Below are 280,000 nucleotides of genomic sequence, written 5' to 3'. Positions count from 1 at the left end.
GACGGACACGTGAACACAAACACTCACGAACGACAACAACAACAACAAAAAGAAAAAAAAAATGCTTTCATGGGTGTTTTTTTTATGATCAACAACAGATGGACTCGTGAAGTATAAAAACACAGACAGGCAGCACAGAGTGGGAAGTCCAACAGTGTGAATGAGTAAGAGAGGCAGGTGACACGCAAACGTTCATCTCTTGTTCATATTTTCCCGTATTCGCTTATATTATGTCTGTTTAACTGTGTCTATGTATAAAACATATACACATTGTGTGTACTTACTTGTGTACTAGGCCCCATAGTTCCATTAAAGGGGAACTACGCCCATTTTCATAATTCGTACATGTTATTCCTATGGTCTAAGACAGTCCAAAAATATTAGTAAACGTGAACAACTCTCTCCCATAGACAATGAATTAGGAGAGATGTTATAGATGACGCTAATGGTACGTGTCCACAGGCTTCCCATTCATTGTCTATGCACGATTCGAGAAACGGACCGTCACGTTGCACGCTCCTCATTTGCATAAAGTTGAGGTCTAGGCTACTTAATGAAAATCAGGGGCGTCCGGCGTGATTCGCTCTGTAAAACTATCTAGAAACTTTTAAGCTAACCGTTGTCAATCTAAAATAAAGACAGATTTAGCAACTGCGTGGCTTTCGGCGAATTATTTACATAATATAAGAAAGTTTCCAAACGAGCCACCATGTTGGTTTCGGTTTTAGAGGCCGGGAGCAGCCGCCCACGAGGGAAGGTGTTCGTCCAATCAGGTGCCTAGCGCCTTGTGTCCACTGGCAGCCAATCAAGCGTCCCAACACTGGGAAGAGAGGCGATCCCTTGCGATTAAACAGCGCCCCTGTGGACTTGTAGCACCCAGGGGGATGTTCTGAGTATATGGGAACATTTTCTGTTTCACAGCTGAGGACACTACAATAGAATAAAGCTCATTTGAGTACAACAAAAGAAAACAAATATTCTGTGGAGAAAGAAATGGCATTCAGTTTGTGTTTGATGCGTTTTGTGACAGTTGGTTTGTCGTATTTTGTTTTATGAATTATAGAGCTTCACTCTGTGCCTGTCTAACAGGGCTCTGGCCCTCGGCCCGTCAAATCAAAACTTCATAATGCAATAGAAGCTACACATTTTTACACATTCTTCACCTGTGCTATGCTACGACTACGTAACGATATTGTCTAAAATTCTTGACACATGTCGTGTACACGAGCAAAAACCATCACCAACAGCAGCAGCTCGGTTTCTGATCATGGACGCCTTTATATAACTCCTCCAAACATCCTGCTACTGTTATTCTCGCACCAACTGAGCTGAAGGTGAAGATACTTTCAGTATCACCCACTGCCTTGTTTACACCAGCTTCTCCATCTGATCATCAGTCACGAAGGACAGGATGACAATACAACTTCACTGCTGACTGAAAGAGTGTCTGGTGTTCTCATGAGCACACGCAGCAACATATACACTTCAGTGGAGGTCTGCAATGTGCAAACTACAGTATAAGAGACCTGTAAAGAGGGTGTTTTATACTCTATTCTACTTCCACTTGCATTTTCTACATCTTTAAGTTGTGTCCATTAACGGAGGGTCGGTGGCCCCTACAGTCTTCATGTTAAAGTGTCCTTGGGCAAGATACTGAACCATAATTGCTGTAAGTGTGCGTGTGAATATTTATCGTCCCTGAGGAACAGGTGGAGCACCTTGTATTAAAGCCTCTGCCAGCGGTGTATGAATGTGTGTGTGAATGCTGACGTGTGTTGTAAAGGGCTTTGAGTGGGAGCTTAGACTAGAAAAACGCTTTATAAATGTAGTCCATTTACCTCTCTTATAGGTTTGGTTCTCCAAAAGACTAACGATACACATATTACTATAAACACGATAATACTCATTCAGTGCTAACGTACATTTTATCACCACTATGAATAATTACAATGTCCCCTCTTTGGGGATAAACGTGGGGTGTAAAATGTACAAAAATATTTGCCACATTTAGGGGGGGCCAGACTTAATATTAGCACTCCGAGAATCGCCCCTGCCCTTTTTAACTGGGGCAGGGCCGGCCTAAGGCAAAGGCCATATAGGCGGGCGCTGGTCGCCCACTAAAAAAAAAAAAAAAAAATGCTGGTGGGCGCCCTACCTCATTTTCTGCATTGGGGTAACTATGAACAAATAAATAAAGAAATAAAGAAAGAAAAAGGGATACACCTTTCACCCCTGTAGCTCTCTGTGTGAAACTGACTAAACACTTTTAAGCCAACAATATCAGGGACCAATATTATTTATGAAAATAAAAATCTTATTTTTTTGTCTTAAAACCATTGTATTGTCTGATGTGTGTTGCGGTTTATGGGGCTATGGGGTTAGGGGTTCCTAGCCCTAGAGCAGCTGCTCCAAATCCGAATTCGCCTAGGGCACCAAAAGGGCACCAAAAGGGCTAGAGCCGGCCCTGAACTGGGGATACATAGCGAAATTATAGTATGAACGATTCCATGACAACATATGGATGCTGTATTAAAACCAGTGCTTCATTTTGGTGGAAAAACATAAGGTTTAGTAAAATGAGTGTGTAGTTTTAGGAAGAAGTCGGTAAATTAGGGTTAATTTCTAGAAATGAGAGGAAAAACTAGCGCTCATGGTTTTGGAATGAGATATTTATCAATCATATAGCTGATGGGTGTAATGTTTAACTGCCCACATACTTTTGGCCATAAACTGTAGTCAGCTATTCGACTATTTGGTCTCGGTCGAGTAAGATATCCTTAGTCGATTAGTCTTTTTTTTTATGCTTTTTCATGCTGAATGACTTATTTCTAAGAAACTTATCAGCACATCTCTGGTAAACACAGGATTTAAAGTGGTGCTTTTGTGTGATTCTTTGTGGAGAAACTCAGTTTTACAAATCTGTCGATTAAATCAACTGAACAATTAGTCGACTAAGATTCCTTTAGTCGAGGACAGCACTAATAAACTATACACAAAAGTATATTGTATATTCAGTAGTAAAACATATACATATGTGTAAATGGTTGTCTCTTGTTGGTTTCTCCATCTTGCATCATTCTATTGTATTCTACTTTCAGATTAAATCTCATGGACAGGCTGCTCCTCCATCCACCACCTCCTCCACCTCCTCCACCTCCATCCTCCCTCGCTTTTCTTCCTACAGGCGCTCCTTTCTCCTTTCAGCACCGGACAGCTCCACCGTCTTCTCCACCACGCTCCGCCCACCTCCGGCAGACTGGCAGTCAGAAACAACCACACACTCCGGTGGGCGACTCTTTCTCTCTTTCTGTGGCCTATTAGGGGCTTTATTGGGAGGGACGGAACTTCAAGAACAATTTGCTCCGTTCCTCGTCATCCTCTTACTCCTCTTACTCCTCTCTCTCTCTCTCACACATGGATTTCTCCGAGAAGGAGTCAAAGGAGACCTCGGAGAGCTCCGTGATAGCTACACACATGCATGGACCTGCGCGCTGCTGAGGAGTCGGTGTTGCGTTTTTACGCGTTAGGATAAGAAGAAGAAGAGGAGAGGGAAAGTGTGGCTGATAGAAGATGAAGAGTGGAAAGGCTTTTTTCAGCTTGATCATGGGTGTGAAATTCAGGACATTCTCCTTAAAGTGTTTCTAATCCCGTGAAGCAGCAGCAGCAGGAGAGAAAGAGAGAGCTGCTTTGGTGATGCTCGCCTCAGAGGAGCGGCTGTGGCTGAGACGGTAGAGCAGGTTGTGGTTCGGAAGGTCGGTGGTTCGATCCCCGGCTGGAGCAAGACACTTAACCCCAAATTGCTCCTGAAGGCAGGTGTGAATGAGTATTTAGATTAGATCCTGATGGGCAAAGTTGGCACCTTAGCAACCTCTGCCATCAGTGTATGAATGGGTGAATGCTGACATGTACACTGTAGAAATTTTACATTTTTTGTCTGTATTTCAAAATGACAGAAAAAAAATGTAAAAAATTACATGTTTCATTTGTGATTTATACGTAAATGGTCTTAGATTTACAGTATTTTTTGTAATCACAATCGTAATTATCTGTATATTGAAGCTTTTCTTGATCATTTTTAAAGATAATTATTCTGTTTTTTAGAGGTTTACGACTCTGAGAAAAGGATTTCATGGAATTCTACAAATATTTCTTGTAAAAATACAGATTTCTTTTTGCAAAAAAACTTCTGAGTTAATGTAAATTTGGGCTTTTTTGCAACGTAAAATTACACGTTTCATTTGTGATTTATATGTAAATGGTCTTAGATTTACGGTGTATTACTCTATTCTAACAATAAATATATGTTAAAAGTAAAATATTTCTTGTAAAATTACAGTAATAAAGGCTAATTATATAAAGGCAAGGCAAGTTTATTTATATAGCACAGTTCATACACAAAGGCAATTCAAAGAGCTTTACATATATAAGCAAGATAAAAGAGAACAAAGTGCATAAGATAAAAACGAATAAAAGAATATAAAAGTATAAGTTAAAAGAAAAAGGATACTAAAAACAATCAAAAGACAGTAAAGTGCAGCTATTGATCAATTAAGAAAAGCGTCTGAGAACAGTTATAAAGATAACTACTGTTTTTTTTTTTTACAGTTTATTTATGTTAATTAACGAACAGAATTTTTTTTAACGTTTTTTAACAGACATTTTCTGGCGTCCCCTGCTGCCGGAAAATTTCTTAAAGTTATTTTACTTTTTTTTTTTTTTTTTACAGTGTAGTGTAAAAGCTTTGCATGATCGGAAGAGCAGGTTGTCCACCAATCGGAAGGTCGGTGGTTCGATCCCCGCATTGAGCAAGACACTTAACCAACCCAAATTGCTCCTGAAGGCCATCAGTGTGTGAATGAGTATTTAGATTAATGATGGGCAAAGTTGGCACCTTAGCAGCCTTTGCCATCATAGTGTAAAGAGCTTTGAGTGGTCGGAAGACATAAAAGCGCTATATAAATGCAAGTCCTGGTTTTTGAATTAGATATTTATCAATCATATAGCTGATGGATGAAATGTTTAACTGCCCACATACTTTTGGCCATAAACTGTAGGCCTGCCCCCTCTTAGTCGACTATTTGGTCGTTTTGTCCTTGGTTGACTAGGATTTCTTGAGTTGATTAGTCATTTTTTTAATGCTTTTTCATGCTGAATGACTTATTTCTAAGAAACTTATGAGCACATCTCTGGTAAACACAGGATTTAAAGTGGTGCTTTTGTGTGATTGTTTGTGGAGAAACCCTGTCGATTAAATCAACTAATCGATTAGTCGACAAAATTGTATGAGTGTTAGTCAACTAAGAATTTCTTTGGTCGAGGACAGTCCTAAACTATTCACAGAAAAGTATATTGTATATTCAGAATCTCTTGTTGGTTTCTCCCTCCCTCTCCCATTTGCCATTTACTTTGCATTTAAGTGGCCTCACTTTGTGCTCAGCTGCGCCTGTGAAACAACACGGAACCATGGCTCTCCTGGTGGTCCCGCTGCTCCTGCACACGGGGCTCGTTTTGGGAACAAACTACGGCTATGTGGAGTGGTCGGACGGTGAGAGAGAAGAGAAGCACCCGCCGGTGTTCAGCACCCAGAACATCAACAACAGAGAGCACCACCCGACCTACTACCACTCGGTGCCGGCCACGGAGCGCGCTGTCGTGGCGCACAAGATCGAGGAGGACTTGCCGCGTGTTGTGACCGCCTTCCTGCACACCGGAGACTCCTCCGCGCTGCAGAATGTGAACTGCTCCCGGAGGTACGAGCTGAGCAGCCTGCGAGGCGGCCTGCACGTCGCCTCCACTTACTCTCTGCACAGCATCCTGGACACCGTGACGCATGCAACAAACTTCCTCAACATGATCCTGCAGGTGAACAAGTCCAGGGAGCAAAGTGCAAACCGGAGGGACGTGCACTGGTACCATGCATTGGTGCAGAGCATCCTCGAGGGAGATCCCAAAATCCACCGGGCCGTGGTGGTGAGCTTCCACGGTGGACCCCACGTGTTCCTGCAGGCGACCAGGACCGAGGAGAAGGAGGTGGTGCTGCAGGACCTGTCCGGTTCTGCGCACCGGTACCTGGGGAGCAGCAGCAGCAGCAGGGGTCCGGAGTCCGACTGGTTTAATGAGTTCAGGGACGGGAGGAGACCGCTAGTGCACAGGAGAGTACCCGAGGCGTCGGGGGGAAAGAGTGGGAGTGGGAGTTACCTGCTGGACAAGAACCAGATCAAGTGGTCGGCGCCCTACCTGGAGTGTGAAAACGGGGCGTTTGTGCCATACTGGCTGCTCACCCTGTCTGCTGGATTCTACGGACTGAAGAGCAACTCTGCACCAGAGTTCAGGTGAGTGAGAGTGAAAAAACATGCAGTTTGTGTTTGATGCGTTTTGTGGCAGCACTCTTAGTCCTTAAAAGGCATTAAAAATGTATTCAATTCCATATTACATGTATTAAAGGGGGACTATGCCCATTTTCAAAATTCATACATGTCTTTCCTATGGTCTAAGATAGTCCAAACAATATTAGAGAGCATGAACAACTCTCTCCCAAATCCCAAAACTAGAGTGCTAAAACTCAAACTTGTGATGTCATAGGCTATAAAGTGTGGAACCGCTCCATAGACAATGAATGGGGAGAGATGTTATAGATGACACTGATGGTACGTGTCCGCAGGCTCTGTACTTTCCACGCTTCCCATTCATTGTCTAATATGTAAGCAGCCGTGCAATGCATTCTGGTAGCGTGGCGGCGCAATTCCAAAGACGGGGCGTCTTGTTGGCCGCTCCTCATTTGCATAAAGTTGAGGTCCTTTATGCAAATCAGGGGCGTCCAACGCAACTCGCCTCCTCTGGAAACTCTCTAGAAACTTTTTAAACAAAACGTTGTCGATCCAAAATAGAGACAGATTTAGCATGGCTTATTTCTCGCATAAAATGATTTTAAAAAACATTTCGGTGAACTATTTTCGTGATATAAGAGAAGAAAGTTTCCAAACGAGCCGCCATGTTGGTTCCGGTTTGACAGCTGGGAGCAGCAGCCCACGAGGTAAAGCGTTCGTCCAATCAGGTGCCTAGTTCCTTGTGTCTAGTGGCAGCCCATCAAGCGCCTAATGCTGGGAAGAGAGGCGATCCCTTGTGATTAAACAGCGCCCCTGTGGACATGTAGCACCCAGGGGGATGTTGTGGGAACATTTTATGTTTCACACCTGAGAATCCTACAATAGAATAAAGCTCATTTGGGTATAAAAAAGTAAACAAACATTCTGTGGGTCCACAAAATCAGTCTCCCGTTCATTGTCTATGGAGCAGCTCCAGACTTTATACCCGATGACATCACAAGTTTGAGACTCTCTGGTTTCTGGCTTTGAGAGAGAGGAGGTCACGTCCACAGATATTGATTGAATTTTCCTAGGCCATGGAAATTAGGGCTGTCCCGAATACCATTTTTCGAGCATCGAAACTTCACATCGCATTCACAGCAGGATGACATGTTCTTCTGTCTGTCTCTGCTGCCGCACTACTGTACACACACGCACCTCTACACACAACAAACAGTGATATCCATTTGAGAATAACTAATAATAATTAATGTTGAACATGAATTGAGGGATTATTCCTTATTTCATGGGCTTTTTGGGGATTTATTCATTATTATAGCACAGTTGCATACAAAAAAAACCCAAACGAAGCATTCAAATACTGATTTGGAGGTCGATTACCATGGCAACGGTCGAATGCTTCGAAGCTTCGGGTCAGCCCTAATGGAAATAACATTTGGAATTCTTCATTCACATGGTGATCGCCTTTAAGGTATTCTACAAATATACAGTATCATTACAGTAACAGTCAACCATAACTAAGTATTTGAGTGACAATAATGCTCTATGAGACTGAATGTAAATATGGATCCTGATGATCTGCAGCCCTGATGCAATAAACAGATGATGTACAAGAGGCTCCGCAGACACACAGGTAGACGTTTCTCATTAAATATGCTCGCCTGTCAAAGCAGAGCTGTGCATCTCTACCGCTGCAGCCTATTTAACATCTAATGTACACAGCAAGCTTTACACAGTGTGTCTGTTGGTGGGATCACTTTTTGTGTGTGCTTGTGTTGTGAGGTGCATAAAATCACCGAAAGATCTCATATTTCAAGGCTCCGCTCCAGGAGTGTCCCGATAAGATCAATTAAATCATGAATAAACAATGAAAGATCACAAACTGCAATATGAAGCCAGTCTGAAGTTCAGGTGCACTAAACCCTCACATCCATCTGAAGATGTCCAGTTCAATACGATCATAAGTAATTTAGTTCAGGAAAACCTGTTTAAAAAAACACTTTCTTTATTTTTGGAGCCAATATGCTACCACAAATCTTCTTACAATTCTTCTTTCTACCTTAAAGGAACAGTGTGTAGGATCTGTCGGTATCTAGCGGTGAGGTCGCAGACTAGAACTTCTCTCGTGTACCAAAGCGTGTAGGAGAGCTACGGTTACCGAAATGAAAACGCAAATAGCCCTCTCTATAGCCAGTTGTTGTAGGAGTAGAGTGTGTGTGTACGTGGGAAGTGACTGGTGAAGCAAGAGAGAGAAAGCGGCGGCGACGGCGACGGGAGCAAGTAACATTTTTGACTCCGGCCCAAGCAGGAAAATTTAACAGTGTTTGATTACTGTAGAAACATAGTGGAGCAACATGGCGGACTCCGTGAAGAGGACCACTATGTAGATATAAACGGCTCATTTTAAGCAAAAAAAAACACAACGATTCTTATTATCAAGTGATTATATACTGAAGAAAACATTCTTATTAAAATGATATTCCATTTCTGCCAATAAATCCCCCTAAATGTTACACACTGGTCATTTAACTGTTACTAGATAATAAATAGGACAAATGAATGTGGGTGACATTTTATGTGGAAGACACAGACGTGTTGCTTCGTGATTTAACAGCCGGCAGTGTGTCGTGCTTGTGATTCGGGCCTCGGGTTGGCAGGCATCCACCCTGCTGACGTGTCCCTGAGCAAAGTGCTGCATCACTACCTGCTACAGGGACAGACAATGTGGGGTTCTGGAGATCGTGATGTGGCCAGCAGGAGCTGCTCTGGACATGTCTGGGAGTCGTACTGCGGTTACAATTGTGGAAACTGTGGAGTTACCACAGAATCAGTTTGATTAGAATCATCATGGATAAGCTATTTACTGTATGAGTGAGACACTTCACAGAGTCTTGTACAGTACAGTTTCAATTTGCTATAAGAGCTCACACATTACTGGCTCCATTTGTCTCCAAAAATGACTTACTGCCTATCTAAAACCATCAAAATGCAGTGATGAGGATGTTAGTTGAGAGAAATGGAAGATCTGCTTGCGTCTGTGGCCCTCAGTGTCTCTTAATGATACGTTTCATTGAATTAATTCAGAATTAATCAATTGACTATTCAAGCTCAGCCAAGAGGGGTTTTGAGTGACTGTTAAAATGAGTGTGACATTTTACAAGTGGCTGTGATTTGTGACAGAAGAAGAAAAAAGTCTGATACTCGTGCATCAAATCCCATTTCTGACGTCGCTGCATAGGAACACAGAAATGAAATTCCTGAACACAATATACAACTATATTTTCATGATGGAAATGGTATATATATTGCCAGAGCCATGTTTTTTTTTTCCATTCTTAGACAAAAGAAAAAGCTTTCAGTCATACCACATGGTCTTTATCAGTGGTCAGAGTTTGCTCAGTTGTCATGGAGACGGGTCCGTTGACATCCGAGCTGCAGCTGGTATGATTTCATCCATAGCACTTTTAGGACTTTTAGTTACTGTAATGCCTCTTTCTCGCCTCAAATGTTTTCAGAAACATCTTATAGTGTACTGTTTAGCTGTAAAATCAGAAAGTTTGTGACCCGGCAGCCATGTTGGGATCAGTTGAGGAAATACCAAGCACCGCCCACCAGCCGGAGCACAGCCAATAGGAACGCTCTCTGTCTGAAATGACCTGTGATTGGTCAAAGTCTCCCGTCATGGGCGGGCATAGATTTTCTAAAGCCTGAAAACAGAGCCATGAGGAGGTGGAGAGGTCTAGTTTTCTCTCAGAACACTTGAATTACAATATGCTGAAATCTAAATATGGAGTTTTTGCCCAATGTTGCCAAAAACGTTCTGCCTACAGCAGGTTTAACTTCAAGCCAACACGGGAGAAAAGTCCTAAAAACGCTATGGATGAAAAAACAACAGCTACTGAACTTGCATGTCAACAGATCAATCGCCGAGACAGCAGAGCAAATTGCATCTGCTGATGAAGACCATGTCATGTAGTTGAAAGCTCCAGAAAAATGTAGTAGGAGTTTGTCTTTGACTTTGTCAGCAACAGTTATGGTGTCAACAGAGGGAGAGGAGTTAGAAGGGAACATAATAAAGTGGTTGTTTACGACCAGAGCGCATCTTGTAAAAATACACTCCCAGAACGATCCTCTGCAACTACACAGCCGGATGCTGTTTTCCTCCTCATTCTACTTCTTGTAATGTGAGTTTGTGGTCTGCAACTTTTCTGCGGCTTCCACTCATCTCTCAGTCCTGTGATGACATTTCTAAAAATAGAAAGCCGGTTGGCTCTGAACAGAAAAGCATATAAGCTAGTGTAGATGATGGAGTCAGTTCCACCATGTCTGCTACTTTCTACCTCAAAGCAACCTCTTTCTCATCTTCTTTTTTCCCTGCTCTCACTGTCCTTCAAAGGCCAAATTTAAAACTCAGTCTGTGGCCAGTGCAAATAGTTCTGGTAGTAGCTTTCCTACTATAAAAAAGGGGGTGTTTTTGTAGACCGACAGTTTGCAGCTGGCTTTAAAGTGATGCACCAATCTCATCCTGATATCGGATATCGGGCCAATGGTGTTATCGATTACACCGGACATTTTTCAAGAAAAGATGACGCTCAATATATGTAGAGTGCTTACTTTGATCCTTAACGTTGGATGCCTGGCCTCTCTGGTTTCCACACAGCACCACGCACATCGGCTGTGAACGCTCCGTCTCCTTCTCTGAGCTGTGACTCCGTACGGAGCAGACACTTGCATTTTCTGTTTGTAACATCGTCGTCTGGCGGTGGCGCTGATAAACTAAAATAAACATAATGGATTTATTTCTATAAAAAAAGCAATATGACGGTGTAATGCAATCAGTGTATGCCCGAAATTTGTGTGACTCCGACTACTACGGCAAGCCTAGCGATGCTGATTCAAATAGCTGAACTGGGTAACAGCAACAATGGGGCAGATTTATTCAATTCAATTCTATGTTTACGTCTGATTGCACGCGTTGTACTACAGTACGTCATGCGATCATCAGCACGCCAGCAGACCGCATAGCTAACAGAGCTAACAACAAACTTGTCAGCTGTTTGGAGGTATTTCAGGCTTCCTACGCCACCAAGTCCGACGGCTACTTGCAATATCTGCAAAGCCGATGTTTCGAGGGATGGCAAACTATAACACTTTGCATGTTTTGCAGATCTCAGATCAGATTTCGCAATTTGCGAGTTCCCTTCTAGACACGACCCACTTTGCTATGGTGCGCCATATTTTTCTCACAACCCAATCGGAGCAGACTGGGCTTTTTCAGAAGGGGGTCTTAAAGAGACAGGTGCTAAAATGGAGCGTTTCATACAGGTATATTCCAACCGACAGTATGAGAAAAATAATGTGTTTTTTAACATTAAAGCATGTAAACATGTTCTAGTAGAAACCCCAAAATACAAGTACGAACCTGAAAATGAGCATGACATATCCCCTTTAAATGTACCATTTTCTGTAAATCAGAACCACAATAATGTTGAGACACCACAAAAGATACAACAAACAAATGACACCACCTCTATGAAGACCCACCTGCCTCACCTCGGGTCGGATTACACAGGAGCAGCACAAAAAAGTGCACATGAAGCTAATGCTGTGGAGTTTTGCACAGTAGGTGGTGGAAAAACTGAATGACTAATGACTTTTTTTTTAGGATTTATAATAGAAACTGATACATTTTAACAAGATTTTAAAGATTATCGACAACAACCCCAGATTAAAACTATCATTGAGTGTCTACTCTGGCTGTAGTTTTGCTTTGTGGTGCTCAAAATTTGCGCTTAGTGTTACTTTGCATGGATCCACAGATCCGCCATCCATCGCATCTCTCTGCTAGTTCTACTGCTTTCAGTCTCTATCAAGCCTTGACCTGTAAACAAACACGTTCTGTCACTCAAAGGTATCAACATGTTTGCCTCCCTCTCTTTCTGTCTGGTTGTGTGCTTGAGGAGAGCTGGTGGCCAAAGCCTCTCTCCATGCATGTTTGTTCCACTTCCCAGCAGGCAGATGGAAGTAACGGGTGTCAGGAGGAGAGAGAGAAAGACGAGAGAGTGAATGTGTGGAGGAAACGGGTGGGAGAGGGTAAATAAAAGAAGACTAAGCATGCTTTGCGAGAGAGAGAGAGAGAGAGATGAGCTTGGCTCTACAGATAGGCTATATGGCAACAGCTGAAGTAAACTTAGCTCCACTGGTTGAAGTTTCCTCTAATGCTGTATTGCAGTCACATCCCTGAACAGTATTTAAACTTGCTCACTTCACAGTGTGGATCTGTGATGGCTCGCTGCTGCAGTCTCCGAGTATTGAGCTGCACCAACGTCCTGCAGAGGTGTTTGGGTCGACAAGCAGAGAGAAAACATTGAGAATCATTCTCACCTTTGGTGGGAAAACACCACATGTCTGTCTGCAGTGATGCTGAACCGTACCCAAAGGCAGAGAACACACTGCAAGTGTCTTTATACTTCTTATTGTTAAAGAGGACCTATTTTGCTCAATTTCAGGTGCATACTTGTATTTTGGGTTTCTACTAGAACATGTTTACATGATTTAATGTTCAAAAAAACGCTTTAAATTTCTCATACTGGCTGTGCTAGAGCCCAGTCTGCTCTGATTGGTCAGCTGGAACACTCTGTTGTGATTGGTCAACATAAAAAAACTCTTCAGACTCCGCTCCAGCTCCGCTCTAACTGACTAACTCTAAACTCTTTGTTTGAGGGTGTGCCAAACTAGCCGCTATGCAGGTATTATACAAATGTGTTACTTGGTGACATCACCACGTTACAGAAGAAAAGGCGGTTTCAGGCAGTTCAGGAGCAGTGTTTCTGTGGAGGAGAGTAACTCCCTTTGGTGTGGACTTTGCGTTTTGTAACTTTGCAGACGTTTTACATGCACAAAAACTATATAATACACTAAACGAAAGGGAAAAAGCACAAAAGTATAATAGGTCCTCTTTAACAAATCCCATGAAAACACACAAACTAAAAATTTATTGATTCTTCTAAAACATATTGCCTGTGTATCCAAAGCCTGATAAATCATATTTTTCTGTGCAATGGAGCTCCAACATTTTCCAAAAAACTATTAAAAACACATTAATGAGCCACACTGCTGAACTGGGTAGATGTTCCTTCATTACATTGAATAATGAAGGAACAACACACATTACTGTAATACACTCCGAATGCGTATTAATCTGGGGCTGAAAATAGTCCCCAATAACTGCGCTATTTACTTTATGTTAGCTATAATTGACGGTGCCCCGCTGTCTTAGGAAATTGCACTCAGTTGCCAGTGTATTAGGTACACCTAGCTTTGTGATCATTTTGGGGGCTGCAGTCTGAGCTGCTGTTGAATTGTATTTTGTCATTATCCTTCTAGTACAGTGGTTCCAAACCTATTTTCCTCAAAGCCTCCCCTACTTGTATCTAAGAAAATCAAAGCAGTGGATCAGAGAAATAAAACATTATTTTCTAATGGGTCAAATTGTTTCATGGCGTTCATGGTTGTGACTTTTGGAAATGATTACATCTATCTTTTTCCAATAAATTTGGACTTTTAAATAGTATAATACTAATAATATCAGAAAATAATAATATAGAATTTTTTGTTATTAATAGAGCTGTATTACATTCATAAATCAGTTTATTTATTTGCTAATTCCTGCTAACTTCCTTTGGCACACAGTGCATACGGTCTGTCCGTAATTTGCCGCAAAAGTAAAAATATGTTCAACATACTCGAGGCAAATTATGGACCAAAAAAAGGAAAAAACAGAGGGAGGAGGTTCCCATAGTAATGAATGAACTACCGGTTGACTCACATACGTACACAGAGCTCTGTGGAAATGACGCGTAAGAATAAAGAGAATGTGGATAAAATATAAAAACAAACATTTTTTTCTTTTATATGGGAGTAAACTTTTGTTGTATTAAAAAAGCAAGGGGAAAGCTCGAGACACCTCGATATTAGCGTGTCCTTCGTTGACCAAAACAACAATTTCTTTATACATCTCTCAGTGCATCTCTAATGTCTGGCAAGAAGTAGCATAACCTTGTGCAAACATTTATTGAAATTTCAACCTTGCTTCTGTTTCCTTTTTTTCTTTACCCTTATCTCTCTCTCTCTCTCTCTCTTCCTCTTTCACTTCCATCACTCTTAATTTCGTTCCCACTTTCAATCCATTTCATTCATTCCTCTCTATTACCACCCTTCCTTCCCCCGCTTCGTCCACCGTTGACCTCACTTCCCCTGAGCATTGCTCTTCCTGTTCGTTTTAATTTTCTTCCCTTTCATTCTGGCCTTCTCTGCCGCCGCTTCCTCCTCCTTCTCCTCCCTCGCACCGATTTGCTTAACCTCGTGCTATTCTGTCACCTTTACCCTTCTCTTTCCATTTCTCCCCATGTCTCATTTCTACATTACTGTCCCTCATTTTCTCTCACATTCCTTCCCCTTCTATTTCACTTTTCTTATACTCTCATGAAATGTATTTCCTTCCTTTTCTTCTCATCATTTTTCCCAATCTACTAATTCTGCATCTTCCATTTTTACTTTGTTTAATTCGTCGCCTCCTTTTCATTTCCATCCTTGTATCTCTTCCCTTTCTTAACTTTCTCTGATTCCTCTCATATCTTTGCACCATCTTCTTTCGTGATTTCCCTCTTACTATTTCCTCTAACTCTACTCATCATTCCTTCCTATTCTCCACATTTCCTCCCTTCTTTCTCTCTGGCAGGGGTGTGGTTCGTGTGGATGTGAACCTGCAGGATGTGGACATTGACCAGTGCTCCAACAGTGGCTGGTTCGCTGGGACTCACCGCTGTAATCTCACCAGTATGGAAGTGAGTCTGCTCTACAGTATGGTTGTCTTTCAGAAAATGCTCTCATATCTCCTCATATCTCTCATTTCCTTCAAAATGCAATCAACCACTGTGTTCAAAGGTATCAAATGTGCATCAGGTTAAAAAACAACAACAGTTGTGTAATAGCTTAGAGAAAAGACATTTGACAAGAGCCTTTCCTTTTGGACATTAGTGTTGTTCACCATTTCCTCTCACAACTATACTTTTTATTAAAGTGTCCTTGACGTACTAACTGTAAGGCTCTCTGGTTGAGAGCATCAGATAACTGACCAAAACTGAAAGAGTAGCTGTGTTTCCATTCACATTTTTTATGCACATTTTGAAGTATCACATTAGAAAAGCTGTATGGAAATGTCAAAATTTGATAAAACTTGCGGGAAAAAAATGTTTTTAAGCTCATTTGAGGTGTTTTTTGAGTTGATGTGCTAAATTGGTCCAGCCATATACTCGGTTCTCGAGTCTTGTTGGGCTAAATTTGAAGAAATTCCCTCCAGGCGTTCACGAGAATGTACAGATGTACGAACAAAAGGATGGACAACTGGAAAACATAATGCACCCAGCCACAGCTATCGCCGGCTTGGAGACATAAAAACAAAAAATGTCAACCTCATGGTGGTGCTAGAGGGAAAGTCAGGGGATCATCAGTATCCATGTGCTTTATCCTCTGGGGACCATGAATGGCAAGCCATTCTAAAGTTGAAGACAAATTTACACAGACTGACAATACCATTGGCAGCGCCACAAGCACAAACTAGCATGGCTAAAAAGTCACGGGGATTGTTCTCATCATTGCATGGTAAACTGTCTGAAAAGCCAAAACCCCAGATAGTAGTTCAGTTTCTGCACACATCGGTAAGTGTGCTGCAGCGTGCTTGCCTGTGATGATGCGGGTCGGCGTTGGTGATATGTGTGTGTAAGTGTTTTCTCCGTGGTGTAGTGGTTTTACCTGTGTGACCGCTGTGATGGAACTGGCAGCAGCCATACATCATGTTTGTATCTATTAGAGCTGCTGTTTGCGTGTGTGTGTGTGTGTGTGTGTGTGTGTGTGTGTGTCTGTGTGTACTGTAGGCTCGGCGGTGCGTTCGCTGCCTCGCTCATGTCAGTGCCAATGCGTTCGTTTTATGTGATGTATTGCAGGAAGCCTCTCTCACTCCAGCGGGGGAGAAAGTAGCTGCTCAGGCTTGCGTGGCATGTCGCCGGCCATATGATGTATAATAAATGCAGTGTAATGGATTGCAGCAAGATGTGGTGAATAATTGACCATGCTCTTTGTCTGTGTGCCCCCCCCCATCCCCTCTCGGTCTGTTATGGAGGGAGGGGGGACTACAGAGGAAACACGTCCGTCTCCGTGTTCGTCTTGATCTGTTGTGCCGTGTCCTCTTCATTGTTCCATTTTTATAAGCAGCTCTCTCTCATGGCGGCTGTCTGGTAAAATCTGAATGGTGCTGATTATAGTAGCTGAGTTCCTCTGTGTGTCTGTGGTGTCTTTCTATCATCATCACAGTGGTGGGCAGAGACAGCCTTTTAGTTACCAAGGCCATTCCAGCCTGTCCATCTAAAACCACTTTCGTGGAAATGCTTTGAATCATCCAAGGTGTCTCCTGCGCGCGTGTCTCTGTTTTGGTTCCAATTATCAATGTGTATGTGCATATAGATGTTTCCCTTCTACTCTCTGTGCAAATGTTTGCTTTTAACCTGCTTATGTTCTGCAAATAAAATTAAACCTGAAACATCAAGAGAGGAGATTTTCAGAGGATCATTACAGAGCTTACCACTCATTACTGTCCTCTGATGATTCTCCTTCACACACCATATTTGGCTGAGCGGCAGTCACTCAGTGATTCAGTGCCATGTTGAATCAGCAGCGTTGTTTGTTTCAAATGTAGGAAGCATTTGAACGGCATAGAATTGAAACTTTAAATTCTATTCATTCATTACAAATGTTTTGTTATAGGAGACAAGTATTGACCATTAATAAGATCTATCTGTTTCTAACAATGTCGTCAATCTCGTCCTTCCATGGATAATTTAATTTAGTAATAAAATCAGAAGAATAATCGTTTCTTGCAGGATGAATTTAGACATATTACATCTGACCACTGTATGTGTAAGGTCAGTGTCAGGATTTTACAAATATGGAGGTTACAAATATGTATTTGAGTTTTTGCATTATAAAGCTATAAAACAACAAGAATAAAGACCTTCGCACACTGAGTCCGTATTTGTCACACGTTTAAGTATAAATACGACCTCACGTTGTGTCCATCACGTTCACGCAAAGGCTCCGAAACTTTCGTCTGCCATTAATGTTTTCCGAACAGGTTTGATTTTCTGCGTTTTTTCCATGGATGTATAAAGAGAACTGGATACAGCGTTGGAGGCGAGCGCCCGTTCATTTCTATGAGAGTTTCTCAGTGGCGCATGAAGCCAAAATGGCTCGACTGCCAAGTGATAAAGTACCCGGATCATCCGGCGATCTTCCGCATCCATTGGGCCCATAGAGCAGGTGCAGTAGCGTTTTCTTTAACCCCACCTCCCAGCTCTCGCTCATTCACATGAATGATAACTCTGGATTCGGCATTTAAATTTTTTCTGAGTTACGGACGTCTCTTTCCCAATGTAAGTCTATGGGAAAAAGTCTTTTTGGGCCTAATGGCATCACGTGACGGACACGGAAGTTATTATCCCACCATTTGGCCACATGCTTCAAAGCTCAGTGCTCTTCCTGGGGGCTTGTTTTTTTTTTGCATCTGTCAAAAGCCAAAAGAGGGTGGTTTGACCACTCAGAGACACCGTCTGTGCAAATGCCATCCAAAATGGCATCTGATAAACTGATTCACTTCATCTCTCAGCACAAAGCACTTTACGATAAAGAAATAAAAGAATAGGGAGATGCAGCATTTAAAGACAGATTGGAGCAGGGGATTGCAGAACAGCTTGTAATCGGGGATCGCGGTTGCAAAACAAAGGAAGTAGGAGAGATTAGGCAGTAGTGATTGTGTTCTAGGCAGCTAAACGATAGCTTCTTGCTGACGTCATTCATTCATTAGACCCGTTTGGGACTAGCGCTATCCATTTCAACCGCGTTATTAATTCAGTTGTGTCTTGAATTTGCGAATTTTCGCAACAAACGTATCGGATTCAGTATGCAAGGTTTCTGTTTATTACGATTTTTTTCGGATGACGGATTAAAAAAACCCTTTGGTGTGCAAAGACTTTAAGATTGCTGTGTTTGGTGTGAAAGGCTAACATCAGCATGCTAACATGCTCACAATAACAATGCTAAAATGCTCTAGTTTAGACGTTATTTGGCATGAATGTCTGCATCAAATTTCATGGCAATCCATTCAAATGTTGTTGAGACATTTCACTCAAAACCAAAAATGTCAATCTCATTGTGGCTAGATGTGAAAAGCCAGGGGATCATCAAAGTCGTTATGATTCATCCTCTGGGGATCATGAACGTCTGTACCAAATTTAATAACAATCCATTCAATGGTCAGACATTTCAGTCTGAAACAAAGTGGTGGACCAATCGACATACTGACATTATACCATCCATAGAGCCACACTGCATGGCTAGAAAAACATCAAAAAGGAAATCGTAGTTTCGGTGAGGCAAAAATGCTTCCATGAGAGTTGACAGTTCGCTGATGGTGTTTGAGCTTCTGTAATATCTCCAGAACAGGATATCTCAGCACAGTTATAGAAAGGGGAATTGATAAAAAGTTGTAATAATCTTAAAAAAGTAAGTGCATCTATAGCAAATATAATTAAACAAGCTGTATGCCTTGAATGCTACTAAAGACGTGGAAATACGAGTAGTTTGCCTTATGATCAAAGTGCTGTATAAAATTTAGATTTAGTTTTAAATTTATGATGTGAATTGTTCAATGTCTTGTTTCTTTCTCCTCGTCATTTGTCCTTTTGCGTTTTTTTTTCCCTCTCAGTAATTCTTTCTTTTCATTTCTTTTCACCTCTTGTTCCTACTTGCTGCAATCAATTGCTTATTTCTGTTGTTCAGCCAGCCCATTACCCGCACTTTGGTGTAGTACGTTTGGGACTTTACCTGAATTTCTCTTGTTCAAATCAAAGTCTGAAAACAAGTGCAGTGAAAATCTTCCAGGAAAATGATTTGGCTGCTGAAATAGTGTCCCAGTGCACCACACACACACACACACAACACTACATTTAGGTACAACTTAAATGAAAAGAAAGGATTTCTTTTGGCTTGTTATCACAGACCAAGTAGAAAGGAATTGCCTTTTGTCCCAAAGTCCCTATTAAAAAACAGTTCATTTCTAAATCTCTCTAAATACATTTTTTGGGAAATGGGCTGTGGAAAGTCAGTGTGAGGCTCATTGCTTTCCCCCTTTGAGAACAAACACACCCCGAGGCTCTGTCTGTCTCAGAGATAAAGATAATACAGAGACAGACTCTAGTAATGTGACAGAGCCGAGTATTACCACAACGGTTCGCTTCTCATTGTTGCTATGACGGAGGCCTAATGGCTCAGTAACTCAACAACTTTCATGTCGACACTGCAGTTTTTCAACTCTGTTTATTCAGAGTGATGGTGAACAGCCTGTTTTTGTGTCCTCTCCTTTGTTGTAAAGGCGGTTTAGTGAAACCTGAGGAGGTTTGGTAGTGACTGGAAATGTATCAAACTCAAAACTGTATGTCTCACTTGAATGAAACTTTTTTATTTTATTCACAAGTTCCTTATGAGATAGTGAGGATCATTATCAGCACTCAAACATGCAATCATTAATTTAATCTTTTATATATTATATTTATATATTTTTTTGGCCACTTGGAGCAAACCAACAAACTGCAAACAATAAAATGTTAGCATACAGTTTCTTATTTACACATCACAGCAAACATCAGCATTAATCTGGAGTCGTGCTTCTGACCACATGACAAGTGTAAGTCAAATATCTTTTCTCCTTTTAGCTCTGTTTTGGTCTCCACCGACTCCTGAGAAAAAAAAAATCTGTCTTTTTAGCTTGCTAATAGCTCCACTACATTCACCAGCTAGCGTTAGTTGATAACTTAACAATAAGTTATGTTGACTAGACTGTAAATATGATCAGCCAAGTGGGAAATATTGCTCATGTTAGCCTCCGATTTGTAATTCCAAGTGGTTGTTGTTGTGAATTTGCAACAGCTACGATATCTCCCAATCGGCGAAAAGAACTACAGAAGTGTCAACAAACCTGTGGCACTTATAGTTACGTTAAATAATATCCGTTATTAACGCAAATGCAATTGATTCAGCTAATTTAAAGGGAACTATACACTGTTTGTATCTTGTTTCACTTGTTAAAAAAAAACCATAACAAATACGTAACTCAACCAAAGCTGCTAATCTTGGCTATTCAACCATCTTGGAATCTGTGAACACTCCCGTTCTGACAGTTCTATCGATATTGCAAGAATGTAGCCGGCTAGGGATGCTAATAATTAACCCCAAATTAGCATCCCTATGACCTACTGTAGCATAAAAGATGCTAACACGCGCTACAGAGCTGAGTGGACATGTTGAATTGGGTGATAATTCTCTTTGGGTCCCCTTTCACAGTACACATTGACATTTGATCCATTGTTAATATACAAATATTGTTGTGAATCTTTAGGTTCTTAAGTGAAATTTTGTCATTAAAACCAATTTAGCTGGTTTCAATGAGGAAAGCTCACAAAACACCGGTACATTTACCTTCGAGATGTGGTTTAAATTCACTGTATGACTGATGAGCATCCTTTTACTCAGCTCCATGAGCTTCTTCTTCTTCTTCTTGGCCTTTTTTTCTGGTCTGCCCAGCTACAGCGAGGCTGTGGAGGAAGGTAAGATGTGTCACCATGAACCAAATACAAGACTCCATGCATTATGGATAGTCAGTCGTACTGTAGGGGAAGCTGTCTTACGTAAGGAGCCGACACTTATATAATTAGACGAGGACCGCGAGGATGAGAGTGATCAGTGTGGGTGATTTGTGACCGGATGCATCCGAGTATATGTTGTTGTTGTTTTTCTTCCTTGGTTTGTTCTTTTTTAAATATACGTATAAGCATCAATGTGGGTGACGTGTGTTTGCATATGCATGCCTATGAGTGTGTGTGTGTGTTTTGTCTCCGCCCGTCCTGCGAAACGTGCCGCTGGAGATAAAGGGCTTCAAAGGCAGCGCTCTGCTAATGAGTGTAAACTGCTGTGACAGCCAAGGAGGGTTACCCCCTCTGTCTCTCCTCTCGCTTTCTCTCCTCAATCAGCTACACTTCCTCTTCCTGCTCCTTCTTCTTCCACACTCTCCGTTTCCATGGCTATTCACACTCTCCCAAATCTCTCTCGCTGTCTTTGGCTATCACTCCCATCCTCATCTTTTCTTTTTTACGCTCTTGTTTTTCCATCACACCGTCTCCGTCACCCCCTCACTCTTGTCTCCCATTTTCTTGAAGCCAATTAACTCCTCTGAGGAGGGCAGACAGACAAGAAATTATCCCTCCATCTGTCTACATGTCTGGCTCCGCTTTTGCCAGCCTAACACATCGAATCATCATTTGAACTGACCGAGTTATAATTGAGAACTAAGCCACTCTTCACCTTCTTCTACCGCGGCGTCATCCTCCTCGGCGCAAATTGGTGACCTCGGGGGTTATCGTCGCAGCATACGATTTAAAAACTCCTAATTTGTGGATTTATCTTTATGCAGACACAGGGAGGAAAAAAAATGTGAAAAAGCAGCGACACCATTATTTCTAGCTGCTGCTCAGCTGCTGTTTATAGTGTTGTATGAGTCCCTCCATTCTGAAAAATTAATTACCTGGACACACGTGGCCCTCCTCTGCCCCGCTGCAAGAAACCCGGCTCTGCAGTCTTAGGCTGTACGGGGTGAAAAAAGGGACATAAATTAAATATTTGTCTCTGCCTCACTGTGTGTCTTTTTTCGCAATCCTTATCGTCTCTGGCACATTGCGGAGAAAGAAGAGGATTTAAGTTTCAAAAGTCTTAAAGTCAGTATAAATACTGCATGTAAGGAAAAGGGATATCCGACTGAATAAGACGCTGCAAAAGCCTGTGCAGAATGTTAGCAGTAATGGGTGTTTAGGTTGAAGGAATACGCTGGATTTAGGGTTTCTTTCCAAGATATGTCATTCTGTATTTGTCAGGAAAGCAGACACTCGCAGAGAGCTGTGTTTTTTTTACCTGCCTTATCTCGAACAGCTAAAAAAAAAAGGTGACTTGAGGAGCAGAGGAGACGGAGAGAGGAGAGTGAAACGGGAAAAGACAGAGCAGAACAGGTTATTTTCTGTTTTGTTCTGCCAGAGGCTCTCCCGTCTCTCCTCGGGGGAGTTTGAAGCTCTACAGCTAAAGCCGGGTTGAAGTGTTTCACTGCGTCTGTACACAAATTGCCAATGCATGTGTGTTTATGTATTTTTTTTTCATCATCAAAGAGACCATTAGTGTTTATATGCAAAGCTGCATTTAAAAAAAAGGTCAAACGAAGGTAAATAAACTCTCAAATTAATGAGGCAAGCTTTACAGTACAGCTGTGTAGATAACAAATTCAATATATTCTGGGGGCTGCAGGGGACACACATAACACAGCACAAATGTGAATTAACATACAGTACCCATTAAAGCCTATTGCCATCTGGAGTGATCCTATATACACACTACCATGGGACACTAAGGGGTTTCTTTCCAAATGGGCCCACTCATGCAAAACATGCATGCCACTGCAAGATGTCTGCTATGAAAGAATCCAACAAAAGCTGTATGTTATAATTTCACTGGTTATTTCTTCTTCTACTGCACATTTAGATGGTACAAGACACGCTGAACACACAGTCCAGATGAAAGCTGCACGAGCAGCACTATTTACCATGAGAGACGTATTGCTGGACCTGCTGTTAATATGAAAACCACATCAATAATACAAGACCACACGTAGTTTAGCGTCAGTTGTTCTCAATACCGGTGCGCTGACCGTAAACACTTTTTATTAAAAAGGGAATTTTGCAATATCTTCCCATTCTTTAATAAAACACACAGCGAGAAGGATACCGCAGGCAAATGTCTCGGCTTTCTTAGAGTCAAAAGTTTACAGACTTAAACTTCACTAATCTTTGGCAACGGCAGTAATCTTTTCAGTCATCATAATATGATTTTTTCAGTATTTATTTATTAATTGTATTATTACCCTGAAAAGACAAGAAGTTACTGATCTGCATTTAAATGTGAAACTGCTGCAAACAACCGGGGTTGAGTGTGATTTATGATGGCATGGATTCATTCTTGACGTCTGAAATTCAAATTAAGAAAATCATAAAGGGGAATTCCACCAATTTAGCACATCAAAATCAGTTTATTAGTCGTGGGCAGACTAATCTCTATATACAGATTCTGCATTCACATGTAGAACCTGTAGGCAAGGGGACAAGATTTTGGTACCGGAAGCATTCTGGTTTCCGTTTGTAGTCCCAGTAGTATTGACCAATCACGTTTGTTTACTTAGCTCCACCCTCTTGTGTCCCTTCTGGTTGCGAAAAACCAAGATGGCAACGGCCAAAATGCCGAACTCGAGGCTTCAAAACGGCAGTCCACAAACCAATGGGTGACATGGTGACTACGTCCACTTCTTATATACAGTCTGTGATAAATACACAACATATATTAGTTTGTTTTTAGCAAAACTGTAGGTAACTAGAGCATAAGCTCTGTAGTATTTTCCAACATACTTCTCCTCTGATCTTTAATGAGGCTGATGACGCATGCATTATAGCATGAAGTGAGGGAGGAGAGCAGAAGGATGAGGACGCATACGGTATGGGATGGAGAGCAGGACGAAGACAGGGGAGGGAGGGATGAGGAGTGACAGCAGAGAGGGACAGTCGTCGGGGAGGATTCATCCTCCACAGAGAAACACCATTCACTCTCTAATCTGTTGCCTGCAGCTCAGCGGCTGCCACGGCCAAATGTAAGAGCCTGTCAAGTCGGCAGCAGCAGTTGGATCTTAATTGAGCGAGGCCTCCCAGTCGAGTCCGCGTCGTAAGGAGCTGGGGACCACCCACCCAGATGTCTGTGTGGGGAAAACTCAGAGTTCATCTCAGAAGTCTTAAAATGCCAAGTGAGACTTTTCGCATTTCACTCCCGACATATTTCCCGAGGCTGCGCAGCCAATCAGTGGGAACATTTTCAACATTTTTCCTCTTTAACTTTAAAATCACAGCCCTGAATTTCCGAATTTACAACCTTCATTCCCTCGGCTAATGCCCTTTAAGAATGCAGGCAGACCAGCAGCAGCACTCAGCTGGTGACTCTATCTCTAGTCACAGCACTGTAACAGCGACAAGCCACCGATCAATAAGCGGCTATGTATCGCAGTTTTTGCCTCTTAACTTGATGGAGAAATTCCAGACAGGCTTAAGTCCAAGGTCTCTCCTCTCCTCAGACAGTCGCTGTTTCAGTGGCTGGTAGTCTTGTGAAACAGCAGCAGGCAGATTCCATACTCAGGGGACAGAGTGATTGTAATGCTTTTAGGGTTTAATGCTTTTTAGTGTATTTATAGATCTCGGAGGGACGCAGAGTGCTCTCTCTCTCTCTCTTTCCCTCCCTCTTTCTCTCTCTTGCCAGCTCCCATCTTGGTGTCGTGTTCACAGCTTTTTATCAAATTCCACGGCGAGAAACCTGAAACAGGTACCACAGGCTGCGGTCCAAACACGACAGGCCTCGATGTGAAAGTTACACAGAGAATTCATTTTTAGGTTTCACGCTTTGTGTTTCAGTCTGCGTGTGAAGAATGTTTTACACTTTGTGCGATAGTATCAAGAGGTATTGCTATGTGGTGTTGTGCTGTGGGGCTCTGCTGCTAAACCCTGTGGTTTTGTACTTGGTTTTATAGGGCTGTTATGTTGTCATTGTTGTTTTAATATTTCAGTATTTGTATTGTTTAAGTTTTAAGATTAATTCACAAACTTTTTCAAAGGGGAAAGTCATCCCAAAAGACGATCTTTTAAAACCGCCGGGTCTAATTTGTAGCGTGTATTAATCCTGCAGAAAGCGGAGATATTTCCGGCTGAGCCGCAACGGACTAAGTATTGAAACACATACAGTATAATTTAGGCATTAGTGTGTCCTTTGGAATCAAAGAGAAACGGCTTCTTCTTTCCAGGCTCATCACTTTACAGCGACATTCATCTATTATACAAAGAGAAGTCCTTCCCAGAAAAGTGAGACTTGACAGCAGCCTCATAATGCAATGCAGCCACTAGACTATTTTTGTGCTGCGCAAATGCAGTAATGCAATTTTTACTAACTGACAGTATGGTTCCACACCTTTTAATCACTTTCCACATTATCGATTTATTCGGCGATTCAAAAATTTTTTGGGAGAAAAAAAACAACCAATCACAGCTTGGTAGGTGGCATTAAGAATGGGGATGTCATCTTCGTACATAGATAGCTATTTGTCTAGCTACTTCCATGAAATATAATGAGAGAATATGGCAATAAAAGTGGCGGCAGCCGCGGATGAGTTTGCCATAGTTGTACAGATTGTTTGTAAGTTCACTTTAAGAACAACTCTTAAAACAGTGGACAACTCCGGCGTCTTTTTTAAGTGCTTAGAGTTAACTAAATATCATAAGAACATTGCTGTACCCTCACAAACTGTTTACATTTACAACCACATTATTAAAGTATGGGTATCTTTTTCCTTAAAAATGAGCATTTTAACAAGGCAAAAGTGAGCATGGCTCACATAACCCCACTCACTGCTTGACCCCTACTAAAATAGGGCCAAAGGTTTTGCCCTCTTGGAAAAATTTCAAAAGTTTTAGGCACCCTAGACTTCTAACCCCCAAAAGGCACAACTAGACCACACCATCAACCATCATACCAAATTTGAAGTTCATAAGTTAAATAGTTTCTGAGTTCTACCCCGGAAACGAAATTGAAATTGAAAAAAATCACAGTTTTTGGACAAAATTTCTAAAATTTTGGGCACCCTGGACTTCTAACACCCAAAAAGCACAAGTAGACCACACTGTCAACCATCTTCTCAAATTTTAAGTTCCTAAGTTAAATAGTTTCCAAGCTGTACTCCGGAAACGAAAGTGTGACACGTGAACGGACGGAAGGACGGACACGCAGAGCACTATATACCCGCGACTACGTTGTCGCGGGGGTATAATTATTATTATTAGTCTTTATTAAACAAGGATCATGCACAAAAACATTAATGTAAAAATGAGAAGAGATGATTTATGCCTGATTTACTTGTTAGCTCATTTCCATCTGCGGTCCCTGGGCGGGTAAACACAGAGCAATCACCAGACACCAAAAACATGAATTTACATGCAACACCATTACACAGACTCAATCACTCTAACACTCATACAGACAAATCTACAAACATATATACCAGCATATTCCTCCAGTACAACTACAATATTACAATTCACTACAATTAAAAACCTGAATCACGGTTAAATAAATGTCAACATGACTGGTTGCTGCATTATTTTGCTCCATGGGGAAAAAGAATGAAAGTCTGAATGATCAAGTGTAACTAATAATCTATACACAGTTTAAGAAAATGCAAGGATCAGGACTTGGCTCTGTAATAAAACATCCTCTCCTCAGGCTGCCCTTCTTAAAAGATATGCCTTTTGCACTTTCTTTGATTGACAACGCGACCTTGAACCCCGTCAGCCAAGTGCTAGAGAAAAAAAAGGTGGAATTAGAATCAAGCCCCCACTGCATCCAAAGTGAGGCGCAATTATAAAATACTTTTTCCCTTTCAGCCTGCGGTCTGATGAAGGTGATCCATCAAGCTGAGACACGTCAAACGACCGTTTCATAGCCCTTTCATGGTGGCTGAGGAAAAGCGAGGCTGGCCTTGGCACCGCTAAACCCCCCCTGCCTTTAGATGTGTGTGTGTGCGTGGCTGCATGAGTGTGTATAATTTGCTGGGGAAAGCAGCACCGGTGATAGACGACATATGGAGCGGTGTGCTAGTGAGGCGGTGCAAGGGTATTGGGCGACATTAATCTAGTTTTGATGGTCCTTGTCAATCTCCCGTGTAACACGCATGTTTCCTGTATTATACTCGTGGGATCAGCACTTGAACTAGTTCTGAGAGATGTATGATAATGCAGGTAGGTTGGAAACAACGCTTCTCCTCTCATACTGTACAAGGGGTGGGGATATTAAAGTCATGTGCACTTATTTATTCCTCACTCTTATTTGCTGCGCTTTAAAGTGCATTTGGGAACCAAAAAGTGCTTCTGTTGTGATAGCGCGGACAGGTTTAATAAATGCAACGATTCGGATGCACGGAGCCAAATAACGCTCTAAAATAAGCATCGTATTTCATCCTTGCCCACCTCAGTGTCCCTGGGTGAGTCTTATCTTAATGAGTATACACTTCCTTTGGAGTAAGCAGAAAATAAGTTCATAACAAATGCTGGTGGTGTGTGGTTATGTCTGCATTAGGGTGGGTGTGTTTGTGTGTGGTTAGTCGGGGCCGGGAAGTCCCTTAATTTGCCATTTGTCAAGTATTTAATGCTCTTATCAACATGGGAGTGGGCAAATATGCTTGCTTTATGCAAATGTATGTATATATTTATTATTGTAAATCAATAATCAGCCCAACAGGCAACAACAGCTGTCAGTGTGTCAGTGTGCTGACTTGACTATGACTTGCCCCAAACTGCATGTGATTATCATAAAGTGGGCATGTCTGTAAAGGGGAGACTCGTAGGTACCCATAGAACCCATTTTCATTCACATATCTTGAGTTTAGAGGTCAAGGGACCCCTTTGAACATGGCCATGACAAGTTTGTAGCGTTATTTAGCCTCCTTCAAGACAAGCTAGTACGACATTGGTTGGTACCAATGGATTCCTTAAATTTTTTTAGTTTCATATGATGCCAGTATCTTCACTCTATCCAAACTGAGCCCGCTAACCCCTGAAAGATCAATGGCGTTCTATCTATCTATCTTTTCTACTCAGCAGATGTTGAAAGTTTCAAAGTTGGACTCCAACTGTGTTTGGAGCCCTCGGGGAGGCGGAGTCCTCGGCTCGCCACCTGCTCCTCCGCTCAGAGAGGTAGAGACATCCTGGCCGAGACCCAGATTCGCTCTCGTTTGGAGGGATAAAGAATGATCAGGCTCTAGCTCTAATCAGTGCCCCCTTCCTGTGTTTTATAGACTTTACAGGTATGCTTACCTCCTGAGAAAGAATACACACAAATAAACTGCACGCATGCACAAATTTGCTCCAGCAGTAGATGAGCTGCAGTTTGTTGTGGCTCGGTTTCAGGTTGTTTTTAATGCTCGCTGGGTTCCGATTCATGTTTTGTATGCAAATTGTGATTTAACAAATGAGAGAGCTTGCGTTGAAATGACATATTTTGCTGCAGCAGCATAATTGTTTGGACATTTCAACTTAGAAGCCCCCAAAACCACAAAGCATGACTCGTCTGCTCGCAGGACGGTGGCATTTATCAACCTGGCTATAAGTAGATAAACACCTACCGTTGTGTGTGTGCCCAGCTTTCTTCAGACTCTGCCTTCACTGCTGTGGCAGTTTGGAATTCTGCTCTTTAATTTCTATTCATGACTACTGTGGAGGGAGAAGTCATCAAACACAATGTGAGAATCTGCTTTATTTGCATAAATATAGTGAATCTGCTTTGCCTCTCTTAGGGAGAATGAGACGCTCTCATCTATTGCAGACCTATTTTTAGCAATGCTATAGCGGTGGCGGTAAAAATGTTGGTCTGTTGGTCCACCACTTTGGTCCACACTGAAAGAAGGAAGGAGGAAAGCTAGTTAAGGTTAGCTGTTAGCAGCTGGTGGGCAGCACAGTCTTGCTTGGCTAAATAACTGAGCTAACAGCTAACGTTAATGGAGGTGCATTGAGTTACATTATGATGCATTCAAGCTCTATTCAGTAAAAACAAGCTCATTATTATGATGTGTTCAAATGCAATCTTGTAAAATTTAGTTTTTGATGAGAAACATGAGGCAAATCATCAGGGTTTCCTTATAATGAGGCCAAAAAAACCCAGTATGCAAACAGGATTCATTGTTTTGTCTTTGTCTTTTATCGTAGTATCAAATTGGGTATCAAGAATCATGGAATTTCCCTGGTATTGGTATCAACTACTAAATTTCTGGATGCATGGAAATGCAACAAATAATTCAAAACCCTGCTTTAAACTCCTCTCACATATCTACTCTTGCTTTGTGGATGATTATGGTGCAAAGAATCAATGTCTTATAAATAGACATACGGCTTCACACTGTATGGCTGTGTGTGAATGTAAAACATAGTGAAAACACTGATTAGCGGCCTTTCTTAGGAAGGTGAAAATAAAGAGGCAGAAATTTCAAGATGGATTTTTAACTTGATACAAAACAGATGAAACGCACAAAAATGTCACTGATATTTTGTACACTGTAAAAACATTACGTTTGTGCTTTCTCTCCTGTTTTTGGCTGTTCAATATTTTATACAGCTAACCCCAAAATAGCTCTAAGGATCCCCGTCTGACACAGTTCACATTTCACATCACCTCATAAGAAAAATACAAAAAACGAGAGGTGAAGCCTCCGAGGTGTAAAGCTAACATTCTTTCTTCTGAAAAGTAGAAGCATGCATCATAACTCCCAGGGCCTGCTTGTCTTCCCTGGTGCAACACTGGAGCAACGATTTACCGAACTGTTTATTCTGTCAACCATTCGCACTTCAGTCCAGACATTTATACCCTCTACAGCTCATCCCTCCCGCTGCTGCTTCCGAGTTTAAAGATTTGGAGCTGTTTGTCAGCTTTGAAAAACAACTGATCTGTGCAGAAGTTCAGCGGGAAGCTTTAGTGTGAACTCTTCCACTTGAGAAAAATTAACACATAAAAAGTAAATCTTATCAAAAATGACACGGAGTTAAAGGAGAGTAGCACTGAAATACCAAACTCAAATAGGTTTTACATTGGATTTATGTTTTTTAATGTCCACAACTCCTGTCTCCTTTACATGTAAATGGGGTAAACATTACACCAAAGCACGGCTCTGCAGGGATTGAATTGCAAAATATCAGTTTTATATATCGTGCTGTAGGCATGGAGTGGAGATGAAGTGAGTCTGCTATGGTGGGGATATTTATGAACAAAATCAGTTGAGTTTAGGGATAATGTAAGACACCAACCATGACCCACAACGTCGCTGGTTAGAGTCAGACTAGGGACCTTTATACTAACATTTTTATTCGCAACAGAGCGATGATGAGCTTTTTCTACAAATCTGCACGTTCCAGTTGATTGCAAATCCCCAAAAAAGCAATCTCATTCCGCTTTTAAAGACTGTGTTTGACATTTTGAGAACTGCACTTTGTTGCCAAGAGTCAGATAAGAAGATCAATACCACTCTCATGTTTGTACGCTAATGCCGTATTCATTTCATATCGTTCAAATGTAATTGTGGGATGGGAAATTTCTTACAGTGATGGTATCTCACTTGATGAAAACAACTACAGCAGTGTCAACAAATGACTACAGTTACATCTGACTTAAATCTAATATTAACATTAATACAATCAATTCAGTACATCTGCAAAAGATTACATTCGAACACATCATGATAACAATATAATTTACCTTCGCCCAATACTCATTTTACTGAATAGAGCCTTAATGCATCATAATGTAAATCAATAGCACCTCCCTTTAATGTTAGCTGTTAGCTCGGTGCAGGACAGTGCTGCTTAACGACCCCTAACAGCTAACGTTAACTAGCTCTTGTTCTGCCGTTTTGTTGTTCACAGTGTAGCATTATCAGGGAAAATTAGGGTGCATGCCCAGTACGCGTAGATAGTGAGTTCACAGCATCCCAGACACATTCGTACGGGGAGCCGTTAATCTTGAGGCTTCATGAATTTTGGCATTGACTTGGTACCAAAGCATCAGTTCTCGTGACATCCCTAGTAACCATCTATCCATCTGGAATAATGCCCAAAGTCGAGATAACGGGAGGTTTTCCTGTTCTTTAACAACAACAATATAGCTGGAGGCTGGAGGATGTTAGTTTAGCTTAGCATAAAGACCTGAAGCTAGGGGAAACAGCTAGCGTGAACGTGCAAAAATGCAGCAACCATGTATTTTCTTTTGTTTCATACGTTCGCAAATAAAATGTAAAAATGACAAGTTGTTAATTACTGTGCTCTGATAGGCCTATTTGTGATCTTTGAAGAGAGCCTGGCTATAACTGTTCCCACTGCTTCCCGTCTTTATACGCTAAGCTATTTGTAGCTCCATACTTGGGGCACAAACACGAGAATGGTATCACTTTTCTCACCTAACTCTCAGAAAGAAAGTAAATAATTTCCCAAAATGTCAATTCCTTCAACATGAGCTCTGCCTTGAATATCAGAAAAATAAAAAGACCATCAGCGACTGTGGCAGATTCATGAAGTATAAATATAGTCCTGCTGTTCTCCACAGCAGCTGTCCCAGAAGGGATATACTGTTTATATTGAAAGCATTGCGATGTAATGCACTATTTATGAACGTTCATGTCAAATTTATTGCAGCTATATTTTCGCACAGGGATACGTGCATTCACATGAGTGTGCAGATTCCACACCGGGCTGGTGTGTGAGTGTCGCCGAGTGTGTTTTCGCTCCAGATGGTGCGTAAGCCCGTGTAGCTCCCGCACTTATCGATGCAAGCTGGAATTATGCAGACGCGCTTAAATTCTGCAAACAACCCTTAATTCTTAATTTAGATATTAATTAGTTTCCCTGTTACTTGGCAAAGCCCTGTGATTTCCCCTGACACCACGCGTGTTTATAACTGGAGCGTCTTCTGCTTCACGCTGCAGAGGAGCATGTAGACGATGTAGGAGGCTCAATAACATGATTGAAACTAGCTCATTAACAGAGACCACTGCAGAGGGCCTGACGAGGAGCGCATTCATCAGCCGGCAGTGAATACATGTAGGAACTGTACTTTATGTGATGTCAGTTTTAACTACCAAGACCCTATAAATTCAATTTTTTTTATTTCAGTGGAAGTTTACGTCTAGTTTTTTACATCATGTTACAGTATTCTCTATTGGTAAACTGTTGTAATCCCACTGTCGGGTCCCATGAATCATCCAGATCTTGACAATATTTTCCTGCAAATGCAAATCATATTTACTCAAGAGGCACTTTGAAGCATACTTTGGAGCCAGAAATGCTAATAATATTAATGAATGTGTGAAGAGAACAATCAACACAATCGCTGTTTATGTCTTTGCAGCGACTATAATTTCGACCTCATGCTTACTTGACGTCCATTGTGGTTCATTTTCATTCCTGGATGATATAATTGGCTGTCTTTATTGCTGTTGGGCTGCGACTAACAATTATTTTTGATTAATCTACGGAGTATTTTTCTCATATTTGGCCTGTAAAACTTCAGAAAATAATGAACCATTCCCGAGAGCCTAAGGTGACTTCCTAAGATATTCAATTTACTCCAACAAACAACCAACTCTTACATACAATATTACAGTGGAGAAGACAGATTTTAGTTGTTGCTGTTTCCTATGATATTTTATTCTGCTTCTGAAATCATAAATAACAGAAAGAACTTTTACTCCCACTTGCTTTTGGATTCAAGAAGCAAAACAAAGCTGCGTTGGCTGAGTCACTCCATCATCCCCCCTCCATCCTGTTGTTTCATATTCATGTAATTTCCTCCTCAGCATCTCACTTTTGCTCCCATGCAACTAACTCCTGTGATATTCTTGTTGATAACAACCAAAACAGGTGATTTTTTTTTTTTAAAGGGGATCTAATATGCTTTTCCCCTTTCCTTTAGTGTGTTATCTATTTTTTTGTGCATGTAAAAGGTCTGCAAAGTTACAAAGCCCAAAGTCCACGCAAAAGGGAGTTTCTCTCCCCCACAGAATCACTGAACTGCCTGAAAGGCCTTGATTGAAGTCCTGCCTTTTTTTTTCTGTAACGTAGTGATGTCACCAAGTAACACATTTTGCTTAGCGGCTAGTAGATACGCCCTAAAACAAAGCTAGTTAGAGCAGATCTGGAGCGGAGCCGAAAGAGTTTGGTTCAGTTGACCAATCACAGCAGACTTGGCTTTTCGGGAGGTGTGGGGGGGGTTGAAGGAGCTCAAACAGAGTGTTTCAGACGGAGGGTGAAAAGAGGTGCTGCAGCACAGCCGGTGTGAGAAAAGTAAAGCGTTTTTTGAACATTAAAGCATGTAAACATGTTCTAGTAGAAACCCAAAGTACAAGTATGCACTGTAAAATGAGCATAATAAGTCCTCTTTAATGTCCATGTCTGTCTCCTTTTTCCTCCCAGTGCACCCCCATCGTCGGCCATGGATTTGTGTTGGACAAGTACAAGTGCCAGTGCCGGAGAGGATTCTACCATCCCAGCCGAGTGGCGCTCAATGGCTTTAAAAGTAGGTTACAAATCCCTCTGTGATATAAAAATACATATTGCAGCAAGCTGTCAGATCAAAACTTTGAATTTTTCAAAAGCAAGCTTCTGGGATTTATGAAAAAGTTAAAAAAAATAAAATAAAAAAGCATCTTGTTTTTCAGCTGACAGCCACACATTTTGTTTGAAATTCCTCTTATGTCTTTGAATGGGTATCCTGGGGCCTGCGAGGTTATGAAACCCTCAAGCTTCAGTCAAAGGATTTCTTATTGTGGAAACGTCTACTATGTTCCTATTCTGAGCTCTAGTGGGAGCCACAGGTGGCTTCTGAATCACAGACCTGTTGGATTATAAGGTGGCTGTGTAGACAGAGAACACATGTTGGTGGAATAAACTTCAATAAAGGATTAGTCACACTTTAATTGAATGTTGACTAAGCCTCTAACCCTTAGTTACTGTTGCTACGCCCGTAAAGCTTTCCGTTCTCACGCCGCACATAAAGGCAGATATACCATTTGAAATTCGTAGTAATTTTTTAAACAAAGGCTCTTTGATTTCCCCCAGAAGTAAACAAAAGACAACAACCACGGATTTTGTTGGCTGAAATGACAAATGTCACTATCAGACTTTGTCAGCTGTAGCTAGCATAAGCTAATGCTAAAACTCCAGCTGACGGTTTAATGTTTCCTGAACCCAGTAGAAGATTTGGAAATGAAGCAGTAGTATTGTTCTTGTATTGCAGGGTAAAGGTATTAATGCCGTGTATTATAGTACAATGTTAATGGTAAAGATGCATTTCTTCATGCTCTGATGAAGGCCACCAAGACCGAAACAAATTGGTGACATTGAGATTGGTCAACTTTGTCCTGAAGATCTGTGTGTGTGCTACTATTTGACCTTTGGGTATTCAATATTGTAATTAAAATGTCATTTGTTCCATCATGTCCCTTAGCGGTTTGGATGCTAAGGCCTTCTATTGAAAATATTTGGACAAGCAACTAATTAGATTTACGCTGTAATCTTCAAACAGTATGCTTCACTTTTACAGGAGAAAAAGATCTGACGATGTGAAACAACCAATGACACTCAGCAAGTTTGGCCGTATTTGCTATTTTGAGTAAATCACACCAAACCAAATAAAGAGCAAAGCTGTTAACGTTACGCTGATCTCTGGTATATTGGTATTTTGGATCCCACACGGTGAATGCTCCAGTCCTGAAGGTATCATGCTAACCTGCAACCACACAAAAGAATGCAGTTAGCTATAACATGCCCTTTTCTTATGGAAATAACACTTGGTTACTACCGTAGGGTCAGCAGATTAGCTGCTAGTATTTGCAGCTTACGTCAAAGAATGTATATTGTAAAGAAGGGAAAGTCAATTAGTCGTTCGATTGCCACATCAGCGCCCAGCAGCAAAGCTACGCTTCGGACGCCAGTAAAACGTCCACCTACAAAGAGCCGTACAAAAGTAAAACAAAATTATTTCTATTCTATTGTCATATTGGCCATTTCGGTAGAGACATTACAATTATGACAATAGAATAGAAATAATTTAGTTATATTTTTGTACAACTCTTTGTAGGTGGATGTTTTACTGGCGTCCGATAGTCACTTTCAGTCCATGGCAGAATGGCAGAAGCGTAGCTTTGCTGCTAGGTGCTGATGTTGCAATTGAACGATCAATTGACTTTCACTTCTTACCTATATGCGTTCTTTGCTCCTATTAATACACACCTCTATGTGTGAAGAAATGCAAAGCTTACGGTTGCTTATAGCTCAGCAATCGGACAATCGCGGTTTGGGGGAGGGGTTTAGTGAATGATGAATCGATATTGTCTGTCCTAAAGACCTGGCTATCTCTCTCATAGGTCCATTATTCATTATTTTTTTATTCAGATGTGACAGACACAATAAATATGGGCTGAAAACTTAAAAATTGGACCATGTATACACAAATTGGCTTTGGACCTCACCTCCTCTGATGTTTCTCCTTTCACCCTTTCGATTTCCATGTATCTCCTTAACTTTACCTCCCTGCTCGTGCTTTGGTTTTGAATGCCTACATTCTGACACCTTGACTGAAAGCGCTGCAGTGTCCTCGGGCAGAAAGCTTGGCCCTGATGAGCGAGATAATCAAGCAACTGCGGTGGTTTTCATCCCTGACTCCAACAATACAGCACCCCGAGGGGGATGATATGCTAAGCTGGAGCTTTATTGTAATGCAGCGTGATGAGTCTCTTCAGTCTGTGAAGAGACTCATCTTCCAAGCCCCGTGCAGACCCCGTCATTAAAAATCACTGCGGCTCAGATTGGGTCGCAGTAGCTGGCGACCCCGATTTACCCCCCTGGAGCCCGTCTGTTATTCCTCGTCGTGCATCCCAGAAAAACAGACCAGACTGGAAACAGATTTTGTATTGTTCCCTAGCAACAGGCCAAAAGGACAGATATCAAAGGGGAAAAAAGGATAGAGGGAGGAAAAGACACAGCCTGCAATAACAAATGAATTATCCTTAAATGTGCAGTAGAAGCTAATGAAACATGACATTTGATTTGAATGTCACAATCGCAAAATCTTATTCCAGTGTCTTGTGGTTAGGGTTAACTGAGCTAAGTTTAGACCATGAACCCACGGAGTATACATGAAAAGACAAAAAAACAAGCAACACAAGTTTACAATTAAAATTGAGGAGATTGTCCTGCTGCATCAGGACAAAACCTCAGCAGCAGCTTGAAAGACTAGCTCACTGAGAGAAATGTTTTTTGCAATTACAGCCTCTCTGAAAGATTACTCCTGATAGGTAATCTGATGGAGGTGCTGCCTGCCTGTGACAACTGACCCCAAACGGAGAGGCGTGGAATCACACAGCCCAACACTAGATGTGTGAAACTGAGTCGAGAAATTACAACTTAATGGGGTTTCTCTTCCTATCTTTCAGTTCTTTCCTTCCATCCTCTCTCCATTCACTGTGACAATGATTTGACCCTCAAACGTCCAATCAGAGACTGACAGACAGACCGTGCGCCCAGTTTTGCAAACCTCTAATAATCACACAGATAGTCAGGGTGCAAACTAATATGAATATATTATTTAGATATGCGCACATCTGAAGTGATACTAAAAATAACCACTTTTTTTTTGCAATAATATTTGGCTGCTGCTGGCTAAAACGTGGTACTCAATATTCATACATTTGAGATTCAACCGTCTCAAAAGTGTATGCAAAATGGGCCGAGGGAGCTTTTCAGATCTTTGTCAAGAGCTTTGTCGATTAATGCGTTTCTCACTTATTAGTCCACTAACGTCCCACTCTGTCTCCACTATTAAGTTCCACCCAGACCTTTGACCTAGTTACATAGCTTTGTGTTCAATTTAGAAGGGTGGGGGTTCCAATACATTTATACATGGTCAAAATATTGTTATTTTGTCAGCAGCTAAACTTAAATGTAAAGAGGAGTAAATGGCAGAAGAAAACAATTTATTGCAGAATAATTAAGCAGACTAAACAATCTCTAAAGCTGGGCATACACTGTACGATTTTAGCCCGTTTCTGGCCCGAATTTTGAGCCGCGCGACTCATTTTAGAGTCGGACCGAATTTCAGCTTCGTTGGATGTTGTTTGCACTCCAATATACAGGGAGGACCGAGGACCTATTAACTCCTCCCGACCGGCTGTCAGACGAATTTCTGACATGTCCGAAATTTTGGTCGGCCGTCCACAGGCTCTCACACAGTTGAAGCAGAGCCACGAGACGATTCCCCAACGTTACTGCCTTTTTTTAACTTTTTTTTTTACAGTAATCAGGGCGTAGCTATCAAGATAACAATTTACAATAGATATAGTAAAACGTAGCTAGCTTAGCTCCAATTCTCTCTGCAAAATGGACAAGCCATACTGTCTACGTCTTCCTAGCCACCTGTGAGTCCATATACACCAGCACCTCTTTTTTTTAGATGTTTCAGCAGACAGGATTTCTGCTAGCAAACAAACTTTACCTGCCTCGGAGCTTTCAAACAAATCTTTACTGACAACTGTCAACAGCTCGAACAGCCCTCAGGGACTGACGGGCCTTGTTTCTTCTATTTTTACACATACAGTGTGAACACTCAGGTTGTGGCTGACGATCGGACCGTACAGTGTGAGCACATAAATCGTGAGCTTTGGCTTTACATCGCAAACGATCTACTTGTACAGTTAACAGTAGGACTTACACAACAACATTTCTTAAATCGTACAGTGTATGCTCAGCTTAATACTGTTCACACAACGAGCGACACAGCAAGAGGTCATTTACAGTATTTTTTAATGGAAGACGGTGATATGAAGCTACAAACTGACGCCCAAAAGTTGTCGCTACGTGACGAGCGTGACGTGCTACAAATAAAGTTGAGCAGCTCTCAACTTTTTTCAACGCTCCATTGACACAGTGAAGCGTCAACCAGTCATATGTTTTTGTTTCACCCTGTTCCATCTAAAAAAATTGTCGTTCCCAGTGCTATTTAACGACATAACTACGTCAACGAACCCTTGAACAACACTTTGACAGCAACTCGGCGACAATGTATCTGACCACGCTTGGCCGTTTTGTTGCTTTTGTCGCTCGCAGTGTGAACATAGCTTAACAGCTTCTAGCATAAACCACGTTATCCGTTATAAATACAGCTATTTTTGTGAGATAAACAGATACATATAAGACACTAACAACATCCCGGCTCCAGTGAAACTCACAATGTGAGCGTCAGTGTGAATGTCAGCGGATGCATGAATACCAGAGAAGATAAACCGCTTAACTGGGATTCATAGGAAAAAAAAAGGCAAAAGTCAGCGAGAGGGTGGATCACGAGTCGTTTTGTTTTCACGGTCACCTCCCTCCCTTCTTTTCTAAACCCCTTAAACACAGTGAGACTAACTGGAAATAATAAAACCACTTTGTGTGATTTCTTACATCAGTGGACTGCATCATTGCTTGATAAATAATGTCTATTAATTATTACGTCTATAATGTACCAGTCGATTCGTACTTAATTTATCTAATCATTACCAGAGTACTTTCTGCACATTCTCTTGCAATCGAGCTCTACTGAAGCGCTGTACAACTTTAGCACAGTGTCTGCATACTGTATGAGCTCTGGGACTTACAGACGAATTACATGATTACCAAACATCATTTTCAAGAAGAGCTGCATCATGTGTGTGGTGAAAATAGAGGATTTGGACTAAAGATTGACTCTAAATCCTGCCACAGCAGACACGTCGCCGTGTGAACAAATTATATTTTTGGCATCGCCAGTCCTTTCTTTACATGTAATTGATTAAATTCGGGTTTCAGAGGCGCTTAACACAACACATCCACGCTAACGTGAACACTCTCAAATGAGATGTTCGAGAAAAAAAAAAGTAATCTAGAGACGGATTTGATAAACCGCATCCAAGTGTGCTGCATGCTGGTATAACAACAATTAGGCAGACCAGAGTGATGAAGGGAGCGGTGTCACAGTATTTTATCCTCCTCTCCTTCATTATTCCCTCATCTGCCTAATTAAAGTCTGTATTCTTGTAATTATCACCCCCAAGGCTTTGTGATTTATTGGATTGATGATTTCTACTCCTTCAAATTGATTAACTGAGCATTTAATGAGAAACCAGTGTGTGACAGCTCAACCAAATTAATTACATTGATAATCCTTGAAAACACTACAGTAAATCAGACCCATGTTCTGAGTTGCGATTGGATACGACCTTTTCAGAAAGCTGTCTTTCTTTTTCCTAGAAGAGTACAAATACTTTGGTGACAAACAAAACATTTAGAGTTCTGATTATTAACTGAAGTGCTCTCGTGTCCTCAGGTAAGGAGCAGGGCTCTAACAGAGACGAGACCTCCGACGTGTCCAGTAAGTGCCTGCCGTGCCGCGACGGCTGCCCCTACTGCCGGGACGACACGCCCTGCCTGGTGCGGGAGGATGGTGTTCTGCGGCTCGCCGTGGCCTCCTTCCAGGGCCTGTGCATGGTGCTGGACCTGGCCAGCATGGTGGTGGTCTACCACTTCAGGACGAAGAAGGTGAGGGGAGACACAGAGGTCACTTTCTTGATTTCCGTGTGTCATTTGTACGCCGTGTATCCTGTACTGACTGCAATGTAAACGCATCTGCGTATAAATGCTACAGTAAGAGTTAGTGACGTAGAATAAAAACCGTCCTTGTCACCCTGCAAAATATTTGTACCCATTTAAAGGAACACTTCAACCATAAATGACCATTTGTATATCACTCACCACGTTACCTTGACGTCTTGAAGAAAACGTTTTCTCGTATGCCTCCACAGTGAATGAAGAATCCAAAAACAGAGTAAGTGGGGTCCGCGTTTAACAGCAAAACTATGTCAAAAGATCTGTTTGCAAACTCTCACGCAACTCTTGCCGTTTAATCCAAGTGTCGTTTATCCAGTCATATGCTCAGTACATCCCAAACACATGCATTGCCATGCCTTTGTTTGTAAACCATATACTGCATATAAGAAGTGGACCTAGTCACCGTGAGGCTGCCAATTGGTTGCAGTTTTGATGCCTCAAGTTCAGCATTTTGGATGTGGCTATCTTGGTTTGTTGCAACCAGAAGTGACACGAGAGGGTGGAGCCAAGTACAACCGAACACTAAATGAGACGTTTTTAAGGGATCCAAAAAGGTTATAATTAACTTCCATGAACTGAATACACACTGTGAAAGGGTTAAAGTTCTAAGACCAAAACGCAGACAACTCCCAGACCGGACAACGGTAGCGACCTGTCAATCACATAGTAACCACGCATTTACTGAATGGACATCATGCTGTATTGAAGAAGACTTGAAACTAGCAATTGAGACCATAAACTCATGTTTACAATGTTTACTGAGGTAATAAATCAAGTGAGAAGTAGGCTCATTTTCTCATAGACTTCTATAGAATCAGACTTTTTTGCAACCAGAGGAGTCGCCCCCTGCTGGCTATTAGAAAGAATGCAAGTTTAAGGCACTTCACATTGGCTTCACTTTTCAGACCCCGGAGGTTGCCCACTGTTGTCAACAGATGTTTTGATAATGTTGACCCCATTTACTTCAATTCATTAAGGATTCACTCCGTTTTCGGATTCTCTGTTCACTGTGGAGGAATGCGAGAGTTTTCTTCGAGAATTCAAGGTAACACGCGGTGAGTAATTGACATACAAATGGTCATTTTGGGGGTGAAGTATTCCTTTAACCAATAGGTGTAAGCTGAGATTAATGACAGTGATGACCATCGTGCGGTGCCTCACCTATCTCCCCCCCACAATGCTTGATAAGTGCCTAAAGCTATTACAGACAATCCAACATCCAACATATTATATCAGACTTAATTACAGATGAAAGGCAAACAATCCCTCCGTGCACTGGCTCACACAGTAAATGGTAGTAAAATTAGTCAAGTTTCAGCAGTTCTATTTCACACAGGGTTGCCCTCTAACAAAAATGGATTTAACACTGTCACTGGATTTCAAGATTCAGTCTGATAAGTAAATGTTCATCTGTTGGAAAATCTATAGAATTTCATACCACATGCATTTTACTTATTTAAGCCAAATTTAAGACAATCCATCTCGTGTTTTTTCTTAATGAACACATAATAATTAACACAAATATACCTGAGCCCTCTATTTGAATCCACACAGGAGAGTTGTTGCATAATATCCACTCAGCTAATAGAATAAAGTGAAATAAATATGAGATGCTCACGGTGTAGGATAATTACAACCCCTCCTCAGGCAGTTGGATCTTTCCCGGTGTGCTATTTATAGACATTTGTGTTGTTGCCTCAAAATCTCCTACATTTCTTCATTTCACAAGAAATGTCCCCGGAGCCCTTTGAATTTACATAAAAAAACATAGAGAATCCTCTAGGAGGGTAATGTGGGTAATTAAATCCAACCCTGAACAAGGTGCTGACGTCACTTATATTCTTGTTTCGGGGGGAAGGCAAAAAATTAGCAAATATATATTTTCAACTCCTCTTTGTGTTTGTTCGCTTTGATTGAGGCAATGATTTAGTTATTTGCATTTGCCTGTGATGGCAAAGAAGCCGGAGCTACAGCTCCTCACAACACAGCGATGTCAGATTTACAGAAACAGGCTTTGATGCATTATTTTTGACATGTTTGTCGTGTTGTTGCGACTCACGGCACGGTGCCAATTCACTAAGCTGAGCAAAGACCTTTAACTGATAACTTAAGATGGATCTTAATTCCTCCCTCAACACACCATCCCATTAATACATCATGTTTTCCCTGTCAAGAACTGATTTATTGATGTTTTTTTCTGTTGTTTTCTCTTTCCCCCATTAACAGAACATCCGCTCATCTGGTCTCATTCTACTGGAAGCCATCTTGTTCGGGGCTTTACTGCTCTACTTCCCAGTAAGTCTGACTTCTGATCTTAAATGGCACCCACAGTTTACTCAGTCAGTCTATTATTTTGTTTTTTGCATTGCTCACATTGAAGTTATAATTCTTAAAAGGTTCAGTGTGTGATTTCGGGGGATCTATTAGCAGAAATGGAATATAATATTCTTTTCCTTAGTGTATAATCACCTGAAACTAAGAATTGTTGTGTTTTCGTTAGCTTAAAATGAGCCCTTCATATCTACATAGGGAGCGGGTCCTCTTCACGGAGTCCGCCATGTTGCACCGCCAAACAAACCAAACACTGGCTCTAGAGAGAGACTTTCGCTTTTCTACGTTACCTGAAGGCCACTGTTGTTCTCTGTCACACTTGAAAAGGGAGGGGTGAGAGGAGGGGTATTCAGTTGGTTGCAATCTGCAACCACACCACTAGATGCCACTGAATCCTACACACTACCTTTAAGATTAAGTGACACAAGTGGTTACTGGTGGCAACAGTGATTGTGCTTTAATACTTCAGGTCCCAGAATTCCAAAAAGGACTGTTGTCTTATTTCGTAGATGTATTTTTCATGTTTGGGTGTTTTGATTTGGGGTTGTATGAGGTATTTATCCAAAGTCAGTGTATCACCTACAGTAGATGACGGTCGGCAAGCCCCAATTTGGAGAAAGAGACAAGAGTTATTGCACAGAAGCAAAGCAATGTACTGTCGTAGACGGGGCCGGCAGCAAAACGCATTTTAGCCCACTTAAAAGAAAGGCTCACCTAAAAAGTTTAAGTGTATATTTAGAATATTTTCACCACTTTACCTTGCCGTCAGACAGCCCTTTCCGACAGGGAACTGAAGTCGTTGTATCCATCTTTGCTCTCGCTAAGGCCACCAGGCTGCATGGAAAAAGCCTGTAATTTTTCCTCACAGAACACGGGGGTTGTTGGTCTACTTTGGTGACAAAGTAACACAGACAAACTAACCGATCGAGGAAGTGGTAGACCAGCAACTCTCGTGTTCTGCGATGTAAAATTACGTTTTTTTCCAATGGAGTCTGGTGGCTTTGGCGAGAGCATACATAACGGCTTCAGTTCCCATCAAAAAGGACTGTCTGATGGTAAAGTAAAGCAATGAAAATAGTCTAAATATAACGTACACTTAAACCAATTTTGTCTGGCTTTAGCGAGAGCTAGATGGATACAACGGCTTCAGTTCCCTGTCGGAAAGGGCTGTCTGATGGCAAGGTAGAGTGGTGAAAATATTCTAAATATAATGTACACTCAAACCGATATGGATTTTTTTAGGTAAGCCTTTCTTTTAAGTGTTTAAAATACGTTTTGCTGCCATCCCCATCCATAGCAGTACATTGCTCTGCTTCCATGCAATAACTTCTGTCTCTTTTTCCAAACTGGGGGCGTGCCGACCGTCATCTACTGTAGGTAATACACTGACTATGGATAAGCCCCTCATACAACCCCACTTCAAAACACCCAAACGTTCCCTTTAATAAAAGATACGTCCGTTGGAGAGACACACAATCATCACAGCTACGCTGATTACATATGCATTGATTCCTGTCAATCCCTTCAGCATGTGAGGGCAATTTGAATCCAGTGTGGTAATGACGGACTCCGCCGCTAACAATGAAAGCTGGTGACCATAAATCGTATCAAAAATTAGGTTTCAGTTCATGAAAAGCTTAAGGATTGTAACTTGAAAATGAGGGAGAGGTAAAGGTGTACAATTTAAATAACCAGATAATACCAAGAAAATGAAGCCATTACTTCTTGTTAAAAAAGGATTCCTGTTCATAATAGAATACATTACTATGTAAATAAGGCAGCAAACCGTGCCTCCTGCTTCTTCAGCTGCAGCTAGATGCTGTTATAGTGCTGTACTTCTGATCATCGTCTGGACAAAAACAAAGACTTGGACATCACATTTGGTGTGCATGTACAGTACGAGTGTGTGTCTTTGCCAAGCCTTTCTGTTGGCTGCATGTGTGTGCAGGTCCAGGTAGGTGCCAGCGTGCACTGTATAGGTGTCTATTTGCACTTGTGAACGCAGCCCACAGTGCACCTGGGCTGCCGAGTCAGAAGCCCATCTTTAGCAGGGAAACAGATGGAAGAAACCTGAGCGCCGTGTAACAGGGAGATCAGATGCAACCGGGGAATTCGCTGCCTTCAAATACTTGCTCAGAGTGCCAACAGTGAGCCATTGCTCTCCTCAAACACGACGCCTGATGGCTGGATGTTAGCCATTTTTGAAGAAGGGAAAAAAATTCAGTTGAGAAGAAAAAGCTTCAGAGCACTCGGCTGACTCTTGGGATAAAGGTTTTTGTTCTCATTCTAAAGTTGCTGGAGTGTTACCGTAAGAAATATATTTGCATTGGAATAGAGAGCCTGGTGGTTTTGGTGCAGCAGATAAAAGGGCCGCAGGTATTGTAGGTTTATCCCTACGTGCCCACACTTTGCGTATATTTCTGCTGTGATGCTCAACATGGATTTGATTTTGCATCCATCTCTCTCCCCCCATTCACCCCAAGGAATAACTCGAGCACTAAAAATAGCTCCCCAAAAATATCCTGCCACTCTCTTATGTTCACACACACTTGGATACACTCAAGGGTCTCTCCCTCCCTTTGCTGTGCTGTATCTCCATCTTTTTTCCCCCTGCATTTCTTAGCACCTTGCCTGCCTGTCTCTACCTTTTCCCTGTCCCCCCCTCCACCTTCCCCCATGTCTTCCTTTCATCACCCCTCTACTCGCTGTCTCACCTTTGTGTCTGTCTCCCCCCCTCCCGCAGTCTCAACGTTTGTTGCTGCTGCTGTTTCTTTGTTGCTGCCACCACAAGCCTCCTCAGCTAAGCTTGGCGCAGCTGCTCCGCTCTGGTGCTCGATGCATTTTTAAACAGTCCATCAAGTTCTAGCACAACTTGTTTTAAAAATACATCTGCTGATTAATTGATGGAGGAGGAATGGGGAAGTTGGATGCAAACCAGGAAGGGCCACCTACTCTTCATGGGCGATATATAAAAATGTGGCTTTTTATTGTGCAGTCCTCTGTGACTTTGTAGTCCACATGGGTAGCACTGCAGAAAGGGTGCATTTGATGTCTGCCTGTCTCTGTGTATGTTCGTCTGTGCGTGTGTGTGCATATAAAGGCAGGATGGAGAGGCTTTAAATCTTCACATTTTCCTGCGATTGTGTTCATGTGCATTTGTGCATGGATTTGCATTTCTGCATTTATATATGTATGTGGGTGTAAGAAACAGCGTGGCCTACTTCTACCTCGTATGCGTGGAGGTGATTTATTGTTTTGGTCCGTGGTGTAGACCGGAGAGCTGGAAGACTGGATGTTTGCTCAGGAGGCAAAGAGATGAGCTGCCAGGCAGGATGTTCATCCAAACCACAGGTTAACATAAGTGCCTTGTGAATTGTTGCACCCTTAGGGGCTGGCAACATTTGGTCTGTTTATTCTGTTCTTTACACTTTTCATTTCTTTGTGAATGTATCTGCTCTGTTATTTGATTTAGCACTTTAACAGTTGCAGCTACCTCATTCAAGCACTATGTTGCTTCACAGGAGCAGAGGAAGAATGTTTCAAATGTGTATTGTTCAATTCATTATCAAACCGGTTGTCATTTTCATTTCTAAGTTTGGCTTTTAAAAAGACACAATGCTTAAAGGTGCTAAATGTGAGATTGGGAACATTTCTATTGCCTCCACATGGATCTCAACATGGCGACAGCTGAGCCGGCGGCTCGCATGGATGTATTAAGAGAACTGGATACAGTGTTGGAGGCGGGGCCCCGTTCATTCCTATGAGAGTTGCTCAGTGGCGCATGAAGCCAAAATGGCTCGACTTCCGTCTGGAAAAGTACCCGGATCTTCCGGCGATCTTCCGCATCCATTGGGACCATGGAACATGCGTGGTAGCGTCCGCTTGGTCACATGGCTCGGTCACGGGGTCCCAACGTCACGCTGTCGTCACGGTCTGGGTCTCATTCACATGAACGGAGGAAGGGAAATAACTCTGGATTTGGCTATTAGTGGGTTTTACAACTTTTAGGACCTAATGATTTAAATAAGGGCTTTTCAAGTGTTCGTACTGGGGAGTTGATTTACCTAAAAAAAAAGAAATCCGCTGAGTTACAGACGTCTCTTTCCCAATGTAAGTCTATGGGAAAAGTATTTTTGGGCCCAATGGCATCACATGACGGACACGGAAGTTGTAGTGCCACCGTTTGGCCACTACGAAAATTGGGATCAACGACTGCTGCCCTTTCTGGGTGCTTGGCGGCTCGCAGCTAACGGTGTTAACCTGAGGGGGGAACCGGAGGGTGGGTGCCACGCTTCCGCAAGAGTGCCGTCAGTCGGCAGCTGTAACCGCCATATGAGAGCAGTGCAGCGGTCGTGAGCGAGCCAGTGGGGCACGCTCACATGCACGAAACTTGATAAAACTTGGGGGCCACCTACAGCGGATAGTTGGAGGTCACAGTAACATTTTGTGGCCACAGGCCATCGGTGCCTTGGTTGATGTCATACCCTAATATTTCCCCAAATGTTTATTCCTTTAAAAAATAAGCATTAATGCACATTATTCGTATTAAAACTATGAGTCATGGCTGTCTTCCACATAATCACTTTCATTTTGAAAATCTGTCTCTGTCTGAAATATGGCAGGATTAATTTTTTGGTAGCAATTTCCTTTCAAAATTGATACATAAAATGAAACTCTTTCTTTTAATACCCCATACCAACTAATTTATCAGATCTTGAGCTGCAGCAGTGACTCACAGTCGGTAGCGGAGCACTAAAAAGGAACAGCTATAATTCCTGTTCTTGGGTATAAAATGGACTTGGCTCCCCGCTCTCTCATGACCAGCATACCAATGACGGACTTTGGCTGCGAGGTTTTGATGAGGATTGTGGCTGGAAGGAAACTTTTGCTTCAACTCTGTGTGACACATTCTTAATTAAGAGGTGAGAGAAATATCTGCACTGAGTGGACAGACTGAAGGCTGCAAATAAGGATGTTATGACAGTTTAATTGCACGCTGAGCCACGTTTTGGTACAATGGGTGATACTGATCTTGTCAGCTTTGAATTAGATTATACAAACAAACATGGCAAAATTGTGATGATAAAAGCAAGAAACAAGCTGTTGCTGAGCCATTACTTCAACACATCTTCACTATGTGTCATCTTGACAATCTATTTTAATTGTAACTTCTTGAATAGCTGTCGGCAGATTTTATATTGTTGTTATTTTGCCATTTTGTCTTTGTACCATATTATTTACTCTGCATGTTTGTTGGAGGTCACGATAGACTGTATATAAGAAGTGGACAAAGTCACCATGACGCCGCCCATTTGTTTTTGAACTACAGTTTTGAAGCCTCGAGTTCTGCATTTTGGCCTTCGCCATGTTGTTTTTTTGCAACTCGAGAGGGTGGAGCTAAGTATTAATAAGGCATTTTAAGTGACCAAAAAGGTTTTAATTAACTTTCATGAACTAAAAACAGTTGTAAGATGAAAACGCGGACAACTCCAGGACCGGACAACAGTGTGGTAGCGACCTGTCCTTTAACCGTTACCTTTCAATAGAAAACTGAGCACAAATACTTAACTATAGACTCTATACCCACAGTGGCCCCAACACACACATATTAGCACACACACACATACTTGCCGACCCTCCCGATTTTCCCGGGAGACTCCCGTTTTTCATCGCCCTCTCCCGGTTTCAATCCCTGGGTCACAATTCACCCGTATTTCTCCCGATTTATGGCAAATTTTCACACTTTTTTTCCTTTTCGTTATCGTAGCCTGTTTCTGGAACTGAACAGTGTGTGTAGTAATCCCTACTGTTTCCACTAGGACGACAATAAAGCTACACCAACCGTCGTTTCCCAGCGGAAGAGAGCAGTCTGTGCTTTTTCCTCTATTTTTCCTCTATTAAAAAACACATTATTTTCCTCATACTGTCTGCCTGAATATACCTGTATTCACGCTCTGTCTGAAACACTCTGTTTTAGTGCATTTCAACAGAATTGCAACAGAATTGCAACAGAATTGCGTTGCTAGGCAACAGTTTGGGTCCATGTGTACTTCCTGTCAGCTGATGTTATTTACATACACTGCAACAGGAATTAAACTGGGAAACGTTTAGAATGTTTACGTTTAAAACCGAGTAATGGTCTAAATATTGTATATTTGTGACATCACAAATGGACAGAAATCCTAACGGCTTGTTTCAAACGCGCAATTTCTGAATACGGGCTGCGTGTATTTATCTGTATATTGAGCGTTTTGATAGTTTAACAGTATCTATATAGCACTTAAACCTGCTTTATAATGTAAAAGCCTTGAAAATCTCACTTTTTACAATATGGGACCTTTAAATAGTGTTTAGAACCCTTTATTTTAACTACATATTCAATTATTTACATCCTGCCTGGTTTACTCTCTTAATCTCTCAGCATTTTTTCCCCTTCTTTATTAAACTAAATTACTTTCAGTTTAATTGCCTTACGGGATTATTTTTCATCCGACTTTATTATTACTTGTTTTAATCCATTCCTTTTGCACCGGGGCTACACACATTAGTTTCCCCTTTTCTTTGAATACATCTTACAGCCAGACTGTTAGAGCCTCAGGGTTGGCTGGTTTCTTCGTTGAGTTTTTGCCACAGATGTTCTGCCTCTTTTCGGAGGGAAAGAGGTTACAGGTGCTGTTGTTTGTTTGCTTAATTACTCTGGATAGCGGCTGCGTCTTGAATGCCAAGGCATCATATGAGCTTGGATGAATCACTGGCTGTACTCCTCTGGGATGCGTTTATACTGCACCTGTAATGGTATACAATACTCTGTCTGTGGCTATGTGGTTAACTATGACCTCCAGTTGATGGATTTTATAAAGAAAATATTCAACACTATAAATATAAAGTGCCACTAGATGCTGAACACAGCGTGGACAGGTCGCCAGACTATATCACAGGGCTAATGCATTTAGACAGACCTCATAGGTGGATGATCTATTCCAATAACAGGGTAAAATACAAAGTGTAGTTGACATTATGAAATAAATGATAAATAAATATGCCATCATGCTCGAGTGTCTTGGGCAGTGTCAGAATCAGGTTTATTGCTCAGTATTTCAAATGCAAATAATTTGCCTTGGTGTTCTGGTGCATAAAAATAAAAATAGTAAGAGACAATAAAAATAAAAGCAAGCACTGCAAATGTCAAGACACGTAAATATGAAATAGAAAAAAATACAATAAAAATGTGAAAAATACTTTAAAAATACACACAATATCTGTTTTGTAATGAAAGAGCTGCACAGTTTTGTGCATGAATGTGCAAAATATTGACAGTATGAGGTATAGAGACAGCATTGTCGCCTCACGCCAAGAGGGTCGCATGTTCAAACCCGACTTGGGGCCCTTCTGTGTGGAGTTTGCATGTTCTCCAGCTTCCTCCTACAGTCCAAAAACATGCAGGTTAGGTTAACTGTTGACTCTAAATTGCCCGTAGGTGTGAATGTGAGCGTGAATGGCTGTCTGTCTCTATGTGTGTTAGCGCTGTGATAGTCTGGCGACCTGTCCAGGATGTACCCTTCAAGAGCTCAGACACCTGGACTCTGATCAGGTCATCTCTAGATATTTTTAACCAGGAGCATCCATCAAGAATTTTTTTTTTTTGTACCTCATCTGTTTATAATAAGCTAAATAAAGTATAAAAAGACTTGCAAGGCTGGAGGTACCGTGATCCCGCCCCCTCGCTTTTCTTTTGTTGACGTTTTACAAAAGTGTAGATGAACTCTTCTTCCATAACATGTCTTTGCTGCACACCTACATGATCATGTTGTTCCCTTGCTGGTTTAGGCGTACTCATCTAAAGCACCTCTCCGTGCTGTGAAATTTGTTCTATTTGTGAGCTGGTATAAAGGTGCTCATCATAAAGGGAATAATGTCTGAAAGGAGTAGAGCTTTGTAGTATTATATTCATCATTCATCAGGTGACATGAGTTGATGCTTTCAGCAGTCTGTAATCATCAAAGTTAAAAATATGAGTTCCTCTTGTATGCTTTTGTGTGAACTGACACGTTTTTAACAGCGAGGCCAGGCTGACTCAGAGAAGAGTCGTGCTTTAACATCATAGACGGTGTTGTGTTTCCATCAGGTGAGTGAGGCAGGTTTTTATTTGCTTCAGTGGAAATGAGCACAGAGTCACTGCACCGGATCTTCGGCTTCATTCGGGTCACTGGAGATTTGCGACGTCCCGTTGAGGCACACACTAATAAAATGAAACGCAGCTGAAATAGAAGTTCAAATGGAAGCTCTGATCTATACAGCCTGACGCGTGAGACTTGTCTGTCGCAGCCTCGTCTTTAATAGTAATAGGTGCGAATAAACCTCGCCACCAAGCAGGAAATGAAAGGCTGATATTTTATGAGCCACCTGCAAATTCTCTGTTTTATTTCAAATCACACAGACACCAGAACTGAGGCTGTACATGTGCACACACTAAAGCATGTGATTGATCATTCACTATAAATGAACATACAAGTAGTCACACTCAGATGCACTCGCTTGTTAAACCTGCAGTAGGCAGAATGTTTTTGGCATCATTGGGTAAGAATTCCATAATAACCTTTCAGCATATTGTAATTCAAGTGTTCTGAGAGAAAACTAGACACCTCCTCATGGCTCTGTTTTCAGGCTTTAAAAAATGTAAAGCTTGACCAAGAGAGAGAGCGTTCCTATTGGCTGTGCTCTGGCTGGTTGGCGGTGCTTAGTATTTCCTCAACTGATCTCAACATGGCTGCCGGGTCACAAACTTTCTCATTTTACCTCTAAACAGTACACTACAAGATGTTTCTGAAAACATTTGAGGTGAGAAATAGGCATTACAGTAACAGAATATTGATTCATATTTGATCAGCGCTGTCTAGTTTGACCGTTTAATCAGAGTTTGTGAGTGATTGACAGCTGCTCAGAGACGGCAAGGCTCCAGCTCGGCTCTGATTGGTTGTTTTCCTCCGGTCTGTGAAATCTTGCAGATGCCATTAGGAGCACCGGAGGACACAGAGACACATCATTTTTTTCAGATTACCTGTCTCATGCATTACTTTTTAAAATCATATTTGCTCCAATCTCGCCTACTGCTGCTGCTTTAAATACCGCCGGTGAGATAAGAACTAACCCTTCAAACTCTCATTTCTAATGTGTTCTGGCAGCTGACATATGAGCAACATACAGTTAAGAGAAGTCAGCGGGGGCTCTGGAGGCGGAGGATCTCTGCGAGGCCAAATCTGCCTCCAACTCTGCTTCTCACATGCTGGAGACTCATTTTCATTTCTGATTCCTTCTGTGTGAATATGAGAGGAGTGTGACAGGAGTGGAAGTGCGATTCGCTGCTTCCAACAAAAAAAAAAAAAAAGGCCCACATATATATTTATAATCTGTGTGTCTATCAGTGTGAACACTAACACTGCTGTACCTCTCTGCAGGTGATGATCTTGTACTTCCACCCCAGCGTGTTTCGCTGTATCCTCCTGAGGTGGGTTCGCCTCCTGGGCTTCGCCGTCATGTACGGCACCGTCATCCTCAAGCTCTACAGGTACTAGAAGCACTGGAATCAAAGGAGTGGTAATCATCATATGACCGTTCCTGTATGTTATATCACCTTCCTGTGAATTATTCCTATCTCTAATATAGAAGTGAAAGCAAAAAAACTTGTCCCTACACCTCCTCTTCTCTCTTCCTATTTCCGTATATCTCCTCCTATCTCCTTTCTTCCCCTCTCCTTGACTTCTCATATCTCTTCTCCTCTCTTCCAATCTTTTCCTTTCCTTTTCCTCTAATCACCCCATATTCTCTCCCCTCCTCTCTTCCTGTTTCCTCTCCTTTCTTCCTATCTCCTTTTCCCTCCTCTCCTGCCCTCTCATCTCCTAGTCTCCTTTCCTCTCTTCCTATATCTCATCTCCTCTGCTTCCACCTCATTTCTCCCTCTCTCCTTGACCCCTCATCACTATTCTCCTATCTTCCTACATCCTCTCCTCTACTTATGTTCTCCTGTCTCCTTTCTTCCTATCTCCCTTTCCCTCTCCTCTCCTCTCCTCTCCTCTCGACCCATAATAACCTCATATCCAGTCCCCTCCTCTCTTCCTGTCGCCTCTCCTTTCTTCCTATCTCCTATCCCCTCCTCTCCGAGTCTCCTCCCTTCCTATATCTCCTCTCCTCTCCCCTGTTCCCATCCTCTATCCTCTCCTCCCATCTCCTTTCTTCCCCTCTCCTTGACTCCTCATCACTATTCTCCTCTCCCTGTCTCCTTTCTTCCTATCTCCTTTGCCCTCCTCTCTGAGTCTCTCACCCCTCCTTATGTCCTCCTGTCTCCTCTCCTCTCCTCTCATCTCCCTTTCCTCTCATCTCCTTTCCCCTCCTCTCCTACCCTCCCATCTCCTAGTCTCCTCTCATCTCCCCTGCTCCCATCCTCTCCTCCCATCTCTTTCCTCCCTCTCTCCTTGACTCCTCATCTCTGTTCTCCTCTCTTCCTATCATCTCCTCTCCTTATGTCCTCCTGTCTCCTCTCCTCTCCCTTTCCTCTAATCACCTCATATTCTCTCTCCCATCCTCTCTTCCTGTCTCCTCTTCCGCGCTCTCATCTCCTCGTCTCCTCTCCTCTCCTCTCTTCCTATATCTCCTGTCCTCTCCTTTGTTCCCATCCTGTCTCCTCTCCTGTTATTAACTTGCCCTATGAGTCAACCTTTCTCACTTTCAATAATTCATCTCCCTCTCCGTCCTGCGCTGACACACATGCATGCAGTCAATAAGCACATTTGGATTTGGACATCAGGTCTTTCTATATCTATTCAGACACACACTCACTTCCTGCTTTCCGGCTCCGAGCAAGTGTCGCCGAGATGGTAGAAGGGGGGTCAAATGCCGCCCAGAGTGTTCCCTTGGCAAAATTACCAATTAGATTTTTTTTCTTTTTCCCCGAGCTGGCTGAGTGTGAAGTGTGCCCCGGGGCCAAGCTCTTACAGCCCGGTCCGACTGAATATATCAGAGATAAGATAGATTTGTCACAGTCTGGTCGGTAGAGAGAGACGATAGTAAACAGAGGAGTGACCGTTTGTATGGTGGATATTTATATAACTACAGTGCGTGCTATCTTTGTCCCCCATATAGCTCTCCTTACCCAGCACCAGATCACTTTTAAACTGGCTGATGTGTTGCATTTTTAATTCCCTTTACAGAGGCGGAATTGTCTTGTGTGCATGCAGTGAAGATGCGGTTATAAATAAACTGCCTCTGCATGCATTCAGTCTAATGTTTTAGTTCCAATCGCATTTCTTGGACCATCTCCAAGCTGAAAAGTTAAAAAACTGACACCCATAAGAAAAGTTGTTGAACTTGTATTGAAAAACAAAGAAATCCTTCCTGCCCTCCGTTAATTTCTCCTGTCAGCCCAAGAGATATTACAACCTGAATTAAAACGAATATGAATGAATTGAAACAGCAGTGCCTTTTTTCTCCCCGATCCTTTTAATTCAAGTGGGCACGTTAGTAAGAGCAACAGCCGGGGGCGTGAGCTGTCAATCGCAGGGAGAGTGACTCACCTACACTGCTCGACATGATTTCACCCAGCAGAAGTCTCAAGTATTCTTCCTCCTCCCTCTGCCAGGGTGTTAAAGGTGTTCCTGTCCCGCACGGCCCAGAGGACACCTTACATGACCAGCTGGCGGGTCCTGCGGCTGCTGGTGGTGATCCTGTTGGTGGTGCTGTGGTTCCTGGTGGCCTGGACCTCCTCCGTGTGCCAGAACCCCGAGCTGAGCCGGGCCCTGATTACCGCGGGCCTCACCCCGGAGGGGCTGCAGTTCAGCATGTGTCTGCTGGACCGATGGGACTACATGATGGCTGTCGGTAAGCGTGTGTGTGTTTTCTGTATTTCTGTACTTACATGTACCCAGTGGCGGCGTGAAGAAAGTTTTCCAGCATATAGGGTTGCCTATATGGCACTGCATCATGTTTTCTCCAGTGGAAGGGCACCCTAGAGGGCACTTCATCATGTTTTCTCAACAAGAAGGGCACCCAGAGGGAACTTCAGCATGTTTTCTCTACTGGAAGAGCACTCAAGAGGGCATTTCATCACGTTTTCTCCACTGGAAAGGCATCTCACGTATTCGCCACTGGAAGGGCAATCTGGAGGGAATTTCATCACGTTTTCTCTACTGGAAGAGCACCGTAAAGGGCACTTCATCCTGTTTCTCCACTGGAAGGGCATCCTAGAAGGCCCCTCATGTATTCGCCACTGGAAGGGCATTCTGGAGGGCACTGTTTTATCTACCATAGGGGCATTCAAGAGGGCACATTTGCAGCGTTTTTTTTTCCGAATATGCGGGCACCACAACCCCCCACCCCCCCTGAGTCCACCAGTGCATATACCCGATGTGTAGTGATGTCTTTACAGAACAAGAAAACGAGTGAGGAAGTTTTGGTGCTGCTTACCACTTAACTGTAAGGAGCTTTTAGGCTTATAGCTTGGGGGTAGGCTGCTTGGGTGAGGCTAAAGAATAAATTTAGTGTAGAAACTTCCGGAAAAAGCTGCAGGCTAGTGAATCTGAACATTTTGTTTTGTAAATGCTATTTTCCAATGCAGTTTTTCTAAACTTTTGTTTGCCTCTGCATTGAATATTCTGTAGATTCACATTCCTAAAAACTAGCTTCAAATGCTACTATCTTGTATGCTGTGAGTGAGTCGCTCATTAAAGAGTAACTTGAAGGTACCCCGGGGAGTTTTTTGACTGAAGCAATTTTTTTTATGAGTGGGTTTAAAGTCCTGAGGCTCAACATGCCGGCGTAGACTGAGACTGATGGACACAGAACTGAGTTTTCAATAGTGTAGCTGCCGCCTATCATTTATTTAGGATAGTGCAGTCCACTCCTATGCTTTATAGAAGCTGATGGCGCCGATAGCAAATGGATTGCACACAAAGAGAGGGGACTGGTAGAAGTCGTTAAACTGCTTCTTGGAATTTCCTTAAGCACAATGAATCCATTGTTGTTCATGTGACAAATCATGTCAGACAGAAATAAACAGGTATTGGCTGGGGAATCTTGTATAAATGTGATAAATTTCTCCGCTTTGGCGGGTTCCTTGTTGGAGATAAATAGAGCCACCTCTTTAAAGCGAGGCATAAAATGCTCCCGAACACGCCGCCCGCTTGCCAGAAGACACGACTGCGCTGTAATTGGCCTGTTTATTCAGTGCCCTGCCCTCCAAGCAGCGCTTTGAACAACCTCTGCCTCCGAGCTTCAGGTTAAATGGATGTCGTTGTGAATTTTGATGATAGTGTCCATTGTTTGATTCACCTTTCCCTGATGGGTTTGCTCACAAACAGTTTAATGGATGAGGCTGCGTATTAAATTAACAATGGGATGCTCTGATAAACAAGATGGAGTGCCTCTCTTAGTGTCTTGGGCTGCCACCATTAAAGCAGAACACCCCCAGAGGGCAGGAGGTGCCACTAAGTCCCTCATTTGTTTTTACAATCCTTCACCACAAGCACGTCTCTAAGGACTTTACAGAGGACAAGCCTGTCTAGTTATAACTGGACAATAATCTATCACTGAATAAAATCGTCTAATGTATTATGGAACATTGTAAAACATATGAAAGCAAATCTAAGAGCGATAGCAGACCTCTCACCACAATCTAGAGGCTTTATTATCTAAACTGAAGTGAATGTGTGTCTGTTATATTGTTGCTGCTGCAGCTTCACCTTGACTGTCCACCCATACTACTGTATGTTCTGCTCTTATATATTTCACCCAAGCTTTTCAAGAGTTTTCCTTTCTTTTTTTTCAGGGCCAGTTTAGCTTATCATAGACCATATAGACGGTCGCCTAGAGCGCCACCTTCTGGGGGGAGCTGGTCACCCTCTAAAAAAAATATATATTATTATTATTATTATTATTATTATTATTATTAATAATAATAATAATAATAATAATAATAATAATAGATACAAATAAATAAATAAATGTTTATATGTATTTAATATATTTAATATTTATCTAATATATATATTTTTTCTGCATTGAGGTAACAAATAAATAAATAAATAAATACACCTTTCACCCCTAAAATCCAAATTTCTCCTATGGAACCAAAAGGGCCCTGTTATGATTAATTCATCCATAGATCATGAATGATATACCTTCCTACCAACATAAAATGTCAGTAAACCAGACTCTAAGAATTTTTTTTTTTTTGTAAGTCTTCCATAAAGTTACCAGTTTTGACCTATAGCAGTCCGTTGGGGACTGTACAAACATTATTTGGTGGATCTTTTCCATTTGCTTTGGATCCCCCACTTGACTTGAAATAAATTTGCAACACTCCCCTCCCCCTAATGTCTCAACTCAACCCTGATTTCAAGCTGAAAATGAATGAAATTACACATAGGAGTGGAATCAGCAATTGCCAAAATTATGGAAAACATAACAAATGGCGCGTTGTGTTTACTGAGCATTTCAGCAGCTCTGTATTTTTGAACTAAGAGCTACTAAATGATAACCTGACCAGCCAGATGGTTTGTTACACAGAACCATCTAAGAGGAATTGGAAACTGTTTGGAAAAGGGCAGGCACTTTAAAAAAAAATACTTGGCAGGTGATTGGATGAACCACCTGTCAATCAAACTCTTGCCGGAGCCAGTCCGGAGAAGAGCAAAAACATCGCCTTCAGTGTCGTACTTTGCTCTTCATTCAATGAAGAAATACTCTCCAGTTCATACAGTATATATCTGATGCTATTCAAGCAACTACGCTAACCTCTTCAGGAGCCGCCATTGTTGTTTAGAATGAACGCTTCTCAGTGTCGTGTCCCACACACATAAGCCACGCCCGTAGCTGCCAGTAGCTCCTCACAGGACAGACACAAACGCATTACTTGAAGCCTGACAAGATAGATTTTTGTGATACGTGATCATCTCATGACATCGCGAGAATCCAGCTGCCATGCAAGATAAACTAAATGAACCATCGTTACTGAATAAGTGAATGGGGCACAGTGCAATAATGTTCAAATCCCTATTGACTATAAAGATCTATGTCTAATTATCTTTAAACTGACATCTTGGTTCTACCAGGCACTAGTTAAATGTGAATTGGGAAATAACACCACAATACAGATTATGTATTATATGTCCTCTGCATATGGCAAAACTCACAGTTATGGTCCACTGTACACACACAAAAGGCATTTATGGAAAGAAAAGGATGAAATAAATTATAAATATATATAGAGAAAAAAATAAATCCCCCAAAACAATCAGACGAAAAGAATAAAAAAAAATCCTCCCCCTTTTCTGACCCCGACTAATAATTTTCGTACAGTCCCTAAAACGACCACAATCTATAACACTGTCAAGCTACTGACACGCATTAAGACTGATTGTATTGGTGAGAAGTTGCTGGTTCTTTCCCTCATGTATCCAGAGGGCCTTGTGTGTGTGTGTGTGTTACAGTAGCTTCCTAATGACAGTCTCTTGAAGCAGGAGGCAGTGATGGGCACCTCACTGAAGCCAGTCTGACAGCAGGGGAGGCTAATCCTGTTTGGAAAGAGGTAAAGGACAGATCCCTCAGAGAAGCTTGGTCTGCCTCTGAAAGCTGATAGACAGGCAGACACAGAGAGAGACGGAAGTGGCGGGGTGAAAAAGAAGAGTGGAGCCTGTGAAGTATGAAGCTTGGAGGGATGTGGGAAATGATGCAGAGAGAGTCTTCCACCAGCTGGGATGGGGGGGGGCTTGAGAGGAAGAGGAGAAGAAGAAGAATGGGGGGAGCTGGTGAAGGGAAAACAGCTAAGGACGCTCTGGAGACTCGACAGAGGAATCTTCAGAGGAAGTGACGGCGTGTTTGTGCCGTGACAGCGTCCCCCAAAACGCAGCACTTTATTAAATGGAATGAAACACAACAATCTTTGTGCGGTTTGTGTGCAAGACAAGATAGGAAATGAGGGATCCCCCGCTGCTCGCTGTGACAGCCAGTGAGAACACACTGGTGTGCTGAGGCTATACACTGAAGGACAGGAAGCACCCTGCAAAGCTCCCTTGGAGGATTTTAACAATGCATGCCATGCTTGTGAAAATGAATCTAATTGTTCTTTTTGGTAGTTTCACTTGTTTTGTTATAATGCTGACAAGGGAACACATGTCTAGAAATGAATAAATCACCCTACTTTGTGCCTTGAAATGCTGAGCAAAACGGAGCTGAAGCAAAACAGTATTGACTATGTCAACAATAAGTAATTCATTTGAATCCGCAATTAATCTGCATTAGTTGGAATTGTTATCCTTTTCCTTCTTGCAAGCAGCTCTCCATGCATCCCGATTCAGAGGCTAAGTACCAAGTAATTAGCGATGATTTATAGACTGGACTTATTCATGAATATTAATGGACTGTAATCACTGTAAAGACTTTATGGACTCATGTGCCAACACAGTATTGGCACAGTTCTTGGTGCTCTTGACTGCCTGCAAACAAAACAAGCTCATATAAAGCCTGCATCAGAGGAAAAACCTCTGACCTCTGGAATTTATATATGCAGTATATAATAACTGAACATATTTTTTACTTGAAAACATGTTTGTTTTTTCCCCCAGGCATAATTTTTTGTTCTACACCAGCGAGCAGCAATACAACATCTATTAGATTTAGCTTCAAGACATAATTTCATAGCTCCAAAATGCAGCCACCCTAAAGCGACCCTCTTCATCACATTACAAATAATTAATATTGATTTTTATTTTTGCAATTCTTTAAAATGCCATAATGAGCTATCTGTGCACATATACAGTAAGACAGCTGGCTTTTTAAATACATCTTCCCTGTGAATTGCAGTCGGGCTGTGTGACCTTGGTGAGATTAGACGATAGCAGGAAGGTGTCGACACACTGTCGAGGATGCAGCTGCCTCACTCGGGAGGAAACATTGCAAAAACACGGGGGGAACTCTTGCTAAATTTGGAACTGCCAGATTTGAAACTATATTATTGCTCATGAACGCAGGGTCGTGGGTCAACTTCTTATTTGGTTCATACAGTGTGTGGTGAATAACAAGTGTTGCTGTGTACTATCACAGTGACTCTGCATCCTACATTTTGCAGGTTTTCCCACACTGAGTCAGAGCTGCATTTCATTTCATATGCAAATTAAATACAGACTAAATGCTCAAAGGAATAGTTCAACATTTTGAGAGATACATTTTGGGATTTCTTTCTGAGAACGAGATGAGAAGTTCGATACCACTTTCATGTCTGAGTGTGTGCTGAGCTGGAGGCGGGAGGTGATTAGCTTAGCTTAGCATAAAGACTGGAAACAGGGGGAAACAACTAGCCTGGCTCTGTCCAAAAGAAAGACAAATCTGTATACCAGCACCTTTAAAGGGACAGTGTGTGGGGTTTGGTGGCATCTAGTGGTGTGGTTGCAAATCGCAACCAACTCAATATCTCTCCGCTCACTCCTCTCTTTCCAAGACCGTGAGCTGCCGAGTGCAAAACCGTGGTAACGCCGTTCGCCTCACTCAGAGGCTGGCTGGCTGGCTGGCGGTACCACAATTTTGCACTTTGCAGCTCACGTTACCGCAGTTTCACAAGAACGCCATCAGGTAACATAAAAACTTGAAAAGCTCTCTCTAGAGCCAGTGTTTGGTTTGTCCGTTCTGGGCAGAAACATGGTGGACTCCATGAAGAGGACCCGCTTCCTATGTAGATATGAAGGGCTCATTCGCTAACCAAAAACACAACAATTCTTAGTTTCAGATGATTATACACTAAAGAAAACATATTTATGAATATTATATTCCATTTCTACCACAGTAATAGACCCCCGAAATGCGACACACTGGCCCTTTAAAGCCAAATATTGAGTATATTATGTCTTATTTGTTTAATCCATATACACAGAAAAGTTCAAATAACATTTGAGATGAACTTTCAGAGTGTTTTTGTCACAGTCTGCCTGTACAGAGCCCTAAAGTATACTAAAATCTGTTGCTCACCAACCATTTTTGGCTAGCTGGGCGGGTGGATTAACTATCCTAATACCACAAATTTTAATTTTTACGTTTCGGTTTGTGTACGGATTAAACTTTTTAATTAGTGAGCTTTAGAGGTGCTGGTGGGCATATTTTGTAACTTTGGAGAGCCAGGTTAGCTGTTTCCCGTCTTTACGCTAGGCTAAGCTAATTGCCTCCCAGCACCAGCTTTGTCTTTAACTCGGAGACATGAAAGTGGCATCGATCTTCTCATCTCGCCCCAAGAAAGACAGCAAATTAGTGTTTCTCAAAAAGTTCAACTATTACTTTAAAGCTTTAGATTGAGTTTGGTACTTTGAAAAGAGACAAAAGTTTCCAGCCTCAAGGGAGGCATTTTATTAAAATATATATATATCCTTTTTAGAGGCTTGTCCCAGCTTGAGGGGTATACAAAGACTTACTTAAAGACACTAAACTTAATTAGGAAAATAATGAAATTAAAGAAAGACTTTAGATCTATCCTCTAACCCTCCTTGTGACCTTTTTGTTGTTTCGTTTGCAGCGGAGTTCCTGTTCCTGCTGTGGGGGGTGTACCTCTGCTACGCAGTCCGCACCGTACCCTCGGCTTTCCACGAGCCACGTTACATGGCTGTGGCCATCTACAACGAGCTCCTCATATCGGCCATCTTCCACATCATCAGGTGGGTGAAGGAAATCAGGTAGAACAGGCACATCCTCACAGAAAAAAGAAAAGGGGAAGAACAATTCTCTTACTTTTTTTCTTCTGTGACAGTAATGTGAAAATAGTGTGAACAATAACAAAGGGGTTTGGATGACTTTACCCCTTTCTTGCAGCTGTTGTTTAATCATAATCATAGAGATATTTGTGTGTTGGAGCGGGGCATTACAAGTGCAGAGCATGTCAGATGAAAGGCAGAGAGTTCACCCGCCCCCTTCATCAGGGAAATGAACAGTGTCAGCAGAGCGCCTGGGTAAGCCAGTTGAAAGGAGGTGAATAAAAAATGTCTTCCCCAGGCAGAGACGCAGCATAGATCTACTGTGCCGGAGCCCAAAATAAACTCTCCGTGCCCTGTAACTGACTGTCTGTCTTTCAGTCACAGGTAGCAAGTAACGTAATGTACTCAGACAACTTTTTATTTGAGTAACCGTCATATATTTGCTTGAACATACCTTGAATATGCTAAATGTTGAATTACACATGGGCAGCACTTCTTTGGAGGAATACATTAGTGTCTTTAAAGCTGCTCTAATTAAAATTTTACATCATCCAATATTAACAATAGATCAAATACTGTAATGTGTAATGTAAAAGGAGTTTTCGGAGTTCAGCGGTGAACTCAGAACCCACAGCTCTATGGAGCCTTTTAACATCTTTGGTTCATTGTTTTAATTTTATGGCCTAAAATCATTTTTATTCACCCTCACCGGTGTCGTTTTAAGCTGCAGCCCCTGGCTTGTTTCACCTGCCGCGCACCAAATAGCAGACAAAGTTAGCGACTACCTAGTGAACATAATGGAGCAGTTAGCAGCTATAAGACCTAGATGCTTAGCTCAGGAGCTGGTGGAGACTAAAACAGAGCTAAAAGGATAGAACATTTTGGACTTACTTCATCAGGTTGGCAAAAACATGAATAGCGTTGCTACATGTCTGCTGGATGTGTAATTAGGCAACTGTTAGTCATAATGTCACAAGACCAGAAATTTAGTAGTCGATACCAATAACAGTGAAATTACACGATTCTTGATACCAATTCGATACCATGGTAAAAAAAAAAAGTGAAGCAATAAATCCCAGGTACTTCAACATACACTCCTTTATTACCGTTTGCATACTGGTGTTTGTTAGGAAGTTAATAAGGTCATAATTCCTTCTCTGTTATCTATTTTATATTTAAACATCTCCTTCAAACAACTGGATTTATTCATGTTTCTTGCCAAAAACTAAATTTTACAAGCTAACATTTGTACACATCATGATAACTAGCTTTGCCCAATACTAAAAGGATAGAAAATATTGGACTTACATTCATCAGGTGGACAAAAACACGACTCTAACATTGCTACATGTCTGCTGGATGTGTAATTATGCAACTGTTAGCTAACATGTTAGCCATAACTAGTGATGTAAAAAAAAAACAGAAATGTAGTAGTCAATACCAATACCAGTGAAATGCCACGATTCTTGACACCAATTCGATACCACGGTCAAAAAACAAAAGTAAAACAATAAATCCCATGTACTTCTACATCCACTCCTTTATTACTGTTTGCATACTATTGTTTGTTAGGAAGTTAAACAGGTCATAATTCCCTCCGTCAATTTTATGTGAAAACATCTCCTTCAAACAACTGGATTTATTCAAGTTTCTCGCCAAAAACTACATTTTACAAGCTGACATTTGTACACGTCATGATGACATTAGAATTTAGCTTTGCCCAATACTCATTTTTATTGAATAGAGCATCATAAATGTAAATCAATGGCACTTTCCATGTTGAAATCGGCATGACGAGAGCTAGTTAACATTAGCTGTTAGCAGATGGTAAGCAGCACAGTCCCACGGAGCGAACAGCTAACGTTAACTAGCTTTCGTTCTGCCGATTTCAACAGATTTGTTATTCAAGACCATTGGTCTTGAGCCCTGATGTACCTACGGTCGGGTAGGAAAAACGAATACCATCAGGTTTTCAGAATTTTGGCATCGAGTATCGGTTCTCGTGACATCCCTAGCCATAACAACGTTAAAAGATGGTAATAAGCCAATGTTGTGTTTCCAGCTTGTTTAGCTGCCTTGAGGTGGCCAAAAAGGATTAGACAGACTTTCTTTTAATTCCCTCTATGTCATTTCTCACACAACAACAATGCAACAACAGATTTGGCTACAAAGTTTTAGAAGTCTAGTTTTTTGTCTCAAGACTAACAGCATTTTCTGCTTCGGATGCACTCATTTTATCGCGCAATTGAAGACAAACTGTGTCGAATGCTTTTCGAATCAGACCGGAGGCTGGTTTGATGAATGTTATTTTCCTACCTTCAGGCGGCCTTTTCATGTTTGTGTTGCATGGAAATCAGCTTGCAGGGACTTGAAACTTGATTGAGATGCACAATACATCTTTTCACCTCACAATACCAGTTCATCTCACAGTGCTGTTGGGTAGCACAGTCGAATGTAGGGACTGCTTGGAGAAAAAGCTTCTTTTGTTTAGCATCAAATGCATGTGGGAGGTTTGGAGAAATGCATTACTGCCCCAACTGTAAATGGTATTGTTAACGATTGAATCATCGTTTTGAACTGTAAAATCCAATTTGACAACTATGTGTGCCTCTTAGGAGCTTATTTACAGACAAGCTGTTTTTCGGGCCTATGTCTGAATGTGGGTTTTGACTATCTGAGTTGGAAAAGAACAGAGCTGCTTAAAGAATGGTAGTAATTCCTACATTTTTGCAAGACTCCTAAAGCAAAGAACACTTTGTCAATCCTATTGCAGTGGGAATAAATCCGGTCAGGTGTTTTTTTTATAATGCGTCTGCCGGAGCCCGTGGCATAAAATTCCATTTGTCACACTTTCTCCGATAAAACTGTTGGTGATTGAATATTCTTTCATTTAGGCAGCGGCCTATTGTGCTCAGTTGGAGAAAAAGGAAAAAGATCACGTCCTTTTCATCTGTTGAGAAACTGAAAAGTCCAATGGGTACACCTTCATCAGTGGTGTGAAACTGTTATAAATCAAGCTGTTCTCTCGCTGGCTGCGGGAATAGAACGTAAGTGTGTGTGTGTTTTTTCTGCGGCTGCTGCGGCCCCGAGATAAGGTTGTATATGTGTGTGTGGCGGGGTAAGGTTGATGAAAACACACACACACTATGCTTTTGGATATCTAATGTGGACTATGAATGTGAATGGGATTGTTGGGAGTGATGACAAAGGACCAACAACCTCTGAGCCACCTTGGATCTCTGACAAACAGCGAGGAAACAAATCTCTCTCTCACACAAACACTGAAGCATTTGGCACAGAGGAATCTTTTCACAGACAAAAATACACACTACTCAGTTTGATGCTGCCTAATAATTGCATTGATTTTGTCTGCCATGGTGTCTGGATTTGATTGGTTGTGGGAAAATTGGTGCCAAAAAATGCAGCCACTTGTTAGATCCTATTGAGGCTTTTGTGTACTTTTCACATTCTCCTGCAATAATTAGAGCTGATTAGCCACGCTGGCGCTCGTGAATGCAACAACTAACTATGATTCAAAAGTACTCCAATATTAGAAATGATGACATGAAGTGTTTAAAAGAAGCCACACGCTATCTAAATTTGCTGCTGCGAGCTTTGACACAGATTCTCAACATGTCTGGATTGAGTCAGTGGTGACAGAAATGGGACGCGATTCCTTTGTGCAGAATTACTGGATTTGGTGTTTTTGCTGATGGTGGCAGAAAACAAATGTCTCTGTTCAGCTCTGTTAACTTTTTTTTTTTTTATATGCAGCACTTTTTGAAACAATTTGACACATTGCTATACAGTATGCAAATAAAGATAACAGCAACAGATGGTTAAAATGAAATAATTAATAAGGTGAAACAGCAAACGGATGATTAATAATGATTGGAGGAATGCCATACATTAAAAAGGGACATATACTTTATCCTCTGCCTACAGTACCAGAGGATGTCAATCAGGCTGATAGGAGGTAAACAAACTATACATACAAGCAGAGCCGAACCATGCCAGGTTTTAAAACACCAGCAGTGAAATCAATTTTAAAGTCATCAGTCAGCCGGTAAAGGGCAGCAAGGAGGTACAAAATCACTCTACATACATAAAGTCTGCATATTATGGGTGCAGGCGATTATCTGGGATACTATTTGAGGAGATGTACCAAGCCTAGGTATGTTAGGTTACTATCCATATCCATCATATTTTCACTGTACAGGGTCCAGGTACAGTATGAATGCCATTACACAGCCAAGAGACCAGATGTTTGTAGTCTATAGGAAGAAGACAACGAGCCAAATTTGAGAAATCTTAGCAAGTTTTGTAAATTTAGGATACATTTGCCATGCTACCAACCCAGATAGAGTTATTTCATATATTGAGTCCAGCTGTGGATCACTGTTAATGTATAGGGAAATTTTACAGCCTCCGTTACATTACACACGAAGCTGAAAACATAACAAACCCCCTTTTTTATAGCATCAAATAACCAATTAAAACCAAACTTATCAGAAAAATGAACACTTCAACTTACATCAGTGTGATGAGAACTACCTAAAATGACAGAAACCATCTTTGGGAAAAATGTATTTGAGGTGTACTTCAACATTTTAGTTTGGCCCATGTCCCATCCACTAACATGGAGGGGGCGGGATTTATGGCCTATACTGCAACCAGCCACTAGGGGGCGATCAAGATGTTTTGGCTTCACTTTTGGGGAGCTGTCATGTCGTCCATCTTTATATGGCTTAGTTCCAGGCTTAAAACTATATTCTGAAACGTCAATGGAGTGAATGAAAAAGTGGGCAATCGCTATTTAGCCCAACATACTGCTACTTATATAATTTCCCCTCCGCTCTGCTTTTATGTCTCTGTACAGTGTTCAAAGTGGAGATTGCCTCGGGGTTATAGTAGTTCACATTTTGTTCTCCTCGTCCAGAGAATCACTAAAGGTTGCTTTTAATAGTGTGTGTCTGAGCATATTTCACAGACACACCAAGTACTCTGTTCAACTGGCTTTCAAATATTAACTTTGATAAAGTGCTGGTGACTGAACCGAATGTCTCCTGTTGATGTTTTCCTGCAGGTTCACTCTGGTGCCGGGGCTGCACCCTGACTGGATGCTCATGCTGTTCTTTGCTCACACTCATCTGACTGTGACCGTGACTCTGGGACTGCTGCTCCTTCCAAAGGTAACGCGCCATGAACCATGACGGTTATTAGTTTACTGGGCTGTCAGTGTCAGTGGTTTGAAGTAACGGAGTAGATTTACTCAAGAACTGTATTTCAGTAAAATGTGGAGGTATTTGTACTCGACTATATCAATTTTATGTTATTTTATACTTGTACAAATATTGTACTTCTTACTCAACTACATTTATTTGACAGATATATTTACGAGTTACTACTAAAAAATACAGATATCAAATATAAAACATAGAATAAAAAAAAAAATGTTTGTTCTTCTACTCCATTAGTCATCGAACAACCCCTCAGTTTTATCTTGTGAGCCTTAGGAGGGGCCCGACTGCTGTGTTGGAAACCACTGGACAAAACTACCCAACTGTATCTAAAGTAGATTAACTGGCTCCAACTCAATAAGCTGCAACAGTAAAATTATACTTACAAACCAATAAGTTAATACATAATAATATATCAGTCACAAAGGCCATTTTACAGCAGAACGAGTACTTTTACTTTTAGTATTGTAGGTATGTTTTGCTGATACTACTTTTGTATTTTTACCTGGATTTTGAATGCAGGACTTTTACTTGCAAGGGAGTATTTTTTTGCATTGTTGTACTCAAAGAACCAGTGTGTAGCATTTAGGGGGATCTATGAAAATGGAATATGATATTAATAAGTATGTTTTCTTTAGTGTATAATCACCTGAAAATAAGAATCGTTGTGTTTTCGTTTATATCTACATACGGAGCAGGGCCTCTTCACGGAGCCGACCGCCATGTTTCTACAGTAGCCCAGAACGGACGAACAAAACACAGACTCTAGATAGGGACATTCACGTTTTTTCGTTGGCCAACGTAGTTCTCCAACACGATTTGCACACGAGAGAAGTTTCAGTTTGTTGCAATCTGCAAGCTCACCAATAGATGCCGCCACATCCTACACACTGCACCTTTAAGTAAAGGATACGAGTATTTCTTCCAACACCGCTGTTACTTTACTCTTAATTAACAGAGGCAAACTTCAGGGCTCTACCACTAAAGTCCTTGTTAAAAACGTCACATAAAGTCATGATCTTGAGCTTTTTAGAGAACTACATTTGTGCTTAAGAATTTTTTTGCAATCGCATAAAATAGATTTTGTAGAGAAAGTATCATCATGCAAAGAGTGATTTTATTTAAGCAAACAAACGTTGGATACATTCATTTGAATGATTGCTATAATCCACAAAGCAGACTGTGAGCAAACAAGTGTCCATGAGCTTGAGAGTGCAAAGAGCAGGGGACATGAGGGCAAATGAGTAATCATTTCTCTCGGCTACAAAATATAATTTCTGTACTTACAAAACATATTTTGTTCTCTGCTCAAAATGTGTCTTTGCTTGCTCAGAATTAAGGCACAAATTTAATCCCATAGAGGTCATGTATTTTCATTACTTTATTGGGAAACTAATCTGTAGAGGAGAAGCAGCAGAAGTCGTACTTTTCTTTCTAATAAGAGCGTTTTTTTGGAAAATCCTGCAATTGTAATGGAGTTTACATTAATACAGAGAGATTTCCATAATGGCTACTGCTGTACTGTAGCTTGTGTACACAACAGTCCATTAATCATCTGAAGTTCATTTGATATTAGCGATGTAGAACACACACACACACAGATGCTCACAGGCACATTCGCAGCCATTACCTTAAACTCATTCAAACTGCGTTAGTGGTTACTGTAATTTAGCTGAGCACTCCCGCGGGTGTCTTTATGCGCAATCTCTCAAGTCTGATGGAAAACATTTAATTCTCCTGCTGTGTAAGAAATGCAATACACCATCGGCGCTCTCTGTTCCTTCATTGTTTCTTAATTAGGCACCTCAGACGTGCAAGTCAGTAGAGTATGCTGATAATTAAGCACAATGGGAGGATGTTCATCTTACACAGCGTCTGTTCCCGAATCTGGGCTAAATATTTGGTTTCTCTGCGTTCCCACGTTTGTTATTTGAGCAAAGAGGAATAATTTGGCCGTGATAAGTCAAAATCAAACAGATCATTACAGATCAGTCTCTCTTCTCAATTTAATGTGTTATTGTAATAATTCAACCTCATCTCACCCGTTGTTTCTCTACTTAGGAAGGAGGAGATTAGTGCCGAGCTGCATAAATTTGAATTTGTTAAGCACAATTTGCATAGATGCATTGGACTAAAGAAAAAACAATTGCAATAAACATTTTAATTAAACAGAGTAACATATATTTGAATGTGTTAACCCAGCTTTTAATTGTGATTTCAGCTCCATTAAAAGAACAGTGTGTAACATTTCGGGGGATCTATTAGCAGAAATGGAATATAATATTCATAACTATGTTTTCATTAGTGTATAATCACCTGAAACTAAGAATCTTTGTGTTTTCATTAGTTTAGAATGAGCCCTTCATATCTACATAGGGAGAGGGTCCTCTTCACGGAGTCGGCCATGTTGCTCCGCAATGTTTCTACAATAGCCCAGAACGGACAAACCAAACACTGGCTCTAGAGAGAGCCATTCACGTTACCTGTAGGCCACCGTAGTTTTCCAACAAGCTTGTGAAACGAGGTAACGTTACCACAGTCTTGGAAAGGAAGGAGTGAGCGGAGGGGTACTCGGTTGGTTGCAATCTGCAACCACACCACTAGACGCCGCCAAATCCCTTTAAAATTTAAACCTGTTGATATTGTTGGGTTTGACCTTGTTTGCTCCAACAGTCAACAAATGGAGATAAACTTGAATTAAGAAAACTTTAATTCAGAGTTAAACATGTATTTAGTGGTAATTAATGAATGCACTAATCAATACTATATTAAATAAATAATACAGAAAAATACAAATCTCCTTTAGTGTGCACTCGTCATTTCTTTAAGTTTAACAAAATCCATCGAGGGCAGGAAAGTAACTTTTCCTCACATAAGATCTATATCAGTAAACATTTTGCTGTGGGAAAATGTTTTTCACCTCCGATGACCCCTTTAGCCAACATATTTATTCTGTCACAATAAATCTAATCAGAGGTGTCCTATAGGCCAGAGTAATATTGTTTGAGAAACTACATTTCCAATAATGACATCTTTTCTCCCACCCTTCCAGCAGTCTTAGTGATGCCATTATTTAACCTTGCTCTCCATCTGTCTTAGTTCCTGTCTAAAGGGACTCAGGCCCGGGATGATATTGCCACCGAGGCTTACGAGGAGGAGCTGGACATGGGGAGGTCTGGCTCTTACCTCAACAACAGCATCACCTCGGCCTGGAGTGAGCACAGTCTGGACCCTGAGGATATACGGGTAAAGTAGCATTTAGAATCATGGCAAGATGATTCATGGAAGTTGATCATGAAAATATGAACCAATCCGTAGCAATGTAATTATTCGAACGCTGCCTAATATTTACAGTCTTGTTCCTTTTTTTCAGGATGAGCTGAAGAAGCTGTACGCCCAGCTGGAAATCTACAAATGTAAGAAGATGCTCGCCAACAACCCTCACCTCCAAAAGAAGCGCAACTCCAAGAAAGGCCTGGGTCGCTCCCTGATGAAACGGATAACAGAGATCCCAGAGACCATGCACATACACCGGCAGTGCAGCCGCGAAGACGGCAGCGAACACGGCAGCAACCGCAGCACCCTGAGGAGAAACCCATTTGAGCCGAGTCACCATGGTGAGATCATGGCTCCGCCTGTTTAATCTGGGCCATAGACTGTAAATACTGTATAAAGATGGACGACTTGACAGCTCCCCAAAAGTGAGGCCAAAACATCTGGATTGCCCCCTGGTCGCCTGGTTGCTAGCGTGAGCCCCCTAGCTGTTATGGAAAGTTAAAGTTACATCTCCTCTCTTCCACAATTTTCGAGCCTCCGGATCCGTGATCACTCAGAGCTGCTGTCAATCATGACGTTTCACCCCCCTTTTATAGCATCAAATGACTCATTAAAACCAAATGAACACTTGAACATACATCAGCGTGATAAGAACTACCTAAAATGATCGAAACCATTTTTGGGAAAAATTTATTTGACGTGTACTTTGACTTTTTCGTTTGGCCCATGTCCCATCCACTAACATGGAGGGAGTGAGATTTATGACCTATACTGCAGCCGGCCACCAGGGGGCGATCAAGATGTTTTGGCTTCACTTTTAAGAAGCTGTCAAGTCGTCCATCTTTATTTACAGTCTATGATCCCTAGAGCCACACTGCTAACGTGTCTAAAAGTGAACAAACTTGTAAATTATACTTAATTTTAAAATGTGAGGAACTAAGTCATATCAGTAAACTTTGATGCCATTTTATGGTTTTTAATTTTCCCCCAGGCAAACCTCGGGATGACTCCCTGAAGAACAAAGTCATGGGTTTGAAGAAGTCACTCAGCTATGACCACGTTTGTGACCAGGACGAAGAAACCGCAAGCCAAACTGGCTCGACTGCAGGAGACAAAATGACTCCTGTCGGAGGCGGTGGGGAAGGATCTCTTCTGGGTTCCCTGATTGGCCGGAAACATACCAAGAAGCAGCTGGAACCGTCCGCGACCCCACCGAGAATGGAACCAGCCGAGTCCACTGAGTCCGTTCCGCTGTTCTGGAAATCAGCCAGCGCTCACAACTTGACGCACGAGAAGAAACCCATCCACCTGCGGACCTCCATCATGCAGAAGTCTCTGAGCGTGATTGCGAGTGCCAAGGAGAAGATGCCGGGGCTGGCCAACAAGACGCAGAGCGTGGAGGACACCAGTAAGAAGGGTCTGAAGGGACAGGAGGACAGGATGCTGTCTGAGGTGGATGAGACCCCTGAGCATTACCCCAAGATGATCATCAGCCAGTCAGTGGAGTACTCCAAGACTCCCTTGAAGATGGGCATCATGAAACAACAGGTACTTTTTACAGATTAACATTTCAAATCTAAATTGATTAATTTATGAAAAGTGTTATTTAGGTCTAGTGCTGAAATGTTCAGTTTAGTAAACAATTACAGAAAATGTATGAAAACGTAATTTATGGAAAAATACTAAACCTTCTGTGTTTCCAGCAAATATAAATTTTTTACCTTGGAAATAGTTCTTAACTCAAAATCTCAACCTCCACTTACGAGCTTTTTCCAGAAATGTCATTATCATCTCAGAGGATGGAGACCCCCGTACACAGAGCAGAACATCTTATTAGTGTGGAGGGGGAGGATAGAGAGATTGATTGTTAATGAAAGTCCAATATACCGTCCTTTAAGCACTGTTTTTGGTCTCAACAAACATCTGCGGGAAGCATCTGGCCTTTCAGCTGCTAAATTCTCCATTATGTTCACCAGCTAGTTGCCAACTTTGTCTGCCATTTGATGCTGGGAAAGTAATGTACAGTCAGTTCATCAGACCTTTTTAAGTGAAAACAGCTGCCTGCTGCTGGAAGCAACACTGATAAGAGATTGAACTAAAGCATTAAAAACAATGAGATAAAAGAAGCTAAAACGCTCTTTTGAGTTGAGGAGAACTGTAGAGTTGGGTGGTATATCTGTCTGAGTGAGCTATTTCACATGCACATAGTCTTTGATCCATTGCCAATATACAAATATTGATTATAGCAGCTTTAAGTTATAGGACGTCAGCACTTACCACAAACTGTTTAACACCCAAAGATCTCTGCTGGTACACCCTAAAGGCAGGAAGACTGAAGTGGTGTATGATATCACATGCAGCAGCTGTGGTCAACACTACATTGGCGAAACTTCAAAAATCCTTCTCGACGGGCATATACGCCCATATACGACCACCCGTTCTCTCGACTCACGTGACAAATTTGACGTGATTTTGGTCATGTGAATACAACTAAGACATCTCCATGACAACTGAGAAAATATATCCTCAGACGAAGACCTTGAAATGCAATTGAAAGCGCTTGAAAAATTTAGCAAATGGATCTTGAATTAAGTTTTTTTTTGTCATAACTTTTGTTTTTTGCCCATCGACAAAATTTAGTGCAAGTGTCTGCCAGTATCTTCACTCTAGCTTTAAAACTTAGCCCGCTATAACCTCAGAAAGATTGATTGCGTTAATGCATTAAAGAAATTTGTCGCGTTAAAGTGCTAACTTTGACAGCCCTAATATATACAGTATACTGTATATAATATAAAAATATTTGATAATGGAAATAATTGATAGTTGCAGCCCTATTTAGCTCTCTAATAATTTGATTAATACAGCAGTTGACTTACTGGGTGGATTTTTTATTGCTTGATTTTAACAGGTAAGTGGCAGCCAGCCGTCCATTTGCTCCGAGACCGGTAGGAACCTTTATGACGTGTCCGAGGTTTGTCCCTGGGAGATGGAAGAACCTCAGACTCCCTCTGAAGCAAAGACCCAGAAACATGTTTCCATTGCTCCTGAAGAAACCACGACCGGCCGGAGAGGCAGCAGCAGCTCTGGAGTCAGCAAAGGTAGCCGGTCCCAGCAGAGGCCGAAAGCAGGTCAGTCCCCTTCCAACAGGCGCCGCTCCAAAGATAAAGGAGGAGAAAGGGAGGAAGGCAGGGAGACACGGAAATCTCGACCGCCAAGGTCACCTCTCCCTCTTAAGCCAGACGTCTGTCCCTGGGAATTTGATGAGCAGCCCATGCAGGGAGGAGATTCAGATTCCCTCTCCCCAGACAGGATCAGGCGTAAGAAAAGCGTCACGCCCACCGACGGGAAACCCAAGGGGCTCCACTCAGACCACTCCAAGTCCACTGGGAGCCTTTTGCAGCCTCCCTCCCTGATGGTAGAGATCTGCCCGTGGGACTACACCAGCCCACCTTCGCCTAAGCAGGAGAAGATCTGCAACAGCCCCACCACACACAAGAAGAAACGGAAAGGCTCCTGCTCGTCCAACCACAAAGCCGAGAAGGAGAAACCAAGAGAGAAGAGCAGAGAAAGGCGGAGCTCCTCCAGCAAGCCGGCGTCGGAGAGGAGACGTGTTAGCCAGTCGTCGGAGTGCAGCGGGCCACTTTCTGAGCGGCGGAGGAGCTCCACCAGAGACCCAGAGGCGGTGGAGATCAGACGGGCAGAGGTTTTCTCTCGGGAGACCGAGCCCTCACACAGCAGCTTTGCTCAGACTAAAAAATTACCAGAGAAGAAGAAAGAAAGCTCTTTGAGTACTAGTTACAAACCTGCAGCCATCAGCGGGGCAAAGGTGGCTGATGTATGCCCCTGGGACTTTCAGGAGCACGACTCTGGGGGGAGGGCATGATGACTGGTGTGATGATTGTATTCTTTTGTATTCACAGACTGACAGCACAGAGGACAAAGCTACCGAACGATAAAGATATAACGTTGCATTTGATAAGAACGTTTTTTCTCAAGGTGACCTAAGCTAAAAGAAAAAGATTTTGCGAGGAGAAGAACATTTAATCCGCTGTCCATTGATGCAACATAACTACTTGCTAAATAGCAAACATGTCATTGTACATTGCAGTGAATGCAACCTTGAAGTCACTTAAGAGAAATTTTTAGTCCGCACTTTTGCTTGCACATTTGTCAAACTTACATTGTATGTATGTTTCATCACATGATTTGTAAATGAATCATACCTGTATTTTACCAAACAATCATTTTTCACAAACAAAGTAAATACTTCACCTAAGAATCTTCTTGTTTCTCCTGTTACGCTGATGATATTCTACGTTACACAGTAAGCCATTGGAGACATACTGCGCTACGCTGATGATATTCTACGTTACGCAATAAGCCAGTGGAGACTTACTTCGTTATGCTGATGATATTCTACGTTACACAGTAAGCCATTGGAGACATACTGCGCTACGCTGATGATATTCTACGTTACGCAGTAAGCCATTAGAGACATACTGCACTACGCTGATGATATTCTACATTACGAAGTAAGCCAATAGATGCTTACTGTGTTATGCGGATGATATTCTACATTATGCAATATACCAATGGAGGCTTACTGCATTACGCTGATGATATTCTACGTTACGCAGTAAGGCAGTGGAGACTTACTGTGTTACGCTGATGGTACTCTACGTCATGCAGTAAGCCATTGAAGACTTACTACGCTACGCTGATGATATTCTATTTTACGTAGTAAGCCAGTGCAGACTTACTGCGTTACGCTGAAGATATTCTACGTTACGCAATAAGCCAGTGGATGCTTACTGCGTTACGCTGATGATATTCTACGTTACGCAGTAAGCCAGTGAAGACTTCACTGCATCAGATGCTGATGATGAAAACAAGCAGGCGGCAGGAGAAAAAAGTCCTAAGGAAAAAATAGGATATGAGCTCTAAGAAGCAGGACCAAAGCCCCAGACACAGCTGTGATGCCTTAGCTTTAGGCCAAATACATAATTCATGGCACGAAAATGATTTGTTTGATTAGTGAAACATGGGAATAACAATGGGTTGTAGTAAAGCTTCATTTTAAAATGAGAAAAACTGTATGTTTCAGTAAAAGTACTCAATAAACAGTATGTATTTTTCTAAAAAATAAAAAAGAAAGCCATTGCATGTGGCAAACTATCAAGCATCCAATAACTAAATGTTTATTGGTTAAGTCATCTATGACAGGGGAACTTTTGATGTTGTTGCTGATGGTATTTGTCTCCTTATGTACCACATGATGCTTTTGACATGATGTGCATTGCTATCAATAATGTACATATATACTTCAATTGGCTTGCAGTTACAGTTGCGCAGTACTAAAATATCCATGAGGCTCTCCCTTCTGTTGATATTTGTTTACTGTTGACTCGATGCCCTGGATGTTCCGTCTCAAAAGAGGCTGTAGTATTTCCACATGTCGAAAGTAATGCGATGAAGTCTTTCAAGGACCAAAACCAAGCCTGACGAGGGTGGATGATGTGAATAATGCATTTTTTTCTGTCCCTTAGCTGTCCATTTTACATCTGCCTGAATGCACCTTCCTTCAAATCTTTGCACATATTCAATCGCTAAAACCACGACAAGCTATGCATGGCCAAAGCTTTTTTTTTGCCACTTTCTCGCTGAACAGAAGATGAGTAATTTACCACTTCAACGTCATCTCCAACAACAACAGTCTGCCTTTCTGTCCTGTGATCAGCCACCCACCAATGACACCTAATGAAACACAGTCACACACGGTAGTCAGTTCAGCTTCATTACGGCTGTGTGTGCATGACAGTGAAATTACAGGAGTAATGATACACTCAAATTCACCAGAAGGCATAAAAAAATCATTACATATATTATGAAATACTTAAAGAGGACCTATTATGCTTTTGTGCGTTTTCCCTTCCTTTTCGTGTGTTATTTATTTTTGTGTGCATGTTAAAAGATCTGCAAAATTACAAAGCCCAAAGTCCATGTTAAAGGGAGTTGCTCTCCCCCACAGAAACACTGCTCCTGAACTGTCTGAAATGCCTTGACTGAAGTCCCGCCTTTTCTTCCGTAACGTTGTGATGTTGCCAAGTAACACATTTGCATAATACCTGCCTCACAGCTAGTTCGGCACGCCCTCAAACAAAGCTAGTTAGAGCGGAGCTGGAACAGAGTCCAAAGAGTTTAGATCAGTTGATCAATCACAACAGTGCGGGCCAGCTGACCAATCAGAGCAGACTAGTCTTTTCGGGATGGGGCGGGGCAAGAGCTTAAACAGAGCGTTTCAGACAGAGGGTGAAAAGAAGTGCTGCAGCACAGCCGGTATGAGAAAAGCTTTTTTTTTTAACATTAAAGCATGTAAACATGTTCTAGTAGAAACCCAAAATACAAGTATGCACCTGAAAATAAGCATAATAGGTCCTCTTTAAAAAGGATTTAGGAGCACATGGGATTTTCAACTATAGATGTCAGATGTTGTCATGTATTTATCAAGAACTTACTGTGTGAGATAACCTCATCAAGCATCCATAAAGTAAAAGGCTCAGTGAATAAACATGACCCACCACTCTCTAACTTTCACAAGGTTTTTTCTATCAGATGGTTTTAGGCTGTATGAAACGGATTGTTGTAACTTGCCCACTAAATGTATTGTATGCTTGTTATACGGTATAGTGTTGCTCCAAAAAGTTACAAGATGTTGTCGCATCCACACGGGAGTATTTATATTGTACATTCATATTGTGTTGCATGTACATACAGTAAATACCCTGTTCTCAATTCTGGATTAAATCTTTCTATGAAACCCAAGTTTGCTTTATGACTGTACATTTCTTTATTCTGTTCAACATTGTTTGTTTGAGGTTTACTAACTTATACTTTAGAAAATACCATATTTACTCTCATACAGATACAGAAATGCACAAGAGAAATATAAATAACCATAACACCAAAACATGCAACATTACAACCAACATTTCAGAAATAATCTATCTTTAATAATGTATTGTTTTAATACAAAGCAACACATTCTGTCTACCTTAAAATACCTGCTTTTGTCTGACACATTTCCAATACATTTTAGGTGTAAATTCTATTGTAGCAGGTATTAATCTGTCTGTACAACACTGCCGCCATGTGGAGAATGAGATAGTGATGGAAGGTAACTAAATACATTTACTCAAGTACTGTACATGAGGTATTTTTACTTGTATTATATGCTAATTTATACTATAGGAAATATTGTATTTTTCCACTAGACTTATTTTCCAGCTGTTGTTACTAGTTAGGCTACTTTTCAGAGTATGATTTCTCAAACAAAACATGCTTTTTTGTTCATTTTATAAAATGCAATGCATACATACAACTTCCAAACACTATTACATTGTGGCATTATATAAGAAAAGATCTGAATACTTCTGCTACCACTCAAATTAGAGGCATAATAATGAGACTGTGAGTAAACTCATTGTGTGAATGTATTCAGTGTAATTATGACTTTGTGTAGAATTAGTTTAGTTTACTCTGAGATATTTCACTTCAAGAAAAACAGCATTACCACACTTTAAAAATACTCAACACTCATTACAAGTCATGCTTTCATAATTTAATTTAAAATGATTTACTGATAATTATAATTAGTAGTGTAATAAGGTGTAAGTAGCGTTTTAAGGTTTTAGCTGATTGAGGTTGAGCTAATCTTAACTTCTTTATACTGTATATGCTTCTGTTACTGGGTAGTTTAATCTATAGCCTAACAAATCATCATATTTTATAAGGTGCTCATTTTGTATGTAAACTTTAGATTTTCCATGTGGTTGTCGATAAAAAAGTAAACGTAGTTGAGCAGATTGAAGTATATGGAATTAATCAAGTTAAGAATTGCAGCCTACTTAAACCTGCAGTAAGCAGAAAGTTTTTGGCATCATTGTGCAAAAATTCCATAGTAACCTTTCAGCATGTTGTAATTCAAGTGTTCTGAGAGAAATTTAGACTTTTGCACCTCCTCATGGCTCTGATTTCAGGCTTTAAAAAATCCAGCTCGTGATGGGAAATTTTGGCCAATCACAGGTCATTTCAAAGAGAGAGAGCGTTCCTATTGGCTGTTCATTAAACGGAGGCAGCTGTCAATCACTCGTGAATTCAGATCAAACAGTCAAACTAGGCAGCGCTGATCAAATATGAATCAATATTCTGTTACTGTAATACCCATTTCTCTCCTTGAAATGTTTTCAGAAACATCTTGTAGTGTACTGTTTAGCTGTAAAATTAGAAAGTTTGCTCCGGCTGGTGGGCGGTGCTTGGTATTTCCTCAACTGATCTCAACATGGCTGCCGGGTCACAAACTTTCTCATTTTACAGCTAAACAGTACACTACAAGATGTTTCTGAAAACATTTGAGGCAAGAAATAGGCATTACAGTAACAGAATATTAATTCTGATATTTGGTCAGCGCTGCCTAGTTTGACCGTTTGATCCGAGTTCACGAGTGATTGACAGCTGCTCAGAGACGGCAAGGCTCCAGCTCGGCTCCGATTGGTTGTTTTCCTCCAGTCTGTGAAATCGTGACACTGAAGGACACAGAGGCACATGTTTTGTTTTTTTTTTAGATTACCTGTCTCATGCACTACTGTCAGGATATTTGTCTAATTATCTTTTGATATGTTTAGATATATTTTCTTTTTTTCTGTACTGTTTTTTGTATTTCATTGTTTTTATTGGATTGTTTTCCACTGTTTGGTCAGGTTTTTCTGCATATTTTGTGTACTTCTTGTTGTTGTTTAACTTTTGTTGTATTTTTAAAATTATGTTAGTTTAGATCTTTCTTCCTTTTTTTGTTATTGTTTTTTTCTCTCCTGAGGTTGGGGGGATGTCCTTTGTATAAGCCTGTGGCTTCTTGACCTGTCCTGACACTTTTTTTTTTTTTTTTCATTGACTGGATTTTGTACAGTTTTATATATGTGCAAATAAATAAAATAATAAAAATAAAAATAGATATAGTAACCGTTTTATAAAAATAACTTTTTTTAAAATCATATTTGCTTCAATTTATACCCACTGCAGCTTTAATTAAGAACAGTACCTGAGTAAATTAGTTACTTGGGTACCAGTAACAAAAAATTATTTATAAACCCACACTTAAAACGAGTCTAAGAACTAGTTGATGTTTACATCACTGAGTTAATTATTGTTTTTCTCCCCCTCCCCATCACCACCACTATACTCCACCCTACTAGATTAATGAGCGGCAGTGACGTCATCGCTGCAGCAGGACAGGGCTGTGTCCTTTTCAGCTACAACCGACCGAGTTGACACGCATCACACATCAACTACAGAGCAGCAGCACAGCATCACAACACATCACTGCTTTCCTTATTTCACTTTATAACAACGGACAGAGCCGTCTGGAACAACATGGGCAACGTGCAGGTAAGAAAACATGGATTTCTTAACAACTTAATAACCAAAAATAACATCAGCTCAATGTAACTGCAATGGGTGGATTTACTAAATCAGCCACTTTTACAGCTCTGAAAAGTCGAGTTGGCAGTGATGCAATAGGATAAAAGACTATAAATCAACAGGAACAAGATCTCTAAAGTGTCATTTAAGATTATTATATGTTTATAATGGTAAACTAGACCTTGTGTGTTAATAATAGAGTACTGAGAAGCAGAAGTTGCGCAGTTAATGTAGAGCAGAGGGAGCAGAGTCCTGCCAGGCCGAAGAGGAGGCAGCAGCAGCAGGGAGGAATTTCTGTGAAACGCTGATCAATAAGGCCGCATTGTGTTAAACTGGGGGCCGGGAGAGGAGAGGAAGAGGAGAGGAGAGGAAGAGCAGAGGGAGAGGAGAGACTGTAGACTACTGCTGCTGCTGCCTCATGACTCAGCGATCACACACTGCAGGCTGCGCCCTTTTCCTGCGGGAGAAACCAGCCTGGATGTACTGTAATATGATGAAACCTCCACTACTTCTCTCTTTCATCTGTCTGAGTGGAGGGCATTATGATTGTAGCTTCATACTGGCAGTTTTTGTTATACAATTATACATTTTACCAGTTTTATTCTGCATGAGGCCTACTTTCAAGTTGCTTTGAATGAACAGTATATCAGTCATTTTTACAATTCATTAACTTTTATTTAACCAGGTTTAGACCCATTGAGATTAAAATCTCTTTTTTGCAAGAGCGACCTGGCCAAGAATGGCAGCAGTACAAACAGTTTCACACACACACATTAAAAAACAATACCTACCTCTAAAACTACCTCTCTCTTTCATCTGTTTGAGTGGAGAGCTTTATGATTTTAGCTTCATACTGGTAGTTTTTTGTTATACAATTATACATTTTACATCAGTTTTATCCTGCATTAGGTCTACTTGCAAGTTGCTTTGAATGTACAGTTTATCAGTATCTTTTTCAAGAGCGACCTGGCCTAGAATGGCAAACAGTACAAACAGTTTCATACACACACATTAACAAAAACAATAGATCAGCTCAAAGATGTCATTCTGTAAACGTGCAGGGATGCCATATAATCCTATTTCAATCAAAACAAGTATCGATAGAGTCTGTTTCTATAGATTTCACCATGCCTTTAAATCCATTTAGAGTGACTAGGGTCCTGGCGTTTAAGTTCATTTTGCACTCTATTCCATGCAGATGGTGCAGAAAACATAAAGGCCTTCTTTTCCCCAACTCAGTCCGAACTCTGGGAACAGTCATAAGCATAGTGTCCTGACACCGTAACCCTTAATTGCCATTCTTTCTGGTTAGAAAGACAGATAAATAAATAACAGGGGAGTCTACCCAGAATGACCTTTTAGATAACAACATACCAATGGCTAAGCTGACGTATTGACAGAGCCGGCCAATTTACTTTGGAGTAAATATACAGTGATGAGTGAGGGCTCTACAGTTTGTAACAAACCTTAAAGCGCCATGATATACAGTATCCAACATATGGATGACATAATAGGCATAATAGGATCCTGTGTAGTTTTTATATGTTTGTTTGATTCATATATTTTCATTGATTCTGACATTTTTTTATTCTCCAGCCCACCTTAGTACCATATGAAGACTTTGATGTCACAGCTGACATCAAGGCGATCAGAAAAGCATGTAAAGGTTTTGGTAAGTGAACAGTATAAGAGTTTTTGGTACCACTTCATTTTACAGGTCTGCAATTTCATGGAAGTAACCTGTTTGAAATGTCTTTGGAATTACTGCTAAATTTACCCCAATATTTACCTCAAAATTGATAAAAAATTACTTTATTATAAACATTATTTAATAATTATATTCTGCTATTTCTCCAAATTTATTTAATACATTTACAGGAAAAGAATACAAAGTTAATTGATATGCTTTATTTCCATGTCTGCTTCTCAAGCCTAAGGGCCATATTTTAACCATTATATGCTATTCAGCATATAATTATTAAATAATGCTTGTAATAAAGTAATTTTCGATACATTTTGAGGTAAATATTGGGGTAATTTGGCAGTAATTCTAAAGAAATTTCAAATAGGTTACTTGCTAATTATATTACAAGCACTTTTAGTGGACGTAATCAAAGTTGAACAAAAATAATATCATTATAATTTTTAAGTTTAATAGAAGATTAAAGTTTGCAGACTGATACCAGACACCATGCAGAGCATTTTATGGCAATACGTCACTGGGAGATGCTACTGTATATACCAGCAGTATTGTGTTATTAACATATTGGCAATACTTCCTCCTTATTTAGTCAGTTCTGTTTTATTTACAACTGTCATTGCAGCTACAGGAGTTACCCAGCTGATCAAATGAAATGTCACAATTATGTAAATAAACAAGTAATTATGACAGAACTTCTATGTTTTAAGTGACCTCATCATGCACATTACTGTCAGTGCACTATATTACATGAGGTTAATTGTGAATAGAACATTAAAAAGGTCTCATATTGTAAAAAGTGCGATTTTCAGTTTTTTTTACATTATAAAGCAGGTTTATGTGCTATATGAATACTGTTAAACTATTAAAATGCTCAATATATGGAGAAATACACACAGCCTGTTTTCAGAAATGTGCGTTTGAAACAAGCCGTTAGGATTTCTTTCCATTTGTGATGTCACAAATATACAATATTTAGACCATTACACGGTTTTAAACAAACATTCTAAATGTGTCCCAGTTCATATCCTGTTGCAGTGGATGTAAATAACATCAGCTGACAGGAAGTAAACATGGACCCAAACTGTTGCCTAGCAATGCAATTCCGTTGCAATTCTGTTGAAATGCACTAAAACGGAGCGTTTCAGGTATTTTCAGGCAGACAGTACGAGGAAAATAAAGTGTTTTTTGAACATTACAGCATGTAAACAGGTTCTAGTAGAAACACAAAATACAAGTATGAACCTGAAAATGAGCACGATATGAGACCTTTAACATAATTTTCAACTCATAAAAACAGCAATTTTACCCCATTTTAACAGAAACATGTCCGCCTGGCAGCAGCTATTTTAATGAAAGGCCTGTCCAGGTTGAGTGACGAGACTCCTAGACTGCCTTGAGTGTCTAGTAATAGTGAAATATTGCTATGATGGTTTCATTGTATTTGAAGGATGTCAACCCTAATGTGTGTGAGTGCTGCGGTCTATTCTCCAGGCACTGATGAAGAGGCCATTACTCACATCCTCGCCAATCGCTCTGCAGCTCAGCGAGTGGAGATCAAGCAGGCCTACTTCGAGAAGTACGATGACGTAAGTACCTGGCTACACTTCCTCTCCCCCTCTTTCTCTTGCATGCGCCCACACATGTACATGCAGTTAATTCTGTTTCTGCTCAGGAGTTGGAGGAGGTCCTGAAGAAGGAGCTGACAGGTAGTTTTGAGAATGCCATTGTGGCCATGCTCGAGGCTCCTAATATTTACTTCGCCAAGGAGCTGAGGAAGGCCATGAAGGGGGCGGGCACGGATGAAGACGTGCTGGTAGAGATCCTGTGCACAGCCACCAATCAGGTATGTTTCTATTTGCACTGTTTTTTTAACTGCAGGTTATACATAATAAAATAAAATTCTTAGGATTATCAGTGACATGCTTTATTTACTGGGGAGTCTGTCCTCTCTAAGATCAAATTATGATATCGGCTCCATTTTAGGGTTAGGGTTAGGGAAAGCCGCTAAAACATCCCACTGAGCTCAACTGTAGAGTTTGGGGGATAATTACCTTTGCCAAGGAGGTTATATTTTCAGTTTGGTTTGTCTGTTTGTCAGCAGGATTACAGAAAAACTACGGGCCCAATTTTCATGAAACTTGGTGGAAGGGTGTAGCATGGACCAAGGATGAGCACATTAAAACTTGGAGCGGATCACGGGGCGGATACACAATTCTTTTTTCACTTTTGTTATCAAATTTGTAAGATTTTCTGGCCTCATTTGGCCTTGGGCGGAGGTCTGCTTACTCCCAAGAGCCCTTCTAGTTCTCTGTGGGTTTGTCCCTACAAGTGACCCCTTTCATATTACAGATCCATTTCAAAATATAGATAAGAGCAGCTTTAATATCAGCAGCTGACTGAATCTCATCTTTCTTTAACTTCTAACAGGACATCATGAGCTACAAGGACACTTATGCCCAGGGTGAGTTTTTTTCCACGCCGAGTATAGACAGTTAACAAACTGATGTCCCTCTCATACTGGAAAGAGTGATAATGTAACCAGCATGTGGAACAGATACATACCAAGTTTTATATTTGTCATAATGTGGTGGGTGTGTCGGTTTTAGGAGTGAATCACTGGAGTTATGAGCCATGTTTTCCTCACTCGCTCGACACAAATACAGCCACGTTTTATCCTTGTCTGGGTCAAATTTCCCTTATTGCAAAACATCTTATAGCAATGTTCTGTTTAGACTTAAATCTACTTTATATATGTTGATGTTGTACAGAATACCAAAGTTTTTGCCTCTTACCTTACAGTGCTTGAGCGTGACTTAGAGGCAGACATTGAGGGTGACACCAGCGGAGACGTGAGGAACCTGCTGACGTCACTGCTGCAGGTAAAGTCTCATTATTTTAGCCGTGAACAATACTTCTAGCATTGATAGGTACAAAGGGAGTAGCAGTACACAAAGAAAAAAAGAGTCACCACGTTTTCAAGCACAATTAGGTGGAAGTGTTGAGTCTGAATGGAAGCCATAAAGAGAAGAAGAATACCACTTTTCTTCCTTTGATGATGGCTCGCAGAATTGTTCTCCGTTCGCCCACTGGGATATTTGTCACACATCACATGATCGGCATGCGTCCGCCTCCATGCCAGCTTTTCCAGCGCTCCCACCCATTTGTGCTTCCCCTCGCTCTCTTCCTTCCCGCAGAAAGGAAAAGACAAACACAGTGTGACTCATGTTTTACAACGACGTCTACCCAGAAGAGGCCTTCAAGTATTCCCCTCTGATGTGTAACAGATGATTGTTATCCCATTAAATGCCTTAGATTATTTCTGTAATCCATCTTTTTGACCTTTCCTCCACTCGATAAATCTTTTACCTCGCTCTCTCAACGTGCATCGCCTCCCTTATCCGCCGTCTTAAACCTGTCTGCCCCTCCATATCTCTGAATCCTCTTCTTCTCTCTCTCTCTCTCTCTATATACAGGCGAGCAGAGACGAGGGCTATGAAGTGGATGAGGGTTTAGCCGAACAGGATGCCGCATCTTTGGTTGAGGTACAGTCCCAGACGCTGCATAATTCCTTTATACAACACCAGTATTTGCGAGGTAATGTGATCCTAGATTTAGATGTTTAAGCATGAGAGCCCAGGGTGACTGGCAAATCTCACAAGTACAGATTTTAATATCTCAAAGCTTGTTTTTGTGGGTAATGCTGTACTGTGGTTTTTTGTTACAGTACAGGATTGTGGGATATTTTTGGGGAAATTCACAACTAAGGTGTTAAGTTTTAAAGTTTCACGCTAACACCGTACAAATATAAATGTGTGCAGAGACAGCAATGTGGCAAAGTCGGCGAGGAAATCAGCAGGTTCCTCACATCTCACATGTTATGATGAGGTTTTATTTCTCATAAGAATAATCCTGTGTCAGTTCTTTTAGCCACGCTGTCTCTAGGGATGGCAACCCTTACCAAGGAGAAGTTTATTCAAGTGTGCTATTAGTATACTTCTTTTAAACTTAAAATAAGAGAGTACACTTTCAGTTTGTATGTACTTATCAGAGATATACTTAACTAAAGTATACATATGTATACTTGACTCATACTGACAAGTATACAGAAAAGTCTGATTTCCCCGTTACAACCATGCTTTTAAACATATTTTTTAAAAAGGTAGCCTACCAAATCAAACACCAAACCACGGCTGGCCTCAGCTGCTCTCTCAGGTGTGTTTCAGTGCAGGAAGTAAAGCTCAGGTGAGCTCCCCTCAGCCTTTATATAGACTCTGCCCCTTGCCTGAGTCCCTCCTGGGTCCTAGTGCTAGTAGTCTCCCTTCCTAATGAGGTTTCACAGTCATTCCTACATGCCTCTTCATATGAGAATGAGCCACAGTAATACCTTTTTTAAAATTGATTATGGTTTAATACAAGTTGAGTCTTATTTTTGTAGCAATAGCCCCACTTTTTATATTTTTCATGACAACATGCTCACCGTGTTCCTGTCAGATGGGGTTCAATACTACTCACCAATGTTGGTGTATTATTTCCTCTTTTTGTGCCTTCCAGGCAGGAGAAGGCCGGTTTGGCACAGATGAGTCCACCTTCACCTTCATCCTGACGCACAGAAACTACATGCAGCTTCAGGCCACCTTTAAGATGTATGAGTCGGTAAGGACTGCACTAAAAAACTTCCATCTGGCTTCTCATCACTGTTGATATTGTAAGTTCTCATGTTAACTTCTTGTCTTGCAGCTCTCAGGAACAGATATTTTGGACACCATTAGCTCTGAAGCAACGGGAACTCTGAAGGACTGCTACATTACTCTGGGTACTGTAACAGGATTGTTCACAAGCCATGAAATATCAAATCAAATATCAGTTATTGTAATAACACCTGCTGCCTTTGTGTGTGTGTGTTTTATAGTCAGGTGTGCTAAGAACCCGCAACTGTATTTTGCTCGACGCCTTAATGCCGCCATGAAGGGAGCGGGCACTGACGAAGACACGCTCATTCGCGTCATTGTGGGCCGCTCTGAGGTAAGTCGTATGTCGAGGACCATATAAACGTTCAATTCAGAGACAAAAGTAACCATTGAAAAAGGGATTTTGTGGTGACAGCAGTGTTGTGTTGTTAACCCCACAGATTGACCTGGAGACAGTGAAGGACATGTACCTGGAGAAATACGATGTTACCCTGAAAGATGCTCTGGATTCAGAGTGCGGCGGAGACTTCAAACGCCTCCTCATCGAGATCCTGCACTAAAGCGTCTCACCTTCTTCCTACGGGCCTTATTTAACCAACGTGACACAGTGTCTCATCTCTCCATCCTTCCTCCTCTTCTTTCAGCCGATTAGACTGTTGTCAGGCTATTAAATAGGCGTTATCAGTCGCTATAAGCCCCATAGATGTGGGTCAATACGGGCCTACTGCACCCAATATTATCATGTATTCACATGGTAGATCATCGAAAGAAGGCATAAATGAAGATAACAGTGACCTCTAGCGACAGTAGTTATTATGACAGGAGCAGAAGCAGTAGTCAGGCGCTATAGTATAGACAGTGTGAAACCCCATAAGGGGTATAGGTTGGAGACGATGGATGGGACACAGAACACAATGTTTTCACCCAAGAGACCGGAGTTCACATCCCATGTGAAACTGACAATGTGTCTTTGTGTTCATAGTTATTTTAACCAAAAACACAATGTTTTTCCCCAAACTTAACTAAGTGTTTTTTGTGCCTAAACCTTAAGAAGTTGTAGTTTTGTTTCCTAAACCTAAAGAATCCTTTTTGTTTCTGTTCAAAACGTGACGTTTCATTCAATTTTACACGTTAGAACGTGTTGCTATACAGTTTCACTTTGACTTTCACAACATAGTAGGCGTCGTAGGCCCCTAATGACCCAGATCTATGGTGCTTATAGCGACTGATAAAGCCTATTTCATGGCCTGATAACAGTCGTATCGGCTGCTTCTTTGTACTCCGTTTCTTACTCACTCACCTCGTGGATGTCTTTCTGACAGTCAGTTCTCTTTACAGCATGGACCAAAAACCAACTCATTATGATATTATACAATGTTTTACACATGGCAAACTTACATTCATAGTCTTTAAATACAGTTTTGCCAAGACCATTACACCAGAGGTGCATTGAATGTTTGTTATCCCCTTTGACAATATTATGGCAGCGTTGTGGAACTTGTGCAGCCGAGCATCATGTTAATGTATTTATCCAAATAAAATAGTGTTAGTCCAGTTCTTTATTCACAATCAGCAGCTTTACAGTCTTTTTATATTTCAGATGTAGTTCACCATTTCATCTCAGAGCTGTAAACATTAAGTGGCTGCTTCTGCTGCATAAACATAAACGATGTGGCCTCTTCTTTGTCACCTCACTCTCATCATCCATTAACTCAACTACTATTTGCCTCAAAGATGCCTTTCATAAGACGATAGCGATGCAATTTCCTTTTTCGCTGCAACACTTAAGTGCCGAATTATCACGTTTGATCTCTGACACACTAGAGAATTAATTATAAATGAGTATATTATTACCCTGATATCAAAAGCCTGAAGTCTTTTTAAGTACGCAGTGTTGGGTTTTTGTAGTCGCGTCCCTCAAATGTTACGTGGGATTTTTAACTCAGACGGTTTGAAGTCTTATTTTTAGTCAGAGCTAACATGCTGCCGCTCACATTCACACACTTTATTAGACAGATTCATGTTCTCATTAAATTTACAACATTTAAAATTTACTACAGTTATAGTCATACATAATAATTGTGTAAAACTTTGAGATGATTGTGCATTTAAGATCATTAGATGGAAAAAAAAGACATGCTCTGTACCCCTTGTAGTACAATCTGATAATAGACACTCAGTCTGCATCCATGTATGGAATTATATCTAAACTAATTCTATTTAAACTCAATATTACAGTAATGTATATGACTAAGATATACAGTTGTATTGTCATATAGCAAATTAATACACTAAATTATATGAAAGAAGTCATTGTAACCTGTTGTAGTGGCATAAAAAATGTGGTATACATACAATATGCAGTAATAATAAATTTTAACTCCACCCAAAATGTTGTATTCTCTTCATATCCTGCAGAGGGCAGTGTTGCACAACAATATATGAATATTGTATATTGTGCTTTTCAGGAAGAAATGACATGATAGTTGATGAAATCATATTGAAATCAATTGTATAATATTCTGTATAAATGTACTGTTTAATGAACATTATGGTATTAGTTATGAGAGTTTTGCTCTGATGTTAAATATGGAGATTTATTGGGTTGTTTACCATAATGTTTATGTTGGTGACCTATGATCCAAAGCCATAAGAAAAGTAGTTTTTTTACATCATCCAGCCCAAAACATTTTGACTTACTACAGAGCACAGAAACAGTGGGATATCTCTGGGATACTTAAAAGCGGATAGAGGAGAAGAAAAGCTCAAAACAAGTGAGAACTGCTTCCAGATGCACTGACACTGCGAGCAGCCGATTTCTCACTTTGTTTCCCACAGATTTATTCTTCTCTTTCTCCCACTCCTCCCTCTGTATCTCTCTTTCCCTTCATATTCCTTGATGTAATGGTTGTTTTGGTATCAAGGGCAAAGTTTCTGCACATTTTTGCTACCTGTATATCCACAGTCTGGGCACCATATGTGGCCCAGTATAGTCCCACCGTCCACCTCATGCTACACTCTGGCAGCCTGCCTATCTCTCTGGTTGAGACGGCGGCTCTGTGCACCACACATGAAAAGGTGTGGAGTATAGATACCATGCAGTGTATGGACACATTATGATGTGTCAGACTCCCTTTGGAGAAACATTTATCTCAAATATATAGTTGTCGTTTTGTAGTTTTTGGAAGGAAATCAACCCTGTTACAACATGTTCCTAATTAATGACACAAATAAGGGATTGTAGGAAAATTATTAGTGTAGGAAGGGGGGTTGAATCTTATGTTTCCCGAATAAAAAAAATACAATACCCTAAGAAAAACAACAATACCCTTATAAAAAAAAAATGCAATACCCCTAATAAGAAAAAAAAACTGCAATACCCTTAGAAAAAATGGCAATAACATTAGAAAAAACGGCAAAAACCCTGATAAGAAAAAACTGCAATACCCTTAGTAAAAATGCAATACCCCTAATAAAAAAAAATGCAATAACATTAGAAAAAATGGCAAAACCCCTTATAAGAAAAATTGCAATACCCTTGGGAAAAACGGCAATACTCTTAGAAGAAATGCAATACAACTAATAAGAAAAAACGGCAATACCCTTAGAAAAACTGCAATACCCTTAGGAAAAAAATGCAATACCCGTAATAAGAAAAAACTGCAATAGCCTTAGAAAGAAATGCAATACTCCGAATAAGAAAACAAAATGCAATATCCTTAGGAAAAACGACAATACCCCTAATAAGACAAAAACTGCAATACCCCTATAAAAAATAAACGCAATACCCTCCCCCTGATATCTCAAAATAACATAGCCTACAACTCAATACAATATTAATAATAACCAAAAGTGGTTAAGCATAAAGAATTTAAGATGTGCTATATTCTCAACATTTAACCATAATATGTTAATGAATAAACATTTTATAAAAATATTTTTTTTCTTTATATAATTAATCTGAAAGTGAAACTGAATCTAGGCACTTTAAAAGACACTTTCCTGCTCTCTCTCTCTCTCTCTCTCTCTCTCTCTCTCTCTCTCTCTCTGAAAAAAAAGTCAGACTCCCCTCCCTTCAGCAAAAAGAAAAAAATACTGTAAATAACATTCCCCCTTTTCTGACCCTCCTCATCCCCTAATAACTTCCATACAGTCTCCGTACAGTAACATGATGCAAGACTTCACCGATTAGTGGATTAAATTGTCATTCTCCTTTTAGAATATATCACATTAGACGTTATAATTTAGTTTTATGGCATTAAATTAAATTTCTTTTGCATTTTGGAAGTTGTGGAAATTGACCTAAACACTAACATCTGTTTTTTGAACATACGTGCTTACAAACAAACCTATATATGCACTGCCTAAAGACACACCCATACCAACTCAACACACTCATACGCTTGTCTCTCCCTCCATCTGTGCTCTATTATCCAGAGTGCTAATGTGTAAGGGCAACTAGTGCTGCCAGACGGAGCTCCTCTCTCTGTACTGTGGGGCTCTGACCTTTTTCCTTCAACGTTTATCATTGTCAGACCACCATAACTCACCCAGCCACTCATCCATCAGCCTGGAGGTGGTTTCAATTTGTCTCAAGATATGCTTTCGTTCTTTCGCCTGCTTACTGTCTTCCGTCTCGTTTCTGACAAAGGTTGTGAACAAGATTTAAGCTTAGTTCATAATGGTGCTGCTCATGCTTTATTCATAGTAACAGTCTGGTCAAGCAACCTCGAACTAGAGAGAATTAGACGACTGAAGTGGGAAATGATCATGTCGGCACTCTTTTCATCCCAGAGACTCCAGCACCTTCAAGACACAAACCCGCATATTAATGGCACTAATCCCCTAACAGTCATGATTTATTGAATAATCTATAGCACACACTAACCCGGGGGTCATAACTTCAAAGGCTGTAACAATAACATCAACTGGTCTACTGGTTTTCATAGAACATATGCCCCGGATCGTAATATGCTTTTTGATCTTGTGCCAAAGCAGAGCAGCGGTTCACTGGGAGTGAGATGGGGTTGTCGGTGGGCGTGCGTAGGAAGACCATTAGGAGGTTAACTACCCAGCTAATATAATTTCAACTGTTTAAATTCACAATAAAGGACCTCTGTTCTTTGATGTGTAATAGGAAACACCTGGCAGCTTCTGCCAAGAGCAAACATGAATCAATTCAGTCTCCACGTTTCTAACTGTGAGGAAAAGCTCCTGATGGGATTAGTACATGCAAGATTATGTTCAAAATCACATAGTGCTACTAACATACTATTCATACTTAGATGTAAAATTGAGGATTTTGTGTACGAGATAAATGCCCGGATGTTTAGGCCTACAAGATTAGCACAAGTTTACTGGACATACTCAACCGCCCCAAAATGTGTTGCGGCTCTTCAGACTGTCCAGTTGCGGACTGCCAGGCAGTTTAAATAATTAACTAAATAAATAAAATGTTTCCGAATGATGGCGAGTGACGTTATTGCCTTGTTTCCACACATTTTTGATGTGTGTCCGTACGATTTTGTGTCCTGCAGCCTCCAGTGTTCAACGCAAGGACATGCATCTCCTTACAGATGGATAGAAACGCCACCGCAGATATGGGAGAGAAGTAAAAAAAAATTTCCGCCGTCCAGTCTAGACGAGTCACATTTATACATTTTTTTCTAAGTGAAAAGTTTGACGGCATGCTAACATTGGTAGCATGCTAGCTGTGTAACATAGGCTATAGAGTGCATGCAGTGGTTCATATGTCTTTTAACAAAATATTTCACATAACTGCTAAATATGCCGTCAAACTATTCACTTGGAAATTCTTTTTTATAAATAGAGCTGTATTACATTCATCAATCAGTTGTTTTTTAGCTATTCCAAAGGAAGTTAGCATTTCCTAGCATTTGCAAACTTCCTGGGGTGCATCCGATCTGTCCGTAACCTGCCGCAAAAGTTACAATTTTCAATGTGCAATGAAAAAAATTAGGAGTTTCGCAAACACATTGGACATCGCGGAGGTTTAGAAATGAATGAAATTCCGGTTGGCTTGCATGCATACACAGAGCTATGTGGAAACGAGACGTTAAGGTACATCACATTCAGGAAAATATAGGAGCATACAGGAAATCCCATTCGCCTCCCGTTCACTTCCATTCTATGCGAGCAAAGGGACGAACAAAAACATTCGCTTTCCGTGGCGAAGCAAATTAGCATCTTTGCATCTTTGCTCGAGTTCAACTTTGGTGAACTTTAAGGCGAATATCGCCTCGGCAGGCGATGGTCACTTGCCTGACTGCACTCCATGTGTCACCAAGCAGAGTCCTTACACAGAGGCAGCAGCAAAAAAATCCGGCAAAACAATTTTATCTTTATTGGATTTAATATAAAACATCAAATATACACTTAATTACAGTTTAGTTTGAGTAAACAGTAATTATATCTTAAGGTGTTTACATTTTTAGATAGCATGCCGTCTCTCCAGGACAGTTTCATGTCAACATATGGGCCTTATAGTGAAACACATGACTCTCTTTAAGTCCATAATATGCAGAAAGTGGTCATTAAACAAGGCATGCAGTAGATATTCACATTAGAAAATGGCGGCTAACATGAAACACATGCTCTTAAAAAACACAATCCTGAATGAAGCCAGCGGCAGCGAACCGCTTATGGTGACAGCAGAAAATGCTGTAGTCACATTGGGGATGAGCAGAAGGTCCTTTGGCATCAACAAAATAACTGAATTAAATAAAAGACAGAAGTGCAGCACATGGAATTTCTGAACATGAAAAAAGCAGAAAACTCAAGCGTGAGAAAATAGTTTTGAGCCGGTAGAAATCATTACACAATCGCTTACTAATTGCCTACTTGCATATAAATACAATGACTGATGCATAATGCAACCCTTTTTTAAATAAAAGTCATATCTGAGCTTTTTTTTAAACAAATATATATATTTTTAAAAGTCATATTAGCTGTAGGCTACTCACTACGAGATTAAGCAGCTTAATGGAATAGCTCAAAGTTTGGTAAATATGCTTATTCACCTTCTTTCTGAAAGTTAGACAATAAGAATCGCTCTCACATCTGTCCATTAAACTACAGCCAGGAGACCGTTAGCTTAGCACAAAGGCTGGGGGCAAAGGGAAGCATCTAGCCAGGCATAAAACCTCAACTTTTCTATTTTTACAGATTAAGCTAGCAAGATGTAACGTGTTTATTGGTGAGTTTTACTTCTAATAGCTGTATTTTGTTACTTTTGGACTGAGCCAAACTAGCCGTTTCCCCGTTTCTAATCGTTATGCTAAACTAACAGGCTGCTGTCTGTAGCTTCATATTCAACAGACAGATATGAGAGTGGTATTAATAATATCATCTAAGGGCCTTTGCACACCAAGTCAGTATTTTTCATCCAAAATTGTCGCACGTTTAAAAATAAATACGACCTCACATTGTGTCAATCACCGACTCCGAAACTTTCGTCCGACATTAAAGTTTTTGGAACAAGTTTGATTTTCTGCGTTTTATTTTAATCTGTCAAAAGCCATAAGAGGGTTGTTTGACCACTCAGAGCCACCGTCCATGCAGACGTCATCATCCAAAATGTCATCTGATAAAATGATTCACTTCGTCTACCAGCACAAAGGACTTTACGATAAAGAAATAAAAGAATAAAGAGATGCAGAATTTAAAGACAGATGGTGACAAATGATTGTAGAAGAGCTTGGAATCGAGGATAGTCGCAAAACAAACAAAAGCTTCTTGCTAATGTCATTCATTCATTAGCCCCGTTTGGGACTACCCATCGCACCCACATAAGTAATTATATTGTTTTGTACTGCGAATTTTCACAATGAATAGAATAATAAAACAGTGTGCAAGGTTTCTGTGCGTAACAACTTTTATCAGATGGTGCATAGGAAAAAAATGGACTTGGTGTGCAAAGATCTTAACTCCCAGCAAGAAAGCAAATAAGCGTCTCTCCCAAAATGTCAAATTATTCCTCTAAAATCAAACCAATGAAACTAGTCCATCCTATAAATGGCTTAACATCTGGTCTATTTGACTGGAAACCATATAAAAACAACATGGTCAAGTTTCTTATGTTATGCTGCCACCCAGAGGATTGACACTCCACTTCCTGTTTGGTAGCTGATCTGGTTGACTCTTCCGCGTACACAGTCCAGTGTGAAGAACACCGCTGTGCCGTTATGAACCTGGAAGGACGCCCGCAGGCTAACACTGGCCCAGTGGCTTCCCTCAGGCATCTGACCACCCACCTGCTGGGCCAGAGGGACGGGCCGCGCTCCCTCGGCCTCCCGACCTCCTCCTGACCCCTCCGGATCACTTCGCCTTAGAAGAGTCACCTTGACCAGGTTGCAGGAATGAATGAGTTTGAGATCCAGAGCCAAGCTGGCCGTGCCGCTCTCCCTGAAGACAAAATCTCGTCTCTGATCGGTGAATCCCTTCCCCAGCAGCCCCATCTGGGACACCTGAGCACTGGTCTGGCGGAAGAACAACGGCTTGTTTCGAACTGCTCCCGAGGGAAGGCCGTTGTGAGACACGGAGGCAGACAGAGAGGAAGACAGAGCGGTGGGGACCCAAACCAAGCTGAGGATGCTGATGCCCGTCTCATCGCCAAAGAAACGTACGTTGCACTGAGCAGGAGAGAGGATCTCAAAGCCCAGCGTGTCCCCGGAGCCAACTTTAGCCGCTCCAGACAGAGATAAGGATGTGTCTCGATAGTGGACGCCTGGTTTGAAGGTACGGCACAGCTCCATGCCGGTTCCGTTATGGTTGATGTATGCCAGCAGCTGGAAGCCCTCGCTCACACACGCCTGGCCCATGGAGTACAACGCCTGCTGAAATACAAAACGCACGGTGCCACTTTCTGCAAAACGGATCCCACGGCCATCGTGAGTCAGCCCCACCACGTAAGGGTCGGAGGTGGAGGTGGTGCGGAACACCGGGCGATAGTTTGTGTGGTAGTGTGCAGACACCGTGGCCTGTGCCGTCATGGCAACAGCCCCGGTGTCATGAGAGAGCCAGAAGAGGCTGAGCGGAGCTGCTGCAGGGTTGTACAGCTGCAGACCTTCACTGCTTTGGTTACAGTGGTGGCTGGCGCTCCGGAGCAAGAGGGAGATCATGTGATCCGGGGCGACTTCTGCCACCCCGCTGATGCTGACGCTCTGGAGCGACCTCCCCTCCCGCTGCTCGATCCTAACGCCGCTGAGGTCGCGACCTTCTGAGCCGTCCGTGCTGTTAATACGCAGACACAACTGGATGAAGCTGCGACAGCCGTGGCTCACCGAGAGGTTCTCATCCAGCCAGACCAGACCGTGCTGCCTGAGCAACAGGCGGCCGTCCTCGGCGGACAGGAGGCTCGCGTCGCCTCTTCCCTCGATGTAGAGCTGCACGCTAGGGAAGGCGTGAGCCAGGACTTTACCTTTTGTGCCAGTCAGGCTCACGTCTCCCGCCCAGGCCAGAGAGAGGGCGCTGTCGCCAGCAGCAGCAGCAGGGCCGGTGCAGACGGTGTCCGCGGTGAAGGTACAAGGTGAAGTCACGGGTTCTCCGTCGCACTCGTAACAGGCCTGACACTCGTCCATGTCCGAGTTGAAGAAGTAGCCGTGGCCGCACAATCCTGAGTTGACTTCTCGCTCCGTCATGCCCTGGCACCTGAATCCACCTGGCGATCGGGAGACAAAGAGCTGAGAGTTCAAAACTTATCCCAAAAAGTATTGCCTCTAAATAAGTTAAGTTAAGTTCAACAAATGCAAGAGAGGAAAAATGTGCTAATGTTTTAGAGACATTAGAGTTGTAATCAAATGCAGGCAATGTTGACAAAAGTTCTGAGTAATTCATGTCACCTGGAGTATTGAGACACCTCTGTCGATCTCCACACAGATCACCTATTTCAAGGCATTCATCTCTGTCCTGTAATGACGAACAAATCAACACTTTGAATCAATCTTAAAGCAGCTAGGATATGATTCATATTTAAAGGTACAGTGTGTAGAATTTGGCGGCATCTAGCAGTGAGGTTGCAGATTGCAACCATCTGAAACTTCTCCCGTGTGCCAAGCGTGTAGGAGAACTACGGTGGCCGACGCAAAAACGCGAAAACGCGAATGGCTATTTCCATTTCTGCCAATAGAAATGTTACACACTGTTCCTTTAAAGTCACCCTACTGTGTTTCATAACATCTTTTATCTCATTGTTTTGGTTTTCTGGCCACAACTTCATTGTTTTGCTTCACTCTAACCCCCCTCATAACTTCGTATTTGGAAGCAGCAGACAGCTTTTTCAGCAACAAAATCCACAAACCCAAACTCTTACTCAGCACCAAACTGCAAATACACAAAGTTTCCTGCTTGATTGTTTCTTTAGTTTTTTTCTGTCTCTCATGACAATTCTTAGATATTATTCAGTGATACAACAAAGGGAACATCTGCTATAACTCAGGGACCCACCAACACGAGCTTTGTTTTGTCTCTGTTTTGAGCTAAAGGTTTGTCATATTGTATGAGCCTGGTTTATGTCCACGAGTTCAACTAGTGTAGTGCTAACCTGGCAGATTCTGTCTGCGTGGACTGAACACTGAGCAACCAGGAAGAAGCCTGCAGGACAGATGGTACACTTCTCACAGCGAGGGTGACCGCTGCTGAAGCCGCAGTACTCCTCAGGACCGCAGCTCCCACAGGTCAACAGGGAGCGCCCCACCTGACGGCATCAAACACGGCATTGAACATCACAGTCAGGTCAGAACATCATATAAAGACGGCTAATCAGAGTAGCGAACCAGATGTCATATATTGCAAATATATTGTGTACTTGTACAATCCATTTAATATATGCTAGTTGAAGTAGGACAAGACACAGTTTATTACTTTACTTAAAGAGGACCTATTGTGCTTATTTCCAGGTGCATACTTGTAATTTGGGTTTCTACTAGAACATGTTTACATGCTTTAATGTTCAAAAAACGCTTTACTTTTCTCAGACCAGACTCAGCTCCAGCTCCTCTCTAACTAGTTTTCTTTGAGGGCGTGCCAAACTAGCCACTAGGCAGGTAATATGCACATGTGTTACTTGATGACATCACCACGTTACGGAAGAAAAGGCGGGACTTCAAGCGAGGCGTTTCAGGCAGCTCAGGAGCAGAGTTTCTGTAGGGGAGAGTTACTCCCTTTGACGTGGACTTTGGGCTTTGTAACTTTGCAGACCTTTTACATGCACAAAAACTATATAATACACTAAAGGAAAAGCACAAATGCATAATAGGTCCTCTTTAATATATGCTAATTGAAAAAAACAGACATCTATTCCAGCAAAATAATGGCTGGCATAAATGTAAAGTCAGTTTTGTACATTCCTTTAGATACTTTTTATCTCTTACATCTTCTCTGAAGATGGTAACATCTGGTATCATATTGACTGTCAGGTTGCTTTTTAAACACACCCTTCATTCCTGATTCAACGTGCAGCTCACCTCCATCACGCTGGCCTCCATGTCAACCTTGTGCAGAGAGAGAGCCTGCTGTGCTTGGTGGGCTCTGACCTGCCCGCTCATGGTTTCCATGTGGCTGTCTAGCTCCCCCTGGATGTTCTGGAGAGACGTCTGTTTGATGCTGTCCATCATTATGTTGTACTGGGCTTTAACCTGGAAGTAGAAAAAAATTAAATATAAAAATAATACGAGTTCAGTGTGATCATGGTTATAATCATCATGACTTATGATATGAATAAACAAACAAACTACAACATTTGTGATTATTCCATGCAGCCCCTATTAGTCTTCTCTACGTAGAATTACAATAACAATTTGATTGCGGGACAGATCATTCCCTTCCTCTGATCCCCATGTGGAAAAGATCCACACCAGGGAGGTCAGTATCTAACACAATAAAACTCCTGTATGTGTTTTCCATCCACCTCATCTAAATAAATGTTTAATGCTTCTCTGAAACCGCCAACATCTCCCTCATCATCAATCACAGCAGCCTTACTTGCTCCATCTGTTCATACATCCTCGTCTGTTGCTCCAGTATCTCTCTCTGCTGGTTGACCAGCGTCCCCTGCTGCTCACTGAGGAGCCTCTGCAGCTCCTTGACCTCGTCCTGCTGGCCCCTGAGGGCCTCAACCAGCTTCTCCTGGCTCTTGGACAGCTGCAGCTGCAGCACAAGAGCGTCCTCTGAGGGGAGCTCATTGGTCCCTGTGGCAAAGAAAGACAACTTTTACATATAGGTGATTGTTTTCTCACTGTGAAAACTGCAGGTTAAATAAGATTCCTTTCCATTTGGTGGCTGATCACTGACAGGCTGATATATACTGACCTGGTTTCTTGTCACATGTCAACTGTTAGACAAGACAAAGTTTATTACTTTACTTAAAGAGGACCTATTGTGCTTATTTCCAGGTGCATACTTGTAATTTGGGTTTCTACTAGAAGATGTTTACATGCTTTAATGTTCAAAAAACGCTTTACTTTTCTCAGACCAGACTCAGCTCCAGCTCCGCTATAACTAGTTTTCTTTGAGGGCGTGCCAAACTAGCCGCTAGGCAGGTAATATGCACATGTGTTACTTGATGACATCACCATGTTACAGAAGAAAAGGTGGGACTTCAAGCAAGGCGTTTCAGGCAGTTCAGGAGCAGTGTTTCTGTCGGGGGAGAGTAACTTCCTTTGACGTGGACTTTGGGCTTTGTAACTTTGCAGACCTTTTACATGCACAAAAAACTATATAACACACTAAAGGAAAAGCACAAATGCATAATAGGTCCTCTTTAATATATGCTAGTTGAAAAAAACAGACATCTATTCCTGCAAAATAATGGCGTGCATAAATAAAAAGCCAGTTTTGTATATTCCTTTAGATACAAATAACTTTGATTACAGTACCATTGCTTACAAATTAGTTAGGTCTCTAAAGATGGAAACATCTGGTATCATCTGGTTGACATGGCAATAAAAGTATTTATTGATTGATTGATTGATATATTGATTGTTTTCTCACTGATAAAGCTGCAGTTTAAATAAGATTCCTTTCCATTTGGTGGCTGATCACTTCACTGTAAATAATTGCTGTTAATTTACAGCAGGATTTCAACTGTATTAACCTGTTATTATAATGAACTATAATGCATTCTTAAAAACAGCACTTTACTGCTGATCAACTGTCTAAAGTATCATCAGTAACAGTTTCATGCAGTATTTTTTTAATTCTGGGACCTGATCTGCACATGTGAGGCTTGTACATTGTACATGATTGTAAAATCAGTGAATTAGTTTTATTGTTCTTCACTCACATGTTGTTCTGGTTTGCATTCTGTGCTTGTAGCCAGCTTTAGACAGACATTTTGGGGAAAGTGTCAACAAGTCTATTATAGCCTTTTTCCTAACAAGTGCCTTTAATTGTATTTAGTGTGACTATTCCTATGACTGTAACCTGCTAAGTCTATTCATCTAGGTAAAAAATTATGTTTATTAAAATGTATGTAAAAACCTAAATAGGGCATTAAAACAAATCAGTAAGATAATGTAAAAGAAAGGTGAAAAACAGCTATATAATGTATCTTTAAACAGTAAATTAACTGTAAAATACTGTGAAATTAATTTAAAAAACTGTATTTTTAATTAACAGTACAAAGCTGTAAATTTCAGCGACAGTATAATAATGTTAATTTTGCAGTAACATAAAGGCAACCCTGCTGCCAGTTCTTTATGTTATTTTACTGGGAGATTCTTAACATTGTGACTGATATATACTGACCTGGTTTCATGTCACATGTCAGCTGTATCCACGCGCCACGTTCCGACCCAAAGTCTGGCAGCTCATCCAAGAACTGCGCCGCTCTGTCGGTCACATGAACCGGTGATGAGTCGTCTCCAGCATGCATACTGCAACCGTCTCCAACACATGGCTTACTGGGCTTCTGGCGCATCCTGTGGGGAAGTTTACATTCAATCCCTTTGCAGTCCCTTTGCGCTGCAGTGTCATCACTCGTTGCACGCTGATGATGATGATGAGAGCCTGTAGTCGGACAGGTTCCACCGGCGCAGCCTGGATGGAACACCTCCGCAGTGATGGTCCGAGGGTTCGTCCTCCTGGTGCCATCTGTGCCATCTGGCTGCGTAAAACCTCCATGCTGGGGCTGGATGATGGTGTATGGAGCTAATGGTGCACTCTGGGCTTGGTGGTGACTGAAATGAGCATCCTGTTGGTAACTTGGATAGACTTGTGCTTGTCTGGATTGTGCAGAGTGGTGGAACTGTCGTCTGGAAGCTGCTGCTGTCTCCTTTGTGCGCTCCTGGCAGTGCGCTCCGACGCACGGTCCTCTCCAGTCCTGACCAGAAGAGAAGCAGCGCGCTCCTCTGCACACCTCAGACACGCTCTCAACAACTCCACTTAGCAGCAAACATGTTACACAGAGTAAAAAAAATATGGTGCAGACACGTGCCATGTTGCAAATGCTGAAAGGTAGTGATGGCGAGCTGAAGCTGCATGAAGCATTGAAGGTTTCCAGCAAATTGGGTTCATTTCTGGAGGCTTCATGTGGCACACTAAACCACCTGGTGGTCAAAGAGTGTAAAACAGGCAGATGTGATCTTAACCATGTGATAAGATAAAATAAGATATTCCTTTATTAGTCCCACAGTGGGGAAATTTGCAGTGTACAGCAGCAAAGGGGATAGGGCAAAAAAAACAAGATGCATCAGCTAACACAGTAAAAAAAAGAGCTATACAAAGAAGGGCTGTAGACCAATGAGATTTCACTGTGATGACGTAGTAGTGCTTCAGAAAAAAAAAATGTCAGTTAAAATAATATAAATTGAAAAAAATAATAATAAAATGAAATAAAAAAATAAAATAAGATATTCCTTTATTAGTCCCACAGTGGGGATATTTGCAGTGTACAGCAGCAAAGGGGATAGTGCAGAAAAACAAGATGCATCATCTAACACAGTAAAAAATAAGGAGCTAAACAAAGTGTACCAAAAATATGAACCATTTAAATAAAGGAAGTATAAAAATAGGAGCAGTATATACAGTATTGACAATAAACAGACTATTAACAAAATTGCACAAGTGGAAAATGATATTGCACAGTGAGAATGAAATGAAATTCCACCTGAAAATATCAGGTTATTGTCAGTTTTTGGTGTGTAAGTGTAAGTGGTCTACTGGGACCACAGATCTGTGATATGCTGTATTTTGCACCAGTAAAGGCTGTTGGGAATGACTATAAACAATGAAAATATATATATATACACATTACCATGTAACCCATTTATATTTATATAATTTATAATATAATGTCTATTTTCTAGTAAGTATATTATGAGTATAAAACATACATGTATAATTAACTGTAATTGTTTTATGAGTAATGCATCTTATGTGTGTAAACCAATCCTTTGGTCAATAATTGTATTGTAGTGTAGTGTAATATAATATAATAATGGCAGGAGCACTACTGGCACTACTACTACTACTAATAATAATAATAATAATAATAATAATACAAATTATACAAATTGTCAATATTTGTGTGTTTTGAATATGGAATGCACCCAGTAATATGTGTAATTTGATTGTGATGTGTAATTTGATTGTAATGTGATTTTATTTTGTATTAATAATCTGAATCTGTAAAGTAACTAAAGTTGGCAGATAAATGTAGTGGAGTGAAAAAGTCTAATATTTCCCTCTGAGATGTAGTTGAGTAGAAAGTAGAAAGTAGCAGAACATGGAAATACTCAAGTAAAGTACCTCAAAATTGTATCTAAGTACTTAGTTACATTCCACCACTGAGTATATTTTATACTGTTGTGTTTTTTTAAAAGCATTATTTACTCTTCCTGTTGGAATAAAATAATTGTTAATTATTTAACTGCAAAGTAGTAATGTGTTTTTGATACCGTCACTTTTTTTTTGCATTAAATCATATCAGGATGTTTGCTGAACTTGATTGGATGTGGCACCACAGCTCCACCAAGAAACTGTCTTCAAGAGGGAAAAAAAACCTTAAATTAGTAATTGTCCATACATTTAAGTGCCAACTGATCTTGAACAAGTGGTTGCACAGACATTCAGGTTTCTGCCCCCTTTGCCCCTTCTGGAGATAGCTCTGTCTAGGCCACATGTGGCGCTCACTGCTCCTAATTGGCAACAGGCTTTTTGCTCCTAGTCTTAAATTAACCCGTAGCTTTCCCGGACATACCAACTCCAGAGAGTCACTCCTATTCCGATTGAAGCTGTGCATGTGGTAGATATTTGGACGATTCTAATGTTGTTTTTGTTCTCACACTTCGATGGGTCATTCATGAGCAGTTTTGTATGCACAGTTCCTAGAAGTTAACTGGGAAGCTCCATATGGTCCAGTGGAATGTCAGACATTTACTTTATAGGCTTTTTCACTTGTAACTATATTATTCAAAGGGAAAATAGCTCTTTATTTCTATTTTCTTTGCCATCTATGTTGATGATAGGATCAGCCCTGTGGGTGTTTAACAAGCCCTGTCAGAATTAAAATATCAGCTTTATATGGCACCAAAGCTTTGATGTCTTCTGTAGTACTAGATTAGGGTGCAGTGGTGGGACTCTGTGATATTCTGGAGCCAAAAGTGCCTCTCCTGTAAAATGTAAACTTTATTACTCTCATTTCCCTTCCCTAACCCCACGTGGCTTTGATTAAAGCTTTAACCCACATTAAAAACACATAAATGTTTCCCCTTCTTCTCATTTTCGGGGCAAAAATGGAAGTCAGACATAAACACAAACACACACACTGAATATATGCAATTCAGTATGTAAATCCTCCACCTCTCAGAAGTAGTTTATTATAAATAATCTGCTTATAAACACTCACATGAGGAATATATTGAGTCAGGAACTTTGGGTTTTCTTAAAAACTTTGATGATGCACACACATGTACATACGCAGCAGGTGATTGCAGGGTGACACTTAGACATGGTTACTAATTTACTCACTTAAGCTAAAGTGAGACCACACATGATGCTGAGAGCAGCTACTGACATTAACTCTGCTTAAGAAGAGACCCGACAAACTGACGTCCACAACCACTTCAAGAACTTCTGAGGCTGTTAATATCTGCATGGGACTTCATGCATCTCTTTCATTGTCTGCACTATTCATAGTGATGCTATTATCATCAGTGTCTTGCTCTAGCTGCAGCCACATCATACACCTAGTTGCTAGTTTATTAGGTACACCAAGGTAAAACTAAACATCCTACAATAAATCCTCCCTTCATGAAGGTTACAACGTTCAGCTTTGTTGAAACTGTTTTCATTCAACTTTACGATCATTTTGAAACGCTGCAGTTTGTGGTGCATTATACAGAGAGCTGTTTCCGTTATTCTGCCTTCCCTCAATGAATAATAGAAACACCTGTCAATTTAACGCTATAGAAGTCAATAGGTGGGTCATCCCTCAGCTCCATGTTGGTTGGGTTGCTTAGGTTTAGGCATGAGGATTGAGATTATTTAGGGTCAGGGTCAAAATATCAGGCTGGGCCAATCAGAGGCAGAGTAGGGCGGGTCACGGGGTTTCATAAGGCTAAAGTAACTTAGACACGCTCCCAGCCAACGGCACCACCAACTGCAGCCTCCATTATGACCACACATTGAATTAATTTCCCCGCAGACCATCAATAAAATGGATCTTATAAAACAACAGTGTCTTTAATCTTGTTTCTTCCATCAAACCCTGTAAGTTGTTACTTAGTATGATGCAACATTACCTCAAGTCACCCATGAAAACGCACACAGGTGTTTCCAGTCATACTGATTTATCAGACCTTGTTCAGGCAAGCTTTTTACATTCAACATATAACGGCATTAATGCAAGATATAAAAGAAACACAATGTGAAATGAAAAGATGCACAAAATTAGGAGTTAGAGTAAAATAAAGTAGTGTTACAATTTATCTAAACACAAAAAATAGGAGAGTAAGAATTACACTTAAGTTACAATACAGTAGAATATATGAATAAATAGGTCTAAATATTTTTTTGAAGCACTGGCAACAAGAAATTTTAAAGAGGACCTATGGTGCTTTTTTTCAGGTGCACACTTGTATTTTGGGTTTCTACTAGAACATGTTTACATGCTTTAATGTTCAAAACAACACCTATTTTTCTCATACCGGCTGTGCTGCAGCACCTCTTTTCGCCCTGTGTCTGTAACGCTCTGTTTGAGCGCCTCGCCCTCCCGAAAAGCCTAGTCTGCTCTGATTGGTCAAGTGAACCAAACTCTTCGGACTCTGCTCCAGCTCCGCTCTAACTAGCTTTGTTTGAGGGCGATCCAAACTAGCCGCTAGGCAGGTATTATGCAAATGTGTTACTTGGTGACATCACCAGGTTACAGAAGAAAAGGCGGGACTTCAAGCAAGGTGTTTCGGGCAGTTCAGGAGCAGTGTTTCTGTGGGGGAGAGTAACTCCCTTTGGCTTAGACGTTGGGCTTTGTAACTTTGCAGACTTGCACACTAAAGGAAAGGGAAAAAGCACAAAAGCATAATAGGTCCTCTTTAAAAGAACTGAGTGTTGGAGCAGACCTCAAGAGCCATGCAGGAAGTTTGCCACCAAACTCCCTATACTTCATACAAAGGTGTAATATATCCCCTCCTGACAGGTACAACAAACCTAACAAGAGAGTAAGAGATATGTTAATCAATACTCTACATATGCTCACAAAGTCCTGAGGACCGGTGTAATCATGCAAAATAGGTTGTGTAGGACTGTGAGAAAATGAAGAGAAGAGGCAAGTACATTGTGGTCACTTAGCACCACAGATGTGCAACACAATTAGAAAAGTAAACCCCGCTCTGCTTTACCAGAAATGCAGCTTAATCTACTTCCTTATTTCACAGGAAGTTAAGCTATAATATCTGGTACAGAGGCAGCGCTGGCAAGATCACGTGTTCAAGTGTTTGCTTATAGACTGACCCCTGAGCGACATAGCACTCACACTTTATGATGCTCCCACGTGTGAAAGAGACAGAAAAGGTAAGAACTTTAAATGATAGTGAATTGTTTTTCTTTAAAGAAGATATTTATGAATGATATATGTGTATTATGGCAACTGTATAGTAAATCAATGAAATACAAATATGCTAATATAAAATCTAGATATATAAATCTATCTGTTTGTCCCTTTAAGAGTTAAATAGTTGAGCAGCTACATCAGCTTTGTTTAGGACAAACACATGTCCTCTCACAGCCGCCAATAGATGGTTGTGCAACTAATTAGAAAACAGTAAGAAGCTCTCGACCACAAGAGAAGAGCAAACATGGTGGTTTATTGTCAACAGGCGAAGCTTTCTGATTCCTTTCATGCATATAAGTCTCAATAAATCGCTTTTTCTACTCAAATTTTTGGCCCGTCCGTCCGCCTGTCTGTCTTTCTGTCTGTCCGTCTGTTTGTCTGTTTGTCTCCTGGCGGGTTCCCTGTTTTGTTGATGTGTGAGACCACAGTGGGAGACGGCAGCAACAGTCTGACATGCCTGATGAGAGCATGGAATTTATAAACAAATGTGGTTCTGTAATGCATGCTTTGAAGAGCATATGGCCGGGATCCCCGCCGAGTACCGGTAATTAAATAGTATGTACCTACTGTAAGTATGAGAAAGAAACAGAAGTTAGGATTTGACTTTCACACATGTGAGGCAGAAGTCCTGAGAAGCCGCAACGGTGAAGTTCACTTTCTTGATGAGCAAAATTCACTTTCATATGGAAGCAATACTTAGTCCACTACCGGCCCCTCCACTTCCCCCTCTACCTCATTACAGTTTAATGGATGGTCTGTTTACTGTTCAGCATAAACACAGAATGAGACTGAACAGCACGGGCAAGACTGTTTGTGTTTTCTGTTTGTGTGTATATACGTTAGGCTGCATGTGTGTGTGTATATGTATATACTGTATATGTATGAAGATGGTACAGAGAGCCGTAAAGAGCGGATGTGTTGCCGTATACAGGACAGAATATGCACTTTGCAAACCTCGAGCTGCAGCTTTAATGTGTAAAATATATCAGCGTGAAGTTAAACAAAGCCAAACAGACGTCCACTGTGCTCGTCACATATTTAGAGTCACCCGCATTTCACTTCTGAGAATTTATTCGCTCTTTCTGAGATGATGTATCCAGCTAGATCACAATGTGATGCAACTCTCAGCAAGTATTAAAAAATGAAACACATAATATTCAAATATCTATAGTCTAATCAATATTTGTATATTAACAATGGATCACATGACTACTTGTATTTGAAAGGAGATATCACCTAACCCTGCAGTTTTACCGTTTTGGTTCACTCTCACTGCTCTCATAGCGCCGTTTTCTGCAAAAAAAAAAAAGCTGTGATAAACCCACTATTCACTATGTGCACAGCACCAGACATCAGATAAACAAACTTAGGAACTAGTTGGTGAACATAGTGGAGCATTTAGCAGCTAAAGAGCCAAATACTTGCCTCAGGAGTTGGTGGAGACCAAAAACAGAGCTAAAAGGAGAGTGAAAATTTGCCAGGTGGCCAGAAACACGGCGCCAAAGGAATGCAAATGTTGCCTCATGTCTGCTGGATGTGTGAATGAACACCTGTTTACTAACATGTTCAACATACTGTAAGGTGACCTTAATTGCCATGAAAGGCACCTTTAAATTAAATGTATTTTCATTATTATTAATAATATTTGAAGTTGAAAGGTAATAAAATGTCAGTGTTGTGTTTATAGCTTGTTTCTGCTGCCCCCAAGTGGTCAAAAAAAGCAGTTAAGGCAGGTTTAACAAGAAGACAAGAAATAAGTATTGCTAAACACACAAACAACTGACTGCTTGAATACGTATTTAGTTGTATTCAGGGTGTTGGAGCCTTTCCCAGCATCCACTGAGCAGAACGCAAACTGAACACAAACTTGTGTCATATTCATGTTTACACGGTTACAGTAAAGTTATATCTAGTGGTAGCATACAAACAGAAAATGCATTATTTATATATGCAGAAAATGAACAGAAATTAAGTATAAAGATCAGGAAACACTGCAAATAAATACCATATTATCAGTTTAAATGTTAGTTATGGATAGTTCATACAAACGTGGCAGTCTGTTGTTCATGTGTGCTGCCAGGTATTTTGCTTGTTGTAGGACTGAACTATGTCAATGCTGCTCTATACATCCTACAGCAGAGGAGTTATCAGAAAACTTCTAAAATGTGAAGTGAGAAGTTAACACGCAAATAAGAAGCAGGTTACATTGCTGTATGACGATCTGACCACCAATACCGCCTCTACACTTCCTCTGTACTGTTTCTAGTTTCTATGCATACTGCTGTGGCTTTACAATACATTAATATCTATTGTTATTGATAACCACACATAGCTATTGTCTCAAAAAGTTGGCAAGAAGCACAGAGCTCATTCTTCGGTTCACTTTTTTAAGCCGCTCCACATGCGAGATGTATTTTTGACCCTAAAGCTGGCAAGGTGCCGTCTCCATATGGACAAACCCAGACGTTCCACAAAGTTTTGCTTGATGAAAATCTTTGATCACAATGAAGCCCTTCTGTTTTTCAACAATGATCAATTATTAATGCAAAGAATGTGACGTGCTTTGGTTTGAGCTGTCACCCATAATGTACAGATTATTCTGTGAGTTAGGCTCATTACACCGACTGAAGACATTTCAAATCATCCTACATGCATCTTTGATTTTTAGTTAGCAAATCTAAAGTGAGGAGTCATCATGTTACGATATTTCGTCATCACCTCATATGCAAAAATGCCACAAAGAAACAAATCAGTAAATCAGTTTTAAAGTTGCAGTTAATGTGACATTATTTCTGAACTGTATGTGCTGTAAGTAGAATGTGGACCCAAATGATGCAGAGAAGGTTTTAAAATCATGTTCATTAAGGTATGTTTGCTTTCTCACCTGTGACATATTTAAAAGAGTCAGTTCTTCATGTGTTCTCCACAGTTTATTGAAGACGAGGTTCATTGATTTGCTTCATGGTGATAAAAACAACATGTGTGTCTTCAACAGCCAGAGCAACATGGTATCCATTTTAACCTGCCACACACGCTGCTTTGTCACTTTGTAGAGAAATGGCAATGACACCGCTTTGCTTGTGACTTTGAACATATTTAGAAATAGAGATCACATTTCTGATTTTTTTTTGCTTGTGTAGTGTTTAAGCTCTTTTTTGCAGATTGTTTATCCGTTTTAACAGCTGTGACAGACAAATCCAAACTGTATATGTGCATGGGCATGCATGTGTCCAAGATTGTTTGTATCTCCATACCACAAAAATGTTGTTATGCAGGAGTTGGTGGCCTCAATGCAGGCCTTTCAATACAGTTTACAGCCCACCTTTTCCCGTTTGCTGCACGACAAGCTATTTAAGAACTGGTTCCGGTAGAAACTGAATTTAAACTGAACTGAAATTATCCAAAGTTTTTCAGTTCCTGTAGTCACTTTCTACATTGTGTTTAATCCATGTACTGCTTTTTAAATGTTTTGTTCTACCTTCTCAGATGGACGACATAGACGCCATGTTCAGCGACCTGCTTGGAGAGATGGATCATCTCTCTCAGGTGAGTTGCACAGCAGGGCTGTGAGCTAAATGCTAATGTCAACATGCTGATGTTCAGCAGGTATAATATTTACCAGATTCACCGTTGTAGTTTAGCCTAACATTTGCTAATTAAAGGACCAATATGTCATATATTTACTGTAATACATCCTAAAATGATCATGATGTGTCATCAGAGATTAAGGAAACATGCTGAATTGAAATACTGGCTTCTCGACAACAATGTTACTGCCAGTATGTTCTCCTTTGAAATTCCCCCCGCTTATTTCGACACCCTGTTGCCACATATGAAACAAATTGGCACGCAAACACAGCCTTCTGCAGCCGTGGAAGCAAGCAAACCAACTGGATAACATAACGTTAGATTCTACCTGACCTGAAAAGCCTCAGAACAGGTAACCCTCAAATTTGGACTGCTGTTACCAAAATATCCCCCTAAATGCTACACATAAAGTACAGCTGAGGCTGATAGGAATGTCATTTGTTTTGTTGATATTTAGTCAGAAACCTGATGATGGAGCTATGAAAAGTAAAGGGATCACCAAAATAATTACAATTTATCCTAATGAATGTCTGCAGGAGAGTTTTTCACTTAAAACCAAAACTGTTGACCTCGTGGTGGTGCTAGAGAAAAGGTCAAGGTGTCATCAGAGTCATGAGGGTCCATCCTCTGAGAACCATGAATCCAATCATCCAACAGATGTTGAGATATTTCAATCTGGGCCAAACTGGTGAACCATCCAACAAGTATTGCCGTGCTTATCGGATAACACATCCCATTATGCATTAGTAAACTTCATCTGGAATTGTGAGCAACAACAGTGTGATATCAAACATCTTTGGTCGCATTCTTTCTCAAAACATGACCAGATGAGCTGAGACTCTGGCCGACGGCTGCCACGACTGATGCTTTTGAAGCAGGAACAGGTTACAAGAAGCGAACCAGACAAATCACTCAATGTTTACCTCGCTAATCTGGACATTATCTGATTGCACATGGCAGTCTTTGTTTTGAAACCGAAGCATCAGACAGAAAAATGTAAGGCGACGCTGAGATGATGAAGTCATGGCATCTGGATTGGACCGTGGGCGATCGCTGCAGATTCCCTTAAGCGCACATAAGCTGCTCATCATATGACCACGGCGCGCCAAGAAAAACATTACACACTTCTAGCTGATGCAACCTCAGCCTGAGGCGCAATTCATTATTGTCCATTTCAAATCTATGTATGTTAAGTTAAATGAGTGCAGCCCTGAGAATGGGATCAATCTGGAGCATTACATCAGCCATACCAGAAAAGGGCTCTATATGTCACTTTGGCATGCGCCCTCTTGGAAAGCCATCACAGTGACAAAAACCACTCCACAGACTATTACCAGAGTTAACAGGAAAAGCATTTTGATTAAAGCACTGATCCTCTCAAGAGTCTGAGAGACAAAAGGATTTAAAGTGATTCCACTCATCGCCTTGATTGGGTCCATTCTCCGCTTTACTGCCTTGGAGCCAGAAGACAAAAAGGAGTTTTTTATCATAAGGAGCTTGGAGGTGTCATTTAAGCAGCAGCTCCAGCAGGACGACATGTGTTTTCAGACAATCATCAGGGTTGAACTGCATGCTGCTGGCGGGAATCATTTTGTGTACAGGTTGGCAGACTGCCCAGCTTGTTTATAGAATATGATTGAGCCTGTGGAGACTCGTGTTAATAATTAAGATATTGCAGTCTGGATATGTTTTCCTCATGGTATTCAGGTTATTAAATAGGGACACGGATTCAACAGAGTTTGGATGTATGCACCGGATGAACAGCTTGTTCCAAAACAAAAGAAGAGATATCACAGCTTTGACAGATCAGTTTTTCTTAAAGGAACCGTGTGTAACATTTAGGGGGATCTATTGGCAGAAATATAATATTAAAGAGGACCTATTATGCTTATTTTCAGGTGCATACTTGTATTTTGGGTTTCTACTAGAACATGTTTACATGCTTTAATGTTCAAAAAACGCTTTATTTTTCTCATAATGGCTGTGTTGCAGCACCTCTTTTCACCCTCTGTCTGAAACACTCTGTTTGAGCTCTTTCCCCGCCCTCCCGAAAAGCCCAGTCTGTTCTGATTGGTCAGTTGGCCCACTGTGTTGTGATTGGTCAGCTGAACCAAACTCTTCAGACTACGATCCAGCTCCGCTCTAACTAGCTATGTTTGAGGGCGTGCCAAACTAGTCACTAAGCAGGTATTATGCAAATGTGTTCCTTGGTGACATCACCACATTACGGAAGAAAAGGCGGGACTTCAAGCAAGGCATTTCAGGCATTTCAGGAGCAGTGTTTCTGTGGGGGAGAGTAACTCCTTTTGGCGAGGACTTTGGGCTTTGTATCTTTGCAGACCTTTTACATGCACAAAAAAAACTATATAACACACTAAATGAAAGGGAAAAAACACAAAAGCATAATAGGTCCTCTTTAATAAAGTAAAGTATGTTTATTTTAGTTTATAATCGCCTGAAAATAAGAATGTACAGTAGCCCAGAACAGACAAACCAAACCATTCACGTTTTAATGCTTTTGTATCGGCCACCGTAGGGAGAAATTTCAGTTGGTTGCAATCTGCAACCTCACCCCTAAATGCCACCAGATCCTGCACACTGCACCTTTAATGATAACTGATTCATGATTTATTGTCTGTGCAGAAGCTGAGTAGAGTATGTTCTCTATTAAATGGTACAGCTTGAAAACAGATAGCGATCAAGTGCAGGGAAACAGTCCCGGATAAACAACAGGCTCATCGTGTAACAACAGTTGAGAGATGTTCAAGGACACATGTGGCCTACTTTGATTTTTTGGGCTGCACTTCGACTACAAGTGTTATCTTAAAAGAAAAACTGCAGCTTCTGTCAAACACATGACTTCTTTGTAAAATGTAATGTAAAACATCCTGTGAAAATATATCAAATTGTTCACAATATGGCCAAGACAGTGGGACCCCTGTGACGGGAGATGTTGTTAATTGACCAACTCATTGTTTCGTTGCAGAGTTTAATGCCAGCAGCGGACGCACTAGAATTGGATCCTGCCTCACAGACAGAGAGCACCTTCTCTATCGGCTTCACAGACCTACATGGTAAGTGTACGTTCAGATGATGATGCTTTCATCCAAAGCAAGAATGGTAAATAAAACTTCAATGTTATACAACCACATTGCCCTGGCTGAAAGTAAGTGTGATGTAGAAGGATGCAAGCGGGGGAGATTAGAGATAGTCTTTCAAGAGATAAGTCTTCCGTTGGGAGACGAGGAGTGACTGTTTTTTCTTGTGCCAGGAGGTCACGCCAACCTCTAGAAACCAGGAGGGATAAAAGTGGAGATATACCAGTTTGGGAAATAAAGGATAAATGGATGGCTGTGGCGCACAACTGTTAAAAAAAACAGCAAATTCTTTGGCATAAATACGTTATTAGGACTTAGAAATACGAATACATTAGCTAAATGAATAGATCAAATTAAATTACAAGGGGACAAAAACCAAGCTAGTATCATGCTTCAACAAAAGGGATTGAGCAAAAGAATATTCATTTAATACAAAGTGAGAACATTATGTTAAAAGGAATGGCTTGACATTTTGGGAAATATACTTCTTTGCTTACTTGCCGAGAGTTAGATGAGAAAAAATTGATACCACTCTCATGTCTGTATGTTAAATATGAAGATACAGCCAGGAGACGTTAGCTAAGCTTAACTTAGCTTAGCACAAAGACTGTAAACAGGGGGAAACAGCTAGCCTGGCTCAATGTATTCTCATACAACGGTTCGTATGATATCTTACGAAAAAGTAATTCCGACGTTTTCCTACGAATGTCCAGTAACACGTGTCAATTTCCACTCGTTACATACAATTAAGATACTTAGTAAGGTTTACGAAAAGATGGACTTAGCTAGGTTCAGGCAACACAACTACTTAGTTAGGTTTAGGAAAAGATTAACTTGGTTAGTTTTAGGCAACAAAACTACTTAGTTAGGTTTAGGAAAAGATACGTAGAAACGATACTTATATGACAAATAAATCAACGCTGACTTCCGATGTTTTATGGCTCACCCATCCACCCGACCTCCTTCCTACTCTGCATTCACCACTCTCACTCTTTATACTTGAAGGTTCACAATTACGTGGATTACACACAAATTGATTTCGTGGGATATACACAAATTACCCTGCACCCTACGAACGGTGTATGAGACCAGCCTTTGGCTCCAAGGGTCTTATCGTCAGTGTGAGGTTGAGGCCCCTTTACAAGGCCGCTTCTCTAACCTTCAGGCCAAAACTGCGCACTTATTATGTCCTTACAGAGTCTCTCAATGAACTGGAGGACCACGACCTGGATGCTCTGGTGGCTGACCTCAGATCAAAATCAACCATCTCAGATGGGAGATTCCCCGAAGATCACCAGACCAGCAGCCCTGCAGAGAATCAAATAGCAGCGTCAGCTATGACTCATGAACATGAGCCAGCAGCTGCCTTTCCTCCACCATCAAACTCTGCTAAATCCTCGGGAGGGCTGCAGATGGTAACCTACAATATGTGACTCATTATAAAAATGAAGTTGTATTTTTGTGAAAAGAATTGATTACGTCCTCTTGTTATGCTTCCAGGGCGACCCCCAAACAAAGGCAGACAAAATTAAACTGGCTCTGGAGAAGCTGAAAGAAGCCAAAGTGAGGAAGGTAAAGCAGGTTTTTGTGCGTCTTTCTTCACCATGCAGTCACACAGAAAACGTTAAGCTCAGCTTGCTGCCTCTTCTAGTTGATAGTAAAGGTGCTGATGAGCGACGGCAGCTCCAAGACACTGATGGTGGATGAGAGACAGACGGTGCGGGAGGTTTTGGACAAGCTGTTTGAGAAGACATACTGCGACTGCAGCATCGACTGGAGCCTGTGTGAGACCAACCCTGAGCTGCAGATTGGTGAGATGAACGCACTCAGATCATATGCAGGCAATACGCCAAAAAAAAGATCCACAGAGGCAGGAGACACACGTTTTCTCATCATTTCAGAAAGAGGCTTTGAGGACCACGAACACCTAGTGGAGCCCCTGTCTGTGTGGACTCGCCTCAGTGAAAACAAAATCTATTTTGTGTCAAGACCTCAGAAGTATGCAATGTTCACAGACCCTCAAGTGAGTACGAGTTTTCTTCTCGCCAAAGTTTTATCACACGGTTTAATGCTTAGTCAGTGCTTTTCTCACCCTGAAGGTATTTTACTTGTGGAAAAAGAAGAAAGCATGTTTGAGTGGGATGAACGAGCAAGCCAAACAGCTCTTAATCAAGGTCAGTATCATGCTCACACTTTACCATAGTACTAGAACTATATGTCAAGTTGCATGGTTGAAATTTTAAAAAATACATTGATTGTCGATCAATCCATCGTCTCGGACCGCCTTGAGCATGTTGTTGGCATTCAGGGACAGGCCCTTCAGTGGTTTGCCTCATACCTCCAAGACAGATCAGCCTCTGTCGGAATTGACAATGTGGCAGCACCCAGGAGTACCACAAGGCTTCATATTGGGCCCCGTTGTATTTTCCTTGTGTATATATATATATGCATCCTTTGGGGTCAGTTTTAAGATTGTGCAGATGACACCCAGCTGTACCTCCCACTGATCCATGCTGTTTTAACTCTCTCTTGAACTGCATTGAGGATGTAAAATCCTGGGTGGCAAAAAGCTTCCTACAGCTAAACCAGAATAAAACTGAAGTCCAAATATTTGACCCTGCATTGACCTTACTCCAACACCACAATCAACACTCTTGGGCTTCGGTCATTGCATGTCCATGCAAGAATGTCGGCGTTATCTTTGATTCTGGTTCAAAATTTAATAAACAAATCAACTGTGTTGTACGCTCTAGCTTCTCTTATTTGATTGCAATCATCTATTACATTATCTCACAATCTCATCTCTCTTTGGTCAACAGCATTGGTTTACAAATTGATGTACTAATAGTGTTCATTTCAGTTTTGCATGTAATCTTTGACCCTGCAGGAGAATTTTGGAGGTTCCACTCAGATTGTTCCTGATCTCGAGGGCACGCTGTACCTAAAGGAAGATGGGAAAAAGCTTTGGAAACCTCGCTACTTCGTGCTCAGGGCCTCGGGCATCTACTATGTACCCAAGGGAAAGACTAAGGTATGGCAGATCAGTTTTCAACAATGAAAACATTCTATATCATATTTCATTTTAAATGCAGGCATGTTTATGCTACACTGATGGCAGTAACATATTGTTGCTCTGGAGACAACAGGTAGGTGAGAGATTTTATCAACCTGTATGGGCGAAACCAGCTCCTACACACAAAGCCTGGTGGGTTGTTGAAAGTGAAACTGGTAAATAATCAGTTATGGTTGTTTCATGATATGATTTTTGGCACCAGGCACAAAAGACAAAAGATAACCCACTTTATTTGCATCATACTCACAGTTTTACCATTGTGAGCTAACTGTAGCTGTCTAAAATTACAAGCTGGATTTTAACATACAGAGAAAAAGTTAATCATAGGCAAGTACATATTTTAGGTCTGTATGAAGGGGAATAATTAAACCTGCAGGAGGCAGAATATTTTTGCCATCATTGGGTAAAAATTCCATAATAACCTTTCAGCATATTGTAATTCAAGTGTGCCTTTGACGGGAGACTTTGGCCAATCACAGGTCATTTCAGAGAGAGAACATTCCTATTGGCTGTTCATTCAACGGAGGCAGCTGTCAATCACTCGCAAACTCCGATCAAACGGTCAAACTAGGCAGTGCCGATCAAATATGAATCAATATTCTGTTACTGTAATGCCTATTTCTCTCCTCAAATGTTTTCAGAAACATCTTGTAGTGTACTGTTTAGCTGTAAAATGAGAAAGTTTGCTCCGGCTGGTGGGCGGTGCTTGGTATTTCCTCAACTAATGTCAACATGGCAAACTTTCTTTTTTTTCTCCGGTCTGTGAAATCTTACAGATGCCATTAGGAGCACCAGAGGACACAGAAGCACATGATTTTTTTCAGATTACCTGTCTCATGCACTACTGTCAGGATATAGTGACCGTTTTATAAAATGTTATCATATTTGCTCCAGTTGTTCACTGCCGCTTTAACTAACTAATAACTATATTCCATTTGTTACGACCGGTAAAACCCACAGAGAAAAAAACAGGACTCACCAGCACGACTCAGAGCAAGGCAGGTGCAATCAAACGGCCTTTACTTGCCAAACAGGTTCGGTAGTTCAGTCAGATAGAGGCAACCAAGGATAAAGCACAAAAACATTGTCAGGAAAAAACAGACTGAGTTCAGGAAAAACAAAAACTAACTTACAGGAAATCGCTGGAACGGTTGACTCAGGGAACAAAAACAGACTGGCACAGAGAGACAGAGAAACACACAGACTAAATAGACTGGGGAGGTGAGGCTAATTAGGAGCAGGTGAGGATAATTAGGTGCAGGTGAAACCAATCGGGGAGGGGTGGGTAACCACACAGGCAGGAAGTGAAGTATGAATGAAAAATGAACTTCCATGACCTCCGCCATTTCTGACAACGTCAACAAACACGGCACAACTCGTAAACTCGGAGCTTTCAGCAACTTTACGAGGTCGTGAATACCACAAGAGGGGGGGGCGTTCATATAGACTCTTCTCGTGAACACGGTAAACACGACCCCGTTTGAAGTCTCCCTAAACATGAGGCTACAGCTAGAAGTTGGTTAGCTTATCTTAGCATAAAGACTGGATAGAGGGGAAAACAGCTAGCCTGGCTCAGTCCATAGGTAAACATTTAGACAGGGTCAGGCCAGCTTTGTGCTAAGCTAACCAGCTGTTGACTACAGCTACATATCAGACACATCAATCTGCTCATCTAATAAAACTAATAAGTGCCTTTCCAAAAATGCCAAACTGCTTAAAAGATGCATCTGCACATATTTATACATTTGCAACGTAGACAAGTAGTGTCAGGTTTTTAATGCAGACTATTCACAACTGTCCTGTTGAGGAGAAAATAAAAAAAAACCTGGTGAAGACAAGTATGACAGCAGTCTTTAAACAGAGACGAGAGATTTTTTTTCCCACTGTGTGATCTCTATGATGGCTTACATCTGAGCTCTCAAACATACCAGAGGCAGAAAGGCAAGAGGAAAAGCAGACGACGTGAAGACAATGAATATGGACAGTGTGAATTGAGGCCCCGCCACTGTTACAGAGCAGCATGTCGTTCTGTCACTGACACAAAGCAGAAAACCACCAACTCCAAAAAATCATCCAAGAGGGAGAAATAATTTAGATGGAGGGCAAACTGTGTGAAGCAGATGTGCAAAATCCTAAACATAAGAGAGCTGCGGGAATTATCTGAGGTCAAAGACACACGAAGGAAGCAGATCAGGAAAGGATAGTTCATTAGGTATGGGAGAGAGAGAAATGGAAAAATCAGACAGAAGAAAAAGCATAACTGAGGTTTTACAGCAGTCTGAAGTGGACCTACATGTGTAAGTACAACAAGACAAGACATGTAGACACAAATGCTATTGTCATATATCAAGAAGAGATAATAATGGAGGTATGAGACAGAGAATGGGTTAGATGAAGGAAGAAAAGTGGACGTAGAAAAGATGAAGTTAGTAAGAAACCTGAGAGAGCGGAAAAAAAAGAGAGAAGCCAGAACAACAGTCATCCTCTGCGGGTCACCTCCACTTCCAGGAAGCTTCACTTTGTAGATTTCTGTGAAGAGCAGCATCGTTGTCAGTGTGGTTTAATGTGTGAACAAGATGTGTTTGTGCTCAAAATCAAAAATGGAAGGAATGTTCAAAATGCTTTAGAAAGAAAAACAAACTCAGTAGCCATGGAGCTTCATTGTTGACTTTCTTTAGAAAAATAAAGACAAATGGCCTTGCACTTCTTTGAAGTGTCTTCATTTTTAATACCAACCATACAATTAGACTGAGAACTTTTATTTCTTCTACACAACATGATGACAAACGTAATGGCACAGATAGCATTTAGACCACTCCAATTTATGCCACATCTTAAACATCGCTGTAGAACTGTTCTGGATTGGCAGTTTTTTAAAGAGGACCTATTATGTGTTTGTGATTTTTCCTTTTCCTTTAGTGTGTTATATAGTTTTTTGTGCATGTAAAAGGTCTGCAAAGTTATAAAGTCCACACTAAAGGGAGTTACTCTACCACACAGAAACACTGCTTCTGAACTGCCTTAAACGCCATGTTTGAAGTCCGTAACGTGGTGATGTCACCAAGTAACACATTTGCATAATACCTAGTTTGCCACGCCCTCAAACAAAGCTAGTTAGAGCGGAGGTGGAGCAGAGTCCGAAGAGTTTGGTTTGGTTGACCAATCACAACAGAGTGGTCCAGCTGACCAATCAGAGCAGACTGGGCTTTACAGGAGGGGGGCGGGGCAAGAGGTCGAACAGAGCGTTTCAGACAGAGGGTGAAAAGAGGTACTGAAGCACAGCCGGTATGAGAAAAATAAAGCGTTTTTTGAACATTAAAGCATGTAAACATGTTATAATAGAAACCCAAAATACAACTATGCACCTGAAAATAATCATAATAGGTCCTCTTTAACGTTAAAAATGCTAGAAAGTTGATTACCATGTCTATGTTTGTGTCTAAATGTAATTTAATTTCCTGTGATGCCAATATGTGAATTTTCTCACTATTCCCTACAAGCACCTGGGAGGAGCTCTGCTGTGCACAACACATTTGCAGGATAACCTGAGACTGATTATCATACCTCTGTTAGTCCACTATGTATAGTGTATAATATTGTCTACATTATGAGATTTCTACGTGTCATTGTGATCATTTGCTTTTCTCTCTGCCCGGCAGTCTTCCAGTGATCTCGCCTGCTTTGTTCGTTTTGACAAAGTCAACATCTACACCACCAACAACTACAAACAGAAGTACAGAGCGCCCACCAACTTCTGCTTCATGCTAAAGGTAAACTCAACAAATGTGATTATCCGAAGTTGCGTCATTGCAAAAAAAGTCCTGGTTTGACAAGAGAAGAAAGAAAAATTAACTCAGGCGGATGTCTGAAACAATAAATAACAAGCAGTTCATATTTCAGGGAGCGACGATCCTACCTACCCATCTGTGGTTTTTAACTGTGTTTAGAATCAAACCATGCCCTATTCAGACATTTAAGAAGCCTATTTCGCACAAGTTGATGTTCAAATACACTTTCAGATGCCCTTCAGATAGATTTACATGTAGATACTTCAGAGGGGATTTAGGCCTCCCAAACACAAACACAGGCAACCTTTTGAGAGCCGTAAAAAAGTTGCTGGTTCTTTATCATCATCCTGCATTCACATCACCCTGGCAATCGTCAACATTGTGAGGACATTTGGGATATTTGGGAAGGATCATCTGAAATAACCAAAAAACATTGTGATCTAAGACACTTAGAAGGAATTACTGAAACAAGATATTTTCTTTCTGACAAGTAGTCTCTTCACAACATGGTCTCAGTTAAATAAAACATTACGATGCATTTGAGATAAGAGAATAAGTCCAGAGATATAGCTGCTGGTTTGATATCAAATCATTAAAAATGATACCCCCGATTAGCACTGTTAAATGACACTTAATCCACTTACTGTATGGTACTTTCCATACTACAACAGTTCACTTACATCAAACATGAGCATAGACTGAGAAGAAGACTGAATATGACGACAGCAGGACTCTATACACTCAACTGCACTCTCTTAATGTACACTGTTTGCAACAGATAAAGATCAAGTTGTCAGGAGACACAACAAGTTTTGTTGGCAGAGACGGCAAAGTCATGTTGAGGGGAAGTGAAGAAAAAACAAAAAACCTTGACTATTTTCGATCTGTGACTGCAATGTGTAGCTATTTGTGGCAGCCTGTCGTTATGTCAAACAAGTGCTTCTCATCCATCAGAATCTGGACAAATATAAAATAACATAGTGTTTGCATTGACTGTGCTGTTTTTTGTTTACCTAATCAAAAGATATAGTCACATCTAGAATTTCTAGGTCTGTTTGTTTTTAATTTAATTTAATTAGTAAAGAGCCACATTCTCAGTGAAAAACAGATTTTGGTCCTGTTTTAACAGTTATAGTCATGCGTCATGGTCCACAGTGCAGTAACAGCTTGGTGTCAGCTGCCGTCTGCTGGTTCATATGTGTACTGCAAATACACAAACTGGCAGCAGAGATGCAGCATTTGTATTTAAAGGAGCAATCCACTAATTTGTTAGTCTGAGACAGTGGGATCTGAAAAGGGAAGTCGACGCGGAAGTGCTTTAATTGTAACATTTTGGTCACTTAAAAATATCTTATTCAGCATTCAGAGCTTTGGAGACTATGTTTATAACGGAAAGCCTGTGTTACAAACTGGGGATGTGGAGTTTGGAAGACTTGGACATTTACCAGGGAGGCAGGGTCCACCGAAAGACACTAATGAGTTGCATTATGGGAAGTGTAGGATGTGGCTGAATCATGGTCATGAATCAATACTAAATCATGGGAGTTCCCCTTTAACGTCACTGTCCTCTCTACTTGTACTCTTTTCCCAGCATCCCTGCATCCAGAAGGAGTCGCACTACGTCATGTTCCTGTGCTGTGACGATAAACACACACTGCTGCTTTGGGTCAACTCCATCAGAATAGCCAAGGTCAGATTCAAACACTGTCTGTAACACAAATGACTTTAATGTGAGCAGTTAAATTAGAAATCTATTTTAGCTTCAAGTTGGAGAATTTTATGGAAGGAAATAGCAAATATAGACATTTCATCACTGGCAAAGATTCAAGCCGGTGTGTGGTCTGTCTGTGTGTTCAGTATGGGACCGTCCTGTATAAGAACTACCAGGCTGCAATGAAGAGAACCTCCAGTTTGCAAACTTGCCACTCTGCTGCACAGAAAGGTGAGTCTACACATGCGAGGGAAAATATAAAACTCTAAGAAATAGAACTTTGCATAAAGAAGCTAAAAGTAATGTTTAGCAAAGTTTATGTGATTCTCACATTAAGTGCAGACTGCAGTGACTCCAAAGTGTTGTAAAATAAGGGCTTTGATCAGAAACTTTAAACGAGCCGTCAGGACTTCCGTAACGTTGTGATGTCATAACTATACAATCACCAGTAGAAGTGCCACTAAATTCTGTGTAGTTGACACATCGAGTGAGTCCCCGGCTGCAGTGACGCTGTGAACACCGAAACAGCACAGATGCCGAAGACCGGAAAACGTTGACCAATCTAGAGTGGGGGCTTAAAAAGACAGGCGCTAAAACGGAGCGTTTCAGACAGAGAGTGAATGCAGGTATATTCAGACAGACAGTATGAGAAAAACAATGTGTTTTTTGAACATTAAAGCATGTAAACATGTTCTAGTAGAAACCTCAAATACAAGTATGAACCTGAAAATTAGCATGATATGTCCCCTTTAAGACCAGAATTTTACTTTAAGCATCTTTATACATACCGGCCCAGGTCAGAACGATGCTGATGAACAACAGCAATGGAGAAAACTGTAGGAAAGCAGGAATATTCGACAAAAACATAGAGTAGGAATACCACTAATAAAACCCACATCTCTGGAATTAATCCTCATTTCTCATCTTTACAGACCGATTGAACAGTCACGCCCCTAAAACCAGCCCACAGCCGGGTTCAGCTTCACCCAGAACCACAAAGTTGAAGACTATCCATATGAGGCACCACCTGACTTCATCCCTCCTCCTCCTCCTGGACACACACCCGTTTGAGACACACCTTCAGCTATAGCCTGGATTTAGCCAATTTAGCCTCCCTTGTTCACACATCTGGATAAATAGCTTTTATTTATTCCCAGGTGTATAGGGATATTTATTTTTGTTTGCTTTTGGACAAAATTTCTGCAACTTCTATAAATGTTTTTCACCAGTTCCAGCAGCTTTACGACACACAAAACACACACCGTTCTGTTCATTGTTTCAATGAGCTGTTTATTACAAAAAGACTGTACATAAATTTCAATGAACACATCCTATGTACAAACTGAGAGGAGAAGACAAATATTGGATTCTGTTCCCATGAACGTTTAAGTTACGGATTTTTTTTCATCGATAAGAAAACACACATCAAAGAAAGGCGCCTTGACCTGCGATGCCCTGAAATGCGAGACGTTAAAGTGGTAAACATTACAAAGTTCTGCACGTCAGCGGTTGTCTCATGGTTTTCTCTATGAAAAAAGTATAAATTAATCCTTTACATAACAAAACTGCTATAGCGGACCTTCCTCAGCAGTCTCCGACACCAAAAAACGAGTTGAATGCAAAGCTAGAAATACATTAGGTAGAAAAAAGTTGATTTTCTCACAGAAAATTACCTCATGATGGAAAAAATACAATCAAGAATGGGATGTAGTGGCAAATCATTCACTGTAATGAAGACTTTCATGCACAGAGGCTGAATGAATACTGTTCATTTGACTGACTCATTGTCTTGTGTGGAAACCTGAAACTCCCCTCACAACATAAGGAAGTCTGTATCCATTTCAAAATAAAAGTCTGTGTCCAATGCCTGTTATTCCCAAAGTATTTATGATTATGTTTGTTTATGTGGCTTGTTACAAACATAGATTTCTGAGATAAACGTTAGCTTCGGTGATATTTGACGGCGGGTTTTACTTGCGCCAACAATCACTTTGTAAGAGCAGGCATCTTATTTTTTGCAAAAAAGTAGTAGAAATCAGAACAGAAGTCTTCGTATCGGCACTGTTTTTAAGACATCGGGATTGCGATTAATCCCTTCACTGCGGTTAGCAGGCGTCATTCATATGTGGTATCTGTATCTGTGTGTGGGTAGACAGAAACAGACTGGATCTAGCTTTAGTACATTACTGCTGGGGCGCCTACATTCACTAAAATGCAGAGGCGATTGACGACGATTACAATCAAATCTGATGGATTTTCACCCTCTGGGAACAAAGACTAACATCCCTTGTTACCTTTCTACAGCATGTAGAGCAGGATCTTGGTTTGAGGTTGTTGTTGTGGGTTGGTGATTTATGGTTATTGAGCACCGATGTAAAGCACCATACCAGCAAACCACTAAAAGAACGGACGACAAGTTGTAAAGGTTAGTTGATACTTCTGGAGAGCAAAAAAAAAAAAAATAAAAATCTAAAACATTGACGGAAATCATCAAGTCATCACAGTCGTCGACAACTAATCAGTGCAGCTATTCCAACACAATGGAAAACAACATGGAAACATACAGGTTAGTCCTTCCTCTTGCTTCACATTTTTTGAAGCAATCTCTGCTACAGTAGCTGGACAGCATCACCGAATATAGTGATCAAAATGATATAGTGGTGACTGAACATAGAAAAATAAAATGTTTCTACATGGCCGATAAAGAGTTAAAAATGGCACTGTGAGTGATGAATAAAATTAATGTTCAAGTAAAAAAATAATCAAAATTGAAAAACGACATCCAATCTTGGCATCACCTCCACCGACGCTGATGGAAACGCACAGGTTTGAAACACACTAACTGACAAATGTACTGTTACTGGCAGCTTCTCACGTTACGGTTTATATACAAGTTAGAGAACAGAAAGAAGAAACTGTTTGTTTTTTTTGTAATGCATTCTATACACTCGGTTCATCCTTTTTAACAGCATCATCCCCACCGACACGGAGCATAGTTAATACACAACTCCAGGTCCCTCTTTAACATGTTGTGTGATTTGGACATCGACGGCATCGAACATTCACTCGTGTCCTAATGCACTTGTTGATGTCTGTTTGTCCTTCTCAGTTTTTTTTTTTTAATAAGGTATGATGGATGTTTTTTGAAAGGAGGGAAGGGGTCAGTCTGCTGGTCTACAGTGCAAATAAAGGGGTAGGAGCGTCTGCGCAGCATTTTATCCTGCTACACTGCCTCATCTATTCATGAAATCCTAGAAATACTTCACTGTCTGGATCTACTGCATACTGGTAATACTGGAAAATGTTGGTTGCACATCAACACTAAATCTAGATTTACTTGGCATTCTTTGAAATTATTCTGTAATTTCTCGTGAGGCAAAATGTGACTGTTAAGAGATTGGAAAGTGCTACCGACCACCGCGGATGTAACGGCGGTAGCAAAAAGGCCTTTTATCTCCTCCCTTTTGTCCACAGTGTAAACTAACAGACCCCGGTCCAAAGCTTCAGCACCCTCCTTCTTTGTGCGACTTTTTTTTTTTTTTCTTGGAGCATAACAAAACCGTGCAAGCACAAGCCCCCCAAAAAAGAAAACCATTTGTAAAATCCACCATGGCACGTCATTCAAAAATGGGAGCTGTATGAACTGCAGTCACACATCTGTACATCTTCACGGTTTTACCTCTGGTCAAACTGCAGTGCCATTTTGGGTGTGGTTTTTTTTTTAGTTTTTTTTTTTTAGTCAGCATAGTGCATGATCGACTCCACGTAGTTTCCTGGGAAGAGTCCGGTGACGCCGCCGGAGACGCCTTCGTACCAGCCGTCGTCATTTTTCTTGATTATGTAGATGATGGCTCCTTCCATGAAGGACAGCTCATCCTCCTTGTCCTTGCTGTAGTCGTAGATGGCCACAACTGGGAACAATCAAAGAAAGTTATCGTTAAAAAAAAATAAAAACAAAAATTAAGTTGAGTGTTTTTTCAGTTGGTAAGAATTAGGGCTGCCCCCTCTTAATCAATTAGTCATCTAATTGGTCGTTTTGGTCTTAGTCGACTAAGATTTCTTTAGTTGATTAGTCGACTAATCGGTCGTTTTGGTCTTAGTCGACTATGATTTCTTTAGTCATATTGTCGACTAAGACCAAAATGACCAATCGACTAAAGAACGACCAATCGACTAAATGACTTATTTCCATGAAACTTATGAGCACATCTCTGGTAAACACAGGATTTAAAGTGGTGCTTTTGTGTGATTCTTTGTGGAGAAACTAAGTTAATCGATTAGTCAGCAAAATTGAGTGTTGGTCGACTAAGAATTTCTTTGGTGTAGGACAGCCCTAACAAGAACAAAAAAAGTGGAAAGCCGTCACTAACCTTTCTCTAAATAAACCTTGGGGGCCCAGTGGGGGTCTCCGTCGGCGTAGGGATCGCTGTAATGAACCATCGCGGCATCCTCTTCCTCGTAGTCCACGGGTGGGGGTGGAGGAGGCGGGGAGGGCTCCTCAAACACACCCATGTCCTCTGGGGGAGGCGGAGGAGGCGGGGCGGGGCTGTCTGTTACTGAAAGAGGACGGGATGGAGAAGCAAATGAGAAAAAAAAAGCAAGAGAGAAGAAGTTCACAGATAACGTGTCAGCTCTCCTGAAGTCATCCGTCACTGCAGTCAATTCCAAAATGAATCTATTTCAGCAGAGTTTGTGTTCGTGTTGCATCCCAAAATTCAATACGTTTTCATGTCTTATTTTTTTGGCTGGTTTCAGTCAGAGAAAATCTGTAACAATAATTTGATTCTATAACTAACTTTTGGCAACAACAAAGGTCACTGTGTAGAGGGACAATGGGACTATATTCCAATAAGAAATAAATAACATCATGTTGTAGATTTTAAACTAGCATGCATATTGTCAAATTAATTTTCCATATTGACAACCATCGTGTAGACCAACAGAAACCTTTTTGAACCTTGTTACTGTGGACACTTGTGCATTTAAATGTTCACTAGAGGGCAGCTTTGGGTCCTTTCTGCTCTTTAGTAAAGCAGTCATCCTCCAGCATCTGCTGCTACTACTGCTACTACTGCTGCTACTACTTATACTACTACTATTCAGATGCCGTGGAAAGGATTTTAGAAATAATGAGGTCATCCAGTCCAACACTTTATTCAGTTAGTTATTCAGTTATATTTTCTTGTACTTTTCATTTCCCAACATGAAGGTCTGAAAGCTGTTTTAAAGGCTATTCAAATCATAGGAAACGCAATATTTGTTAAAATGTTTGTCAAAATACCATTTGAAATGAAATATTGTGGAGATGTCCAGGCCTGGATTTTATTTGTTTTTTTTCGAATATACAGCCTGTTATGTTTTTTAGTTAGTGCCTCAAAGGGATGTTTAAGAATGTTTAAAGCCTCTCCTATTTCCCTTTACCATGGCCTCCTCTTATTAACCATGGCCTCCTCTTAGACATTCACAAAGTGGCATGATTTGTGTTTTAGATTTTCCCCTGAGAGATTAGCAGTGGCATTTTAAGCATATACCTGAAAAAATAAACAATTTTATGTGAAAGATGTGTGTATTTGCTCATACAGTCAGGTTGCTTCAGTGTCTGAAGGCTAAAAGGTTCTGCAGAAACGGGACCCATCATCTCTATCTGCGTGTTCACACAACTACGAGGTGGTATATCGAGTGAATCGGTGTGATTTTAAAAGCTTGACTCTGTCCCGACACTCTTCCACTGGTGCTACAGCCTTCAGTCTTGTGGTACAAGCGTCCTCTTGGAGCGAGTCTCCCTGCAGGCTTTTTACACCCACAAGTCCAGAGATAAAAGAAAAACTGCACCTCTTATCTAACTAATTCATAAGCCGGCTCTTGAATTAAATAAACTGCAAAGATGCACCAGAGAGGACTGAATTTAACACATCCCTTCAATTCCAATCTGCTGCTCACATACCTTTCTGTCCCCACTGGTCTAATAACTGACTTTAAATCTGTTTAAGCATTAAGAGCTGGAAATGCTTCACTATATAAACAATAGCTGAATGTATTAGTCCAATGCATTACCCCTTTAAAAGGTCTGTGTAAACACAGTCTACATTACATTTAGTCAGGGTCTAAGTATGCTATGTAGTTGGCAAGGACTATATCTGACTGAATATTAACCATTCCCTAGAAAAAACTGTGTAATAATAGTAAATTAAAATTCAGGCAGACAGAAAATGCATGATATTCTCTATTAAAAAAACATGTGTGGGTACCTGTTTGTAAGTTATCCAGTATTAGAGTGGTAATATATGAGATCAGCAGGTCTTGACTCTTTGTTGCGATGTTTTTGCACCGGAGATCACTCGTTAAACATTAGTGTCTTCAGCTCCGTGACCTCATTTTGACTGTGGCACTCTTTGTCTGTTCAGTCAGGCTGACTGTTGCTGGTCATACTAACTACCCAGTTCTTCTATTTACACATTAATCCCTGTTTCTGGTGCCGGAAATGTAATGTTCCTGTTTGCCAGAGGGTCTCTACTGAGAAAGACTTTCCAGAGCTGTCTGTTTAGAAGAACAAAAGCTGAAAGCTTTCATAAAAATGGATATAAGTTTACTTTATATCCTTTATATAACAAGACTCTGTCAAAACCGAGTATATGTCTAGACTGTGTTTGGTCAGTCTGTGAATATGTGGCTAAATTGTTATACAAATAGTCAGTAGTCATGTCTGTAATGTTAAATCCAGCGGTACATGTCCACCAGGTCGGGCGAGGACACTAGCGGATGCGCTGCTCCACTCAACTGGCCGTTCAAGTGGTGCCATACCCTATAATGCACCTGATTGGTGGTTTCTGCTCGCCGGAAACAGGAAACAACATGGCGGCCTGCTCGTAAACTTTCTGTTATTCCGTCTAAACAATCCACCAAAATCTACTTCTGAAAACATTTTAAGTGAGAAATAGGCAATGCCACTGCTGAATCTGGTTTCATTTTAGAACTAGATCGCTTAGTTTCTCAGGTTGGTCCAAGTTTCGTGAGACGGACGCGTCACGCTGGACGGACTCATTTGCATAAAGGACTGTACCCTGCCTTTTCATTTTGAAAGAGCAACGGCCAATGAGGAAACTCCAACACTCGGCCGACCAATCGTGTAACTTCATCACTCACTCAGTGACAGACTTTTGTGTTTGTAGAGCTGGCCCTCTGCGGTCCAGCCAAAAATGTGCTAATGACTGGTTTAAGACCATAAACCTGGTTTACGGTTTAAGGTATAATCCATTCTTTGAATTACTGTATGACTCATATCTGGTAGTAAGTAAAGTATTGGTTAAGTTATGCAAAATGACTAAATATTTCTTTCTTTAGCCATATATTTTCTTACAATTATACATCTTTAAATGTATTATTAACAGTATTGTATTTGACAAAAGTATTTTTTTGTAAAATTTATAGAAAATTCTGCTACTTTTTGTCACTAAAGAATATTTTTTTTAAATTTGTTTTATTTTTACGGTTAGTTTTGTTAAAATTGTCCTTTAAAAGGTGTTTAAAAACAGATATTTAATTTATATTTTTAATTATTTTCTTATTAAATCACAACATATTTCAATAAAGATTTAATTATTTTAATTTTATCATGATTTTCCTGTTGTTTTGAAATACAGGGAAATTATAAAATCTATTAGGAAAAACTGTAAAAAAATTATATATATATATTTTTTTTTTTACAGTGTAGTGCAGCAGCCTGCGTTACGTCTGACCAGACAAACACAGACAGTTAAATCGCTGCACAGCTGCATTTCTCCAGACAGGCGGATGATGGTGAATCAGGACACGGCATCAGGTCACATTTTCTCTCCTCCGTGGACAGAGAGAACAGGACGCACGCTTTCAGTGATCCATCACCATGGCAACAGACAGTCATCCGGGAGGGGGGGCCGTGTGTGTGTGCTCCCCCCCCTCGACCCCGAATACAGCGCAAGAAAAGGTGTGCCGAGTGTAGCAAGCCACAGAGAAGAGTGTACAAGTGAAGCAGTGAGTGGACGTTGAGACAGATTCAGAGCATTGATAAAAGATGTCTCTATATACAGTATATGTATACCGGCATATATAGAGACCTAAAATATGGACAATAAATTCTGTACCAAGAGAGATTTAACAGATCTGATGATGATAAATGTACCAATCACTCACTGTAATGGATATTTATTGAAAATTGCGATTTGAGTAAATTTAGGTCAGTAAAAGATTTATAATGTAGGTCATTCAATAAATTCAGTTTTTTTATGTTTTGTGCAGAGGTGTGGGAGTCAATGTGTCTTAAGAACACATTCTGAGATTTTTGGAAATGGACAGCAGGTACGTGCACATGTGTGTGTGTATATATATATATATATATATATATATAAAGGTTTTATATTGTCCTCATACATGTTTATCTGCTCAACTAAGTGCATGCTTTCGTATGGATTTTCTACTTACTGCTCTCCTGCATTCTGGCCACAAAGCCGGTCAGAGGGATCTGTGGGGTCAGCTGGACCATTGGAGGAGGAGGCGGAGGAGCCACAGACACTGGAGCAGCAACACCCAGAGAGGCAAACAGACGAAGCAGCAGAGAGACAGAGGAGCGATGGAGGTGGTGGACAGGGTGATGACAATGAGAAGAGCAAATAGACATGGTAGAGGAGATCGAAGAAGGGAGAAAGAGGTGAGAATAAAAGAAAACAAAAAAAAGCTTGTGAGTGAGCGAAATATAGTGCAGGAGGAAGCATTGCTGAGCAACTCATTTACACATTTCCAATCAGTGTTCTTTTGTGCTGCAGTTTTCAAGCTGGGCTAAAGAGGAGGCATTCATCTCATCTCAAGTCTGAGAATCTACCTCATCAGCCGACGTTTACGTCAAAAGCAAAAAAGGCTGCAGCTACTAGCAATATGTTTCTGCTACAGTGAAAGAGCTGCAAAGCACTAAACAGACCCAAAAACATGACAGTGGCAAGGTGACAGCTCAGTAGCTGTGTGGCAGGAAGCAGAGATATGTGGTCTCAAAAAAAGCATTTACTGGTAGCGCTACATCTAATCCACCCTTTACTGAATGGCATTCATATAATCTCCAAGGGGTGGCGGAAAAAATCGATACAGCATAGTATCCCGTGGCAATCTTAGGGCTGCTCCAATACCGATACCGGATCGGATATCGGGCCGATAATGACTCAAATAGCTATATAAATTATGTTTATATACTATATACATTATATACTGAAATTTTAATTCCTGTTTAAGTTTTAACCAATTTGGCCTACGCTACTCTTACAACAACTGTCTCCACAGAGGGCCATTTGTGTTTTCGAGTCGGCCACCGTAGCTCACCAACAAGCTTGGCACACGGGAGAGGCTTCAGTTGGTTGCAATCTCCTCACCTCACCGCTAGATACCGCCAGATCCTACACACTAGACATTTAAGTATCGTGATAATATCGTATTGTGGGGCCTCTGGTGATTCCTGCCTCTATAATCTCCATCTGCTGCCTCTAACATTACACTTTTTGCTGCATTATCTTAAAAAAGGGGGTAAATGAATAGACAAACACAGCTGTCCTCACTGATGAAGACATGATGTCACACATACACACGCATGCACGCCAGGTCTGACTCATAAATCACATGTAATGGAAGGGCGTCTGTAATCTCACATGGGCAGTAATGTCTCATTATTTCCACCCTGCTCTCTTCCATCCACAGCTACACACCCCCCCGTGAGATCAATGAGCTCCCTCGAGTACAGGAACCAGATTTTTTTGTGCTGTAAAACTTCGATCCACCAGGAATCCAAACGTATCTTTAATTAAATTTCAATGAGTAGACATCACAGAGCTGATACGCTGCTGTCCCAGTTAAAGTCCCCTGGTTGATGCAGCTCTGCATCATTGTCTCTCTCCTCCCAGACAAGACAAACAAGCCTCCACCGTCTGAGCCGAGGAAGACGCCTGTCCCTTTGAGAGACAGGAGCCATTAGAGGAGAATGGCTCGGAGTGATGCCTGCCAAAATAAATTCCACTCTGCTGAGAGAAAATATATGCATATGTCCTGGGTTTCCCCTTGTCTAGCAGCTATTTATGTGTATTCTGCCCTGAAATGCCTGCCTGTCTCTCCTGAACATGAAGCCGTCTCCAGCTGACTAAAATGATAAAGTCATAACTCAATTACTAATGGTAATGAAACACTCTGCACGGCAGTGCTGAGGTGCGGAGGTTTCAACAACCCTGACTTCAGTTATTATGGTTCATCATTCATTTTCATTAGCCTCTAGAAGGGGCTAGCCTCGTGCATATCTTTTAGACCCAGAGGAGCGTTTTTAGCAGTTTCACATAATTATAGATTGTGGAGTCAAAACACTGACGACTGCCGAGAATGGATGGTACAACAATACAAGCTTCCTCTCTGCTTTATTCATAGCTACTGTAGGAGTGGCCAAAATGTGCATCAGATTAGATAAAACTATTCCCTACACACCACCCAGGTAGTAAAGCAGACCATTTCTAAACATACGTTATTGATTAAAACATGTATTACCTGAGTTCTGTGGGTAGGCGGGGCCTCCGTTGATGTGGGGCTGCTGGGAGGAGACGGAGGGGGCGCGGCGGTAGGTGCCGGTGGCCGACACCATGGAGGCCGAGGAGGTGGTGGAAGAGTTGTGACGGGAGATCTGGCGGGAGATGGTGCCGAACTGGGACATGGGTATGGGACCCAAGCCGGGGCCCTGGGGCACCGAGGCAGAGGATGTCGCCACTGGAGGAGAGGAGAGGAGAGAGGAAAGGAAAGGAGAGGAGAGGAGAGGAGAGGAGAGGAGAGGAGAGGAGAGGAGAGGAGAGGAGAGACATGATGGGTACCCATTATTAAAACCTCAGCCTGATAAGACACCTTTAGTGCTGACTTATTATTATCAGTAGCTTTCGTAATAGTAGACATTCATTTTCAGTATATTTCCAGGCAGAATGTGAGTAAAAATAATAAGCTGCTGCTGGTGTGATAAGAGCATTAAAATTCAGTCTGCTTACACTAAAGGTCCACAGGGAATAAAAAAAAAATAAACATCAAAAACAGTACAATAAAAAAAGGTTTATGCAAAAACGCTCATCTTATTCTTAACCACTTTAATATTATTTAATATATTCTCAGGACTCTAATTTTCTTCCATTGCTTCCTGCAAGGGACAAACATTTGTCTGCTCAGTAGTTTCTTCAGTGTATATTTAATGTATGTTTGAGCAAAAACTAAAAAAAACTTGATTATGGAATATACCTTTACAATAGTACTGTGTACTTGCTAGGGATGTCACAGAAAGTTAGTAGTCTATACCAGTAATAGTGAAATTCTATGATTCTTGATACCAATTCGATACCACGGTAAAAAACAAAAACAAAACAATAAACACTTTGAGTTAAACAGGTCATAATTCACTCTCTGTTATCTATTGTATATTGCTGTGAAAACATCTCCTTCAAACAACTGGATTTATTCAGGTTTCTCTTAGAAAACAACATTTTTACAAGATTACATTTGAACACATCATGTTAACGTTAGAATTTACCTTCACCTAATACTAATTTTACTGATTCGAGCTTGAACGCATCATAATGTAAATCAATGAACTTCCCGTTAACGTTATCTGTTAGCTCCGTGCAGGACTGTGCTGCCCACCGGCTGCTAACAGCTAACGTTGACTAGCTCTAGATTTGTTGTTCACAATGTGGCATTATCAGGGAAAAAATAGGATGCGTCGATAGTGAGTTTACAGTGTCCTTTCAGATGTTAGATGCCGTTAGTCTCGAGCCTTAACGGTACATGCGGTACTGTAGAAAAACGAGTACCGTCACATTTTCAGAATTTTGGCATCGACTTGGTACCAAAGTATCGGTTCTTGTGACATCCCTAGCACCTGTAATGTTTTTTCATAGCTTAACATACAAGCTGGGACACTAAAATAACGCCTGAATAAAGCTAAATGCTGACATTTTTTCTAGGATTCACATAAATGTCTTCAATATTAAGTGAAATTTTATGAACGGAAGTGTCATTTTGTAAGACATTTTGTTGTATTATTCATAGCAGTCTCTGTCCACATTTGAATCCCTTCTGTTTGACCTGATAAATGTCAATCTGATGTGATAGTGTTTGAGTGAGGACAAGAATTGACCAATGAGAGCCAAAGAGTACAAGTGACAAACAGGGACATAAAGAGCCTGCAATTATCCATTACTGTAAACAGCAGTGAATCCACACTGTGGACACCTGTGATGAGCAGTGAGGTTACAGCTGCTGGGACTCACCTTGCCCCATACTGGGAGGGGACGGGGTGGGAACTGCTAGAGGGATACTGACTCCACTGCCTCCACTGTTCTCCCTGCCGCCACTTCCACCACTGCTGCCACTGCAGAGAGAGAGAGAGAGAGAGAGAGAGAGAGAGAGAGAGAGAGAGAGTTAGAAAGGGTCTTTATGGTGATCATTACAGGATGTGTGAGACAAACTTAATTACACGACAGCGTTTGACATCCTATCATTACTCTCTCATATGTCACTCTGTCATAACAATATCCTCGTCACTGTGGCAACAGATTCACGGCTCTGTGTGAGTATGCTGCGTTCGCCGTCTGGCACATTCACACATGAGTACTGGGCACAGATCTGGGAGCACACAGTCACATTTTGCAGTTACACAGTGTAATAAAAACAAGACGAGAGCCAGGGCTTGTTTGGAACGCGTTAAGATCCGCGTTCAGATCTTAAAAGCTCAGACTAAAAGGAGTAATTACACTCTGCCTTTAGATGCGCGGTTGTAAATTTGAACATGTATAAATTATCATTGCTCTGAATTTGACATATTAGTGTAGTTATCATGAGCATGCAATAGAGATCAAAGATAAATACCATGCTGGCCACTACTGATAATAACAGTTTGATCACTTTCGAGACAAAACCTAAAGTGTAATAGCTTTAGTTTGCAGCTGATAGCAAAAAAGATGGTATTTTAAAGGGAAATGAAGTGCTCTTTATTTTAGGAAACGCTAGCACTAGCACACTGGTACACAGCCCATTAGATCTGTGCTGAAACTGACTATGTTGGTCAAGGTAAATACAAGCTAAGAATATAAAGTTATCAAGTGATTACAGCTATAACTGAGCAGTTGAATATTAAATAGGAGGATCAATAAGTTGATAAAGAAGGCATTATCTATTATTGGCCTGACTGCAGATTCTCTGGAGACCGTCACAGAGCAGAGAACCAGAAGTGATCTGTCACGCGACGACAACCATTCTTTGCACAGTATCTTCATAAAGGCCAAACACACACACACACAAAGGTGTTTCCCCTTGTTCTGATTGATTACATGTCCTCTGAGAATTAAGTTTGGTAGAGCCATGAAGAATTTAAATCTATACATAAAAGGTGTGATAAAACTAAGAGTTGTGAGAGAATACGATAAGAAGTGTCAATCAACCTTCATCCTACCATCTGGGCTCCCCGCGGACCACAGAGACCTACTTTTCGTCATATCTCACAGGTACTTTATTCTATCATTCCATTTTTTCATGCCTTTAGGAACAAATTGATAGTCCTAATGACTTCATAATATCATTGTTTTCTGTTTTAATTAGTTGCTTATTGTCCTTGCATTGAGGTCCTAGGTGACCCCAGTCAAAAGCACCCAATTGCAGCTTATACATTTAACAGACACAGATCTCCTCGTGTGCTCTGTCTATTTTCATTTTACACAATAAGCAAATTAACTGTAACTTTCCTAAAATAATAATAATCTGTATTTTTTTCAGATGACATTAATTACATAACTAATAATGTTTAGAGGAGAAATAAGTTCACATTTAGCTCTGATGGTTGTTTCCTAAAGTAGTTTATTCAGTCGGTAGTGATGGTATGTTAAACATGTTGGTAGGATGAGGGTTAAACAGGCCCACACAGTCTTGAGAGGAGAGGTCTAATTAGGTATTATTGAAAGCACTTGTGGGAGGGAAGGAAGTCACAGGTAACATGTTGACATGTCACAGTAGGAAAAGCACAGGTGTAATTAATGAAATCAATGAAAGCTGAATGTCATGTAGCTGCTTCAGTTTCAGGGTCCAGGTATTGTGCATGCTGGCTCACTGTCACATGGACTACATCTCCATGCACACTAATATTCCACTATTATTCTGAATATGATGAATATTGTGAATTTGATTTGGGTCATTTAAAAGGCATAGTTTGGAAATTCATAGTTTTGGAGCATTTTCCGATTAATAAATGTGGGATATGCTGATATTATTCAGGCTTTAGGAGCATTCTTTGGATATGTATACAGCACATTTAGAAGATATGTCTTAATTGGGGTTTTTATGGCAGTTTGCGTTGTACACAAACCAACTAGCTGACAGTTTGCAGAGATGCACGCTCCAAAGAAAAGTCCATATTTCTGGTCAGAAGGAGAAACACACCTACTCTTAAATATTATTATGAAAGACTTGGATATCAACAGGTTTTGGGAGACAGTATGAGCAAATATCACAACGCCGACCTTTTAAAGAAGGTGGTTAAAGGAAGAGAGAGGGAGGCTGTGTTCACACGGTTGAAAAAGTCTGCCACCGGTTACATTAATCAGAGTATGCACGGCTGCATGTAAACAGGAATATTAGTGGAATTTTCATGTTCATTAGCCATGTAAACAGCTTAGTAGGATTATTGTCTTTTTTCAGAATATTTTGTGCATGTAAACTGTCATGACTTACTGGAATAGAACAGTGCCGTCGTTAATGTTATTAGTAACACCTGTGATTTTACTACTATAACAAAATCTCTTCATTCATTTATCACTCATCATTTCATATTCAACACTAACTATAGAGCTGCCTGCTACATGTGTATTTTACATTGCATGATTCTGGTTTGATCCTCCCACTTTTGTTGATTTCACCTTTAACATGAATTGTAGTATGTAACCAAATTGGTCTCACTCTGTTGTGGTTTACAGCTTTTCAGCCAATACATTCACTCCTGGGTTTGAGTATAAAGGTGTCCAAAAAACACAGATTATTAGATGTTAATTCCAGGTAAGAGAACAGAGGGTCTATGCTACCTGTGTGTCCGTGGCCTCTGGTTGAGGGAGGCTGTGCGTGCAGGGCTGTGCTGGCTGCCCAGTCGGGCCGGGCTCGTCATGTAGTCGTTGGGCACCACCGGAGGCTTCACTGGCTCCAGGGTCTTGTATGGAGTGTTACGCCTGGAGACAGATAAACACAGCCGAAGAGGACACAGTTACGTCTCAATGTTTTCATGAAGTGAGAGGGGGTACTTTGGGCTTTTACAGACACTGTTTATGGAACAATGGTCAGGTGGTCCTGCTGTTTTAAACAACCGTTGTGAAAGAAAGAATTGTCTAAAACTGACAGTACTAACATATAAAAAAGTACAATGGTCCAAATAACAATTTTTTTTCTATTTGTGCAGAATACATATATACAGAATACTACTTTTTTTTTTAAACTACAGCTGCATGTTCTTACCCCAAGGTACCACGACCAGCCATGGGGGGGCTTGGGGGTTTCTGTGTGGGTGGGGTAGTCCTGGAAAGCGTCCCTCCTCTTCCTGCCGCATTGTTCCCATGTTGCTAGAAGAGCAGAGACAAGTTAAAACACTGCTTTTGTATAATCTGAGCGGCTGACTCTAGTGTTTCCCCTGCCAACGAATAATAAGGCTGAGGAGCCACTTAAACCTATAATGACTAAGCCAAAACTTGAATCAGTTTCAAAAGAGCATCTCATCTTAAATTTCAACCGAGCATAATTTTTTGGAGAAACACTGGCACAAAGGCTTTTCTGTCCATATAAAGACACACAATAGGAGAGAATATGAACAGAGAAAGAGAACAGAAGGCAGCACTGAGTAGGTGACTGGCTGCCTTTGTTGAGAAATTCTGCATGTAAAATGGGATGTTACTTGGTATGTGGATGAAGATATAAAAGGACATAGCAATATGTGTTAAGAGTAATTACTGTAAATATTAAATATAATGTTTCATATCTCCTGTTAGCATTTTTTCTACGTTTACTGTAACATACATATAGAGTGAACCTATAGTATATTCAAGTCAGAATTTCACACCAGGTTTATACTGGCAATAGTTAAAGGTATAGTGTGTAGGATTTGGCAGCATCTAGTGGTGTGGTTGCAGATTACAACCGAGTACCTCCGCTCACTCCTCCCTTTTCAAGAGTGTGGTAATGTGAGTCGCCGAGTGCAAAACCGTGGTAACGCCGTTCGCCTCGCTCAGAGGCCATCCTTACCATAATAAAGCTACTTTAGGATCAACAGAAGACAGACTCCGGCTGGCGGTACCACGGATTAGCATTCTGTGACTCACGTTGCCGCAGTTTCACGAGCATGTCAGACAAGTTTGGTGGCCTTCAGGTAACATAATAATGCAAAAGGCTCTGTCTAAAGTGCTACACATTGTTCATTTAAGTTGGATGACTGGTGACGTTGTGAATATTAAACAGGAATCAAAAGATATACATAGATTCTGTGTAATACAATTGTTATATATATTTTTTAAAACAGTTTCAATGGGGGCATCATGGATAAACCTTGGCTGGTTGGAGTTTTATCAGAACATGACAAAAAGAAAAGAAAGACAACCATCTCTTACCTTGGCCTTAAGCCACTGAGTGCAAGCAGGCAGAGAGGGAAGACAGAAAACAAGATACGCTCATTGGTTAATGGATTAAAAAGGGAGTTTAGTGAGAGCAAGTGTGAATTTTAAGCAGTATGCATGAACCCCATCTATTCTGCGTTAATACATCTTTTATATACAGTATATAAAGTTGAAAGAGCATCATGAAGAACAAAGTAAAGGAGGAGAGAAAAGGAGTAGGACATCTAGGAGACTCATGTAAGGAAACATAGTGTATGAGTCAAAGAGCCCTGTGTTGCACCTTTAACCCAACCAGACACAAGTGGTTTGCATTGACCAGCCGACCAAGTGACCAATATGCTGAAAAGATGAGGGGATGAAAATCGGTGTTAGTTTAGGAGATTCATTCCTTTCTAATGTGTGATGTTTGTGTCAGTCGCCAGTGTGTGTGTAACTTAAAAATATATTGAACTTCCACAAGCTACCAACGTCATCACACTGGGCAAAGCTGAATTACAGCAATTAGTAATCATCCAGGGGTGTCAAACTCATTTTAGTACACCGGCCACATGCAGCCCAATTTGATCTCATGGGGGCCAGACCAGTTAAACAATTGCATAATGACTTATAAATAACAACACCTCGAAATAATTCCCTTTTCTTTAGTGTGAATAAGTACAAATACATTCTGAACACGTTCACAGTTAAACGAACAATCAATTCACAAAACAGATGATGAACAGCCTGAGATGTCTCGTTGATCTCTCTGCTTTGACTAAAAACAGACTGCTGTTTCCTCAAACCTGCCAACAATTCATTTATCTTGCCGTGCCATGACGAATCTGATAGTGGAGCAGAATATTATATTCCTTGAGCACTGAAAGGTGCCGAGAACATGCCAAGCACACTGGCTTCCCATTTGTGAAGAACTGGTCCATTTTTCTGTCTACTTTTTCTACCTTTTTGACATATTCCACCGGTGTCTCCTGCATGAACGGTAGCCTACGCTTGACAGTGTTGTGTCACGTAGCCTGAACATAAGCATGTGGGATCTATAATAGCGTATCCAGCACAGGGCTTGATACTCTTATTAAGACAGCATGACCTAATAGCGGTGCATTTTACTGAAAAATTTGAATTAATGACTTCTCTGCAATTTTCACACTTTTCAAAGTCATCCAGTGAGCCGGATTGGACCGATTGGCAGGACGGTTCTGGCCCTCAAGCTGTATGTTTGACCTCCCTGTTTTAGACGGTTGCATTTCCTTCTAATGATTTAATAATACAGAATAATAAGTTTACATTGTTAAAGATATACTACATTATAAGCCAAATTGTTATTGCTTTAATGAAGTGATGTAATGCTGTTGTTTTTTTGTGATATTAACAGGTTTTATCACATTTAGGGTTGAAGCTGATGATTATTTTCATTATTGTTTAATCTGTTTAGTTTATAAAATGACTGATTCACATTACTTATGGTATGAAAACAGAGAAAAGCAGCAAATTGTTACATTTGAGAAGCTGGCACCTGATCATGTTTGGTATTTTTACTTGACTAATAACTTAAAGGTGCTACTGATAACTTTGACAACATTTAGCCACCAGATGTCTCCCTGCCCCGTTCCATTGCATTTACTTCACAACAAGTCATTGCTAGGCACTTACCATCAATCTCAGCAATTTATCAGTTTTTTTCGCACTAACTAACGACCCAGAGATACCACATGATACCAATGTCATTATACTATTGGCTCACAAGCCTTGTTAGAAGTGGGAACCAAATGTCAGATATCTTCCAAAGAGATAAACAAAACATTTATTTTGGACCTGCCAACATTTTTAAAATGATTGAATTCATGATTGAATTCATAATAATACTTTTATTCAGCACCTTTCTAAAGGCTTTGTGGATGCATTTTTTTTTTTTATATATATATATTCGTCTACATAAAATGTTATCAATAAGGCCTTTAAATGACTAACCGATTATCAACATGCTTGGTAATTCATTTTTAACTAACTAAATGATCAACTCACATTCTCAACTCATCTTGAGTCACATTTAAAAAAAAAAAATACAATATTTGGCATACTATCTGTTAAAATAAACCCTGTCTGGGCTCATCAGCACAATAATTATTTTGCTATGTCACTTGTCACTCATATTTACACTCTGACACATTCACGCCTGCCAGAACCCACACCAAACAACCCACTTTAGGTTTTACACAACGAAGAGGAAGAAATAACTTCCTTTTGCTCCACCTTGTAAAGTTAAAAAAGGTGAAACCACCACTGTGCTCTAGCTAAAATACTCACCAGCTCTGTTTGTGTGTGTGTGAGTCTACTCTGTGTGTCTAGACTTGTGTGTTATAGACCGTAATCAGAACGAGAATCTCTTAAATCGCCAGACACACTAGAAATAATGAGCAGTGCCTGAGCTCCATGCTGCTGTGCTGACGTTTAAAGTGTTGTACTGAGAATAAGAACAGGGCAGTAAAGCACAGCGAGGTCATAAATAACAGCAGCGAGGTGTTCGGACTGTCAGAGTGGCTGTAATGTGGCTGAAACGATGTCGCCCCGGTAACTGCCAGTAATGCCAATAAAGGCTGCTGAGGTGGAGGGGTGAGCACAGTCATCCGTATATGTGTGAATGGGTCTTTCCATGCTCCAGTCTGACTAAAAATCTATCCGTGGGTGAGTTCCCTCTCCTGGTTATGTGCATGAAAGGCAGTGGGGTGATGATGATCACGCCCTGAACGCCTCGAGGGAATCCACCGCAGCCCGGAGGAAACAGGCTGTTAGGATGGAGCGCTAATAAGCTCCCATTTCCCCACACGCTGTGAACACAGCGTGAACATGTAGAAGCAAATACACAGACAAACATACCTGCACACATGCATTAATGTACCCCTCAGAATGCTTTACATTTCTATCTGTAGTCTGATGCAGTAGTGAAATGATATCAATCCTTCTGAATTATTCACAGACGTGAGTGAGAGAGAAAAATGTTCTGGGGGGAAATATGGAATGTGATATGCATTTCTGTCTGAGCCGAGCCAAATGCACATCCATGAACGAAAATGCTTCCACACACACACAGAAATGAACCAGTAGCCAAGGAGTCTTCCATTTCAAGAGGTTTTCTTCCTTTCTAAAATGATGATCTAACTGTCATCAGAACGACTAAACGTGATTGAATTAAAGGTGTTCCCCCAATGTAGACTCCAAAAATGAGTCACTCTACACATGTCTGAGTCATATTTATTTAAAGGGCGGGTCCATCTGCTTTCTGTTCCGTTTTTTTTTCAAATGGAAACGCCGACTCAGCCACAGTGACGTAATGTAGGTTACCAAGTAGACAGGGTGATGCGGCTCCCTGAACCAAAGCAGAGGGGTCTTGCATTGCCCAGAACAACAATGACCCGCTAGCTGTACATTATCCCGCTTATTACACAGCTACTTACTTAAAAAATCAATAATTTGACACTAAAATGGTCCACCAGAACTGTGTCCATAACAACGGTTTGTTATACATAGCAACGGTCTGCTATAAAGAAATAACAGACGGTGGAATGCTGTGATTGACCAATCAGAATTTAATATTCAACAAGGCAACAATCGAAGCTAATCAATAAGGTTATGAATAATGTGAACGCTAGCACTAGCTGAGTCAAAGTTAGCTGTACTAAGTTTGGAAATAACTGAAAGGGTTGGTTTGGATTTTTTGAAGTGGGGTTGTATGTGTCCTCCGCCATTCTGTGAGGTAAAATTACCGCTTTTGTGAATGGAGGCTGGTGGTTTTGAAGAGAGAAATATAACGGCTTAAGCTCCACTTTGAAAAAGGGCTGTCTGGCGGTGAGGTAAAGCGGCTGTGGACAGGAGCAGCAGCAAAACATACTTTAGCCACCTAAAAAATCTATTTCAGTTTAAGTGTAAGCTATATTTAGAATATTTTCACTGCTTTACCTCGTCATCAGACAGCCCTTTCTGACAGGGAACTGAAGCTGTTCTATTGCTGTCTTCAAAGCTACCAGACAGACTACATTCACAAAAGCATTAATTTTACCTCGCAGAACACAAGAGCTGCTGGTCTACCGCTGCATCGATCGCTTAGTTTGTTTGTGTTATTGTGCGACTTTCGGATCTGAACTAACGTGGCGTCCACAGCAGTACATTACCTAGCTTCTGTGCCGGTGTGTAACTTTAATACACTTTAATACACTGACTATAAGGATGTATATGTACTGTATATGTAGCAGCATCATCATGCAGAAACCTACGTCAGGTCATGTGGGAGCAAGTTTTAGAAGGGCTTGGGAAAATAGTACTTTGACCAAAATATGAATGTTTGTATTTGTATACGTAAGGAACACCCCTGGGAAGCTACAGAATGATATAAAAACAAAAATAATGGACTCGCCCTTTAAGAGCTGTCAGCATGAACTGCTGTTTTCCTATACAGGTATATTTGAAAAAGAGGGAAAAAAGCTTGCACATTTTCTAGCATCTGCACTGATTTCTGCAGAGATCCATCATTTTTTTTGCAGCAGCATCCATGAATGATGCTTCATTTGCATAGTGGGCCGAGCCAAATCTGTCTCGGTGCGAGCCAGCTCTCAGAGGAGGAAAACACTGGCTTTTGAATTTGAATCAGCGAACGGATGTTTGAAAATCAGCGGACAGCCGCTATCTCAACAGAGACAGACAGAAGGGGGGGGCGAGGGATGAAGGGGACGACTCAAACGAGCTGCGGAAATGTGTGACACCAGCAATCAATGCGCATAACTGTGTGTGTGTAGACACTCACACAAGAGCAAAAAACACACAGAATGTTATATAAAAGCGGAGAAGAAGAAGAAAGAGGGGAGATGTTGAGACGGATCATGGGGAGAGAGAATAAAAAATTGAAGAATGAGCCGGAAAAAGGGGTTGAAAGAATATTTTCCCACAATTCAATAGAGGGTGTGAGTAGCACTTGGCCAAGATGTCGCTCCTGCTCACACTGTGGGCACTACACACACTCAAACACACACTTTTTCATTAAGTTCCAGCTTTCGGAAGTCGTTACTGGGCATGGACAAAAACCTCTGACAAGCACAGCTTCTTTTTTAGCCACAGTCAGCTACCAATTTCGCATCTCATTCTTTGATACATTTCTATAGGTGTTTCTGGGCTTAATTAACTAAAAGGCCAGCGTATCGATCGGCTTGCAGCGTGAGTGAATTATGAAAGGAGACAGTCGGCTTGTTCACATGAAAGTGCCAAGTGTGAACTCGAGTAAGTGTGTGTTTTCCTGTCTAGCAAAATTGATTAACGTTGAAAATCGAGACGATATATCAAAGTAATGACTTTGGGATTTAGCTACGACACTCTGGTTGTGGTGAAGCTAGAATAGTGTGGAAGTGCTTTTTGAAAACTAGTAACTAAAAAGTGAACAGAAACTAGGTTGCTTTTGATATGAGTAAATAAATGCATTGATATTTAGTCTACTATGAGGGATATATTTCGACATAATGACCAACATCCTTCTTACTTTGACGCCGTGTCCCACATCATCCAGCAGTGTGTAGTCGATGGGCTTTCGAATGTAGCGCACCGGCCGCTCCATGTTGCCCGGGGCGATGATCTTGTGGGTGCGAGCGGTGTTCTTATTTGTGGTCAGGATGCCGATCTCTCGACGTGCCACCTTCTCCTTATGGATATCCACCGTCTGCAGGAGAGAGAGGAGTGATGAGTGGTGGGGTACAACAACCTCATTTTGCAAATACTCAAAATTCTCCAAATGCAATGCATTTATTTCAGAGAGGTTCATAAGCCGTCTAAAAGACAGATGCATACGTGATTTAGAACTTCTCTCGTTTTGTAGAGAGAGAGAGAGATTGGATCATATTTTACTGAAAGGCCTCCCCGCTGCCTGTAACACTAATTTGCTTTTAATGCAAACCCAATACTTCCTCCATCTGTTTCACATTAAAAGCTTCCCAGGAGCTCAGGGGACATAATCACCTCTCTTTCCTGGTGAGATTTTTATAATAGAATACCTGCAGTATTCAAAGTGTTCAATTTCAAACTGCCAGCTACAATTGCAAAGGTTTTTTTAAAGAATATTTCAGAACCCATCTTAAAATGGTTGCAACAGGAACAACATGGCCACGACCGAGAACACAATCTAATATGTATTTAAGCATATTCACTATTACAGAGGACCAATTATGCTTATTTTTAGGTACATACTTGTATTTTGGGTTTCTTCAACATGTTTACATCCTGTAATGCTTAAAAAACTCTTTATTTTTCTCATACCAGCTGTGTTGCAGCACCTCTTTTCACCCTCTGTCTGAAACGCTGCAGTTGAGCTCCTGTCCTGCCCCCCCCCGAAAAGCCCAGTCTGCTCTGATTGGTCAGCTGGCCCACTGTTGTGATTGGTCAACCGAACCAAACTCTTCGGACTCCGCTCTAACTAGCTTTGTTTGAGGGCGTGCCAAACTAGCCGCTAGGCAGGTATTATGCAAATGTGTAACTTGGTGACATCACCACGTTACAGAAGAAAAGGCGGGACTTCAAGCAAGGCGTTTCAGGCAGTTCAGGAGTAGTGTTTCTGTGGGGGAGAGTAACTCCCTTTAGCGTGGACTTTGGGCTTTCTAACTTTGCATCTTTACATGCACAAAAACTATATAACACACTAAAGGAAAGGGAAAAAGTGCAAAAGCATTATAGGTCCTCTTTAAGACATTTTCTATTTATAAAAGTATATTTACTACTATTTGAGACCCAGTGAATACTTGAGTGCCAGCTTTCATTTGAGAATTTCCAGGAACAATTGCTGCTACCTGTTACACTCTACAATTACAGTTAAGCATTTCATACCTTGACCCTTTCAGGCCATGTTGTGTGATATCAATTAGCAGCAGAAAGCAGCTAAATTTACACATATTTATATAAAATAAGATAATCATGGTTTTGGAATTTCGCCCAGTTTATTCTAATGTGTTTTTTAAATCCCCCGGCCTCCCACTGCCTGGACACACACTCATCCTTTGAACTCCTACTGACCCACTACACTGCTCTATTGGTCTACACCCCGGGGCCCATTTCAAGAAGCTCTCCTTTAACCCCTCGCACCAGGAGCAATTCAAAATACCAGTGACCTCCATTTCCTCTGCGATTACAGTCATTATCGCTCACAGCACCCATTCACAGCGGGCGCCTTAGGACTGGCCTTCGATTTATGAATGATGGATGAAACTGGAAGGAGGGAGGGATTAAAGGAGAGCTGAACGAAACGTGGGGAAGAATGGAAGTGGACGGACGTCTTCATCTCTGGGAGAAGACTGCTGACGAGTGTTAGTAAGGCTCGTGTGAGACATATGAAACCATGACTGTTGTTAATCCTACTTTACATACTGTACCTCTCCCTGCATTGGTGTATACTAGATTGTAAAAGTGTCTGTGTAAGTAGATGTGTGCGAGACCCACACAGCAACAAGGTCACACATCAATCACCACTCAGACGTCTCATCCAGTCGACCCGACGGCTCCATCGCCTTTCTCTCTCTCTCTCTCTCTCTCTGGGTGCCGGAGATGAAGAATTCAACTTGAGAGATTGAAAGTCTGATAGGTGTTGTGAAGTTGACCCGTGCCGCTGCGCGGATCTCTCTTTGTGAGTCTGACGTGAAGGTCTGTGTGCTGCATGTGAGATATATATAGAGAGAGACATGCTGGGCTCTTTTTTTAGGAGAGGAAACTGAAGCGACACGCCCAACTTCAGCTGGGAAGTAAGAAAAAAAAAAAAAGAGACCCGCCTATTTCCTGCCGGTGATATGCAAGTATAGAGGTGGAGCGCAGATTAGAGAAAGCGAGAACAACAGAACTCAAAAGGACAGAAAGGCACAGAGAGAAAATAGTGTAGTGTAAAACTAGAAGCTGATTCTGGTGGGCTGTCATGATCAAAAAGAAATGGAGAAGAAAGTAAAGTGGGGATGGGACAGATGCTGGGAACATTTTGAGTCTCTAGATTTAAGCTGACATCATTTAAAATGTGCACTGTTACCAAACAACAAATGCTGTCACAGCCCATCCTGTGTCTATACTGTAATACTGTTAAAGTACCATACAGAGTTAGCAGTGCATCCAGCATGGAACACATCTGCAGGTGATGACTGGACCCTGTCTGTTATATTTCAGCATTTCCTCTACACGTACATTACTAAATCTTTACGAAACATCTAGAGATAATAACTGTTACCCAATCACTGACGACAGACCTCTGTCTGCCCTTCCGGCGCTCTCTCAATCCAATTTTCTTTTGTGATATCTTTACTCTAATAAACATCTGGCCGTCTGCTCAACCTCTGCAGTGTGTTTCTGAGAGCAGATGGCACAGCTGTAATTTTCACTGCTGGATCTATACAGTAGTTTCAGCCTAATAGATCTGCGTTTTAGGAAACGATCAGTCTCTGCAGTACAGTCGAAACAAGTCGTACATTTTTGTTTCACTCTTGCTGAGGCGTTATTGGCCAGAGGAAAATATGATGCAGTCTGTACTGAGACTTCAAGGCGTGTCAACAGATGTGTGATTTCATATATGGCTTAGTAACAAGTCGACATATTCAGCCAATTCTACAGTAGAAATGATATTCTGAATGAAACCTCACAAGTGTACGCATCTGTGTCATTATCATTTTTTGAATTTAGACTATAATTCTAGGTGCATTATGTACTTGAGAGGATTTGGCCAGTTGAAATGGAGCTGAAAGAGGCGCAAGTGGGTCATTGAGCTGATGAATGACAACTACTTCTGAGAAATAAGGAACAGATGAATCAGAAAGCAAACTGGCAAACAGCGAGACTCGAGGAAATGGAAAAGAGGAGTAAAGAGACTCATGGGACGGTACTTGTGTTTCGTATTGCATATGGTTTGGGTTTCAGGGAACGCACACACATATTTGAGCACAACCATTAGATTTTAAAGGGATAGTTTAGGTGTTTTGAAGTGGGGTTGTATGAGGTACTTTTCCAGAGTCAGCGTATTACCTACAGTAGATGACGGTCGGCACGCCCCCAGCTTGGAGAAGCAGACAGGAGTTACTGCAAAGGAACCCTGTGCACGGGGGCGTCAGCAAAACCTATTTTAGCAACCTAAAAGAAAGGCTCATCTACAAAAAAAAGATCAATATCAGTTTTAGTGTAAGCTATATTTAGAATATTTTTGCCAGGTTACCTTGCCGTGAAACAGCTATACAGTCTCTGTGTCCGACGGGGAACTGAAGCCTTTACCTACGCTCTCACCAAAGCAACCAGACTCCATTGAAAAAAACTGTAATTTTACCTCGCAGGTCAAGAATTGCTGGTCAACCCCTGCCTCGATCGTTTTTTTTTTTGGTGTTATTGTGTAACTTACGTTAGTTTGGATTCACCAAAGTCACACGATAATACAAACAAACTAACCGATCAAGGCAGTGGTAAACCAGCAACCCCTGTGTTCTGCAAGGTAAAATTACTGTTTTTTTCAATGGAGTCTGGTGGCTTTGCAAGAGGAAAGATGGATAGAACGGCTTCAGCTCCCCGTCGGAAAGGGCTGTCTCACGGCAAGGTAAAGAGGTGTTAATCTTCAAAATACAGTGTACACTTAAACTGATATTGATTTTTTTAGGTGGGCCTCTCTTTTAGGTGGCGAAAATACGTTTTGCTGCCGGCCCCGTCCACAGCAGGACATTACCTTGCTTCTGTACAGGAACTCTTGTCTGCTTCTCCAAACTAGGGGCGCGCCGACCGTCATCCACTGTAGGTAATACACTGACTGTGTATAAGTACCTCATACAACCCCACTTCAAAACACCTGAACTATCCATTTAACTAATACACCAGAGAGGAGAAATGAGCTGCAACCGCTCTGCTTTTATTAAACACTCTGCATTTAGCAGCATTTCTTGTACGACTATGTGACAGCCTCCTCTGCTGTAGGGAGGGGGGGCTTTTAAATCCTACAGAGATGGGGTTTGGATTTGGCAGCGAATTTTTGGCTACCTTCACTTTCTAATCCCATTTTAACTCTTTCAAGTCGAGACAATTTGCGCAGCCCTAAGGCAGAAAAGCACCTGGCAAAAACCAAGCATGTTAAAATGTAATTTCTTGGACCCATCACTACTAGAATAATGAATCAAAGCCCTGGGGACATACTTGTATGAGACGCATGTTAAAGTAAATTAACTTTTCCTCAAATAATTTCAGGTGATTCCAACCCATCTGTGTGAGATAGTTCCACATGTGCTTTCACTGCTATGACAAGTCAAATTGACTGCTATTTTGAACATGATGGATGGACTGGTCTCTCCCTTGATTCACTGGAGACAAATGCTCTCAGCACCAACTACAGTTAAGTGACCACTCTGACTTGACAGTTTCTGTACTGGGGCGCTGTAAAGTGTCCACATCGGTGTGGTTACAAGGCCCTATAGAGTATCTGAAGCAGAAATACCAATCATCAACTGACCATCTAAAGGATCGATAAAAGACTTGCGTTCTTCTTCATTAGACTGCGCCAAACTGTACTCCATCCTGCAGCCCGTGGAGTAAAGCGGAGAGCTGAAACTGCTAACCAGGCGAGAGAGAGCTGGCGTCAGGATTTCACTTCATCCCTGACAGGCTTAATGAAGCACACGGGGAGGGGGACGGGGGACATTCACTGGCTGACAGGCATAGTGGCCGTGTGAAGTGCACACACACAGAGGGGAAAAGAGAGAGAGAGAGAGAGGACTGCTGATGAAGCAAGAGGGACTGAAGAGGGGCTGTGGAGGTTTGGCAGCTCCAGCATGATCTATGACCCTGCCATATCTGTCTGTCTTTGTAAAGTGTCAATGTGTCATTGTGTACTCTGGTGTTATGACACAGAATAACACCAGCAGGTTTGTACTTTACTCTACTATAATAGGTTCAATCTTTAGATGATGATCCGCAAAGTCCACACCTTGATCCACCAATATTCCTCTATATGGAATAGGATGGAAATCATTTGTGAATAAAAACAGTATTTCTGTGAGTATGACATGTCTGATGTGGAAATGTACATTATCCTGGATTTATACCATGTTCTAGGTGAATACTTGATTCTGATTGGCTGCAGCGTGTCCCTTAATTCCTGATAACAGACACCTACTAAGTAGTTCCAGTGTAGAAATTGGAATATCTTATTTACAACATTGAGTGTAACGTTAGTCCTTCAGTGCCTCATCCTCTGAACGCCACAGGGTGGCAAATTAAGTTCCCTTATATTCACTGTTTTTCAACCATATGCAATGTTACTGACTTTGACCCTCGCTAGCATAACGTTAGCTTTATGTTAATGTTATGCTAATCAAGATTTTGTGAAAATCTTGATATTGATTTGGGGACAATGACATTGCTGCATAGCTAGCTAGTCTTGTTGTTAAACATGCTGTTGAATTATATTTACTGTTTGCAAACAGTACGCAATGTTATTGACTTGGAATCTTGCTAGCATAACGTTAGCTTTCTCGCTCGTAGGTGAACCAAAGGGTTCTATGAGCTAGAAATATCTGTTGTTGCCGAGTCATATCTAAGGTTCGTCCTATTTACTGGAGCAGTGAACAATGTTTCCATTGCATAGGAACTGTATGGGCTGGTAATGATCGCTGCGCGTGGGACGGTTCTGGCCTCCCAATTGTTCATTAATTCCTGATAATGGACACCTAGTCAGGCATAATCCCTTACTTGTTAGACAACAGGTAATAATCAAAACAGTAGTAGATCAGAAAACAGGGAGATGTCTCACTAAAATGTGTTTTATAAACTTCTAAAACAGAAGAAATGAGAAATAAAGGCCCGGGTCTAATATAGGCTTGTTTCAAATAAAGGCTTTGCTCTCTCTGCCGATGAGGTAAATAAAGGCCCTGGACATTATGCATTTACATAAATGCAATATATGCATCCATATGGTATGTGTATCTTCCAGCACTGTGGTGTGTGTACCTGGGAGATGTGGTTGATGGAGGACTCCATGCGTCGTAGTTGCGAGGCCTGGATGTCCAGCAGCTGCAGCACATTGTTAGCTAAGGCATTGATCTGGTAGGCTACGCTGGCCAGAGACTGGGTGGTGTAGGCCTTGGTCTCCTCCAGGGCCTTCTTCTTGTCTTGAGCCTGGCAGAGAGAGAGAGAGAGAGAGAGAGAGAGAGAGAGGAAACACAGACAGAGAGGAAGAGAACACACAAGTCAGAAAAATCAGTGGAAGGATGTGTGGGTGGAAGAAATGGAGAAGTTGGCAGAGGGAAGTAAGGTACAAGCTCAGGAAATGCTGCACTCTCATTGTTACTCCAATCAGTCGTTGTGTGAGAGGGGAGTGAGAGGGCAGCTTTCTACAGGGAGCTGTGTCTGACAGGACCGTTCGTTCTCGACTGTTATTAAACTGCAAAGCCCCATTGAGATCTGAGGGGAAGTGAACAAGAGTTCATGATTCTCAGAGGGAATGATTTTGTGGATGCTAAGCAGCCAGGAATTGTACAACAAATAACTTTCGAATAACTCAGACGGACAACACGGGACAGGTGCACGCTGGGAGTTGAGCCCAGCGAGCAGGAATGCCAAGACATTTCCTTGGATCCCGAATCTCCACCCCGGCTGCGCAAACCATCTGTTTCTGGATGCCTTTAAATAGCGAAGGGACTGAATGGACATATTTATAGTTTGGAAACAAAACAGGGAGGATGCAGCCACACAGAGAACCACTCCAACAGGGGACTGGAAGCAGGGTTACAACTAGCAATTATTGTCAATATAAATTATTCTATTGATTTTCTTTTTTCATTAATAAATCACTTATTTAGTGTACAAAATACCGACCACATGTAGTTGGACTGTTTGCTCAATTTACACACATACAGGATGAAATGGGAGGTCATGAGGTGTCAGATTCACACCGTGCCAAAGTAACTAATGATAGTGTTTATCGCTGCGTATGCAACCACACTCGATCGTAAACGATTCAGAATTAAAGCATATGGTCAAAGTGTTTTGAGCCCCGCTACAATGTGACTTCATGTGTGTATTTCAGTCAGTCCGTTGTTCTTGCTCTTTTTAAATGAGCACAAGCTGCAGTTCAGTTCAGGATTCACGAACAGGTCAGAGTCTGATGATGGAGCATTACATTTACATTACACACATCTGTGATTTTTCGTTATTTATCTTTTATTGACAATATGCCAGGAGCCTGTTTGAGTGCCTTAACTGTTACAGTACGAATTATGGCCGATGAGCCAATGTAGAATGTTTTCATTTTTAAAATAAAAAATATTATGATAATCACATGCAGTTTTTGGCAAAAAAAACCTATTCTAAAATTGTGTGTTTGAATATTTCTGCATACTGGGGTCCCTAAACAGTCTTAGAATTACATAAATTGGGTATCACTATAAAGCTGAGACTCTTGTGGATCCAATGAGTCCAATTGTATTCATGTGTGATGATGTTAGTCCACATAGTAGCCATTTCACATAGTGACTCGGATTTTATACATATGGTGTCTTTTCCTAATATTAGATTTGAAAAAAATCGCAATATATCACCTTGCTTACAGTATCGCAATATATTGCAATATATTGAATCGTTACCCCTGTATCGTGATACGTATCGTATCTCCAGATTCTTGGAAATACACAGTCCTAGCCGAGAATTACATGAGAAGATCGATATCATGCTCATTAAGTATGAAGGTAGAGGTCAGAAAACGATAAGCATAGCTTAGCATAAAAACTGGAAGTAGGGTGAAAACAGCTAGCTTGGCTCTCGGCAAAGTTATAAAATATATCTACGTATCAGCACATCTAAAGCTCACTCATTAACATATTTGTAATTTGCTTGTTTATTTTGTACAAAAATAGAAATGTAAAAACAGCAAATTGTGATTTTACAGGAAGTTACGCGCTGAAACATGGTACCTGTTTCCTGTATTTATGCTAAGCTGAGCTAAACATCTTGTAGCTCTAGTTTCATACTTTTTTTGTGTATAGTGCAATACAATTGAGCAACATGAAAACAAATATATTAAACATATGATAAGACAAGCCGTAGAATTAGACTCAAACTAACTGAAACAAGAGTAAGCAGCAACATGGCAGCTATCTATATCTTTCACACCGAAAACCCAACACTTGTGTACAACGATAAGAAAATCAAATCCTTTTATAGTTTCATACTTAACGGACAGATGTGAGAGTGGTATCAATCTTCCCATCTAACTCTCAGCAAAAAAAGCTAAAGTGTGTTTTTCAAAAATATCAAACTATTCCTTTGAGTTTGATCTGCTGCTGTATCTTAAGCTGTTCAGTCACTATCATTATTTTACATCTACTTTTAAAGCTCTAATCTAGAATCCAATAAATGCAGTACCACAAAGACATTGGCTGTGATTTACCCAGCTGTTGTTACCAGGCAACAATATGGTTTGTGTGTGGTGGCAGGAGGGTAACAGCCTGCACCGTGACACCACTCTACAAAAAGGACCACCTGCTACCTTGCAAACCACCTTCAGCACCACTATCTGTTGCAGATGTCCATCCCATCCCGTGCACATCTTTGACATTGTAAAACACAGAGTCAGAGGAGGAAACACTGCTGGCTTACTCAGCATTATATCACAGAGACTGAAACAGGTTCTCACACCTGAGCCTGTAAAACGCTGACTTGTGTTTCCAAGGATATGCACAGACTACTGAAACACCTCGCATTTTACTATTCTCATGAGCCACTAAAAGTCTGCAAATACCCTGCATAGAAAACCTGTGGTAATAATAGCCTGCATCTCCCTAATACACACTAGTCATTATGGATCTCTCCCTCTCTCTCTCTCTCTCTTACTCGCTTACTCCTGCTTTTAGATAGCCTATTATGTTTCATATTAAGCTTACAAAAGGCTTTTTGTAAGGGCTCCGCTTGGAATTTCTTTTTTGTTAAGCAGCACCAGACTCAACTTTAACAATGCACTAAAATAAAGGAATTTCTGAGTTGCCATATGACCAGGTCTGATACTAACTGGAATACTATGAACCTCATGAGTCATGAATGAAACAGCTATGAGTCAGAGGGGTCTCATGTGGGCTGACAGGGGGGATTTTTGCAGGGGCAACAATGGGGAAATATTAAGTAGATTCATGGGTTTCCACCTAACACCCCTTTCTCCACACATCTCGGAAATAGTCTTTCTCTTTAGCTTGGAAATAAAAACACTGATACCGATTGGTCCATTAAAAAAAAGTGCCACTCAAACATATTGATTGATTGGCCCTTTGTGGTTCAGAACCACATACTGGAACAAAATGAAGAAAGTAGAGTTTATTTTAAGATCTAGCATTTATAAAGCCTAAATGTTAAAAACCATTTACACACCAATAGCAGCAAAGGCCCATCAAAATACAGTACTGTTCACTGTTACAACAGATATCATCCAAAGAGTTGCTATTTTAGTACACAAAGGCTTTAAGAAAGGTACTAACACAACTGAGTTCTGCTTTTATGTCACCAATCATTTTGAAGGTGACAGCTTTTCAAATGGCTTATTTCAAATATCTTATCCAAGAATAAAACTCATATTTTTTTCTCTCCAGCACTGCCAGTAGTAGTATTTTGAGCAATTTTGCTTTTCTGGTTAATAATGTGAATGCTGCATAAACTGCATTTATAAAATGTTAAAATTAAGAGCTGTATTCAGAACACATAAACACATTCCATGTCCAATGTTACTGCTGCTCACAGTCTGAGCATAAGCTATAACGGCCTGCACAGCTTGCTTTTAATTCCCTGTTGTGTTCAACTGTGTTGATATGCAGGATTCTAGATAACATTTTTAATGTCCCCCGAAGAAATCATTATTCAGGAGAAGCTGCATACATGTATCTTCATATTCCAGGCAATATTCTAGATATTGCAGCAGAAAGTGACACATACTACGGCACAGGGCTCTGGAAATCAGCAGAAAAGGGGGTGAAAAGCAGCATGCATCCACTTCTCATAAATGTGTTAAGCAGGGCTGCAACTATTTTCATTGCTGATTAATCTGTCGATTATTTTCTTGATTAATCGACTAGTTATTTGGTCTGTAAAATGTCAGAAAAGCCCAAGATGACGTCCTCAAATGTCTTGTTTTGTCTACAACTCAAAGATATTCAGTTTACTGTCATAGAGGAATAAAGAAACCAGAAAATATTCACATTTAAGAAGCTGGAATCAGAGAGTTTTTTCTTAAAAAAATTACTCAAACTCGATTAATCGATTATCAAAATAGTTGGCAATTAATTTAATAGTTGACAACTAATTGAATAATTGTTGCAGCTTTAGTATCAAGAAAGAACATTTAGAAATGTTCATTGTCTGATTCAGCTACACATAAATGGCACGACAATGAGGATAATAAATCTTATTTGGATGATGCCAGCTGTTTCGTGAGACTCATACAAAGGACATGGTATAAAAAGTTGGTTTCATAACTTGTATATGATGCCATGAGAATGGACATTGCTTTAAGAAGCTCTGATCGAAAGCAATTTTATACTTCCTCATTGTCCAAATATACACCTATTTTGTCAGTTTTGCTCATTTCCAACGTTGCTTCATGCAGTGTGGTACAAAATTTCTACATGTCTGAGATGTTTCTCTTGACTTGACAGCTAAGGACACCTCAAACAATCACACATCAAAATCAGACTTGAGCACGCCCGTTGCCAACCTGCAAAACCTCACGTAAGTGTGGTTTTTCATTTCCTTTAGCTGTGACTTATGAACGTCATTGCATCAAAGTTGAAAGCAAATTACCAAGTGATGATTTGCGAGGATCATCAATCAGCAAAAAATATTAGCAAAATAAAATTTGGAGTTGGGGGTGCAGGACGCATGATTCCTATGAATCGAGTTTATGATCGAAAACCACATGCATTTCTGCCTAGTAGTGACGGCCAAAATCAGCATTTAATGTCCACACAGTAATCCAAATTACTCAAATGTAAACCCCCCCCCAAGTGAGCATGTATAACTCAACATATCAGCCACCTGGTTTAACCTCTAACCCACCGCTTCTAATAATAGATAACATTTCCTCTCAAACTATCTACGTCAACTAAATTGGCCACAAAGAGAGCTGCACCTGTAAGACTTTAAATAAAATGTGATAATAACCTTTGAGCTTAATAGTAAAATTCTCGGGTAGCTTTCTACGTAATGATATTGGGGTGAGACACAGGGCTGTGTATGCTTGTCAGTGTCTAAGCGTGCATTCAGGCAGTGTAACCTACATTGCATTTCTGATGACAAACAAGGCAAAGCGATCTGGTGTGTTATTACGACTAACTGCGGTAGTCTCTCAGCACTACGGTGAAAAAAAAAAAATGACCATGCTGGAGCACAGTGGGGTTTCTGGTCTGTCAACAGACGCTGCGGTTCACACCGGAGCATTCAGCCTAGTGATGGTCTACGATGTCAGCCCACACATTAACTGAATACATTCTCACCGTGGCAAAGTAACAGGGTGGGTGACATTTATTGTGAGTAACTCTGCAGACATAGAAATCCCCAAAATTGTTTTAATATTTTATACACGTTGGGCCATGGATCACTGTGATTGTGTCTGAGGGAGCCCTCCAATGTGAGAATAATTTTGTAGTGAGAAAAATACAGCATTTTGTGGGTGGGGAAATAACACCAGCTAGTAATAATGACTCTTCGAAAACAGATACTTCTAATTAAATGAATAAAATGATAACTTGTATGGTCCCCAGGTTTGTCCCAACATTTGCAACCACTGCTTCTGATTCATACTTTTCCTGACACTGATTTAACATTCAGTCTGTATATGCAAAAAAAAAAAAAAAGCAGCAGACACACCTATATCATTAACCTGCAACATCTATTTGATTACAAGCAAATGATCCTTGGAACATGCTCTGTCTGGACTGGAGCCATGTTTTCAGCACTGTAGCCACTGTCAGACACATGATATCAGCATCATGAGTATAGCTGGACTATACATCTATAGAGTATTCAATGACTTGTGGTTTTCCTCTCTAGAAGTCTTTAAGGACTTGACCTACATAATGATATTCACTAATAAGCAAGCTAACAGTTGAGAGATGCTTAAGAGTCTATGTTAATGGCTAATGGGGAAATACTGGTGGTTATAACAGTATAGTGAGTAAGGTATCTTTACTTAACAGTTTATAGTCCCTAAGGCATTTTTCTAATTCCCTTTCTGGTGAAATAACATCCACAACATATTACTAAGTCCTTGCAGCTTTGCTAATGTTAGCTTTTACAATAAAATGTCTCTTTTTGAAGGTTTTTCCTTCATAAAGCTGTTATGTAGCTGTTATTTGGTTAAACTCAAATGAAAAATGATGATTAACATCACAAAAAAGGTATAAAAATGGGGGCTATCACAGCTTACCTATCAGAGAATGATATCCACTAATAAGCAAGCTAACAGTTGAGAGATGCTTTAAGAGTCTATGTTATAATGGCTAATGGGAAATACCAGTGGTTATAACAGTATAGTGAGTATCTTTACTCAACAGTTTATAGTCCCTAAGGCATTTTTCTAATTCCCTTTCTGATGCAATAACATATACAACATATTACTTAGTCCTTATAGCTTTGCTAATGTTAGATTTTACAATAAAATGTCTCTTTTTGAAGGTTTTTCCTTCATAACGCTGTTATGTGGATGTTATTTGGTTAAACTCAAGTGAAAAATGATGATTAACATAACAAAACAAATTATAAAAATGGAGGCTGAGATTATATTTTGTAACAGGTACCTATCAGAGAATGATATCCACTAATAAGCAAACTAACAATTTAGAGAGTCTATGTTAATGGCTAATGGGAAATACTAGCTAAATGTTTATAACAGTATAGTGAGAATAGGATATCTTTACTCAACGTTTTATAGTGACTAAGGCATTAACACTTACACAACATATAACAAAGTCCTTACAGCTTTGTTAATGTTAGCTTTTACATTTTTGCAGGAATAAAATGTCTCTTTTTGAAGGTTTTTCCTTCATAACGCTGTTATGTAGCTGTTATCTGGTTAAACTCAAGTGAAAAATGATGATTAACATAAAAAAAAAATGTATAAAAATGGGGGCTATATCACAGGTTACCTATCAGAGAATGATATCCACTAATAAGCTGCTTAAGAGTCTATGTGTTAATGGCTAATGGGGAAATACTAGTGGTTATAACAGTATAGTGAGTATCTTTACTCAATAGTGACTAAGCGTTTAATAGTATTTTTATAATTCCCTTTCTGGTGTAATAACATACACAACATCTTACTAAGTCCTTACAGCTTTGCTAATGTTAAACAATAAAAAAATGGGGGCTATCACAGGTTACCTATCAGAGAATGCAGTCAGTGACAAAACCACTTGGTCATAACAACGACACACCCTCTGTAAGCCCCCCAGCAGCAGCTCTCAACACACACAGAACATAGTCGTTAAACGGCCCCGGTTCAACGGCCAACACGAGAAAATAACTCAAATACAGCCGCGACTGACTCATTAAACCGGGATAAAAAAAAGGCCACTATGTTGGAGCTAGCGGTTTGAGGATCCCTTTCGTTACGACCAGCATTTCCTGTGCCTGTGGTTTCACTCACTTCTACTACAGCGGCACCGCAGACACACGACGGAGGAGGAGAAGAGCGGATACATTTCACCGAATTCAACGGCCGTTAGTCGTTATCACAACGGCCGTTAGTCGTTATCACAACGGCCGTTAGTCGTTATCACAACGGCCGTTAGTCGTTATCAACGGCCGTTAGTCGTCGTTATCTTACCTGAACATAGTTGTTTTCACAGTATTCCGCCACCCGCGACAGGTTCTGGTAGCTTTCCACAAGAGCTCTTTTACCGGCAGGGATTTCCTCCTCTAATAGCATTTGTAGCTCTGCCATCTTACATCCCTTTCAGCATTTCTCTCCTCACTCTCTCTCTGTGTGTGTGTCCTTTTTTCTTCTCTCTCAGTGAGGCGAGGCGGTGGTGGTGATGCTGTGGTGGAGGTGGTGTGGTGGTGGTGGAGGAGGAGGTGTGGTGGTGTGTTTAGTAGCTGAGAGAGGGGCTCCCCCGCCTGGCTTTGTGAGGCGGCCGCTGGCTGGCTGGCCTCCGATTCACATTCACACAACAGAGCTGTGACAAATGGCAGTGACGTTATGGAAAGGGCGGTTGATGATTGGATGAGAGGCCGACAGAGAAGGGTGGTAGACCAATTAGATTTCACTGTGATGACGTAGGAGTCCTTCAGTAAAAAAACGTCAGTTAAAATAATACAAATTAAAAAAAAGAAAAGTAGATGAAATAAAATGAAATGATACAATTAAAAAAAATAGTAATAAAATGAAATATTTTTTGCCTTTTCTCTACATTTATTTAATTAATTAATTAATTCATTCATTTATTTATTTATTTCAGGTTTATATCTTACCACCATGAACTATACTACTGTAGTACTTATTACTTTTAATTCTAACTAACTAATAAAAAATATTTTTTAATTATTTTTTCTGTAACTTTACCTTTAGGGGTGGGAAGAAGCGTGGGAGTGGGGAGCGATGTGTATGTGTGTATATATGTATGTACATATTAAATGTTAAATGTAAGATATAATTATTTTTTTTGTATTATGGCACCGGTGTTATGTTTTGCTATGTTTGTTATGCTATGTTTGGAATAAAATGAAGAAAAAGAAGGAAAAAAAATGAAATAAAAAATGAAATTAAAAAATAGATAAAATAAAATAATACAAATCATAATAGTAATAATAATTATTAAACTAATAAACAATTTGGGTTAAATAATGGATTGTCATTATTATAAAATAATATGTGTAACATGAATAATATATTTTAGGTTAAATGGTATATATGTATATGTTATTTATGCGCAAATCATATTATGTATCACATTTCTTACTTATTATTCTTTTTTTCCCCCAAAAAAAACACATACACAAAAATACACAAAAAAAATGTGTCAATTAATTAAAGGTCCCATATTGTAAAAAGTGAGATTGTCATTTCTGTTATAGTATGAAGCAGGTTCAAGTGCCATATAAATACTGTGAATGTATTGAAACGTTCACTATACAGAGAAATACACACAGCCCGTATTCAGAAATTGTGCATTTGAAACAAGCCGTCAGGATTTCTGTCCATTTGTGTTAAAATCTACAATATTATACCAATATACCATTACACGGTTTTAAACGTAAACATTCTTAATGTGTCCCAGTTTATTTCCGGTTGCAGGGTATGTAAATTACATCAACTGACAGGAAGTAAACACGGACCCAAACTGTTGCCTAGCAACATAATTCTTTTGCAATTCTGTTGAAATGAGCTAAAACGGAGCATTTCAGAGAGAGGATAAATACAGACATATTCAGGAAGACAGTATGAGGAAAATAAAGTTATTTTTTTAACATTACAGCATGTGAACACGTTCTCGTAGTAATACAAAATACAAGTATGAACCTGACAATGAGCATAATATGGGACCTTTAAAATCAGATCAGATCATAAAAAAGGCACAAAAGACAAACATATATCATATATATCATATATCATTACAAGAGCATATATCTGTAAAGGTGAAGATAATTTTACAGTTAAAAAAACAATAACTAATATCAACATTATCATCACATTCGTCACCTTTATAGTTATCACAATTACTAAATGTAATTTGAATATGTAGCCTAGTAAAAACATTATGGAAGCGTTGAAATAACAGAAAGGTTGTAACCTTCATAAATAAATACTTTATAAAACTTTTTTTTTAACTATGGTGATTAATTGTTTTATTTTCAAAAAGATGCATAAAATATAACTTAATAAAATAATAAAAGATAATAAAACTTAACACTACAGTTTAGAAATTCACCCACAGTACACAGAAAACCCTTTATAAGATAAGAAAAACACTGTTAAAATTATTATATCATATTATATTAAATCATATTATATAATATTATATTATATTATATTATATTATATTATATTATATTATATTATATTATATTATATTATATTATATTATTATTAAGACATAGGCCTACTAATGTAAGGTATCACAACATGTTTCGTTAAAAAATGATTTACATAAGGCCTGTGCTCCTCACTGCTATTTTTGCTTTATAAGGAATAAACCTCACGACACTACATTTCCCATACGTCACTGCGGTTTAAATCCCGGCTGAGAGGTGGTAGTGGGACTTGAAGGAGTAACCGTTGCGCTTTAACCCGCTATTCTACGACGTTTTGTTCCACAAGAACTACATTTCCCAGACATACTGAGTAACCAAGACGTTGACTGTTTGGCTCATCCTTGACCGGAGTCGAAATTGGCTTTCTGCTGCATTTTTGCTGACAAACACCGGGCTAATGAAATTATTATCGCACCGGCGAATATACAACTTTGTGGTGAGTTTCTAACAAATAAGCCATATTTGTTAAAGAATATTATCTATTGACACTAAAGCGACAAGGGCTTTTTTTAACTAGACTACAATTTTATCCAGGAACCTCCTAGAATAAACAGTCAGCCTCCTTAGATAAGAGCTGCAGTGATGAACAAATTTCTGATTTGTCATTCCTATTTGTGGTTAAAGATGTGAGGACACCTTCATTACATCCTTGTTGAGGTTCAGCATGGCGCAGGAGGAGGACATACACAGCCTGGAGGCGAAATTTGTTGCTGCAGTTAAAGTGATCCGGAGTTTGCCTGATGAAGGTGATGACTTGATTTAGTCTATTAAATGAAAGTGATTGGACTGGTGCTCAGTTATGTGCTAGTGTAAAATCTGTGCTTGTTGTTTGTGTGTTAACACTCCAGGTAATTGACCTACATTCATTCTTTGCTTATAGCCTCCATTGATAAAGCTGCTATAAGATTAAGAGCTGATTAACTGTCATCAGCCATCAGTCATTTCTCAAATCTAATAACAACTCCTGTAGCTCACATGTATCTTCATGTTTTTATTACATTTTCAAACTGCCCTATACACACAGGGAATGAAATTAGCACCTGCCACCTGCCAAATAACAGGATAAATGTTGGCTGAGGCAGGTAAAAATGTCAGGTCACCTGCCACCATGGCAGATGGGTTTTCATTATACTAAGAAATATTATTTTTAAGAAGCAATTCCTAAATCAAATGTAGTCATGGATTAAGGTTACATGATATATTTCATAAATCTACGGTCTGTCACCACTGACTCAGTGTTTACAATTCTAAAGCATTCTACCTAGATTGCAGAAGTGGTAGACAAAAAAAAATTGAGTGGCCCGTAGAAATGTTCAGTGACCTGCCACAGTGGCAGGTGAGGAAAAAGCTTAATTTCAGACCCTGCCTACACATGTATGTTTTTTTTCTCACTTTTTTATAACTAGCTTCCTTCATTTCTCAGGTCCTTTCCAGCCATCTGATGACATGATGCTGATGTTCTATAGTTACTACAAGCAGGCCACCCTGGGGCCCTGCAACATCCCCAGACCGAACGGCTTCTGGGACACTCATGGAAAAGCTAAATGGTATTATAATAATATGTTGTCTTAATGCACACGTCATGATTGTTGTATTACACAATTATATTCAAGAGTTAGCGCTAACAGCAACACAGGAGACACACAGCTGATGCATTTGCATGTTTCACACTAACTTATATAGGCTTACATACTACCCATACTGTCAGAGTTTCACTCAGTCTCACAGTCACTTCACATGCTGGCTATACCATTGTTCCAAATTCATGAATTATATTAATAATACCCAAATATTACTACACAATACTGTGGGTATATCCAATGGATAATCCTGCCATAATACAGAATAGATTAAAGGTCCCATATTATAAAAAAGTGAGCTTTTCATGTTTTTTTTATTACAAAGCAGGCTTAAGTCCTATATAAATACTGTGAAAGTATCGAAACACTCAATACACACAGCCCGTATTCAGAAACTCTGCATTTGAAACAAGCTGTCAGGATTTCTGCCCATTTGTGATGTCACAAATATACAATATTTAGACCCTTTACACAATTTTAAACGTAAACATTCTAAATGTGTCCCAGTTTATATCCTGGTTGAAGTGTATGTGAATGTCATCAGCTGACAGGAATTGCACATAGACCCAAGCTGTTGCCTAACAACGGAATTCCGTCGCAATTCCATCAAAATGCGCTAAAACGGAGCGTTTCAGACAGAGGGTAAATACAGGCATATTCAGGCCGACAGCATGAAGGGAAAAAAGTTTTTTTTGAACGTTACAGCATGTAAACCTGTTCTACTAGAAACACAAAACACAAGTATGGACCTGAAAATGAGCATAATATGGGACCTTTAAGTTTAGTTTAGTGAGATTTCTGAACAATTTAATACCGCTGTGTTAAAACTGCACATTCTCAGTTATTCAGTGTTCACTTGCCTCTCAGGGTTCAAGTGTTGAACTGAGACTTTGTGTTACCAGGGATGCATGGAGCTCTTTAGGAAATATGACAAAGGAGGAAGCCATGAAGAACTATGTTGAGGACATCCAGCTGGTAAGTCCTTTCAAGGAAAACTAAAGTTGAATAGAGGCAGTGTGCATAATAATGAAGTTAATAAACTTGGAGTAGCACACATCTCTATTCACATTGATGGAGTCTTTAAAGACACTTTGTGTAAAGATGATTTATTTGACTATGATGAATGTTATTTATTATTATTTAGTTAATCCAACAACTCTTTTGATAGATTGCCGTGAAATTTTGTGCAGATATTCCTGGTCCCCAGAGGATGTATAATGTAGACTTTGGCGAGCCCCTGACTTTTACGCTAGCACCACCATGAGGCTGACTTTGAATTGTAATAATCCTTTTCATCTAGTGCCATTATAAGGTGACATTTTTCATTTATCCAATACTTTGGTTTGACATTCCATCAGCCTCAATTGTAGTTTGTGTTTATTGCTAATTGGAAAATATTAGCATCATAGACTATGATTAGTGGACGTAATGACTGTGACGTCGCCCATTGGTTTGTGGACTACGGTTTTGAAGCCTCGAGTTCGGCATTTTTGCCATCGCCATCTTGTTTTTTTGCAACCAGTAGTGACCAGAAAGGGTGGAGCTAAGTACAACAGAACGCTTAATAAGAAATTTTCTAGGCGACCAAAAAGGTTATAATTAACTTTCATGAACTGAAAACACACTGTGAAAGGGTTAAAGTTGTAAGACGAAAACACGGACAACTCCCAGATCGGAAAATGCCGTAGTAGCGACTTGTTAATCACAAGGTAGCCTTGCCCTAAAGCATACCCTGCTTTATGGTCTATTTGACTCTAAATGGGACCATAATTTACTAAATGAACATCATGCTGTATTGAAGAAGACTTGAAACTAGTGATTGAGACCATAAACTCATGTTTACAATGTTTACTGAGGTAATAAATCAAGTGAGAAGTAGGCTCATTCTCTCATAGACTTCTATACAATCAGACTTCTTGTTGCAACCAGAGGAGTCGCCCCCTGCTGGCTATTAGAAAGAATGCGAGTTTAAGGCACTTCCACATTGGCTTCACTTCTCAGACCCAGAGTTGCCCACTGGTTAGCATGCTGACATGCTAAACTAGGATAGTCTACATGGTAAACAATATACTTGCTAAACATCAGCATGTTAGCATTGTGCGCATGCTAGCATGCTGGTGTTAAGTACAGCCTCACAGAGCTGCTGTTAGCATGGCTCTAGACTCTTAGACTTGTTAATAAAAAAGGACTTTATGTATCTGAAAAACGTGTTGAACACTAACAGATGCCTGTTAATTACAGCAGACTGCTTTTACAAATTGTGTTACTCTTTTTTTCACCTAATAGCACCTGAGTGGCACTCTGTTCCTCCAGTTCCCAGCTGTTTTTAATCAACTTTAATTAACTGGTCCAGCAGATAAATCAGCCAGCCTTTGCTTTGTGTAATTATATTTAATTAACATCTTTTCTATAGCGACCACACCTGTTTATGCAAAAGCAAATGTTTTATTGTTACAGTTTCAAATTGTGCTTTTTTTCACTATAACTTTATTATTTATTTATGTGTGTCATCAGATTTTGGAGACCATGCCAGTCTCGGATGAAGTGTCTGACCTGGTGCAGACACTTGGCAATTTCTACTCAGAGGTAGACAGAGAAGGAGAAGAGGCTGAAGACAATGAGGTGGACAGCAGACCCTTCACCAGGCCTTTTGCAAACCACACAGGTACTGTACATGATCAGTGATAATAAATAATAAATGCAGAACATAATCCAGGGAGAGCACTGCTGCTGCTCAAGTGGGACGTAGCACTGCTGTTAAAATCCTCTTTGTTAGTCACACTTAGTTCTTAGTTCTTAGTTCTTTTTGAATCCTGAGCCTGTCTTACTTGTGTTTTTATCACTAGATGATCTGGTCAAACAATTATACAAACCAACAATGGAAGGCAAGTCTTTGGTGTTCGCAGTAGCTGTAGAGTTGATAGCTTAGTCCCTCAGTGTATAAGCTTATTTTAACCTGCTTTCATTGTCATTTCATTTGACGAAAGGCTTGTTTTTTTATTGTTAGATGGATGGAATTATCTTGTGTAATCTGTCATGTATGTGCTGTAGTTAGTCAGTGTGTTGGTTGTTGCCGTGCATCCTTATTTGCACTTTGTGGTGTAGATGTAGCGTGTAGAAGCTGTGAAACGCAGAATATTCTGTCAACTGTGTGTGTGAGTCTTTGCTTGGTGTAAATCGACATTGTGCACTTTGATGAAGAGTTAATCAAGAGTGTCTCCCTCACCGCTCAGGCTATGGGGATCTGTGGGATGATATACAAAACCTCCAAGAACATGACAGCAGTGTTCATGGCGTAAGTGTCAGTAATGAGGAAGCAGAGGGAAGCAGAGAAAATAGTGAAATCGAGAGTAAAGAGGAAAGTAGTGATTGGAGGAAAAGTGAGGAAGAGGAGAATGGGGATGAAGAAGACAATACAGACGATGAAGACAAGGAGGAGGAAGAGGAGGAGGAAAAAGGTACCATCTGTAGTTGTTAGCTGTTTTGTGTGCTGTGAAATTTGCTGTGTTGTAGAGGTCACACACTACCCTAACATAGTAGCTATTTTTACATGATTTAAAGGGTACGGCTGGTGAGATTCTGTAATTTTCTTAATGTCAACAAATCCCATAAGAAGACCAAAGCACTGCCTGATATATACTATTCCTGTGGGCCTTAGAGCTCCATTGAGCCATTCAAAAACACATCAATCAGTCAATCCCACATGAATCGCCCTGCTGCCTTAAATACTCACTAGTGCACCAAAATGTGTATCAATCGGCAGCTGAAAATAGTCCCTAACAAATATACACTTTACTCCTCTGTGAGTAACATTTGTTAAAAACTACAGTGCCCAGGTGTTTCAGGAAGGCAGTTAGCCTTTTTTGAAAAAATAATCTATATATTTGTGACCTGTTCGTAACCCCTTCGCTTTTTATGAAGCATTGATTTACTCTATGAACCCTTGACATTTTAATGCCTCACAGGCGTGGAGGCAACGTACACTTGGACTCAAGGATGAACTGATTAGAATTTGGTGGTCAAAGGTCAAGGTCACTGTGACCTCACAAAACACATTTTTGGACAGTAATACTTATGCTAATTATGACAATTTCCCAATTTGTTTATATTAATAATAAATTAATAGGATCAAATTATAAAGTGATGACATTTTGGACATAAATTGATGTAAACTGCAAATTGACTGATTGACGGAGGCATACAACCACTAGGTGGTAATTCTAGTTTACGTATGCACTACTTTCTTATAATTTTCCTTATTTTTTGCATCTCTATTCTTTGTTTGAAAGAGTAGGAAGTATTTTTTTTTTTTTTACTTATTTTTTCTTTAAGAAATAAAACATTTTCACTATAATGTGACACCCTTAAGTTATTATTATAGGTGCAAGATGTGCATAGTTTCCATTGAAAGTAAATGAATGAATGTGATGTGTTTTCCCTCTGAATCCATTCATATAAATGAGAGCAGTATCTCAGTGAGATAAAGAAAAAAGTACATGCAGGGCAAGATATGATAAAGGGCACATCAAAAAATAACTCCACTTCTTTGTAATGCTTTGTCATACTCTCTCTCTCTCTCTTTCTTTTGTACTGTCTCAGGCTGGAGGCCTCAGCCTCGGCTGCTGACGGTGGACAAGAGGTGGAGGTCTGACACCAGGGGCTCCAGCAGCAGCATGGAGCCCAGCATGTCCTCCTTCACCAACGGGACAAACAGCTCCCTCAACAGCGAGGTGGAGGAGGAGGAGCTTGCCTGCTCCGTGGAGCCCAGCGTGCAGTACAACTCCTATATGCACTTTAACGGACACCTGAGTGGTAAGATTACACATTAATGCAAAAAGTATACATATTTGTTTGCATAACACATACCTCAAAATAGTTTATGATAATGATTATGTTCTTCCAGATTCCTTTTGTGTAAAACCTTACAGTAGATATACTATAAAGAATAAGATAAGGAAAAAAATTAATTAGCACTGTGGGGAAAAAAAGCAAAAATATAAAGAAAAAGAGAAAATATAGCAAACTAAATGTTTATTATGTAGATGTACATTGAATGGATTAATTACCATATTGTCCATGTTCAGGTCATAGTGATGCTGTCTCTGAGAAGCACCACCGATCCACAGACTCAGATAACGAGGAATTCTGTGACTCAATGGAGCATCTGGCCATGGAAGAGGTGTGTTGACCATCTTCCACATATTCCACATTAAATTATTAATTTCCACATTGTAGGAAATAGCCTTATTCTCTTTCTTTCCGAGAGCTAGATGAGAAGGTCAATACCACTTTCATGCCTCTGTGTTAAATATGTAGCCAGAGCCAAGAGACTGTTAGCTTAGTTTAGTATAAAGACTGGAAGCAGAGGGAAAGAACTGATCTACCAGCACCTCTAGAGCTCACTGTAGACTCCAGGAAATCATGGCGCCCAGTTAAAAAAGAGTCTAGCATATAAACCCCCACAAAAACTACAACATGTTATTTATACACTTTGGTTTTTGTACAGATTAAACCAGCTTCACACCTTGTTTCCACACTGTTTTGTTTTGTGTCCGTTGACTCGCATACGTTCACAGAGCTATGTGGAAACGAGGCTCTTCAGGCAGAGCCAGGTTAGCTGTTCATCCCTGCTACTAGTCTTTATGCTAAGCTAAGCTTCTTTTCTCGTGTAACCCTCGGCAAGAAAACAAATAAGATATTTACCAAAAATGTAAAACTATTCCTTTAATCATGTCAACATTATAGAAATAAATTCATAATGAATTATAAATTTAAACACAAATTCTGACCTAATTGTGGTCATTGTTGACTCTCTTCTTTTCCTCCCAAGTCTACATCAAAAATACTGTCACCCGGATCAGGAGCGGCCTCAGTGAGGAAAAGGGATCTTTGGTTTGAGAGCAACACCACCCTGAATGGAGGAGAGGATTCAGTACTCATGGGAGAGTCCTACTTTAAAGAAGGGATTAGTGCAAGCCAGCACAACAGCTCCTTGTCAAGAAGAGGGAGAGGTTCGACTGTCGACTTTGATTTATCCTGACACTCTATCCCTAATTCACCTCTCTCCTAAGATGTGCATTTAGTTTGTACTCATTCAAAGGCATCAGATACCCTAAAACACAGCTTAGTTTTCATCAAAAGTCAGCATGTTATATCATTAAGCTGTTTCGTTCTGACTCTTGTTTCAGGTTCACTATCGCCAAGGGCAACCTGCAGCTCTCAGCGGTGTGCTAGCGTCGATGCCACCAACTGCTGTTTGTCACAGAGCCGACATCCTGTTAGCGTTGCCAAGGGAAACGTCAACGAACAAATAGCTACGGCTCTGCTGCGGCTGCAGCATGACATGGCCACGGTGTTGCACAGGCTGCACGCTCTGGAGGCGCATACGGTGTCGCAGGTGAAAGACCAGAGGTGTTAGCCACAGTGTTTACTGGAATAGAACATTGTTGATGACGGTCTCCATGATAGTTTATTATATATTTATTAATAGATTTCTATATTTTCTTATTACATTTTTCAGTCAAGATCATCTTCGCCAAGGCAGGACTCCCCCCTACCTGTAGCACAAAAGGTCTTCTTTAGATTTTTATTTCAAATTTATTTATTTCATTTTATGACTAAGTTTAATCCAATCAGGAAACAGTCACTTTAATAAACGTTTCTGGGTTGTTGTTTTTTATAGTTCCTGAGACCTTCTTGGTGGCCTTTTGACTTCTCTCCACTCACAGTGGTGTTGACTGCACTCTGGCCTCTGATTTCCCATTGGCTTGTCCAGCTTTACTTACAACGGAGGAGAAGGTGAGCAAAAATACTGATCAAAAATGTCCTGGTCTATTATCACTAATTCCTTTTGCTTTATAACCTCAACACAGACTACCAAAACTCCGTTTCACCTTTTCTCCTCACAGGAAAATCCCATGAATAGTCTGACGACCTTCGGCATCAATCAGAGAACACGAAGCTGGGATGAAGTTGTTGCACTTTTGTTGCTTTGTGGCTTTTTCAAGCCGCCGCCACCACAGACAGATGGAGTATAATGAGGCACCAGTAGCAATGGAAAGGCTACTTTAGATAAATGAACGGTCAGAAAGACGTGTGTAAAGGGGGACTCGGCAATATAACGTAGCATTTTGACTCCATGGATACTTTTTAGGTGTTTAAGAAAGGGAGGATTTGTGCATTATACAGTAAATACTGGCACATTCTCTTTGTTACAGTGAGCTTAGCATTAGGCGGTGATCTTATTTATGACTCACAGATCACCAGGAACTCAATATACACATAACTCACATAACTGCATCCACTTTTAATTGAAATTAATTCATGATAATACAGTAGTTGTGGACCTTAAGCGTTGCCATTGCCAGTTATTTTATTTATTGTGCATTTCATTGTATATTTAAGTTTCTTTTCATGTTTTTGTCAAACAATATTTTACGATTATTAAGGACTTTTATATTTATTGTTCTAAATATAGAAAATATTTTAGGACCATTTGTTTTTTAGACCAAATAGACATGGTGACCAATATTGTTATTTATGTGTAAAAGTGTATATTTATTTAATGGCTTCAGTGCAATAGTACTGTAGTAAAGATTGCACTTTTGCAAAAGGTGAATACAGAGTAAGGACAATCCATATATTCATTCTTGTTTCTTGTCAGCTGTACAATGGAAATTAAGACTTCTGTGTTTAAATCAAAGGTGTGGTGCTTTCAAATATACGGTTGTTAAACATAAGTATATGAAGCATATTTTGACATGCAATAAACACATTCTTGGGACAAACACAACACATTTATTGCAGTGAATCTTTGATTTTTATGTTCAAAATTGAGATTAAACCTTCAGTAGGCAGAATGTTTTTGGCATCATTGGGCAAAAAGTCCATAATAACCTTTCAGCATATTGTAATTCAAGTGTTCTGAGAGATAACTAGACTTCTGCACCTCCTCATGGCTCTGTTTTCAGGCTGTCACGGGAGATTTTGGCCAATCGCAGGTCATTTCAGAGAGAGAGAGCGTTCCTATTGGCTGTTCATTCAACTGAGGCAGCTGTCAATCACTCGTGAACTCCGATCAAACGGTCAAACTAGGCAGCGCTGATCAAATATGAATCAATATTCTGTTACCGTAATGCCTATTTCTCGCCTCAAATGTTTTCAGAAACATCTTGTGGTGTACTGTTTAGCTGTAAAATTAGAAAGTTTGCTCTGGCTGGTGGGCGGTGCTTGGTATTTCCTCAACTGATCTCAACATGGCTGCTGGGTCACAAAAAGTTACAAACAGTCCCTTTAATAAAAAAACAAACAAAAAAAAACAAAAAACGGCTCTCGGACGGGAGCCGGCTCTTATCGTTCACTTAAAAGAGCCGGCTCAATGAACCGGCTCGTTCGCGACCGACACATTACCACGTCACATCCGGTTTCTCTTCAACTGTCGGACTGCTGCAGCTGGAGTTCTCAGCTTTAACCTGCTGCAGAGAGATAAAGTAGAAGAAACACGCACCTTTAACTCTCGGGGACAGTCGCATAACTTGTGTAGCTTTAACAACAGTTGTGTACCAGCGATAATTAAAAGATGTTTTCTCTGTCAATGACTGTCCAGCCTCAGGTAAGACAGCAGGACACTCTAGGCCATGCTAACATGATGCTAACTTTAGCTAGCATTGTTGTTGTTATGATTCTGTCTGTGTGAGCCTGCTAGCGAGCTAAGTTCACCTTAGCTTGTTCTCTTATGAGCCTCACTGCTGTCGACCTTTTATTATAGTTTGATGATTTGAAAGACAAATTGTCAGTGGACATTGTGTCAATATCGTTGTCTTTCTATTTAGCTGACCTTAATGAAACAAATGCAGACAGTGCTGAGAAGTTCCAGTTATCTAATGTTACTGTTGTGGTTCAGTGTTTCTTTAGCTGCCAGATGGGAACTGCGTCAATGAACTACATGTGTGGATGTAGTCAAATAAATCAGCAGTTCAACCAACTATTCTACTGATAATCACCCGGATACAACTACTTTTATTTAGAAATAAGTAACGTATAAGCTTGATTTACATCATGTAGACACATGGCAATATTTGCACTATCTGTTTATATCATGTTTATTTTTTGTTTATAGCTTATTTTGTATATTGTAAATTGGTAGAAATTAAAAATTTGTATTCTTTTTTTATTCTAATGTTTTTATGTATTCTTTTGTTATTATACTGTTTGACTTACACCAACAAAACCAAAGCAAATTCCTAGTGTATACCTCTTACACCTGGCAATGAACACGATTCTGATTCTGATTGACTTTGTAACACCAGCTGGCTGATGTACTTTACCTGTGACTACCTAATAAATAATAATAATAATAATACATTTTATTTATATAGCGCTTTTCCGGAAACTCAAAGACACTTTACACAGATAAAATGATAATAAAACAAGGACATCATAAAAATATTAAACACACAATATTAATTACACATTAAAAGCAGTTCTAAAAAGGTGAGTTTTGATTTGTGATTTGAATGTGGACAGGTTGTGTTTGGGGAGTGAGTTCCAGAGGGAGGGGGCGGCTATGGCAAATGCTCTATTTACAAAGGGGACTTTCTACAAGCTAAAAGCATGAAAAAACATTGAGAAATACGTGAAAAATATCGAAAAATGTCTGAACATTATTAGTGAAAAATGTCCCCAAAACATACGAAATTATTAGTAAAATATGCAAAACATGTCCGAAAGAAAGTCAAAAAAATATTACTAATTTTTAAATAAGGTTTGTGATGATAACGTTAATTGTAATATATATCACAGTCGTAAATCTTTCATTTTCAAACTACGTCATTCACACACTGTTTTATTACATGTGATCACAGGTGACTGTACCTCTCAGCCACCTCATCAATGTCCTCCACTCTATGAAGAGCTCAGTGGGAAGCAGCAGCAGCAGTACCACCTGCAAGTCAAGAAAACACAAGCAACATGCCTCGGACTCAGAACAACACCGCACAGAGGTATACTTTAGTAGGACATCATCTGTAATTGCTGTATCAAGCCAGAGACAGTGTGATGCTACATGTAGTTGTTTTCATCCTCCCAAGTTGTTTAACATAAACCTGTTCCAGAATTACTTTGTCAGGAATATAAATCAAATGGTATGTGTGTGCAGCCCATGTGGAACCTGCGTGAGCTTGGCCTATCAGACCTGGGAGCACGGCAGCTGGATGAGCTGGTGAACAGCGTGTTGCCACGCTTGAGTCCACAGGAGGCGCCACGTCCATTGGCCGGACAGACAGCCTGGAGGACCTCGCATCTTTCTACACACTCCTTTTACTACAATAAGCATGGTGAGAATGTTATTAAACAGGCCTCTCATGCTGTACCTTACTATACTGTTGCTCTTGCCCGACTCCTCCTCATCACTCATGAATTAATACAACATCACAAGACTTCACAATCTGCAAGAAGTTTAAATATGGTGTTTCACTTGACGCATAGAATTACACATGATTGCAGAGTCTTTAGTTAGTGGAGGTGGTTATCATCCATCTTGAGATTCTGATGAATAGAGCTGCAACCATTAATTGATTAATCGATTACTTGTCAACTATTCGATTAATCACTAACTATTTTGATAATTGATTAATCAGTTTGAGTAATTTTTAAGACAAAAAAGTCAAATTTCTCTGATTCCAGATTCTTAAATTTTAATATTTTCTGGTTTCTTTACTCCTCTATGACAGTTAACTCAGTATCCTTGAGTTGTGGACAAAACAAGACATTTGAGGACGTCATCTTGCGCTTTGGGAAACACTGATCGACATTTTTCACCTTTTTCTGACTTTTTATAGTACCAGGACCAATTAAAAAAATGTTGTCCCCATTAGTCACTTGGACATAAAAACATGGGAAAATAGGTTGAAAATACTAAAGTTACCCTTTAACAAGCAACTAGGGCCTCTGCTACCTCTTTTTCCCTAAAGGTATCTCAGGGTTGACACAAAGCTTGTCTTCTGTTCCCAGGATTCTCAGGTGGTGCGATGCCCATGGCTTATTCCAGGCAGCACCCTTCACCTCTTCAGTCTGTCTGCACAGAGCTACAACACTGGCCAGGTAACTATGGATTACTATGTAATAGTTTATTGATAACCCCAAACGTGAATTACTGGAGTTGGTTTGTATGTCATTTGACAGCAATATAAATAACATTACTGAGAGAATAACAAACATTACAGTTAATTGTCAATACTATCTATGGTGTATTTAAACAGTTTATGCTAATTTAGTAAAGTTATTTGCTGTTGAAACATGGCTAGCTTTGAAATCAATTTAAACATCATATGCTTCCTGTATATTTCAAGTGTGGGTTCCGAGCAGAGGGTTTAAAACTTTAAAGAGCAAAACCAGACGACAGCAGTCCGCCTCTGACCGCCCCCTGGAGTCTGAAGGGTTCACACCATCTTTTATGAAGGTAAGCTATTCACATGCTTTACATAATATAAGCATATTATGGATATGCGTTATGTGCTAATTATATTAAGCATATCCTTAACACGCTTAATGTATTAAGCATGCTAAAGATACAGTTTAAAACTGGAATGTACCTGTGGCCTTACCAACAACAGCATTATCTGTGTATTGCTCCTTTTTAGAAAACAATGCAAGGCCGGCTGAGATTTCAAGTTGAAAAATATTCAGCCCTTGAGTAAAAAAATGCACCACATCTGTAGTTCTTTTCTCAACTGTTAAGCACTTGCCTGACAATACAAAAAGGGGCCTATAGTTGCTCTGCCTGTGCAGGAGTCTAAAAATAAAGGCAGTGACCAGTGTGATTTCCTTGAGCATAAAGGTGTGATAAACGTGACAGCGTATTCTGGCTTTGTGAATACTGCTGACTAAGCTTACCTTCGTACTGCAGGGTTTCCTGACACGTGACAAGGTGGTTGAAGTTGAAAGTCTAGACAAGCTGGTGAAGAACAAGAACATCCCAGATGGACATCAGGATGCTTTCAAGAGGGGCTTTGCTGAGGGTTTCCTGAAAGCCCAAGCCTTGACACAACGCACACAAGGCAAGTTTTAATAAGACGAACAAGCTTGAATTGAATCACACATATTGTATTTTTAAGCATTAAACAGTGCTGATTGTATAGTTGTCCTGCTTCGACTGTTCAGACTCTCTCAGGAGGACTCGTCTGATCCTGCTGGTGTTGCTCCTTGTTGGACTCTATGGCATCTCCAAGACCCCCTTCATATCGGGTAAAGGCTCCTTTTTCTACTCTAAAGCTGCATTTTCATTTCATGTCATGCATGAAATCACCTCCAATATGTTAATATTTTAATATGAATGTTGATAATAAAGCACAGCATTTGCCTGCTAAACTAAATCAATGCTTATTGAACATGTATTAACCCTTAAAAGAGAAGAAATAAGCTTGGTATAACTTAGCCATTTTCTGCTCTTTGCAGACAACAACAACACATTCTAACCTGCAGTATTGAAGCACTAACATATGCAATCAGATGTTTTTTTTTTTAAATAATCCTCAGTAACAGGCAGTGTGTGTTTGTGAGTTCATTAACCGTGCCATGCAGTGTGATTTCGAACTTTAATCTAACCATTTTGGACAGTACGGTTCCGGACCACATCAGGCCTGGACTCTGCTGTGGACCCTGTGCAGATGAAAAACGTGACGTTCGAGCACGTCAAAGGGGTGGAAGAAGCAAAGAACGAGCTGCAGGAAGTGGTGGAGTTCCTGAAAAACCCTGAGAAGTTCACAGTCTTGGGAGGAAAGCTGCCAAAAGGTAGGGGCCAATCGTTCACAGTGCATTTTAAAGCTGGATGAAAAGCTTCATGATTACCAAACATTCTGCACTTACATGTGTTAGAGTATTATGATGAGGATTGCACAATTCCATTCAGAGATCTGTTTTTGTATTTCTCATTCTTCCTCATCTCCTCGCCTCTCTCTCCTTTAGGTGTTCTACTGGTTGGCCCTCCCGGGACTGGAAAGACTCTACTGGCCAGAGCGGTGGCAGGAGAGGCAGATGTGCCGTTCTACTACGCCTCCGGGTCCGAGTTTGACGAGATGTTCGTTGGAGTGGGAGCCAGCCGCATCAGGAACCTTTTCAGTGAGATTATTATTTTAACATCAAAATCAACCTTCCTGCTGGTTTCCTTTTCTCAGAAACCACTTCAGAGTGTAGAGTTGACTCCTCCTGCATGATTGTGGCAACAACACTAATCATAATTGTTGTGCTGAACATTGTAGTACATGTGTTTTATTTTATTTTTTATTTCCAGGGGAGGCTAAAGCCAACGCTCCCTGTGTGATCTTCATCGATGAACTGGACAGTGTGGGTGGGAAAAGGATCGAGTCTCCCATGCACCCTTACTCCAGACAGACTATCAACCAGCTACTTGCAGAGATGGATGGGTAATCTCTAAAATTACCCGTTACATTTTTTATAATTTTAGGAATGTACTGAGTGAGGAGTTGTTTTAAATTAAAGCAAATTTGGCACTATGGTGTTTGCAATGCATGTGTGCGCAGTAGGGTGGGTGATATGGATAAAATCTTCTGGCATTAAATCTGTAATTTTATAATGCGATAGTGATTTATTGCGATATTGTACATTGAAAGAAATTTTATCAAGAAACCATAAATAGATGAAATAACATTAGAATGTCTTTTTGGCTAATCTAGTAAATTAAATATATGGCAAATCGTACCTAACCTTCAAACAGTCCTGCTGACTGATTTGCAGCGTGGCCTGCATTTGACTTATTCAACTACAGATAATAACGAACAGTATTTAATCACAATTCCATACAATACAGAACAGTGATGGTTCGACACATGAATGAAGTACTGCATTGTGGTTCAAAATATGAAATGAAGTGTTGTGTAGATTGTTGTGGTGAGAATACATAACAGAAAGAGGATAGCGTTTCAGACACTGACTTGCCCGTACCCTGTGATGTTATTTTCTAGGTTTAAACCAAACGAAGGCGTGATCGTCATTGGAGCAACCAACTTCCCAGAGGCTCTGGATAAGTACGTTTACCTCTGTGTGTCTTTCTATAGCCTGTGCGAATGTCAGCGTTTACAATGCACGTTTATGTCAAAGTTTACAACCCTCAGAGTCGCAGCTTTCCTTGTCAGTAACAAAGAATGGACTGCAACCCTGAGGCAGTTTTTGATGCAGTGACCCAGAGTCGTACGCTGACACAGTATCAGTATTTTCCTAACCAGCTGATCTTCTTCTTTAGTGCCCTGATCCGCCCGGGGCGTTTTGACATGCAGGTGACTGTCCCCAAACCAGACGTGAAAGGACGCACGGAGATCATCAACTGGTACCTGAAGAAGATTAAAGTGGATCCAGGTGTGAGATCAGAATCTGCTAATCCTGAATTTGCTTGCTATTTACTTCACCTCAACAGTAGTCCAGGCTGGCTGTAACCGTGAGAGCTTTGTTGATGTCACGTGTTATCTCTGCAGCTATTGAGGCCAATATAATTGCCCGGGGCACAGTGGGCTTCTCTGGCGCTGACCTGGAAAATCTGGTCAACCAGGCCGCCCTGAAGGCAGCAGTCGATGGCAAAGACATGGTCACCATGAAGGAGCTGGAGTTTGCTAAAGACAAAATCCTCATGGGTGAGTAATGAGGAGGCTTTGCTAGCAAAGAAACACCACTTTCTTGTTTCCCTGCAAAAACCTTATCCTGATTGGCTGTGTTTTTATCTAGCATAGTACTTATTATGACTCGCATCGCTCTCATCAAAGTTGCGTTGAGAATGTGGCAATAAAATCATTTAATTCTTCTCTTCTCTTTAAGGCCCTGAGAGAAGGAGTGCGGAAATAGACAAGAAGAACAAGCAGATCACAGCGTACCATGAATCAGGCCATGCAATCGTGGCTTACTACACCAAAGATGCCATGCCCATTAACAAGGCTACCATCATGCCCAGAGGCCCCAGTCTGGGACATGTAAGGGAACCTAGAGCTTGTTAACTAAATGGTTAAAGCTTTGACACCAATTCTGGTGCAAACTGCGCTTTACTCTAAACTTTCTACATCATCTCCTTCGATGTCTCTTTGTCAGGTGTCCATGCTCCCGGATGACGATCGCTGGAGCGAGACTCGCGCTCAGCTACTGGCCCAGATGGACGTCAGTATGGGCGGCCGTGTAGCAGAGGAGATTATATTTGGCAACGAGTACATCACAACCGGTGAGACAGAGTTCCTAGAAATGTTTTAAACATACGGGGTAGAATGTCACTTTTGATTATCCAACACGAGGAAAAGACGGTTGGCAGGCTGGAATTTTTAAAGGCAACATGCTTCTTCTCCAGGTGCATCAAGCGACTTTGACGGTGCCACAAAGATCGCTAAGCTGATGGTGACCAGATTTGGAATGTGTGAAAAGGTACACTAACTTCTGGGACTTAGTATTTGTACTGCACATGCATCACAGTTGCAATAATTTCATGTACATTTATGTATTTGTTTCCCCTTCCTGTCTCCCAGTTGGGTGTGATGACCTATACTGACATGACAGCCCAGAGCCCAGAGACGCAAGCAGCTGTGGAGCATGAAATCAGGGTGTTACTGAAGGTGTGTGTGATTTTATTTTTGCTGCTGAACAAAAAAAAACAACTCAGCGACCCAACCAAGCTTTTTTTTCTCACCATCTTTTCTCTTGCTGTCTCCAGGAGTCTTATGAGCGTGCCAAAGCCCTGCTGAAGTCTCACACCAAAGAGCACAAAAACCTGGCGGATGCTCTGCTCATGTACGAGACGCTGGACGCCAAAGAGATTCGGCTGGTCCTGGAGGGCAAGGCCCTGGAGGCCAGATGAAACCGGCAAGGACCGCAACAATCGGGGGTAGCAACGTGGGGGGGGGGGGTCGGATTTTAAGAGCTCAGGGGTCACGGAAGGAGAGATGGAATCAGTTCACGAGCAGTGAATCAGAGGAGTCATGGCCTGCATTCACAAAGTCTCTTGACTTATGTGGGACTATTTCATATCTTCACGCTGTCTCCCTTCGTGTAGTCTCATCAATATTCCCAGATGGGTGGTTCTGTGACTTTCCTGTGTTCAGAGGTGAGCAGATGTATGCTGCTAAGGTTCTCTGTATGTGATGAAGGTTAAAGCCTAATGTTGTTGGGGAGGATGTTGCTCAGGTCACTTTATCAGTTGCTGGGAGGAAATAATACATGAATGTAATCATGCACCTCAATCGTGAAAAACAGCATCCGGGTAGGATACCCTTTTTTTTTTTTAAGTTAATTGTTGAAAAAGGAGTTGAAATTTGGTAAAATTCTGTTCACCCGGGTCTGTTTAGATTCCTTTTCTGTCAATCATTGCAACGAGACTTTAACTTAATCTCAACTCCTATCTGTCAGTCGTCTTCCAGTGTGTGTGTGTGTTAGTATCTGTTATTTGTCTAGTATATCTTCAAGGTCAGGCTACACTCTCCACTTCTAGCTTGCGCGTCTCTCAATCTGGCACCAAGAAGTGTCCCAATGGGAAGCTGCACTTTGTCTTTCCATCTGATTCTTTGTATCTGGGATGATTGGTGGATCATGTATATTTACATTCTCCTGTCCCCCTCTGCTTATGTCCCTGTTAATTATTTTTAAAGGTGGCCTTTTGGGGAATGTACTGTATTAAGTGTATAAAGTTAAACTATAACGTCAGCACTTTAGGTAAGTGTATAACTTGAAAATGCACTCTTCGTGTAATTTATTTTCATTTATGCTGCGTGTACAGATGGAACAGTTACTGCTGCTCAACCTCAAAAAAGCATGCGACAAAAACAAGCTGTTTTTATCTTTAGGATATGAAACTTGTATTGCGGCCTAATTTATTTAAATAGTCTGAATTTGGCTTCCGATAAGCCTCCGCAAATATCAGTTTTTCTTGGAAATGAGTTGATTAAAGACTTTTAATCTTTAGATTATTCAGACGAACAACAAGGCCATTTATCAGTTATTGTCCATTGGCTACTTCATAGCAGAGATATCTAACATTTAGTGCTCTATACATTTCTGTTTCAACACATTTTGTGCAGTGGAAGAAAGATGCCAATGTTCAGTTTACTGTCTCTGTGTATACAGGAAGTTAAGCTGTTAACATCTCTAATTGTAAAGTGACACACTTGACTCAGATTGTGGGTAGAAACATGCAGTTATGCCTCTCTGTGAAGTTGAATGTCCCAATTTTCTAGTGAATAGTTACAGCAGCAGCAGTATTTGTAATCCATATTTTAGCATTTTTGAACATTTAATTAAAAGTATAGCGCTTGTCAAGATTACCACCAGCATATGTACTCCATGGTGTTACCCTTTTCAGTTTTTTTTGCTTAATTTTGAGCCCTTATTTCTTCAGTTTATTGGCCTTTTATCCATGTGTAGCTGTATATATGATTGGGATGTCATGGGAACATTGTATATAGATGTATAGAAACGCTTTTAAGCTGAGAACACATTGAATGGCTCTCTGCTGTTGATTGACAAAATCTCTCAGCAATGTGATGGCAATGGTTGATGAATGTTTGTGCTGCTGAAATAAATAAAATGAAGCCCAAATAAAAGCTTGTTTTGGTGTATATTTAGGATTTATTTTTACATAACTATAAAATGACGCTGCACATTCCTTTGTTACAAATTAGATGTCTGAGGAAAATGTTGATATTCCCAACGGCCTCATCTTTTTCCTTTTTGATATTACTGTCCAAAGCTCATTTCCAGTTGCAGCTGTTTTTAGCAAAAAGCACTGATAAACGTACTGTATACTACTTGTCTAGCACCAAACGGCACCCTGACAAGGTTAGTAACAAACTGGCGAACATTGTTGAACATTTGGCAACTAAAGAACCAGATGTTTGCCTCAGGAGTTGGTGGAGACCAAAACAGAGCTAAAAGGAATTAATGGTGCCTTCAAATGGGGTAAAGTTTACCGTGTTCACGAGAAGAGTTCATATGAACGCCCCCCTCTTGTGGTATTCACAAACACGTAAGTGGAAAGTTTCAGAAACCTCAGAGTTTACGAGTTGTGACGTGTTTGCTGACGTTGTCATACGTGGCAGAGGCCATGGTAGTAAATTTTTCAGTGCATAATAAGTAAATATATTGTAATTTTAGTCATATATTGTTTTTCTTCATAGTTTTATAATATGTCTGAGGAAAATGTTGATATATCAACAGTCTCATCTTTTTACCATCTGTCATTATGCCTTTGCATTTACTGCATTTTGTTAGCCGCTTGCTAGCTTGCTAAATTGTTAGCCTCTGTGGTTTCTAGACGCCAACTAACATTAATATTGCCGTTGCTTAGCAGCAGTGTTTTTATAACTTAACCACTTGAACGCCAAGCATATCGTGGACACGACTTCCCATGTTGTAAACACAAGCTCACATGTTTCATTTGAAGGCACCATATGACAAGTCAAAATGTCTGCTGTGAGAAAGGCCTATGGTGCATTAGTTCGGTTAGGGTTAGGCGTAGGTGAGATAACTGGTTGCGGTTAGCGATGAGGTTAGATTAAGGTAAGGGGAAACATATTGACTTTGACACATTTCTCTAACAGGCTGGAAGCTTAGACAGAGTTTCCACAAATATGCCCAAAAAATCATCTTTTGAAAAATGAAAAGAAAAAATAAGAATTCAAATTTCAGTTTGACTTCAACATTTTATTCACAAACTGGACATCCCCACTTTAACACCACTTCCCACAGGCCCCAAGCAGAGTGAGAAACACTGGAATGAACACCAAGCCGTGGAGCAGCCCAAACGTAATCACAAGAAACACAATCTTGAAGAATGTCCTGAAGATGTAACTCCCAGACATGGACAGCACCACCACTCCTAAAATAGTGGACAGGGCTCCTTGCAGTATCGGATAGCCTAAATGGGCCAAGGCGTCCGTTGCTTTCTCGTTGACGTCCCTTTTGGGGCTGGAGACAAAAGAGTAGGAAATATGCGCTGAGAAGTCGACAGAAAAACCGATGCACATGAGCAGGTTGATCATGGAGATGGAGTCCAGGTTTACACCCCACAGCGCCATGAACCCCGTCACGCCAACAATGACTGAACAAATTGCGAAAGCCACCCAAATGGAACAAAGAGGATTGGGTATGAGGATGAGTGAGACGACCAGCATCACGATCACAGCCACCAGGATGGTCTGAAAGGTGTTGTCCATGATGACGGTGTACTGGTCAAAGTAGATGAAAGCAGGGTGGTACACCAGTAGCTCTACCGGACATTCCTCTGCTGTTCTCCTGAGTCCAATCATCATGTCTTTTGTTGTCGCGTTGTTGAGCGTCTGAATAAAGAAGCGAGAGGCCTGAATCTTATTGTCTGCAGTGAAGTTGACGTCTTGTTTGAACATCGACTTGAGCTCCAAGAAATGTGGCAGATGTGTTTGGAAAGCCTCTTGAGAACTTATATCGAGGTTGGTCGCATTTGCGTACTGTAGAAAGGAACCAAACCAAGCAAAAGTGCCGTTGACAAAGTTCAAACTCTCAAAATTTGAAATGCACGAACCCAGATGTTCATCCTCATCCCAGTAGGGGAAGGGCTGCTTCACCGCTACCATCACGTTACAGCTGTATTCAGAGAAGTGCTGCCTTTGATCGTTGTAGTAATCGATGATGTAGGAATCGTCCAAAGCCAGATTACGGATGTCAAGTCCCTCCTGTAAGATAAAACAACCATAAATACTAACAGCAAGATAACCTGCGTAAATTACAAATACACAAGCTTTTGTCAGTTTGTGGGTCAGAAACGGGCCATAGAACAGCTTAAAAATGCGACTCATCGGCTCAGTTTCCTCCTTCTCAGTGATCCGATCGTAGCTCCCCCCAACACAGCACACACTGAAGGCTTTGGAACTGGATGGTAAGTCTTCTGGGATTTTGGTGCAACTGAACCAGTGCTTGTTCTCCGCCTCCCTGTGTCCGTTCAAAGCCATACAAGCCCCCAGGAAAGTGATGCTGTACAGGTAGCAGAAGCAAATAGAAACCCCCGCGTACAGGCAGAAGGACCGGACCGAGCCAAAGGGCGAGCCGTAGCCCAGAAAGAGAGCCAGAGCGTCGGTCAGGGTGGTGATGGAGATGGAGACGGCGGCGTCCTTGTAGGTGTCGGCCAGCCGGTCGGGGACACTGTCCAGAACGCGGGTCCTCTGCCAGCAAGAGATCATGATGAACATGTCATCCAGTCCAATACCTTTAGGTTGAAAGTCAAAGGAGAAAGATTTTTAAAAATTGGAATGTCAATACATTTTGTGCTTTTTAGGTTAACAGGAAGTAATGTTGTTTTGAGTACTCTTTGATTCAACCTTGGACAATAGGATCTCATGGACCTGTATGTTTAACAGTACCTACCTAATATCATGAAAGGACAGGAGGCAACCGTCATGACAAAAGGTTGATCCAACAACAACAGAGCACCCAATCCACTCAGGACCGCCAGACCTGTGGAGAGCACCCCACAGGCTGCCACCCACACCTTCGTCCTCACATTATCCAACCTGAAAGAAAACCAGAGATCAAAAACAGCCATACATCCAAAATCTATCTCATAGCATGTTCAGCAGATGATTTACCAACCTCCAACATGATATGATCGAAAATGCGATGGCAATGGAGAAGGTGATGGAGAATAAATAGATGACGGAAGCTGGAGATTTTTTAAATTCCCACTGCATTGACATGGAGGTGGAGTACGACACCTATAGAAAGGTTATTGATACATTTAACAGAAGCAAAAGAAGCTGATCATTTAAATACTGGAATGTGTTAAAGTTCTGCTCACCTGAATGGAAGTTGATGATTTATTTGAGAGCAAATTAATGAAGCTCTCCAACCAAAGGTCAGTCTTTGTTTTGTTGTCCTCGTGTAAATAGTAATGGAGCTGTATGGCTTCAGCAGTTTCAACTACTGAGCTCCCTTTGCACAATCTCACACTCCCCAGACTTAAAAATAAAGGAAAACTCCCAAAATCAGAGTAATACCACGGAAATGTCAAATTGACTGTGTCTATATTGTTGGCCTTGTATTCAATAATATCTAAAATGTCATTAGAGGTGCAAGATCCCATCGCCTCAACACAAACATCCACATATTCAAATGACTGGTTGTCAAACTGCACGACCATACTCCTAACTTTAAAGTCCAAGTCTAGGATGTCCTGGAGTGACTCCACGCTCAGAATGTTTCCGTCACCCATAGCTATGAGAGTTGCATAATTCCCATCCGTGCTCAGTCTTAAACGTGAAAACGTTGAATCATTTCCCGGGAAGGTTTCTTGGATGTATTTCCTCTCCAGCTTGGCTCGTCCATCGAGAGGCGTGAACTGCTCTTTGATATCGTTGGACATTCGGTCCTCGAGGAGATAAAATCCGCTCCCCAGACCTGCCGAGAGAATAAGGGGGGTGATCAAGAACCACCAGGGATGAGATCCGATAAAATGGCCCATCATCTCAAACCAGATGCGGAGGGGTCTCTCTATGCAATCTGTGTGGAATCTGGCCATAGCTGTAAAAAAATTGCTCCCTTAAAATTTCTGGTTTGTGTTTGGTACAAAAACTACTTTGGGGAATACAAAAGAGTTGCTCCTTTAGAGAGAGCTGTGAGTGTTCACAACCAGCTGTATTTATTGTGCTGCAGACTCTTTTCAGCTCCTTCATGAGAGGAGATTTGCATAATAACACGGTTGGCCCACTTTGTAATGAACAGAGACTGATGAGGTTTGAGGAAGGCCTCAGTCAAAGAGCCTATTGAAGAACGGTTGGTGTAGAACGGCTCACTGGTTCCATTTCAATACTTTTACTGTCAATGGTTTCCAGTTGCTGAAGCCCCCAGGTGATTCCTTCTCGTGGTTGAGGTAACATTACACTTTTGGGCCCTTGAAAATTGATGAAATGTAGCGAAGGTATAGAACAAAGACGTATTATAATGTGGATCTTTGTTTTCTACCTGTCAATTGACAATCTTTTTATATGGTTGACTAGTTCCCTCTGAGCCCTCATTCACTTCTGCTTCAGGGTAAACTGGAAAACACTAGCAAAAGAATATGTGGCTTTGTTTAAAATAAAATATAATATAGTGAGTGCATAGAATGGATCAACTATATTCAAGCCAGCTTGCTGCACTTTATAGTCTTCATCCCCGGCTCCGTATGTGTAAAGAAATGTGTAAAGAAAAGAATACAGAAATAAAGTTGGGGGAAATGAATAAGGGGTGAAATGCAAAGGAAAAATCGTGCAGGAATAATTAAATAAATGCTTAATTACATACATTTAAAAATGAATATAAAATCAATTACAAATAAATGCAAAAATAGATAAATAAATAATTAAAAAAATATATTTTTAAAACCAAGTTTAAAACCAATTCTACAAGAATACAATAAGAACATAGTGAGGACATATTAATTTGTATTTATTTATTTTATTAGGACCGCCAGACCTGTGGAGAGCACCCCACAGGCTGCCACCCACACCTACATCCTCACATTATCCAACCTGAAAGAAAACCAGACATCAAAAATCCCCCAAAAGCCATTGCATAACATGTTCAGCAGCTGTTTTATCATAAAAGGGAAGAATAAATAAATAAGGGAATTAATACAAAGATAAATAAATAAAAAAGCAAATTAAAAACAGAAAAATATCAATTTATGTCACATTTTACCAATTAGTTAATGGCTACACTTATTTTTTTATATTTTTAAAACCAAGTTTTAAACCAATTCTACAGCAATACAATAAGAACATACTGAGGACATATTCATTTTTTATTTTTTATTTTATTTTCAAACCCCTTGAACCTCCATGACGTCACGCGTCGAACGTCCAACGTAGGGCGGAAGTTGCGTGATCCAGCAGCCTGTCACTCACCGGAGAGCTGCTAGCTGCTAGCTGTTAGCCGCCTGCTGCCCCGAAAAACAAGTAGAAAATCATCAATAAAAGCGTCGCCAAGTGCGAGAGAAACCAGCTCTTTACAGGAATATGGATGACGACGTGCTGACGACTCTGAAGCTGTTGATAATTGGAGAAAGTGGAGTCGGGAAGTCGAGGTTTGTGTGTGTTTTGTAGTTAGCTGTTAGCTGTTAGCTGTTAGCCTGTTGACATTCTCCTTGTTATGTAAGTTTATTCCTCATCGCTCAGCAGCTGCTCCTACAGCTACCTGGTTGTCCTTTTTCTGCCAATACTTAGTGTTAAAACGTTGACAGTTAGGTGACAAATAACATCAATGTCATATAGGCAGTTAGTACAACTTTTACTGGTGTTTTTGTTTGTTAATAAGAGATGCTGCTGTTTATCTTCAGCTAACTGTCAACACTAAAACTGTGTAGTTGTTGTGATCTTCCTGTAACTGACAGAGAAGAAGGCTGTAGTCAACTCACTAAAGCCTGTTATACTATTTGCCCTGCCTGCTCATTTGCATCTTATTATCTTTATTTCAGCTCATTATACTGTATGAGCTGCTTATTTACATGTTATCTTTATTTCCCTTAACAGTCTCCTCCTGAGGTTCACAGAAGATACCTTTGATCCAGACCAGTCAGCCACAATAGGTTTTAACTTCCACACATTCACACATAATATACACACAGAAATATGCAAACTACTGATCATAATCATGATTTATATCTCTTATTTCTCTCAGGTGTGGATTTCAAAGTAAAGACTCTCGCAATAGATGGGAACAAAGCAAAGCTCGCCATCTGGGTAAGACTTTAAGTCAGTCATTAAGCCCATACCTGGATAGTCTCTATTGTTTAGTCTTTGTTGTGAGGAAAAACATGGTGAACTACAGGGTTTCTCCACAAGATGGTGACATTGCACAGCCAGAATCACTGGAAAAAGACTGGAAAAACAGGTTAAACTTCCTTTCATGAGACCTAAAGTCCCAATGTCCAATGAAAACACACCATACACAGTGAGGACATAACCAAATCCCTAAACACTGAACTCACACACTATATTATTTGTTTTTCTTAACAGAAATGTCACGGCAAACTCAAGCCCAACAGGCAACAACAGCTGTCAGTGTGTCAGTGTGCTGACTTGACAATGACTTGACCCAAACTGCATGTGATTTTCATAAAGTGAGCATGTCTGTAAAGGGGAGACTCGTGGGTACCCATAGAACGCATTTTCATTCACATATCTTAAGGTCAGAGGTCAAGGAACCTCTTTGAAAGTGTCCATGCAGTTTTTCCTCGCCAAAATTTAACATAATTTTGGTTGCCTGTTGGGCTTGAGTTTGCCGTGTTATGATTTGAGCATATTTTTTTATGCTAAATGCAGTACCTGTGAGGGTTTCTGGGCAATATTTTTCATTGTTTTGTTAATTGATTTTCAATAATATTTACATAAATTTGCATAAAACAGCATATTTGTCCACTCCCATGTTGATAAGAGTATTAAATACTTGACAAATCTTCGTTTTAAGGTACATTTTGAACAGATAAGAAATGTAAAATTAATTTGTGATTGAATAAATATTTTAATCGATTGACAGCCCTAATATTTTCACAGGTAATAGAACCTCATAACTACATGTAAATTAGATTTTGCCTTCTCTTTCAGTGTTCTGTTTTTGTGTTTATTTTATAATGACTTCCCTGGTGGTCACCCCTGTTTTCAACATTAGAATTGTGGATAATTGTCTTTACTCTTTGCAGGACACAGCCGGACAGGAAAGGTTTCGCACCCTGACACCCAGCTACTACCGCGGTGCACAGGGAGTCATACTTGGTAAACAGTGATGCTTATAAAGCCACATAACATGTTCAATACCACACCTAGAGACACATTTCTCTTTCCTGTAAAAGAATCATATCCACTCTCCGCTTTTCATAACACTTTCTTTACACATGAGCCTGTAAGTCACTTTGGATAAATACTGTAAATCAACAGCCATCAGCTAACTGCAGTGTCTTGTTAAAAATTGTACTATTAAAGGTGCTAAATACGGGATTGGGAGCATTTCTATTGTCTCTCAACGGCTCTCAACATGGTGACAGCGAGCCGCGGCTTGTAGTTAACAGTGCTAAACATTCCATACAACAGCGAAAGTACTGCCAGAGCTAAGAGTGTTAACCTGGGGGGGAACTGGAGGGTGGGCGCTACACTTCCGCAACGACGCCGTCGGTTTAGCACCATTAAAAGAAAGATGTTATCATACTTGTATCAAATATTCCCTCTAACTCCTTTTCTCTGTTTGCATGGTTTTGACAGTATATGACGTCACAAAGCGCGAGACTTTTACGAAGCTCGAAAACTGGCTGAATGAGCTGGAAACCTACACAACACGCAATGACATTGTGAAGATGCTTGTTGGGAACAAAATCGATCGGGTGAGTCTGCGGCTTGTGCCAGATTGACACATACAGTACAATACACGTTTAAACAGTTACAGTTGTCACTGTCCTGTCAGCCCATCTCCTTGAAAGATCTTGGATTCTGGTCATTTATGTTCAGGATAAGCAGCATAAAGGCTCAAAGTTGGCCTTAAAGGGATAGTTCGGGTGTTTCTACCGCTGCCTCGATCGATTACTTTCTTTAAGTTATTGTGTGAATTTGGTTAGTCAGATCATCAAAGTCTCACAATAACACAAACAAACTACGGTAGACCAGCGACCCCGGTGTTCTGCAAGGTAAAATTACAGTTTATTTCAGCGGAGTCTGGTGGCTTTGGCGAGAGCATAGATGGATATGAAGGCTTCAGTTTTCCATCGGAAAGGGCTGTCAGACATTAAGGTGAAGCAGTGAAAATATTCTAAATTTAGCGTACACTTAAACCAATATTTTATTTGTTTTGTGCGGTAACTCCTGTCTGCTTCTCCAAACTGGGGGCGTGTGGTCATCTATGTGTAGGTAATACACTGACTATGAATAAGTGCCTCACACAACCCCACTTCAAAACACCCAAACTATCCCTTTAATGTTAACCATGGCTTTTTACTCACCTCTCAAATTATTGATATTAAAAACAAAAAATTATACAACGCCAGAAATACTCAAAGGTGTTTCATAAATGTGCTCACCGGCCATTGATGTTGCTTCACTTGTTCGTGTACGTGTTCACTTTATGTTCAATCAAACAAATAGAGAAAATGACATAGGACTTGTATTTGTTTTTCAGGATGACCATGAAGTGGACAGAAATGAGGGGCTGAAGTTTGCTCGGAAACACTCTATGCTTTTTATTGGTAAGTATCCATGTTAGAGTAAAAATCCTACGTGGTCAGACATGGTCATTTAAACTAATAGAGCCATAACATGTAACTTCCTGTACAGCCATTAAAACCTACCATACTGTACTTAAAAGTCAGAACTGTAATTTTGTAGTTGGAACGAGTCAAGACATCACTAAGTAAGTCATGCATTTAGCTTGGGTTTGTTGCCTTGTTTATACTGCTTTTGGCATTTCGGAGTCTCTTGCGCTGAAAGATGCGGCCGCTCCAGAAGAACTGCATTATGATTAAAATCTAGCGGGCTTTCATTTATCCGATCCCATGTCTACACGTGTTCCTGATTCTCATCTCCAATCTGCCCCTCTCTGGGAAAATTACGTTAACGTTTCTGTGGAGTTTCCATTTTAGAACGGCTAAATTAAGGGGTTTTGAAAAGGGCTGGGCAAGAAGATGTCGAGGAATTTAATCCGCTGTGAGGATGTCTTCATCCCACTGGATGTCTCCGGCTACTTAAATGAAGCCATGTCATACTTTATATGTCATGTTTGTCAACACGGGGATATTTTAAAATCTCTATCATAACTTTACTATGTTGTAAAAGAGAAAGATGTTTTGGATTTAAAAGGGAGGCTTTTGGAAAGTGCTCTCCCAGTTTTCTTGGCTGATCTTATAAATCTTGGTAACCCTCTTTCCTTTGTACAGAGGCCAGTGCAAAGACCAAAGATGGCGTCCAGTGTGCCTTTGAGGAGCTTGTGGAGAAGATCCTCCAGACTCCGGGGCTTTGGGAGAGCGAAAGCCAGGGTCAGAGGGTCCGTCTGGATGACCAGGAGCAAGGCGGCGGCAGGGCATGTGGAGGATACTGTTCCATACCCTGAAACCGGACAGACGGAAGAAGAAAAAAAAGCACCAACCTGATAGGAATGACTACGGACCAGAAACAGAGGGATGTGGAACCGGATGAGTACTTTTTAAAAAAAGAAAAAGTTTATTGTTGGCGTAGTTCTGTCGGTCAAAAGGATTCTGCAGTTTGCACACTTCCTTTTCAACCATCATCTGTCACTACTTTCTGTTTAAAAACATGAATGAAAGGATCATGCAAAAATAGCCTCTTGCCTTGAGGAAGCATAGTGTTTTAAATTGACATGCCAAGTGTACGTCGCACGAGCACATGTCTGGTTTGAATTTAGCTTATTGGCAGCAGTGATCCTGTTGTGCATTAAGGCATCAGGTTAATAGCGCAGTGCCTGTTACACAAACCAATTTGTAGGTTACAGCGGACAGCTTGTCAAATATTACCCCAAAATAATCAATACAGAAGTCCCCTCAAGTTCCCTGCCTACGCTTTGTGAGATGTAAATGTCAACTTCTATGTAGCTGCAAGTACAAAATGTCACACACATCACTTGGAAGAGGCTTGTTGTTATGTGTAGTGATCTGTCATTAAGCACCTCGACACTGTGAATGCTCCCAAATAAGACATTTCCCAATGGACCCTGGTTACCAACACTAAATCAAATCTAATTATTATTCATTTTGATGGTGATTTCCAATCAAAGTCTATGCTTCAGAACATATAGAGGCTTCCAAGTGAACCATTTTCCTCTCTTCTACATGGAAATATGCAAGACAAGTAGCCGTCTTTGTCTTTCAGGATTTCCTGCAACCAAACCTGTCTTCGTCTCTACATGTCTAATCTGGACCATAACTTTCACAGCTGCAAGTGTAAGGTTTACAGTATTAAGAGCTCTCACAATAAAATATGCTCTTTTACTCACTTGAGTTCACAGCTTTGCCCATCTGATCTGGCAAAATGACAAGCAGTTTGTTCATTTAGTCTCAGCTTGACCCTGTAAGCCTGTTTTCTCCCTGTTTATTTATCAGTTTTCCGTGTGGTGCTGTGGTCCATTAGATGTCCCACTGACTTATTGTAGGCATTTCTCTCATTATTATTATATTGTGAGAGCATTCCTAAGAGCTTCCTGTCTACAGTATAGTATGGATTTGATGTATTGTCGCTATTTGTTTGAAATCCTTTCTTCTTTTCTTGTTTAAAATCACGTCAAACCTTTTTATCCCTGTACCTTTTTTTCCTGTTGCGTTTGCTGTGCGCCTACTTGAATCATATTCAGCAATATGTTATAAATTGTTATCTGCCTTAACATTGAAGGACATGTGAGAGATGTGGTCCAGTAACGTTTGTATTGTTTCAAAAACTGAAATAAATGACAACCTCAAGACTAATTATTGTTTAATTGCCATTTGAGAGCCGCCGTTACGTCTCTGTTGTCTAGAAGTCCGTCTAATCAAAAGCAGGTTTACAGTGGAAACAGGAGTGAGGTGCTCTTTCCACAATACTTTGTTGATGACTAGCCTGTCGTACACGCAAGACTGAAAACATTCTTTGCACAAAATGTCAAAAAAAAAGTGGACCAAAAGCAGGAGAGGAAAAATCCTGTTAATCATGTTTTGTAGATTAGTCCCAGAGGGCTGAGAGTGATTCCAAGCTTATGTGTGGTGTCAGGATGTCCCCAGATGTAGGACGCTCGCCACAAGTCTCTCTACCAGACATTCTCCCGAGGCTTATCTATGTTCTCTGTATTTCCAATAACATACGTTTTTGGCAGTTGAAAACTCCTGAGATCTCATTTAGCATTTGATGTTATGTTTTAACATCAAAAACAGATGACAGTTGTGTCTCTCAGCATAAACATGTTTGCTTTTCAAGAAAATACTGATTTTTTTTCCATAGACAGACATCACATTGTACTTATGAGCAACTTATCTTATTATTTTATTACAATACAATTCACAATTTCATCAGGAACTCTTCCAAAAGCTTGAACCTGCATTAAAGGAACAGCGTGTTGCTGCACACTTTTGGGGGATCTATTAGCAAAAATGGAATATAATATATTCATAACTATGTTTTCATTAGTGTATAATCACCTGAAACTAAGAATTGTTATGTTTTCTTTAACTTATAATGAGCCCTTCATATCTACATAGGGAGCGGGTCCTCTTCACGGAGTCCGCCATGTTGCTCCGCCATGTTTCTACAGTAGCCCAGAACAGACAAACCAAACACTGGCTCTAGAGAGAGCCTTTCACATCTTTATGTTACCTGAAGGCCACCGTAGTTCTCCGACACACTTGTGAAACTGCGGCGATGTGGGCCGCAGAGTGCAAAACCGTTCCTCCTCCTCAGTGTGTTATTATGGTAATGATGGCCTCTGAGCGAGGCGAACGGCGTTACCGCCGCTTTGCAGTTGGCGGCTCACATTACCGCAGTCTTGGAAAGAGAGGAGTGAGCGGAGGGGAACTCAGTTGGTTGCAATCTGCAACCACACCGCTAGATGCCGCCAAATCTACACACTGTACATTTAACTGACTTTTAGGCCACAGCGGAAACGAGCTGTAAACACAGCATCACTTTTTAATTTAGTATGAGAAGCTAGCTAGCAGTACCTTATTTACACATACAGCCAACATGGAGCACTAGCATTAATTTGGAGTTGCATTTGGTGACCCAACGGACGTCCTTTTAGCTCTGTTTTTGGTCTCCTCCAAGCTAACTGGCTTCTTTAGCTTCTAAATGCTCTTGTTTCCTAGCCAGTTGCTAACTAGCCGTTCGCCATTTAGTGCTAAAAAGTTAGCCTACAGTCGTTTTTTAGTGCTTTTTCTCTGAAAACAGTTAGCTGCCTGTTGTGACCGAAATCGACGCTATGAGAGCCGTGAGAGTGAACCAAAACACTAAAGTTGTGGGCTGAAAAAGCTGATTTACTGACATGTATTGCGACAAATATAAAAACTGTGCAACTATCACTGTGAATCCTTCTTCAGCTGGATCGATGCTCATCAGAAGAACTTTAACCACAGCGCTCCCCTTGAAGAACTGTCTCCTTGCTCAGTCCGCTATGCCACCGGTCTTCCCATATTACAACCTTTTTAAAAAGCAATTTGAAAGTATATAATGAAACTGCGAGACCCACAATTGCACACATGAAAACTACCACTAAATACAGTTTAGTGAAACAGAAGTATGCAGCTTCAGCCACTGCAAAGCAGTGATTTAAAGCAAAGGACTGGTCAAAAGATTTCACATTGGGTTTATTCAAATAGCTGCTGTCAAAACTCTAGCGTTGGATGATAATCCAGTCTCATGGAAGTTAATATAACTTACTGCAACAGACGGCAATAGGAAGACATTAGAAACATGGCAAAAACAGTAGAAAGTATTCAACTGCATTAGGTTAGTTTTTCCATTTTACAATGTAAAAATGATTGAAAATGTCAAAGTTTATCAGCATTACAAAATAACAGAGGCTTTACAGATACTGCAAGGCACTTAAACATCTGGTATTCCTATATGGAACGATAGACCAGATGCTCAAATGAAATGCCTACACGCTGTTCGCCAGGGCCACGTTAACAGTCTGGACCTCAGAGATGTGAGAGGACTTCTGGATGATGCGGCTGGTGAGAGTGGGCCCCGCGGTGCAGCTCTGCCTCAGAGCGCCGGTGGGTCCCGTGACACACATCCTGTCTATGATAGTGGTCCTCGTAACCGAGAAAGGCTCTCGGGTGCAGCTCTGACCCGTGCCAGCTCTGGGCGCTGTCACGCCGCTCTGGTCTGCTGTGCAGCTCTGCCCCTGGGCCAAGTTGGTCAGAGCCACGGCGGCGTGGATCTCCCTCCAGCCCTGACCGCCTCGTCTCTGCTGGCCTCGGCCCTCCTGCTGCTCCCTGTGAATATATGAAAAAAAACCCACATCTGAATATGAAGTAAACACCATCTCACCTCTACACCCAAAATCAGGCAAAGACCAATTTGAGAAATCCAAAGCAGAATTTGCTTCTCCTTTTGATACAAAGCCAGAATACTGTGGATGAATTAGAGGCGGTGGTTCAGTTTCAAGAGCAATTTCCAAGAGGGATTATGAAATAGTATCGCTTTTCAAGCTGATGAATGTTGAAAAGTGCAAACAGCTGATTCGATTGCAGATTGAGCGACGAATGATTACACTTACCTGTCACATTTAGTTGAAGCATAGTCCATTGCGTCTGCAAGAGAGAAGAAAAACACTCACCTAAATGTGCCATGAATCAGTTTTACTTGATAGCAGTGAAATTGCAAACATTCGCAGGACAATCAATGTTGGATTAGGCTTCATGACCGTATGTTAGTGATACGTAGTATTAATGCATGAGAGTTTTTAATTTGCAGCATATGTGTGTATTCATGGGTGATCTAGTGTGTGTGTTTGTTCAGCCGATTAGACTGTTTTCAGGCTATTAAATAGGGCGTTATCAGTTGCTATAAGCCCCATAGATGTGTGTCAGAAGGGGCCTACTACACCCCCTAGTAGGGTTTATCATCTATTCACATGATAGATCACCGAAAGAAGGTATAAAAGAACACGACAGCAACCTTTAGCGACCGTAGTTATTATGACAGGACTAAAAGCAGAAGTCAGGTGCTGTAGTATAAATATATATATATATATATATATATATATAGTAGTATAGTATAGTGCTTGTTTTTTACCTAAACTTAAAGAAGTTGTAGTTTTGTTGCCTAAACCTAAAGGAGTTGTAGTTTTGTTGTCCAAACCTAAATGAGTTATAGTTTTATTATCTAAACCTAAATAAGTTATAGTTTTATTATCTAAACCTAAAGAAGTTGTAGTTTCATTATCTAAACCTAAAGAAGTTGTAGTTTTGTTGTCCAAACCTAAATGTTTTTTTTTGCCTAAACCTATATATTTTTTTGCCTAAACCTAAATAAGTTGTTGTTTTGTTTGTCTTTGTGTTTGTAGTTATTTTAACCCAAAACACAATGTTTTCCCCTAAACTTTTGTTGTTGTTTTTTGCCTAAACCTAAAGAAGTTGCCACTTTATTGCCTAAACCTATAAAAGCCATTTGTTTGTTTTCAAAACGTGACGTTTCATTCAGTTTTACATGTTAGAACATGTTGCTTTTAAGTTTCACATTCACATTTACAACGTAGTAGGCATAGTAGGCCCCTAATGACTCACATCTATGGTGCTTATAGCGACTGGTAACGCCTATTTCATGGCCTGAAAACAGTCGAATCGGGTGCAGCATTCATGCGAAGGTGCTCCCAAATGCAAGTGTGTGCATCTCTGAATATCTTTGTGTATACAGTTACTACCCGTCCACTCCAGTATGTCCTGGATGTGTTTTGCCAGAAGGGTTTGACTCAGTCAAGTGCACCAGTCTGTCTATGCTCAGCTACTCTGGCCAAAATAAATTCAATGCAGTGTTTCTCTTGAGCTTTTGAGGTGGTAGGAAAAAAAAAATCTGATATCTGCAGTGTGTCATGAGGACTGACTGTGTGTTTTCAGGCTTCCAAAGCTCAGCTAGCACCTGTAAAGTTGGTTCACTGTGTTATTCCTTTCCCAAAAGCTGTCCCTGCACATCTCCATCTTTTTTTGATCAATGCCTGAGCACTTGATTAAATTGTAGAGGAGTGTCTTATGAATCAATAGCTGAGAGCCTCGCTACATCCGTGGAAGAGGGAAGAGTCCCTGAAATTAAACTACAGTATATCTGGCCATTTCAGAAGCAGGAGATAGATAGGACTTTGGAGAAATATCATATTGCTAGCACAATCTCTATTTGAGGCCTGTGCATTATACGTACAACTTGATTTTCCATTTCAGATTTGGAATATGGCCTCGTTTCATTGGAGCAGATAGAAGCTGGTCAAAGGCGATTTTTCTTCAGAGAGCAATAGACAGGGAAATTAGAGGCCCACTGTGAAACACAGTCTTTCAATGCTAACAGCCCGAAACATCCCCGTCCGTCTCTGATTTCTTTAGCCAGGCCGGAGCCAAGAGCAACTACTTGCTGATAGTAAATCATTTTACTGTTTTATATTTTTTTTTTGCTACTGAACGTCCCTGAGCTTTTCTCTCTTTAGCCATAACGTGCTTTGCCAAGAAAGTACTTCAGTACCTCTGTTGTATTTATTACCAAGAAAAAACATTGTTTTACCTCTGGTGAGTCTCAAATTTACAGCAGGGATCAGTTACGACTAAATTTTACAAGGGTAATGAAGCTGCTCACTGCTTTTATATATATATATATATATTAGCCTACATTGTGCTGCAGAAGCCTATAGTTATAATTTCATATTAGAGCTTACATCTAACCCTATTTATTTACAGATAATGAATAATTATATTTTTGAAAATACACCTATTTACTTTGTTGCCAAGAGTTAGACGAGATGATTGATACCACTCTCATGTTTGTATGCTAAAATATGAAGCTACAGCGAGCAGCTGGTTCGCTTAGATGAGCGTAAAGACTGGAAGCGAAACGGCTTTCTCTGATTAAAAAAAACAAAACAAAATTTTCATTTCCTCAACACGTTGCGGGTTTACGGTCATAAAACAGTCAAAAACAGTCTGGCACATAACCACCGTAAAGTATTTGAACCTTCGGACAGAGCCATGCTAGCTGTTTCCACCTGCTTCCACTCTTTGTGCTAAGCTACGCTAACCGCCTCCTGCCTCCAGCTACACATTTAATGGACAGATTGAGGGAGGTATCAATCTTCTCATCTAACTTGGCTAGAAAATGAATAAATGTATTTTATTTGCATGAAACTTTCAATTCTCTGTATGGCCTATTACGGGATTTAGCTTTACTGCCATAAATCCTGTCTCATGTAAACCACTCACAATGAAATATTGTCTACACGAGCTGATCTAAGTATTTGAGTGCGCCCACTGCTCTCACAATGTCTGTTTAAATCCCCTCAGTCGTCTCACAGGTGTGTCATTGGGATCCACGCTGGAAAACAACTGTGTACTGAGAAAATATTGTAACACTTTATTTCCTCTTTGCGGATATGTATTCGCAGAACAAGAGACTCCCTTCTCAGCATGCATGTTTTTATTTGAAACAAAATGGGTGGAAAACGCAGCAAGGCGTTTGTCCAGATATGTCTTTCGCCGCTCTGCGTCCAATAAAACACAATTCTGGTCACATTTATGGCTCTCCAGCCTTGTTAAGGGGAAATAGTGAAGTTGATGCGAGTACCATATTATATGGTGTAAACATCCTCACATTGCCGTACGGTAGCCTAACAGGCTTTTACTGCCTGTGATATCCAAACTGATAAGTGTTCTTGTAAGACACCGTGTGGTGGCATCACTTATTCTCCCATCGTTTGATGGGTTACTTTTAGCCGTCTCCCGGGTGGAGTACAAACGTGTTAATGGTGTTAGTGCCTGTAATGAATCTGGCAGCTTGACTTTCCACTTCACCTCCACAGAGGAGCCGTATACTGGGTCACAAACACCCTTAATATGACCAGCAGGGATGCATTAAAAGTTTACACAAACATTTCAACAGCGCTGCTGCACATAGATGACATTAAGAAACTCCGCCAAATACTCCGAAAGACATATTGATTTGAAGTAAGAGAGCTATAACATGTTTGAAGGAATAATGTCATATTTTTGGAAATAAGCTTAAATTCACTTTCTTGCCCTGAGCTAGACGAGAAGATTGATACCACTCATGTCTGCATGCTAAATATGAAGCTGCAGCCAGCAGACCGTTAGCTTAGCTTAGCATAAAGACTAAAAACAGGGGAAACAGTTAGCCTAGCTCTGTACGAAGGTTAAAAAAACTTATCAGTCAAGAAACCTCTAAAGCTCAATAATTATTAATAATAATAATAATAATAATAATAATAATAATAATAATAATACATTTTATTTATATAGCGCTTTTTTAAAAACTCAAAGACACTTTACATAGATAAAAAGATCATAAAACAAGGACATCATAAAAAAGATATAAAACACACAATATTAATCACACATTATTATTAACAATTAACATGTTATATCTCTATTGTTCAATCTGTAAATAATCAGAAGGAAGAAACTGTGCCCGGCTAAGAAATAGCACCTTCGCTAACCCCCGTAAAACTACAACTTATGTTTTTTACACTTCAATTTTTTTTAATTTTTTTTTGCTTCCTCTCTTTATGCTTAGCTAAGCTCATATTTAACGTACGGACATGAGCGTGGCATCGGTCTAACTCTCGGCAAGAAAGCGAATAAATTAATTTCCCAGAGTGACAAACTATTCCCTAAAATGACTTAAGGTAAGTGAGAATTCTTGTATTAACATTGTTTAATCCATGTAAACACTAATTAAAATGTTTGTCACATTATACTACATTTGTTTAATAGTTTAAGCAAGACATACACTTTATACAATCATTTCACCGGATCACTGTTACATTAAATAACACAGTACAAGCCTGTTAAAATGATGAATTATCCTAATTATTCAAGTTACCGTTCTGTAGGCCAATTCAAGGTTAAAGTGAGTTTCCAGGATACAGATTAAGCCTTGTCACAGACTATAAAAATATCTATTAAATATCCGTCTTTAGACCGGGACCAGGATTTAATGTTTGCCTGGAAATGGTTCTAAAATAATAAAAAAGGAACTTAAAATATGCCTTTTTTAATTTTTAGAGTGATGAGATATTCTAAAAAAAAGAGTAGAATTGGTTTCAAAAATCTTTTCACAACTCTTATAATGTAATGTACATTTAGATTGATTTTGAGTAGGAAAGCAACACTTGGGAGACACCGCCTGCCAAAGCATACATGAGTCAGAGAAGCAAACTGCGATGGGAAAAGCCAAGTGGACATTAGTGATCTCGCTCTGCGTTGTCTCACAGATGAGTGGCAGCTCTGACAGTCGCTCTACTAGACGTCCTCAGCGCTTTTACTGACAGACTGCTCCATTTCTACATTTGGCCGAGGTTCCTACTTCTCACCCTGGGAAGAATAAAGTCTCAGACGTTCTGTAATTGTCCTTGAGACTGGACTGGACATTTCCACCATGGCAAGAAGCTGAAGCGGAACAAATGGCACATTCTAGTATATGGAAATGATATTTGCGGTGTGCAGCGGCAGCCAGCGTGAACTCCGTCCAATTTTTAAAATGAGGGATTTCAGCGTCTGCATGAGTCTTTATTAGTAATGTTTGTAAAGGCTTTGGCTCCGGTACCTTTAGCAGATTTGAGGGTTGTCAGTGTGCTGGGCTCCCTAAAGGTCTGAAAGGGCACCCAGGTGTCAAACTCCCTCCCATATTCGCTGTAAACTTTATAATTGAATCTGCGCAGAGCTTCTGACTTTCAGTGGGTTGCCAGAGATTTATTAATGTCAGGGAGCTCGGAGGAGCCATGTGGAAGTTTCTGTTCGGTCTGTTCTTATTTTACTGTACACTGTGGTGTGTTAAAAATGAACGGAGGGGGAGCAGGGTAGTTAAAATGTCAGTTTACCTCACATTCAACATAAATCTTCAATTAACAAGCGAGATGCTTTAATGATTTCTATGGACAGGGGGTGCTATCATCTCTTTTCCTCCAATTTTACGTTGTATTATTACGTGTTTTCCCTGATTCTATTTAATCATATTCAGAGCAGATTTTGTGTTAAAGTGCAATTTTCCTCTCAAGAAAACTCACCCATGTGGTAGACAAAGTTGGCCTCCGTTTCGTAGGACGACGCTGGAGAGACGACGTCCCGATCGCACTCGTTGGAGCTGAACGACTCAGAATGACTCCTCCTTTTGCGGACCGAGGCGACGCCGTCGGCCTCCGCCGCCATCATGTGCCGCAGGGTGTCGTTCAGATACCGATTCAGCAAACTGCTCTTGTACTTGGACGGAGGCGATGCGCTGTCGTCGCTGTTGGCGGAGTCCGCCATGGCGAGGACGCCGCCCTGCTTCTCGAGCGCGCTCTTGTGGGACCTGCCAAAGTCTGATTGGCCGATAGGAGTTTGTAAAGGGCACTCTTCATCTGCGGCAAAGGAAACAAAACTGTGTCTTATTTCATGCTGATTCAAATGGATCATATGAATATATAAGATGTTTCAGTGGGGAAAGTTTTAGATCTAAACCCAGTCTTTTTTCGTCATAATTCCATCTATAAAAAGGAAGAGTTATAAACTTTAATATGCTAAAAATGATACTGTAGCCCGTACCATCTGAGTCGGTGTCATCGCTGCACACGCTCAGTCTCTCAGCGTTCCCCTGGATGTATTTATTGTACAGTTTGATCCTCAGGGCCCAGCTCAGGTCTGGCTGTCTCACTGTGTTCTTCAGCCTCCGACGGGCGTTCGCAAACCAGTTCGAAACCTGCACAGATGCACCTTGTTTTAGAACAGCAATGGCTTCATTTTAAACCCACAAAACTCAATATCAACACATCCTCCGAAGTCACTTCTCCTTCATTTCCTGCACCACGAGCTCGTCTCTCACCTGCACTAGCGTCATGTGTGAGCCCAGAGCCAGCAGCACCTTCTCCGTCTTGGTGGGATAAGGGTTGTCCCGGTGTTTGTACAGCCAATGCTTCAGCGGTCGGGCCATGTCCTGCAGCACTTGTCTCTTGTGGCGAACTTTAACCCCACCCAGACGAGACCTGGAGGAATCACAAGTTGTCTCATGGATTCACGAAGACCAGCTACAATCCCCTCTTTTGAAACTACGACATTTAAAGGTGCTATTGATAACTTTGATAACATTCAGCCACTAGATGTCACACCTTGTTAGAAGCGGGAACCAAACGTCAGATATCTTCCACACAGATAAACAAAACATTCATTTTGGACACGGCAACATTTTTTAAATGATTAATTCACAATCATGATAATTTTTTTAGTAAAAGCCATACTTTTATTTGGTACCTTTCTAAAAGCTAAAATGTTATAAAAATGTTATAAATAAGACCTTTAAATACATGAAACAACTCAATGCCAACTTATTTCTGTCTGTAACTTCCATATCTAAAGAACTGCAAAGAACTATTCAACTATGCATAAAGGCAGAACAAAAAGCATGACATGTTAGGTAAGAGAATTATCTTAAATATTGCATTTTAAGACATAAATATAATACAAATATGTTTAACTCTTCAAAACAATATTTCCAAAAGGGCGTACCCATATCTTCTGTACTTGATAGGAGAGCTGTCGTCAGCGGCGTCCTGGCATCGCAGCAGGTCTGTGCTCTGCCCGTCTGTTAAACTGCTCTGAGGTAAGTCTACACAGCTCAGTCTGCTCCTCTCCTCCGCTCTCAAGTCCTCAAAGTGAAGCAGGGAGTCAGACTTCATCTCAGCGACTTCATTCATTGTTAAACAGAGAGTTTTCCCTCGATCAACAGGTGCATCAGTAGACTTCCAGATGTGAATAGAAGCAGCGGGTTCCCATCCTGGATACTCTTGGTTGTAGAAAAAGGTTGAAAAAAAAGTGTTCCTTCCTCTTCTTCCTGTGCCCACGGTGACTGAGCAGACAGATGATGACAGACTCTTATGAGGGAAAATGTTTGAAAAGTCTGAGGATGTTGTCTGGTTTAGTTGAGCTGAGTGAGGAGAGTTCAAATAACCTGCTGCTCGGCCGCCCATTGGCTCTCCAGTCGTCCAATCACATCTCTGCAGAGCTCAGTGAGGGAAAAGCTTGGACCTCAGTAGAACTCCAGGATATGAAAAACATTGCACATGAATATCAGAAAATGCGGTCGTTAGATTTACTACTGATATTTTGCCCGGTGTGACTGCAGCCTGCGCTAAGCACTCCGACGTGCTCTCATATTTTCTGCATGAGGCGCATGAATCTCTTGCGGTTTCACCAAAAATCGTGTCAGCAGATATTAGTGCATGTTTTACCAGGGGATTCTGGAAATTTATGGGTGTAATTGCACGGTTGCTAATAACCAGCAAAACCACCAAACTGTGCCTCGTGTTAGGCAGAGAGTCCTGCTGAGCTGTAATGGATTTCAGTACAAATTGGCTCAAATTGTAGTTAACACAAACACTGGAAAATGAAATTGACCCTTGTCTATATAATCCTCAGACGGTGTTTGCACATTTTTTTTTGTCAGCGTGTGCATTTGAGTGTCAGAAATGTGCATATTTTATGCTGTCTTCACTGTGAGCAGGGCTAATCCAACCACAATGCTCTTATTTGTCAATGTTTGTCTCCATTTTTTGGAACAAGGGCTGTAAACAGTTATAAAAAAGTGGGTCCGACAGAAGCTTAGCGCTGTCATTAGTGTAACTACATGACAACATGCTGGCACCGGGCCCAGCATTCAAAGACTCCGCGGTTCCACTTGAGCTGTCATCCACGTATGTTTTTCCTCTTGATATCCAAACACTCTTATGTAAGACTGTTTGGATATACAGTAATGACTTTGCCATGTCATTTTGATCATCTTTATGCAAACATATGTGATAAAAAAATGTGTTTACGGCTGAAACTTTTGAAGGTTATGGCTAAAATCCGAGCAGCATTTGTTCGACCGTTAAACATATTAAAGGGCTCCATGACTCCCATTACTGTTCATAATTCAGCAGTATCGGTGGGGCAGGTTGAGTTTCAAATGGTTTCAAAGCTGAAAAACACATGGGCCAGAAGCATCCCCGTTAGGTGCAGTAAATTCCTCGCTCACATTCCTCAGCAGAGGTCGGAGAATGCTACATGCTATCACACACCATTTACTCCCGTCCCTCTGTGATGTGTTCACCGGCTCAACTGTTGATATTAGCTGGGAACACACCTACGTTCAGCAGCCAGGAGACCTGTAAAAAACACCGTGGAAGGACATATATCTCTTCTTGTTTGGGTAGTTTGGCACTCGTGTGAGTGAATGTGTGTGAATGTGTTGGTGTGTGTGCAGGTTCACAAACTCCAGGCCTATCTGAAGGGCCAAACATCTATCAAGAGTGTGTTGGAGGAATTGACTGTATTCTCAAATATCCTGAAGAAGTAGTTTTGGCCAAATTTAGATCTTGCATTAGTTCAACACATTCTCATCCCAACTCGTCACATACTTAGGCTTTGTCAGACCCCTTGGCGTCTTATGAATTCAAACAAAAACACTTTCTTAGGTTTAGGCAACAAAACCACTTAGTTTATGGAAGAAAAACATCATAGTTGGGGTTAAAATTACTAAGTTTGTAAAGTGACTTAACATTGTGAACATGGGACACGAACGAACAGCTGACTGTAAAATGAAAGTGAAACTTAACGAACTGGACACAAACAGCGGTCTCCAGGATAAAAGCCCTTTGTTTGTTGGACCCATCCACTTCCCCTTCCGCCTGTCTTTTCAGTCTTTAGACTACATTGCCAAGCTCTTTTTCTGAGCGTTTGATGGGTTTACAATGTAGTTTATAAAGCTCAGTGCGTCTCATACTGGCACTAAAGGATGCTTTGTGCATTGGTAGGCTACACGCCGAGGAGCATGACAAAGCGCCGGTATCTTACGCCCTGGGAATGAGAACTGGCTGATTAGCAAGCACTGATAAACCTACTGTACACTACTTGCCTAACACAAAACAGCAACCTGACAACGTTAGTAACGAGCTGGCGAACATTGTTGAACATTTAGCAACTAAAGAACCAGATATTTTCCTCAGGAGTTGGTGGAGACCAAAACAGAGCTAAAAGGAAATAATGGTGCTTTCAAATGGGGTCGTGTTTACCGTGTTCCCGAGAAGAGTCCATATGAACGCCCCCCTCTTGTGGTATTCACAACCACGTAAGTGGAAAGTTTTAGAAAGCTCAGAGTTTACAAGTTGTGACGTGTTTGTTGACGTTGTCAGGAAAGGCGGAGGCCATGGAAGTAAATTTTTCGGTGCATAATAAGTTAATATATTGTAATTTTAGTCGTGTATTGTTTTTCTTTGTAATTTTATAATATGTCTGAGGAAAATGTTGATATTCCCAACGACCTCATCTTTTTCCTCTGTCGTTATGATTTTGTATTTCCTGCATTATGTTACCCACTTGCTATCTTGCTAAATTGTTAGCCTCTGTGGCTTCTGGACGCCGACAATAACGTTAATATTGTCGCTCCAAGTATGGCTGTAGCGACAAAACCCCTGAGTGTACTGAATTGAGCAACGTTATGTTTTATTGCTTGTGAATTTTACTTTTTATCTGTGAGAGGAAGGTTGTGTTATTTCTTCTTTCAAAAGTTGCATAGTCTGGCTTTAATGTGTCAACATCAGGAAATATGAATGACTCTTATAATGAAAAACCTTTTCCCCTTCCTGCTTCAGGTTTGTATAATCAACTGCCATATACTTTCATCATGTACCTTACTGTGTTTAAAAGTTATGAATATCCCACGCAAAGACAAAGATATTGTTTAACATCAGTCGTATTTATTTTCACATACTTTTGAACAGACAGTTACGTGATTGAGCCAAATTGTCCGAGACCTATTGACATCATACTTCTGTGTAATGTTTGAAGTGGGAGCTGCAGTGAACATAAAACGGTGGGTTTTCATTGGATCACGACGGTGTCTTAAATGGCATCGTTATGATCTCAGAGGGAGCCTGCAGATTCTCAGCGGTGTGATGAAGTTATACCGCCACGCTTTGGCTGAGGTCGGGCTTCAGACCTGGCAGAAGTGCGACTTATGTGAAGTGTCTGGTTTGTACGTTTTGGCGACCAGGAGACACACCAATGAGTGCGTCTCCACTCATCCACTTGTGACATTGACAATAAGCCCGCCACAGTAAAATAAATACCTGAGACAAAATGGCGCACTCTTTATCCCTGCAACCTAATCCACTATATGTACAGCCACACCGTGCTTTTACAGTAAGCTTTTATGTGCGGTCGTAACTTTCTCTCCGTACGCCTGCGAAGGCCCAAGTCTCTAGAAAGCCATTACCGTCTCCTCACATCACGCTGCTCCCTCTTCCTCCCAAACACGACATGACAGACACATTAACACCCCTTCACACCCAATTGAGCACAGCATCCAAAAAAGGGGGAAGGAAACACCACGAATGTGAAGGAATGCGGCCATTAAAACGAATTGGATTAAGCAGCTTGTGTGAAGGATAAGAGTAGAATCTGCACCCGACAGGCAGCCGTGATGCTCAAATATGAGTATTTGTTAATGGATTGTCACTAATGGTGAATCTCTGCCAATTATTCTTAATTGGCTCAATATGTTTGTGTATACAAAAAGGTTTTTTTTACAGTTAAAGGGGCCCATTTAAAAAAAATCATCCATGTTATTCCTATGGTCTAAGACAGTCCAAAAAATATTAGTAGACATGAACAACTCTCTCCCAAATCCAAAAACTAGAGTCCTAAAACTTAAATTTGTGATGTTAGGGTATAAAGTCTGAAGCTGCTCCATAAACAATGAACGGGAGACTGATTTTATGGACCCACAGAATGTTTGTTTTCTTTTTTATAACCAAATGAGCTTTATTCTATTGTAGTGTTGTCAGTTGTGTAACAGAAAATGCTCCCATATACTCAGAACATTAGCCTGGGTGATCTCAGTGTCATCTAGAACATCTCTCCCAATTCATTGTCTATGGAGTGGTTCCACACTTTATACCCGATGACATCACAAATTTACTTACTTACTTACTTACATCACAAGTTTGAGTTTTAGCACTCTAGTTTTTGGATTCGGGAGAGTTGTTCATTATTACAATTTATTTTTTTGACTGTCTTAGACCATAGGAATAACATGTATTAATTTTGAAAATGGGCGTAGTTCCCAGGGCTGCACGGTGGTGCAGTGGTTAGCACTGGCGCCTCACAGCTAGAGGGTTGCAGGTTCGAATCCGGCTTGGGACCCTTCTGTGTGGAGTTTGCATGTTCTCCCCGTGTTAGCGTGGGTTTTCTCCGGGTACTCCGGTTTCCTCCCACAGTCCAAAGACATGCAGGTTAGGTTAATTGTGGACTCTAAATTGCCCGTAGGTGTGAATGTGAGCGTGAATGGTTGTCTGTCTATATGTGTCAGCCCTGCGATGGACTGGCGACCTGTCCAGGGTGTACCCTGCCTTCGCCCAATGTCGGCTGGGATCGGCTCCAGCCCCCCCGCGACCCCTAACGGGATAAGCGGTTGCAGATGGATGGATGGATGGGCGTAGTTCCCCTTTAATGGTCCTTTTTCAGCATACGGTGCTTAAAAATACACAAATTCCACCCTTAAAAATCTTCAACCAAGTTTCTACAGTGTCTAGAATACAATAATTGTGAAAGATGCACACTGATTAAATCATTTATAGTCCTCATCTACAATATGTATACAATTCAGCCGTAAAACAGGTTTTTCTTCTTCTTCGTCTGCAGTCTTTAATTGACTGTTATCTTGTTTGTGTCTCTATTTTGTACATCATGTCGTTGGCAAAATGCCTCCCCGACTGCTACTAATAATATTTCTCTGGTGTACATTACAGTTAATTGAAGTGCAGCAGCTGTCAGAATAATTACATGCTGATGTTTGCGACTTGGCAGGGAGGGATTACGCTCAGCCACAAGCTCTGGAGAGTTTCCTTTTTCCTTTTTTTTCTTCCTTCTTCTCCGTCCTGCGAGCCGACGTTATTTCAGCCAAATGCCAACAGAAAAACTGGCTCTTAGACAGACATAGGGAGAGAGAGAGAGAGAGAGGGAGAGAGAGAGAGAGAGAGAGAGAGAGATGGATTCTGTTTGCCTAATTAGATACACACCAAGGGACACTATGGAAAACTGTGGTAATCCACAGGACTTGTTTACAAACGGAAAAATATTTAAAATATGACAAAAAATTCAATGTTCAAGGTGTTGAATTCTACTACGATTAAGACTTGTTTTTGTCCCTTTCTTCTTTGTTTCTTTGCGAGTTCAAAGTTCAAATCCAGCTGTCTAAAAGACCACAACTCCTCCGCACTTTTGTTGGTGAAGAGCACATCCACTCCGCAGGAATCCACTGGACGTCTGCCTCCTCCACCTTCTCCAGGTCCGCCTTCAGCTCTCTGAACGCCATGGCGATGTCTCCGTTAACGATCACCTTGTCAAACAAGTGACCGCACTGGCTCTCCATAGTTTCGGCCAAGCTGATCATGTCCTCAAAATCCTCCTCCTGTGACAAGAGAAACACCTGGGTAAATAAAACTTAGTAACGTGATGCTATAATACCTCAGTTCTGCTCTTTTCACAGCTTGACTTGTGTGTCCTTCGATTGGCCGTCGAGCCAAAGATGAAAAGCACAGAAAAGGAGAACTAAAAAAACAGCAATTGTTGATTAATGATGATCTCATTGTTAATCTGACAAATACTGTTGATGGAAACAGGGCGGCTAAAGCCTGGCCATATGGCGACATCCTCTAAGAAGTTGTTTATAATCTGCACATACTGTAACAGGACGGATCCCCGTGACCATTCAGCTATAGTTACCGAGGCGTGACACACCGTTACATGCTGATAGTAAAGGATAAGAGGCCTTTTCACACCAGCTGTTGTACAAGAGCCCTATAAGATATGCCTGAACCCTCTAAGGGCTTTGGTGCTTGGCACCGAGCAGCCATGCTGCAACACAGGTGTGTGACCTCATGGGTTTAACAAGGCCAGCCGGGGTCAAACAGTGAAGAAGAAGAAGCCAGATGGGGATTATGAAAGTGACCTAGCATCTTTTTGTCACACATATACCATCAAACTTACATGATCTTGTTTTGAGATTTGTTCATTATTTGAGTCATTATTTCAATCCACACACTCAAGATGTAACCCTTCATCTCTTCTACTCACCTGTACGTTAGTTATGGAACAAGAAGCCACCCACCTAGCAGCCTTGTAATTTCCCCCTGTCTCTTAAACGTCTCTTAAATGCAAACCACAGGGTCAACCATGTGTAAGGCAAGGTGTGAGCATGTCTGTGGGGTCGGGCGGGTGCATTAAGGCCAAGGTGTTTGACCTCGCACCGCCCTGCATCTTCTTACAAGACATGGAACAAGCACCTGACTCCACACACATGTACTGGGCAGACTGTGTTTATTATGTTCAATAGTTTCTCTTACTGAAAAGATCCTGACTGAGTTCTTGTCGTCGACGTCATCGCAGATGAATTTAACTCTCCGTCTGGTGAGGCGTAGCTCCTCGATGCACGGGGGCTTCACGAACACCACGTACGGTTTGAATTCAGATGTGTACACGTGCTTTATTTTCTGGGACGACGAAGATAAAAAAAGGTCAGATGAAGACAGAAGTATTCATGGTACAATAAGTTGTTTAAACAATGTAGACACATTAAAGGAATACAATAAGATTTCAGATGTCGGCCCAGCTCTTAAAGTAAATGTTGAATAATCTTAAATGTTGCTTTATGTAGAATGAGGGATCCATGAGGGATTACTTTCCAGACTGTGTAAATGATGGAGAATCAATAACAACCCAACCTCATGGGAAGGCGTATAATTAGCACGACATTACAAGGACATTCCACGTGTCATGAGAACGCATTTTTTCCTTTTCCCGTGTCATTTTTACGCCACGGAGCAAAACTACGGTAACAGCCGCAGTTAGGTTTAGGCAACAAAACCACTTAGTTTGGAAAAACTTCATGGTTGGGCTTAAAATAAGTATGTACACTAAGTAAAATACATACGGAAACAACGTAACAGAAGTACGGAAAACATGTCACAAACGTGACTAATGTAACTTAAAAATAACTTAACAATGCCTTAAAAGTCCTGTGTTTGTTTGACCATCCACCTCCCACCCCACACTTAAGCAGCTTCTCTCACTTTTTATTCTACATCATTAGCCTTGATTTTCACATATTGATGCTGATGGCGTACAAACGACACATCAAAAGCAAGAACGGCGTTCTTAATTACCTTGTCATTCACACGCCATTTAGTGCGACCAGACTGGGCATAATGTGTAGCAGATTAACAGCCTACAGTAAAAATACTCGGTAACACTTCATTTTACAGGTCCGCAAATTTCATGGTAATTAGGTGATAATTAGCGAGTAACCTATTTGAAATTTCTTTGGAATTACTGCCAAATTTCCTACCCTCATGTACCACAACACTCGTAACTGCTAATTCCCACTGTTGATGTAGTGAGAGTGAAGAACACTATGTGCTTCTTCTGATACACATGGAGTCACCAGTCCCTAATGGTTAGCAAGGACCTTAATTGGCAGAGCGTAACAAGTGGAGGTCCATGCTTTCTCTTCTCTGCCCAAGCACCCCAACAAACCAGTAGCATGCAATCCCTCACTGGCTTCCCACCACCACACTACTGCCAATTGTGTCTGATGTAGGGCCTGGCCAACAGTGGAGCACCACTGCCAAGAACTAAACCCTGTAGTGGTCCTTGGAAACTTCATTTTTATTATTCAAACATCGAGTAGTCATATGATGAAAAACTATTACTGAAAAGGCAATCGTCCCAATTAACATTTTTAGTATGAAGTGCCAGTGTGAATGATTTACAGGGGAAAACCAGGTGAATTATTTCGGCTAAAATAACTTCTTTCTCCGCGTCCAAATTGAGTTGGCTATGTTAAAATGTGAGCCTTTTCATGGCACAATACTCACATTAGGGTGCACATCCAGGAGGCACACCTTGCCCTCAGCCATCACTCTGTGCACTGAGTCTAGACTTGTTCCATAGTAATGTCCTCGGTATCGCCCATATTCTACGAACCTAGAGGCAGAAAGAAACACAGTAAGATAGTAAAATGGTAATCATGGAGGCAATGGGACTATTTTTTAACATTATGGGAAAGGAAAACTCAAGAGCGCCACTTCCTCATGTACCTATGATTGAGAATATCCTCTTCAAACATATGAACGGACACAAAGTGATAATCCACCCCTTCGTTCTCCTGCCTCCTCCTCTCCCGTGTGGTGTCTGAAAAGGAGAACAGGACGGGAGCCGTGAAAAGATGAGAAACCATCGTGTGCGCGCGGGAGGTAAAGGTGACACTTTTGGACGTCTGTCTTACACGGTACGGTGACGCCATAGTGGTCGGGGTCGGAGATCAGGAGCCTCCTCTTCAGTTCATTAACGCCAACGCCGCTGGGCCCTGGAGACAAAGATTCAAAAACACTGTGTTCTGTATGCGAGTATTCATTCCCAATATCACTGTACACTAATGTTTTCTTCACGACACGGCCGACATCAAATAGGCTTTAGCGATCTGGTGACGCATCTGTCTTTATCATCAGAGAAGGAGAAAGGGAAGAAGAGAGAGTCAGACAGACAGAGCTATGATTTCATACCGATTTCAGTCTGAAAAATGATTCTCCGACCGGCCTCGCTCTTTTTCTGTCTCTCTATTGCTCCTGGAAAATCCATAGCATCACATTTAAACGTGACATCTGCAAAGACGCACAGTATCGGTGTCACTATAGTGTAGGATGCACAGGATGAAGCACACACACACACACACACATACTGTAGCATCTGGGTTTTTCTTCTAAAGCAGGTTTCTGCCGCCCCAGATTGCATCAGACTCTAATGTCTGAAAGTAGGATTCCTGACATACCTGCCTTTTCCATCACAGCGTTGTTGCATGAGCTCGATACATTACAAAATATCAGGTTTATAGACTCTCCCCTCTTACACCGCTGATGTCTTTCACAGCTGCTGCACAGAGCTGGAGAGGAGAGCATCATCGGGCTCGGTGGATACTTTCTCCTCCTGACCTTTATATTTCAAGAGTTACACGATCTGTCGGACTTAAAGTGGCTGGCAGTCACCAACTTTTCCTGGGGCATAACGGTCTATTGTTTCATTCAAAGTGCGCAAGCAATGCAAACAAAAAAAAACCAACCTGGTCAAACATTATCCAGCTGGTCCTGTTTTAGCGATCCAGGTTTCGGTTTTCCCATCTATAACTCTTATTGCCAATAAGCTATATATTCTTAATGATGACCTCCGGTCAATGAAGAGCCTTCGCAGTAGACAGTAAAACGTAATCCAGAGTCGGGGCGCGCTCCAACTCAATTAAAGAGGTCTAAATCTAAATCCAAGCTGTCTTAACTGTTCCAGTTTGATGATGGAGCACTTGGCTGACATTATGAGGGATCTTATTCTCATCCCCTTCTCTCCATTCATCTATCATTTATCTCCTCTCTATCTTCATTTCATTGTGTTTCTTTCTCCTCTCTGCCTTCCACTTTCATTTTTCCTTCCATCTTTATGCGTCCCTTCTTTCTTTGATTTCCCCTCAGTCACAGATGACCTGCAGTTGTATCATAATATGACATTAAAAAGACCTTCAGCGGGGCTCAGTGCAGAAATCCCTGGGGAGAGATATAGCTCAGAAAATACATAGAGCAGACCTGCAGGATTGGCAGAGAAGTGAATCTGGGGTGGGCCACTTGGTAACTTAAGAGAACACAATATATTCTGACTTGGAGTTCTCTGACAGTGTTTACGTGGTTCTGATGGGGAAAGATTGTTCTAGCACTCAAAGAGTGGGGACGTAAATCTTCATCAATGCATTACTTTTTCTTTTGATCAACGGTTTCAATAAGACATGTCATTTTAGTGAATGGGATCATGTTGGTTTTCATTTTTTTTATATGGGCAAAAAAAGGGCAGCGGGATGATATAAAACAGAACACAACTGACCACAATGTGCAATATACCTTGTTATAGGCTTTGTATATAGCAATGTTATATACTGTACATGTATCACACTAGTTGCTCATAGGAACCTATTTTACAAGCTTTTGGCATTGTGATTTCAAACAAACTTTCCACACAAGATGTGATCTTACCCGACTCCGATCGTATGTTTAGCTCATACGTACCGACCAGGACGACCAGACGGTGTCGGTCCTTTGGGTCTCTGTGGTAGGGTATCACCTCTATGTAGGTCGGGGGATGAATTGAGCTGCGTACCCCTGTGCTCCACCTCCTGGACCGAGCCGCTTCTCTGGCCCGGCTGCTCTTTCTCCCGAGTCGGAAACTCCTTCTTAAACCCGCTGGAAAAGAGAGAGAGAGAGATGGGTCTTAGACCTGCCAGGCCAGTCCTAAAGCCTGCATTCATTGATTTTTGGCCACTTGAACGCAGCGCAAGACAACATCTGGCATATTATCGGCTTATGAAGTTGATGAGGTGAATGTGTTGTGAAGTAATCCCCTACTAATTTACACAACCAGCAGGTACAGAGACACAGTGGATTTCATTCTGAGTCACCTAAGAAATGTAAGTCTATTATCCACTCTTCTTTTAGCTCTGTTTTTGGTCTCCACCAATTCCTGAGGGAAATATCGGTCTCTTTAGCTGCTAAATGCTCCGCTATGTTCACCAGCTAGTAGCTAACTTTGTCTGTCTGACATTTGGTGCTGGGCAGGTAGCATACAGGGTTTTTTAGAGCTTTTTTTGCTGGAAATTGAGGTTGATAAGAGCTGTGAGAGTCAACCAAAACAGTGATGGCAGGCTGTAAAATTAAAACAATGAGATGAAAGAGGCTAAAACGGGGTCAAGTCTGGAAGGGAGCTCGCAAACTACAAAATCTGATCTGAGATCTGCAAAAAAATTGCAAAAAAATAAAAAAAACTCTTGCGAAACTCGCTGCCCGACGACCTATCCTAACCTTAACTATTCAAGGTCAATGCCTAACATATTTATGTTGTTCTCTTAATTCAAACCAAGCTGCACATACAGAACAAAGATCATTTTTATCTTGACACAAGAATGCCAAAACCAGACCATATCTATCCATCCTGATGATGCTTTTGGTCCATTTTCATGTTATTTACCTTTAATTATAACCAAAATTGTGAGATACCTTTAACTTCCAAGAATCACCAAACGCTGCTTCCTTTAGTGCACCACTTGGACATCACTTGATTAAAAGTGCGAACACTAAAAGTCTTCAACATTGTTAAAAAGCACAAGAGATGACAACAAGAACCACGACAGAAGCGAGAACTACATCAACACCGCCACCCAAACTCTGGTGTCAAGCACCATCCTGAACAGCACAAATCTCAGTCAACAGACGGCAACTCCGTCTGTCACGCGTCGCTTGTAGGCCGTCTGACAGCCAGCGTCTGCCATGCGACTGTGGTCTGGCCTGACTTGGCAGGCTCGCTCTCTTTCATGATGTTAACTGCTGCTAAGTGATGCTGCCAGGCTTTCTTTGACGTCACGTCAGCTGCAATTTCACTCTGTAAGCATATCTGTCCATTTCCTCTCCGGGCTTCATTCTAACAAACATGGCACTATGAGTAGAGATTTCAAAATGTTGTTTACATTGGATTTAAACTGATGATTTCACTAAGAAATGTCAAAGGGCAATACATACTGTATATAAACCCTATGTTATACAGCAAACGAGAAGTCTTATTTATTCCTAGAATGAAGTAAGGTCTAGAGGAAAACATATCGTGATTGTCAATCTTAAGTAATTCTGGCAGTGAAATTCATCACGTGTTACTTAAAATGCTCTCAGCTGTAAAAGTGTAGTGCATTTCCAAAAATGTACTAGTGGAGATAAGAGTGCGAGGAGAGTGAATACATGCAATGCATGTCATGAACTGGACCCGGGCCCGTCATGTCAAGATGATATGATATGAGCCTTAACCTGCAGAGTAAAAGACATGAACTCTCTCTATGAAGCATCGTAGTCCGAGACCATTCAGGGTGCTTAAATGGTACTTAATAATTCAGTCTTACCATTTAAAAGAACACTTTGACATTTTGGGAAATACTATCATTTGTTTTCTTGTGGAGAATTAGACAAGAAGATCGATACCACTCTCACGTCTATCTGTTAAAGTCACTGAAACGGAAGTTAGAGCATTTTTAGCTTCTGTAACGTGACATATTTCTGAGTTAAACTTAATATCGGGGCTATATACAGTAACAAGAGGGATTTTAATCAAATCCTTCACATTTGACTAAATTAGATCTCAAAAACATTTCTTGGAAATGTAAACAAAGTTTTTGTTTGTGTTTGATACTAATTTGCTATAGCTACTACTAGCATCCTGGCTACTGCGAGCTAATGGTCAAGTGTGGCTTTATATGATATGCAAAGTTAGCTAGTAGCTAGTTGATAAATGTAACAAGAGATTACTGAACAATTTGCACAGCATTGGAACTTGGAAAACCATTATTTTTTTATTTCACAGTGTCTTTAAAGGGACAGTGTGTAGGATTTGGCGACATCTAGCGCTGTGGTTGCAGATTGCAACCAACTGAGTACCCCTACGGTTACTCCTCCATTTCCATGACTGCGGTAACGTGAGCAGCCGAGTGCAAAACCGTGGTAGAGCCGTTCGCCTCGCTCAGAGGTCATCCTTACCATAATAACACTACTTTAGGAGCAACAGAAGTCAGACGGCGGCTGTACCACGGTTTGCACTCTGCGGCTCACGTTACCGCAGTTTCACAAGCGTGTCGGAAAACTATGGTGGCCTTCAGGTAACGTAAAAAAAAAAACTCTCTCTCTAGAGCCAGTGTTTGGTTTGTCCGTTCTGGGTTATTGTAGAAACATGGCGGATCATCATGGCAGACTCTGTAAAGAGGACCCGCTCCTTATGTGAGAAAGGTATCAATCTTTTCGTCTCATTCGCTGCAAGAAAACGAATAAGTGTATTTCCCAAAATTTCAAACTGTTCTTTTGAAGGACAGACAGAAAACCACAGGCAATCTAAAAAAATTAGCATTCACAGGGGGACAAGTGGGTACAATCTGTAAGTCTGTCTTTCCCCATTCACCCCTACTCGTGTATCTAAGTACTCCACTAGTTTCCTTCTCTTTCAGCCACTCTCTGCTCTGATTACTCTGCATGCAGTCATTTGGTCGTGCGGCATCGATAAAGCTTTACATGCCAGACAAAGAGGAAACACAGAGTCCGAACCACGTCATCAGGTGCAAGCTGGCTCGAGATGAGATGAAATGCACATTATTAAATGCACATGACTTTTGGAACTGATATAATGCAACATCTGTAATTACCTTGCCGTGTACAACAGACGCGAGGAGCCTTTTTACAATCAGCCATAAGCGCACGCCCCTATACGAACATCCTGCACCGCTCATATGCACACACGCAAACACACACAAGCCCATCATATCCAATCCATGAGATCAAGACAAATGGGATAAATGGGAAGGCTAAAACCACATTTGCTGTTCTAGTCCTCTCCCTCAAATCCTCCAAACCACAAAGCGACATCATCATACGAACTGGTTTGTACTGTAAATATAACCAGGGTCTCCTTTTGTTGCTGGTTTTTCTACATTTGTTTTTAAGTTCAATATATTCTAATTTATGTGTGTTGTTGTGAGCTGTCATGTCCAATTGCCCTGACTCGTGTTGTCTTGTATCATAAAGGTCCCTTTTTCCAGTATCAGTGGTATTTGAGTGGAACAAGTCAAACATCTCACCAATGTGGATCCCTGTTATAGCTCCATAGTCTACATCCTCCATGACTGGAAAAACAGGAAGAGAGAAGAGGAAAGAGTGAGGAAATCGTGGACACAAACCACAAGGGGATGACACGTGCGTTTGCTCTGAAATTTCATACTTAAAGTATTAGCATATGTTCTGACCCAAATGTCCTAATATCTTGCTTTGGAAATTCTAATAATAGTTTTATTTAGAAATGATATCCACAATTTAGAAATATTAATAACTACCTTACTCTTACAAATTGATTGTTAGCGAAAAAACTAGAACACTGAAGGAGGCCAGATACTATAAACCTGCTGGGAGGAACATTTAACAGAAATGTTTCCATTTTGGAAACACAGTGCGGGGAGCATTACAAGCTTATTATTTTTGGATAATACGTCTCTTTAAATCTTTAAAAACCCCAAACCAAAACCTAAAATATACATGTGTATGAAATCATGTAAATTATGCTCAAGGTAGGTTTTCAAAAGTAAATTCAAACAGACAGTACCTTCCCCCTCATCTGTGGAGCATGTGGAGAAAACAAAAGCAAGTGAGTACAACGGGAGGGTACCCATGACCTTGACCTTGACCGTGACCTTCAGACGTGACCTGTCACCTCTCAGTTTAGTGCTAAAGGAGCTCTGATATGTTTATTGGAAAGTGTTAAAAGGTTTTATTCTTTTCAGGTGGGGGGATTTTATGGACAAACGTTGGCTCGTCACCTGGTGGTTTGACTTGTCGAGGCTTGAACAGGGCTTTAGGTCGCTGTAGCGCAACTCTCCTGTAGAAAGACAAATAAAAACAGGATTTAATCAAAATGTCTTAGATAGATATAGTGTTTTAAAGTGAGAGAACATTGTTATCGACTAAAAAGCATAAAATAACGACCTCTCATGGAGCTGCTGCGAGGGGATGAGCCCCGCCCGAGCGTTGCTGTCCCCGAGGTGACAGGCCTGCCACCAGGTGTCATCCTCCATGCTGACAATCTGGAGGATGTCGCCCCTTTTAAAGGCCACCGCTGCATCCTTGCACGGAACGGTGGGATCCTCGTTGGGATCGTAGTCAAAAAGAGCCCGCATAAACAGCTGAGGAAAGAAAAATCATTTCATGTTTTTGCCTTCAAACAGACAAACAGGTGACCAAAGGAAAAGGGCTGTCAAAGTTAACACGATAGCAACGCGCTAACGTAAATTTGTTTTAACGCCATTCATTTCTTTAATGAATTAACGCAACTTGCGTTTTTGAGGTTGTAGCGGGCTTGGTTTTAAAGCTAGAGTGAAGATACTGGCATCATATGAAACTAAAAAACCTAAGAATCCATTCAACCATGTCATACTAGCTTTTCGCCAACACGAAGTTATGCTAAATTTTGGTGAGAAAAATCTTTCATGGCCATTTTCAAAGATCTCTTGATCTCTGACCTCAAGATATGTGAATGAAAATGGGCTCTATGGGTACCCACAAGTCTCCCCTTTACAGACATGCCCACTTTATAATAATCACATGCAGTTCTAGGGCAAGTCATAGTCAAGTCAGCACACTGACACACTGACAGCTGTTGTCATATGTTGGGCTTCAGTTTGACATGTTATGATTTGAGCATATTTCTTATGCTAAATGCAGTACCTGTGAGGGTTTCTGGACAATATTTGTCATTGTTTTGTGTTGTTAATTAATTTCCAATAATAAATATATACATACATTTGCATAAAACAAGCATATTTGTCCACTCTCATGTTGATAAGAGTATTCAAGTCTTGACAAATCTCCCTTTAAGGTACATTTTGAACAGATACAAAATGTGTAATTAATTTGCGATTAATCACGATTAAATATTTTTAATTGATTGACAGCCCTAGAAAATACACAATCAATTGATTCATTCTTCTCTCTTCCTATACTGCAGCTTTGTGAACGTCTACGGTAACCTAGCAATGGACACAACATCTCTGCCTGGTGAGTTTTCACATATGTTGGTGTCATTTTTGAGAAATGACCATGATCATAGAAAATAATTTGTCTTAATCCGTCGCAAATGCTTCCTGCTCTAACAGTTTCCAGCTTGGACATCCACTTCATGTATGTGGTGGTGGTGGTAGTGGCCTATAGAAGCCTTCCTACACAAAAAAAGATTGAGTTTTTCCACGTAAGGTGCGCAGATTCATTGTTAATGTTAAACTGAGTTGATGCGGCTCAACACAAGTGATGTGTGCAAAATGCTAAATCAAGTGTTTTAAATGATAAAAAGCTGTAAATTGTTATGAAGTTAGTGAGTGTCTCATCCTTGACTGTCTGATCTGAATTTACTTCTTGACAATGCGCTGCTGTAATGACAGCACCGTGGCAAAAACACAAACTATAACCAAACACACAAGATACCACTGATTTCATCTTGTTTTTACTGAAAACAGCTGGGCAGCTTTCCCCCATGCAGCCAGATTGCATGCTAACGTAAAAACAACATTCGGCACGGGAATATGTGTAGTTATTATTTACTGTACCTTCTTATTAGATGACATTTCTCCCTTGGAGGAGGCAGGAATTATTTTGAAGGTAATGTCCCCCTGAGAACAAGCCTGCAGAAGACATTTTAGGAAATTCTTATTTGGTTTCATGCTGAGAGTTAGATGAGAAGATTGATACCACTCAATGTGAAGCTACACCCAGCAGCCGATTAGTTTAACTTAACATATAGACTGGAAGCAGGAGGATACGGCTAGCTTGGTTCTGCCCAAAGATAACAAAGTCAGCCTGCCAGCACCTATAAATTCAGTCGTTTACATGTTTGTCAAATTTTTTAATCCGTACAAAAAGCAAAGTGTAAAAAAAATACTCCTTTTTGGCAGATTTTTTTTAGCTAGCAGTTTTACCAGTGTTCAACTCCGGGTCTGAAAAGTAAAGCTAATGCTGAAGAGCCTTAAACTTGCATTCTTTCTAACAGCCAGCAGGGGGCGACTCCTCTGGTTGCAACAAGAAGTCAGATTGTATAGAAGTCTATGAGAAAATGAGCCTACTTCTCACTTATCTATTAGCTCAGTAAACATTGTAAACATGATTTTATGGTCTCAATCTCTAGTTTCAAGTCTTCTTCAATACAGCATGATGTTCATTTAGTAAATGATGGTCCCATTTAGAGTCAAATAGACCATAAAGCAGAGTATGCTTGTAGCAGGTCGCTATCACGGCGTTGTCCGGTCTGGGAGTTGTCCGCGTTTTCGTCTTACAACTTTAACTCTTTCACAGTGTGTTTAAAATTAATTATATCCTTTTTGGTCGCGTGAAAATGTCTCAATCAGCGTTCGGTTGACTTAGTTCCACCCTCTCGTGTCACTTCTGGTTGCAAAAGACTAACATGGCGACAGTCAAAAATCAAGATGGCGACGTCCAAAATGCCAAACTCAAGGCTTCAAAATGGCAATCCACAAACCAATAGGTGACATCATGGTGACTACGTCCACTCTTTATACAGTCTATGAGTTTTACCGTGTTTCTAGTATATATGCTATATGCTAAGCTAACCCTCTCCTGGTTGTAGCTTCATATTCCATATACAGGATAAGGCTGGTGATATTGTATTGTTTTCTTACTCTCAACAAATCTAACTAAAAAAGGAAATCAAAAATTATGAAATTGTACTAACAAGTATTGTCTGTGCATCTAAATCCTGATATATCTTATTCCTATGTGCCATAGAGCTCCACAGAAGGTGACTAAAATGTGACTGAACAGCGGAGGTGAGACTAACCAGAAGAGGAAGGATTTCCTTTGGCTTCCTGTGCTCCAGTGAGACTCCATTCACCTCTTTCAGCTCATCTCCTTCATGGATCAGACCTTCAAAGTGTTGGAAATACAAATGGAAATGTTTACCACATGCTCTTCACTGTAACATGTACATTTACTATGCGCCATCATAATGTTACTACAACCTAATACAGTGTAAAGGTAGTGTGAGAGAGTAGAGTGGACACACAGTATTAAATAAGCTCACCGCTTTTATCAGCTGCACCTCCTCTCATGATCCTCGCCACAACAATTGCTCCAGTGGATTTATCCCTCTTAATGGTTGCCCCCTTGGGGACGATGATTAGTGAATGAAAGGACGATGGACAAAGAGGTCAAGCGGTGGACGGTGAAAACAACATGTTGGTTTTATTACAGCTCAGACAAGCTTCTTATTTAGAGTCACTTCATTCCAGCGAAGGTTATTTGTATCATTTAGCCGACTGCCTTCATGTAACACACAAAGCGCTGGAAAAGGTTATCCAAATCAGCATTATTTTCAACAGATGTTACTGATGTGGCGCAAATCGCAATGGAAAGAGCATCTTATGTAGCCGACTACAATCAGCTCACGCTCGGGTGTAACCCTGTTGTCTGGAAAAACGGGAACATGCTGGATCGATCAAAGAGGCCATGTCAGAAAAAGGTCAGTCCCCTTTCGAATCTAGTTTTGGGATCAATACAAAAGTATGTTCTCTATTATTGGTCCAAAGCACGTTCCACTCTCGAAGCTCAAACACTAACACACGAGCACATACAGTGTCCATCATTAACTAAATTATGATCATATTTTTCTTTTTCTTTAAAAAGATTAAACTCATGTCCGCCATAAGGGCTGTATTTTTGGCGCTGTTTGTTTATCTCATAGCAGGATATCTCAAAAAACTTGCTCACAGATTTCAATGAAATTTGGTGGAAAGTAAGGCCACAGGCTGAGAAACAAATGTTTTTTGATCGAAATCCAGCAATTTTTTAAAAAGGAATTCTAACTTTGTGCGTGAGGGCATTTTCGAACATTACCGATATATTTTCTAATGAACTACTGGATCTACTTGAGTGGAAATAAAATCTGGCACGTGGGCCGCACATCTGTCCATCACTATATGTATTTTATGGAGATCTTGATCCAGAAGCAGATCCCAAAAATCTGAACTTTGTTTTATTATTAAAATAACAAATTTAGAGGATTTTGCAGTCCTTGGCCGAGGTATGCGCCCTTTGTTGTTTGATTCGTTTGCAGTCCGCAGTTTCTCTTGATCCAGGAAAATTCCAGAAATAAGTGACAATGGCTTGGAACAAGGTGGAACAAGGCAGATCATTCCGGTAGTATCAAGGAAATGAGCTATGATTAAAGACATTGAAACAAGTTGATTCACATCAGAAACAGAAAAGACATTATCCCAATCCATTTTAATGCTCAGTGTGGCTTTAAAGGACTCATTTAAGGGACATAGTTATGCAGTGGATATAGATACGCATGACAGAACAATGCTGAAACTATGTTGTGCGTCACAGCAGATATATGGCAACAAAGATGTGGAAGAATTGACTGTAAATTCCTGGCTGCTGCAGTAGCATTTTCTTATGTTTCCTGTCATTCTGTAGTCCTGCTACACCTTGGCGTACATGGCTTAAACAGTCACGCAGTTCGACAGCATGACATAAATTCACCAGTCACCAGAGAAAAAATTCAGCTGTCTCTTGGATATGTTTATTGCTTTGAACTGCCTGTGTGTGTCAGATATATTGCGGCTGGACAAATTACACATTTCTGAGTTCAGTTGCCCTGTTACATGGTTGTCTTAACTTAAATACTTAACATTTGCGTTTGTTTTGTGTGCATTACAAAGCCAGGTAGACCAAATTAGAAACAGGCTGACAGGCAGTAAAGTACAGCTGAACTTGTTTTTAGAGCCACATAGAAATATAGTTACTTGCTTTCTTACCGAGAGTTAGATGAGAAGATTTATACCACTCTCTATGTAGCTATAGCCCGAGGAGGTTATCTTAGCTTAGCATCGAGGTTGGTAACAGGGGAAAACAGCTGGACTGGCGTTCTGACAGCTCCAAAACTAACTAATTAAAGGTACAATGCATAACATTTCGTGGGCTCTATCAGTAGAAATGGAATATAATATTCATAAATATGTTTTCATTAGTGTATAATCACCTGAAACTAAGAATGTGTTTCTACAGTTGCCCAGAATGGACAAACCAAACCCTGGCTCTAGAGAGACACGTTTTTACGTTACCTGAAGGCCACCGTAGTTCTCCGACACGCTTGTGAAACTGTGGTAACCGTGGTACCGCCAGCCACCGTCTGACTTCCGTTGCTCCTAAAGTGGTGTTATTATGGTGAGGATGGCATCTGAGCGAGGCGAACGGCGTTACCACGGTATTGCACTCCGCAGCTCACGTTACGGCAGTCTCAGAAAGGGAGGAGTGAGAGGAGGGGTACTCAGTTGGTTGCAATCTGCAACCACACCACTAGATGCCGCCAAATGTTACACACTGTACCTTTAACATGTTATATCTCATTCCAGTTGTGTCAAGAAAACAAAAAAACGAAATCTACAAACCTCTCAACAGATCCAGGTTAGCTGTTTGCCCCTGTTTTCAGCAGTCTTCATGCTAAGCTAAGCTAACTGCCTGATAGCTTTAGCTGCACATTCAGCATACAGGCATGAGAGTGGTACTGTATCAACCTTCTCAGCAAGAAAGCGGATGTATATTTCCCAAAATATGGAAATATTAATTTAAGCCAAACGAGATGAATCTTATTATTAACTTGACCTCTGAAACATGAAGACATGTTTACTCACCAGGGGATCTTTGGTTTTAACTAGACTGACAATTTTGACCGAATCCTCGTCGTCCTCCTGTACGTCATCAGGTACCGGTGGCAGAGTGGGCTCAAAGTCTCTCTGAGCTACGGCGTCGTGGACCGACAGGAGACTCTGTGGAGGAAACAGAAATACTCTGAAGGTGCTGATCTGCATTCGGGTATGCCACTTTGAATTCTACTGTAGATGTTGTGAATAGATGTGGCACCGGGGCTACTAGTAACCTCTAATGCATCTCACTTTGTGTGGAAAAATGTCACTGGCTAAGGCCAGCAGTATACTCCAAACAAAATGGAAACTGACATGTTGGCTGTCAAAGCTGCTGTCGAATTCGGCATTGTGAACAAATGCCAGTGTAATCACTGCAAAAATCTGTTCATTTGATAGTGTCCAGGGCTGCATGGTGGTGCAGTACTGTTGCCTCACAGCGAGAGGGTCGCAGGTTCAAAACCCGGCCCCTCTGTGTGGAGTTTGCATGTTCTTCCTGAGTTAGCGTGGGTTTTCTCTGGTTCCCGCCCATATTACAAAGACATGCAGGTTAATTGACTCTAAATTGCCCATAGGTGTGAATGTGAGCGTGAATGGTTGTCTGTCTCTATGTGTCAGCCCTGTGATAGTCAGGCGACCTGTCCATGGTGTACCTCGCCTTCGTCCAATATCAGCTGGGATTGGCTCCAGCCCTCCCCCTGCAACGATGATGAATGAATAATGGTGTCCATTCTAGATGGAAGCGCACTGAAGAACCACTATCACCAGTTCAGGTTTAGACCAACACTTGGTTAGGCTACAGATAGTTAAATATAATTGTGAAGTTAAAAAATGGTAAGCATTCAAACATGAATGCCACCGATCCCCGTTGACGAATTAAAGATGACTAAAATGTGCAAAAATTCCAATAAGTTTGGCTGGCCTGCTCACACTTAGTACAGCAACTGAATCCAAATACATCACTTTCCTCCTGGAAACCTTCAATTTTGCCGTCAGTGCCAACATGCCAAATTTGATTTAGTCTGGAATGTGCTGCCAGCCTGTGGGCCACCTGAAAGCAACCCCCTACATCACTGACAGTCGTACTGGTTCACCTCAAACAACACATATCTTGGAAAAAACACTCATTTTCCAGTGATTTGATATATGATTCACTATCAATGCCCAGACGGTTCGTTTAAGTTCATTCTTTGTCAGCTTTGGCCGTGCCAAAAACTCCAGATTTGTTTGCAAAAAACAATATTCTGGATAAACATTAATCTCTCACTGTGATCCTGCACAAGATACAATTTAAAAAAGGGAATTTACTGTAATCAGAAAGAATGAGAAGAAGCGGTGAAAACATCTGCTCATCAACTTGATTTTAACAATCAGCCAATCCATCCGTCAGTTAGTCTACTTATCCGTGTTGTCCGTCAACAGTGGCTCTGCTCAGAAGCTGCCAGCGCGTGAGCAATGTGTCTCTGGCCACTTTCAGAGACAGGTTTTCAAAAAACAAACATTCATTCACAGAATATTATACCCCGAGTCTCTCATAAGTATGTGTGAGCTCCAGCGTCGGGGCCAAGAACAAACAGGTCATTAAGACTGTTTAAACAAACCTGTTAGTTCTCGGCTGCCTTTGGCTCCTCATTAAGAAAAGCCACAAATTCTGCAACTCACTGGAAAACCATACGTTCTGTGTGTGTGTGTGTGTGTGTGTGTGCGTCTGAAATATGACTGTCAGCAGATCTGAAATAAGGAAACATGCATTTAAGAGTAGTCTGGGCCTCTACATGAGTGAACACTAATAAACATAACTAGGGAGTAGGTTAGCTTCAATTCCAGTGTGGTTAATAGATGTCAGCACCTCTCAGTGGGCTAAATGATTAGGTGGAATAAATTTAAATAGAATTACAGTTGGATTGATTTGTGTGACTAATACAAGCCTGTTGATGTGAGTGTAAACTCCAGTGTTAAGTCACCTGAACGGCATCAGAATAGCTCGGAGGAAGCATTCCTGCACAGATTACACTTCTAGTGTTAGCTACGTCAATGACTGAACATGTTACCACACCATTCATGAGTCGGTTTCTTTTATTGTTAATGATCCATTGGGGCGCTGAAGTAGAAAGAAGCAAAACAACGTCTTCCGAGTGGATTATTGCTTCATAAATGGTCCGTGTGAATGTCAATTATACAGTAGGACATGCTTCAGTGATGAACTGCACAGTTTGGGGCTTGTTTATGTGTGTGAGGGCGGTATTATTACAGAGATTAAGAAGTCAATTAAGGGAACAGACAGTTCAACATGTCGGGAAATATATTTGCTTTCTTGCCAAGAGTTAGATGAGAAGAGCGATACCACTCTCGGTTGAATATGAAGCTGGAGCTAGCAGCTGGTTAGCTTAATTTGCGTAAAGATTAGACACGGGGTCCAAAAGCTCTGTCCAAAGGTAACAAAAGTTTGCCTACTGGCACCTCTAAATCTCACTAAATAACACGTTATATCTGGTTTGTTTCATCCGGCAAAGAACAAAGTGTAAAAAAATCAGAGATTGTGGCTTTTTGGAGGGAAATAAGATGGGTTTTTTTAACCTTTGGACAGAGCAAAGTTAGCTGCTCCCAGTCTTTATGCCAAGCTAAGATAGGCGAACATCCCCTGGCTGTAGTTTCACATTTAATGGGTAGATATAAGAGCAGTATTGAACTAGGGCTAGTCAGGATACAAACAAGATATAACATGTAAATAGGGAGTTTTAGAGGTGCTGGTAGACAGATTTTATTCTATTTTTTTACATTTAAAGTATTCTCGTCTTTTTGCTACGATAAGCTACGGTAGGCTGACCGCCTCCTAACGGTTTAGCTTACTAAAAAGACTGGAAACAGGAGGAAACAGCAAACTTCACTAGTTATATCACATTTGTTTAATCAGTACAAAAACTGAAGTGAAAAAACGTCAAGTTGCAGTTTTACGGGGAACAAGATTTATCTAACGAAGTATTCTGCTTCAATCCATATTTGTTGCCGTTTAGCCTTTCAAAAACAACATTTTCACTAGGGTCAAAAACAGTTTGCTCTCCTTTTCTATGGCATTGCCACTAGGTCATTTTGTCAGGACTTAACCGCATAGACTGTATGTATAGATATATATCTATATAAAATATATACACTCTTTGCTTAACCCTGTTTTGAGTGTAGGCCCGAAAATACATCTAAATGTATGCCAATGGGAAGCTCAGCATCTGTTGAGTATTAAACATCTGTATGATTGTATGGGTATTGGAATAAATAGATATATACAGTAAGTAAGTGAAATATGTGCTGCTGTACATAACTTTATTTTTTATAAATAATTACGAGAGGGGTGCCTTAGCTTTTTTTTTTTCGCTTGAGCACTTAACCCCAAAAATGTGCACGGCACTTTCTAGTCTTTGTGCTAAATTAAGCTAAGCTAACCGGCTGCTGGCTGTAGCTTCCTATTTATCACACAGACAAAAGAGTAGACTGTCAATCCCTGATAACGCTTGGCAAAGAAGCAAACGTAGGCGTAAAGCGTATATTTCCCCAAATGTTGAACTATTTATTATAAGAGGTGGTGTATTTTCTTGGCTGGGGGGGTTTTTTAGGTCGACACGCATGTGTGAAGCAACTGTGAACACATCATCACCGTGGAATGAAATACTCCTCACCTTAAAGTTGGGTTTGGAAAAGAGGGCAACCAGTTCTTTGACTTCATCCCTCCAGCCCTGGTATATCAGCTCCTCCGCCAACTGGAAGCAGAGGAAAAGAGAAGGAGAGGCAGGATATATATTTTCTATAATTAGAGGTATACATTTATATCATGGCCTGAGGGAGGTTAGTGTACACTGTACTAAAAAAGGGACAAAAAGGGTTAGTGAAATTCAACTTGTATCGGACTGCAGTGACACATCATCAGTACTGTCCTTGTTTCTACACTTGCATATGGCCCCGTTCACCTCATCGGGACTTTTCTTCTTGATGTTAACTCTCTGTTGTCAGTGTTCCTGTTTTGGTTTTGCATCTTTTAGCCATCGTTGGAAAAAAAAAAAAAAGCTCCCGAATGTTCAAGGCTACGCGACAGCTGCGGCGACAGCTAAAACAGAGCGGCCTTGACCGTCAGCGGCAAGCGAGGAGGCGGCGAGTGACTGTGTGCAGTCGCCCGTCTTGTCAAGCATATTACTGTAATGACTTCTACTGCTTCAAGATGTCGAGGCACACTCCAGAGACACAATGCATGAAGGTCATTAGTTTCCACTGTGAGCAAACAGAAGCCTCTCTGAGGGGAAACAGGCCCATGGTTTGGCCCTTCCAGTAGGTCCTGATGATTTAAGCCAGGCGGAGAGTGGCTGTCTAACAGAATCTGAAGCAGAGGGAGTGAAGAGGAGGAGATGGAGAGGAGTTTTGGAGGAGAGGATAGGGGTGGATAGACAGTACGGAAACATGGCAGGAATAACAGTATACGCAGGGTAGAGGGAGAAGATAAAGGAAAGCAAAGGGAGAGAAAGGAGGACAGGATGGAGATAATGGAAGGGGAGTGTGGTTTAGGGATGGAGAGGAGATGGAAGCGTAGAGTAAGGGAAAAGTGTAACATCCTTGTTTGACACTTTGTCCAAGAACAAGAGGGGAAAAGTCAGGAAATGAAGGTGGAACATGACCAAAATGGTTCAAAGAAGGTAGTGGGATGAGATGGAAATATATAGGAGTGATTGGTTGGTAACAGGAACGAAGAGGACTGGTATATGAAACATGATGCACATCTGAAGGGAATAGAGAGACCGGTTGTCACAGCCGTAGTGGGAGATCTCTCTGTCACTTCATCTTAAACCTGAAATTAATTGTATTCCTCCGACCTGAAACATTAGACTACACACAAAATGATTCTAGCAGCCTGTTGCTCGGCTCTGTCCTCGGTGACCTAACCTCCTGGCACGCAGATACAGAACGATATCTGCTATAAAACACAGCCTTTCAAGCTATATCATCCGAGGTGACAGAGTTTTGAGATAACATTTCATAATTCACCACAGATAAGAAGAACCGTACGTGCTTCTGTGTGACAGGAAAGCCGTTTATGTGTGGAGGAAACTATTTGAACGACGAAAAATCCTCTGCTGTCAAACAGTCATGCTCGGCAGCACGTCTATCTGCAAAAGATGTTTGGAGAGAGTCACTTACATCTGAGGCCAGACTCGCTGCGTGCTCTTGGACGGGAACAGGGCTTCGCTTCTCAAAACGCTTCAGTCGCTCGTGGATCTGTCAAGTCAGGAAAGTATCACAGTGATGGTTTTCTCTGCTGTAAAAAGACAAGTACTGCAATGCCAAATACTGCTTATACTATTACTACTACTTCTACTACTAATAACATTAATATATAATAATATAATTTAATTTATTACAAGACCTGCTGCAATATTACCAGGGCAAAAAAAACAACAATTTCAAAATTAATGTTAAGATGTATTGCTGTTCAGTTTATGTGAAACTGCATTTACATGACCTTTTTCTTTGTTTTAAAGGTACAGTGTGTAGGATTTGGCGGCATCTAGTGGTGTGGTTGCAGATTACAACCAACTGAGTTCCCCTCCGCTCACTCCTCCCTTTCCAAGACTGTGGTAATGTGAGCCGCAGAGTGCAAAACCATGGTAACGCCTCACTCAGCGACCGTCCTTATCATAATAACACAACTTTAGGAGCAACGGACGTCAGATGGCGGCTGGCCGTACTGCGGTTTTGCACGGTGGCCTTCAGGTACTGGATAATGGAAGGGGAGTGTGGTTTAGGGATGGAGAGGAGATGGAAAAACACAAAAGGCTCTCTCTAGAGTCAGTGTTTGGTTTGTCCTTTCTGGGCTTCTGTAGAACATGACAGAGCAACATGGCGGACTCTGTGAAGAGGACCCGCTCCCTATGTAGATATGAAGGGCTCATTCTAAGCTAACGAAAACACAACAATTATTAGTTTCAGGTGATTATACACTAATGAAAACATAGTTATGAATATTATATTCCATTTTTGCTAATAGATCCCCTGAAATGTTACACACTGGTTCTTTAATAGTGGTGGAAAGTAACTCAACTAAGTACATTTTATCAAGTAATGTACTTAAAGGTGCAGTGTGTAGGATCTGGCGTCATCTAAACGTGAAAACGCTAAAACGTGAAAATGCAAGTGGCTCTATCTAGAGCCTTTGTTTGGTTCGTTCTGGGCTACACTATAAATATGGTGACCGGCTCCGTGAAGAGGACCTGCTCCCTATATACAGTAGATATAAATGGCTCATTTTAAAGTAATGAAACACAACGATTCTTATTTTCAGGTGATTATCCACTATAGAAAACATACTTATTCATATTCATATTATATTCCATTTCTGCCAATAGAAATGCTACAATGCTAAATGCTACACACTGTGCCTTTAATTTTGAGGTACTTTTACTTGACTTACTAGACTTCATAAACAGATTCATATTTTAGACAACACTTACATATTAATGCATTAGTAATAATAATACATAGTTATACTATATGATAGAGTAACACTGACATTCTTCCTGTATAATACTAATATGTATGGTATGGTTTTGTACTGTTACTTTTGATCATTTAGGTACATTTCCCTGATAATACTTCTGTACTTTTACTTAAGTGACACTTTAAATGCAGGACATTTGCTTGAAATGGAATATTTTATATTTATATACTACTAAAAAATAAAATCTGAGTATTTAATCCACCTCTGTATTTTGCTACTTAAACAAGTTAGGAAGTAGATGCTGTAACTGAAATGGGTGAAAGTAAACAGGCTCAAATCATTGTAGCACAAATGTGTCTTCATCACCTTAAAGAGCAGGTGAAGCTTCTTCTCCATCAACATGCTGTGGAGGAACCTGTAGTCCTCCTCTCGGTCTGTATGAGACTCTGTTCCAGACATCACTGACGATAGCAGCCTGCACACGCCTGCAGGAGGAGGAGCACAAAACGCCCACACGTACAAACACACACATATACACACACATATACACCACCTGCACCTGTTATTAATTTACAGTTCTTGTTTTGAAGGTTATAAGGTGAGGTCAAGAACCCAAAGAGGGAGGTCAAAGGTTAAACGGAGGGTGTGATGAAAAAAAAAAACTCCTACAGGGAAGCCTTTAAAACATTCACTGGTATGGGGATCATTGCTTTATTTTCCAGTTGAAACAGCGAGTTGAAAAGAACAGAAACCTAATGTGCTCAGATTGCCTACATATTGCCTATTGTGTACATATAACCTGTTAACCTGCCACACTTTAGACGTACCTCTGTGTTCTGTTCGGCTCAGCATCCTCCTCACTCTGAGAAAAGAAATAAACAAGTATTGAAACCCTTGATATATATATTCATACTCAGGTATTTGCTCCAGATTTCTTTTTGTTTTTATCAGCGAGGAGGGAGACTAGAGCGTGACCCAGAGAAAGGGAAAATGATGAGAGAAAGGAAAGAAATGTATGTTGTTCACATGATGCTTCCTCTGAGATATTACTGCCCCCTAATGCTGGTATGAGATATTTCACCTTTACAGTAATAATACACTGTTCCACTGACCATACGGCTATGCCACTAAATTATTAAATCAGTAAAGGTTTTACCAATAATATTCACATTTTTGCATGACTGATTGGTCAGTATTACTTATCTATTAACTTACATCAAACAAAGGATGAAAACATAACTCTGATACTACAGGATAAATATTGGATGTCCTCTACTCAAAGTGAATAGATTTTTAACCTCCCTCAGGTCATGATTTTGATCAATTTAAGAAAATGTAACCATAACAAATATGCAGAATTGAATTGAAAAGCATGAGTTGCTTGTTAGGTAAATAGAATTTGTAAACAAATATTGTCCGGTATCCCTCAATGACCAAGGCTAGAGAAATACAATACTATATCCGCACTGATATTTGTTTCTTTCAATTATTTTAATAGCAGATAATAAATTAAAACATTGTGAGAAAATAATGAATACGTTTTGGACTAATACCACTAATCTAGGGTACAGATTAGGAGTGTAACGCACATATTTATGTCCATTTGAAGCAGAGGAAAGCAGCTCAATACATCCACACAAAACTATAAGTTGCACTCACCAGAGACTGTGCACTCCATCAGGCCCAGCTCCGGCAGGCCAGATCGCTTAGTACCTAAAGAGTATGAGCTACATTTGAACGTCCACTTGTAGAGAGAGGTTGTATGGTGTTTGACTGGCCGGATAGTAAACGAAACTGTGTCCTTATTCAATCAATATGTGTTAGGTCTGACCTAAATCAAGCCAGCAGGCAATCGATACAGCAATCAACAAGCATGGGGCATCACTTTCCACATATGACTGTCACACAGATTTAATTGAATCTGAGGTCAGCCAGCAGTTGCATCCATTCAGTACTTTTATTTTATTTTCTATTTACAGTAATTTCACACTTTTCTCTGTGGTGATAAAATACATGGCTGTTCTGTTTTTTAAAGGTCCCATATCGTCCTCATTTTCAGGTTCATACTTGTATTTTGTGTTTTTTACTGAACATGTTTACAATCTGTAATGTTCAAAAACAACTTTATTTTCCTCATACTGTCTGCCTGAATATACCTGTATTTATCCTCTGTCTGAAACGCTCCGTTTTAGCTCATCTCAACGCAATTGCATTGCTAGGCAACAGTTTGGGTCCATGTTTACTTCCTGTCAGCTGATGTCATTTACATACACTGCAACAGGATATAAACTGGGACACATTTAGAATGTTTACGTTTAAAACCGTGTAATGGTCTAAATATTGTAGCTTTGTGACATCACAAATGGACAGAAATCCTAACGGCTTGTTTCAAACGCAGAGTTTCTGAATACGAGCTGTGTATTTCCCTGTGGAATGAGAGTTTCAATACTTTCACAGTAAAGTAGTAATTTTACGTGTTATTTTCTTTTTTTCTCGTAAAGTTCTGACTTTATTATCGTAATATTCCGCCTTTTTTTCCTCTTAAAGTTATGACTTTATTCTCGTAGTATTACGACTTTTTTTCTCGTGATATTACGACATTTTTCTCGTTAAGTTGTGACTTTATTCTTGTAATATTACGACTTTTTTTCTCGTTAAGTTATGAATTTATTCTCGTAATATTACGACTTTCTTTCTCGTTAAGTTATGACTTCATTCTTGTAATGTTACGACTTTTTTTTCTCGTAATATTACGACTTTATTCTGTAAATCTCAGATGTTTTTTCCCTCAATGTGGCCCTGATACTCCGTCATACATTTTCTCTTTGGCCCTCACTGCTTTAGACTTATATTCTATATACTTAGACTATAAACTGTGTTACCTTCATCACAATGCTCAAATGTTTTGCGGCTCCATGTTTCCCCATGTTGTCCATATATCTGTTTTTATGTTTTTTTATTTTTTTCCCACTCACAATGTTGTTTGGTTACGATTGCCCAGAAGTCTTTTTAGATATTTAAATCAATATCCTCCTCACAAACACTAACCATACACTTCCATGCAACACACACACACACACACACACACTTGTCTTTTTTTTTTTTTTATATATTTACTGTATTGTTATTGTTGTTATTATATATACCATGTCCAAATTGTTTGTTATCACTATTAATCTTGTCTCTAGGTGGAGGCTTCAGATAAGCCCAAGGGTTTTTTGCCTCTTCCTGCACTGTATATTATTCATTTATTAATTTTTGTTATGTTGTATAGTCTTAAATTGTGCAAAATAAATAAATGTCCCAGGAGGAAAAGACAGTATTGGACACACTTGCACATGGAGGACAAGTGTTGCAGCCTTTTAATGTATAGAGATGGAGACAACAGAGCAGACTAGCTAGACAGACAGACCGTGGGTGTGTCCCTGAACATTTCCAGCCAACGAGATGTGAACTGGAGGAGGAGTCCTCACGAGTCCTCAGCACCAACTAGCTGCCTTTTCAGCTGCGTCACGTTAGCCAGAGACAGCTAGGCTAATACCGGAAATGAACGGCTTACTTCAGAATAAGAGCGCAGCTTTAACACTGCCATAATATGAGAACACAAATCTCACTTTTTTTGTGTCGTTTTTTGTTCTGATTTGCCATGCTAAGAGGATCCTATTTTCGATGTATCAACAAAAAATTTGAAAAATAATATTATCATAACATCATCATCATTATTATTAATATTTGTATTCATTATTATTAAGTGTGTGTATATTTATTTCTTTATTCATTTATTTTACTAATGAATTTATTTATTCATTTATTTTACTCATTTCTTTATTTATTTTATTTCTTTATTTATTTTCTCTTGTTCCCCCTATCCTATACACATAAAAGGAAAGATATCTGTATGTGTATGTATAGATATGTGTGCGTATGTACAGTATATGTGTATTTAAGAGTGCTATTCACACACCCATTATCTTGATCATGCACACACACAGACACACAAACACATTCCTCACCCTGCTTTTTTCCCCTTGTTTTGTTTTGTTTTTTGTTTTAATTTTGTTCTTTTTTTGTCTCTCTCTGTATACAGTAATATCTTTTTTTTTGTATATGTCCCTGCACGTGTCTTCACCTGTTTTGTAATCACCTCATAACACAATGAAAAACAATAATAGTAAAAATAATAATAATAATAATATTTTAAATATTTTAAATTAAATTATAATAATAATTACATTTAATTTAAATGTATTCAAAATGTATGGTTTCATAAGTCATTCCTTCCAATATAGTGACACAATTTGCCTTTTTTGTTCTGTTATTTACTTTAACTTTACGGCTCTGCATAAGGAGGTCTAAAACTTGAATTTTAACAAGTTTAACAAATGTATTCTTGCTCATTGTGGTATTGTTCTTTACTCAATAAGGGTTGTACCATATTCAATAATTCTTTTATTTTGAAACATCCAACCGGAACCTGTGTTTTTTCCATCTCAACATTAGAGAGGAGTCTTCTCTTCCTCCTGACTCTGCTGCTGTTCCGCTGAAGCTAAATCGGCCGAGCTAAAAGCGTCTCTCTCCGTGTATAACTACATGCACCAGATGATGTGCACTGAGAGGGTGGTTTGCAATAAAGACCACCAGCTATGCAGAGCTGCTGCTCGGCTTCCCAGTGTCTTGTGTTGGTAGGATAGACAGTCAGCAGGTTATCAGGAAGCTGAAGAAGAGAAGCATCAGACAGACAGGAGGCCACGGTTCACCCCTCACACACACACACACATCACCACGGCCTTGATGGTGATGTATGCAAGGAAACCAACCAGAGTCAGCGATGGGTAAATCAACCACTCAAACATTATGTTTTTAAACTCATTCCTATTTGTTTACTTTTATTTATTAGTGTTTATTTGAACGTTAACCGTTAGCTATCTAGCAGTTAGCTACGAGCTAACACATTAGCTTTGGACTCCGGGTATTTCCTGTAGCTTTATCCACTAGTTAGCTAACTAACATGATAAAAGGTAATGTTATGTAACGTTATCATGTATTATAAACAGTATCTGTTGTTTTCTAATAGTGACATTATGAGTAAACAGCTGTTGCTAAGGTGGCAAATCAAGCTAACTTAAGCTAACGGCTAGCTAACTAATCACCGGTTAGCTAGCTAGCTTAGAATATAGAGAATAGAATAGAAAGCTTTATTTTCATTTTATTAAATACAACGAGATTCACAGTTTACACTTCTGGTCAGTGCTTTAAAACAAATACTTGACAAGATTAAACGAGGCAGATAAAACATATAACAGGTAAAAACACACATAGTTATAAAGTAAATAAAACAGGTAAAACATATAACAGGTAAAAACACACATAGTTATAAAGTAAATAAAACAGGTAAAACATATAACAGGTAAAAACATATAACAGGTAAAAACACACATAGTTATAAAGTAAATAAAACAGGTAAACATATAACAGGTAAAAACACACATAGTTATAAAGTAAATAAAACAGGTAAAACATATAACAGGTAAAAACATATAACAGGTAAAAACACACATAGTTATAAAGTAAATAAAACAGGTAAAACATATAACAGGTAAAAACATATAACAGGTAAAAACACACATAGTTATAAAGTAAATAAAACAGGTAAAACATATAACAGGTAAAAACATATAACAGGTAAAAACACACAGTTATAAAGTAAATAAAACAGGTAAAACATATAACAGGTAAAAACACACACATAGTTATAAAGTAAAATAAAACAGGTAAAAACATAACAGGTAAAAACACACATAGTTATAAAGTAAATAAAACAGGTAAAACATATAACAAGTAAAACATATAACAGGTAAAAACCCACATAGTTATAAAGTAAATAAAACAGGTAAAACATATAACATGTAAAACATATAACAGGTAAAAACACACATAGTTATAAAGTAAATAAAACAGGTAAAGTAGATGTAATAAATAAATATAAACAGAAGTGTTACACTAGAAGTATAAAATATAAAAATAGATGTAATGTAAACAGAGGTAATTGCACTTGTAAAATAGTTAAGGTAGATGTAATAAATACAATTTATAATAGAATAGAAAGCTTTATTGTCATTGTATTAAATACAACAAGATTCACAGTTGCCACTTCTGGTCATTGTGCTTTAAAAACAAATACTTGACAAGACTAAACGAGGCAGATAAAACATATAACGGGTAAAAACACACACATAGTTATAAAGTAAATAAAACAGGTAAAGTAGATGTAATAAATACACTAGAAGTATAAAATATAAAAATAGATGTAATGTAAATGGAGGTAATTGCACTTTTAAAATAGGTAGGGTAGATGTAATAAATAAAATTTAAACAAAGTTGCTCTTGGGGTGTATTTCACGTCAAGGATATATATATATATATATATATATATATATATAAGAGAAGGTGTGTTGCTAAGCTAAACAAAAACTATCCTAACCATGTCTAACAGTTCTGTGTGTTTCCTACAGGTGCAACGACAGAAGGGATTCCCAATCCTATCAGGTATGATGACACACATGACAATCACCTGTCATTACTTTCCCACTAATGTAGCTCATCAATGTGCAGTAATTTCCATTTAAAATTATAAACTGAAATCTTCATATAGCTTGCTAATTATGCTAGAGATGCAGTAACCATACTTAAACTTTATATATATTTTCTAGTCTATGGTGTGAGTCAGGTCTCACTAACACCTCCAGTTAACACTTATTATATTGTCACTATATATAATACTGTTGAACAAAATAAACCACTAGCAGTTAAAGACTTTATTTACATTAATTTAAATAGCTAATATTGGCTATCAAAATCTCCCATTGGAAAGTACGTTACTGCAGTTTGTGTAATGTTCTTGTAAAGCTTGCAAAGTTTGCTCTTAAATTAATGTTGTGTTGATATAGCTGATCAATGTGCAGTAATTTTCCTTTAATTTATTTAACCTTTATTTAACCAGGTTAGGCAAGGCAGCTTTATTTGTAGAGCACATTTCAGCAGCAGGGCAATTCAAAGTGCTTTACATAAACATTCAAGAACAATCCGACAAAGTGCAAAAGAACATTAAGACATAATTAAAACAGTTATTAAAAACATTAATGATTAGAAAATAAAAACAAGCTAAAAATAAAAGAGCAAATAGAGTATAACACACAAGAGTAAAAGCTCTAGTGCAGCATGAGATCATTATCTGGTTTAATAAAAGGCAGCAGCAAACAGGAAAGTTTTAAGCTTTAGTCCCATTGAGATTAAGAACCTCTTTTCCAAGGGAGTACCTGGCAAAGACAGTCAGCAGCAAGAACACAAAGTTGCAGACACATTGACACAAATAGAGATAAAATACTATTCACAAACACTGAAAGCACTACAATTTGCATTAAAAGAGAACTATCCAAAAACAAATGGGGGGACAAAAAGGAACTTTTCTGGGAGTCAGCTGTACAACAAGGGGGCTAAAAACATTGGCATGCCATATAATCTGCTTCTAAAGCCTTCATTTTAGATTTAAAAATATTAAATGATACCAGCTCCTTGATTTTTAGGTCATTTTGGAGCAAATTCCAGGCTCAGGGTGCAGAATATGCAAAAGCCCTTTCCCCAATTTTGTCCGAGCTTTTGGGACAGAGAGCACAAAGAGGTCCTGTGAACGCAGTGAATACTGTCCACAATTTTTTTTTAAATTATAAACTGAAATCTTCATATAGCTAGCTAGTTATGCTAGAGATGCAGTAACCATACTTAAACTTTATATACATTTTTCTAGTCTATGGTGTGAGTCAGGTCTGACCTCCAGTGAACACTTACATTGTCACTTTATAATCCCGTTGAACAAAATAAACCACTAGCAGTTAAATATTTGACTTACATTAATCTACATGGCATTCAAAACCTTCTATAGAAAGCACATTACTGCAGTTTGTGTAATGTTCTTGTAAAGCTTGCAAAGTTTGCTCTTAAATTAATGTTGTGTTGATATAGCATCAGGCTTGTCAAGGCACATTACGACACATTTTTACACCAGTGTAGTACTCCTTCCTTGAACATCGCCACACACTGATGATCTTTAACCTACTAACTTTACAACTAATGGTGACTAAAGGCAGAGAACCTTGGCTGTACACTCATATTATAATATTTATTACTAGGGCTGTCAATCAATTAAAATATTTAATTGCGATTAATCTCATGGTTGTCCATAGTTAATCGCGATTATCACAAATTAATCTCACATTTTTTATCTTTTCAAAATGTACCTTAAAGGTCCCATATTATAGAAGAGTGAGATTTTCATGTCTTTTATATTATAAAGCAGGTTTAAAGTGCTTTATAAATACTGTTAAACTATCAAAACACTCACTATACAGAGAAAAACACACAGCCCATATTCAGAAATTGTGCGTTTGAAACAAGCCGTTAGGATTTCTGTCCATTTGTGATGTCACAAATATACAATATTTAGATCATTACACGGTTTTAAACGTAAACATTCTAAATGTGTCCCAGTTTACTTCCTGTTGCAGTGTATATAAATAACATCAGCTGACAGGAAGTAAACATGGACCCAAACTGTTGCCCAGCAACGCAATTCCGTTGAAATGCACTAAAACGGAGCGTTTCAGACAGAGGGTAAATACAGGTATATTCAGGCAGACAGTATAAGGAAAATAATGTGTTTTTTAATAGAGGAAAAAATAGTGGAAAAACCATAGACTGCTCTCTTCCACCGGGAAACGACGGTTGGTGTAGCTTTATTGTCGTCCTGGTGAAAACAGTAGGGATTACTGCACACACTGTTCAGTTCCAGAAACAGGCTAAGATAACGAAAAGGAAAAAAAGTGTGAAGATTTGCCATAAATCGGGAGAAATACGGGAGAATTGTGACCCAGGGATTGAAACCGGGAGAGGGCAATGGGAAATAAAGTTTTTTTTTTTAACATTACAGCATGTAAACATGTTCTAGTAGAAACACAAAATACAAGTATGAACCTGAAAATGAACATGATATGTGACCTTTAAACATGTTGTGTTGATCAGGCATGTCAAGGTATGACACATTTTTATTACACCAGTGTAGTACTCCTTCCTTGAACATTGCCACACACGGATGATCCTCAATCTATTAACTTTACAACTAATGGTGACTAAAGGTAGAGAACCATGGCTGTACACTCATATTTTAATATTTATTACCAGGGCTGTCAATCGATTAAAATTCTTTAATTGCAATTATTCTAATGATTGTCCATAGTTAATCGTGATTATCATAAATTAATCTCACAATTTGTATCTGTTCAAAATGTACCTCAAAGAGAAATTTGTCAAGTATTTAATACTCTTATCAGCATGAGAGTGGGCAAATGTGCTTACTTTATGCAAATGTGTGTCTTTATTTATTATTGGAAATCAATTAACATCACAAAACGATGACAAATATTGTCCAGAAACCCTCACAGGTTTAGCATAAAAAAATATGCTCAAATCATAACATGGCAAACTCAAGCCCAATAGGTTAAATGCTTGTCAGTGTGCTGACTTGACTATGACTTGCCCTAAAACTGCATGTGATTATCATAAAGTGGGCATGTCTGTAAAAGGGAGACTCGTGGGTACCCATAGAACCCATTTTCATTCACATATCTTGATGTCAGAAGTCAAGGGACCCCTTTGAAAATGGCCATGCCAGTTTTTCCTCGCCAAACTTTAGCGTAAGTTTGGAGAGTTATTTAGCCTCTTTCACGACAAGCTAGTATGACATGTTTGGTACCAATGGATTCCTCAGATTTTATCGTTTCATATGATGCCAGTAGCTTCACTCTAGCTTTAAAACGGCTACAACCTACAAATCGCAAGTCCCGTTAAAGAAATTAGTGGTGTTAAAACGGAATTGCGTTAACGCGTTAACTTTGACAGCCTTATTTATTACCCATATGCTATTTATTTAAACAATAATAAGGAAACGATGACCCATGCCAACAAGTCTTTCTGCAATGTTTTCTTCAATCTAGACCCATAAATCTCAGCCAAAGAGCCAGTCCAGCAGCCTTCACCGCTATGACAAGGTGCGCGACAGCTCATCGGACCCTACGCCCCCTTACAAGATGCTGCGACGCTCCGACGAAAGTCCCGTCAGCAGACATGGAGAAGGCGTGGGACATGGCAAGGCGAAAACCTCTCATGCGGTTAGAGGAAAAAATGGTAAGCTTGGTGGTCTTACACATGCATGCAAGTTTTGTCTTGAAGGATTGTTAGAAGGAAAAGGCAGCATCTTCGCCCTTCAGTAACCTCAGACAAATAGAAAACATCAGATGCTTACAGCTGCAGGCAAACTAATGGCTCTCAGCTTCATCTTTCTGTAATCAATTGTGTACACTGACCAAGAAATCTTTATCCCTTGAGTCTTGTGATGAATAACAGTGTCCCCAAGGTTCATTTTAACATTATTTTTGTGTTGATCTCTGACATACAGTGTGGATTTGTTTTGTCATATATGCACTCTAACCCATATCACTTTGGAGCCAACGTGGGTGCAGAGTTTGACCAAAAGCAAAACATTAACCTAGAATCTGACAGGGAGAACGAAGTGAAGCTTTAGATTATTTTGTCATCTCCCTGCTATCAGATCACAACATAGCTATCACTGCTCAAATGTAAAGAATGCCAAACATAAAACGATCTCAAACGAAGCGTTTCTGAGTTGGCAGTTGCATCCGTCACTAAGATTCGGTCCTCTGCAGAACACTGCGTAACTTCTGTGACTTGATGAATGGCTTTGTTGCAGGGACCAGCGGCTCTCCTCAGGAGAACTCTCACAACAACAGCTCCCACCATGGCTCCGACTCGCATGCCACTCAGAGCAAGCCTGCAGACAGGGTAAGACGTTGTCCACTTTTATCTGATGATATACCCTCAGCATTTCCTGTAGAAATTGCTGTCACGCTACTTTGGAACATGGTATGTGGGACATTATGTACTAGAGGCATCTCTCTCTCGGTCTGTGCAGACGATGATCGAAACTTCATATTTATGTAACTGGCTCCCTCGATTAGAGATGATGGTGTGGTTAGATGTTAGACCTCCTTGTTGAAATATTCAATGATCTAATTATTATATCTCACTCAGTTGTGCCGAGCGATAAGGTCAAACACTCAATAGTTATCATTGTCTGGTTTGCCTCTGTTTTTCATTTAGATGTCTGGAAGAGCCCAGTATTAAAATTGTCAAATCATTTTTTAGTTGCTTTTTGTAAGTGGATATAAATGTAACTGTCAAATATATATGAAATATGACATCATCTCCCCCAATCGCAGGCTCCTGAATTGAATCAGATCGAAATCTTATCGTGGCAGACTTTGTCATATCAGCAAATATCGCATTGTTGTCTGAAGAATCAATATAATATTGTATCGTGATGAAACTGGTGATTTACACCCCTAATGATGAACTAATCATCTAGGTTTAGTGGAAATTAACCTTTTTTCCAAAATCTACCAGCCATTCAATAGATTATCATTGTTTTGTAGGCTGTTGAGTGAAGCAAATGTAGCAGCCACTTGTATATTTCATCAGCATTTGGCTGGAGGCTGGTGCTAATTTCCAACACTGGGTTTAATATGGTATAGCAAACCAGTGGTGTTGATGTACTGTATACTGTTATTTGTTATCATTTTGAAGTGAATACACAATGGAGAGTGGTATATATGTAAAAGTCAAAAACACCATGACAAGACAACATAAAAAAAAGTTTTCAAATGTGAACTTGCATGTGCTACATACACAGTGTGGTTTCTACAAGCAAGTGACAACTGTGTAGCCAAAAGGCAGGTTTTTCCTCATTTGTTCACCTTTGTGTGTCCATCACGAGAGAGATGAGAGGAAAAGAAATCCACTAAGGAACACAGAAAGAGCCTTCCCTTTCTAAAGCCCCTTTCCCACTAGACAAAAAACCCACTAACACACACCAACATCTGGCTTTTGTCATTAGTGGGGAAGGTTACAATCGGTATTCATTCGCACCGGGATAAATGACTGCAGTAGTCACTCACAGGTTTTTATCGGCTCCAGCCCCAATCAGCAGGGATAGAAACAGGAAACCCGGTGCAAAGTTATGTTATGTGCATTGAGGTGAATATATAATAATAAAATCAATAGGGATTTGGACAATTATTATACTTTATTAACATACAAAACATACAATTAATATGCTCTCCTCAAAGCCACCAGACTCCAGTCAGACAATTCAAATTTTACCTGGCTGATCGTCGTAAAACACACTTCATTCAAACTCGACAGAAACAAAATATTACTCACCAAAACGTCTTTGTTAGTCTTTCCACTGTTGCAACAATCACCAACTCTAGTTTGAAAGTTTGAAAGAGAGACTGAATAAGTAACAGATATAAAAAAAAGAAGTAACCAGTAACCACCATAACATTTTCACTGTTTATTAACCTTGATTCCGGTGTCAGCCGGCGCATCCGTGACACACCAGGGGGAAAAACAGACCAGTGCAACAGCATGGCATACTTGCAATGGGAAAGGAGTCTATTACCTATTTTAGCGCGTTTTCCCACATATAACACACATATACTGGTATATGGTATGAGACACAGATTAAGTTTATTAAATATTGTTTTGCTAATGTAGGCCTGCTGATAATTACGCCTTCCTGCCCCTCTCTGCCTTACTTCGAGCTTCACAGGTCCAGAACAGTTTGATTAGACATGAGCTGGTGCAAAAAATAACTACTCACATTTTGTCGGCTTGCAGTTGTCAAAGACTTTTAGTTTATTGACTCAAAGCCTCCCTCACCACCTCTCTATGCTATCCTAACGGCTCGGGGTAGCAGAGCATCACATAACATTAATGAACTGTGGCAGACGTGAGCAGTAAGTTACAACAGTGGTAATAACGTAGGATAAATTGAAGAGGATTCAAAACTATACATACATTATGTTCTGTTTCTGTCAGGAGTGAATGCAAAATCTTAAACAGCAATTAAAAACTTGTTTTTGTGGCAGTAGCAGTAAATGTCAAATCGCATCCCTTTTTGTTTGTTGTAATACCAAGATCCTGCTATAATCTACAGTTACTACTGCTGTCCACATTTATCTTCATTAAGGCCATCTAACCTTTTTTCTTCTTGGGAGAAAGCATAAAATAATGTGTTATTGTTGCTCCTCTGCAAAATCAGTCCGCTTTGATTGAAATCGGTGCGACTGTAAATAGGAAAAACAGGATGAGGCAAAGTGTATTCTCTTCCTGTAATAGTTGTAATGACTGGAATTGTCGGTGTATACATGATCATGAATATTAAACATACCAGCTCCCATCTATACTGAAAGGCCCTTATCCATTATTGAGGGTGGAAAGTGAGGGATGCTCACCTACTAAATGAACATGGATGCTTACTTATTAAGGAAACATATACTTATGTATACTTAATTCATACAACATGATACTTTAGCATTGTTTCATGTTGTGATCATACCAAGCACCACCCACCAGCCGGAGCACAGCCAATAGGAACGCTCAATAGGAACGCTCAATAAGAACGCTCTCTCTATCTGAATTGACCTGTGATTGGCCAAAGTCTCCCGTCACAGGGAGCCTGAACAGAGAGCCATGAGGAGGTGCAGAAGTCTATGTTTCTCTCGGAACACTTGAATTACAATATACTGAAAGGTTATTATGGATTTTTTGGCCAATGATGCCAAAAAAATTGTTGCCTACTGAAGCTTTAATAACGTCTCCTGTCTCGTCTCATCTCAGCACCAGGACCCAGCAGATGACTGGACAGAACACATCAGCTCCTCTGGGAAGAAGTACTACTACAACTGTAGAACCGAGGTCTCCCAATGGGAGAAGCCCAAGGACCTGTTGGAGAGGCAAGACATGACAACATGCGCACACAGAAAGCCAATTCAATTTTTAACATGAAAGAATAATCGAGATTCTCATTCTCATGCGGAGTCATGCATTACAAGATCACGCAGCGTGCCAGTCTAAACAGAATATCATTAACTTAGGGTACAGAGTCTAACTGCATCTTGCACATTGTCACTGTTGCTTTCTGCTCAATCTGCTTCAGGGAACAACGACAGAAAGACCCAGTCAAGATGGCAGCGAATAGTTTCCCCAGGGACATGGACTACAGACAAGAGGCCTTGCAGGACAAAGCCTCAACAAGTAAGTATAGCAGGATTATAATACCTAAGCAACGTGGTTCATGTTCTTACATCGTCGTCCTCTGGTGCACACATTTCCCTCGTCAAATATCGTGTTAACTTTGTTCTCCTGCTCTGCTCGTCTCCACAGAGACCACATCAGGGGACCAGTCCACAGCATCCAACTCCGGCCATTCCTCCTCTTCCTCTGCTTCTCAGAGCCTGAACTCTGCTCTCGGCGCTTTAGGTTCCACCCCCTCCGCCATGTCCTCCTCCTCTTCCTCCTCTTCGGGGCAAGTGCCTCAGTCTGTCCAGTCCCCGTCACCAGCACTGCTGCAGGACCCAGCCCTCCTGCACCAGCTCCTCCCGGCGCTGCAGGCCACTCTGCAGATGAACAACGGCAGCATGGACATGGCGAAACTCAACGAGGGTGAGGGCACAAAAGATGTCACTTTTAACACAACAGGTTCTTTTTCGGTAGCATCACGGGGGTCACCAAAGCTGTGAATTTTCATTTCCTATACATAGTGGCTTTAATGTAACTTTGTGCTTTGTGTGATGCTGTATATAAAAAAATACTAAATACTAATTTAAGATCCGCATTGGCCCGAAAAAGACGCTATGAAATTACATTTGAAAAAGTTAGAAGTCAACTCATTCAACGAGCAGACAAATACATGTTCACAACATCTGATGTTCTTTTTGAATGGAGAGAGTAGCGGTGTAGCACTGGCTCCTACAGAGAGTGTTGTTGTACGGGTTGTTTGTGGCCTCCGGGGCCGTCCATATGCAGCATTTTTTGCGCCCTCAAATCCTTTGTTCTTGATGTAGATGCGTGGCAGGAGCACTCAAATGCGGGAGCGATGCTGGCGTTCCCAAGCGCCTATTTTTCAGGGTGCCCCGAGATAAAAAAAACAACTTTGGAACAACCAATCACAGGCGCCAGATATCTTTTCTTTCTGTAAATATATGGACTGGAGGAGAAAATCGTCTTAGCGGAGGGCTACCTAGAGCTTCATGATCTGTCCCACAAACTATTTTACTTGCTTCACCCTTGTCTGTCCGAGAACGCCACAACATCCAGTTGACAGGTCAGCCAGACTGACGCAGAGAAATCGAGCAGTAATGTTACTGTGAGGGATTTACGGTGCTGGAAATCCATTTCTTTGTTTTGACTTTGTTTAGTTTAGTCAGTGAGGCTTTTACCGCTAAATTACCACAACTTCATCATCGTCATCGCAAGACACGTGTTTTGGTTGCTTAGTAACGGCAGGCGCCACAGTAGCACAACCTCCGAAGCACTGTAGATAAAAGGATGAAATGCGGCATGGCCAACGTTTTCCACACATTTTTAGACGCAGCATGTGAACGGCCCCTTATTGTTGCTAAACTAGCGAGTGTTTTCAAGTCAATTCATAGTGAGGCTTTCAGAGTTAGTGTTTCGTTAGCACAGCTTAACCTACAGGAGTTCTGAAGACATGTAACTGGTTTTGCTGCCACGGAGGAAATCAATTCATGACGAATTAAAAAACAAGTGTAAATCATCTCCTGACGTCTGTAGTTAGCAGAAACGGACTGTGGATTGAATAATCTGTCAAGCAGCCAAGAATTACAATGTCACAGATGATGAGGAGCACGAAAATATAAATGCTAACTATGGCTGCCCCCTCGTAGTCGAATACGGCACGTTTTCCACCAAGCAGTTCAGTTCAGTTTGTTATACATTAGAACGGTTATTTTTGCGTTTTCATTGGCAAAAGTTGTGGATGTTACGAAATGAACCGCTCCATTCTTGGCACCACATTGGTCGAGATTCCAAGCAAGCTGAGCTGACGCTAGAAGGTGGAGTTAAAACACTGCTGACCACTGATTGGTTAGAGAGAATCGTCACTAACGCGACACGGGACATACTGCACAAAGCTGCCATTTTTAATTATCCAAGCTACCATTATTCACTCAACCCAGATTTTAGAAAGAAGAAGTGCAGATGTTCCTCTATTTGGTTGCCGTTGAAATTATTCACCGAGTATTGCGTTGAAGATGATGTCACAGCATGTTCACATGCCGTCGCTGCGCGGATCAGCTGAGAATCACGTCTACACTAAGGGGGAACTTTCTGCGGTGATAACTCTGCTTTAGTCGACTATTTCCAAGAAACTTATGAGCACATCTCTGGTTAACACAAGATGTAAAGTGGTGCTTTTGAGAAACTCAGTTTCACAGATCTGTCGGTTCAATCGATTAGTCATCAAAATCGTGTGTTAGTCAACTAAGAATTTCTTTGGTCGAGGACAGGCCTAATGCTAACTGCTGGAGGAAATAATTGTTGACGGCTTTCAAGAGTCTGACAGGAGAGTGTGTGTGAGAGTGTGATTCTGAGAGGAAAATACTTCAAGGATGAGGACTCTGCTCTCCTCGGATTAACAGTGTCTCAGGGAAACTTTCCTCACAGGGCTAGTGTCAAAGTGTGTTGTATCTTCAGAAAGTCTTTTTCCGAACACCAGTGTCGGAAAAAACGGAGCCCGTCTTAAATTCGGGCCAATACGACGTGCACACAGCTGCGTGCACGGCGAAAAATCCTCCCATCCCTTATCTGTGTGTGTTTTGATCCTGTTATTAACGGGTGACTGTGTTCTGCTGTGACTAACCCTGGGCCTTCACTTGTCATTTATGATTAACCTCTTCTTATTTTTTTAATAGTCGTTTCACTGGTAAAATGACACGTACATGAACCGACTCCTGTGGCTGATGGAAAAGATGAATCTTTCCAATGATATGTTTCTTATCTTAACTCAGCGTGTTTGTGCACTCACCTGTTTTGCGTCCTTGCTCACTCACCTGTGTGTGTGTGTGTGTGTGTGTGTGTGTGTGTGTGTGTGTGTGTGTGTGTGTGTGTGTGTGTGTGTGTGTGTGTGTGTGTGTGTGTGTGTGTGTGTGTGTGTGTGTGTGTGTGTGTGTGTGTGTGTGTGTGTGTGTGTGTGTGTGTGTGTGTGTGTGTGTGTTTCTGTGTTTCCTCTTTCCTCCCCGCAGTCTTGGCCGCTGCTGTCACCCAAGCTTCCTTGCGGTCTGTGCTTCATAAGCTCCTCACTGCTGGACCCGCTTTCAACATCACTGCTCTGCTCTCAGCTGCTCAGCACTCCAATCAAGGTACGGCCTCCTCGCTGTTTCTCAACATCTGTTACACAAACTAATTTTTTGAAGGGTCCTGCACTCCCTGTCTCCGCAAGTCAGTTTTTTTTTTTTTTTTAAATGCAGTGTACTCAATTTGTTGTTGACCTTCAGTCAATGAAATTCTTCATTTTATGCAAGTTAACTGCGTGTATCGCTTAAGGGTTTTTCAGATCGACTATAGCTATGTGGAAAAACAAAAGGCGTCCTCCCATGTATTCCAATGAGCCTCCTCTGCTTGAACAGAGGATGTGTTGCATAGCAATTGCGTCAAGCGTGCCAGAAAAAGTTGACACAAGTCTTCTTGTGTCCGACCTGAAAGCCTGACTAGCCTTTTAAATCAGTTGTTGTTGTCGGATTGTGTGCTGCCTCGTTGCTAAACTGATTATTCATATGCTTGTTGTTCTCCACTCCAAACAAGCAAATTACTGCCGGCTTTGAATTTCTTGATATTCGTCACGACTGTATTTGTAAAGTGTCAAATGATTGAATCAAAAGGAAAGCTTAGTAATGAACCTGTTTTCCTCCTTCAGCCCAGCACTCCAGTCAGTCCCCCGTCTCCCTGACGTCGGATGCATCATCGCCGCGGCCGTACGTCTCACCACGGAACGGCACGCCACAGAGCAACCAGAAGTCTCTTCTGGGCGTGCACGTTGGCAGCATCGCGTCTTCACAAACAAGGGTGAGTCGCAGAACCAAAAGTATCCGAAAAAATTGATGAATTTGAAGAACGGAGGAGGACTTCCCCCTCGCTCGTGACTCACCCCCCATTTTCTCTCTCTCCTCCACTTTGTTATGACTGCCCTCGTCTGTTACATCTTTTCTTCCTGGTTTCTCTCTACCGCCACCCTTTTTTTGTTTTCATTCCTATTTCTTTTCTCCCTCGCCATCTGTTCTTCCCTCTTCAGGGCAGCATGTCTTCAAGTAAACAAGGATCAGCCCCCCTGTCTCAGACCGTAGAGAAGCGTCCAGAGGACCCCAGAACTCTCCAGCAGAGAAGGTAGAAATCACTTCACAAGACGGCATTTTGTTGATGATAGATTGCTTGGAGGTAAAGCAAACAAATTAAAAACCGCGTAGGCCTTTCACAACTAAAAGGACACCTGAATTACAATAACAAAACTTCAACAGCAACATGTGTCCCTAACAGTTTTCAAAGAAACCGTTGGTTGGTTGAAAGTAGTTCCAAAGAGGTCTGAGTATTATTTAGAGTAATGTTGTCTGGAAAGACGTAAACAATAATGAAATCATTTATTTTTGGAGACATACTATTACATATAGGATTCCTACGCAGTATGGAATTTGATTTTAGTAATTTCCAGGTCTGGATGAGTATGGAGAAATATAGTAAGTTGTCCCTACTCTGTTTCCTAAAATGTAAAATTCAGAATTTCTAAGTGTTTTCATGGCGTTTGGAGCCGCCAGTGCAGCCAAAATGTTGCAACTGTGTGAGGTAGCGCGGGCCAGAGCGAGCTTGTTGTCGTCAAGAAATAGGCTATGGTGTGATACTGAACACACACTCCTACGCAGAGCTACCTCTACACCTGTACGTCACAGCCAGGGCCGGCGAGCCCATATAGGCGGGCGCTCGCATAAAAAGCCTTTCCATCTCAACATCCTGAGATGGATTTTTTTGTCCATGGTGCTAATAGAGGGGTGGTATAATTGTTTTTCCAGGGCACAGCCTGCAAAACAGCTCTGCCCCAAGTGCTAAATGTTTCACTGTGGAACGTCGTCCAACTTTCTGCGTAGGGCTTAGGACTGAACGGCCACAATGGGGGAAACGCAATTTTTCCGAGGTCTGGCTTGACGATCCCAAATATAAAGCCTGGTCGGTTAACAATTCCAAATGGGATGAAAAACTTTTGTGTAAAATCTTGTCACAGCATCCTCCCCATGTCACAAAGATCTACCAAGAAGACCTCAAATTTGAGTCTGGAAAAGTAGTGAATGTTGAAATGGAAAATGTGTAGGAACCCTGTACATAAATGCATATCCAGTTTCTAAAAACGCTTTCTCCACTTCTAATTATGTAGTTCTCTGGACCAGAAGGATGTTATGTTTTTTGACATACTATTATAGGTTCTTACATGGACTTCTCAGGCTGTTAAGTGCTAAATACATTGACGCGGTTGGTTATTCACCCAAATTTAATCAAAATATGATGAGCAGTGTTTGAAGATAATAATAAATGGGGAGAAATAAATGAAACGTCAGCATTCCAACATTATGGAAACTGCAGCTGGATTTTATTTTACACCGTCCACACCCCGGTAATCCATTGTCTTGCTCACCCAGCCAGGAGATTCTGTTCACAAACATAACTGGTGCGCTGGCCCACACCACCTCCGGCGGCAGCAGCGGCAGCAGCAACAGCCAGTCCCAGGCCGAAAACCCCGGCACCTTCACGCCCTCCCTGGCAACTCATTTTGACGAGAGCCTCATCAGACATATCCAAGGATGGCCTTCAGAGAACACTGAGAAACAGGTACTGTCTGCCGCAAAAGATTTCCACGTGTTACCAGTCACCACTGTTTTCTAGCTGTAGCATCATTACGGAGCTACGGAAGCAGTACAGCTTTTAGTCTGTGACAAAAATAAATGTCATCACAAAGTCCACTTACCTGGTGTTTCTGAAGCTTTCAGGCTCATCTTGTGGCCTTTCTCTCGAAGGTTGCGATAATAGCTAAATCATCTCCACTACAACTGAACAACTGCATCTGAAGAGGAAGGCCATTAGCTGTGGTTGAAAGCTTTGGAAATATCAATTTAGTGGTCATTTTTCTGTTAAACCTTTTTCCAAGGTCAAGACTAAACTTTGAGTTTTGATTATTTCAGACTGAGTAAGCCAATGTTGATCCTTGTTCTCAAAGCATTGATGAATGTTTGTTGTGAAAAATCTATATCCATAATCACTCATCTCTCCGTCAGGCGGCTCGGTTGCGCGAGGACATCCACAACATGGGCAGCTTGTACATGTCTGAGATCTGCACGGAGATGAAAAACCTCCGCTCCCTGGTTAGAGTGTGTGAAATTCAGGCCACGCTGAGGGAACAGAGGTGAGGCGAAACATTTGCATCCACGTTAGCTCATAAAGGACACTCGCATCACACATTTGATTATAATTATTTTCTCCCTCGACTACAGAATCCTGTTTCTGAGGCAGCAGAGCAAAGAGCTGGACAAGCTGAAGAACCAGAACTCGTACATGGTGTGAGGACCTGCCCCAGAGAAGGGACGGATGGATTTGAAATAACGATTGAAGAAGAGGAGTTAGACATGGGACAGCAAGCTGCCAACAGCCTGTTCATTCTCCCCCACCAGAGCAACTGAGAAAAGCTGTTAGAAGACAAACGAGACGGCGGCTGACGAAGTGAAGCTCCATCATCCTGAACATGTCTTTTTTTTTTTTCCTTTTCTTTTTTAAAAAAAAGTTTCTTTTTCCAGTGTCCACAACATGAATTGCTCTCGTCGGGACACGTAAACCAGTGGACATAGAGGACCTGAGGCTCTTTTCAAACAGCACCTTTTCAGACTGTGAACCTTGGATTGTGTGTATTGTATTGGGTTAACTTGTTTTCTGGTGTGTTTTTGATGTGTAGTGGTCAGGAAAAGATTACAATTCATTCTTGGGAAAATGAACTAAAACAAAACCATCTCATAATAATTGGTGTGACACAGTTTTTTGGAGGGGAGGGGGGGGCTCCCCGATCATCTGAAATGGACTTGCATTGAAATGTATGGATTCAATGGCAGTGATGTTACTAATGTTATTTTTAATTCACTATACTTGTCCGTGGTTTTTGCCATCCCAGCGCGTCTTTGAGCTGGTTGGTTTTACATGTCATGAGATTAGCGAAGACCTTTGGCCAGACCTTTTCTGAAAATACTTAAATGTGCTTCAGTTGTTTTGTCCCAGTCGGTGGGAATCTGGTTCCAGTGGTGCAGATTTACCGGGACGTTATGGCTAGTTATGTCAAACACACTCCAGATGTTTCAAAGCCATTTTGAAAGAGCCTACATTATTGGACCTAGGTTGGCTGCTAGTGCATAATGAGGGTTGCATTCGTTTGTAGCCCTGCTGGCTGGTTATCTTATCCCCTTCTGCTATTCGTCTTCTTTTTTTGTGTAATTGTTATCATTTTGTTTCTCTCCCAAGTCAGATTGGGGGGGGGATAAATTTCATTCCTTTTGTGCAGCTTAGCAAGAGATTGTGTAAAAGAATAGAAAAGCGACTGAATTCACAGTCATGTAAAGCTAAATTATTGTTGCACATGATTGAACACGTCCTTGTAGTCATAATGGGGGAAAAAGATCGTATGAAAGACGTTTTATTTTTCAAAAAAGGCAACTCGTGTTTTGTTTAATCATTGTTTTGTTCAGCTGTCGTGGCTGCAGCCCTTTTATCAACTGACTCGAGCCAGATTCGGCCGCTTTTTTTTTTTTTTTAAAAAGGCTTCATTCATGATGAAGAGGGTAAACTTTTTATATGAACACCACATTAAATTGCAGTCGTACACTTCCACACCCATAAAGCAACTTCCTTTTGTCTCTCGCCTGTTCTTTTCCTTGTCCTTGAATAGTTTCCACCAGATCTGATGTGCACACTTTTTTTGGGAAGGGGGAGGGAGGGGGGTGGTTGGGGTTGGGGGCTTTGTATTCCATAAAATATGAGAATAAAATATTATACCACACTTCTTGCTTGACGTTTGCTTGCTCATTTGAGTGTGTGTGTGTGTGTGTGTGTGTGTGTGTGTGTGTGTGTGTGTGTGTGTGTGTGTGTGTGTGTGTGTGTGTGTGTGTGTGTGTGTGTGTGTGTGTGTGTGTGTGTGTGTGTGTGTGTGTGTGTGTGTGTGTGTGTGTGTGTGTGTGTGTGTGTGTGTGTGTGTGTGTGTGTGTGTGTGTGTGTGTGTGTGTGTGTGTGTGTGTGTGTGTGTGTGTGTGTGTTCTTGTATTACCCATGTTGTGGGGACGTACATCTGTTTACACAGTCACATTGTGGGGACTCCTTCCTTTTGGGGACAAAATGCGAAAGTCCCCGTTATTTAAATCATTCAATTTTAGGGTGAAGACTTTGTTTAATGTTAGGATTAGGAAAGTATTGATTCGGGTTAGGGTAAGTCTCCAGGAAGTTAATGAAAGTCAGTGCGATGTCCTCTGAAGGGATGGAAACAGGACTGTGTGTGTGTGTGTGTGTGTATGCCTTGAGTACATTTCCTGATGAATTATGCATTTTGTAATTTTACTAAATTAAAGTGTAATTATGCAGCTAGAGGAGGGTTGGGCTGACAGCTTAGGGAAATGTATGTGCGATGGGATCAGACCATGCACTTTGTCAATGACTTGTCGGCTGCAGGTGTGTCCGCGGTCGTACATATACGCCGCTAGCGCATTAAAATTCTATAAATGTGTCTCAATTGTGGAGTCTCTGAAGGAGTGCTGCTCCATTTCTGGCCACAAGATGGTGACAGTGAACACGTTACCTTGAATCTGGTTCTGCTTACTGTATGTGCATTTATGCTCTCTCAGCTCTATCAGATTATAAAAGCTATTACTGAACATGTCATCATGTGAAATGTAGTTTAAACAAAAGCAGAAGGCTGAATAAGATTTGAATCGAGTTGACCGGGCGGTTGTTAATCTGGGCCAACTCTGAGGCATTTGTGATTGTAAATTAGCACGAAACATTAACATTTACCACCATGTCTTTGATTCTTTTACTGGTAGTCAAGCTCCATCTGCTGACATACACGTAGGCTGGAGCTCACAGATAAGAGCTTAGACTCTGACCTCGGTGAGCAAAGTTATGTGATGCTTTTCTACCACACGATATAGGTATGCAGATGGTAGATGATAACAACAAAATGCATTTCCTGCAGAACATGCATGTGAACGCTGACAGCTGAAATAAATTTAAAAGCACTGTTGAAAATGCAGAAGGTTGAAATTGTCTGAACACCTAAAACCTCGAATGTGTTGCATTGCACTGCTGAAAATCCTGGAAACTGAAATATAAAACTGCCAGAATTAAAAGCTGAACTGCATTACCCAAAGAATCTAAGAGCGTAAATACATTGCCAGAAAAGCTAGAAGCTAAATTGTAATACATTCCAAGCGCGAAGTTGAAAGGAATTGCCTAAAATTGCTGAAAGAAGAAATGCTTTGTGTTAACATCAGACAGATGAACTGCATTGCTAAACACTGAGCAGCTGAGAACTGAAATGTATTGCCTGAAAAGAAGGCGACTGAATGACATTGTATTGGAATATCAGAAAGCTGAACACAAGTTTAATAGTTCAAAGTCTTGTAGCCCGTTTAAAGTTTAAATGAAGTCTGTAGCTGAGTAAGTAAAATAGTAGAACTTCAAACTGGAGGTACATTTTGCACAGAAAAAAATAGAAACGAATGTGTGATTAATTTGCGATAAATCGTGGTTAATCAAGGACAATCATGCGATTAATTGCAATTAAATATTTTAATCGATTGACAGCCATAGTTTGAACATATTTTATCATTCATTCCAGAAATTTGCTCACACATGTATACATCTGCATAAATAAATGGACACATTTGAACTTTTAAGAAGAATACTATTATTATCATCATCGCCTTCAAAACGTCAGACCTGTTGTTGTTTGGTCACACAGACCTCCAGTGGTAATATCTTCAGTGGGACTGTATCCACAGTGCTAATGTATGGAAACAGCCTCTCAGTGAAAGTGTGTTTGAAGGTGTGTAGCTGTGTGGTAGTGTCGGGATCAGAGAACGACAGCTTTCCTCTGTTCAGGTCCAGCTTCACTCTGATCCTCTGGAGCTTCTTCTGCACTCTGAGATCAGTGGCTGTTGCCGGTAGCGACCGCGCTGAGTATTCACCTTTATGGAACCGCATTTCCCATAATCCAGACTGTACGGCTGCCTTCCCCTGGAAAGACTCCGCTAACACACCCAGTGACCAGAATGTATTGTCTCCAACCTCGACATCCCAGCAGTGAGTCCCCGAGTTAAAGCCCTTGTAGCCTTGGACGATGTAATAATCATCGAACCTCTCGGGGTTATCGGGGAGCTTCTGCTCCTCACCTCCTCCCGCGCTGCTCAGATCTTCAGACAGAATGAGTTCTACATTTGCAGTGTTTGGGTCCAGAATCACAGGAGAGTAGGAGACCAAATCCTTCATCTTGTTCCAGATGTTAAAGGCCAGGTTGCCCAGGTGTTTGGCCTCGTGTATCAGCGCTCTTGAGCCCAGCCGTGGATCCTCCAGCAGGGGGCGCTGCTGGACTCGTTCCACTGCAGCCTTGTAGTCCTGCAGGAATGAGACCTCCTCAGCTCTCAGCTTCTCCTCTGTGACTCTGACCGTGTGTGAAAGAGCTGCTATCTCTCTGCTCAGAGCCTCCATCTTCTCCATCATCACCTGACTCTTCTGCTCCTCTTCCTCCCACAGTGCAGCCATCCTGGCATCCTCTTCCTCTTGTAGAAACTGGCGAAGCTTCTTAAACTGCTCCTTAATCTGCCTCTCTGTGTGTCGGGCCTGGACCCTAATGTGCTCCGCTGTGCAATTAAACTTCACTTGAACTCGTTCAAAAGCCTCTAACTTCTTCTTCAACGGCTTCAGGGCGTCCTGAAGTTTCTTCTTGTGCTGTCGCGCAGCTTCGTCGATTGGGCTGAATCTGTGGTTGGCGTGCTTTTCTGAGTCTCTGCAGACGAGACACACCAGCTGCTGGTGGCTCAGACAGAAGAGCTTGAGTTTCTCAGAGTGCAGACTGCAGAGAGCCTCTGAAGATCTCTGGTCTCTCTCCTGTAAGAAGGCCTCACACAGGTTCTTTAACACCAGACTAACTGGTGGGTTTGCCGTTGAAGATCGTCTCTTACAAACTGGACACTCGCGTGTTGGTTTCTCTCTCCACCAGGTCTTCAGACAGTCTTGACAGAAGCTGTGGCTACATGACAGAACAACAGGGTCTCTAAAGACATCGTGGCACACCGGACAGCAGTGATCCTCCTCTGATCTGGAAGCCATTTTGTGTCTGAGTGTAGCAGAAAACATAGCACGTTAAAATCAAGTTGTGTTTCCCCTCCCTGCTTCCTGAAAAGTGTTATTTTCACTTTGAATCTTTGTGTGTTTCTTCAGTTTGTAGTTGAAGTTTTTCACTACTTCAGTACTCCCTCCTGTTACTGCCCCTCCCGCCACCCCTCAGTTGAAGTCAAATGAAGGTAAATCTTACCATCCGTCTGTCAGTGCGTCTCTTCTCAGTGAGAACTCAACGGTAACAAACTTGCTTCCTGGTTTGTCTCATATGATGCGGGGTGGAGCTTTGTCAGATAACCGAAATGCTGATTCAGTAGCATTCACACTGATAAAACAGAGTGGCTGATTGACAAGTCAAAAGCATGATAAACAACCATTGAAAATAGTGTGCTCACAATGTCTAGTATCTAAGTATTTCACCCTGAGTGGTGTATCTAGGATGACATTAAACTCTGCCTTTCAGTTAGATAAGCAGTTTTTCCTGCTTGCACAGCTCCACAGTGAGCTTGCGGGCCTCTGAACAAAGGTCAACTCACACACCCGTGGCAAACTTTCAGAGGAGTCATACCTATACTGCTATGCTAGATGAAACACTTGTGTTTTTTCAGTTGTTGTCGTTTTTTTAAACATATTTAATAAGAGTTAATTTGGTCCCTAAAGAATTGTGACCAAGAGAGACATTTACAGCCTGATCCCACCAGCATTTGAAATGGCAGAATCAGTTAATTACAAAGGGAATCATACCTGCAGTGGCATCGATTCATGCAGATCGTTTTTTTAAAGGATCTCTATACGATATCCAGAGCATTAATATAGCAGCAAACAACTATTGTCTATGTAAAGATATAGTATAGAGGAGTAATGTCTACCTGAGCAGAGAATGAAGTCACTCTCCCTCTGTGTGTGTTGTAATCAGAGCTTCTCTCTGCTTTGTTGACATATCCGGGCCGCGCAAGCCTTTTTTGTTTCTCAAATATGTATTTTATTGAGCAGTTATATTTCACATACAATTCACTTGTGCATTCAAGGCTCATTTTCATGTTTTTTACAATTGTGCATGTAGCATTGGAGTCGTTAAATAAATAATGCTGTTATTTCCACTGTTAGCTCGAGCTGCTGGCTCAGCGGTTGTCATGTTGAGAGCCGTGCGGAGGCAATTGGGGATTCTCCCAATCTCGCATTTAGCAAATTTAATTTGTCCAGGTTTTTAAATATTTGCCTCTGAGATTTCTGCCGCTATCCTAATACAATGCAATACAATAATATGCGGCGATGTCAACAAAGCACGGAGAAGTTCAGATTACAACACACAGAGGGAGAGTGACTTCATTCTCTGCTCAGGTAGACATTACTCCTCTATATCTTTACATAGCAAAAAGTTGCTTGCTGCTGTACTGATGCTCTGGATATCGTATAGAGCACCTTTAAAGATGCTCACACCATAACAAAACTCTTTCAATGAACAACTAAAACTATTTACACGGCTCGACAGCACTAGAGGTAACAGAAAATGTTTTGTTTTTTTAAATTTCAGTGAACTGACCCATTGAACAAAACACTAATACGGCTTTTCATATCATTTAGAGACACCCCACAGACTTCAGATATGCTTTGGTGTCTAATGATGTTTGCATATAAACTCAATCATGTCTTTCAACTTAAAAGCATGTGCGCTGATGAACTTCAGAAGTGTTGTTGTTTTCCTCTTCTTCAGATATATCAAGTAAACTAAATTCTGCACTTGAGAATTCTTGTTCTGATGTTGACCAGCTTTGATGGTTAGATGTGTTTAAAATGTTTAATTTGCGTTGAGACGCATGTTTAATCCTTTCAATTTCAGTGAATTGCAAGACTGAGCAATGTGTCAATGTTAGAATATTCTTGTTTTTACTGAGAGGAAGAACTGTGGGGAAAGTTACATTTCTATACTTCTGCACTGGTCAACATTGGCCCCTTTCATTTGGAGCCAATACATCTTTTTTATACTCTCTGAAACAGTATATTATGTATTTAAAATTCAGCCTCAGTTTCAATTATAACCATTTAATCTAAGCACAAGAGAGTCCGCACCTGAGACTTGTGTCCAGTTGATGCATCAGCAGCTATATGTGCAGAGATCACCAAATGTGTTTACTAGAGCTGCTCCATTTGTCCTCATATACAGTATTACCAGAGCGCACGGAGCATGGCAGAGATTGCATTGTGTGTTGCTCTCATTACGAACCAATCTGCAACAGTCTCTAGTCACAGCTTCATCACAAGCATAGCAGTAAACACGATTAAAACCCCTCTGTTTCATTATGTGTTCTACGACTCTGAATGGACCCATTAGTTTTAGGGTTAGTCTGAGCTGAGATAATAAAGACTTTATTTATCTTGTTTATTTATCTTTATCTGACTGCTAAACACATTTATTATGTGCTGGCATAGTACCTCGGACTGACACGGCCTCCCCACACAATCTAAGAGAGTCAGTTATTCTAAATAGTTTGTGTGTTTGCAGTCATAAATATCTTTTTGACCATTTACAACAGTGACACATTGAACTTGTATAATCCCATTGGTTTAAATTAAGTCATGCATATCTATACTCGCCTCCTAAATCACGACTGATAATGAATCTCAAGCTCTGTGACACATTCAAATGCTCTTTTGCCATGTTAATGGGGAAGGAAAGTTAACCCGGCTTCTTCACCTCCCAGCCTCCAGCCTCTGCATCACTGATTCCGAGTCCTGGGGCCAGTTGTATAAACTTAGTTTAATACCAGTGTTCTTAGATTTTCAGATTAGACTAGTCTAATTAAACCTGTTTGTTGCATAAATATTAAGATTGACTTAATTTGAGGCTGGAAAGTTAGCCACCTCTCCCCTGGCTAAGCCTGAGGCGAGGGTCGTGTCTCGAAGGTAACCCGCAAATCGCGAAAACTTGCAAAAAAACGTACAAAAAGTCTTGCGCGTCTCGCTGCCCGATGGTCTCTCCTAACCTTAACCATTCGAGGTCAATGTCTAACCTTAACCATCTCGCAAGAGTTTCCCAAATTGTGCGTTACCTTCACGACCTGAGGTGAGAGCTTTGTTGCTATGGCGACAATCTCTAAGTAGATTAGATAGCTAACTATATCTCAACAGTTTATCCATTACTTATAGTTAATGTTTATCTAACTATTTCAACTGTTTATCCATTATATTTTGTTAATTTTTAGCTAACTACTTCAACTTTCTATCCCTTTAGCTAACTTTAGAAACAGAAGTGAACTTATTACTTTATTCTAAGTTAGTCCCAAATTCAAGTCCTCTGAAAGTCTCAAAAGTCTCCTAATGCAGGTCTTTTTTAACTTTTACATTGTCAAGAGAAGCAGTCTCTTAGGATGTGCTCACAGACGGATGTGGATCTACATATTGTGTCCGAATGTACCTTCTACTATACTTCAGTCCAGTTCTACTAAAGCCTCTTCTATGCGCTCTTCAACTGCTTGTGCATCTTCTTCTGCTTCCTTAGCCACAGCTTTCTTTCCATCCTCCATCTATATTTACTGGTTCTTCCAGCAACAATACCATTATATTAGTAACCACAGTCAGCAGCCTCGTCATTGTGCCTGAGAACCTGTCTGATCACAAGATTGCAGAGTGCCGTTTCACTTATTATTTTCACTTTTGTCAAACTGAACTTTTCCCGACCCGTTTTATCATTCTATATTGCAAGTCTGAACTATTTTGCCAACGTCAGCGGGACTTTAAAATTCTGTCAAAGGCACTTTGGAGACGATATTGCCTTTTTTGCCCAGGAGGCAGCTCAGAAACATTGCACTTTATATCATTCCTTAAACCCTGATAGGCTTGATCACTGTCACCTTATATAACAACCAATATATCTCCGCACCGGGTGATTGATAGATCCCATCGCTGCTGTCTTCGATCCCTCAGCGTTCGCTTCACACGGCGTGGGTTAAAGGTCATCTTCATCTACTCTTACCTTCTCTGTGTTCATTTTGTTCTCCTCTGGGGGACTTTTGTGACGCCGAACCTCAATCAGCCGCTCATCAGTCACGGTGTGCGAGACACCGGGCAGTCCCCGTGTCCTATGGACTCTTTTGCCAGCAGTGTCCTTGGGGGACGTGGGTAATGTGCTGATGACCTGTCATGCTATATTTATCGCTGTCACAGGTTTATTTATGGGTCCTCACTAATCCAAGCGAGCCAGCTGTGGGCTCGGCCATTAGCCCCGTTTCTCTCCTCCTCTCTTCAATTAGCCTCTTTCCCTCTCCACCCCACCTTTGTCCGCCTCTCTTCTTATCTCACCCTCCTCACCTCACCCCTTTTTCACTTTGTTTTTCTACCGCCCACTCTTTCCCTCTGTCCTTGTCATCTTCCTCACCCTTCCACCGACCATTTCCACCCCTGACATCATTGACTCCCTACCACTCCCCTCCCATCGACACTGCCAGAGGGGGTTACATTAAAGTGACCGATCTCCCCTCAAACTGATCTTAACATCGAAGGGGGGTACACTTCGGTTGACTTTGTAGAACTTTTGATGAATGACAGAGCTGGTGGCCAGAGCCTTTTTTTTAAAGCTCACATCGTTTAGACTGTCATTGTGAGGTGAAGGCTGTCATTACTGTACGCACTCTCTCTAAATGTAGAACACGTGCCGTAAAGATTTAAGTACACGTTGTACCTTTGATTGTCATTTCTACACTAGAATGGTAACACTCGTGGATTGATGGTCGCGGGTGGGGGTTGGCGGTCTTATTGTGAATACGTTGGTGAGCTATTAAATCATATCTTGTGATTAAATATCTCAACTACGACAGAGTATTAGGGCCACATTGAGGGAAAGAAAAATCTGAGATTTCGAGAATAAAGTCATAATATTACGAGAAACAAAGTCATAATATTACTAGAATAAAGTCATAATATAACGAGAAAAAAAGTTGGAATATTATGAGAATAAAGTCATAACTTTACGAGAAGAAGAGTCAGAATATTATGAGAATAAAGTCATAACTTTACGAGAAAAAAAGCCATAATATTACGAGAATAAAGTCATAGCTTTACGAGAAAAAGAGTAATTTCCTCCTCTACAGAAGAGGCAGTTTCCCCATCAGGTCCGTGTGTTTTTTTCTTCAGAATAAATGCAGTTTCTTGCACAATCTTTTCAAGGTCCTTTCAAGGTTATTTGTGAAACTTATATTAAAGTAAAACTTCACAAGATGCTCCACGTTCCTCATTTTCACGCAGGCGGCTCTATTTCCCCTCTAAAATAACATGTAAAATTACTACTTTATAATATTATGACTTTATTCTCATAATACTATGACTTTTGTTCTCGTAAACTTATGACTTTATTAATATTATGACTTTATTCTCGAAATCTCAGATTAATTTTTTTTCCCTCAATGTGGCCCTAATACTCCGTCGCACTCGACCTAGAGGCCACCATAGCTGTGATGTGTAACAGAGGCAGTCCCTCTTGTTTATTAAGAATACTGCCATTATTAAAGGTAACAAGTGAACATAGTGGAGCATTTAGCAGCTAAAGAGCCAGATATTTCCCTCAGGAGTTATATGGAGAACATCTAGTGCTTTATTCAGACCTGCATTCATCCGGTAGCCAGAGACAAAAGTCCAAATGAATGTTAATGTTGCTCTGTGTCTGCTGGTTGTGTAAATAAGCAACTGTCTGCTAGCAAATTTGCAATATCAACTTAGAAGGTTATAATGTGTCAGTGTTGTGTTTACAGCTGCAGTTATTGCAAGTTTAAGGCGAGACACCCCAGGCAATAACATAATTTGTAATGCACTGATCAATTTGGATATTTTGGGTTATTTTGCTGTCTTCTCTCAGACTAGTGGAAAGAAAACATCCAAAATACACATTTAGGTGTTTATTTTATGACACTTTGTCTATTTGTGTCTGTAGATTTCTACTAAATTCACCAAAAGTTAGAATTAGATAATGCTTCATTTACATATTTAAACATACAATTTCAGAAAACTTGCAATTAGGGCTGTCAAAGTTAATAATAATTTGTTATGATATGTGATGTTACTGGTATCATATGAAACTAACCTAAGGAATCCATCAGTACCAACCATGTCATACTAGCTCGTTGTGAAGGACGTTAAATAACGTTCCAAAATACAACTAGTAAATTTTGGTGAGGAGAAACTGGCCATTTTCAAAGGTGTCCCTTGACCTCTGACCTCAAGATATGTGAATGGAAATGGGTTCTACGGGTACCCACAAACATTTTTTTTAATTGATTGACAACCCTACTTGTAATACAAAAGATAATTGTCGTAATGTAAGTAATCAACTGGGGAAGTTTTATTGATATTTATTAGTAAAATGTTTTACCTTATTCCCCTGTAGTGTCAAATCTATGGACTTTTTCTCAAAATTAGTTGGTTTCATTCCTATCTATATTCTGAAGGTTGTTACAGAGGGGGTTGTTCATATATCATTCATAGCCTGATTTATGGACCTAAAAACATGGAGAAAATTGATTTGTTTTTGTGGCTGATTTATGGAGTGATGAAAAACAGATATCCAAGATTTCCTCCGTAAAAACCTTCGACTCTAACATGTCAACAAAATGAAACAAGAATTTTGAACCTGGCTTCATCCAACGTTCAGATTTTTGCTCTGGAAATGTATGCAAATTACCACATATTTATTAAGGTAATGCCTCATTTGCATATTTTAACATAAAATATTGGAAAACTTGTAATACAAAAAAAGAATTGCCTTAAAATGACTAATCAACTGAGGAAGTTTCATAGTGATATCTATTGATTAACATTTTTACCCTACTCACCTGTAGTGTCTCCCCTTAACTAAAGCCAGGGCCGGTATAAGGCAAAGGCCATATTGGCGGTCGCCTAGGGCGCCACCTTCTGGGGGGCGCTGGTCGCCGTCTAAAAAAAAAAAAAGAATAAATAAATAAAAAAAATACAAGTGGGTGCCCTTCCTCATTTTCTGCACTGAGGTAACAAATTAACAAATAAAGAAGAATAAAAAATAACAATATCAGGGACCAATTGTTTATTTATATTATAATAAATACAGTTATTTATGGAAATAAAAAACGTAACTTTTGTCTTAAAACCATTGTGATGCCGTGGTTTGAGGCTCCAAATCCAAATTTCGCCAAGGGCACCAAAAGGGCCAGAGCCGGCCCTGACTAAAGCAACAACATAATTAATTGTTGCATATTAGTCAGGAATATTACTGTTATCGGAGAACTACGGGAGATACAAACCAAGATTTTAGGGGTATTAAGATCACAATGATTCACAAGTTGCATTGACACATGAAAGTAGCAAGAAAGGAGTATTGCAATAAGCCATAAATGAACACATTTCCAAACAACGCCTTCAGTATAACCCACTTATATGTGGAAAAGTCAGTTTTCAAGCACTGAGTAATCTCTGCAGTGCCGTACCATGGGAGATTTGTCATTTCCCAACGGAAACATTGTCTCATAAACTATTCAAATCACAACTCATCCTCTCTGCGGCAGCGAAGCACCTCAATATTACAACGGACACGCTCGCAGTTCGAATTGCCTTTCCTCAAGTGCCTGTATGCATCTTTTATTATTATATTAATCTACGTTTTCCAGCCCCGGGGACTTCTGACATCCGTCCATCTAAACACTGATGGCTCATCTCTTAAATGACTTGCACACAGAATGCATAAAAACACAGTTATTATTGAGAGTTGATAACATTTGGCCCCAAACCAAAATTGCACCGAATGATTCTGTTGCATAAGCAGGCGCTCGTATAGTAGAAATGTAGAAATCACTGAGGCAAGATGTATTTGCGAAGACATCTCAAGATAATAAGTTAGATCTGCTGTCTGCAATTCAGAGTAGCAGTGGATCGCTCTACCTGTCAGTCAGATAAATATGACCTGGAATAAAGTTGCTTATTTATACATTTACCTGAGTCCTGGTTGTGTGCAAGATAGAGGATGCACATAATGCATTCTATATAAATCCGCATAGGGACATATATAAATGGATGAAGGCTACAATTGGGCAGGATATTGGTCTTGACAGTCTCATTAGAACTGCCAGAAACTGTAACAATATGGACTCACCACAGGGGAGTGCTGTTAGTCAGTGGTCAGGCATACTGATGAGGTTTCACAGGAAACGAGCTCCTCTTGGGCTGCTCAGATCCAAGTGTGAGTCCATGAGCAAATAACTTATCGGCCGCGCATCCAGAGAGCAAATTAGTGCTCCAACCACATTATAAGAAAGTAATGAATATGGAAATATTTGGACATTTGTCAGATGCCTTCTTGGTATTTGGCCTGAGGGTGGACTAAACATCCTAAAGGTTTCTAAATAGGAGATAAAACAAAGGGCAAAGCTTGCTTGTATTGGAATATTGCTCTTATGTTCAGGCTGGTCCTCACTGAAAGATTCTTCAAATCTTAACAGATGTTGAAAATGTGACCCCACACATAACCACATGTTATGTTAAAGGGACTGTTTGTAACTTCTTACACGTATAAATCAATCCGGGTCGGTGTCCCATGCGCGCTCTCGTGTGGCTATACTGTTCAGACAAGACTCCAACACAAACTACATGGAAACACCAAAACCGCAAAGTTATATCTAGTGAAGCCCGTCTTGCTGGCCCGCGGTCGGAGGATGCGGGGGAGACCGTAGCTTTGGTCTCCAGGGCCGGAGTCTCTGCTGTACTCTGCTCCTCTGCCTGCCTTCAGTCACACACCGCACTCGTTCTCACTCTTTCGCTCCGCTCTCACGTGCATGCGCGCACACTACACACTGCAGAAGAGTTAGTTGAGATCTGAGAATATCTAGTGAATGTACAGTGGACGTTTGTGCAGAAATAACTGCTGCAGCTCCTCCAGACCAACAGAGGTTTCCCGTGTCTTGTGAAGTGACGGGGCTCCGCAACGAGTTACGTTATCGTCTCCGACCGGGTGTCGTTGTCTCCTCTGTTCTCTCCAGCCACGGTCGGGAGGCTGAAATAGGAAAAGTCAACACTAGGATCAGCATTGATTCATGGAGAGACCTTCATCTGGTCAGCTAACATTACTGCCAAGCAGGTGAAATATAGAGTGATATTGTGGTTTTAGCTGACGTGTGTCGCCTCACTGTTTTGAGCGATGCTCGTTCATGTCTATGTAGAGCGAGCAAGCGCGAGCCCGAGGCTGACTTTTGTTGGCTTAACAGCCCCATAGGTGTCGCTGTTAACAAACAATTTCTGATTCTCACAAACAGTCCCTTTAAAGTTTTGTTCCTATAGTGTGTGGAGACCAACAATTTGGCCAAAACAGCCACACCACACAGAAACAGATTCATTCATGAACAACAACAGTCCCGACTAAGAAAACAGAAATCTCGTAAAATCTGTCGCGATCAAACGTGACTACAGTGTAAACGAACATGGTGGACGACTTGCAGGAAGACTTAGCAATGCTAGCTTTTGCACTACTTTGCACTGACGATTCACGAAGGATGGATGGATGAAGTCATGGAGACATGTTAAATAAACACTTGTGTTGTTGCCACAAATCAACAAGTTGGTCTTCTATTTCTGAGGTCCATGCTGCTACTACTTAATGCTTCACATTTTGCATTAGCTCATGCATTAGCTGCTGCCGCCGTGATGGCTGTGGTTGTCCTTCAGCTTCAGTCAGCTTGGTTCTAAATTGGCTATCATTCTTTCCATGTGACTGTGTCATCGGCTGTCCTCGGGGTTCACAGGATATCAGGACCAAAATTGGCTTGATTCTCGGGTAGTGTGTACCTGGCATTATTTGGCCTTTGGTATAAATCTACAAAGACATTACAGTGGATGGAAAGAGGTTGAATTTTTATGAAAGCAGACAAATCCGAATAGTGAAGCTGGAAAGTCGGGAGGTGCTGTAAGCTGCTGTGGATCTGAATCAAACCTATTACCACCTCGCTCCCATTGGAGGACCCATGGTACGGGCTTATGGCAGGCAGCCCACCAAAACTTACAAATTAAAAGACCATTAAAGAAGTTACTGAAGCAGCCAAAAACAGCCACCAGTGGCTAAAAAGAGAGGGATGCACGATTGGGTCCTAAGTAGGGCCTCCATTATCTTAACTGGAGTTTAAGACTGTTTCCTGACTGACAGCATAGTTTTATAGCTCTTTGGTTGGTTAGTTGTTGAAAGCCCCTGATCCTCTGGATGAGACTGGTACATTAATTATAGAGGTAAGTCACATTTGTGCCGTGTCAGTGTAGTGTAGGTGTACAGGCCTGAACTGTTGGAAGTGTGTGGGTTTGGAAAAGAGCGTTACAATTAACTATGTAATCATTTGACCCCACTGGTGTTGACTGGACAGACCTGCTTGTTAATTTTTCTTTTCAGAGTGTTGTATAACTATTTGTTAGGGCTGTCAAAGTTGACGCAATACTAATTTCTTTAACACATTAATGCAACTTCTGATTTTTAGGTTGTAGCAGGCTCAGTTTTAAAGCTAGAGTGAAGATACTGGTATCAAATGAAACAAGAAAATCTAAGGAATCCATTGGTACCAACCCTGTCATACTAGCTTGTCGCGATGGAGGTTAAATAATGCTCCAAATTTGCGCCAAATTTTGGCGAGGAAAAACTGGCATGGTCATCTTCAAAGGGGTCCCTTGACCTCTGACCTCAAGATATGTGAATGAAAATGGGTTCTATGGGTACCCACGAGTCTCCCCTTTACAGACATGCCCACTTTATGATAATCACATGCAGTTTTGGGCAGGTCATAGTCCAGTCAGCACACTGACACACTGACAGCTGTTGTTGCCTGTTGGGCTGCAGTTTGCCATGTTATCATTTAAGCATATTTTTATGCTAAATGCAGTACCTGTGAGGGTTTCTGGACAATATTTGCCAATGTTTTGTGTTGTTAATTTATTTCCAATAATAAATATATACATACATTTGCATAAAGCAGCATATTTGCCCACTCCCATGTTGAGAAGAATATTAAAAACTTGACAAATCTCCCTTTAAGGTACATTTTGAATATTTAAAAAATGTGCGATTAATTTGCGATAAATCATGATAAATCATGATAAATCACGTTTTAATTGATTGACAGCCTTACCATTGCTTAAGATGTTGGGGGTCATTTAAACTCCTTTTTACATAAAGGATTATACCTTTGTCTTATATATTGTGTTAGATATTTTTCACTTGTCTTAGCAAGCCATTTTTCACTTACAATTGACTATCTATCACGGTGACTCATAAATCTAAGCTAGGAAGGATGGACTTGGGTATTTAAAGATTTGCATTGTTTCCTCCAGCCAGCACGAGCCAGCCTTCATATTGACATTTACATATTTTCTTATCCACCGGTAGTCTAACATTAAAAGAAGAAGAAGATTTTGGACCCTTCAGTGCAACTTTGGGGTGATTAATTGTAGGCGAGATATGTGGCAGTTCTCCTAACCTTGCAAAGGGCTTTTATAAGAAAGTCTTGTGTATTTTGTTTTTAATAATTATTCAATAGCACTTTCTCTTGCTCCTCGTGAACTGGCTTCTGCAGAGGCTGACTGGCTTGTATTCCTGTAAGAACTCTATCCACATCCTTTATTGTAATTTCCTTGTAAACCCAGAACTTAGTTAACAAAATATTTGGATTAAACCATCAGATGTACCTTATTTTGAATAACCATTGGCCCATCCAAAACTCGCTGTGGACCAATAAACTTGACCCTAGGCCAAGAGAGTGTGTTTAAGTCTTTTTAAAAAGCCTTTACCTGACAATATTCACCAGAGGTGCATTAATGGAACTGAAAATGCCACAACATTGTACCCCACAGCTGGACTGTAAATGTTAATGCTTAATAACAATAAATGACTGAGAAAACCTCAGACAGCTTGGAGCGCCATTAGACTGGACCAATTAGCCTTCCGAGAACAAATTAGCCGGGGGATAATTGCATAGCAAAACCGTTATTGTTTTAAATAGTTACAGCAGTTTTGTACAGCTCATGGGGCTCCAAGTTGCTTAGTGTGGCAAAGGAAGGTTTTATTTTGGGAGAGGTGTAAATAAGTGCTTCGACAGCCAGTATTATGATGCCTCACCAGTGGGCCCGTGTGAACAGGGACCACCATTTGTTGTCGTTGCGATACTGTAAGTGGCCACTAGGACAAACTGGCAGCAAGATTCAGTGTCAGCGCCGTACTTAGCTCTCTTAATACACCCATGGTAATACAGTGCCATATCAACTAAGGCTATAGGAGCAAATGTCCTGAGCGTATTGAATTGACCATTCACTAAACCCCTTCTCTAAACAGTGACTGTCCAATCATAGCTTAGCAACCTCAGCTAGGCACAACAGAGAAGCTTTGAATTTCTTTACATGCTAGAAATTCAAGAGCAAAAGTGTGAAGAAGGGGTTTAAGTGTGTGTTTTCAGCTCTAATGTAAGATGCAATCATTAGCATGTCCGGCTAATTATCTCCCCATAGCCTACAGTAGTAACAGGTTGTTACTGCCAAGGCCAATCAGTACATCTACCATCAACTACCTACATTAGCCCAGTTCGTGACTAGCTCATTCACTGTGTAGTTAGTATCCCATACAGTCTTTCCACAGCGTATGTCTTGGTCTTTGTATGTGGGGAAGTATACACTCCAGCCAACTTTACCCAATGTTACCTTCAGATACACACATCAGTTAATCTTCATCCTAAAAGCCTTTTCTCTTGTAACGTTGAAAGTGAAAACATACTCTTTGAAAATGTGAAGCTGATAGCAGTTAATTCTGGTTATGTTAGAGCAAAATAACGGTCTGATCTTACAGTTTTCCTTATCATACCTACTGATACTAGTAATAACTGGGCGTGTCTAGAAGGTAATGGGGAAACTCTCACGAGACTCACTGCCCACAGACCTATTCTAACCTTAACCATTCAAGGTCAATGCCTAACATTAACCATTCAAGGTCAATGCCTAACCTTAACCATTCAAGGTCAATGCCTAACCTTAACCCTTGGAGGTCAATGCCTAACCTTAACCATTCAAGGTCAATGCCTAAACTTAGCCATTTGAGATCAATGCCTAACCTTAACCATTCAAGGTCAATGCCTAACCTTAACCATTTGAGGTAAATGCCCGTCGGCGGCTGGACATGAGAAGCAGCTTTTGTCTACCTTTGTCTGAAATCAAGGATCCATTATTTCAAAAATCAATAATTTCAAGTGGTAAAGTCAGTTAAGAAAGAGCGGGTTTAATTGCTGATGAATTCAACTTTTCATTTCATTTAAAAGAGGAAAATTACAGTCTTCCTTTTGTACCAGACAACTTTGTGTTTAGGCTACTTGTTGTGATGAAAGTTTCAAGAGTAATCTCTTCAAAAAGGATTGTTCATCATCAAAGTTTATATCATCACATGAATAAATATCAAGAAGCTGTGCAATGTGCAGTCCAATCAGCAGATTCCTTCCCACTTTACGCCAGTTTGATTTCCAGCAAACCCCTTGTATGATTGAAGTCCTACGGCCGGCCCTAAATGCTCTATGCATTTTGACATCAGCATTCAGTGCAGTTCAACACGATTTAAGAGATTTTAGAGATGAAAGATCGTCAAACATAAAAGATTTGTTTTAAGGTCTAATCAATAGCTGGCTTGTTTTAAGGATCCATCAAAAGTTGTGCTGGTTTGACCGTACTTCATGGCTCTTGAGCAGCTGCTCGCTGCCTTTCTGCTTCTTCATCCAAGTTCTTTTGTCCTCCAACTTCACTTCATCAAATGTTGGCTGACTTAACTTTGTAAAGTCTACCTCTACCTGATTATATCCCTTTACCTCCTTCTTTATAAACAAATAAGTTTCATGGAGGAAACTGCATCTCTACAAAGACTTGGCAGCTGGTGACGGTTGGTGAGCCAGGAGAGTGTGTAGGCTGTATGGATGATACACTGCACTCGACTATGAGAATCGTTGGACCTGCTGGCAATCATGTCCCTTTGTGATTTGTTCTCTAGCAACGCTGAACCAAGGCCAAGGTGGAAAGAGAAAGGAAAGGGCTACATCATTTTGTTTGCCTTTTTGGCGCGTGTGCGCCTTCTGATTATTTGACAAAACAACATTAAATGCTGATTCATTGTGATGCGTCCGTGGAGCTGTCACACGAGCAATATTATTTAGAGTGGAATGGATTTGTATCCAGTCCCGATGCCAAATTGCAGGCCTGCGCGACAAACGTCTAATGAAGCCAATTTGATTGCGGGAAACACTCGGCAGAACAACAAAACACTTATCGCAGCGTGGAGCTACTATTTGAGCGCTCCCTGACTTCTGACCCGCCAGCGTCAGCGAGACTTGACAAAATGAAGCTCAGCGAATGGGAGGGAAGCTTTGACGCAATGTTAAAAAAGAAGTAAGACTTAAGGGGTCTATTGTTGGAGTGTCTGTGACCGACAAGCGCAGAGGAGAGCTTCTTCACCTGCCATTCTTGTCTCTGTATGTTATTGATAAACTGTGAGTGTTCCGCTGGTTTAAAGAGGACCTATTATGCTAATTTTCAGGTGCATACTTGTATTTTTGGTTTCTACTTGAACATGTTTACATGCTTTAACGTTCAAAAAACGCTTTACTTTTCTCATACCGGCTTTTCACCCTCTGTCTGAAACACTCTGTTTGAGCTCCTGCCACCACGTTACAGAAGAAAAGACGGGAATTCAAGCAAGGCGTTTTAGGCAGTTCAGGAGCAGTGTTTCTGTGAGGGAGAATAACTCCCTTTGGCGTGGGCTTTGTAACTTTGCAGACATTTTGCATGCACAAAAAACTATATGACACACTAACGGAAAGGGGAAAAGCACAAAAGCATTATATAATATGTCCCCTTTAAAGGCACAGTGTGTTGCGGGGGATCTATTGACAGAAATGGAAGACAATATTAATCAGTGTGTTTTCTTTATTGTGTAATCATCTGAAAATCCAAATCGTTGAGTTTTCGTTGCCTTAGAATGAGCCGTTTATATCTACATAGGGAGCGGCTCCTCTTCACAGAGCCCACCGCCATGTTTCTAGAGTAGCCCAGAATGGTCAGACCAAACACTGGCTCTAGATAGGGCCATTTGCGTTTTCACATTTTTGCGTCAGCCACCGCAGTTCTTCTACACACTTGGCACTCGGGAGAAGTTTCATTTGGTTGCAATCTGCAACCTCAACGCTAGATGCCGCCAAATCCTACACACTGCACCTTTAAAAGCATTTGTAATCTGTAAAGTAAAATACTTGCTGTATGTCTGGCTTGCTTTTACAACACAGAGTAGCAGTGTAAACCTGCAGCCTGGATTTACGGTTTCTACTTCGCTGATTGGCAAGCCACAAAATCAAAAGCGTCGGACGCCTGCTGGCTCATTGCCCCATTTCCTTCCTTTTACAAAGACATCTGACCACGGTGAGATACTTTAAACGCCGTTCAAAATATTTTCTCCACCTATTAAGCACAAACAGAGATAAAGGTAGCGAGAGACAAAAGAACAAAAAATGAACCTCTTACACCGTGGGAGTAATTCAGCATGAAAGGAGCCACAGTGTTGTAATGATACCCTGATAATCAAATGAAGTTTGTACTCCTAAGGATGGTTGAATGCTCAACTAAATTAAGTATTGATCTCCCCTTGAGCTGGGAGCCTTGCAGAACAAATGTGCACATGTAAAGGGAGGTGAAGAAGAGGAGGAGGGGCTGGCTGTCCCTTGCGTTTAGGTTTGCTTTCTTTTCCATTTTCCCTCGTCGAGCTGATCCCTCTCTGTCGTCCGCTACATCACTTCCACGATGCGAGCTGAGCTGAAGATGTGGAAACCGCTGAATAGGACTTTCCTTCCCCATGTAATTTCCCCCCATAATCCATTTTCGCAAACCTGTCCCTGTCACTTGAAAAGCCAGCGAGTGTAAATGGCGCCGTAAATCTGGCCCGGCAACCAACGACGGACCTGTTTTTAATTCTGTGTTCATCTCACGTGACAAACGTGGAAAAATTGAATCAGGAGCTCAAGGTAAACCCCGAATGGATGCTGTTCTAAATCTACCGCCTGGCCTCACAGTGTACACACAACACATAACAAATGGTCTGCAATTGCAGCACTTACTCAAGATCCCATCATCTCCTGCCTGCAGACGTTGGGTACTCCAGCCTTGTGTGTTCATTTGATAGTAGTACCAGTAACAACAACTGGGACTCAGGGAGCAAAATACGATATATTATATTCTTAATTACAGTATTCACTTACAATTTTCCCCTACAGTGTTGTGTCATGTGGTGCCACAGTTACAAATTGAGAACAGTCGGAGTTAACGTATGGCTGACTCCCAGCATTTGTACAAAGACGACTTTGTTGAACAGTGTTTTCATATCCGCTCTCCAAGACACTTCATCGTTTGCTCAGAAACCTGAGGAGGAATACGGCTCATCTCCTCAGCCTCACCACTGTAGCACTGAATAAATTAAAGGGGCATCACCATGAGGAATGAGTTACTTTGTCCACCTTCCTATCGTGTCCCTTCAGGTCCTTATAACTAATCCTGTCAGTGGCTGAAGACAATCCTCGCTGTGCTCGGCTTAATTGCGCTGAGGCCACTTCTGTGTTTTTCTGCCAAACGTGCGTCAATACCCATAAAATAAATGCGGGTCCACGTGGGAACGTTGTTTGTTGAGAGCAAAATGACTGAGAATGGAATAAAAGCTTTTGAATGCACAAACATTGATTAGATTTCTGGGTAATGCTTTTGATTTTAGCCCGTAAATATAATGTTATCATTACGGAGCACCTATAAAATAATTATGGCATCTCACGAAGTAGTTATGAGGGAAAAACAAAATGCCTGAGAATAATAGGTTTAAAACTCTGCAATTATAAGGCACTTAGAAATTAATAATGGACTACAGTGATGCAATTACATGTAATGGAAACGCTTGGGGAAAGTGTCTGAATTGGTCCAGTGGGTGAGCTGAGTCTAATATATAGATTTAGTGGACCACCACTGGTCAAAGCATGTGCCTTATTTCTTTTTCATAATAATTCTAGGCTAAGTAGAATGGATGTGGGCTATAAAAAGAAGCGTTACTCTGTGCACTTGCTGAGTAAACACAAGATTTTCCGGAAGGGAATTGAATCATTACTCATATTCCAACTAATCTGACTAATTTCTGTGTTTCAGGGGTCTGGAGACAGTTTCCTTGTCAGTGCTATCGGTTTAATCTGTGTAAGTGATGCTAGTAGTAATAATGAGCCCACTGATATCAAGAGAGAAATCTCAACATTTTAAAGCTGCATTGAATATTATTATTATTATTTATTGGCCACTTGGAGGCAAGACAACAAACTGCAAACACCGTCACAATTATACCGTATAAGTTGAATGAACATGTTAGCAAACAGTGGCTTATTTACACATCCTGCAGAAAAGGAGGCAACTTTAGCAGTTGGAGTCACGTTTTAGTCGACGTGGAGAATTAAAGTCCAATCGGTGGGCTACATAAGGGTCTGAGAAGTGAAGCCAATGCTGAAGTGCCTTAAACTTGCATTCTTTCTAATAGCCAGCAGGGGGCGACACCTCTGGTTGCAAAAAGAAGTCTGATTGTATAGAAGTCTATGAGAAAATGAGCCTACTTCTCACTTGATTTATTACCTCGGTAAACATTGTAAACATGAGTTTATGGTCTCAATCTCTAGTTTCAAGTCTTCTTCAATACAGCATGATGTTTATTTAGTAAATGATTGGCCCATTTAGAGTCAGATAGACCATAAAGCAGGGGATGCTTTAGGGCGTGGCTACCTTGTGATTGACAGGTCACTACCACGGTGTTGTCCGGGCTGGGAGTTGTCCATATTTTTGTCATAGAACTTTAACCCTTTCACAGTGTGTTTTTCAGTTCATGAAAGTTAATTGTAACATTTTGGTCGCCTAAAGATGTCTCATTCAGCGTTTGGTTGTACTTAGCTCCATCCTCTCGTGTCACTTCTGGTGGCAAAAAAACAAGATGGCGATAGCCAAAATGCCAAACTCAAGGCTTCAGAACGGCAGTCCACAAACCAATGGGTGACGTCACGGTGACTACATCCACTTCTTAGCCTATGGGTCCAATATTTACTCTCCTTTTGAGCTCTGTTTTGGTCTACACCAACGCCTGAGGGAAAATCTGGCTCTTTAGCTGAGGTCACCAGCTAGTTGCTATCTTTCTCTGTCTGAATGGCGTTGGGCAGGAAGTGTACAGTGAGTTTTTTTGCTGAACAAAACTTCCTGCTACATCTGGAAACAACGATAATTAGACTGAATCAAAACAGTAAAGACCTGTACAATCATAACAACCAGCTGCTTGTCTTTTAATCACAGTACCAGGGGTTGGGGGCTGAGATTTAAAAGATATTTTTTAATTGGAGAAAACGGCCATGTGTACACTGTTTGTAAAGTGTGTAATTAAAAGCCACATAGAGCCAATGACTTAATTCTACACATGTAATCATTTAACACTTTAATGATTATATTGGTGCCACTATTTTTGTCTAATATACTGTATAAATTCAAGACAAACTTTTGAAGGCTTAAAGGACAGCTCTTGGTGCATTTTTTTTTTGCAGAGATATCCAGGTTCTTCAAATAGTCTTCAATCCTGCAGGTATGAAATATATCCCGTCCACTGCACAGTAAAGTAGGTTTTAATCTGTTTCACAAGGTGCAGCTCTAATCCTTCAACCCCCCCCCCTAGAATTGACCTATGTGTCTTGTATGATGCAAAGAAAATGTCCGAATGAGGATCTGTCCTGGCACGCTGCCACATCACATGTTTCTGTTCCAAACAGTCTGCCATCCAGATAAAGTAAGACTAACAGCAGTATCAGTTAGTGGTAGATTGGTACAGACACATATTTGGTGTTAAAATGGAAAGCAACTGTAATGATTAAAGAATTCCCTGAAATTGCAGATGCAGAATGCTGACGCCACTCGGGGACTATGAGCCCTGAATGAGTCATTTACAGTAAATTATGATTAATCAGATTTTATTACACGTTTATGGCCATGCACAGATAGACATGCAATTACACACACATGCCAATACAAAATTCAATTACATCATTTAGATGATTTATTAACACCTGTCCCTCACTTTGGGTGATATCCTGGGATTTATTTTGCTTCTGATGATTGAAATTGAAGGTTATTGGTTGGCAAGCAGTGCATCATGGGCAATCATTTACACTGTATGTATTGCCTGGATGAACAACCCACACAGAGCTGCTATCATGGTAACATTTTCTCTTCATAGAACTCAACAGTGATTGAAAATCCCATTCATATTCTGAATGGAGGATTTTGATTGTTAGCCGTAATGTCCTAACCATGTACTGAATATAAGAAGTGGATGTAGTCACCATGACGCCACCCATTGGTTTGTGGACTACGGTTTTGAAGCTTTGAGTTCGGCATTTTGGCCGTCGCCATCTTGGTATTTGGCCGTCGCCATGTTGTTTTTTTGCAACCAGAAGTGACACAAGAGGGTGGAGCCAAGTACAACCGAACGACATTTTTAGGCAATCAAAAAGGTTATAATTAACTGTCATGAACTGAAAACACACTGTGAAAGGGTTAAAGTTCTATGACGAAAACACTAACAACTCCCAGACCGGACAACGTTGTGGTAGCGACCTGTCAATCACAAGGTAGCCTCGCCCTAAAGCATACCCTGCTTTATGGTATATTTGACTCTAAATGGGACCATAATTTACTAAATGAACATCATGCTGTATTGAAGAAGACCTGAAACTAGCGATTGAGACCATAAACTCATGTTTACAATGTTTACTGAGGTAATAAATCAAGTGAGAAGTAGGCTCATTTTCTCATAGACTTCTATACAATCAGACTTCTTTTTGCAACCAGAGGAGTCGCCCCCTGCTGGCTATTAGAAATAATGCAAGTTTAAGGCACATCAGCATTGGCTTCACTTCTCAGACCCGGAGATAAACCACTGGTCGTAACCATCCAAGGTAGATTCACCACACGCTACAAGATTGTGAAACAATACCCACAGCTCGCTGAGCTCGGCATTGGCCACCGCAGCTTTTCATAGACATTGCATGGCAGTTCGCCGCTGCTCTGGTGTGAATTCAGTGTAACTACGTCAACAAGCGCTTGAGCAACACTTCAACAACGACATACCGACAATGTAGCTGGCGATGCTGGCTGTTTTGTTGCTTTTGTCGCTCGTAGTGTGAACGTAGCATTACGCAATACGGAGCCGGAGCCATTCAGAAATCACTGTTCAGCTGTTTGAATTAGCATTAGAATATATATGTTTGCTTACCAGGATTGCATGAGACAATGTCAGCAAATTAGTTTTTAGCATTGGAGTCATTTTACTCTCCATAATTGGTCGGGTTTGTTTTAATCAGCGCAGTTACAGTTGACAGACCTCAAGATTCCTCCTGATCCCAACACGCTGCTTCACTCTCAATCACCCTCTTTTTCCACCCAATTAACTGAAGATAATTAATTATGGCAAAAAGAGGAGAAAAGAGCTGAACTGATACTAAGCGGAAAAGAGGGCAATGCGAGTCTCACCCTCCCCCCCCCCACCCCCCTCCTCCCCCACCAACACTCTCATTTTCTGGGTGACACTCGGATCACTGCCCACACACCCGAGAAGAAAAAAAAAAAGCAGTTTCCACCTCATTTAATGATCGCTGTAGTTACACAATACCACCTTTGACCCCCTCTTTATTTAAAGTGCCATGCTTTTTCTTTTTTTTTTTGATATATTACCTCAAATCACAACAGCTAATAGAAGCCATACATCTTCATTCTTTCTACGCCGGCCTTTTTTTTCTTTCGTGTCTACAGCAAAATAGATAGAAAAGCTTTACTGGAAGCAATATCTCATTTGCTTGGCTGCCTGAATTGAGCTTACACGCCAAAATCTCTTTTGTTGCAAACGGACAAATAAGGAGACGGGTTGATTAATTGGCCCTAATTAATTCTACCTGCCTCTTAACTGATTACGTTGGATATTTAATTACACATGAATGCATGGCCTGCTTCTATAATCAATTGTTTCTTCTGGCAGGATGTGATCAATGATTTGGATGCTGCAGAAAAGCTCAAGCTTTTATTGTGATTTTTTTTTTTTACCAGATTGGAAGTAGAGAAAGCAGCACGCTACCCCTGCCCCCTTTTGTACCATTGTTTGCAGGTCGTGCACCCTCAAACACAGCAGTTTGACTACTACAGTACAGCCCGCTGCTTGTGCTGTAACTTCTCAGTGGTGAGTATTGGTGTGGAAGGGCGAATGCTTTCTAACTAATGGGTTGTGGCCTACAACCTGGCAGTGATGAATGGTGCTGTAGGTCTTTGCTGTGCTTTTAGGATTATCACGCTGTACTTGGAGGATTGGGGGGGGGATGCTACACTCAAACATGTACTCAGCCAGTAAACCCTGCGTAGGGTTTTTTTTCTCAGCCCTGTGTGATGTGCTGGGCTAAACGTGGCACCAAGCCAGGTTATCTTCACATGACCGGTAGCGGGATTGCTGCTCCGTGTCAGCTGAAGGCAATTTCATTATCATCAGGGCTCAGGGTGCGTTACGATGCCAGATGTGACTGATCTAGGTGTTACCTAACATAGCTTTAAGTGTGTATTTATTGGTAAGACGAGGAGTGCTTCACAGTCGAGAGCTGAACAGAGCGGAGGTCAAAAGGTGACTGTGTGTCTCTGCCAAGATCCTTTCCTGCCAGTGGCAGAAGCCTTTTGTCCGGTGCCAAAGAGTCACGATGTGAATGACCTTACGACTGTCTCGTCTTTCTATTGGCGCTCATTATCCTGACCTGTCTGTCACAGGATTTGTAACCTTAAGCAGTCCAATTAGAGAAGCGGCCCTCTCTTGCATTTCTCAAACGCTTTATCTGCACAACTTCTAACACTTTGCCCCAGAGAGACATAGAAATGAACCAAATAAATACATGTCATGCAAGGGATTTCCTTAGAGGCATTAGATTAAATGCTGATATACTGTTATTTTATGCTGAGTTTATTGACCTTTTCCAACCACAAAAACTTTTCCAGAAAACAAAGAAACCTCTTTAGATATTCAGGTATTGCATATCTGCATTTTGAACCTATTAACCAGGTATCATTTTTTGTTCCTGGGCCATAGTTCCTGCCCTAATAGGTTTCTGCTCTCAAGGTAGTACTCTAGTCCGAAAATACACACTCTCCATGTAACAAACAGAAGCACATGGCTAATTATTATGCAGAATGACATCAAGGTTTAGGCATGAGGAGTGAGACTAGATCATGGGTCATGCCTTGTGCCCAGGAAAGTAATTTTGCATAATAAATAGCCATGTGCTTCTTTTCGGGATTAAAGGGCTTTCTGGGCATTTTTCAGACTACAGGGGTTTCGGAATAATGGGCCGTCTGAACAATGGCATGGCACCATCTCACCAGCCTCACCTATACTTTGTGTTTAGTGCTAATTAGAAAATGTTAGCATGCTAACAGGCTTAACTGGCTGTTGTCACTGAGGGGCATGTTAGCATGTTGACGTCAGCATTAGCTCAAAGCACCGCTGTGCGTAAGTACAGTTTAACCAAGGTGCTAGCATGGTCTTGATTCCCACTTATGTCCCCATAGAGTGCTCCAGGGATGACGTATTTTTGCTGGGCAACCAGGAAGTTAGCATCGCCCTGGGTTCCCTCGACAAAAAGCCAATGGGATTTCTCCATTGGCTTTTGGATTATTGCAGAAAATGAACTCTGCAGCAAACAAACGTTTATGGTACTTACACGTTTTGTTCATTAAGATAATCTCCACAAATGAACACCACTTTTAGTGCGAATGCAATCGCCATAAGTAAAAAGCTAACGTTAGGTTATAAACAAACTACACAACGGTCGCATGAGCGTGATTATACATAACGAGGCTGTAAAGACGGACGAGTCGGCGTGATGACGTTTTGTAGTCTCATTTAGCTACTTGTTAGCAACCGTCTTTTTTAAGACACATAAAAGCTTCCAAATTCACCAGTGGGATATTTACTGAAGTATTTTATGTCGTAGAACAAAACATTAAAATCTCGTAAGCTGGTGCTACCTTATTTCTGGCATCTAACTGAAAACCAATTCAGAAAACTCACTGACCTCCAGACGAGGGAACCGAAAGTGCTAAAATGTTAACTAATTTCCGTGTTTTAGGACTCATTCCTGTAGCACTCTATTCCTATGCTTTCCTATGCTTTATTTTGTGCAGTTTTATGTGCAAAAAAAAATACATTACATCATTAATATTATGCAGTATATTCATCGTTGGACTCAGCAGGTATGCTCATAACACAAACTTTGTTTCAGAGTTTATGTTTGTTTGTTTTTGCCAGACACTGTCGTCAGCACTAAAATAATTCATTTGGAGGTATTTTTAATTCACGGCCAGATGTGATTTGTTTCCTAGGAACTGGTGACAGCCCCATACAGATGAAGCTTATTTTTGTTTAGTCAGAATAAAGCAGCCCAGAGCAGCGGCTACAGACACTGTCTGTGCTGCACTTTACCTGCTCTGTCTGAAACCTAATCTAATCAGGAAGTGAAGCTCATCTCTGGTTAACTGAAGCTACGTGCTCATCCTGTCCACAGTGTGACCGCCTTAATGCATCTTCCTCGTAATGAACTATTGACTGCGTTGAAGGAAATGATTAATAAATGTGACTCGTGGCAACGTCATCCTCCTCATATAACACTGGATTCACAGGTAGCCAAACCTAATATACTGCATCATTACCCTCTTAATTGATTTGTGTCATTGCCCTTGAATTGATTTGTGGCCAATTGTTTCTTTTTTTCCATGACCGACAGTGTAAAGCACATGGAAGCTTTGTTACAGTACAAAGGATGATTTATAACCGACTAAAAAAAGTGAGATTAAGAAGTGCAAAAGGTTCCGTTCATGTGGCGTTTATCAGGACGGGAGGACAAAACTGTATAAACATCGGCTTATCTGTGACAAAGGAACGGACGACATCTGATGTGGCCTACCAATTTTCCTTCACCTCTGCAAGTGAAATGGAGCATTAGGTTGATGGTTTAAAAAAACACTACAAACTCTGACGTCAGATATGTCAGGGGGAAACCTGGAGAAAGAAGGATGATGCAGATTCCAGAGGTCTGATATGAAGATGAAGACTTTCTCCTCTACCATCCTCTACCCTGAAAGGTGCGACGGCTCTCATGCAGGACCCCAAACTGGTCAGCAATGTAACACCACATTTAAGACTTTTTTTTTTTCTTTTCTATCTCTCAGCTTGTTGTCCGTCTCTCGATGGTGATGTTCCGGTTCGGTGTCCTGAATTTAAGAGAGCGAGGCGGTTTGCTAAGAACCCAAGGGGTTCCCTGACATGTTGTGTAAGTAGCCAAGCCCTTTGATGGATGACTCCTATTTTCTTGTCAAGCTCAGACTACTTTTATGTTTATCTTGATATCTTCCTGATGGACTTTCATTTATCCAGTACAGACTGGACAGTACAGGAAGGAAGGGGAAGGGGGGGAGAAAGAGAGATGCCAGGTGGACAACAAGGAATGAGACACCAAAGAGAAACACCTGCAGTATTTAAACTGTTGTACTTCTCTCCAACAATCACCTCTGATTGGCATTTTTGTGCAGAAACGTGTGAATTAGGCGCCATTTTCTTTAAAAATACTAAAACAACTAAGCCTCAGCAGCTGCCGAATTTGGGATTCACTCCGTTGACCTTCATTTGACTCACACAGCGTCTCATTCACTTTCATAGCCGGAAGCCTGGCAGGCCCAGAGATCGAGCGCGGTTCACACTTTTCCTCTGTGTGGTCATTACTGCTCCACATTTGGGCGGCATGCGCAGTCGGAGGAGCTCTCATTTTCTTCAAGTAATTCAGCGGTATTCATTTGGGCCCTGTGGTTGTTACTTACTTGATGAGCAGCACTCCCCCACACCACCCAGGGGAAATTTAACCACCTCACATTGATTTTCAAGGCCTTCCATCAACTGACCTTAAAAATATCTTGAGCATCCTCGTGAGCGCTCTCTAAAACACAGAGAGTGTTTGTGTCTGTTCCTCACCGCCTCGTTGTCTGTCAGAGAAGAAACTGGCTCTGAGCCAGAACCATTGAACCAGTTTAGCCTCTCATCTGTGAGGGGTCACAGATTTTTGAGCTCCCGAGTGCAAGTACATGAAATCAAAAACTTAATGTCTTAAAGTGTATTTTCTTTTCCATGTTTGTATTTACAGCAGTGTGTAGAAATGGAGCAAATATGATTAAAAAAAGTTATTTTTATGTCACTATATCCTGACAGTAGTGCATGAGACAGGTATTCTGAAAAAAAAAACATGTGCCTCAGTGTCCTCCGGTGCTCTTAACGGCATCTGCAAGATTTCACAGACCGGAAGAAAACAACCAATCAGCAGCTGTAGTCAATATTTTTATATTGAAAATGGATCTCAGGATAACTTGTATGCAAAAGGGGTCCTTTGTAGAGATGAACTCAGAGAGTTATTATCTGACCCCCTCGGCTCCATGGAGATTAGCGTCTTCCAGCTGATTGTTTTGTTTTTCTGGCCCGTAACTTTACTGTTTTGATTGACTCTCACTGCTCTCATCAGCCCGCCATAACAAGCAGCTCAAAAAAACAAATGCAGGCTACCTGCCCAGCACCAAATGGCAGACAGCGAAAGTTAGCAACTAACTGGAAAACACTTTTAGCAGCTAAAGAACCAGATTTGGTGGTCAGGAGTTGGTGGAGACCAAAAACAGAGCTAAAAAGAGAGTGAATATTGGACTTACATCGGGGTGGATGGGTTGGTCTGAAAACACCAGACTTTGATTAGTGTCCCACGCTAAACCAGAAGTCAACGTTGACTTATTAGTCACGTAACTTCCGTACTTCAGTAACGCCGCCTCCGTAGTTATTTTAATCCAAACCGCAATCTTTTCCTTAACCTAACCAAGTATTTTTTTTTGTCTAAACACTGCAGGGGCATTTGCAGGCGCACTGATCGCTCGACATTCATAGGAAAACACACGAAAAAAACAAAACTTTTTATAAGATATTATACGAACCATAAGAGGATACGTTGTACATGAAATGATTGCAAACACGACTAAAACAGGGCAGTGTTGACAAGAAAGTTAAGATTATGTACCTCACTCAGAATACAGATAAATGTCGTAATATACTGTATTTTATTGCAGTTGTAAATGGTAGTACGTGTAATGGAATGGAAGATCCACATAAGTATGAGACTCTGTAGGTGTATCATCTTTGATTACGATAGTCAGGTCTGTCCAGGTGGAAAGACACGTGACTCACATCTTGAACCAGTGAGAACAAACCATAGAAATAGAATATGAGTAGAATGGATATTCCCATTCAAATCAATGTAGCAGGATGGTCAGAGCGGTGGCCATTTTTATGTGTATCGTTGCCATGGATGCAAGAGAACAGTTAAAGGTATAAAGTTAAAAGTATAAACTGACTTGCGGCAGGTCGTGGACTCACTCATGCCGGTGCACCCTCGCGCCGGGGACACCATGGGGAGCATAAACCTGACGGCGTTGGCGTCTAGTGCGTGTGCACGTGTAGTCCCGCCATGCCGGCTGTCCCTTTTACACTGATCCGGCTCTGTGACCATGTGACTACCTCATGGACTACCTCATGGACTGCCTCTGCGGCCAGTTTAGCGACGTGTGACACACTTTACGGAGCCACTGACCTGTGTTGTCACCAATAACTAAAAACAATCAACATTTTCTTTTGACCTAGTCGAACGACCACGGCAAACAGTTCAGAGTCCACTCTACTCCTGTTCTATTTCTATGGAACAAACACTTGGGATATCTAAATCAACGCTGTTGTCCTCACCCAGTCTCAGCCTGCCCTCATCTGCCAGGCAGCCGGCGTATAAATCCCAGGAACTGCCTCCTCCTGACACCCATGTGCTCATCAGCTGCAGGATCTACGGCCTTCACACCTCCAGAGAGGCCTTTGCTAACAGCCAAAGCCCACAGCCATTATTCCCCTGGCACGGGGCTGGGTTTTCAGGGCGGCGGGGAATCTGACGGGAGTTGGCTGTTGACTCGGGCTGTCTCTCAGGTTGTCTCAGTTCAGCTGGGCTTTGAAGGGCACAGTGCCAGTGTTTTCATAAAACAGCAGCTTGAAGTCTCAATGGGATGTACAGGGAGGATAAAACATCTTGTAGTTTAATTTCAGATAAAACACAAAGGATTCAGAAAAAATTGGAAAGGGAACAACAGCTATGATACAATCATAGCGCTGTTTTTAGAGTTTAATTTTCTCAGTGGAGAAGATTGTAACAGATGTTGGAGCTTAATATCTTTTGTTGCTTTGGTGCTGCCCAGCAGCAAATACCTTCCTTAGACGAGGATGCTATCATTCTGATTTTGTGACATGTGACCCTGATTCCCCACAAGTTAGAAAGCGTATGCATAGAGCAATATATATCATCTAAGAAACTTTGAATATAAAATGTAGCCTATTTGTTATGTCATTTTACATGCATGTATGTATGTATCTGTCTGTCTATCTATCTATCTACTTACGTATTTCTCTCCAGGAACGAGGTGCAGCCAAAGCACCCAATGGGGATGAAGCCAAATGAACTCCCTGGACAGGTCAGGCATCCATCACAGGGCTAATACAGGTAGACAGACCATCACTCACACTCACATTCATACCTATGGGCAATTTCAAGGCTGTCTTTTCATCTTGGGAGGATAGTGAGGCGAAGCACATCAAGGAATTCTGAACAGCAGGACGACATGCAAACTTTATACAGCAAGGCAGGAGCTGAGAATAGACCCTGGTGCTGTGAGCTGTGAGGTGTAGGTGTAAGACCCAGTCTACACGGATATACATATATTTAAAAACACATATTTTCTCAGGCGTTTAAAAAACACTACCTTTGTTTTACAAAATATCTTCATCCACACTCGAACGCAATAATGACTAGCCGTAATATTTATGTCACCACAAGTGAGATCACAAGTTAAACCTGCAGTAGGCAGAAAGTTTTTGGCATCATTGGGCAAAAACTCCATAATAACCTTTCAGCATATTGTAATTCAAGTGTTCTGAGAGAAAACTAGACTTCTGCTCTTCCTCTTGGCTCTGTTTTAAGGCTTTACATTTTTTTTTAGCCGTGATGGGAGACTTTGGCCAATCACAGGTCATTTCAGAGAGAGAGAGAGCGTTTCTATTGGCTGTTCATTCAACGGAGGCAGCTGTCAATCACTCTGATCAAACGGTCAAACTAGGCAGCACTGATACTTTCATATACTGATACTTAGCATTCTGTTACTGTAATGCCTATTTCTGTCCTCAGATGTTTTCAGAATCATCTTGTAGTGTACTGTTAAGCTGTAAAATGAGAAAGTTTGCTCCGGCGGGTGGGCGGTGCTTGGTATTTCCTCAACTGATCTCAACATGGCTGCCGGGTCACAAACTTTCTCATTTTACAGCTAAACAGTACACTACAAGATGATTCTGAAAACATTTTTGGCGAGAAATAGGCATTACAGTAACAGAATATTGATTCATATTTGATCAGCGCTGCCTAGTTTGACTGTTTGATCAGAGTTTGTGAGTGATTTCCTTCGGCCTGTGAAATCTTACAGATGCCATTAGGAGCACCGGAGGACACAGAGGCACATGATTTTTTTTTTTCAGATTACATGTCTCATGCGCTACTGTCAGGATATAGTGACCATTTTATACAATTTTTTTTTTAATCATATTTGCTCCATTTCTACCCACTGCTGCTTTAAGGGTCAAAGAATGTTGCTGCCACTCTTCTCACTCCCTGTCCTTCGGCTTCATTACAGTCAGTTCGATAATAGTTATTGTTTGTGGGGGGCTGGGATTCCTGTCATCACTCTGCTGTTATCAACTGTCTCTTTACATGCATAAATGATGAAAGGGAGGTCATTGAGGTTTATGTCCGCAGCCCTTCTGAGTGCTCCAAACCTCGCCTTCAAACGCCCAAAAGCACATTCAATCACTGCCTCGGCCTCCTGTGACTGTAACTGTTTCCAAATGTAAAGTAGTAATTACTTCGAGCACTGCTAACAAAACGTAAAAACAAATCCGATAGGATAACAAATAGGATTTGTTATTGTTTCTAGCCATACTTGCCAACCTTGACAACTTAAAAAAGGGAGGATTTCAAAACCAAAGCGGGGGTTGAGTTACAGAGACTTTCTTTCCTGCAT

The 280,000-nt window shown here is 40.8% G+C and overlaps 12 protein-coding genes and 1 pseudogene across 24 annotated transcripts; 7 read left to right on the top strand and 6 right to left on the bottom strand.

Moving 5' to 3' along the window:
• Positions 1-3,363: 3,363 nt before the first annotated feature.
• Positions 3,364-75,327, top strand: LOC119498394 (probable G-protein coupled receptor 158). Of its 2 annotated transcripts, none has more exons than XM_037787246.1 (14): positions 3,364-3,607; positions 5,418-6,332; positions 15,067-15,172; positions 33,563-33,665; positions 39,492-39,703; positions 41,999-42,067; positions 51,559-51,668; positions 53,736-53,974; positions 60,651-60,789; positions 65,912-66,017; positions 69,165-69,311; positions 69,439-69,682; positions 70,333-70,889; positions 72,250-75,327. In XM_037787246.1, the coding sequence occupies exons 2-14, from the start codon at positions 5,464-5,466 to the stop codon at positions 73,222-73,224; spliced, it is 3,876 nt and encodes a 1,291-aa protein (XP_037643174.1). In that variant the 5' UTR covers positions 3,364-3,607; positions 5,418-5,463; the 3' UTR covers positions 73,225-75,327. The 2 variants fall into 2 exon arrangements, with proteins under 2 accessions (XP_037643174.1, XP_037643175.1); XM_037787247.1 differs by having other exon boundaries at positions 3,364-3,813.
• Positions 75,328-78,624: 3,297 nt separating this feature from the next.
• anxa13l (annexin A13, like) lies at positions 78,625-86,274 on the top strand. Of its 2 annotated transcripts, none has more exons than XM_037787249.1 (11): positions 78,625-78,782; positions 80,412-80,487; positions 82,009-82,103; positions 82,193-82,360; positions 82,945-82,978; positions 83,317-83,396; positions 83,991-84,059; positions 85,069-85,170; positions 85,255-85,330; positions 85,427-85,539; positions 85,646-86,274. In XM_037787249.1, the coding sequence occupies exons 1-11, from the start codon at positions 78,768-78,770 to the stop codon at positions 85,763-85,765; spliced, it is 948 nt and encodes a 315-aa protein (XP_037643177.1). In that variant the 5' UTR covers positions 78,625-78,767; the 3' UTR covers positions 85,766-86,274. The 2 variants fall into 2 exon arrangements, with proteins under 2 accessions (XP_037643177.1, XP_037643176.1); XM_037787248.1 differs by having other exon boundaries at positions 82,190-82,360.
• Positions 86,275-91,546: 5,272 nt separating this feature from the next.
• Positions 91,547-99,975, bottom strand: si:ch211-252f13.5. The gene is made up of 6 exons (XM_037786239.1): positions 98,970-99,975; positions 97,206-97,411; positions 96,689-96,859; positions 95,767-95,919; positions 95,066-95,132; positions 91,547-94,884 (listed from the first exon to the last, which is right to left on the bottom strand). Exons 1-6 carry the CDS (start codon positions 99,658-99,660, stop codon positions 93,305-93,307), a joined length of 2,868 nt encoding a protein of 955 aa, XP_037642167.1. The 5' UTR covers positions 99,661-99,975; the 3' UTR covers positions 91,547-93,304.
• A 4,160-nt stretch (positions 99,976-104,135) lies between these two features.
• LOC119498377 (amyloid beta A4 precursor protein-binding family B member 1-interacting protein-like) lies at positions 104,136-121,392 on the top strand. Its single transcript, XM_037787214.1, is given in 14 exon segments — positions 104,136-104,228; positions 107,755-107,814; positions 110,843-110,930; positions 112,152-112,369; positions 112,455-112,526; positions 112,606-112,765; positions 112,856-112,977; positions 113,054-113,128; positions 113,842-113,985; positions 117,687-117,797; positions 119,407-119,505; positions 119,673-119,757; positions 120,459-120,521; positions 120,524-121,392. Coding segments are annotated over 14 exon segments (1,404 nt in total). The 5' UTR covers positions 104,136-104,195; the 3' UTR covers positions 120,598-121,392.
• LOC119498375 (abl interactor 1-like) lies at positions 120,796-156,376 on the bottom strand. 7 transcript variants are annotated; one of them, XM_037787209.1, is made up of 13 exons: positions 156,025-156,376; positions 148,173-148,340; positions 141,718-141,894; positions 136,194-136,208; positions 135,052-135,155; positions 134,628-134,768; positions 131,829-131,929; positions 130,072-130,287; positions 127,984-128,073; positions 123,897-124,082; positions 123,341-123,437; positions 121,821-121,923; positions 120,796-121,664 (listed from the first exon to the last, which is right to left on the bottom strand). In XM_037787209.1, the coding sequence occupies exons 1-13, from the start codon at positions 156,139-156,141 to the stop codon at positions 121,632-121,634; spliced, it is 1,548 nt and encodes a 515-aa protein (XP_037643137.1). In that variant the 5' UTR covers positions 156,142-156,376; the 3' UTR covers positions 120,796-121,631. The 7 variants fall into 7 exon arrangements, with proteins under 7 accessions (XP_037643137.1, XP_037643135.1, XP_037643138.1 ...); XM_037787207.1 differs by having other exon boundaries at positions 120,796-121,923; XM_037787210.1 differs by lacking the exon at positions 127,984-128,073 and having other exon boundaries at positions 120,796-121,923.
• Positions 156,377-158,420: 2,044 nt separating this feature from the next.
• LOC119497836 (acyl-CoA-binding domain-containing protein 5A-like) lies at positions 158,421-167,600 on the top strand. Of its 4 annotated transcripts, XM_037786244.1 has the most exons (14): positions 158,421-158,664; positions 158,853-158,974; positions 159,652-159,775; positions 160,711-160,783; positions 162,323-162,473; positions 162,655-162,693; positions 163,042-163,266; positions 164,408-164,620; positions 164,893-164,987; positions 165,639-165,819; positions 165,997-166,205; positions 166,329-166,379; positions 166,491-166,606; positions 166,717-167,600. In XM_037786244.1, the coding sequence occupies exons 2-14, from the start codon at positions 158,893-158,895 to the stop codon at positions 166,727-166,729; spliced, it is 1,572 nt and encodes a 523-aa protein (XP_037642172.1). In that variant the 5' UTR covers positions 158,421-158,664; positions 158,853-158,892; the 3' UTR covers positions 166,730-167,600. The 4 variants fall into 4 exon arrangements, with proteins under 4 accessions (XP_037642172.1, XP_037642173.1, XP_037642174.1 ...); XM_037786245.1 differs by lacking the exon at positions 162,655-162,693 and having other exon boundaries at positions 158,423-158,664; XM_037786246.1 differs by lacking the exons at positions 162,655-162,693; positions 163,042-163,266 and having other exon boundaries at positions 158,435-158,664.
• A 612-nt stretch (positions 167,601-168,212) lies between these two features.
• Positions 168,213-177,390, top strand: yme1l1b (YME1-like 1b). Of its 2 annotated transcripts, none has more exons than XM_037787976.1 (18): positions 168,213-168,419; positions 169,672-169,809; positions 169,965-170,142; positions 170,819-170,908; positions 171,157-171,266; positions 171,714-171,864; positions 171,968-172,051; positions 172,445-172,597; positions 172,772-172,924; positions 173,097-173,229; positions 173,788-173,850; positions 174,066-174,178; positions 174,295-174,450; positions 174,632-174,783; positions 174,899-175,025; positions 175,149-175,222; positions 175,324-175,410; positions 175,509-177,390. In XM_037787976.1, exons 1-18 carry the CDS (start codon positions 168,387-168,389, stop codon positions 175,650-175,652), a joined length of 2,139 nt encoding a protein of 712 aa, XP_037643904.1. In that variant the 5' UTR covers positions 168,213-168,386; the 3' UTR covers positions 175,653-177,390. The 2 variants fall into 2 exon arrangements, with proteins under 2 accessions (XP_037643904.1, XP_037643903.1); XM_037787975.1 differs by having other exon boundaries at positions 168,214-168,419; positions 172,424-172,597.
• Positions 177,391-178,474: 1,084 nt separating this feature from the next.
• Positions 178,475-181,334, bottom strand: LOC119498875 (patched domain-containing protein 3). The gene is made up of 4 exons (XM_037787977.1): positions 180,615-181,334; positions 180,410-180,531; positions 180,185-180,330; positions 178,475-180,026 (listed from the first exon to the last, which is right to left on the bottom strand). The coding sequence occupies exons 1-4, from the start codon at positions 181,332-181,334 to the stop codon at positions 178,516-178,518; spliced, it is 2,499 nt and encodes an 832-aa protein (XP_037643905.1). The 3' UTR covers positions 178,475-178,515.
• Positions 181,335-182,659: 1,325 nt separating this feature from the next.
• On the top strand, positions 182,660-188,249 carry LOC119498923 (ras-related protein Rab-18-B-like). The gene is made up of 7 exons (XM_037788041.1): positions 182,660-182,879; positions 183,325-183,380; positions 183,473-183,534; positions 184,494-184,566; positions 185,050-185,168; positions 185,957-186,023; positions 186,711-188,249. Exons 1-7 carry the CDS (start codon positions 182,812-182,814, stop codon positions 186,881-186,883), a joined length of 618 nt encoding a protein of 205 aa, XP_037643969.1. The 5' UTR covers positions 182,660-182,811; the 3' UTR covers positions 186,884-188,249.
• Positions 188,250-190,103: 1,854 nt separating this feature from the next.
• On the bottom strand, positions 190,104-198,441 carry LOC119498033 (annotated as a pseudogene).
• A 5,076-nt stretch (positions 198,442-203,517) lies between these two features.
• Positions 203,518-226,035, bottom strand: LOC119499208 (MAGUK p55 subfamily member 7-like). The gene is made up of 17 exons (XM_037788463.1): positions 225,998-226,035; positions 225,695-225,887; positions 224,032-224,109; positions 222,525-222,605; positions 218,845-218,979; positions 216,231-216,312; positions 215,988-216,073; positions 214,744-214,818; positions 213,131-213,327; positions 212,965-213,023; positions 212,233-212,277; positions 208,640-208,813; positions 206,824-206,904; positions 206,636-206,729; positions 206,414-206,522; positions 204,884-205,030; positions 203,518-203,949 (listed from the first exon to the last, which is right to left on the bottom strand). The coding sequence occupies exons 1-17, from the start codon at positions 226,033-226,035 to the stop codon at positions 203,719-203,721; spliced, it is 1,905 nt and encodes a 634-aa protein (XP_037644391.1). The 3' UTR covers positions 203,518-203,718.
• Positions 226,036-229,817: 3,782 nt separating this feature from the next.
• On the top strand, positions 229,818-247,231 carry LOC119498706 (WW domain-containing adapter protein with coiled-coil-like). Its single transcript, XM_037787744.1, has 13 exons — positions 229,818-230,160; positions 231,841-231,874; positions 235,375-235,564; positions 236,148-236,239; positions 239,138-239,253; positions 239,457-239,554; positions 239,684-239,962; positions 242,563-242,679; positions 243,234-243,382; positions 243,609-243,700; positions 244,999-245,188; positions 245,632-245,759; positions 245,848-247,231. Exons 1-13 carry the CDS (start codon positions 230,120-230,122, stop codon positions 245,915-245,917), a joined length of 1,596 nt encoding a protein of 531 aa, XP_037643672.1. The 5' UTR covers positions 229,818-230,119; the 3' UTR covers positions 245,918-247,231.
• Positions 247,232-249,078: 1,847 nt separating this feature from the next.
• Positions 249,079-250,997, bottom strand: LOC119498032 (nuclear factor 7, brain-like). The gene is made up of 2 exons (XM_037786498.1): positions 250,920-250,997; positions 249,079-250,721 (listed from the first exon to the last, which is right to left on the bottom strand). Exon 2 carries the CDS (start codon positions 250,712-250,714, stop codon positions 249,320-249,322), a length of 1,395 nt encoding a protein of 464 aa, XP_037642426.1. The 5' UTR covers positions 250,715-250,721; positions 250,920-250,997; the 3' UTR covers positions 249,079-249,319.
• Positions 250,998-280,000: the final 29,003 nt, after the last annotated feature.

The sequence above is a fragment of the Sebastes umbrosus genome, chromosome 12 (genome assembly GCF_015220745.1).
Source record: "Sebastes umbrosus isolate fSebUmb1 chromosome 12, fSebUmb1.pri, whole genome shotgun sequence".
In the NCBI taxonomy this organism is placed as follows: domain Eukaryota; kingdom Metazoa; phylum Chordata; class Actinopteri; order Perciformes; family Sebastidae; genus Sebastes; species Sebastes umbrosus.
The sequence above is the reverse complement of the archived record's forward strand: the minus strand, read 5'-3'. Positions and strand labels throughout refer to the sequence as shown.

Coding starts and splice junctions, on each gene's coding strand:
- LOC119498394 (XM_037787246.1), top strand. CDS start 5,464: ATGGCTCTCCTGGTGGTCCCGCTGCTCCTGCACACGGGGCTCGTTTTG. Junction 6,333..15,066: donor AACTCTGCACCAGAGTTCAG/GTGAGTGAGAGT, acceptor TCTCTCTGGCAG/GGGTGTGGTTCGTGTGGATG. Junction 51,669..53,735: donor GTCATCCTCAAGCTCTACAG/GTACTAGAAGCA, acceptor TCCCTCTGCCAG/GGTGTTAAAGGTGTTCCTGT.
- anxa13l (XM_037787248.1), top strand. Junction 82,361..82,944: donor TGTGCACAGCCACCAATCAG/GTATGTTTCTAT, acceptor AACTTCTAACAG/GACATCATGAGCTACAAGGA. Junction 84,060..85,068: donor ATGCCGCATCTTTGGTTGAG/GTACAGTCCCAG, acceptor TGTGCCTTCCAG/GCAGGAGAAGGCCGGTTTGG.
- si:ch211-252f13.5 (XM_037786239.1), bottom strand. CDS start 99,660: ATGGCACGTGTCTGCACCATATTTTTTTTACTCTGTGTAACATGTTTG. Junction 95,133..95,766: donor ACGCAGACAGAATCTGCCAG/GTTAGCACTACA, acceptor TCGTCATTACAG/GACAGAGATGAATGCCTTGA. Junction 94,885..95,065: donor GAGGTGTCTCAATACTCCAG/GTGACATGAATT, acceptor CCCGATCGCCAG/GTGGATTCAGGTGCCAGGGC.
- LOC119498375 (XM_037787207.1), bottom strand. CDS start 156,141: ATGGCAGAGCTACAAATGCTATTAGAGGAGGAAATCCCTGCCGGTAAA. Junction 141,895..148,172: donor CCATCAACCACATCTCCCAG/GTACACACACCA, acceptor TCTCTCCTGCAG/ACGGTGGATATCCATAAGGA. Junction 121,924..123,340: donor AAGAAAAATGACGACGGCTG/GTACGAAGGCGT, acceptor CCGTTCTTTTAG/TGGTTTGCTGGTATGGTGCT.
- LOC119497836 (XM_037786244.1), top strand. CDS start 158,893: ATGGCGCAGGAGGAGGACATACACAGCCTGGAGGCGAAATTTGTTGCT. Junction 163,267..164,407: donor GGAAGAGGAGGAGGAAAAAG/GTACCATCTGTA, acceptor GTACTGTCTCAG/GCTGGAGGCCTCAGCCTCGG. Junction 165,820..165,996: donor CTTGTCAAGAAGAGGGAGAG/GTTCGACTGTCG, acceptor CTCTTGTTTCAG/GTTCACTATCGCCAAGGGCA.
- yme1l1b (XM_037787975.1), top strand. CDS start 168,387: ATGTTTTCTCTGTCAATGACTGTCCAGCCTCAG. Junction 168,420..169,671: donor CAATGACTGTCCAGCCTCAG/GTAAGACAGCAG, acceptor ATGTGATCACAG/GTGACTGTACCTCTCAGCCA. Junction 172,925..173,096: donor CCGCATCAGGAACCTTTTCA/GTGAGATTATTA, acceptor TTTTATTTCCAG/GGGAGGCTAAAGCCAACGCT.
- LOC119498875 (XM_037787977.1), bottom strand. CDS start 181,334: ATGGCCAGATTCCACACAGATTGCATAGAGAGACCCCTCCGCATCTGG. Junction 180,532..180,614: donor AATCATCAACTTCCATTCAG/GTGAGCAGAACT, acceptor ACCTTTCTATAG/GTGTCGTACTCCACCTCCAT. Junction 180,331..180,409: donor TCGATCATATCATGTTGGAG/GTTGGTAAATCA, acceptor GTTTTCTTTCAG/GTTGGATAATGTGAGGACGA.
- LOC119498923 (XM_037788041.1), top strand. CDS start 182,812: ATGGATGACGACGTGCTGACGACTCTGAAGCTGTTGATAATTGGAGAA. Junction 182,880..183,324: donor AGTGGAGTCGGGAAGTCGAG/GTTTGTGTGTGT, acceptor TTCCCTTAACAG/TCTCCTCCTGAGGTTCACAG. Junction 185,169..185,956: donor TTGGGAACAAAATCGATCGG/GTGAGTCTGCGG, acceptor TTTGTTTTTCAG/GATGACCATGAAGTGGACAG.
- LOC119499208 (XM_037788463.1), bottom strand. CDS start 226,035: ATGATCCCCATACCAGTGAATGTTTTAAAGGCTTCCCT. Junction 213,024..213,130: donor TCGCAGCAGCTCCATGAGAG/GTCGTTATTTTA, acceptor GTCTTTCTACAG/GAGAGTTGCGCTACAGCGAC. Junction 206,523..206,635: donor GAGGATATTCTCAATCATAG/GTACATGAGGAA, acceptor TTCTGCCTCTAG/GTTCGTAGAATATGGGCGAT.
- LOC119498706 (XM_037787744.1), top strand. CDS start 230,120: ATGGTGATGTATGCAAGGAAACCAACCAGAGTCAGCGATGG. Junction 236,240..239,137: donor AGAGCAAGCCTGCAGACAGG/GTAAGACGTTGT, acceptor GTCTCATCTCAG/CACCAGGACCCAGCAGATGA. Junction 245,760..245,847: donor GCCACGCTGAGGGAACAGAG/GTGAGGCGAAAC, acceptor CCTCGACTACAG/AATCCTGTTTCTGAGGCAGC.
- LOC119498032 (XM_037786498.1), bottom strand. CDS start 250,714: ATGGCTTCCAGATCAGAGGAGGATCACTGCTGTCCGGTGTGCCACGAT.